The sequence below is a fragment of the Lagopus leucura genome, unplaced genomic scaffold, assembly GCF_019238085.1.
Source record: "Lagopus leucura isolate 7727_CA_CO unplaced genomic scaffold, USGS_WTPT01 Super-Scaffold_1, whole genome shotgun sequence".
Lineage (NCBI taxonomy): Eukaryota > Metazoa > Chordata > Aves > Galliformes > Phasianidae > Lagopus > Lagopus leucura.
This window is the reverse complement of record NW_024962250.1, coordinates 17205223-17451771: the sequence shown is the minus strand read 5'-3', so window position 1 is coordinate 17451771 and position 246549 is coordinate 17205223. Positions and strand designations below refer to the sequence as shown.

The 246549-nt window shown below is 37.3% G+C and overlaps 5 protein-coding genes and 1 long non-coding RNA gene across 21 annotated transcripts; 3 read left to right on the top strand and 3 right to left on the bottom strand.

The window, feature by feature from the left end:
- The first annotated feature begins 9795 nt into the window (after positions 1–9795).
- HECTD1 (HECT domain E3 ubiquitin protein ligase 1) lies at positions 9796–66956 on the top strand. Of its 9 annotated transcripts, XM_042888601.1 has the most exons (44): positions 9796–9923; positions 12016–12103; positions 12208–12349; positions 25511–25745; positions 26611–26838; positions 30110–30391; positions 30643–30931; positions 31247–31323; positions 31413–31511; positions 31847–31961; positions 32480–32654; positions 33962–34100; positions 34303–34473; positions 35310–35532; positions 35616–35660; positions 38356–38631; positions 38730–38806; positions 39405–39539; positions 39812–39958; positions 40344–40438; positions 40911–41016; positions 42346–42480; positions 42571–42710; positions 43164–43487; positions 43944–44110; positions 44313–44489; positions 46951–47787; positions 50816–51037; positions 52683–52816; positions 54332–54488; positions 55321–55543; positions 57101–57155; positions 57384–57566; positions 57872–58082; positions 58155–58240; positions 59710–59837; positions 61260–61461; positions 61608–61745; positions 62033–62640; positions 63681–63759; positions 63846–63939; positions 64251–64401; positions 65546–65690; positions 66005–66956. In XM_042888601.1, exons 3-44 carry the CDS (start codon positions 12210–12212, stop codon positions 66140–66142), a joined length of 7788 nt encoding a protein of 2595 aa, XP_042744535.1. In that variant the 5' UTR covers positions 9796–9923; positions 12016–12103; positions 12208–12209; the 3' UTR covers positions 66143–66956. The 9 variants fall into 9 exon arrangements, with proteins under 9 accessions (XP_042744535.1, XP_042746104.1, XP_042743709.1 ...); XM_042890170.1 differs by having other exon boundaries at positions 12016–12349; positions 30661–30931; XM_042887775.1 differs by having other exon boundaries at positions 12016–12349.
- A 1836-nt stretch (positions 66957–68792) lies between these two features.
- On the bottom strand, positions 68793–84337 carry AP4S1 (adaptor related protein complex 4 subunit sigma 1). 5 transcript variants are annotated; one of them, XM_042862315.1, is made up of 8 exons: positions 84207–84337; positions 79193–79344; positions 78891–79115; positions 77214–77423; positions 75729–75815; positions 74861–74929; positions 72444–72455; positions 68793–69203 (listed from the first exon to the last, which is right to left on the bottom strand). In XM_042862315.1, the coding sequence occupies exons 4-8, from the start codon at positions 77349–77351 to the stop codon at positions 69075–69077; spliced, it is 435 nt and encodes a 144-aa protein (XP_042718249.1). In that variant the 5' UTR covers positions 77352–77423; positions 78891–79115; positions 79193–79344; positions 84207–84337; the 3' UTR covers positions 68793–69074. The 5 variants fall into 5 exon arrangements, with proteins under 5 accessions (XP_042718249.1, XP_042718198.1, XP_042718124.1 ...); XM_042862264.1 differs by lacking the exon at positions 84207–84337 and adding an exon at positions 83408–83507; XM_042862190.1 differs by lacking the exon at positions 84207–84337 and adding an exon at positions 83243–83354.
- On the top strand, positions 83634–140118 carry STRN3 (striatin 3). 3 transcript variants are annotated; one of them, XM_042895261.1, is made up of 18 exons: positions 83634–84060; positions 100170–100273; positions 105206–105279; positions 106573–106654; positions 106952–107131; positions 107556–107688; positions 108822–108963; positions 112806–112916; positions 119396–119536; positions 123777–123910; positions 130065–130240; positions 130381–130428; positions 131469–131590; positions 133490–133657; positions 133914–134054; positions 135152–135259; positions 137040–137126; positions 137235–140118. In XM_042895261.1, exons 1-18 carry the CDS (start codon positions 83746–83748, stop codon positions 137402–137404), a joined length of 2436 nt encoding a protein of 811 aa, XP_042751195.1. In that variant the 5' UTR covers positions 83634–83745; the 3' UTR covers positions 137405–140118. The 3 variants fall into 3 exon arrangements, with proteins under 3 accessions (XP_042751195.1, XP_042750747.1, XP_042751117.1); XM_042894813.1 differs by lacking the exon at positions 112806–112916 and having other exon boundaries at positions 83636–84060; XM_042895183.1 differs by lacking the exons at positions 112806–112916; positions 119396–119536 and having other exon boundaries at positions 83638–84060.
- A 7245-nt stretch (positions 140119–147363) lies between these two features.
- On the bottom strand, positions 147364–165333 carry COCH (cochlin). Its single transcript, XM_042864944.1, has 11 exons — positions 165226–165333; positions 165110–165154; positions 159701–159857; positions 154528–154661; positions 154137–154202; positions 153218–153262; positions 152982–153129; positions 152375–152478; positions 151511–151737; positions 149654–150170; positions 147364–148881 (listed from the first exon to the last, which is right to left on the bottom strand). Exons 1-11 carry the CDS (start codon positions 165248–165250, stop codon positions 148706–148708), a joined length of 1644 nt encoding a protein of 547 aa, XP_042720878.1. The 5' UTR covers positions 165251–165333; the 3' UTR covers positions 147364–148705.
- A 33885-nt stretch (positions 165334–199218) lies between these two features.
- On the bottom strand, positions 199219–244817 carry SCFD1 (sec1 family domain containing 1). Of its 2 annotated transcripts, XM_042864836.1 has the most exons (25): positions 244728–244817; positions 240787–240857; positions 239868–239956; positions 239085–239175; positions 238303–238425; positions 237829–237916; positions 235411–235500; positions 234292–234347; positions 233268–233353; positions 231467–231566; positions 228238–228377; positions 227275–227365; positions 226863–226936; positions 225747–225828; positions 217591–217687; positions 214542–214612; positions 213553–213632; positions 212947–213009; positions 211981–212056; positions 209741–209794; positions 206100–206152; positions 204715–204748; positions 203448–203513; positions 200412–200480; positions 199219–199434 (listed from the first exon to the last, which is right to left on the bottom strand). In XM_042864836.1, exons 1-25 carry the CDS (start codon positions 244756–244758, stop codon positions 199411–199413), a joined length of 1899 nt encoding a protein of 632 aa, XP_042720770.1. In that variant the 5' UTR covers positions 244759–244817; the 3' UTR covers positions 199219–199410. The 2 variants fall into 2 exon arrangements, 1 of the variants encoding a protein (XP_042720770.1); XR_006177706.1 differs by lacking the exon at positions 199219–199434 and having other exon boundaries at positions 200448–200480; positions 204715–204768.
- LOC122176379 lies at positions 204128–207828 on the top strand. The gene is made up of 3 exons (XR_006177707.1): positions 204128–204192; positions 204542–204599; positions 207743–207828. It is a non-coding gene; the product is annotated as an uncharacterized LOC122176379 (long non-coding RNA).
- Positions 244818–246549: the final 1732 nt, after the last annotated feature.

Here is a 246549-nt window from a genome sequence, read left to right as displayed (position 1 = left end):
TGATTAAACAGTATACAAAGCAGGAAGAGAAGTTTGAAAATTATGTAACTTACCAACTGCAATAGCAGACACTCAGTCTTGTTCTCATTGTCTTCTGAGTATTGGTTACAACATCCAAACACACATACTATATGTTTTCACTAAAAGATTTTGAAACTACTTAGGAGGAGTTACATGAGTTGCAAAATTTTGCTGCTGTTCCTAGATTAGGATTTTAACCTCAAACAGTAGTTACTCTCTGCATTTTGGATGATTTTCAGAGATCAGAAAAAATTCAAGGAGAACTGTGAAGTGCTTGCTATTGTTCAGTGGCAAATGAGCTTTTCTAGGGCAGGTAGATGAGAACAGAGTGCACTTACTGGTTCCTGCTTATTGTAATCCCAGGGGAACTGACAACTATCTCTAATTGCTGGCAGCACCTCAGTTCCTTGAGGGCAGGTAAGAGAGGGTAAATATCTCTAGTCTTTAACTGTGACTTGTTCCTACTCCCCTCTTCTGAAGAAATTTAAACTGTTAGTCTGTACAACGTGGGGCCTGAGAGATAAACTGATTTTCAAAAGCACAAATAAGTGTGCAAGCCTCCCTTTTGGATGAGAGGAGAAGTAGAAAACAAATCATGGATATATAGGAAAAAGCTTTCTGTGAAGACTGAATATTGCTGTGCCAATGTCCATTTCCCAACTAGCACCCCTAGCTGAAAAGGTCTAACATAGCAGCAAAGTGACAGCTTTGTGGCCCTTTATAGAAACAGATCGAGGTCACAGGGACTGTTGTCCTGCAAATAACCCCAAAATGGATATAGATTACTATTAGAAGACAGCAAAGAGTCAGACGTTCCATTTATAGAAAAGTTGTGTATCACTTTATAGTTATGAATGTTTTGATGCTTGCATCTTCTAACCTTTTTAGGAGACATGGAAGTATCAGGATCCTTTTTCTTACTATTGCTGTTAATCAAGATAGAGAGGAAAAGCAGATAGGGCTTCAATCTTGAAGTCTGTTATCATCGATTCTGTGAAAACATTATATCCTGTTGCTATAGCATAGTTCTTGCTGAAGTATACATGAATTGCCTAATGCTGAATACAGAAGTCTCATCTTTCTTACCTGACACCAAGAGAAATCTCTGACTTTCAAGCACACTTAAGGGCTAATTTCTGCACCCAGTTACATGTAAAAACATCTACTGGTTTCATCTTGAATTTCATATATTGGTAGTGTGCAATACTGTGATGAAGAACACGATTTACCTCTAAATATGTCTTGAGACTGCTTCCTGAGACCACCTGTGTGAGATAACTGGCAAGTATATTTGCATATAACTTCTGTAGCACATAATCAGCTTTTTGAAAACATTGCTTATTGCTTTCCCATAGAATTACTATTAATGCTACAGGCTGGGCAGTCTTGCTTGGTAGAGGCACCAGCCCTGCCTGTGAGACTGGACTGGATTCTGGTTTTGATTTGTTATCTCAGTTTCCCAATATGGAAAGAATCTCTGACTTGGTGTAAACTGGAAAGGCTAGTTCCTTCCTAGCTGTGCTCCCCTTCTTTCCAGCACAGGTAGAGAATCTTTCCCTCTGGGTATGTCCTCAGTGTCTTGGTGAATCATCCCTGGGCCGTGAGATGCAAGCTGGCTTATATCTACCCTCTATTTCACTGCAGATGCAACTTCTTCATTCCTCTTGGCTTTCTTTGCACAATGAAAACTTTGTTGAGTATAGCTGGGAGATTACTAACATGTGGAAGCGGGGAGCTCTGGGACTTCAGAGTTAAAATACTAAGCAGCTTATAAGAGTGGACTATGTTAGTCTTAGATCTGCTTTTAACCCCTTCTATGAATTTTCTGTTTACAGAACTCCGTGTGGATACATCTTTTATCATACATGTGCAGGAAGGCTTAAACTTCAGTAGAGGCCTTTCTATCATTTTGATAATAAAAATTCCTACCGATGATGTAGATTCTCCACTAGTGAATACCTGGGAATCGGTAGCACAAGATTCAGCAGCCCTGGGCTGAGCAGTGACTGGGACATAGACTAATCGTTTTAGTTAAGAGCTATAATTATATACATGAGAAACTACTTCAAAAATTAGGCAGACAAATATTTCTAATAATTAAGTTGGCCCAAACCTTATTGATACCAAGTAGAACTGTATTTCTTTACAATAATTTGGTCTGCTGTTTTTAAGGCTGGCATTGTATGAAGAAACTGGGTAGAAAACATTATTGCTTTGTTGCAGGCTCAGACACACAGTACTTAATCATTTTAATAAGTTACCTGTGTTCACTGTGACAAGTGTTTACACAGAAAATTATATGAACAGCAAAACCCTAACAAGCTAATATTTTATAGGAAAACAACAACACCCTAACTCTGTAACATAGAAAAAATAGTAAAAGCATGTACAAAATGCTTGCCTAGTAAATCAGTGCTGGTGTCTTACCATAAGTAACTAAGAGTCAATGAAAACAGGTCGCTGAGAAAAATCTTTGGCACAAGAACTTAGACTGGGCATTAGATGACAAGCACTCTATATCTAGCTTCACTTTTGGGAGGTATTAATATTAAGTACACAAGAACTGAAGTACAAAATCCTGTGCAGTAGTTGGAGTAACTTTGAGACCTATTAATTAAAATCCTGTCATACTGGTGTAAGTTAACTGATTGCCAAATGGTATAAGATACAGTACAGTAAGAAATATGAGTATGAATAATTTATCCTGTGCTACTCTCTCACTCACCACGTGGATCTTAGAATTCCTAAGGAGTTGCAACCCGGCGATGAAACTTCTCAAAAATAGGTCAATAACCATGTGTTACATGCCTTAAAAGGTAGGAGCCCTTATCATCTTCATTATGCTTAGTTTTAGATACATGAAAGCTCTTAGGAAAATAACCTCATATTGATACCTGTTTTCTCATGACAATAGTTTTATGTATGACTTTTCCTACAGACTTGCAGGTCTGCCACAAAACTCTCTATGAGATCAAAACCATCTTCTTTAATTGGCCTGGATTACATTTTGAAAGGCAGTGAGTGTGGGTAATGTTTCTGAGCCTTCATTGCAGCATGTTCACTTTTTCTTATTGCCAGAGATGCTCTTCAATCCAATACAGGCCTGGTATAAATACAGCTGAGATGCAAAGCTGCTCATTCAAAATCTGCTTCTTTTCAGATTGTTATCTACACAGGAAGGTATTAAATTACTTTAAATATCTCAGGGAAGGTTATGTTTCTCATTCTTTTTCTTACTTGAGTGCTGCTCCAAAAGTTGTGCCTCCTATTTTATTCTGTTGGCCCATGATGTCAGAGGTGGATGTTGGTGGTATGGCAGTAGAGGTTGAACCTTCCCACCAGTATTCCATTACACTTTGTTGCTGTGTGACAGATGACAGCAGAGAGGGAGACTGACAAAATGGTGTCTGACGTGGAAGTCCATATGAAGCACCACAGTGAATGAAGAATAAAACTGGATGTTGTTGAAGTTCATAGAATAACATAGAATCTGCCGTCATGAGCAGGGACACTTCCCACTAGACCAGGCTGCCCAAAACCCAAAACAACCTGACCCCCAGCCAAGAGGGGTGCCCCAGCCCTCTGGATCACCTCCTTCAACGTGCCGGTCATCCTAAGTTGAAATTCTTTTGTCTCTCTTTGCAAAATCATGCTCCCATTTTTAGTCAGTTCTATTTAATACATTTGTCACTTGTGAACAAGTCCAAAGGTTGCAGTGAAGGCCAAATTCCAAAACAGATACAAGTTGACCTGTATTTATTAAAAAAACTGAGTTAAGAGATACACAGACTACTACTACCTGTAATACATTCCTTGGGAACATAAGTACAGGAATAGGACTTGAAGGCCTGCAGAGACCTATTTTCACCTTTCTACTACAATTCTAAATTAGGTAATTTCTTCACTTCTGACAAAGATTTAAGCTGTATGGACTGGCAGCTTTCCAGTAGACCAACCAATCTGAGGTTTAATTGAGGACTACACATCACATGTCCAAAAGAATAAACCATCATGAAACTACAGTACTTTCTAATTTTTCCACAAGATTCTAAGGCAAAGCAATTTTTCCTTTTTAGTAAATTACACAATTTTTATGTTGTCTGTCCCAAGTGCCATAGCACTTCTAGTTCTAGTATTGAACTTTGCCATGTTCCAACATAATAATGAGTTACCTTTTCCTGGTTTGAATCAAGAATGCAGCTCTTACAGTTTAGTAAATAATCCAGTAAATCAGGTTTTAAGAATTCAAGCTTGTTTCTTGTTTTTGCATGTCAAAACATTTTACAGTGGTGAATGAGGCATAATTTAATTATAAGAAAAGTAAAAGGTATTAGAAAGGTTTTAAGTCTGCAAAAATTGCACTCTTTCCAGCAAAATTCCACGTAGCTTTGGGCTTTTAATCCACAAATATAAAATAACCATTTGGTTATCAAGACCCTTCATTCTCAGTGCACATCTTCTGATCATTGAAGTTTATTTGTTCATTCATTCACACTTTGGGAGTCACGTCAAAGCTTGGTAGGGTTACATGCATGCTTTAGTCACATAACAAGGGAATAAAACTAGAAGGAACAAATCTCAAATCTAATTTTCTGATTCAGAATGTAATAACCTAGCACTTGCCATTAAGAATTTTTAGAAATACTATGACCTGAGATGCTGATCTTTGCTTGCATTTATCTTGGATTTATATTTATTGGCATTGCATATGTTACTGGTAGATGGAGTACAGTTACACCCTGAGATACAGAACTGCTGTCTAATTTCTGCCTCCCTTTCCTTTTGGCAATCAGATGTGCAAGGGACATGAGTAATGGCAGGCTGTGACAAGGGGTTACTTTCTCTTGTATGTAAGTGATATACATAAACTAAGATAAAAGGAATTAAGCAGTATGAAGTTCACCCACTTCTCACTGCCTAGCCTCGAACAATAAAACAGTGAATTTATACTTAATAAAGAAATACATCCACAAAGACGAGTTAACTTAGGGAAAAAAGCTCTATACTTCATATGGTTTTGAATCATTTTACAAAAAGAAAGAAAGGGTAACACTGGAGTGTCTGCAGTTTTCCAAAATCTATGTTCTTTTGTATGTTAATTCTGACAATAAGAGCATCCCTGGAAGTTGAAACTGAGGAAGAGTCTAACAAAAAGAGCAATGACTCAGCTGTGTGCTTTCATAAACACCAGTATGTCACTCATACATTTACCACGTCAACATTAGTAACATGCTCACCACATCGACATGTGTAATTGCAGCATTTGAACTACTAAACAGGCAACCTCTCACACAGTGCCTGTTACAGTGGATTGCATAAGACTGCACAAAGTAAACACACCATGCTTTACAGCTCGCATACAATTGTTCTGTGATTGCCATTGTTGCAAAATTCAGTACTTGCTTTTGGAAAGTCAAGACGCTGACACCATGTTTGTGCTCACCTGACTTGTACAGCAGTGAAGTCGCTAAGAAGGGAAAATGATAATATAGGAAAATTAAAATAAAAAGCTTTCACCAATTGCATTTTACTTAAAAACAAACAAACAAACAAACACCCTTTCTCCCCCCAAAAGACCACCTAAGTTTTCTAGAAGAAAATATTTTTAACAATACGCTTACGAAGTAAATTAGTTTAAGTAACCAAATTCTTTAAAACTAAAACTTGCTTGTTACAGCAAACAAGTTTCTGTCCTTGCTAATTTCCGGTCTCCTTGCTTTGAAAAGTGTAGCCAGCATTTATTAACTTTTAAAAAGTGTAACAGTCATTAAGAAAACAAAATGTGTAGTATGGAATTACTCACATTTTGTCTCAGGAGTAGTAGGACCCTTCTCTGTTTCCTACTACACTGCTGTGTGAGTGGCAGAGAAAAATTGTTAAAGCAAAAGGGTAAATAATCTGCAAATATCCTGTTTTATTTGGCTGGCCTTTAGCATAAACGACTCAATTACATTTGTGGAGGTGTGCAGGGTCTGTTTATGGTACATTGATCTATTTACCCTACAGGAGTGATATTTTTGGAAACGTCAGCTTGGCATGAGCATAAAGCTAGGCAGCAAGGCTAACAAAAACAGAAATTACACTAGGCTCTACCTTCCATATAAATTAAAAATACACAGGAATCTGAGATGTCTTGTTTTGTTTTAATTGTAGGTGTACTTCACTTTGATTTTGGCAAGAGCTTTATATTTTCTGTATCAAAACACTAATCATTCCCAACCCAGGTTTACAATCCTTACAACCACGCTGTGACATCAACATTATTTACAACAGACATTTCCTTCTGCAACCAGTAACTCTTTATAGAAAACACCAGACTGAATTAAAGAAAGAAAAAGAAGTAATAAATATTTTTTGAGCTTCAAGTAAAATAAATATTTCTCCATCCTGATATTTTTCTAGTTATGTAACTTCTTTTCAAACAGAACCAAAACATTCTGAGAATACCCAAGATGTCTTCTTACAAAGTAACTGTCTCAAATTGGCTGTTCTTCATAACACACATCAGAACCTTTCTGCATCAGAAATTCTCCAATCCCTGATCTTTGCTACCCTTCCATGACATCCTTCTTTGGAGTTTGTGGGTCCACAATATAATGTTATGCTAGCAACTGCACTGACAATTTCTTTTTTAAGAGAAGTCTTAATGCTCAGGATTTTCAGGTAAGCTTACAGCAAAATCGATGGTCGCTGTCATGCTCTACAAAGCTTGACTCCCTGTGTCCTTGTTACCATTTCACAAAAGCATCCTCACTCATTTACACATGTGGTCTGCTCAAACACTGAGGGATTTTCTTTTACAGTATTTAAGACTTAATACGATAGCATGTCTAAGCAACTCAGAGTTCCATGTTAAGGTATTTCTGATGCCAGCCAGCATTATGATCTGGGTATGTTTTTTTGTTGTTGGTTCTTTTTGTTTTGTTATTGTTGCTTTAAATAAATAAGGAAACAGAGACATGCAGTGACTCAGGGGCTTGGGCAAGGTCATACATGTGTGTGTCAGCTCATGGTAGAACTGAGGTTATTTTTTAACAGAATGAGTAATACGTACACTGTACACGTAGGTGAACAGCAGCTGTTTTTGCAGGTTTCACACAAATTTCACAGTAATCTCCAAAGAAGTTATGACACATCAGCTCCATTAGTTGTCACTTCAGTATATGGCCTTATTTCTGTTTCATGTCTGACTATATACAAATCCTTCTCACCCAAAATGCTTCGGCCTAGCACTAACCAAATGAACTAGAAATCTTGGTTTTTGAACTTTGTTCATAAGAAAATTACTATGAAAACAAATAATTCCATAAAAATGACTTAGGCAATTATTATTTCCTTCTTACCAGCTAACTGTAGTCTGATTTGATATGATTTTCCTCATATTAAATAACAGAGAGCAGTCATTTCTGAAGTGGCAGTTCTAGTCTAGTACAGAGAGGAAGTTTGACAAAGCAGCTGACAGGCAGTGCTCTGTGTAGGAAATCCAAATGGAGGATCCTCTGACAACTGCTGAAATTATTTGGAATGTCCAAACAGTACATGACACTGAAAGTGTAAATCAGAACTTGAATACATATAAAAAGTATATAATCTATGCAGCTGAAATTAGGTACTGAGCAGTTTGTTGTTTTTTGTTTGTTTGTTTTTTTTACTTTTTCAGATTTAATACAAAGGGAGGAGAAATCTTCTCACATGAAAGACAAAACATTAATTAATTCTTATATATTACAAATGAATCACAATGAAAAAAAAAATCCTAATCCATACCTAAAGCTGCAATGGACCTTCTTTAATATTATATATGTACATATATACACATATTATTTACACATATATATTATCTATACATATATACACAAACACATATATTTATATCACATGGGGAAATTAATGCAACAGGTTGTGCAAGTATTTTAGACATTTAGGAATGAAGATGTACAGCACTAAAAGCTATTGCCAGTATTTTTAAGCACCATACTCCCATTAAAAAGTATTTTAAACACATCATTTCTGTTCCTGCATGCCCAATATTGTTATTTTTGACTTTGCTCCATGGTTGGTCTCTAATTTGATAACCTCATCTTCTGCATGGATAACCATGTACCCACCACAAAGCAGGAAGCAGCCTGCAACAACAAGAGCTGTTTGATTTTAGTTCTCAGTAATTACAACTGAAAAATACCATTTGACTTTGGTCTTCAAGTGAAATTCATAACGTTGCTTTACTTGAAACCTGTCTTCTTCACAGTAAAAAGCAAACTATCATGCGACAGGAGTAGTAAGGTCATGTAACAGATGCAGTTCTCACAAGTTTGGCCTAATTCAGCTGCCACTTCTGTACCAGTGAAAGTGAAAGAAGATCAAGCTTCTAAATTTAAAGACTGCAGACTCAGTTGTCCCAGCGTCTCATGTCCTTAACTTTAAGCCTTTAAGTCTCATTCACCCCTGAAGGACGAGCATACATGAAGGAGACACTCCTAAACCTCATCAGGACTGGAACAAGTGGCAGTTAAGAGGCACAGTACAGGAAGATACTGAATTGTCTTAGTGAAACAGAAACAGGAACAAGGGAACTATTGTTTTCTATACTGAGGAAAAAAAAAAAAAAAAGTATTAAAGATAAAACTTTCTGGGGGTGTTTTTACAACACCAAACAACAAAAATGTCTGCTTTTGGCAAATTCTAACAGAGCATGCTTGTTACTGCCTTTTTGTTCAGTGTGTAGTTTGTCTAATTACAGGAAATATCTATGATGTAGGTAGGAATGACATACAATAATTTTATTTACTGTATTTATATTAATAGGCTTAAATTCCTTAGAAAAACCACACGTGAGCATACAGAGATGGAAATCGTTTTACATTTCCTTCGTACTTTTAGTCCTTCATTTGCGGCATGCTGCAGCTTGCTTCATTTTCTGGCAATATGCAAAATAACTGCACACCTTAGCACAGCAAGCAGCACAGGGAATTTTCTGAGAACTGCCAGCATCCAAACACTACAGCTGCAATACCTCAAACTCACTACAAGATAGGGGAAAGTCACAACTTATGCTCCTAAGGACCGTTACTGCTACACTTACACCCGTCATGCCTGCCACTCCTAATGGATGTGCTGCAAGGAGCAATGTAAGTTAATGAGGAGAAAAACAGAAAAAAAAAAAAAATGGCGCGAGTTGAATCATTCCGTAAGCGTAAAACGAAAATCCCTACGCAGGCCGACAGAGCGGCAGGGCCAGGCTCTCCGCGGCAGGCCGCACGGGCACGGCAGGTCCCCCAGCCTGCTCCTCGCCGCCGAAGGCAGCCGGGCCATGGGGAGGCCGAGACCAAGCCCAGGCCCAGCCCCAGGCACCGAGGCCGCACCCCGCCGAGGAGGTCGTGGCGCGGTAGGAAGCCGAGTGTGGGGCTTCCTCCAAGCGCGCGGAGCTCAGCCGAGGCCGGGCACGGCGTCACAGCGGAGAGAGGCCCCGCCAGTAGCCAAAAGGAAGCCGCAGGGCTCCAACCCTGCGTTCCGAGAGGCCGCCGGCCTCGAAGAGGCGCCGTAGCGCAGCCCAGAGGCGGCCGTGCCGGCGGAAAAGCAGGATGCTGACGCGGCCGTACGAGGCGGCGGGGGCCGTGCCTGCCTGCAGCCGCTTCCCCGCTTCAGCGCTTTAGGGGCGGCGGGAGGCGCGGGCCTCACTCACGGCGCCCCTAGCGGCAGTACGGCCGGCGCCGGCTCCTCCCCGCGGCCGCGGCGCGGCTCCCCCTCCTCCCACCAATCCCGTACCGGGCGGAGCGCCATGGATGCCGCTGGCCGCCGTCTGCTCCGGGGCTCGGGCCGTCACCGCCGCTTCGCCTCTTCCTCCGCCTTCCCGCGGCGCTGAGGAGAGGTCGGCTCTGGTGAAGGGGCTCCGCAAAGCCGAGGTGAGCGACGGGGGTGGGAGAGGCGCGGGGAAACCTTTATCGGCGTCTTTCGCGAGCCGCCGGGCCGGCTCACCCCGCGAGGCCTGCGGCTCGTCGAGAACTCGAGCGTCGTCTCCCGGCCCGGCGGTTCAGTGTCGGCGGGCCGGGGGGAGCGGGAGCCGAGGCCGAAGCCGCGGCCGAGAGGCGGTGAGTCCCATCCGGGCTTCCTGCGGGAGACCGCGGGGCGGTGCCGCCTGGAGCCCCTCGGGCCGCGCGGGGTGGCGCGAGGAGGCGGCGCGCGGGCCGCTGCTGAGCGGGAGGCCGCGAAAATCCCCTCGCTCTGGGCCGGGGCCGCTGGGGGTGCGCGCGGGCTCGGGCTGTCGTCGGGTGTGGGTGAGGGCCGCCGCGGCCCGGCCCCTTGGTGGGGCCGCCTTCCCGGGAGCCCAGCGCTGCCCCGCTTGCTGCTCGGCTCTTCGCTGCCGTCTGCCCCCGGCCCCGCCGAGTGCGCGGACGGCAGGTGCTGCTCTAGACTTAGCCCGCTCTCGTTGCCTCTCCTATGTGTCTCGTTTCTGCTGCCTTCACCCTTTCTTCCCTCCCTCCTTCCGTGCCCTAACGCCCTCAGCCCCCCGTTTGAGGTTAATCATTTAATCGCCTTAAGGAGACTGCTATAACTACAACGCGATCTCGGTTGTTATTTTATTTAGTCTAGAACAAGAAATACGGTCTGTAAAGTTCTCGGTATTGTCGGCAACTTTTTAAGTATAGAAAACGAATTTAGTAACACGAATTACTTTTTACAGTTTGCAATCCAGCAAGATTGGAGCAAAACCAAAATATTTGTAGCAGCAAGCAGTTCTTGAGTTATCTGTAATGTCTTTATGGCTTTAAATGGTAAAAAGTCTTATTTATTCTGCTTTATTTTTGTCTCATCTTGGGATTCTAAGTTGTTGTGAAGCAGTACTGCTGGTTGCTTGTCCTTTTCTCCGTGTAACACCAATATCTGGCTTTGTATATTCTTGTCTGCCCTTGGTGGAGTTATGTTTTAACTATTAACTCATTAGCAGCAAGTAAACAAGTCAGCAGACTTTGTCCGGGTCTGGCCTCTTCCTCCCTCCTCTCCCACACGTGTGAGGGCCCCGTCCAGTATTCTGTGCTTTCCCATGTGTTTGCTGAACTTACCCTGCTTTTTTTTCCTTTTTTCTTCTTAATAAGCTATTCTAAAAATCTTTCTATTGTATTTAGTTTGAAGTTGGTTCATAATCATGAATTTGTTCTAATTTTTATTAAACACTATGGTCGTGCTTGCTTACTGATCAGAAATACTTCCTAGCATTTTTAAGGGACTTTTTTTGGTCTTCAGCTTGCATGTACAACTGTGGCACTGGGCCAACAAATAATGTTGTTTTCCTTATAAGTATGTGAATTATTTTAATTATTCATTGTGCTTAAAAAAAATGTGACTTGTGTATGTTTTTTTAATTAAAAAAGAAACTTAAAAACAGAAGTGATCCTGAAATTATCTTTTTTTCTCCTTTGACTTAAAGAAGCTTCTTTTGATTACATTTCAGAGTTATTTTATTGGATGAAGCTGAATTTGTGAAGATTTTTCATCTTTAGTCGTTCATCTCAATTTGTTTTGGTGCTGTGTAATTTTCATTTAAAATATGGCTTTTGGTGTCTTTTTGTACTGGAATACTTGAGTGGAGAGAGAATCCATCTTCCAGACAGTTGGGTGGCTTATGAAAAAGATATATTAAAGGGAATGGAACAGACACAACAGCAGTGTTTGTCTTTGTCTTTGTATTAGCTCTGAGAACATACAAATAGTTAAGCATGATTTTTCTGTTTATATTTTAAATTTTGAGTTATTTATAACAGAAGGCTTTAAGTCTTGTTTGTCAACTGGATCCAGAGATTTGTTTCCAAGAAAGTGGAGCAAACATATTACAGTTGACTCATAAAGCTTGACAAAGAAAAAAAAAAAAAAGATTGCTGGTCAGATATTTGGAAGTTGTCTTCACGTCAGCCTGAAAATATGCTATATGTTTTAGAGGAGAGCAGATGTGAAATACTGTAAAGATAATTGTTGGTGTGTTTTTTTTTCTCTTTCCAGGTGAAAGCTGCAGGAGCCTGGGCCTGCTGAAGAGAGGGATTAATCACATTCAACTTCATCTGACTTGAACAATTAAAGGATATTTTTGGTACTTTTAAATTTAAGCAGAGGCGGCTTTTTTTCTTGTTGGTGGTTTTTTGTGAGGTTTTTTTTTTTGTTTGTTTGTTTTTTGTTTTTTGTTTTTTTGGTAAGCCATGGCAGATGTGGACCCAGACACATTGCTGGAGTGGCTGCAAATGGGTCAGGGAGATGAAAGGGATATGCAGCTAATAGCGCTGGAACAGCTATGCATGCTACTTCTGATGTCAGACAATGTGGATCGCTGTTTTGAAACGTAAGTAGTTTTGCCTTTCATTTATGGTGTGCTGTTTTCCTCTTTTGATAGCCCCATATAACCTTAAGCATTCATGGCATTCAACATTGTTGAAATTTAACATTCTAAACTTGAAAAACTTTCAATTTTGAAAATGGTCTTACAGTCCAAACCTGAGTATCTGTTATGAAGTGTCTGCTAATGTGTAAAGTACTGTTTTCTAATTACAAATGTAGTGCCATGTGAATGATTCACAGTGCCTGTTCTGACTCATGGTTTGACTGTTTAATTTAAATAAATGTATTCAGAGTTGCAAGGAGGAAGAATGTATTTTACCTAGCGCTGCTAGAGGAAAAAAACTTTTTATGAGTTACAACAATCATGATATATATAAAAGTATCCATGCAGTTGCAACACTTTTCTTAAGAGCTTTTTTGAGCTCTGCAGACCAAAACCACAGAGATTATCTACTTTTTACAGAAATACTTTGTCCTTTCTTTGAAGAAGGTTGGTCTTTGCGCTGCTCTGTTTCTTGTCTCATCTGTAAACCAAGTATCCAGTTCTTGTTCTCACTCCTTTCTTCTATTTGTCACAAAGTGCTGATGTAATCACTTCTGTTGCTGTGTTTTTGTTACACTACTTCCTGTGAGTAGTGTGGAAAGAGGAGGCAGTAAAAACAATTGGAGATTTTAGTATTTATTAACAGTGTTGTTACTTTTTTGTTTGGATTGGTTTTTTGTTTGTTTGTTTTAGAAATCTTTCCATCATCCTCCTGCATCTGCTCCATAGTCTGACATGTCTACTGAGATCTGTTGTGTTGGTTAGTTTTTTTTCTTCCCTGGTTCATATTTTGATCTTCTTGTTTCTCTCCTCCTTTCCATCTTTTTGTTCTCAGTCACACTTTCCTTTTTTTTAGAACCGTTTTTGAGAACCTTCATGATATGACTGGTATCTTTCACATTTACTTTGCTTCGTAGGTGTGTAGGTTTAGGAGCATTTAGTTGTTCTAGCCCTATAGAAGAGAACAGCTCTCAGACTGTTATAACTTCATAACTTTCACTTCATAACTGCTTTTATTTCAGAAAGTGTAAAATTTGTGCATTATACATAAAACAGGGATTTCTGATAGTTGCGGAGTGCTGATCAAAGTCTTGTATGCTGCTTTAGAACTTGAAATTGGCTGAGCTTGGCCTTCAAGCCTCGTGAGTGAAATTTAGGAATTGAAAGGGACAGTAGAGTGATGCATTGGACTTTGTACCTGTCCCTGAGGACAGTGCTATGCTTTCAGCTAATTTAGTGACTTGTTAATTTACCTCTATAGAAAAAAAAAAAAAAAAATTTGATAATTCAGAATGATTTTTGTTTTTTCGGTCAAATTCAAGCGAACTTTCCACTTGAACTATTTAATCTTGAACACAAATACAATTATGGGAATAAACGTTTGAACAGATATCTTCTGTATATTTGAAAATCAGGAAAAAAATGTCAGCTTTTAAAATATAAACTAGTAGTGGTGGGTTTTATATCTTTTTTTGGAGCCAACTTTCATTTCAAAATGAATGAATTCAGTAGTCTGAAGTGGGTTGGGGTTTTTTTTGTTTTTGTTTTTTGTTGTTTTTTTTTTTTTAGTATATGGAATGCAGTGCTTTAATGTCACGGTGCTATGGTTTTAAAGTTAATTCTAATCTATGACAGAAACAACATGGAAAATATCTTCTAGCATTGTTTGTTTGTTTTGAGTTTCATTAATAATTCTGCTGGTCTTCTAATTAGTTTGTTTTATGTCTTTTACTGTTGTAAACTTCCCTCAAACAGAAAACTGAAGAGAATAAAATGAGAGTTGGAAAGATGTTATCAGGGTGTGACTGCCAGTTTGTATGATTTTTACAGCAGAGTTTCAACTGCTCCTTCCAATTGGCACTGTTAGTGCACTGGTTGTGGTGGTTCTGTGGTGTTTGGTGTGCTAGCAGTTAATCACCTTTCAAAGGAAGGGCTACTGCCCCCATTTATCATCACTTGCCGCTGCTCATTACATGCACTAAGGAAGCTGGACAGTTTTCTGCTCTTATAGTGCATGAAAGCAGAGTATGGAGGTGGCTGATAACCGCTAAAGGTGGAACAGTGTGACTGCAAATGTAGGAGAAGTAGAGAGAAGTATACACTCTTCAGTGGAGAGCTTTTCATTAGGCTGTATCACAGCCTACATTTCAAGGTTACTCTCTTTATTTTGAGGCTCCTTGTAAGAAATTGAAAAGTATTTTTAAGATCTTTTCCAAATGGGTTCAAGAAGTCAACGTTGTCACATCCTGAAAGAGAGTAATGAAGATAATATCCAGGATTATTTTAAGGTTGCTATTCAGTAATGCTTTTAAAGAAGTAAGAGTAAAAGGGACTATCTGACAGCGCTATTGCCAAACACGTTTATCAGTAACTAGTTTTCAAAATGGTTTCAACATATGCATGATTTAGAATGTGGTATTCTAGATTACCAGATTCTGGTAATAAAAAAAACCAATCTCTAGACATTACTGTTTTCTGTTCTGTTAAACCAGGAAAGCGTTCCCGAACTTTTGTATGCCGTGCAGATGTTGTTTCAAGATCTTTAAACTGTTTATTGCTGTTCATGACACTGACTAACAGACTTCTAAGGAAATATTTCATCTGTTGAATTCAACAATCAAAAGGTGGAATTTAGAAATGGTTAATTTATTGGAGAATAAAGTAAAAGTTATTTCAGGCATCAGTGAGATGAGTGACTTCAATTATTTAGCACCAGGCCTCTTTGACTCATGAAATTATTTGCTTTTACAACATAAGAAAAAATTCATACTTCTACTGAAGTATATGTGGTGATTAAAAGCTGCATATGGTAAGGGCTGACAGAGTGAAACAGGCACATGAAAAATATCAACATGAACGCTGTGCCTTTTCCTTGAAAGCACAACGTTGTTTCCAGATAAATTTCTGCAGTCTTTTATGAGCCATTGTATACAGTTATCACTTAGCAGGAATAATCATAAACTGAAATAACTACAATAAATTTTAAAGAAAAAAATGATGGCTTCAGAACATTATACTGCAATATTGAAGAGAAGTAATAGAGCTGCTTTGCAAACGCTCTCAATGAAATGAGATGTATTTGATGTATTCTAAAATTAATAATTTGTGTGCAAAAATGGGGGATATTAAAACTAATCTTTCAGACCAGATCACAAAAATGAAAGTGGTCATAACTGCCTGATGCTGTATTTTGTGCAGTACTGTGGCAGTATCACAACGTGTGGGGTGTGCATCCTGTGTGAGATAACAGTACCAAATAATTGGCGTTTCTTTAGTTTTCCCTGGATTTATAAATTGCATCTAATTAAATTGCTTTTAGCATTACTCATGTGTTAGCGTTAAAATCAATTGGTGGCATATTCATCTTCTGGTGATAATGAATCACAGCCCCTATTAGTCATTTTGCATCAAGTATGTTTAACATTTCCACAGCAGCAGCAGCCAGTAGTGTGAGATGTGGAAACCCAATGAGTGACTAGAAGTGGTTTTGCAAAGTCATTGAATGTGGGAATAGCAAAACTCATTGTGATTAAGTGTTAGTCCCAAATGGTGGTTAAACAGTGTTGTATTGCATCAACAGGATGACCTGCAGAGACTATTAGTTACAGTCCCCCATTATTACTATAGGCCTTCTCCAAATAACATGTGGCAACTTTTCTTCTTCCCCTTTAGTTTCACTTTATTTTGGTGAAATAAAATGGAAATTCCTCAGACATAGGTTTTGTGATGCTGCTTTCTTTATCTGTAAGAGCAAGTACCTAGTGAGAAAGATGCTATTTTCTTAAATTGTAAAAAAAAACTTATAAAACAAGGCAGTAGTGTAACAATCAGTAAAGTCTGTGTGAAAGCTTTCCTATTGTGTGAACAGATACATAGGCCAATTAATGCATATGTGCAGGTGTGCAGAGGAGTGTTGAGCTTGGAAAGAGAAGATGTCTTCCGTTTTGGCTCCACCCTGAGTCACATCTGATTTGGTCAACAGGAGGTATCAGTAGTTATTAACTTATTTCACAGATATAAAAAAAAAATTGCAGAAAGGATTGGAATTAGGAGTTCTAACATGTAAAACAGAAATTCTTTCAGGTTTTGGGTGGTTTTTTGTGTTTTTTTTCTTTTTTTTTTTTTTTAAGATGAATATGTTAGTTTTAATTTACGTTATATGTTGTTTCAAGATCTTTAAACTGTTTATTGCTGTTCATGACACTGACTAACAGACTTCTAAGGAAATATTTCATCTGTTGAATTCAACAATCAAAAGGTGGAATACATTATACCTTGTTCTTTCATGAAGTGTTTATTCACTAGAGACAAGGTGCATTTCCGCCACGGATTTGTTAATGTGTAGTAACAAGTGTAAGATAAACTTCTTGTGGAAAAAGTCTCCTTTGGTATGACCTAGTGAGACTGTGGAGAAGTTCAGCTCCACATCAGCCTGATGGCTTATGAGTACAGACTCCTTTGTTTGTCTTGAACTTGCTTTAGGCTGCTTAACTTGTAACAACAAAAAAATTTGCTTGGTGTTGCATAGTGGAGAGAAAATAACAAAATGGGAGAGCAGCTCAGCACTGTGTGTGCTATTTTTGTTCAGTAAACAATTGTATAACCCCAGTAAGTCAAAATTAGATACAGACAGAAAAGCAATTTTTCTTGTAGGGAAAGGGATAAGAATTTGAAGTGCTATTTTTAAAGTTTGTTTTGGCTTTAGAAGTATCTTTGTAATTTAGACAATGGTAAAGTGCTCTTTCACAGACCTAACAGTCATGATAAAACTGACAGGCTGAGAGGGCAGCTCTACCCATATGAAGTTTGAAAAGTCATTCATGATGTATGTCCCTTACAGGTTTGCCAGATGTTTTTGGTGCTTGTTTATTTGTTTAGAGTTATGTCACTCCTGTATGCGGTTTGTGGGGTGGGGGGGGTTCCTTTTTTTTTGGGGGAGGGGGGGGGGATAAGTATTGCTGTCAACTATAGGCTGCCATTTTTTGTTGTTTTAAACCATGCCAAGCAAAAGGTCTTAGTGAATTATTGGTTTGGGCTGATGCAGCTATCTTGCTCAATAAATGAAATATTGTAAGCTTTACCGTGGCAACAATCATGGGATTCCCATTAACTTGTTGCCTTCTAACAAAGGCGGAGGATGTAGCAGCAGTGAAATGCCAGTGCTGCAATTCCTCATTGTGTGGATAGACTTCAGTGTAGTGGGATCTTCAGCATTCACAGGTATCCTTTCTGGGATGGGAAGTACAGAGATAGTAGGGGTGTGTGTTGTATTTTTCAGGGAGCTGTCATGTTACAGCACAATGTTTAGAGTTATTTCTGACTTTTAAGGCTATCTGTTTTTTGTTGGTGCTTGGTTTGAATTTTTCTTGTTTATTTTTGCAGTGGTAAAGATTTTTAACGCACTGACCTCTTTCTGGTTGCTCTTTGTAAAATGGGAATTATGGTCTTGTTGTCACGGGTGCTACGGAGATTAACTAGCCTTGTCTCATCATTTTGAGAACCTTCATGGTAACAAATGCCAGACAGGAATTCTAGGTCAGCTAAATACAACATCCTTTGTAATGTTGTACATCCCTTTATTTCTCTTGGATACCCCTGAATTGAGCATCCTGTTTGACAGAATCACTTCATGGAGGTAACACTCCCAAAAGGGCTGGCTGTTGTGGTCTGCCTGGGCGGTTGGTGCCCCTTTTCCTCGTGGACTGCAAGTCAGTCACATTGTTACTGTGAACATACTTGCATATATGAGGATATAGTCAGCTACTGATCTTATTCCTCCTCTCCAGCTCTTCAGTCTAGAAGCATTTTCCAACCCTGGCTTCATCCGTGCTGTTTACAGTAGTACACTTTTCTTACTGCTACCAGAATTTAGTCAGGTGTTTATAAAGCATTGTACATGAAGCACCATCTTAGGTATTTCTCTTCAGAGTTGCTTTCCAGGATGTGATTCCTCACTTTTTAGGTATGACTTGATATATTACCTAGACTAAGATCAGAAAACAAGTCATTTATGTGTTTGTTTTTTTTTTTTAAGTGTATTTTGTTTAAATGATCCTGTGCCTCTGAGTAGTCCAGACAGTGTGTGCAGACGATGTGCTGTTAGGACTGAGCACAAGTGCTGGCAGGCAGCTGAGCTTGGTTTTCTGCCATAAGTCACATGTCTGGGACCAGGAATCTGAAGCCAAAGGCTTTGTCAGGTGGTGAGGGCTCTGTGTCAACTGAATACAGCAGTCACTTGAATTGGCTAACGCACCGTAATGCTGGAAGCAGCAGTATTAACTGTTGGATTGGAGGAGTGAAGTGGCGTGGTTTCTTGTTTAAACTCAACAGTAGTCTTTAAACTACCAGTGTTGTTGCTGTTCTAGGCCAAGCTTTTGGATGTGCTTAAAATATGAAAAGTAGTTACAGAAATTAATTTACAGTGGCTGTTTTTTACTTCCTGTATATCTTTGTAGTCTGGCAAGCTGCAAAAGAGCTGAGTCACTTCATTTGTGTTTAAAGGCTTATAGCAGGAGCTTCCTGCTGTGGTTGTATGAGAATTGTGCATTCTTATGGATGCTCCTGTTTGTGAAGGATGGGAGAGACTGAGGCATAAGCGTTGGCATATGGAGTTGTGCTGATACAGTGCTGTACGTTCTCCTAGCCTTTCTTGACATCTTGTCAATATGATTGCATTGTTTTGATAATGTTTAGTTCTGAATTTTAAAGCTACATATTAACTTATGTTAGGCATTATTTTCTCGTTTGAAAGAATAAAAACTGTTACAAAAGGTGTTTTTTTTCTATACTAAAGGAAACACTGACTGCTTTTTGTTTGTTCCATTGCAGACAGACAGTCTGAACAGAGTTAGTTTTTCAACTTTGAAGATGCACCAGCAACTTATTTATTTGCTGTAGTAATTTCTTTTTTTCTGCTATATGGCAATTCTTTTAGTTCACACACACGCATACACACACAGAGTTCAAATGCAACATTAGGAAATACTGCTTTTCTGAAAGAGTGGTCATGTGTTGGAATGGACTGCCCAGGAAGGTGGTGGAGTCACCAACTCTGGAGGCATTCAAGAAATGTTTAGATGTCGTGTTGAGGGATATGGTTTAGTGAGAGCTGTTGGTGATTGGTGGACAATTGGACTGGATGATCTTGTAGGTCTTTTGTCAACCTTGGTGATTCTATGGTTCTGTACAGCCTATATAAAAGCAACATGGTGAAATCAGTTTTGATACTGGGATACTTTAAAATTAGGAATGATGTGCTTGCTTATTTTTCCCTCGCTAGGTGTTGAGGCCTGTGATAATGAAAGGTTTGTGTTCTTTTCTCTTAAATCTGCAAAGCACAATCAATTGGAACCTATAGTTAATACAGTTGTGTTGATTGCTGTCCTGTCCTATCTGTCCATTTAGTGCAATAATTATGTCCTCAACTTCTCTGCTGCTGAGTATTCAGCAGTCTTATTCTTCCACTGCTTTCTAGAGGTGAATCCAACAAGTGGCCACTGTGATACAGATACTCCTGAATGCCTTGCTTTGCTACATATCAGAGGAGACTTCTGTTCTGAGTGTGATCTTAGATGGAACAACACTAGGTTCTATGTAATTGAATGGTCTAATCTTCAGTAGCAGATATTTAACAGGTCTCTTTCTTCTATACTAGCCTGCCTAAGGAAGCCAGGATCCTTAAGGAAGTAAGGATTTATCTTCGACTTAAAGCTTAACATACATGGCTTGTGTGACTCCCTGTTTGGTTCCTGCTGGGGTCAAGTGTACTCTCTTACCCAATTCTGCATTAAACAAACAAACAAACAAAAAACCCTATAATGCTGATCATTAGAAAATTCTCCTCTAAGGACCTGGTTGATAGAATTACTTCCAGATGGGCAGTGCTCTTTGTTGTGCTGCATTTGCTTACAGTTCAGTAACAATATGTCTGTCTGAACTCAAGATCTGATTGAGGCAAAGCTCAGAAACTGCTCACGGAACCTGTTAGGACATTTTGATGCATAGAGACCATCCGCTAGGTCTCAGGTGTCAAGTGCCAATAACCAGAAATTCACAGAGCTGCAGAATGGAAGGGCACTCTTCATTTCTATGGATGTGACAGGGTTGCATCCCTTTTATTTCCCTACTTGCTGCTGCTCTCTTTTCCCCCTTCCAGTCCTTTCTCTTGGACCACTCACATAGACACATTCTCACCCCTTAGGCCTGTAGGGCAGATTCTCGTAGTTGCAACCATTAGAAACCCACGTAATACTTTAATGCAGATTTTGGGATTAGAGGGAGATCACTATAAAGCTCACCGAAGTGCTTAAATTTGTAACACTTATCCACACCATACCTACAGTGAAATGACTGAAGTTGTTCAAAATGTGACAGCTGTGTAATGTTATGCTGTAATTATTTTATCCACATGTTTGAGATTATTGTAGCTCAAACAACTAAGGGTGTGTTCCCTGTTGTGCTGTTTCGGACTAACAACACTTAGATTCTGTGTCAGTGGCAGGATAGCAGAAACTTCAGGAGCTGCTAAGGCCTGAGTGAACTTCAGCAGACAAAAAAGAATCTGAACTCTCTGTATAGGAAGTGCATGAGTCCAGTGTGAGAAAACATTCTTCGTCCAGTGGAACACCTGTGTGTTTTTCCCCAGAAAATAAACACAGCACTATTTTTACTGTAGAATATTGAAATCTGCTTCTCCTCCACCCCCCAGTATGAGAATGTTTTACAAGATAGTCGCTCTGTTTAAAACTCTGCGGTACTCTGCAGTAGTGGTCTATCAAGCAACAAACATTCTCACTGTGTTGAACTGCTGCTCTTGATTCTACATTATCTTCCAAACTTAGGCAAAATACTTTGGTAGTAGATGTATCTTCATTATAGAACCAAGTTCAAAGCAGGCTTTGTTCTTTTTCAGTCTTCAGTAAGACTAGTAGTACTTGGCGTGTACGTTGTATGTCCTCTGCTTGTTCTAAATATTATTACTCTGAGTAAAGCAAAGCAGGACATCTTCCTTACCCTGTTTTTGCGTGCATGTGCAGAGTGGCAATTTAGGTAGCAACTGTGGGCCTAATGAGAGCAGAGCAGTTCATTCTTTTGATTTCTCTTGGAGAAGCTGGAATAAAAAAAAAGCCTTCTGTAGAGGCTTACTCTTGAAAGCAGAAGATGCTGGTGATGGCACTGGATGGGTAGTAATGTACTTTAAAAATATGTGAGGAATTAAAATATGGAAATCCAATGCAAAGATGTAATACATTAAACAAATCACAGTTCTAAAAATTGCTGAGATATTGAGATAAGATTGAGTAATGTGGGGTGATGAGTTTGCATGCTCATCTGTATCTGTCCTTTTGTTCAAGTAGATGCTAGGTTTTCAAGGATGGGTGGAGTCTGTTCATTTTGTTCTTTGCTCAGTGCAGTGAAATACTGATCTGCTATGAGAGAGCCCTCGTGCTAGAACATGACAAATATTATTTTGTCATACTGTGATATGTCACAGGCAGTAGATTAGGAGGAGGTGCTAAGCAGACTGTTAGGAACTTTTCAAGATAGATGCACATAGTGTAGTAAGGAGAAAGGCTCTGAGTGAGCCATGAGTGAGACTCAGACTTAATCTAACATGTCTGATGTCACAAGACTGTAGGAAGAAGGCAACATCTAAAACCTACAGAGGATGTGTACATGTGTTTTCATTCCCGCTGGCTTGCTTATATGATGTCAGTGAAAGTCAGTCAATGATATTTGTCCTCAAGAAGCTCACACTAGTTTGCTTGATTTAGATCAGCATAGAAACATCTTATTAATCGCAATCCGCACCATCAAACTATTGTTTAAATTAAAAGAAATAATTTATATTTTGATAATCTTGGGGTATTATGACCCAAAGAATGAAAGACTACTTCAAGTGGTTTGGACAAAGCTTCTTGAAGGCGTATTTCAGAAATGCTTTTAAATATAACTTGATAATTATGTTTCCATAGAATTACAAGAAGTCAGTAGCTGACTTGAGCAGCTGTTACATGTGAGTAGTGAAGAACCTTGTACGCTTCTTTTTTCCTTACACCTGTAGCATTGTAGGTTACAAGTGTTAAAGGCCTGTGCTGCAAGAAACGAAATGTAGCAATGTGTTAGTCTGGACCAATGTTAAAGAGCAGTGAATGGATATCCTAGAGATTCTATCTATGAAAATTGTATCTCAGGTGTTGTGGATTGCATTGATCAAATCTTTTTCTGTTTTATATGAGAATGCAGATGATGACTTCAGTTTATTTTGAAAGTTGTTTTCAGTGATGCTGTCATCTTCTGGACTTGAAAAACTTGATATGTTGCCAGCTATGACCTCATTTAAAAATATAGAGTAGTTGCATATTACAGATTCTTAAGGCAGTGTTTAGAAAACAGTAATAAAACTACTCGTGGTAGTCTTAATGGCCAAAGTATTAGTCCCAGGGCCAGTGAAGCATGATTCTGTCTGTTTGACCCATCTCAAAAATACTCCAGACTTCTGCACGTGTTTTATTCTCTGATGTAACTTTAGGGATAATGACTTCACTTGCTTTACTATATTGTGTAGAACTTGAGCCGTATTGTTTGAGTTGAGAGAAACATGAGGGGAGAGAACATGACACAACTCTACATTTCCTGTGCTAAGGAAGTGAGAAGAAACGTGCATTTGTTGTCTTGGAGTTTAAAATGTCTGGTTTGATTTTTGCTATGTTCCCAGCAACAGCATCTGAGTAAAATGAAATTTGTACTTTTGCTAGTTTTAAATTCATATGAGCTGTAATAGAAGCTTTTCTTTTTCTTTTTTTTTTTTTTTTTTTTTTTTTTTTTTTTCTCCTTTACATACATCTTATATGACTGATACTTCATGAACCATCCTGGTTTTCAGTTTTTTTTTTTGTTTTTTTTTTGTTTTTTGTTTTTTAATCGGATTTCTTATTGCACATAAAGTAGATGATTTGATAGATTTGTTTACATTTGGTTCAGAGCATTGCATTGGAATGGAACTGTTAAAAGAAACACTAAGTACACAGAGTTCAGAGGCTGAAGTAGCTTGCAGGAATTTTCTGTGAAAGCTCTTGTTAAAATTAGATTGGTTGCTATTTTCAGAAGGGATAATTTTTTTTGGAACATAAAGTTCATAGCATTACTGCTGCTCTTACAGGAATTTAATGTGCTTTATTGTAGTCTTCAAATTTTATCTTAAGACAGTAAGCTTTTTATCTTTCCAGAACCAAGTAATTTCCACAGGTTAAGTATATGACAAAGCTTCTGTTTCTTTCTGATTCCCTATGATGCAACATAGTACCCTTTTTGGAAGACTGGAAAGCATTCCTTTAGATCAGAAGACAGATGCTCTAGCAGTGAGAGGAGAGTGTTGTTGTTTGCTTCCTGACTGGAAAAGCATGACTCCTGACTACCTAGCTACCTAGCTAGATATTTTGGCAAAAAGTAATTAAAAACAAACAAACCAAGAAATGAAGTTTTTATCAGTAATCCGTGTTTTTACAAGAAAAACATCACTGCCATTTATGTACTGACAAATAATTCAGTATAAATGATAGACACTTGGTGACTTGGTGTTTTTTCTGTGTCATCGGTGTTCTCCCAGACAACTGTTTTAAGGACAGAAGTGGAGTTCTTTCAAGCTTTTCAGTTCCCATTTTCAGAAAATCCAAGTTGACATTTGTGCACTGTCTTTTTATAAACTCAATTGAATCATAAATCTTCAAGCAATACATGAATAGAGTGTGATAGGATAAGTAGGAATAGTTTTAAAACAAAAGAGGGGAGACTTAGGTTAGATATTTGGTGGTGAAGCACTGGAACGTGTTGCCCAGGGAAGGTGTGGATGCCCCATCCCCGGAGGCATTCGAAGCCAGGTTAGATGGGGCCATGATCAACCTAATGTATGGGTTCCAAGCCTGTCCACAGCATGACATTGGAAGTGACTGGGCTTTAAGTTCCTTTCCAACCCTAACAGTTCTGTGTTACCTTATGTTAATGTATCCAACACATAAACCATGTTATTCTAAGTGTTAAATGTGACATTTATGTCTGTCAAGGCTTCACTTATTCACATCACTAAGGATCACCAGGTTTTGGATTTGTTGCACGTTATTATTTAGTCACTTCATATAGCATGGTTGGATCTTTAAGGAAACAATCAGCATTTTGCTCTCCCAGAGTTTGATGCCCTTGTGTTTGAATCACTCACTGTACATACCAAGTGGTGTATTGAGTGACTTCTGGGTTAGTGTACAGAATGATTAGCCAGTGAGTACTTCACCTGTTTACCAGACCAAATACATGCTGTTGTTATTGCTCTGTCTGGGTTTAGACAAGTTTTAGGACTGCTTTTCCAGACCAATATATTTAAAAAAAAAAAAAAAAAAAAAAAAAAAAAAAAAGTTGCAGCACTTGTTCTTTTCTTACATCTAAGAATGAAGTATCCAGTTATTCTGGCTAATATCACAGTATGTGGCCCCTTCAATTGATTCACCTTTGAAGTATTTTATTTCTGTAGTTGAACAATTATTATATGAGGTCATTTAATGCAAAGTGGTTATATGATGTTGGAAAAGAATTTGCCTTAAGTATAGCTCAAATGAGGGTTGGGGAGAAGAGGGAGAAGGTAAGAAAGGATAAAAAACAAGTGGGTATGTTAAGAACGTGAAGAAAGGCCAGACAAAGCATCAAATTATATAGTGTACCTGAGATCTGTAGCTCTTATTATTGCATGTAATATTTCATGATTAATTGGTTATCTCATTATAAAACCTGAAGCTCTGTTGAGGAAAAAATAAATTGATTGGTGAAGCAAGATTAAATTCAAAAACAACTTTCTAAGATGATATATTTTTCCTAACGTATGCAGAATTTCAAGAATATTTTTATTCTTCTGGGTTTCCCCTCTATTGTGGCATCTTTTTAGGTTGCTGATTTGAATTTTGGGGTGTATGTGAGATACCTGCATTTTATCTGAATGTTTTCGACCAACTGTAAACTAATCTAGAATCTCGCAATAGCATGAAAAGCATCAGTCATTTAATGTAGAGATGTATGAAATCTCTTAATGTGCAGGATCTTGTACAGTGTACTAATTAATCTTTTTTTCTTCTTCAGATGTCCTCCTCGAACTTTTTTACCAGCACTGTGCAAAATTTTTCTTGATGAAAGTGCACCAGACAATGTATTAGAAGTAACAGCTCGTGCCATCACTTATTATCTGGATGTATCAGCAGAATGCACCCGTAGGATTGTTGGAGTTGATGGAGCTATCAAGGCACTTTGTAATCGTTTAGTAGTTGTTGAGCTTAACAACAGAACCAGCAGAGATTTGGCTGAGCAGTGCGTGAAGGTATGTTTTCTTGTAGAAAAGGTAGAATTTTGTCTAAGAGTGATCTGGAAAACTTGCTATTCCAGAACAGTTTGCTTGTATTCAAATTCTGTATATCATCAAAAAGAAAAAAATGAAGCAAAGACATGCGTAGTATGTTAAAGTTTACGTGCTATCTGTGCTTCTCAGCTTTATTGTCAGTCTGAAAAAGCAATATATCAATCTACCCAAAAAAAAAAAACCCAAAAATTCTAGAATAAAGTTTTCCTGTTTGTCTAAATTGATAAGCATGCTGAGGGCTAATTTTATAATTCACCTACTGTTAAAAGAAATTAAATTGTTTGTTGTCTCTTCCATAGTATGGGGCATAGCTCCAGAGCAGCCTTGTGAAGTTTTCAGAAGAATTTACAAGACCCTCAAAATCTTTTCCATACAGTGTAACTTGTTATGTGGCAGCGCATAGGCCGTAGTAATCAAGGACTAAAACTAAGACTTTACACATGCATTTCCTATTTATGCTATTCCAGGTTACTTGAAAGAGTGTCACTGAAGTAACAGGATTTATGGAAGTTTCAGAGCTTTCAGTTGTGTGTTACCTGAAACTTAATAATCTCTCAGAAAAAGATGATCTTATTCAGCCTTCCTTATGAACACTTCTTAAAGAAAAAACAAAAAAACCCAGCAACAATAAAACTACTGTAGAGGGGATTTTCTTGTATTTGGTCCTGTATCCTAAAGTAAAACTGTTGGTGTGCTGGAGGTTTTGACTCCTTATGGGTTTTGAAGAGAAGGTTTTGCTATGTTTTTGCCTACTTAAGTTCTGTAGGTGTATATACACAGCTAACAGCATTTTTATCTACTGTATTTATATTTCATTTCATTTTAGGTGTTGGAATTAATCTGTACCCGTGAGTCAGGAGCTGTATTTGAAGCTGGAGGATTGAACTGTGTCCTGACATTTATTCGTGACAGCGGACATCTTGTTCATAAAGATACTTTACATTCTGCTATGGCTGTAGTATCCAGGCTGTGTGGCAAAATGGAACCTCAGGATTCTTCATTAGAGATCTGCGTGGAATCACTGTCTAGTTTATTAAAACATGAAGACCATCAGGTAATGTAACTCTTGGCTCAATAAATTGTGAATTTAACATTCATTGTGTTTAATAAATGAATGGCTTTGTGTTTTTATATAGTCTTCATAACGAGGTGTTTACATAGTAGTGGTTATATTTGGATATTGTGGTAGTTTTTTTTTTACAGTTGTGATGACAAGAGAATATAAATACCTCTTAGTGTTTAACTGCAAGTGCTATTGTGTGAATATGATCTTATCCTGCCTCTGGTAATTTATTTAGAAATGTCCTGGTGACTTTTTCTTGGAAATAGCATCTGAAGTAGTTGATCTATATCTGTGCTTCAGTCAGTATTATACTGAGTATAAATAAAACGTGAAAGTTTAGTTCGTTTTTCTGTTGCCAGACTAAGGGAAACAACAAAAACATCCACAGTACATGTTAAAATATAGTACTGGAAGCCACTTAAACGGTACTTCTAAAGACCCAACATCACTTTTTTACAACACTTTTATAAACTTGATGTAATGTAAAATCTAGGAAATAATTCCTTTAATTTTAATTTTCCCACTGGTAGCATTCTTTTGTGTATGTCACATTAATGCTTTGCCATAGCTGTTTAGTCAAATTTTTGCTGCATCCTGGCCAGGTTTCTTGTCAGTGCCATTTTCACCCCACCTTTGTCCCTATTCCTGTCTTTACTCCACCCCAACTCCTTATTTTTGTTTAGTTAGACTCCCAAATATGACATGGTAGGTCTTTTTGACTGTGTGCTACGCTTATGTTGTATTTTCAGATCTTTTTGAAATAACCACATGTCAGCTGGCTGCTGCAAATGAACAAGCTACTTTGGTTTTTAGACATAAAACTTTAATAATCACTGATCATCTGAGGCAAGCTAACTCTGAAGTTTAGACCATAAGTCTGTAGTCTTTATTTCTCAATTTAAAATGTTAAAAAAAAAAAAAAAAAATTTTTTTTGGAGATTGTTGGAGATCTGAGCAAAAATTCCAACTTTCATAAACTTTGTCTTTTAGTATTTAATGCTTAAAGATGAGTTTGCTTAAGCTCAGAGAGTCCATTTGATAGTAAGTGAATTTGAGATCTGTATACTTTCTGTGAAGGAAGCTTCAGGATTTATGACTAATATTGATCTTTGTTCTGGATTTGCCCAGTAACTTCCTGTTATTTTCTTTTTCTTTCTTTCTTCTTGGTCACTTTGTGACCATGTCTGGGTAGCCAGTGAGTAATTGCACTTGATTAATAGAGTTCAGGCCAGATGAAATGAGGCCCCAAGAATAGCTTATGTATGTTTGCTTTTTTAACCTTCCTACTTCTCTTATGATTTGTGAGGAAAAAGTATAAATATCTTCCACAGTACAATTGCTTTGTTAACAGTACTAATGCCCTTCGTGCAGGACTAAAGAAGCTGAACCTTGCTTGTGTATTTTTGACAGGGCAGTTCTGGTGAAATTGGTAAATTGTTTACATTATGATTTACGTAAAGATCGAAGGAATTATTTATACCCCTTGCTGTTAAAGAATGGCAGCAAGATGTCAGAGAACGTATCTAGTCACCATTGTAAGATAAAGAAAAAAATCTCTTATGAAAGTACTGATAAATCAGAATGTTTGGCATGCAGGGACTATGCCAGCAAGTGCTGTATTTAGTCATGAGAATATTTGTTTTTCAAGTCTTCAACTTACTGAAGATTTATGATTTTTAACTTAATATGGTCTGGTTAAATGGCCAATAATTCCATAATCTGTGTAGCAACTGTCTTTAAGGCCTCTATATGTGATAATCAATTTGAAAATGGGCTGCACTAGAAATTGGTGTCACTTTTGGGGCTAAGAATTGTATTAACTTAGAGTTTGATGATGAATAGATACTGGGTTTTTTTTTTTGTTTGTTTTGGTTGTTTGTTTGTTTTTTGTTTTTACTTAAACTTCAGAGAGGCTGGTTTGCTACCTTATGTTTAGGAAAGCAAACATGCCAGAAGCAGCTCACATTGATGTGCCTGTGCGAAGTCCGTGATACGATGAGTAGAGACATTTCTAGTGTAATGTGCAGTATAGATAAGAGAAATGCGAGGCAACCCCCCTGTTCTGTTTTCAACACAAGCATGAAGAGAAATTGGATCCTTTTCCTGGGCAGTTTGCCAGAAGTATTTTTTGCTGGGCTGTTAAGAGGATCATCAGTAAGCCTTATTTCCACAGTGTCACTGTGGATTGCATTTTTATTTTTTAAACTTTAGTGAGGAATCTGAATTTCAGGTTTTGTGTATATATGTGTGTGTGTGTGTGTGTTTGTTTGTTTGTTTGTTTGTTTTTCCACAAAAAACTCAACGTATCCCTGTCAGGTAGATGGGGTTGTTTAAATGTTGTAAACCACTTCTGCCACTTAGTCCTTTTTGTAGGCTTGGGACAATTGCAAAATTTATTTTGCTGAAGAGAAGCATGTAGACTCTTAAATACAACTTAGCTATCAAATACTTAGTAAATTAATGCTTTGGCAGTTCTGAATTAGTATCTCAGCTAATGGCTTGTTGCATGGCATTTCTATTAAAAGAAAGCAGCAGTTTAATATAACGTAGTATTAGTGTCATGAAATTATAACATAGTAGAGTATCTTATCAGTATATGAAATTCAAATATTTTTAAAATTGTCCTTGTACCTTAAAAGAATAAATTTGGAATTCAGTAAATGTCTAAAAGTGGAAGTAACAATTCAGTGCACTCTCTTATTTTATTTCTTTTTATTTTTTTTCCCTTTTGCAGCTTAATTAGAAAATCAGTTCAATTTCTAACATCAAAACAACCAAAATGTTTTGCACTCAGTGCCTAAATACCAAACTGCAGGTTGATTTTTGTTTTTTTTTTTTTTGAACTATGTTATCAGAATAGACAGTTGCTATTGGGGATTATAAGTAGTTCTATCTCTTGTAAAAAGAACATATATAACTATGTGGGGGCTTAAAGACTTATAAATGTATTTAATAAGCAAATTTTCTAATTAAATGTTGCTGTATATTTGTTGTGTCTTTGTGTGTGTAGTTAAGGAGATACAATACTGAATTTTACACAATTTTCCTATACAATTATAAGAGAGAAAGGGGTAAGAAAACAGTACAATCCTTTAGTGAGTGTTTCAGAACATTGTTGTGTTCCAACTTTGAACTGTCTCCGCTCATTAAATACCAAGGGAGCTTGGGGAAATGAGCTTTTTTGTTTGTTTGTTTCTGGAAAAATCCTTTTAGCACCTTAAGTGACAGATTATTCATCTTTTCACTTACACTTCTTTCTTAGGTTTCAGATGGAGCTCTGCGATGTTTTGCTTCATTAGCTGACAGATTCACACGTCGTGGAGTTGACCCAGCTCCACTAGCTAAGCATGGATTAACTGAGGAATTGTTATCTCGCATGGCAGCTGCTGGTGGGACAGCATCAGGACCATCTTCAGCTTGCAAACCTGGCCGAGCTAGCACTGGAGCACCATCTACAGCTGCAGACTCTAAATTAAGTAATCAGGTGTCAACTATTGTAAGCCTGTTGTCAACCCTGTGTAGAGGCTCTCCAGTAGTAACACATGTAAGAAATCATTTTACACTACAGCTTCTTATTCTCTTAGGGCTTTTTGCTGTACATATTCCTTTAGTATATGCAAAACTTGTGTTGCTGTTCTATGTATACATTTATAGGCTATGAAAGATATGTGTATATATACACACACATATAGGTTATTTATCAAGAAGAGGAAAAAAAACTGAAACATTTCATATGGAAATGAAACCCAATTTTGATAGTATTTTCTAAAGCCCTGTATATTTTTTATTGTTCAGACTTTTAATTATTTCCAGGATCTCCTAAGATCTGAACTTCCAGATTCTATAGAAAGTGCGTTGCAGGGTGATGAGAGATGTGTACTGGATACCATGCGGTTAGTAGATCTTCTTTTGGTGCTACTGTTCGAAGGGAGAAAAGCCCTGCCAAAATCCAGTGCTGGATCTACAGGCAGAATTCCAGGATTGCGAAGGCTGGATAGTTCTGGTGAACGTTCTCATCGGCAGCTGATAGACTGCATCCGCAGTAAGGATACCGATGCATTAATAGATGCTATTGACACAGGAGGTAAGCAAGAATTGTCTGAAAAGGAAATTAAATATTTTATTTATCTTTCTGTTTTTATAATGTATGGTGTTGTAATACTTAAGTGGTACCTTGAAATCGTATATACAAGTTGATTTTGTTAAATGCACAACATTTCCTGTTAGGAATAATTCCAGTGCTACTTCTTCCTTTTTTTCTGGATTACACTTAACAATATAATTGCTTTTATTGAAGATGTTTAATTTTTTTCAGTCCTACCATTTGCTTAAGGAACAGTGCTGAAGCTTAATCTTTTAATATAATATAATTTCAATTATTTTTAATTGTGTCTTTCAGCTTTTGAAGTAAATTTTATGGATGACGTAGGACAAACTCTTTTGAACTGGGCCTCAGCTTTTGGAACTCAGGAAATGGTAAATAGATTTCAGAGAATGTTAAAAGTTTAGGTTATTTTTGTAAAGCAAGACATGAAAAAACTTGTTTGATTTTTCTTGTTTTATAGGTAGAATTTCTCTGTGAAAGGGGTGCTGATGTTAACAGAGGGCAGAGGTCATCCTCATTACATTATGCAGCATGTTTTGGAAGACCTCAGGTAGCAAAGGTAAGATTTAAACTGACGCTATTAGGAAGCCTTATGTACTGAATTTTTTGCTTTGTTCTATATGTAAATTATTTGAGGCAGCATCTTTAATGTGTGTACTGTCAAATATTTGCTTGTTCTTTACTGTGTTTATTGCAATACAAAGTTTTGGTTACAGTAAGTTAGTAATATGAATAAAAGTAGTTATCAATTTTACAGATATAAGAAGCACATTGTATTCTAACTTTGCATGAAAGCGTGAGAAAAATGTTGGAAGAATGTGTGGAAAAATATTTTTGTATCTTTGGAAGAAGAAATCTTAGTATTATTTAATATTTGATAATATATGTTCTCAGACTCTCTTGCGACATGGTGCAAACCCTGATTTAAGAGATGAAGATGGGAAAACTCCTTTAGACAAAGCTCGTGAAAGGGGTCACAGTGAAGTAGTAGCTATTCTACAGTCTCCAGGTGAGTGCAGATTTTAATTCCTTGCCCTTTTAATTCAGTTATCAGAATTTTTACTCAAAAAAAAAAAAAAAAAAAAAAAAATCATGAGAAAATAGTGTTTTGTGACCATCCTTGCATGTAACATTTCACATCTTGAGAGAAGGGGAGCTACAGAAGAAACTTAGTGGACATAAGCAATGCCAGAGGTACTGGTCTTCAGCTGTTTGCCCTGTTTCAGGACGTGTCAGTCTTGCTAGCTTCTGTGGCATCCTTTCTACGTGTAAACTGCACTTTCCCTGCCTGTGGGGCTCTTCTAGCACTTTAGTCATAGACAGTTGTTTGTTTGTATTTATTTTAAGTAGTTTGAGCTACTCTAGTAAGTGATGTTTGGTAGTACCTTACCTCATGACTTTCTTTACAAAGACTTGACATATACGTTTCTAAAAAGTAAAATTTATATTACTGTTCGGACAGCCAGATCTTAATAAAGAAAACTTTTTACTTATATGTGAAGGTGTTTTTGTTTGTTTATTTTCCAGGGGATTGGATGTGTCCTGTTAACAAAGGAGATGAGAAGAAAAAGAAAGATGCAAACAAGGATGAGGAAGAATGTAATGAACCCAAAGGCGATCCAGAAATGGCACCTATATACTTGAAAAGATTATTGCCTGTATTTGCACAAACATTTCAACAAACTATGTTGCCTTCAATAAGGTAATAGGCGGGATTGTCAATTTCCCTGCATATTTTTTCTTTTTTTAATAGTCTCTGATAAAGATGTGAAGGTAGATTAAGGTGTTTTTTTTCTTCTAATAAAAATTATCACATCCTAAAGGTGGAGTAATGCAAGTGATATTTTAACATGCTTTTGTTCAAATAGAAGTGATGGTTTGAAAAGCTTTGAGTCTTATTTTTACATCGTATTTTGGATAGCTAAAGTGGTGTCTTGAAAGGAATATGATCAAAGTGGGAGAGAGAAAGGCATACTCTTGGCTACAGGGAGCATTATGACACAATACTGTGTTCTTATAGTAACTTGCACTATGGATACTCTACTTGGTTACAGCTGCTGTAATGGAAGTACTCTTTTAGGAGAGGAAAACTAATGAAGTGGTACATACACGGGAGAGCTCAGACTGGAAAAAGTTATTGTAGAAAGCTTCTTCATAGCTTAAGTGTTTATCAGCTGGGAAAGATGCTTGTCACTGAGAGAAGGCAATGTAATTCGATACTTAAAAAGCAGTATTGTGTGTGGCATGCTGTGTTTGTGATAAATTGTGTCTCACCTTAACCTCTCAGTCTTTTATGCTATAAACATAATATTTGTTTATTCTCGTACTTGTGATCCCAGTGTATGGGTACTTCTAGGTAAGAAGTGCTTTGGAGCAGCTTAAATTAGGCCATTTTAAATAAAGGAAAAAAGAAGCAATGTTAAGCAGTGTAATTAACTGCTGTTGAAAACTGTCACTTTTCATATTTTAAAGTTTTCTTTTCAAATGTGGTTAATCATATGTTTAAAACTCACTTGGAATAAAAATTCATCTTTAACCATACACAAGTAATTGACTTCTGAATTTATTTTGCTTTTCAACATGGAAAGTGGAATGGTCTAATGGTAATTTTAGACTTCAGAACTCTAGGGATCTAACCGAAATGCTGAAAGCATGTGACAGGCTGAAGACTGAAATAGATACCTAAGTGTCAGATGGTGCATGCAGAAATGAACTGCCATCACTAAGAAGGTAGAATGTGGAATTGATTTGACTAGAGAAGGGTGGAAAAGGCTGGAGTATGTTAGAGTGTCATAGTGTTGTAGAATTAAGAAGATCAGTAGATGGATTATTCTTGGAGTTAATCTGGCACTTAACAATCTGTTCCAGAACTGGGACTCATTTCAAAAAACTGTTTCTGTAAACTTGCATAAATATATGCAAAAGCAATTATATCTTGAACGTTTTTGTTGCCCTGAGTACTGCTTCCTTTCTTTGTAAGAAATCTTTTTCCTGTCATCTGTTTTAAAGGAAAGCAAGTCTTGCTCTCATTAGAAAAATGATACATTTTTGTTCTGAGGCGCTGCTGAAGGAGGTTTGTGACTCTGATGCTGGCCACAATCTGCCCACAATACTGGTTGAGATAACAGCTACAGTTCTTGATCAAGAGGTAGGAAGAAGTAACATTTCCCAAAGCCACTTTATTTAAAAAAAAAAAAAAAGATTATGCTCATCAATTCCACATGCTTATTAATAGTGAATGTTTTAGTGTTCATAGCATTCATCTATAACTGGGTATGAAGTTCATCCTCTCAAGATATTAAGTAAAGAGATCTCACTTATTGTTTCCTTTCCATTTTAATTTATTACAGGATGATGATGATGGCCATTTGTTAGCGTTGCAAATCATAAGGGATTTGGTGGATAAAGGCGGTGATCTTTTTCTAGATCAACTGGCTAGACTTGGTGTAATCAGTAAAGTGTCAACTTTGGCAGGACCTTCATCTGATGATGAGAATGAAGAGGAGTCTAAACCTGAGAAAGTAAGTACGGAAATGCTAGATTTATTTGTTCCTATAAAACCAGCACTTCTCCTACAATTATCAGTACTATGAAGGTAGCTAGATAAGTTACTAAATTAATGCTTATTGTATTCCAGTTTTTGAATTGTTTCATTGTTGTTGCTATTGTTTTGTAATTTAGTTTCCTCTAGCATATTGTTACCTACTGAGTATTCGTATTTGTGCGTACTTAGTTCTGTGAAGTGGACACTGATATTTGCTGTGCATCTTTTTCAGTGTGCATGTATCAGATAACTATAGGTGGTTTTAAATATTTATATGAAATATATCAAAAACATAAAAACAAAAATAATTCTCTACATGATGAATAGTTTAAATGCATGTTGAAGTTGTTTGCTGATTTCCAGTAGTCAGCAGTTTAGAGACAGCTCAGACACTTGTATTATTCATTTAATCAAAATTTGTTATGCCTTAAGTTTTGATGTCATCTGCACATGTTTCTAGACAGCTGGTTCTAGGTGACCCTGCATGTGAGCAAGGAGTTTGGGCAGGATGTCTTTCAGAGGTCTCTTCCTGCCTTAAGCATTCTGTTCTCACAAAGTGAGTTTTGAAGAGAGGTAGATGCCCAGTCAGTAGACTGCTGTTATTGAGTCGATTGGTATATGAAAAGGGACTTCTTTGAAGTAGTTCTGTTAATGAATGCTTTCAAAGATGTATTTTACAGGCAGAAGGGTTTAGTTTGTTTTATACTTAAATCTTTTTAAAAAATTTTGTATTGCGTTTTTGTTTTTCTGTGGTGTTTTTTGTTTGTGTGCTTTTTTTTAAATACTTTTTTTTTTTTTTTTTTTTTTTAACAGGAGGATGAACCACAGGAGGATGCTAAGGAGCTGCAGCAGGGTAAACCATATCACTGGAGAGACTGGTCAATCATTAGAGGAAGGGACTGCTTGTACATCTGGAGTGATGCTGCAGCCCTGGAACTGTCTAATGGTAGTAATGGATGGTTCAGATTTATCTTGGATGGAAAACTGGCCACAATGTACTCCAGCGGAAGCCCAGAGGGAGGATCTGATAGTTCAGGTAGTTTTTTCTCAGTTCAAATCTAAGTTTTGAGATTATTTTATTTATTTATATGATTTGATTGGAGTTATTTTGTTTTGCAGGAATTGGCTTACTAAATAGTAAAGGAAGTAAACAGGTGGAAGGTGGTCAGTTAATTGTGATGCTTTTCATGAGATAGCATGTGACCGTAACTTGACTTCCTTGTTGAGTTGTGTAAAGTGAACATCTTGCCAGTGGAAGTGTATTAACTTTGTTTTGTTTTGTTTCTTCTTAATTTTGCATACTTAATTTTTCACCCCAGTCATTAAAAGCACTTTGTAGTGGCTGTCTGAGGAAAAGCAGGTTGAAATGGCAATCTGTTGTTTGCTTCTAGCTAGCAGAATGAAATTGCATGTGTTTGGAGATAAAGTAACAGAAAGTTTCTCATCAAGACTGGGAAACAAATTACAGTGTCTTAATTGTTTGTTGGAGAGATGATAAGGGAACAGACCTTATACACTGGCAATGTACAGAGTTTTGTTAAATTTTCTGTACAGAGTGTGCAACTTGTTATGGATGCAACTTGATCCCTTCCTTTTTGTTTAATCTTTTTTACAGCAGTTCATACGTTTATGAACCAATCGATGTGAAATGCTTTATGATACTACGTTTTCAACAAGCTGTAGGGTGAAATAACAGAACATGTATTACAATTCAGGACAGAAATGAAGTGCCAATGTCATTTTCCCTCAATTTTTAGATGTGAAGACAAGTTGAGATACCGTGCGTTTCTAGATTATAACACTACTGGAGAGCACTTCTGAATTTTTTTTGACAAAGTGTATTCTCAAATCCTTTAAACAAGGCAAACAGTTGTGTTGATAGACAGATCTAATCATACAACATAATTCTAAGAAAATCAGTGAGACTCATTTCTTAATCATCATATCTCCTGGATGAAACTTCTGCTTGCTTCCTTCCAACTAGTGGAATGGGATGGAATTCTACTGTTTCTATAGAAGAGTAATTGAATAGGAGTGAAGAGAACTTAGATTGTCAATTTAAGATTATATGCTTGTTCCTATCAATCTTTTTTTTTTTTTTTTTAAGTTTTTATTTTCTTTAATTATTGAGTAGATATACCAAATTTTTGAACAAGATGTCTAGCATGGTTATTATGGAAGAGAAGTAGATAAACTACGGTTAAATTAGGCTTTTTTCTATTTTTTTTTCTGTCAAGCAGATGTCTACTAAGGAGTGCTGACGTTGCAGTGTCATTGCTTGATGTTTAACCTGTTAAGCATGTGCAGCAGCCTCTTTCTCTTGAGATACAAAACTAGTGTTTAAGATTTAACTAAAAATCCTACAACACAGCATTGATTCGGAATAGCTTCTTTAAGTCTTGAACTGTACAGTATGTTGTGCTGTCCTAAATCATTGCTGATTAATCCCATGGTATACTTTCTAGTAATTCAATGGCTGGCAGGAGTATAGTGGGTTGACTAATGGAATTTGTTGGTGTGTATTGCATGATGGGGGGAAATGTGGAGAAATGTGTATACTTCAAATGTTTGTGGAAGGTCTTTCCCCACTGCTCTCTACCTTAGGTTAATAATTGTCTGTTTGAATTCTTAGGGAAAAAAAAAATTCAATGCAAAAATTGAAATTCAGTGGCAGCTCTTTTGAATGAGTTTCAAAATTTTGTCTAAAGGATCCCCAAAATTATTTCCAACTATGCATAATAACTGCACTTTCAGTGTGATGTACAATATAATAGGTAAAAGTATACTTAACAGAAATTTGTAAGAGCTTCATTAACAGATTTTTATTTCTTTTTTAATTAACTTCACTGGGAGCTGCAAATTTTAAGCACTAAAGAGTGATATGCCTCAGTAGTGCATATTTATTTTTGCATATAGAAGACGACTGATTTTTTTTTTTTAAATGTATTAAGTAGCAGAAAAAGATGGCAAATTTAAAAAATATAGCTTGTAAGTCATTGCAGCAGACAGAAAACAGCAATTTTATGTATTTATGGGTTACAAACGTGATTATGATTTCATCAGATATTCTGGAATTACGTTAACTAGCGTTTCTACTGTCGCATGTGCACTCTTTTGATTATGGCAATATCAAAATACAATTTAAAAATCAGGTAGTTGAGAATAGTTTCAAGCTAGATGACCTGCACATCCAAAAAGTAGGATATGAGCCTGTTTCTTTATCTGTTATCTCTATAAAAATACCTTCTTCTAATCAGTTCTTGTTTGGTACCGTTAGATTTAGTTCGTATTTCTCTCAGAGGTGGTGAACGTAGAAATTCTACAAAGGAGATAATTTAAAACTTTAATATAACTTGTAAAAATATTTTGTTTTGTTGACGTGACAGATAATCTGAACAAGTAGCCATTAAGTTTTAACACATGTATCATCATGTTCTCTCAAGTTTTTGTGATATTTTTTCCATTTTTTTTAAATACAGCTTCAATGTTTTTTTTCTCCACTTGCTCTAAATGTAGTTGATTGCTCTTTTCCAGTTGGAAGATTCATTTAGTTTTCTTTTTCAGAAACATGAGTAGTTCATGCTGGCAATGAGATTTAAATTATTTTAACGAAGCTTATCATGGATTTCTTTGATGTTAGTATAAAGAGTTGTGGTCCATTTTGATGTGATTGGGGAATGCATCACTGCTGGAATACGTAGTGGGAAGAATTTTAAAATACAACTTTTAATTTCGAACTTAATTTTGCATTGAATGTGGTCAGTTATTTTGCTTTTGAGAGATACGTGATAGTGAAATCAATTGTTAGAAGAAACAAAAAATATTTGTGTGTTGTTGTTTTTTTTTTTTTTTAAACTAGAAAGTAGGAGTGAATTCCTAGAGAAACTGCAAAGAGCTCGAAGCCAAGTAAAGCCATCTACTGCAAGTCAGCCAATTTTATCAGCACCTGGGCCAACTAAACTTACTGTGGGAAATTGGTCACTTACCTGTTTAAAAGAAGGAGAAATCGCTATCCACAATTCAGATGGTCAGCAAGCTACAATATTGAAAGAAGATCTGCCAGGCTTTGTGTTTGAATCTAACAGAGGAACAAAGCATTCATTTACAGCTGAAACTTCTCTGGGTAAGTATGTAGGTATGTATGATGCACAGGTAGGAGCACATATATACCAGGTAGTTTCTTTGTTTTACACGCCTGTGGGAAATTGTGACGTTTCCAAAAATACATTGCAGGATCAGAATTTGTGACTGGTTGGACTGGCAAAAGAGGAAGGAAGTTAAAATCTAAACTGGAGAAGACAAAACAGAAGGTTGGCAAACATCTATGAGTTTTATATTTAAAATTTAATTGACTTTGTTTTATTTTTCATTATGTGTATGAGATATAGTTTTCTCTTAGGGGTTTAAGATACTCTTTAATTTCAGCTATACACAATTTAAGTTTGAAGGGGACAGCTGGAAAACCAAACTTACAACAAAGCAGTCTTGCAGCTGCTTTAGTCCAGAGCATTTCATTTGCTATACTCTTTTAAAGAAAAACTATTTTTTTTTTTTAAATTGTAAGGAAATCTAGTTCTCCTGGTGTTGCGATCAACTTAACTATCTTTTGTGAATTTTTTTATTCTTATTTTTTAAAGTTACTGGTGTATATAATGCATGATACATCTATTTCTTGTTCCAGTTGTTTTGAATTGATGGAAGTTGTGTAGTTGGTTGGAATGTTTTAGTGATTGTTAAAGCTTAATTTCTGTAACTTTCAGTAAGATTCTGCTTATTTCCTTATGTTTTCCTGTGTCATTTATCCTTTTGCAGCCTTTTCATCTTATGATGTATGTTGTATGATAGGTTTGTTTCTGGAATCTTGAATAATGAAGAGGTCTCATTCACGTAATGAAAATCCTTTTGTAGGTACGCACTATGGCAAGAGATTTATATGATGACCATTTTAAAGCCGTTGAAAGCATGCCTCGAGGAGTAGTTGTAACACTGAGGAATATAGCAACACAGTTAGAGTCTGCATGGGAACTTCATACAAACAGACAGGTAATCATATCTCCGTTATTCTATAATATGTGATGTCAGTAGATTTCACGTACTAACATTTAGATTTGTCTATGTAATTATGTAAAAGAAAGGCACAGTGTGATAACTGAACAATGTTTTTGTAGCGGGATCTTGTGTGCGGGGTGGAGTGTTTTGGTGAAGGTTTTTTTCTTATTGTGCAGTTATGTGCATTACTGGGATATTACTTCTCAGAAGACCCAGGTGAAAAAAATGTTGCCTTGTTTCACTGTAATTGTCTTCTTGTCTTTCAGTGTATTGAGGGAGAAAACACTTGGAGAGATTTGATGAAGACTGCTTTGGAAAACTTAATTGTACTTTTGAAGGATGAGAATACCATTTCTCCATATGAAATGTGCAGCAGTGGATTAGTTCAATCGTTGCTTACAGTTTTAAATAATGTGAGTTTACAGAACATAAGTCTCTGAAGAAAAGCTGTTGAAAGAATGTGTAGACATGGGCCATAATTTAAAGATCTATTATGTCTTTTTTTTGTCTTGATGAAAATCAAGTGGCATTGCACCAGTCAATGATCTGACCCATTAATTATGTACTATCACTACAGATTGCTTCAGTTCAAACATGCTGCTAAATGTCTTTCAGTTAACAGTGATCATTTCTAGTGGCTGGTATTGTTTAGCTTTAGAGATAAAGATTTTTGAAAAGAGAATTCAGTAAGCCTAAACGGGTAGTATGCCAATATAAAGAATGAATGTGTTGCACTGTATTAGATGAGATATTTATTTATTTATTTATTTATTTATTTATTTAATTTTTCTCTCTTAGAATGTTGATTTAGATATGAAACAAGACTGTAGTCAACTAGTAGAAAGAATAAATGTATTCAAAACAGCGTTCAGTGAAAATGAAGATGATGAAAGGTAGGTTTAAAAGAAAAAAAAAAAAAACACCAAAAAAAACATAACAAGCATTTGTGATTAAAGAATGTATGTTTAAAAAAGTTTGAAGGCAAATTCGATATCTTTCCATTACAATTTTGTGATTTCTGTGATTAAATAGAGAATTGGTCTTAAAAGACTGCATTTATCACTAAGTATTGAAGTGGTAATTAGAAGAAAAGAAAAATTTAATTACATCCATCTGCAAGAGTCAACTGATGAATGTGCATCTGTTGACAAATATAGAGGTGGCATTTTTTGCTCATTACTGTTTGCAAGGTAGTATTTTTCTTACTGTGCTATAGCCAGACTGGATGCCAAAGGTGAACAACTCGAGCTACACCAGTAGAAATAGCATATTGAAATATTTGCTACGTGTAGACACTATTCACTGAAATATTATGGATTTTTTTTCTTGTATATGTGATAACCTAGTAACTGTTCACCTTCGCAGTCGACCAGCAGTTGCATTAATTCGGAAATTAATAGCAGTGTTAGAATCTATTGAACGTCTACCTCTTCACTTATATGACACACCAGGATCTACTTACAATCTTCAGGTAAATGTACAGTGATATCACACAGTATTGTATATTGTTACACAACTGAATATTTTATGTGGATTTCAGGAAGAATTACATGCATGAAAATTGTATGAGATACACTCTTGTAAACTGGATAAAGTTAACTAAATAACAACAAGGTTCTTAGCATTTAGTTGCTCTAATACCTTCCCTAATGTGTGGATCTTCCTCTGCTTTGATTTACTTTCATATTGTGAAGTAATAGTAATAGTGATTTTTTTTCTTTGTCCTTGAACGTTCTTTTCACGTAAGAATATGTTCCCCAATGAGTATCTTCATAACTAGATTGTAATTGTATCCAAAAAGAAGGGTTTGTTGAAGGCAACTATAAAACATGTTCATTTATGATGCCTGAAGATGGGCTGTTATAGTTTAAAGGTCTCCTGTATGCTCAGTATGGTATTATCTCAGCTGTATGATTAGTAGATTTTTGTACAGGAAAGCTTCAGTTTGAAGGAAAAAAAATATATGTATTTTTGTGTGTGTCTGTATATAAACATTACATGAATTTCTTAGAGTCATAGAGTGGGTTGGCTTGTAAAGGGCTTTAGAGACTGTATAATTCCAACCTCGCTGCTGTGGATAGTCATCTTCCACTAGATAAGGTTGCTCCTGATCTTGAACGCTTCCAGGAGTGTCACATCCACAGCTTCTCTGGGCAACCTCTTCCAGTGCCTTCCTGTTCTCCTTGTGGAGAATTCCTAATATCTAATTTATACATACCCTGCTTTAGCTGAGAGCTATTACCCTGTCGCATCCCAGCACTCCCTGATGAAGAGGCCCTCATGGAGCTTCCTTGTAAGCTACCTTTAGGTCCTAGGAAGCTGCTATGAAATCTCCCTGGAGTCTTCTTCAGGCTGAACAACTCCAGCTCTCTCAGCGTGTCTTCACAAAAAGGGTCCTCCAGCCATCTGATCGTTCTCATGGCCCTCCTGTAGACTCACTCCAACAGATCCATGTCCTTTTTAAGCTTGGGGACCCCTGAGCTGAACTCAGTATTCCAAGTTTTCTATTGTTACTATAGGTCTTATAATTTGGAAATTAAAATTGTGAACAGACAGGAAATATGAAAATATTTACTTGATATCTAGTTAGTTGACTTATATGTTGACTGTTACTGAAGAATTGTTGGGGCAACAGAAATGGATTACCTTTTAAAGCACAAAATTAGAATATAGATTTCTTAAATTGCACAGAAATATATCTGATAAGCCACTGGAACTGCTGTAGTAAAATATACTGCTTTTCTTAAAACTACAAAACTTGAACAGTAAAGCTTGGATTAATGTTGAGATACTCTTTCAGATATTGACAAGGCGTTTGAGGTTTCGTTTGGAACGTGCTTCAGGGGAGACATCCTTGATAGATCGAACTGGCAGAATGCTAAAGATGGAGCCATTGGCAACTGTTGAATCTCTAGAACAGTATCTTCTAAAAATGGTGAGCAACATACTATGCACCCAGCTCAAAGGAATAATTGCATTTTTCATCCCTAATTATTATTATTATTATTTTTGCATTTATATGTAGGTTGCAAAGCAGTGGTACGACTTTGATAGGGCTTCATTTGTTTTTGTACGAAAACTACGTGAAGGCCAAACATTTGTATTCAGGCATCAACATGATTTTGATGAAAATGGAATTATTTACTGGATTGGGACAAATGCGAAGTGAGTTTCTTTAAGCTAAATATTTTGAATTCCTATGTAATAAACAACATCCAGTGGGGGGAAAATGAAAATTTGTAATGAAGTCTGTTACTTTTGTTTTTTTTTTTTTTAAGAAGAGAGTTATCTTTACTTTTACTGTTGATCAGTAGAATTATTTTTGACTCTTCTTGAATAATAGAAAAATGTATCTGAAGGCAGCTTGAAAATTAGTTTGTATGAATGAATAAAGTAAAATGAAAGGGTGGGGATGGTTGGATATTTGTTAGCTGCTGTAGCAAAGTAAAGTGTTTAGATCATTCTAGATATATTTTTAAAATATCTAAGGTGATATTAACTTTTTGGTTTGTAATAAAATGCTGTAGTCAATAATTTACAGTAAAGTGTCAAATGTTAGTGATACCTATGTTTTAATGTAAGTAATAATTGAACAGTACATTTCTCTTTTCAATATAGAACTGCATATGAGTGGGTAAATCCAGCTGCCTATGGGTTAGTAGTGGTTACATCCTCAGAAGGAAGAAATCTGCCTTATGGCCGTTTAGAAGACATCCTAAGCCGTGACAGTTCAGCTCTCAATTGTCATACTAATGATGATAAGAATGCTTGGTTTGCCATAGATCTTGGCCTTTGGGTTATACCATCAGCTTACACATTACGCCATGCTCGAGGTTATGGACGATCTGCTCTCAGAAATTGGGTTTTCCAGGTATCTAAGGATGGACAGAACTGGACTACTTTGTATACTCATGTTGATGACTGTAGTCTCAACGAACCAGGGTATGTCAGTGCATTTTACTAGCTTTTATGAAATTGTGCTCAGTTAAAAACATACTTGACTGTGTTCTAATTATATGCGCGTCGTGGATGCAATGCATAGTTACATAAAGGAGTGACCTAGATTACCAAGGATGGATTGGAACATAAGTGATTCATAAGTTCTGTGTATGGTTCATGTAATGTCATTTATATTTCTCTGTCATTCTGAATTCACTTTTTGTATTTTTTTTTTTTTAAAGAAAATAGTAACACCAGCACTCATCCAGAATTTGGTCCTAATGTTACTTTCTTATTGTTATTTCTTATGTTCTTGGCAGCTTTATGATTTTTATCCATAAAGGATCAATGTTATGATTTGTTTGATTCTAATACTGAAGTGTTATGTTAAAAAAAAATATAAAAAATAAAAAATAAATAAATTCTCTTTACCCATACTTTTTTCTAACAAATTTGAAGGTCTACAGCAACATGGCCTTTAGATCCTCCAAAGGACGAGAAACAAGGTTGGAGGCATGTTAGAATAAAACAGATGGGAAAGAATGCCAGTGGGCAAACACACTACCTCTCACTGTCTGGATTTGAACTTTATGGCACTGTGAACGGAGTATGTGAAGACCAGTTGGGTAAGAAAAGTGATGTGTATATCCTCTTTGTTCCCTTAAAATACTAATGAGCATAAAGTGTACAAATAAGATAAAACAAACAAACAAACAAAAAAGGCTGACTTTTGCATTGGAACTTGCTTAGAAACAAGCTCAAAATTATTCCCTTTTCAATATTACTATACTTTTCCAGTCATTTAATTCCATTTTATATTTCTTGAAGGAAAAGCTGCTAAAGAAGCTGAAGCAAATCTGCGAAGGCAGCGACGTCTGGTCCGTTCTCAAGTTTTGAAATACATGGTTCCAGGAGCTCGAGTAATCAGAGGAATTGATTGGAAGTGGAGAGATCAGGATGGAAGCCCACAGGGTGAAGGCACTGTTACAGGAGAGTTGCACAATGGTGAGTACAAATTGTCTGAATTCGTAAATCTCTGTTGCATGACTTTTTGATATTTTATTTGCTATCTGTATGTGGAATTGGTAACATCATAGTATTTCTACTCTGGTGTCTTGAGGAAGTTGATACTTTTGGGGAGGAGGTAGCTAATTACTGTAACTGTAGTGGTCCATTTGTGAAATTCCGTATTAATGCATCGAAAAGAAATCGTTGTAAACGAAATATTTTTAGACCTTTAGTTTTTTTGTTGTTTCTTTTTTTGTTTGTTTTGTTTTTGTTTTTTGTTATATTGGCATTCATTACAACACAATAAAAATATGCCAGGTTGGTTGATGCTTACTGATTAATCTAGCTTTGGGACTGCAAAATCTGCATTCTTCACTTCTTCTAGCTTAGCATTTGCAGTATTTCTTCACTTCTGTTGTGTTCTGTACCTTTCCTGCCTTGCTAGCTTCATTGGTATTGAGTTGTTATTTTGTTGATTTTAAAATATGAAATTAATAAGGGATCAAAACTGAAACCTGCAACAGCCAAGGGAAGTCATTGCTCAAGAGGATGAGATATTGAAAGGTCAACAAAAGGGGCTGTGAACATACTTTCCCGGTTTCCCCCACCTCTACCCCTATTTTGGTGTACATAAGACTGACCTTGTTTCTGAAACATTTTAAGTCGTTCTTAGTCAGATCTTTAGGTGTCATTTCTTAAAACTTTGAGTATTGTCCAACATACAGTGATCTAAAATGTTTTTGAAAAATTGAGTCTTTTTAAAGCCATTCAGTGTAGCCTGTAGGGAACCATCCTGTCATCCAGATACATAGCTGCACTCTCACTTTTAAGATGTTAACTCTAATTTGTGAATAGTATATTACTAAATTAATTTTTTTTTGTTCCTACATTCTGGTAAACTTTTTCCATTAAGTATAGGTGAAATGGAGGTTCATTTGTGAAATGATGCCAAAACGTGAAAAATCTGTCAGCATATTATTAGTTCCTGCCACAGTTGTCTTGCAAATAGAATTTAGAAATTAATATCCCATTGGCTTTTCTGCAATTATTAACATTTTTAAACAAATCTTGAGTTGTTTGAGGGCCATAATAATGAAGTAACAAGACTAAAAGGAACAAGCACGTACTACGTATTTTAAAAAATTGCGCAGGTTTTGAACTGTCTGTGATTAATATTATAGAAGGAACTGTACAAAAAGGAATAGTAATTTAATTGTGCTTTTTCAGAATGCCTAATCCAGATACACATAAAGAGGAAAAATCATACTGTTTAACTGTGTGGAACTTTTTTTGTGTTTGGTAAGAAATACCACTAAAATGTAGAAAGATACTTAAGCTTCTCTTTGGCAAGTTCGCCTCTCAGAGCTTCAGTGGTGTGAAACTACTGAGACGTAGCTCATGTAGCTGAAGTAAAAAAGAAAAATGCGATACAAGCCTGCTTGCATAGGGATGAGATGTCTACTTCTGTGGAAGCTTTATCCTTTTTTTTTTTTTTTTTTTTTTTTTTTTTTATTAAATGTTCTTCCTCCAGGGTGATATTTATAAACAGAAAAATGCCTGTGATCTTCTATTTCAGTCTAAAGTGATGATGGAATAGATTAGAGTAGCGGCACAAGATTTGGTAAAGTTAATACACAATAACAAAAACTTGAAAGAAGTGTTTTAGATGACAGAGATTATAGTAGGTGTCAGAGAAGTAAAAAGATTTTTTTCCTCCATTTCTATTCTAGTTAGCTAAATTTTACATGTTATCCTTATCATTACAGCTTTAATATGTTTAACTTACAACATTTAATGAAGGAGTTAAAGAGGAACAGCATCTCTTTTTAGTGCTGTTTTGATCCCAATATAATGTTTTAACTTTCTGTGAAAAGAATTCCTCTTGCAAGCCTGAAATAAGTAGTCCTTATCTGCTCTGAGACTTTTCCTGTGAGTAAGAAATACCTGAGTTTCTAAATTATTGAGCCTAAAAGCTGTGAATCATTAAACTTCTGTGTTCACTATATGGGAAAAAAGAATCAAATCTGAAAGTAACCAATTTAATAAAATGCTCGTGTATCAAGTATTGAACAAAGAAAAACATAAAATATACAGGAATTACAGATTCTTGCCAGTTACAATCAAGTTACACTGATATTGTTTCTGATGTTAGAAAATCTAATAAGAAAAATTTGAGAGATCTTAGTAGGTCAGGTTCATTCCTGAAGCAAATTTTGCTTTTGGCTGGATTCTGGGATCCTGAAGATAGAAGCTGATCATGCTTGCTGCCTTAATTTTCACAATACATTGCCAAATTGCATAATCATTCTTCCTTTTTAATTGGCTTTAAGGGTTATTCAGTAATTTTATCAATTCAGATGTGCAGCCCTTATGAGGAGCTGATCCCACATTGTGGAGCTACTGTCTGACGCTCCTGTCTGCTTTCTGCTGGATCTCACAAACTCCTGTCCCTTTCCAGGCTGGATTGATGTCACCTGGGATGCTGGTGGCTCTAACTCTTACCGTATGGGCGCAGAAGGAAAGTTTGACCTCAAGCTTGCACCAGGGTACGACCCTGATTCAGCGGCATCACCCAAACCTGTTTCATCCACTGTTTCAGGCACAACGCAGTCATGGAGCAGCTTGGTGAAAAACAACTGTCCAGACAAGACGACTGCTGCTGCAGGCTCCTCAAGTAGAAAAGGAAGCAGCAGTTCTGTGTGTAGCGTGGCCAGTAGCAGCGACATCAGCTTGGGTTCGACCAAAATGGAGCGGAGATCAGAAAGTGTAATGGAGCAAAATATAGTTTCAGGCACTGACGTCCACGAACCAATTGTTGTTCTGTCTTCCGCTGATAATGTACCTCAGGCTGAAGTAGGGTCATCTTCCAGTGCCAGCACCAGCACCTTAACAGCGGACATGGGAAATGAAAATACAGAAAGGAAGTTAGGTCCTGATAATTCGATACGTACTCCTGGGGAGTCCAGTGCCATCTCCATGGGAATTGTTAGTGTAAGCTCTCCTGATGTTAGTTCAGTTTCTGAACTGACTAATAAAGAAGCAGCATCCCAACGGCCTCTAAGCTCCTCAGCAAGTAACAGACTTTCAGTTAGCTCTCTGTTGGCTGCTGGGGCGCCAATGAGCTCCAGTGCAAGCGTTCCTAATTTATCATCTCGAGAAACTTCGAGCCTGGAGTCTTTTGTACGAAGAGTGGCAAACATAGCGCGTACCAATGCCACAAACAACATGAATTTAAGCCGAAGTAGCAGTGATAACAATACTAATACTCTGGGAAGAAACGTCATGAGTACTGCGAGTAAGTAAGAAATATTTACTTTTGTATTTTAAGTTTTTCTTTGTTTCTTTGGTTTTCAGTGAAGGAGTTTGGATTGTGTTGGCCTAACAGAAACACACAGGGAGCAGCCTTGTTGTTATGCAAGTTTGCAGAACTGAGGAAGAGCTCACAAGATTGTAGATAATGGGAGAGTGTTCTATGGCCCCTTGATGTCAGATTGCACTGTGGTACCATCAAATGTAAAATAATTGGAATTTGGTGTTTATTTCATGATGAAGAACAAAGAGTGGCAGTGATAGCTGGTGTGGGATATTCTTTCTGTCCAATCTGTTCTGCAGAATTTGTACATTCACCTTCTATCTTCCTGTTTCTGTTATTTGATTTTTATCATTTACCTGAGGAAATACAGGTTTTTCATATTTCATTTGAAATTCTTTCATTTCAAATTCATTTCCAATTATTTGTCTGAAGTCAGGAATGAAGAGCAGAGTAGAAAGAAAAAGTGATGAAATTGTTCTAATTCCCTGTTATCTAGAAGGCTGAGTCATCTACTGTACACAAATACTGTCCATGTGTTCAAAAATGCCATTGTCATGAAGGTTTAGATTTAGCAAATCTTTCAGGCATGTTAATTTTACAGATATATGTAGTTAATGTCATTTTAAGTAGGATTATGTACATGCTTCAACTTCTTTGTTTTCTGACTCAGATTATATGTGAGACTAACATATTAGCAGTTAAACTATAAATTTATTATGAGTTCACTCTTTTGAATTTTAAGAACACTCCCATCTGAGATGTTACTTAACCAGCATTATATTAGGTATGATATTCAGTGTTTCGTGAGGTAGATGAGTTAGGAGAAGTAAAATTACCTAACCAGAAGGAAGCACTCTGTATTTTCTTATCAAGATTTTATGCTTTCCTAAAATTTCTGTGTTATTTGCTTTTAGTGGTTTTTAAATTGTTGATAGTGGGTGGGTTTTTTTTTTTTTTTTTTTGTTTGTTTGTTTTAACTTGAGGGAGGATTTTAAAATGTATTTACACATTTGTATTATTATGATACTGGGAGAGAAAAAGGCTTGTTAGCTGCATTAAACATGTAAATAAAATAGCAAAACAAAAGTCAGATTGTGAGTTATTTTAGGCAGATACTCAGTGCCTTTAATTCTGAAGTTATGTGATTAATAGCATATTGGTCAGATTTCAAGCATGTTTGGTATGATGACCATGTTAAATTTCGAAATAAGTAGTTTTGGGGGTTTTGTTTGTTTGTTTGTTTTCTTTTTCTTTTTTTTTTCCTGTATTCTTAACATTAAAAATAAATCAAATCTTTTAAACTACCCTTCACGTAGGAAATATCTACAAATAGAAACTGTAAATCAGAATTCGTGTCCCGCAAAGATTAGATTCTGAATTTGAGCAATCCCACCAAAGTTATATTGGTGCTTTGTAAAAAGCTAAGGTTAAAAAACAAATGAGCAAATTCAAATGTGTTACAAATCATGATGTGTGATTTAAATCTCTTCGGATTTGCTGTAGTAATTGCATTTGGAATCATTGGAAACATTTGTCAGGAGTTAAATGGTAGCCAACTTCTTGTTCTTGAGATCCGAGCAAATGAAATGCTGGCAGTGGCTTTTTATGTTTCTCTTGCTTATAAGAGCAGAGAGTTTACTGTTATTAATTTAAGTAGATGAAAGATGTGTATACTAAACAATTGACTGTCAAGTTCTTAACGTCAATGGAAAAAAACATTCCATGCTTTCTTGTTTACACAGATGAGTATATGGTTTGATAACTTACTAAATCTAAATTATGCTCCTTTCTGCCCACATACAGGACAAAAAAAATCAAATGCAGTACCTGCCTTTGCTGATATTAGTTTGCATTTTTAAATTTTATTTACGTATTTATGTTCTTACAACAGTATTTGACAAAACAACAAAAATATATGATGTTTGTTTTTATCAAAAAGCTATCAAATGCTCTTGAGGGGAGAGTTCTGGTTTGCACTGTACTGTCTTTCAACAGTAGTAATCTTTGCAAACATCAATAGTCTGAAATTATACTTTTAGTTTTAGTTATTAGCAACACTTCAGTTTAGATAAGTTGCAATAACAAAAATGTTTACTTTTGAAACTGTAGAACTCATATTTGATAAATTTTAGAAAAAAATAGGTAGAAAAAAAGTACACATTAAGTTTAAATTCAGGTGACCCCTCAGATTTTCATTTGCAAACATGTGATTCACCATCTGTGTTTGCAAATAAGAATGCAAGAAGATGTTCTTAAGGTTGGTGTGTAAATACATAATTATGCATAACTTCTACTGTTTCAGATCTGTACAGTATCTGAAATTCTTTCTATTGAGTTTATGGTGAATGGAATTTTCTTTCAATCATTAACCTAAAATGCATTTACTATGTTATATTTGAATGTGCAGTAAGGTAACTTGTTAGTTATTGCTTGTTTAATATAAATCATCCAACATGAATTACTGAATTCTGTTTTTCACAGTACTGCTAGTTCATCATGAATATATGCACTAAGAATTATGTGAAAGATAACAAGCCAGAGTTGCTTTAAGAATGTTAAGGAAAATGCAAAAAAAGGTTTCAAATTTATCATATATTCTGTTCTTCATTTGTTTGTATGTATGTGGTTAAATTCTTTTCTTTGTATAATTTTGTTGATGTTAGTGGTTTAAGTAAGATGTAAGGCTTTAACCAATACTGGAGTAACAGATTTCAGGAATACTTTTCTTATGTTCATGTAATTTCAGATTTACAGTGGGTATTTATTTAATAATTTTATTTGTTTTAACTGTACATAAGAGAATATGCTCAGATATGAACATCTGCATTGTAGCATGCACTTCTGCACTGGGAATCTCTTCCCACTAAGTCTGTTATTCTTAACTGTAAAATACCACATCAGATAATTTTTCAGTCCAAAATATATTTTTCAACACAGGACTCATGCATGTGAATTGTACTCTTCAAGTCATCAAATCATTTATTTTATCTTACCATATCTTTATCTATAGCGTCTCCTCTTATGGGTGCCCAAAGTTTTCCTAATCTGACTACAACTGGTACCACATCAACAGTGACCATGTCTACATCCAGTGTTACTAGCAGCAGCAATGTAGCTACAGCAACTACAGTTTTATCTGTTGGTCAGTCGCTTAGTAATACTCTAACTACTAGCCTAACATCAACATCTAGTGAGAGCGATACAGGGCAGGAGGCAGAATATTCTTTATATGGTAAGTTTCATTTTTAAATGATGTAAATAGACTTCCCATTAATGGTTTTTCCATTTTTCCCATTGTTATGATTTTATTTTTTTGTGTTTGGTAGTCTATTTACTGATAAGAATTTGGAAGCTGAGTTCATGTGTTAGTTTTGTAAAGCAGTACTTGAGTGCTTTGTTAGCATTATATTATTTATGATTTCAGGTCATGAATTCGGTAATTTCTGTATCACATGATGATTATTTATAGTATGGTTTATTTTGGGCGCTTAATCTTTACCTTAATCAAACTGTTCTGGTTTTTAATGTAGTATGCATGTAAGCCTCTACTTAAAATCACAGTGTTCTTTCTCATTTATGAGAAATGTATCTCATTATGAGATACATTCCTAGTATTCACTGAAAAATATCCAACCATTAGACATGCTGTACACTAAAAATTGTATCTGAGGTTCCAAATGTCTCCAGTCCGTAGTAATTGCAAGAAATTGGAAAGAACACAGAAATGAAATTGATGCAAAGAATACAATTGTGATTTGAGGAACAAAATTCAAAGTTGTATGGAATTTATATGCTAAATTCAGGCATTAGGATGGAAGTTATTTGTAGGATATGAATGATGTGAAAGGGGATTGTAGTAACTAGGCTGAATGATAAAATCAGGAATTAAGTTGATGAAGTCAAGAAGAACTAGGTGCAGGAAAGTTTTTTTAATGTGAAGCTCATTGGATTGAGGGAGATTACTGAAAGAAGAGATACACAAATTGTGTAAAAAGTTGGTTGAATGAGTAATTGGAAATTGTGTTTTTTTCTTGTTTATCATTAAGACTGTTCTGGCTGTTCAGATTAGCACCAGATTAGCAGGGCGTTGGAATTGAGCCACTTGGAGTTGGTTAAGATATCTACATATACCATCTCCATTTATTGTTTTAAGTGTTGATATTTTGATCAGGTTACAAGTCTTAAAATAGAAACAACTGAGCAGTTATTTTCAGAAGTTACACTAGAGTGTCTGTTGGGGAATTAACAACAATTCAAAGGGTATTTGGACTGTTTATTTGTATAAAGAAAAATGCAATATTTCCCTATCTTAGTTTGCCTTGGATCACTGTGAATTTCTTTTCTGTTTTTGTTTATTTGGGGGAAATCCTGATTTTTTTTTTAAAGTGTTAGTACTAGGTGGGTGAAATTGATCTTTGTATCTAGCTCCAGCTTTTAGTTACAGAAATTCAGTAACAACTAAATCTTCAAAAATGTTGCTCTTAAAATGTCCCTTACAGTATAATTTGAGATGTAACCACATATTATTGTGGAAATTGTCATTAACGTGCTTTTAAAACGAAATATAGAGTCAGACAAAATAAACTGGTTTACTAATTTTTACAGTCTTTCATAATTTAAAATGAATGAAATTATAACATGTTTGATAAAAGCAAATGAAAAACTGAGCACTTTCTGCTTATTCTTAATTACACTATGTTGTGGGCTTCATGTGTTAGATATACTTTATCAGCAGTGGTTCAGTTCTCTCTTTTTGTTTGTGAGAATTGTTTTTTCAGTGTTCTCAACGTTAAAGATTTTACGTTTTCATAGGTTGTCTTAAAAAGATCTTTTTTTTTTTTATTTTGCAAATAAATATATAAATATATATGTTATAGATTTTCTGGATAGCTGTCGAGCTAGTACTCTGTTGGCAGAGTTGGATGATGATGAGGATCTACCTGAACCAGATGAAGAAGATGATGAAAATGAAGACGATAACCAAGAAGATCAAGAATATGAGGAAGTTATGGTACGGTATAGTTATCTACCTTAATTATCTGTACTAACAGATGCATTAAAAATCCAGATATTTTTGGCAATATGGAGTCTTAGCTAGATATTCTTTAATGTCCCTTTCAACTCCCATCATTCCAATTCTAATTTAAATATATGCATTCAGTTTTAGGACTACTAAATTGACAGCAGAAGTGATGGATCACCATTTCACTGGCTGATTTAAATGGTGTAACTTTGTGGATGGGCTCCTGTGTTTTTTTTTTTTTCTTTTAGTGATGCAGTTTGAGTATGTGTTTACCTGTAGGCCTGTGTGAAGCAAATTGTAAAAATTAAGTCTGGTTGGTGGAATATCTGGGAAGAATAAGAAAAGCAGGAAATTAGTCCCACAGATCTTGCCTATATTATAATGAATCTTGGTGCTTTATTTAGTTATGCATGCTTGGTCTTCTATCACCATTGAAGTTGATCTGAAAGAGTATTGAAAGAGGAAAAATATAGGCCTTCACTAATGTTAGGTTAATACTTGCTGCACAAACGTTAATATTTATTAAACTACAGAAGCTTCCACTTCTTAATATGCTGAAATTGTAAGCATTTTAACCAAAAGTAAGCATTTTAACATACTGTGATTATGCTTTTGATGGAAATTCAAGTACGTCACTAAATATTTAATTTACCTTCTGCACATGATGCTAATTTAAGAATGGGAAAGCCAGCACTATTTAAATGGAGCTACAGTGCAAACGATAAGCACAATGTATTAATTGTTGATCACTTTGCAGAGTTGTTTAAATTAAGTTGGTATTGTTTTTCATGGGAAGAAGTAGAAATGGAATGGTAAGTTAGACTTTAAGATTCCAAGAACCAGATCTGCAAATGAAAGTGTTCCTTTCCTGGGTTCCCTTTCATATTCATTCTTCTCCAGTGAATAGCTGAACAGATTAAAGGCTTGTTTTAGAAAAGTAATAAGTAGTTAATATTTGCAAAGGCTTGTTGAAAATCAGATTTCTTCCTGTCATAATAGTTACAGTATTTTGGAATTTGATTTCATCAATGGATAAAATGCATGCATATTATAGAGCAACGTATTTATATATTTACAAAAAGCCCTACTTTATTCAGAAAAGTTAATGCATTTATTTTGACGTTATTTTGATTTGAGTCTTTGATACTCCAAAGTTTGTGCAATACACAGAATATTTACACTAAATTTGCTGACCTGCGTGATGGTAAATTTTCCTATGTCATTTTGGTGCTTGACAAAAATTTTCATTTTTTTGTGAAGATACCTATTCTAAGTTTAGCCTACCAGTGCAGGTTTTCATATGCTGGTAGTTCTGCTTAATTCTTTTGATTCCTGCTTGACCAATTAAATAGCTGGCACTTAACAGTGTTACTTCTTTTTTTTTTTAATCTTTTGTCATCTTTGTGTTACTGCTGCATTCAGTGACTAACTTTTATGCTTTTGATAGAAGTTTCTCTGTTACAGAATTTTTATTACAATTCCTTTTTACTTCCTTTATTTTAGGAAGAAGAGGAGTATGAGACCAAAGGAGGTCGTAGAAGAACATGGGATGATGATTATGTATTGAAACGGCAATTTTCTGCTCTGGTTCCTGCTTTTGATCCAAGACCTGGTCGAACAAATGTTCAGCAAACAACTGATTTAGAAATCCCTCCACCGGGTATGTTGACAAGGTGTATTTGTGATATGTGATCAGGCTTTATAAGGGCCTTTGGGCTCCGGGGATCCTATCACTATTAGCCAGTACAACATGCTTTTGTGTCTGTGTGGCTTGTCATTGTTTGAATGAGAGCTTCATTTGCTTCTGCATGTGCAAGCATTGAGAAATAAGTAAATTAAGCACCGTGTGAAATAGTCACAGTCTTGAATCTTACTTACGTTATTGTTAGGTCTCTTGCTATCTTGGTCAACCTACAGGGAATAATGTCTGTATTGAGCTGCCTAGAGTAGCTTTGATTGGAGAGGTCTTGCTGAGGCATTCCAAAGCCTAAGTGATAGGAAAATTAATACAGTCATTGAGCAGTCTGTATGACAAGCAGCATAGCATAAGTTCTTGTTCCTTAGTTCATTCTTCTTCAGCTCTGTAGGCATAGTCTCAGTGTTCATTACAGAAAGGAATGCATGTTTTTAGGCTTATGTGGAAATGAATCATTGTTGATTTTGGTGAACTGAAAAGAGTCAATACAAAAGGAAGTTACCATGTAAATAAATAATTCATGTGCTATAACTATATTAAAGAGAATATTACTGATGTGTAAGAATCAATATGGATTTCAAAAACAGATGGTAGCTTTACTCACATAGAGAAGTGGTATAATTATGGCACTTAGTAATAGCTCATAGTTTTAATTCAGTACTTGCTAAACTTGCTGTCCTGCATGCAGGAAATCTTTTATAATTCCTTATTAAACCACTTTATTAACATTTAAGGCAGCTCGTCATGTTTTATGTATTTTATGTTAACATCATGTCAAATGATTTTTCTTTTGCAGGTACACCTCATTCAGAACTCTTGGAAGAGGTTGAGTGTATGCCTTCACCACGCTTAGCACTTACATTGAAAGTTTCAGGTCTTGGAACAACTCGAGAAGTAGAACTGCCGCTAACAAATTTTCGATCCACAATATTTTATTACGTACAGAAATTGTTACAGCTTTCCTGTAATGGCAATGTGAAATCTGACAAACTTAGACGTATTTGGGAGCCAACATACACGTAAGCTCGCAAGTTTGTTATTCTGCAGAAAACACTGTGTGACTGATTAGGAGACAGAAGAAAAACAATGTTAAGATCTCTCCCTCCTCTGTAAGAAGCAATGCTAGAGTTAGATTTTTTCCTTACATTTTTGTTCAAATTTTTATATCAGTTTTGAAGGTAGTACTATGACTACTTCAAAAATAATTAAAAAAAAAAAAAAGAAAAAAAAAAGATAATGAAATCTAATGTTCAACTGTGACAGTATTAGAGAGAGAAGAGGGATCTGAGAAAGCTGGTTGATTACTTTATTGAGGGATTGCTTATTCTGCATTCAAAAATGATCTGTCCCAATGTGTGGGAAGTCAAGCAGAGGCAGTAGGAAATCTGCATGGATGAAGAAATTCCTGAAAGAACTTAAAACATTAAAAGGAAGCATTCAAATGATGGAAGGAATATCAAGTGACCCAGGAGGAATATGGAGACATTGTCTGAGCATGCAAATAGAGGGAAAGGAAAATCAGTGCCAGCCCAGAGCAGAACCTAGTGAGGAGTGTGAAGGGCAATAGGTTAGGATGCAGCACTGCTGCTGACTGGGAGCCATCTCGCTGGAAAGTAGGTTGGAGAAAAGGGCATGAGTGTTCTGGTAGAGATAAAGTTGAACATGAGCCAGCTTTGCCCCCTTACAGCAAAGAAAAGTCATCAGCATCCTGGGCTTTGGTAGGAAGAATGCTGCCATCAGTCTGAAGAAAGAAATATTTCCCCTCAGTGCTAGTGAGAGACTTCTAAGCTCCTGAGAGCCTATAAGAGATGAGGACCCAGAGCAAGTTCAAGCAAAGGGCATTTCTTATACTTAGAAGGCTTAAAGGGCTTAAGAGCATGTATGACAATACAAATGGAGTCCATTCCAAATTCAGCTACTCTCTCTATCCTAACTTGTCTTTACTTGATTTATGGTAATAGGAATTCTAAAACTGTAATTGCGCATGTCTCATTTACCATACCAATATAATTTCTATCTAATTGGAAAATTAATACATATGAAGACAACAGCAGTATGGTTGTTGCAGTTAACTTTGAATATTTTTTTTTCGGTGTTTGTGTTACAGCTACTGTCTGTGTTGTCTTGTGTCAAAAGTAGTGTTTTGTGTTTAAAAAAAAATACTAGAAACAGAAATATTTGTAAATGTGCAAGTCTCTTAAGTTAATACATACATGTAAACTACCATAGAATTTCAAGCTTCACTGAGCTCATGCAATGAAGATCCTAAAGCCATATTGGGAAATTTGAACAATAAAGTGGTTTGTGCACTCAAACTTGACTTAAAAAGATGTAGTTATCTTGCAGAGCGTTTAATTTATTCACACCATGAAAATTAAATGCTTGCACTAGTTTAAGAGCTTTGCTAAATGTTCTAGGAAGTGAAAATCAACTTGCTTAGTTTTGTTTTTTGTTTTTTGTTTTTTTTTGGATTATGCTACTTAAGTGTCATTGTCTCTAACAACTCAGTGTGTAACTTCACATTTTGAGGACATGCTTATGAGTATGGAGTACTAATTCATTGTTTTAATATCTAGAATCATGTACAGAGAAATGAAGGATTCTGATAAAGAAAAAGAAAGTGGAAAAATGGTAAGACTTCCCTGCCTTTGTTATGTTGTCGTGGCTGTTTAAACAACAGCAAAGTAAGTCTTATTGCAGTTTATGAAATGCTACATTAAAAAAACTAACAGTTTTCAATTAGCTAAAGGATTTGTGAGCATATTGTTCATGCATGTTCTTTTCAAATATATAATGCATGATGAAATTTTTAAGACTTTACAATCAGGAAAAACCAACACTTGGTGGTTCCTGTTGTAGGGTTGCTGGTCAGTAGAGCATGTGGAGCAGTACCTTGGCACTGATGAATTACCAAAGAATGACTTGATAACCTACCTGCAGAAGAATGCAGATTCAGCTTTCCTGCGCCACTGGAAATTAACCGGCACTAATAAAAGTATTAGGAAAAACAGAAATTGTTCCCAGCTCATAGCTGCATACAAGGTATATGTCTGCATCCAATCTTTTTATTTATGTGTGGCTGTGTGCTTTGTTTTGAATGTTCACAGACCAATAGCAAGTCTGTTTTGCTTTTTTTTTTTTTTGTCTTCTGTTAAATATAGATGTGTTAAAGTGTGTTTGAATCATGATTTGAATTATCAACAATTGAACTAAATGCTCACGTTAAACACAGTAACCATTGTGATTTTTCATTGCTCATTAACTTGGGAGCACACAAGCATAAGGATGGTAACGTGCAGCTTTCATTCATAACGTTTTTTTTATTATTATTATTTTTTTCTCCTTAGGATTTTTGTGAACATGGATCAAAATCTGGATTAAGCCAGGGGGCCATTTCTACTCTTCAGAATTCTGATATCCTTAGTTTGGCAAAAGAGCAACCTCAAGCCAAAGCTGGCAGTGGGCAGAACTCCTGTGGAGTGGAAGATGTTTTGCAATTACTTCGCATTTTGTATATAGTTGCTAGTGACCCTTACACAGCGCGAACTTCTCAGGAAGGTATGTGAGTTATAAAGCAAAGTTTTTCAAATGTTTTAGTGAACGCAAAATAAATGATTTTTTTCATTTCAGAAGGAGATGAGCATCCTCAGTTTAACTTTCCACCAGATGAATTCACAAGCAAAAAAATTACTACAAAAATTCTGCAGCAGATTGAGGTAAAACTGTTTCTTGCTTAAACAGTTTGAATGTATTAGGTTTTTTGCTGTCTTGCCTTTTGATTTGTTTCATACAAGTTATTTTATTTTGGATTGAGTAAATTCTGCAGTAGCAGGCTAGTCTGAACAGAAACATAGCAATGAACATTATGATTGTTATGGTTAGAAAGCATAAATTTTTCCATCCCAATTGAGACAACTGTTTCGAAGTGATATCAGTTATGATCCCCAACACAGGCCGTGATATATATAAAATGATGGTTTAGTTTATGTCTAACCATCTGTGAAATCCTCTGGAAGGTGGAAGAAAGTGCTTATCAGCTTACTGTAAATGTTTTGTTTATATTAGATACTCTCTGAACTATCTTGGTTGACATTTAGTCAGTTTAGTATGACTAAGTCAAACTTCAGTATTTGTTCTAATGAGCTGGTGGATTTCATTACAAAATAATGAAGAGAACTAATGACATGCTTCCAAGTAGTTGCTCTGACAGGTTTCCCAATTAACTCTATAGACATCAAGCTTCTTCCTGAAAATCAGAATTGCAAGTTTTTTGTTTTTGCTAGAGTAGTTCCTCATCCATTAGCAAAAACTTGAAGTTATTTTAAATTGAAAGTCACAGTTGGGAACAGGAGTATTATGATATGTGGTAACTGAGCGTAGGTTGTCTTGACAGTATTGCTGCAATCCTGGAATCTCCCGTCTCCATTTGTAGGGCAGGAGAGGATTTGCAGGGGGGGTTATTTGATGTCATATCTTCCACCCTCACCATCCCAGGTAATATTTGGGGATATGAAATTATGCTCCAGTGGAACTACGTCTTTTTTTAATCTTTATTAAAGAAAATGAAGATTCCAAATTCACTTAGTTCTTTTCCTTGTTTGCTTTTTGAGGTTGTTTAGTTACAGTTAAGTCACCCTAATTATTGAAGCAAGTTTGTTTTTTATGGTCTTATGAAGGATGTTTAGGCACCCAAATATCTTTGTAGTAATAATTCTGGCAGTCTTTGTTACATTTGTATTTTAGAAGAGACTATAGTAGTGTTTCAGTATGGATCATCTCTACTACCACTGAATGTTTTGTGGTGTCTTCCAGAATTAAGTATTTGACCACTTTTGAGCAAAATTCAGAAATAGTTATCTTGATAATTACGTACTGTGATTTCCCCACAATACTTTGACCAGTAGGTATCCCAAGGATTTAGTGCAGATCTTATTGTATGTGCCAAAGCATCCTGTTTCCACTCAAACCCTAGAAACTCAGGGAACATCTTACATCTTGGTAGTGGCATTTAAGAAAAAAAAAAAAAAAAAAAGAGTTTGCTAAGAAGCAAGGAACTTGCTTAAGAATAGATGAAAACTCAGCCTGTGTATATCAGGTGTCTGTTCATTAGTTACAAACTTGCTGGAACAACCTGAGCTTAATAAAAGAAATACTTTCTGTTCTTGTTTCTTTCATTAAACTACAGGAACCCTTGGCACTAGCAAGTGGAGCTTTGCCAGACTGGTGTGAGCAGCTAACAAGCAAGTGTCCTTTCTTAATTCCATTTGAAACTAGACAGTTATACTTCACCTGCACAGCATTTGGAGCATCAAGGTAAACAAACAAGTGGAAAAAAAAAAAATCTCCACCTCTCAGATTTATTTTATTTTATTTATTTTTCAAATAGCTTTTTGAATTAGTAACTCACAGAAAAACCTCATCCTAATAAGATAAACTTGGCTTTCCAGATTTTAAGCATTTTAGGCAGGTAGCAGAAAAAATGGGAGGATGCTGGGAAGCTTCAGAACTTTGGGACACTTCTAACATTTCTCATGCATTGTGTTAGAAGTTTATAACGAGTGGCTTACTTTTTGTCTGATATTCTCCTGAATTTGAAGAAATGTCATTCTTCAGCATGTTATCTGAAGACATGGCTGGGTTCCTGTAGATAGTTATACCAGGTAGTAATTCAATTGAGCTGCAGTTCATTGCGTAATGAACTAAAAAACAAAAATAAAAGAGCTTTCTTAAAGTAACTGTGAATTAAATGATTTTTGAAAATATAAACCAAAGCACATAACTTTTGTTTGTTCTTGTTTTTGCTTAGTAGAGAAATAGTAGAAATGTTTGAGTTGGAAGGGACCTTTAGAGGTCATCTTGTCCAGCTTCACTGCAGTAAGCAGGAACACCTACACCTATGTCAGAGTCCTGTCCAGCCTGACTTTGAATGTCTCCTGGGACAGGGTGTCCACCACCTCTGGGCAAATGTCAAACAAAACAACCAACAGATGGTAGATTTGTTGATAGATGATAGCTGCATAGATGAAAATCCGTACAAAAATTTTGAACTTTGCCTTCGTATAAGTACTGTTATTAGAGGCAGTTGTTCTTGCTTAATTGATATGGGTCTTTTGGAGCTATGGAGGAACAAAAGACCCGTATAATTCCTGTAACACTAGTAATATGTTGGAATTTTTTTAAGTAAACTTTTTGTACTCTTGCCCGTAATTATATAGGTAAGAGTTTCATTATGTTATTATTACTCTAATTATTATAACTTAATGTCATTTTATATATGAATGACTGCACTTAAGCTTTGGTTTAATGCTTCTCTGATTATTATGTAAGCGAGTAAATTGTGTTGTAGAGCTTGGTCAGTATTAATGGGCTCATGTACAACTGTTCTGCAGTATAGTGCAACCTGTAATGGCCAACTACCATTAGAAAGAAACTGTAGGGTTTTTTGCATTTGTGATATAAAGTATGATGCCCTCTGTTCATTCCGCTGTACTGTTAAAGCTATAGTAATTCAAATATATATTAAATGTTTTTGTTGCTATTTATTATATTAGACGTTGTCTGACCCTTCATAGTAACAAAAAATTATTTAGCTTGCTAAATTCATAAAATATAAAGCAGCCCATATTTCTGCATTTTGGATAATTCTGAAAAAGGTGATTAGTACTTAACAAAGTAACTTTTTAATAGTGGATACTTTCAGGTTTCAAGTAACTGTTTTGTGGGGTTTTTCTCTAGAGCAATTGTGTGGCTACAAAACAGACGCGAAGCCACTGTTGAAAGAACAAGAACCACGAGCACGGTGCGACGTGATGATCCGGGAGAATTCAGAGTGGGGCGCCTGAAGCATGAAAGGGTGAAAGTTCCGCGAGGTGAATCCCTGATGGAATGGGCAGAAAATGTCATGCAGATTCATGCAGACAGAAAATCTGTTCTAGAGGTAAAGCATATCTGCCTAGTAGAGTGAGCTTAGATAGCCATTTCTAATGTGCTGGCCAGGATATGGAATATCCTGTTGTATAACCAACACTGAACATTTCACTAGATATTTCTTTTTTGTTAATATTCCTTGTGTTTTTTTTATAGGTTGAGTTTTTAGGGGAGGAAGGAACGGGCCTGGGTCCTACCTTGGAGTTTTATGCATTGGTAGCAGCAGAATTTCAGAGGACAGATTTGGGAGCTTGGCTTTGCGATGACGATTTTCCAGATGATGAGTCTCGTCAGGTCTGTTTCTGTTTGTCTGTTAAATTCTAAGTGTTCAAAACTTATGTAAGAGAAAAATGAGCTAGATAGCCAGGAAGGAAAGAGCATTTGATCACTGAGCAGCCACTCATCATCATCAGGAATGACCACAGCGTTCCGTAGCTCCTTCTCATTTTTTTCTTTATAACACAAAAGTACAATAATAGTAAGTTAACTAGCACAGTCATATGATTAAATTCACCTTTATCAGTGTTATTTTTATTTATGTATTTTTAATGCTAATGTTTATTTTCTGTCTCTTAAATCAGGTTGATATTGGTGGTGGATTAAAACCCCCTGGTTACTATGTACAGCGATCATGTGGACTCTTCACAGCACCGTTCCCGCAAGATAGTGATGAACTTGAAAGGATAACCAAACTCTTTCATTTCCTTGGAATTTTCTTGGCTAAATGCATTCAAGACAACAGACTTGTGGATTTACCCATTTCTAAGCCTTTTTTTAAACTCATGTGTATGGGAGACATTAAAAGCAATATGAGTAAGTTGATATATGAATCGCGGAGTGACAGGGACTTGCACTGTACTGAAAGTCAGTCGGAGGCTTCTACGGAAGAAGGGCATGATTCACTGTCAGTAGGAAGTCTGGAAGAAGACTCCAAATCAGAATTTATTCTTGATCCACCAAAACCTAAACCTCCTGCCTGGTTTAATGGAATTCTAACATGGGAAGACTTTGAATTAATAAATCCACATAGAGCAAGGTTTCTAAAAGAAATTAAGGACCTTGCAATTAAAAGGCGTCAAATTTTAAGCAACAAAAGTCTGTCAGAAGATGAAAAAAATACAAAACTACAGGAATTAATGCTGAAGAATCCATCAGGTTCTGGGCCGCCGCTTAGCATAGAGGATTTAGGGTAAGAATTTTCATATTTATAAGTAAACAAACCATATTGTATTAGAGATGAACATTACCACATCTAATAAGAATTGAGATTTCTTTGTTTTCAATAATACCATTGTGAGGGGGAACATGCAGTCGTTAGAGATGCAGCAAAATCCATTTTGCTGTCTATAGGTAGATTCTAGTTCCTTCTTGTTTTTAGGGGTTTTCCTTCTTATCTGTTCAGGCTTTTTTTAATGTTTTAACTTAAATATGGCTGCACCATGATGCCACTATGACTCTGTAAGAACACCTAAATACTTGCTAAGACCTTTACAAAAATGTGAATCAAGCCATTTGTTATGACAAGTATTGAAATTTATTAAACTTCTTGAAGAACCTTTAATGAGAACCCTTTGAGCTTTTCTGAAACGTGGGTATGTATTTATAGACATCAGTGCAGTGTTGGAAGATACAAAACTAATCATACCTGTGTGATTTTGAGTCAGGATGTCATCTTCTGTGGTTCTAAAATATTTCTTTTCAAACAACACTAGTAGTGTGAGTTATTCGTAAAAGTCATCTTCTGTCACAGGAGTTACGTAGTTAGGGCTCGGTAATTGCTTGTGGCCTTGTTGACTTAAGTGTAATGAAAGAGAGAATGAGAAAAAGCACAAGTACCACCACTGAAGGGCCTAAGTGTGTTAAGTGTCTTTATAACTATTAGTATTGGAAATTAATGTAAATGATTATCTTTGAGTTCATGAACTAAATTAAGCTGCTCAAGTTGTTTTGAGGCTGATAGTTTAAAGAAAACTGCAAGAATGTTTTTATAGCAAAACCAAGTAAGTAGCGAGCAAATACACATGCATACTGTAGACAGGAGATATCTATTACTTGCAAAGTCCATTACCAATTGTAGTTTTATACTGTGGTACCACTTTTAGGTGTATGCAAAATGATCTGCAGTATTTTGAAATGGAAGAGAAGGGAGGGTTCATTAATCTTGAGTATTTACAAAAGCAATAGCAAACTTGTTTCCAGTTAGCAACTAACGATTTTTCTGTCTTGAAGTTTAAATTTCCAGTTTTGCCCGTCATCCAAAGTGTATGGATTTACAGCTGTAGATCTCAAGCCAGGTGGTGAAGATGAGGTAAGGAATCAACCAACTTTCAGAAATCTCAGCAGTAATTGTAATGCACTGTGAATTCTTAGAGTATTTATATATTGTTTTTACAGACTGTAACAATGGATAATGCAGAGGAGTATGTGGATCTCATGTTTGACTTCTGTATGCATACTGGTATACAGAAACAGATGGAGGCATTCAGAGGTAATTTTAATTATGGCAGAATATATATATTTAAGTGGACTTCCTGATGTTTAGGGTGTCCTGGTTTGAATTAGTGATGTAGAATGGCTTTCAAAAACAAACACTTGAGGATGTAGCAGGTAAATAAGAGATTTGTTTCATAACACTTTTGCATTAGGTATACCGTTACAAACCTTGGAGAGATTCAGTTTTGTTAATTTAGAAAATGTTGGTAGATGTTTACTTGATTGAAGTACAATTGAAGTGCTGATGTTATTTCGTTAAACATTCTTTTGGTGTGTGTTCATAACAATATCTTGTATATATTAAAGATGGCTTCAACAGAGTCTTCCCAATGGAGAAGCTGAGTTCTTTCAGCCATGAAGAAGTTCAGATGATTCTTTGTGGAAATCAGTCACCTTCCTGGGCAGCAGAGGATATCATCAATTATACAGAACCTAAACTGGGATATACACGGGACAGGTACTTCAGTTCAAAGTGATTTAAAAATCACTTAGATGTATGGTTGACAAAACACCTGGGATGTTCCTTAGGTAAAGATGCAAAATGGGAGTTGACAGCGATTGAAGAACAACTAATTGCCTTAACATATATGGAATAATTGTGTTACAACAGACAGATTAGAAGGCACTTGGTGTTTTCATGATGAGAATAAATAACAAAGAAAATATTTAAGTGTCAAACTAGTGGAAGTATAAGAGCAGCTTACTTATACATGCTATTAAAATGCATCACTCGAGAATTTTTACTTCTGTCTGTGTTGTTGGTGGCTATGACTTCAGTTGGCTACAGTTGATATTTGTCATTTATTTCTTATTTCTTCTTCAAGTATAGTTGAAACAAAATGTACTGTGCAGTCAAAATATACACTGCTGTTTGGCTACTGGGAGGTGGTCTTAATGGTTTGTTTTCGGCTACTCATCTTTTTTAGTAGCTGTAATGTAGAAATTAGGTGTGAAACTATGTTAGTATAAGCATTCTGTGAAGGATCCTAACCAGCCTGAGATGCTGAGTGCAGCCTGCCCTGCATACAAAGATACAGCTGAAATTGCGGTGTCTGATACCTGCAGGCATGTTGCAGAAAGTAATACTTTCTTCATACATGCCCTCTGGTCCGTGTTTTTTGGGCTGATACAGATGAAAGTGGTGGTATCCAGAGAATTCTCTGAAGATCTGTTGTGGTCTGTTACATTTTTTTCATATTTTGTTTTGCATGAAGTTTTCAGCAAGTTAGAAGCAAACTCATATATGAACTTGAAAGGTTTTAAGCTTAGTCAGATTCTTCAGAGAATAGATTTGAATTGTTTTCTTCTGTAGGAACAGCTAGAGAAGATGGCCAAATAACGCTCCAGGATAAGTAAGGAGAATTTGTTATTAATCTACCTGCAATTTTCCTTGTAGTATTCAGCAAGAAGAGTAAAAAAGTGTTTTTATGATTTATGATGTTTTATTCTTAACTGACTACTGAACAGAAACTGGAATCTTACAGTGATTACTTAGGCACTGCTAAAGATTCTGATATTCATGTCTGAAGAAAAATTGGGGAGGGTAGCAGAACATCTGCCACAGAATGTTATCATAACTGATCATTTCAATTTATTTTAAGCCCTGGATTCCTTCGATTTGTGAGAGTTCTGTGTGGTATGTCTTCAGATGAAAGAAAGGCTTTCCTCCAGTTCACCACTGGTTGCTCAACACTCCCACCAGGAGGACTGGCAAACCTACATCCCCGACTGACTGTTGTACGCAAGGTGTGGTTTCTTCAAGTTACCTTTCCAAATCAGCTAATTTGGCGTTTGCATGTAGGCCTTGCTGCATTAACAAAAATCATTGGGTTTTTTTGTTTGGTTGGTTGTTTTTTAAATCTTCTTTCCTTTTCTAAGCCATGTCGCTATGCCAAGCTTTCAGTGCTGGGTTTCAGGTCCATTCTCTGATATCTCGTTTGCTTAGAAAGGATTTAATGTACATACAAAGTAGATACATTTTTAGGTCTGTAACTTTCCAGATGCCATTGTTTTCATTGAAGTGAACAACTGCAGCAGCAAATGTTCTTTGTTTTCCTCAGGTTGATGCTACAGATGCCAGTTACCCATCTGTGAATACATGTGTGCATTACCTGAAGTTGCCTGAGTATTCTTCTGAGGAGATTATGAGAGAGCGTCTGCTAGCTGCTACAATGGAGAAAGGCTTCCATCTCAACTGAGTTGTTCACTGCAATATTGGACATCAGAAAGTGTTTTTTGATACTAGCAAAGCCTCTTGTGTTTGTGTGCAGAAAAATATGATCTCCACGCTGTGCTCTGATGAGACTTGCCTTTTTTCACTCGTGAGGAACATGTGGAATAATTTTGTTAGCTGCTAATGACAGAATAAATCCTTGTAACTACACAGCCAGCAAGAAATTGGCACAGAACACTGTGTGATGCTTCAAGGGCTTGCACAACTGGAAATTAAGGTGGTTCTGTTTGACTGTTCCAAAGAACAGATCATCAGATTTTCAGTGTTCACTGATACAAATTTCTAACAGTGTATTTGTGTAAAGTTTGTCATTTAATACCTTGTACACTACAGTTGCCATCACTGATCCCTGTTTTGCTGGCTTTAAGCTAACTGGTCAGAAACTTGCTTCCTTAAAACTTAGAGTTAATGGGCATCTCCAGCTTTTTTTCTTTTTTAATGGTGCCTGCACTATTGGAGTATTTTAGTGGGTTTTTGCATATAATCATGCACAACCTTTTGTTTTCTTTCAAGTGGGAATATATTTTGATTTCTCAAATCCCCTGCTATGAAGATCAAATCCTTAAGTGTATTTGTGCAGTTCAACAATAAAGCTATTAAAAAAAAAACAAAACACAACACTGGTTTCTAGTGCAAGGCACACTTAAGGCAAGTTTTACTTTTGGTTGTATTTTCTTTGTATATTATAAACATTTATTTAACTTGTTGCAGTTTGAAGTTTAAAAACAAAACACCCAATGTGTAAGCTCAACAGTAATCATTAAAATGTTTGCAACATATACTGTCTGCTCTGAATACCTTCTTAATTTTACTTATGTTACTAAATCTATGTATGTGTTTTGAAGAAGAGGCCATACTTTTGTCATGGTTTAAAAGAAATCCAAGGCAATAGTTGATGTCATTAACTCATCTGTGTACTCAACTCTCAACATTACACAGTGCAACTGGCAGTGATAAGTTTGCATGTGGCAGGGTTTGGTGCTTTTCAGTGGGCCCATGGTCTGAGATTTTAATTCCTTATTACATTGGAATGAAAACTGGTTCCCATGGTGTGGCAGGTTCTGCTTTACTTGAGGTGGAGCGCCTATCTTGGTTTTGTCATGTGGTGAGATGTTTATTGGCAGAAAGCAGCTCATGGCAAGGCAAAGCAAATAAGATGTCATTTAAAGTAATGTGTCTTTTAAACATATTTTAATGCTCACTTTTCAAAAAAGAAAAACTTTAGTTCTATCTGTCTGCATGGTATGTTTTGTTCTGTGCCAGCTCTCTTTGGTAGTTGTTCTTGCTTGAACTCCTGAGGAAAGGCTTGCCGAAAGATTCTGCCTCAAATACTGGCCTAAGGATCAGGTATTAGAATTTGGATTTCATGCTGAACCTAGCAAGTTTTCCCCATATAGTTAGTTCTTTATGGATGGATACTTTGTGGGTTTTCTGCTTTCATCACTGTTAAGTATTTTCATTGTCAATTAAAGGAAATAGTTCTGTATGTATTTTTAAAATGTATTTAATTGTAGCATTGTCTTGAATTGAGAAGAATATTTATGTTGGCAACCTGCTGAGATACAGGACTAGGCTGCAGTCTGCTGGCACTGTATGTATAATTAGAGATCAACATACTAACCTTAATTGGAAGTTTATGTGATAGTTTGCAAGAAATGCCTATACTCTGTGTTGTCTTCAGTTTGAGAAGTTTGAATGCCACCTGTTTCTCAGGATGCTGAGGTTTCCTGACTGGTAGGAAGAGAACTTGGAAGTTGTAGGCTGTAAACGCTTCTTCTCCACTACACTTCACCAGGCCTTGTTTTCTGTACAATTTAATTCTGCAGCTTACCGTTCTGCAGCTGTCAACGTGCTTTCAAACACAGTGCTCTCACAGTACTCTTTCTGTTGCACCTAGAACTGGCTTGGGCGTCACAAAGAAGGAACCTGATAACTTTGTTCTAGAAAGGTAAATTAAAGTAATTAGTGACTTCAGTGATTTAAGGAATGTAGTACTTGGATGCAAACGGATATTTTGTATGCCTTGTGATTAGAAGTTACTGTAAGCTACTTCCTACTGCAGACTTGATTTGTTACATAAATGTTTTGAGAGATGTGCATGTTTCTTCTTGATCATCTTCTATAGACTTTAATCATGATGGATGGGAATAATAGGGGAGAAAACAAAACACTTAACAGTGGTGTTCCAAAATGAAAAAGATGCTGTGTGATTTATGAAGCAAATGTGTATTATAAAATATCAAACCTTTTGATTTTACTTAGTTTATTAATGTTATAATATTTAAGTGTAACTTCTAGTTACAACTTAACACAGCATGTAGGAATCTTACATACATCTACACTTATGTTATTTAAATGTATTTTGTAACCAAAATCAGAGGATCTCTGTGGTCAAGACAACCAGCTTTTTGACTAAGGCTGAATCTAGTTTAAAGATGGTCATAAAAGTTACCGAACTTTTACACACAGTGTACATACGAATGAAAATAAAAAACCATATTGTTGTTTTAAGAAGTGTCACTGAAAGTTAGTTTGAAATTGTTTTTCCATATTTTCTGTCTTTCAGGTCTGGCAGAATGCTGCGTGATTCAGAGCAATACCTACACAGTCACAAGTAAGTTTCCATTGCTTTATTCTTAGTTTGTTTGAAAGGAAAAACAATTCTTGAGGAGTTTCTTTTTCTAGAAGGCTTCTGCTGTGTCCTTAGCAAGTCTGAAAATAAAGCTTCCACTTTGTGGTTCTATGTCTTTTTCAGGGTACAGGAGAAGCAGGAAATATTTTTCAGCTGATTTAAATATTGCACGAGTTGGTCTTGCAAAATGAGAGGATTGCTTGTTGGTATGCTTTTGAGGATTTCACCATCTTTTGTTAAATGCTTCAGTCAGTCTTGCATCTTCCTAGCTCTCCACCACTTTGTCGAGCACAAACAGCGGCGCAAGAATTCTGCTGGGGTTTGTTTCCACAATGCAGCCATTTAGCACCATTTCATCCAGTATGATGTGCACTCTGTCCAAATTGAACATGATCTAGAAACGTTACAAGTTAAGTATATTTTGAACTACATTAAAAAAAAATTCAGAGAAAAATCTAAAAAAAGAAAAATTTAAAGAGTAGGTATTAAAGTGTGCTAGTTATTTGTCTATTTGTAAGGAGACAGGTCAGCCAATGCTTTTCATGGGCCAGCATTGGAGATATCTGAAGTTGGTACTAGGGTTAGGGTTACATCTTGCAGTGTTACAACATAGAAGTAAAAGAAAAGTAAACTTGAATGTAGACGCTGGTGATTAATTTTACTGTTGGCCTGAGAACCATTTATTGCATAAATATCAAATGTTATCAAGGGATAATGATTTGAATGTGAAGATGCCAATGTCCTGTATTTCTTCTAATCAAACTAATCAAACAATTTGAATTCCTAAATTCTTAAAATCTGATTCTCAAGTATAATTTTCCTTGCCATGAATTGTTGACGTTTTTTAGTTTTCTTGAAAATAGCTTCTTAAGAGTAATGTGATTCAAAAAGTTAATGCATTAATCTAGTAATAAATCTTGAAGAAGGCTAAAAGTAAATGGCTTGTAATTAATTCACACACTTTTTGAAAGATATTTACAATCTAACATTCAAGTAAAGGAAGATAATCTGAAACTGAATGCATACCTTCATGTTATCTGAAATTTATCCATAACAATGGATATTCGTTTCCTTAATGTTACTTACCATCTGTCTCAAAAAGTGATTGTGCTTTAATACATCCGTGGTTCATCAAATAGCTTCCAATTTGGCAAATTTAACCACCTAACTTAATTTTAGGTTGTATTTAAATTCCGGACCTCTTTCTGAATTTGACTGTAGGCAAAGTTGCTTCTAAATATCAGACTCAAGCCTTTCAATACTGAGGAACAGTACTGTCCTTAAAACATGAACAATTTCAGTTTCAGAGCCAAAGGTTTTTGTGGTCTTTTTTTGCTTTCCTTGGCAGAGTGAAGACTTAAATTTTTTTTTCCTATATTCCACTTTTCACGCAAATTGATCTTCTCACAAATGTTTTATTCTGATTAGTTATGGCTTCCTTATTACTGTGATGTGAGAATTTTTAGGGAGAGTTGTTCTATTCCTGTTTTGATCAACTGTGACACTGACCTACATAGGGCAGGGAGGATCTGTTCACAAAGCTAGATAACATTCCATTCAAGTTTCAACAGGCAATAAAGCTAACTCCTGCTGGCTTTTAATTTTTGCAGTCTACTAACTTCAGTGATAACAACACTACAGTTCCCCCAGAGTGGCATCACTCACCCCCTCCTCTCAACCAAACATAGGCTTCCTTCTTCAGTTGTGTTCACACCTCACTTTACCATGCTGTTCTTGGCAAACAGTCAGACTTGCATGGTGAATAATCTTGGCTTTTTTCCCCTTCCTGTAAGACTTATGACTCTTCTCTGCTGTTACATCTTGACATAAAACACTGCTTAGCCATTCAAGTCTGCCTGCCCTGCCCAGTGAGAGATGTCTCTGATTTTCAGCAACACTCATCCTCTCCACCTGTCACTTGTTTGGCAATTCACCCCAAATTTCAGGGTTTAAAGCCCTGAAGTCACAGATCCACACCCAGCTGAAAATCACCAGAGCAAGCCAGTTTGAGCAGCTGGCAACAGGAAAAGCTATATATGGTGTGTACTGACATGTACATCACCCAGAGCTTTTCATTTATAGTCCTGCTTCCTGTAAGAATAGTAAGTACAGTTTTGGCCATTAGATTGGCAGTAGAGGTAATGGCACCTACTAAAATTGGTATTTAAAAATTCTGCTGGCTATTGGTAACTCCAAGAGCTGCCATTATGAAATACCTTAACAGTACTTTTTAGTCTCACTAGGAGTTTTTATGTGGCACACATACTAAAAGGAGATAAATGTGACATAATCCTGTGTCTCCTTCCCTGAGACAACTTAGAGGCAAATAGTGAAGTGGGGAAGAAGGGAGGGAAAAATGCTCATTCAAGTCATATAGAAACATTTTAAGATATCTCAGGATATTCCAGGCAAGTAACTGAGGGTGTGTACAAGCTCAAGACATTACAAAGTACAACCAACACCTTGTGATCAGGTACCACACCCAGGAGCACAAACAAAATCTGTATAGATTATAGTGTATGTGCTTTGCTACTGAATATACAGTATTAAAGAACTTTGATTTCTGTCTGGATCATTCACTTTCATCTTCATTCATCTAAACGTTAGTTGAAGCTGCTGTTTTTGGTTTTTTTTTTTCTTCTCTTAATCTAGATTCAAGCAATACCATGTATTGTCATTTTATCTTTTCAGATGTTTGCTTTAGGTAATTTCTAGCCTATCTTAACAGCAGTTGATACTCTGGGATAAATTCTCTGAAAGTCTGCAAGGTGGCTGATCTTCTGTGAGCACATTCCCTAACATTACGACCCTAGAGAGAAACTTTTCCTTAATGAACAATTTTAAGCTAATCCATGTGAGTTTCTATTTCATCCACTTATTTTACAGTTTACTAACTTGTTTCCTTAAAAATTGTCAATATAAATTCATAATTCAATTTTTTAATTATGTGTGCCATGTTCTAAAAGTGGACAGAAGAATACACTTGACTCACATAAAGTATTCCCTGTATCAAAGCTTTTTTTCTATCCTGGAAGAAGCAGCTAGCTGCAATGGAATGTAATGTTCTTTTTTGGATCTAAGCAACATTCTTCAAATACTTGGTTCTAGAGAATGCTCCTTCTTTCTCCCACAAGGAGAATGTAAATATGTTTCTTCTTACATGTTACTTATGTGTTCAAGTAAGCACTGCTTCACCAGTCCAAGCAACACAAAAGTCAGCTTTTTGTAATTTTGTAAAACTTTCACACTTAGCAGCAAGTTGTTCCCCACAAAGCTGCTGCAATAACACTTCCATTTTTATCGTTTGTGATAATCACACCAGGAAAGTAGCTCCTATGCTACCTAAGCTGTGGTTTTAGAGCTACTTGAAATTCCACCCACTTATTTAGTACATGAAAGAGAGGCTTATATAGTGATATTAACGCATTAGGAAGAAGCATCACTGGGACAACTTGTTTATTCAACTAACAAAACTACTTAATTAAAAACAAAACCAAAAAACAAACACACACAAAACAAAAAAAGCACAAATGTTACCTATTTTCATCCAAGGTAAACTCAAGTGTATCATTGACTGCTAGAATATACACCAAAAAGAGGTAAACAAATGGCTTTCTGATACCAAAAAGGATACATCTAATTCACTCTGAAAGAAAGAGAGATAAACATTAATCACGGTCTGATTTTCATCTCATAGTCATTGAACGTTACATATCCCTTCAGATGATAAAGTCTTCAAAATAGAGATTAAAAAAATTAGGCTGATTAATATCCGTCTATGGACTGCCCAGTTCTGTGCTCTTTGCTGTGCTGTTCCTCTGCATTTGATGTATTACCTACCTCTAACAAAAGCTAAGCTTCTGAAAATTGTACTTTAAAAAAAAAAAAAAAAAAAAAAAAAAAAAAAGAAAAAACCAACCCATTAAAGTCACTCACAAGTGAAAATATATATATGCAGTGCTGTCGCAGAGAATAGGCAAAAAAACAGCACCTCTGCTTATGGCATCTTCAGCCCTATAATCTTTCTTCCTCTGCAAAAACAAGATGGCAATGCAAAGTTTATAATTTTTATAAAAACACGAGTGTATACCCATGGTGGTGGCAGCTGTGCAGCACACATTAGGACAGACAGCAACTCTATGCACTGGACCCCTACCATGTACAGCTATTGCTTCAGCCCAACCAACTTCATTAAGTGAAGTGTCTGGCTAGCAGCCCTTGTGGTCTCTCTACACTCAGCACATGAGATGGGTATCTTCAGCAGTTGTCTCAGCAAACTTGAGACATGACTCACTTTCTAGAGATACTTGTTTGTCTGTCCCTGTAATGGGAGCATAGGATGACCAGACATCTAACTTGGGTGCTTCAGCTAAATGTTTAAATTTAGAAACAATTAGTCACAGCCTCAGATCCCGCACACTTAGAGTTGAACTTCCCCAGTCTCCAATGAAAGAAAAATGTTCCCACAGAATATTTTTATCTGCTACTAAGGGAATTTACTATATTTGTTGGTATGGATTCCACCATTCACAGACTAGCCCTGGAATTTTAGTTAGTTTTCACTGATAGAAGTACAACTTCTTCTGTGGTCCAAGGATGCTCTAAATCAGACTGGTCTGCACTGAGTAACCTTGCCATGCTTCGGTTAGAGATTTTTATTCATCACAAAACTCTATTTTAAGAAGTCTAATCAGTTTGAACTTAGTATTAAAAAACAGTTGAAAACATTGGAGTGTGTATTCTAAACAGTATGCATGGTTCTTCCTGAGCAGCTATAATGGAAGCAAAGGTGATTCAGAATTACATATCATAGCACCCACAGTTAATTATGTTAATATTTGTGCTTATATTTTAATTCAAGCTCTGTAAACTGCATCAGACAAAAACAAAGTGTGAAAATATTTGATACTCACAAACCTAAAAAATAATAGATGAAGTGTCATTCTAGAGAACAGATGTTATTTCCTTTTCCAGAGTTTTGTTTCCATTGTTGTCATAATTTGGTCCTCTAAAATCATGCAAATCCTAAACATTAATCCATAACTGTACAAACTTAAATGTTTTTTTTGCTCTGTGGTTACTGACAGAAACCCTAACTAGAATTATGGCCACGTTCTTCAGTGTTCTACCATGTTATATGCAGTTGAAAATAGAACACAAAGAATGGCATGGAAACTCTTTAAATGGTGAAGAGTTTAGGAGACTTTTTCAGTCATGCCCTTGAATTCATACAGGAAGATCTGCCACGTCTACTTTGGATCTACTACATAAGCACCATAAACATTGTGTGATGCTCTCTTGTAATTACCAATGTAATACTCTCAGACTGATGGACTATGGAGGAAATTGTATCCACCACACTTTCATAAAGCCAATCTAAAATTATGCTTAAATATTATTCAACTCAAATTTGTTTAAAATGAGATTATTACACATTCTGTATTAAATAGTGCCGGAACTGTAATTAATAGCAGTTTAGGACTGTGTTCCTACTGAAGTCGTGATGAAGACAGGGTAAGCATTAAGTAGGGAGCTGTCATTACTCTCACTGAACAAAATTAGAGGGACAGAGCAAATGAAATCTCAAGAGCCAGAATGTTCTTGTGCCATCATTCTACAGAGGCTATCTGGTACAACTGCTTTTGTAACGATGCAGGAACATAGTCCTAAACTACTTTAAAAAAAGAAAAAACAACAAAAAAAACCCTTTTGGAATATAAAATGCCAATGGCTATTTTGAGAGCAATGAGCTAAAGAAATCCCTGAGTATAAGCATATAAGAACATGCTTTCCTATCAGAAACATTTCTGGTATTCCTTGTCTGATGATAAATAGACCATGCATGCTTTTACTTGTCTGAAAAATCAACTAATACTCTTAATTTTTTTTCTTCTTCTTTTTTTTTTTTTTTAACAGTAGTAACATCATGCTGCTGTTTTCACAGTGATATATGAATATTAAAAAAAAATAAATTCTTTTCTTCCCCTGAAAAGACATTCTCTAGAGCATTGAAGAAGAAATATATCACAGTAGATTCAAAGTCTCACTCACCACTCTGCTGAAGTATTTGTCCAGAACCTCCACAAAATTATGAATTAGTTCATATACTGCCATCTCATTCTGAAAGTAAGTTATAAATAAAATTAATGTCTTCAGGTGTAAGCTTAAAATTGATTTTCAAGAACTGTAAATCACTGTGAACACTTCAGTTCAGACTCAGTCCTCAAGGCTTATTAAGTAACAGTACTTAGTAATTTTCAGTCAGATACTTTTTTTTTTCCTTTTGTTTTAAAAATAGAATAGCATCTTTCTAGGTAACGTATGGATTTTCTTCCTTTGTCCAAGGAAGCTGAAAACAGGGAGCAGCTGGGAATTCACTACACAGGAGACAACTGAGCTGCCTGCGATGCTGATATTTGTTAACAAACCTCACCCCACAATTTTAAATTTATAGAATCACAGAATAGATTGGAAGGTTCTTTAAGATCATCCAGTTCCAACCCCCCTGCTATAGGCAGAGACTCCTCCTACTAGATTGGGTTGCTCAAAGACCCATCCAGCCTGGCTTTGAATGCTTCCAGGGAGGGGGCATCCACAACCTCTCTCCAGTGTTTCAGCACTGGTCACGGAAAAGAATTTCTTCCTAATATCTAGTCTAAATCTACCAGTTTAATCTTCCAGTTTAAAGCCATTTCCCCTTGTCTTGTTGCTACCTGCCCTTATAAAAAGTCCCTCCCCAGCTTTCCTGGAGGCCCCCTTCAGGTACCAGAAGGCCACTATAAGGACTCCTTGGAACCTTCTATTTACAAGAAGTACATACTTTTTGTCATGTCTAATTGAAGCTCTCTAATATATACTGCAAATTCCATACTGGAAAAAAAGCTTGAGTTCTTGTCTTTGATTACATATAATTTCTTACCTCTGTCTCATTGATTCCAACGACTACGAAAAGGGCTGCATACTGTCGGTATACCAACTTAAAGTCCTTATACTCAATGAAAGAGCACTAGGCAAAAGCAGAACTTGTCAAACTTAGTAGCTGCCAGTTAAGCTTGAAACATTATTAATCTTTCCTTCATATAAAGCACATAAAAACAAATGGTTTTCCCAGTGTCCAACAGGTAATTTTGATTTAATATAAGTTTGGGGGTTAACTTTGAAATTAAACCTTTCATCTATTGACAGAAAACTTAGTATCGCTTCTTATATGGATAAACTGGAACATGTAGAACTGAAAGAATTTGTTCAGGGTTTTAATGCAAGGGCAGTCACTATTCCCTCTAAATTTTCAATTAGAAGCACTTACAAAAGAGGCAACTGAAGATCATTTTCATATTTAAGAATGGTCAATCTTATAAATACTAAATGTACTAGATAGTCAAATACAAGGGAAAAATCCACTTGCGGTTCACCGCCAGTCAGGAGCCGGTAGATGGTGCTGTTACACACAGCTTTACAAATAACCTTCTCCTAAAATTTTGCTCAGTCCTTGAAATGGCAGCATGCTGTTAATTCTTCTGGTTTAGTTTCTATTTTGACATGCTCTTGCAAGCAGGGTGGAGGAGGTTAATTTCTTCAGTTGCTATTAATTCTGTGAATCTGCAGTTTATATGGGTTTTTTGTATGATTTTTTTTCCTAGAATTAAATGTGTTAAGACCACTGTTCCAAGACACACAATTAATGAAAAATAAGCTGAATTCAGAACACAAATTAAAAAAAAAAAGCACTCACAGTCACATTTCTCACCAAATGGATCTTGAATTTTTTTGCTAATTTTGGTACTTTTCTTAAAGAACCAACAGCTCAATTATGTGAGCCATGAAAATCTCAAGAGCAATCTAACAGAAATTCCAAAAGCTGAGTTTTCTCACTTTCATGCACAATGTTTAAAAACTTTGAAAATAAAAGAAAAAGAAAAAAGAAATAAAAGCCTAAAAATGATTTTTTTGGCCCAAGATGGCTGAAAAATATGTTTTAAAAAAAACTCAAAAACCCTATGTTTTAGGTAGTACGTGATTTGGAATCTTCTCTAACAAGTTTTTTGTTTAAAATTGGAGCTGTCCATGCTATACCTCCACCCTTCTTGGCAAAGAAGACTAGGGTCTATCTATAGATCACTACTAGAGAAGCAATAACAGGAAAAAATAAATTATTCCTGGACTTCTGAACTCTTTCAAGCAAAGGAAGTCTCTTCTGTGACAGTGATACAGAAAACTCCAAAATCATTATAAGCTCCACAGAAGCATTTATTCAGTACAGAATAACAGCTCATCTACATGAACACTATGGAGAAACATTTTTGTTCTTCGTGGGTACAAATGAAATAATGACCTACAAAGAAAACTGCCGTGTTTCTGGAATTACTTATGTGCAATAAAACAACTAGGGAATTAAAAAACTTACTTGATCCTTTGAACGAGAGAGACAGTTTTTGATTACTTCAGCTTCCAACATTGTCCGCTTATGAATTTCTATATGCTCATAATACCTGGAGAGCCTAGTTTGACCTTGTTTGTTCACCATAAGAAAAAATTTTATCATTTTTTTTTGTTGAGTTCAGCAGTCAATTTGAATGTAGGAATCTATAGGATGTAGGAATTTATAAGATTATTTCTGTGAGGAGAGAGAAGGAAAAAAAAAAAAATCAGTAAGCATAGGAGTTATAAAAGATGTTCAAGAAAGACTGGCACTGAAAGGAAAGGAAGGAAAGGAAAGGAAAGGTAGGCTCTGCAATTTACAAAAACTACACATGGGGCTTAGGAGAAATTTCTAAGGAGAAATCTGTTAGTGTTAATCACTTAAAATAGCTTAATCTCTAAATAAGTATTAATCCAATCCAACATTAATACAATGTTACTGAAGCACAGACATGGACAATAAATATGCCAAATACAAAGTTCAATGAAAAATACTATCAAAAAGAACACAGAGTTTGCTTACCATACAAAAACAGGCATTTTTTTCATATTATTGAAAGCAGGCAGAAAAAGGTAAGCTGCATATATATATATTATTATTTTTTTTTTAAATGAGGTTTTTTATTATTTTCTTCAATGCTACAAAATGGTTACTGTAACATTTTCTGTCTGACTCTCCTTGGATCAAGGATTTATTGGCCCTTGTGTTCTTGAAGCATACACATTGGCACAACAGCAGCTACTGCAAAAGTTATTTCTTCATTCCAGTTTTAAAGACTTGCTTCTTGCCTGGTGCTTTAGAAGTTATAATGCAAATACCCTTTCCTAACATCTCAGAACTCCTGAGAACAGAGAAGAGTACAATGCAGCTGTGTAAAAACCATGTATCTTGGAGAAAAGGGAAAAAATAGAAAATCTATTTTATCTATAGATAAAATAGATACCTATAGATATATATCTGTATCTATAGATATCTATCTATTTTATATGGTAGAGATAGGAAAAGTCCCAACATACTGTGCTGACATCAATTACTGCTTACTTCTGATTAATACTATCCACCTAGTTATTTTCTGAAAGAAAAGCCATCTCTGTTAACATTGCTGCTATTTGAAGAAAATGATCACTTCATGCTGTGGTTTACTCCCTAAACAAAGAAGTTTAGATTTCTATATTAAATGCATCTACATGATGATGACAATTTGTTTCTTAACGAAGTGAATAGTGATAACTTTATGTTATCTACAGTTTCAGAAGCATTGTCAGTAAGGAAAATGAAACCAGAGGAAACACTAGGATTGTAACTGTAAGAGCTAATTAAATAAATAAAACTTATTCTCAAATATGTATCACTTTTACCAAAAGTGATTAGAAGATATCGTAGAGGCATTTCTTATCCTTGGTTAGAAATGTTTTAAAACGCCATATGTTGAGAAAAAAATCATACACCAAACCCACAAAAGTCAGTCAACAATAAAAGGAAAAAATCCTGCCACTGATACACAGCTTCGTACAGACCTACTTCAGAAAAGCGGCCTGGGAGGAGCAATATTGCCTTAAAGAAATCTTCACCAAAAATATTTTGAAAAAAATTCTTTGACTGGATTCTTTTCTTTCAGACATACTGCCCTTGGAGAAAAAAATTGCTTTAATTGTGACTTACAGTTAGAGATGATAACTTTAATCCTCTTCTTCCCTTTACTGTCCTCTACACACAGCTATTTACACAGGTAATATATTTGAAATGGAAGAGTAGATAAGAGAAAATACCAGAGGATGCATCAACTATCAAGGAGAGCTCTTCCTTTGCACTACCATACATCTGCAAGAAAGCTTTTATCCCTCTTAGTCTGAAAATTCCTTTTTTATCTGCTCTTGCGTAGGACACCTGCAGGGAACAAGAGTCCAGAATCAATACAGATGACAACAGAGTCTGCTTGCAACCCTGGCGGTCTGTTTTCTCACCTCCTAGACAGAGTGAAGACTCTTTATGTCAAGAAGAGAAGTGCCCTCTTGTTGGTTCCCTCAGACGGATGAGTCAGGGATGTCAGTAAGCGCTGCTGAAGTGCACACTGCTTGTCCAGGCTTTGCATTCTTCAGGGAGTGGAAACAATTCTCTGAGAAAGAACAAATGAGGCAACTGAGACACAAAAGGCCCAGATGGAAGTGTATTAAGGAATCTTCACTGTCAGGTGGCATTTCAGGCTGACATTTATGATAAAATGAGAAGGCAACTCCTATATAATCTTCTCTGCATTTCGTGTATGACCCTATTTTTTCCTATTGCTGCCTTAATTTACAGAGGAGCAGTAAGAAGAGATGCCTAAATACTCAGAGGAATAAAAAAAGAAAAGTATGCCAGTGAGATGAATCAGCCCTGTCCTTGAAGAGAGCTGGTGTATTCTAAGTTACCACTAACGAATATCTAACAGAAAAAAAAACCCTTATGAATTGATGTACATGTATCCTATTGCAGGATTGCCCCTAATCCTAATTATTCTTTTGTTAACCTAATCTTCCTACGTGCTTAATCCCTTTCTGGTGTTATGACTAATGTATCTGCTTATTCTTTCATAAGGCCTGTACTATTTTACCTGCAAAAATACTTCAGACTCAAATTATTATTTTTGTAAATCCTTACAAATGCTCTTACCCAGAATCATTATAGAAATATGAATGAATTATGCTGTAACAGAGGCAGAGCCACAGTAGCAGTCAAATGTGTCACCTGTCATAAAAGACAGACATCATTCACAGTATTAGAGTAGGTGATTAACATCTGCAGAGGAGAGGCCTGCAGTATCACCTGTTATTTCGCTAAGTATTTTGTTGCCAGCCTCAAGCACAGCTTCTAACATTATTTTTTTCTCACACAAACGGCAGTAAGAGCACACAGTCTTCTGCAGAAATCCTGGAATACATTTCCTATCTGATTTACATGTCAAATTACATATATATATATATATAGAAATATATATATATATATTATGTAACAGTATGCACAGCTGTGCACGTTGATGAGTGGAGAATGTCCCATTGTTCCATCAAGTTCCATGTATTTCAGGAACTAGATTTTATGTCCAACAAGCACTACTTACAAAGACAGTTCTGTTTCTTCCAATGCAACTCCTACATGCTTTTCTGTGCATTCTCACGTGCGTGCCTGCATGTGTGAGTGCATATATGCTCAAATCCAATATGAATTACTATGCCTTTCTGCTTACAGAATCGAGTGCTTCAAGAGAATTGGTGACAAGATGTGAGCCTTTCATACTGCTGCCATTATTTTGCTCATTTTAGTTATGAAAAGATGTTGCTATCTGAAGGCTGTTTGTCAGGAATGAATAGGCAGCCTCATTCCAGGTCAGCGGACAACTATCTGCATCACAAATGGGCTCAAGAATAGAAGACTGGAGGGGACTACACAGATCCCCGATGGCCTGTCAAGCCCAGCTCTCCCTGTCAGGGTTAGCCATGCATTTGAAATTGTGTCCAGAATAGCCTACAGTATCTGCTTCTGTATCTACAAGTACCTGTGATGCACTGTAACATCATGGAGACTCTGAGAAACAAACAAAATCCAAACCCACAAAAATACCATACAGAGAAGACATAAAACATCTTGAAATTGTGGTCTTTCCTTCCAAAGTACTGAAGTGTGAGCCACAGAGTGGCTTGTCTACTTCGTCCACAAGAGGTTTCTTCTGTATGGCTAATTTGGCATACACATAAACCACGCTCAGCATAACTCCTGTGATATACATGCATTGTTATACACTGTATTAGATCTCACCCTCATTAAAGTATCTCTTGCAGATAAATATCTGTGAGAAAAAACTGGAATCATGATTGGTGCTTGTGACTTACTGCAGCAGACTGATGCAGTATGTAGTTGTTGATGACCTACACCATAACTTTAACTCATTCTACACCAATAGATAAGCTGAAGATTCAACAACCCCCAGCTCACAAAGTGAGATGACGCTGGATTTTTCTGCCACTAAGCAGGCTCATTTTTCTCACGTGTTTGTATACATAACTCCAGTTTTGTACTCAAACTCAAATCCACCCAGTTTGCTTCAAAACACCATAATGGAAGCTGTGAAGGATGTGCTTCCAGGATGCCAGCTTACTAAGCAGCGTAACCTTGTGAGGCACCGTAGTGCAGACTGTCCCTGTTGATGAGTCACACCCCTCTACGTGTCTTTTCAGATACTTGCTGAGACCTCTTAGAGAGGCCAAGCCTGCAATACCTGTTCTGTGGATAAAAGGAGGTCTTACATCTCCAGTGTGGCCAGACCAGCAGATCTCATATGCAGTAATAGAAAACACATTTTAAACAATTTTAATTACATCTCCAGTAGCTTATTTTGACCAAGATTTCACCAATATCTGTACATACATACTCTGACACATAGATTATAAAAAAGAAACAGAACCCCAGTTTGAAACCTCAGGCAACAGAGTTCTCATTCAGATTAGATTTCTGTCAAATTAAAACCTCTCTAGTCAACATTCACAGATGTAGAAGTTATTGTGCTACATCAAAGTTCTCCAACACTTTAGAACTCTGACTTAAAGCATATTTAAGAGATCAAATCTAGCAAGCAAGAAACACGTGGCTATATTTTTATATATTTGTTTTGACAAGAATTAAACAGAACTGCAAGTCAATAATTCACTGCACTAATTCTATAAATGAGTTGATTGTCTGGACACAGGTTTTAATTGTGTTTTGCCTGTACTAAATGTAAAACAAAATAGGTTAATTTGGAATTAAAAATAGCCAAGTGATAGAAGTGCAAGCAGAGGGGAAAGCAGGTGGGCAAACATTTTTGAGGTATACATTGGTCTGCTCAACTTCCCAGCTACGAATTCATTGTGAAAAGCCATGTAGCAAATGAAGACAGTTCATACAATTGATATCTATGTTCTATTTTTGTTCTGACTGTGGACAAGGTTTTAACAAAAGTCATATCAATAAGAGTAACCATTTTTGTATTCTGGGTCTTAGTGTTCACATTATTATCCACCCAGAAATGAAACAACTTTGTCAACGTAGCTTTGAAATAAATCACCATATTTAACTTCAAGATCAGGAATTTTAAGAAAAGCAACCTCACTGGTCTAGGGAAGCCAAGGAGGAAGGAAGCTGTAAAAAAGTTTTCCTTTGCAATGTGGTTGTCAGAATGCTTTCTGAATATAGTACTGAAGCTAAAGTGCAGCAACTCCAAGGTATTCAGCAATGAGGGACATCTCAAGGGCTGGAATAAAACAAAGGGCTAAGCTGGCTATGAGGTAAGGTGCAGTTTTTGGTAATGATTTGATACTGTCAGGGGACAATGAAAAGATCTGCTGAGGTGGAAGAGTTGGATTTAGACAGGCTGATCAGTGTGGAAAAGGGAGGACTGAGGAAATGATGGTAGGAAATGACTTAATGGAGAAAAGTCGGATAGGAACTGGTAAAACAACTGAAACAGCAACGTGCACCTGAGGAGAGGTCAGCAGAGAGGAAACGCCAGCACTGGGACAAGCGGGATTTATTTTCCAGCACTTAAGACAATTACAGCACTGTCAAGAATGAGCCCGTTAAGGACACTGTCCATGTCCCTGCCCATAAATACAGCATACACGTATTTATAGGGAAGCAAAACCAAATCCCCCTGTTACGCGAGAAGAGGCGGCCTACAGATCCAACAGGATGTGGTGGTCACTCGGAAGCGCTGCACTTCGGAGCTGTGCAGTGCAGCAGAGGAGGTGGCACTACATACATGCGGTGCCACCAGCCCGGGTTCAGCTGCCGTGGCACACCGAGCCCGCAGCTGCTAACGACGCGCCTGTCACTCGCGAAAGCACCCTCGTGCGGTTACTGCTCAGCTGGCTCTTCCCATCACGGAGGAAAAACATTACACAAACCCCTCAAACACTACACCACGAAGACGACCTTCGTTACAATACAGTTAAGATGGGGCACCACCAGAATACGCTTAGCCAATCTATTCTAGAATCACCTACTTGTGAAGCAAACCGAACGCCTCCCGGAGCCCTGAGCACTGCCCCGCGAAGCGCAACGGGAGAGGCCTCACAAGCCCCCCCGCAAGCGCCTCGCCTCGCCACGCGCCCGCACCGGCGGCGACGGCGGGAAGGACGCGCTCCCCCGCCCCCGGGTACGGCGCTCACCTCCCACAGGCGCACGCGCGCTTCGTCGCCTCGACGGGCCGGGAGGAAGAAGCGGAGGGGAGAGGGGAGCGACTTCCCGGCAGGCCTCGCGCGCCGCGCCGCTCCCCCTTCCCCTCCCCGCCCGGCGCGGGTGGGTGGGCCGACGGCCGGGAGGCTGTAATGGCGGCTGGCGGCGGCTCGGCGCTGCTCTGACACCCGGATACCGCTCGGCGCGGCCCCCCGCCTCCCCGTACCCGGCCCGCCTCCTCCCACCCGTCCCAGGCGGCGCCGCTCGTCCCCTCCCCGGCCCCTGTTCCAGGCTCCCGCCGCGGGACGAGAAGGAGGGCTCCCCGCAGACAATGGACGAGCACCCTGGAGCCGGAGGAGGCGGCGGGATGGCGGCCGCGCCGAGGCCGCAGCAGCCCCCGCCGCAGAGCGGAGGCAACGTAAACCTGCAGCCGGGCGGGGGCTGCGCGGGGGCCGGAGCCGGCGGCGGAGGGCAGCAGCAGCCGCAGGGCCCCGCGGCCCCGGGCGGGCAGGAGGCGGCGGGCCCTGCCGAGCTGTCCCGGCCGCAGCACTACACCATCCCGGGGATCCTGCACTACATCCAGCACGAGTGGGCTCGCTTCGAGATGGAGCGGGCGCACTGGGAGGTGGAACGGGCCGAGCTGCAGGTACGGGCCGGGGCGGGCTCCGCGCGGGGCAGGAATCGGCCCGGGGTGCTCAGGGCCGCGCGCGGGCGGCGGGAGCGGGGCTGCCCGGGAGAGCGGGGCCGGCGGCTCTCTGAGGCCGGACCGGTCGCCGGGGACGGGGGCGGTACCTGAGCGAGGTCCGGCGGGCGAAGCGATGTCGTCGGGCGACGGGGCTGGCAGAGGCGCAGCCCCTCACGGCCTGAGCTGGGCTCTCTTCCCTGGGGCAGCCATTTTGGTTTTTAGCATGGCGCCCGCCTGGGCTGCTGGCTCCGGAGCCAACCCAGCTCCGCGGGCCTCGGGGGCCGCGTTTGCGTCGCGGGCGCCGCGGAACGCCGGAGGAGGGCGGGCGGCCGCTGACCGCGCTGTCCGGTCGCGCGAGGTAGGGCCCGGAGCGTCCTGATGGCTGCCGTGCCCTCCCCGAGCACGATGACTCGGGGAGCCGGGCCCTGCTCAGCCCTGGGTGCTGCTTTGGGAAAGCCGCGGCCCGCGGGCATGGAAGGCTGCTGCTTCCTCGGAGCTGAGCGAGCGGCCCCTTCGGGGTAGCGGGGAGGTGGCAGTGCCGGCCGAGGTGGGAGAAAGCTAAGCGGGGTCGGGAAAACCTTCAAGCGACGGACTTGACCGGGTGTTCACGTTGGATACGGGTCCAACACATGCTCTCTTTCCTTCTTCGTTTCTTGGGAGACCTCGCGTGGGAGAAGCAACTGCTGAAGAATAGTGAGGAGCTGATGGGTCTGCAGTGTACTCGTCCTACAAGTACAAACTTTGTGTCAAGAGCAAAAATTGAACAACTCTAGAGGGCAGGGAGCAAGTGTTTGAGTTCCAGTATAGATCTCTCACCATAAATGCTTGCTTTTCATAATGGAAAAGATCTATCATAATTATGTGTGCATGTAAAATAAAACCACACATCACAAACTTATCTGAAAGATCTGAATGAAATCTGCTTAATTTGAGGCATTTGTGTATGAGTAGTGTGTACTTTTTTATCCTGTGAAAACAGTTTAATTGTTCAAAAAGAGTATTTCTTGTTATGATTTAAGCATTGGATGAATGCTTGCGGTCTTGAAGCAGCATTCCATGGAATTGCACTGTAACTACAGGTTGTGATAACATGCTTTAGCAGCAGCCAGTGTTTGTGATATATATATACACACACCTTTAGACTGAAGAAGAGAGATCTCTACCTAAGCCTGGACGATTCAGGATTTCTCAACTCTTATACTAAACTTGTAAAGAAGTGTCTAATTTGCTGGGTTCTTGTTGTTGTTATTGTTACAGCTGTAATTAAGATAGAATAAAAGAAAACAAAGCAAAAGAAAACATCACACTCTTTCCCCCCAAAAAGAAAACAAAGAGATTTTGCTATTTATTTCACTTACTGTGTGTTTTACTGTTTTAAACCGTACAGAACAGCTGTTCCTAAAATCAGTGTGGTGAACATGGGTAGGCATTTTCAGTAGAAAGCAATGGACTGGTTCTCATATTTTCTGTAGTGTCAAAGTAGTGTAGTACTGTGTTCATAGGGTAAATAGATCACTTAGTGGTGTTCATTAGCAAGTAAGGCCATCTTGAAGTACTTGTTTTATGTATAGGCTTGTGACTTCACAGTGAAGTACCTCATTCTATAAATGTGAAGCTCAATTCTGAGATGTTGAAAACTCTGTCTGGAAAGTACTGGTTTGAACTTATGTGCCCTCTAGATACTGTGATGTGTTTCTGCCAAGTCTGCTTTTTTTTTTTTTTTTTTTTTTTTTTTGTAACTGTCATTTGTCATCCACAGCCACAGTGTTTCATTTGCTTATTTCTTAATCTGCCATCCTAGTTCTGACCCTGGCTTTGTATGTGTTGCTTCACTCTGTGTGTGTGTGTGTGTGTGTGTGTGTGTGTGTATTAGCTCATGGGAAGCAGGAGGCATGCTCACTGCCAAGTGTGTATGCATGAGGAGAATGTTTTTTTTTTTTTGCTAACTTCAGAAGCCCAGGATAGAAATGCAGTTAGGAATGAGGCAGGGAGAGTGTGTTCTCTTTGCACATTAGATATCAACCTTTATAGTGATTAAGTTCAATACGAAACTGTGTTGAGAATATTTTTGGAAGACGTGTATGGAAACCAGTCCTATGGTTTTGTATGTACGTGTGTGTATGTTTATAGCATATAATTACTTATTGGTCTTGCAACTCAAGTAATAAAGTCACAGTTTATTCTGTGACTAATAAAGCCCTGACATCTTGAACCCCAAACAACTGTTTTGCCCTTTGAAGCCACTGTGATTGTTGTTCATCTGTGAATGCAGCTTCCTGAGCTGAATAGGAAAAAAATTTGGTAGCATGACAGTAGCAATTAATATGGAAGCAAGAAGCATGAGAATTAAATTTCTTAGGTGCAGCTGTCACCCGTGCAGGTAGTTTCTTCCTTCTTTAGTAATTAAAGGTTCCTTCCTAAGTTAACTTGATAACTTCACAAGTGATACTTTATGAAAAGTATGTGGAAAACCAAATGACTTAGCAAAACTTTGTCATTTTATTTTCCTGTTCTGAACTGAAGATTTTTCCAATGAATGAGATTTTTCTCCAGAGTATTAAACTTATGGGAACTATTGAGTGATTTTCCCACCTCTGTTTGTTTTCCCCTGCATGATTTAGGTGAAAAGTAAGAGCCCTCTTTACAAATGGGGGCAAGGCAGATGGGCATACGGTCTGCCATAAGCTTTTGTTTGTTTTTCGTTCTTGGATCTTGTAGTGAACTTTTTGATCCCTTATGGTACTTGTGTATGGGACATATCTTTAGAATTAATTTCAATTGCAAGTTGCTTCATCATCTTGAAGTTTATGCCACAGCTATAATAACTGAGCTTTGGTCCTTAGGATCTGAAGAAGTTCTGTACCAGCATACTAGTCCATGTGTGTGTCAGACTCTGAACCTCACATGTTATTAGTTTTTCACTGTTTTCTTAAATTGTTCAGGTATATGGCTATTCTGCCTTCGTCGGTGATGAACACTAATTATTTCCAAATCTGTGTGCCAGTCAGCATCAAGTATAGAAAAGTCAAATACTTGGATTTTAGTATTTAAACTGTAGTGTACTTTTCCCTTCACTTACAATACTGACTGCCACAGTAACTTTATTAGTGTTTCCTCACTGTTGCATAGGAAGGAAATATCTGGCCTCGCTTGGTATTTTGAGCTCTTGAATAGGCTGAATCTGTTCTGCAAACTAAAAAGAGGATGATTCTCAGTATAACAATATTGTGCAATCACAGCTGAAATTTCAATCTGTGAGTGTAATGACCTTCATGTTGGGTTGTTGTTATACTGAGATACATGCAGTTCATGTTGTCTAATAAGTTTGTCTAACATGCTTAGAGGAGTTAAAGCAAACCATTGTGGTTGGGTGTTACCTCCTAAAGGAAACAAGTTTTGTATTGAATATGTAGGTGGCTTCATAGTTGCATTAAAAAAAATAATCAAAAATTATAGGGAAAGTACTTTGGAGTTGCACTACAGAAACTTATGGAAAGTAACAATATTGTACCAAGGAGGAGTTTCATAGGATCATTCTGCAACTTTTCAGGTACCCAGGAAAACCAGGCAATTTCACTTTCTTTGTAAGCTTGAAGGCTGAGACACTTAAATGGCGTCCAGATCTTAGTTGTTAATTAGGTTAATTGGGCACTTTCTTCAAACTTCTGAACTAGAAGATGGTAGTATCTGTGCTTTAAAATCATGCTAAGATACATTGAGGGAAACTTAGCAGTTGCTACTTCCAGGTGGTTTTTAACAGTGAGAATAAGGAACATCAATTCTCAGAATGTGTCCAATTTCAGTATGCTCAACATGCATCCTTCTATTCTTCTAACTCAAGTGCTAAAAATTGGTATGTTTGTTAGTGCATTTTCCGTAATATAAAGTGACAGCATCAGTAACATTTGGTTCCTAGTTCATCTAATTTTACAAGAGTTTTTTTTTCTTTTTTTTTTCCCCCAACTATTTATTGATATTACAGGAGCATTCTATTATTTAATGTTATGTATTTTTAGCATATATTTAATGAAAAGGTTATCCTTGAATGTGGCTTTTTTTTTTTTTTTTTTTTCTGGGGGGTAGAATTCAGATCATTAAAGGAATTTTATGATTAGGCCCTTTAGATATGATTGTAGACATGTAAGCATACGTAAATGTTTAAATATGGTGAACTAGATGAGAAAGTTTTCAGAGTATGTGCTGTGTTTGCATCTTTCAAAGCATTTACAAATCATAGCAGTGAGCAATTGCTGAAACACTAGTCTGCATTGAACCTGGTTTTGCTTTTGTTACTTAGTTGAGCAATAGAATGGAAATGTTAGGAGTATTTTGTTCTTGAAGGGGTGGTTATTCAGGTAGCATAGACATCACCTTGCTTTTTGCAAGCGTGTTTCCTTAATGATAAATTGGAAGTGAAATAAGTGATGAGGGTTGCAGAATGGTTGTTATTTTCACATTATGAAGAAAGAATCATTGCGCCTCAGCTTACATCAAGGAAGTGTGGTACAAAATCCAAAGTATTAAAAAAAAGGCAGCTTTTTGGTAGCCCTTTATGTAGAGTGAGATTGTTGCTGCTGAAGTGTTCTTTGGTCAAAAAGTGTTTAGGTGAGGTCGTGGAAGAGAAGTCCTAGGGTGCCGGTACTCAGAGGTGCTGCTGCTTTTACTGGAGATTGGCAATATTTTTTGATGCTTATTCTTCTGTCTGTCTTCTATTCCCATGGAGCTGCCTGTTTGACTGGGATTAAAAGTGGTATCCTGGGCTGTTGGTATGACTAGAGAGAGCCATTCTTTATTCTTTTGACCTCTAAAATCTCTCTTGATATGTTTTGTTTTTATTGTTTTTAAAATACACCTGCAGTGCAGTTTTTGGTTGTTTTTTTTTTTTTTTCTTAAATAACAATCTGGATGGAGATTTGAGAGCATTAAATGTGATTGAACACACAAAGGTTGCAGATGATACGAAACACAGATGCTACTGTAGCAAAATGCACAGTGTATTTCGATTGCCTGCGTGTTTATCAGTTGCATCCCAACGAATTTCTGTTGGAAAAGATATGTAACTGACAAACTATTTTATGGCATCTTACAGATAATCACAGAATGTAATCTGAAGTAAAACTTACCTATTAAAACACTCCTTAAAAATATTTAAACAACACTGGTGGAAAGTGCAATGAAATAAGTTGCAAAAAGTCAATCCACGTTCTTACTTGGGAGTACTTGTAAATGCTGTGAGGTATGCAAGTAACACGTGCTTTGGGAATGTCTGGCTTCTATTTGTGCCAGTCATTAAGGCATTTGCTGAAGCATGAGTGCTGAAGTACCTCTTTATGTAAATACAGGTTGTTTACTCTTACACTTTACTGTACAAACACTTAAACTTTGTTTTGTAATGCATTTTTTTCACTGTAGTGTACATAAGTTCAAGAACTAGAAACTTTCATTCATTAATCATTTCTCTAAGCTGATAGTGAGAGCAGCCATGTATGTTGTGGAATTCCAGTCCCTTTTGCTATTTAGTCTCTTTTTCCTTGACTTGAGAATTCTGTATATTTTGGGTAGAGAGAAGTGTGGCTTTCCAGAAGCTGTTCAGTCAGAGTTAGAGGCAGATAGCCCCTGGGAGAGCTTCAGGTGCCTCTGTGTGAAGCTGAAAGCCTGCTTTTCTGTGTCTGGAGTACATCCTGCCTTCTTCATAGGCTCCTTGGCAAGACTTCGAAAGGAAAACCTTTCAGAGCTGCTTCCTTTTGTGTATGAGTTAACTATACAGAGATGGTATGATTTTTAATTAAAAGGTAACTATTCTATAGCATGAGGAAGATATTTAGACAAGTTTGAAATGAGGAGATCTCTTGAAATAGTTCAAGATAAGAATTAAGATTTTGTCCTGCCAATATGGATATATTATTAATATTCCATTTTGTTCATTAAGAAATTGGAATATCATTTGTAGCTCTAAAGTACTTTGGGGGTTTTTTTAGGCTTAAATGTTAACGTTTTTACTCTTCTGTTTGTCTAATCCTTCCCATAACATTTTTTTTAAGGAATTTATCTGTATCTTTAACTTTCTGTATAATTCTTATTGCAAGATTCACCTCCTACAGGCAGGTGAACATAACGGAAGAATTAGGATGCTAAGCTATCTATGCAACCATGCAGAGGTAGAATAAGAAATACCTGGATGGCTGTGGGGTCTTGATGAAGGTGTCAAGCTGCATAGCAGTTGACTAGTTTTTTTTTCCTGGAATACCAAGTAATCCTGTCAGCACTGGGTATCGAAATTATTTTTACTATGTGATCATTACTCTTTTATAACTATTTGGGATAAAATCACACTTCAGCAGTGGAGCACGTAACTGTTATTTCATTCAGTTACTCTGATGAATTTTTCTTTTACACGGAACCTTGTTTTAGACAAGGCACAGAAGACTTCTTGGGGGAGAATTACTTAAAATTTCACTGCCATTGCATATTTAATGACCATGTAAGAAATCTTAGTTTGAGGTTTTTTTGTTTTTTTTTTGTTTTTTTTTGTTTTTTTTGTGAGGTACCTGGTACCTGGTTGTTTCTTACATGCTGAAAGTATGTGTTGAGATAGGGTTATGTTTCTTCATCGCTTTGTCATTTAAGAAGCTAGTGGAAGTGATAACAATGTCTTTTTGTCTTTTCTAATTGATGAGAAGGGATTTAACAAATCTTCAGGACATGTGTACAACTTTGTTTGCATATCTGTTGGATTCCGGCACTCCAGCTGTTCTTGAATTATTCTAAACAGTGGCTCAATGGCATTTGCTGTTTGTTGATACCTTCTGCTTCATCTGTGCAACTCCAACGTGTATTAGCAGCCACTTGCAAAGTTGGCTCTTCTTTGGGACCATTCCTGAATCTCCACCATGAGTTCAGGCAGTCTGTAGGGCCTTTTTTTGTTTGCCATTATAATATTTTATGAAATAGCTGAATAGCATTAATCTGTTAGAAATTGAGGATAAAGTATATATTTCTGGGTTAAATTCTACTTAATGTTACTGAGGGATACGTGTATTCCTGTCCTTTTTGAAGGGCTTGTGCATGTTTATGTCCTTGTTTGTGCTCTATGCATTCTGAAATACTGTGGTTCTTCGGTGCTAACTCAAATTTGATTCTGAAGTAGAGAAGGAACTTAAGGAATTTCAGACACATGAAGTGCTTCCTGATTATCTCCCTTTTTCGAAATCTGTCACTTGCAGTAAAGTTTCTTTCATTCTCCTAAGTTGGTTGTATTTTCCCGAGCTATGCTCACTCCTTGACTGGTAGCACATCTGGTCCTGATGATCATGCAGCACTATTTAAAAAAAAAAAAAAAGCTTTGCCAGTGTTACATGGTAGAAAATGCTCAGTTTCAGTAATCAACTCAAAGCTGTGATTTTTGTCTGTAAAACAATCTCAAAATTAAATCTTCCCAGAGTAATACTACGATCTTTTGCTTGATGCTAGGGTTGCCACCACACAGCTTTTGCTTATATTTCATATAATGCACTATGAGAAAGTAAAGAATAAGCCCTAGTAAGTTAGACTAGACTCTTTTGAACTGTTGACACTTCAAGAGTAGCTAAACTGGAAAAGCTTACTTCCAAGATAAGAGTGATTTATTTGTTTGGGTTTTTGGTATATGCTTGTTTTGTTCTGTGATCTCAAATAAATGAAATTGTAGTGACCAAACTCATGAGTCATACTCAACATTTGGAAGCATTCAAGGAGAAAATGTAAACACATCTGCAAGTTTTACAAGTCTGGTTCTGTTTCATAGCTTTAGCGAGCTTTATACAGTTGAGTTGGCAGAAGGCAAGGCTACTGGCTGCTCCCTCTCTGATAAGTGGTGTAAATTAGTGAGCATTGGCACTGTTCTGTGCCATGAGGCAGGATTAACATTTATGAGCTGCAAAATACCTGTTCCTCCTCAACTTTCTATGGTACCTCTCATAAAATGTGTTATACTACATATATATTGTATAGAAGCATTTTAACTTTGTATTTCATAATTTTTTTCCCAATTAAATTGACAGCAATAGATTTAAATGTAATCAATGTTGATGTTGACTTTACAATGCAAAGCTCTTCAGTCTCAGTGGTATTGTATCCTTTTGTGTATGTGTAGATGGCTTCTCATATTCTGACACCTGAAATTGTGGAGTTTTTTTGTTTTCAGTCTTCCCAGGGAATGTGTTACTGAACACATTCATGAGCAGTGGCATGAGTGCTAATGACTAGAACAAGTTAGTTTAGCTCATTGTGTTGGATCTGTTGTAGATGTTAATTTCCCATTCCATATTTCTAAATGTAAAAAGTGGATATTCCTGGTTTTGGAAAAGGAGGTGTGCGTCCCTTAGGATGCTTGCCACTGTGGCATTTTCTCTCCCTTTTCCCCTGTCTGGTGATGGTAAATGCCTGCTATGCTACCAGGTGTGCAGCTTTGTTTTGATCTGTGTGCTGTTTTACTACAACTAAGAGTTAGAGCATGATCTTAGTTTTATTTAGTGTTAGGTGTCTAATGAACCTCTAAATGTGGCAGTTAATTACTAACAGCATAACTTAACAATGTAACTTCATTTTAATAATCTACCAGTATAATGATGTTGACAGCACAGATGTCTTTAATTTTAGCAAATATTTTCTTTTGATGTTACCATTGGTGTATAATTAGTCTTACTAGTTGTAGTGGTGGCTTTCATGGAAAGAAAACATTATTTCGATCTTAGATATATTAAAAAAAAAAAAAAGCCCTGCAGTTTTTCAGCAGGATTGCTTTTCTTTTTAGCCAGCAATGATGAGATTTGTACTTTTTTTTTTTTTTTTTTTTTTTTTTTTTTGTAAGGTGGGACTTACGCTTTTAGGAGATATGCAGAAAGTACAAATGACAGTGACAGAATGAGAAACTGCATCCCAGGATGGAATTTTGCAAAAACAATGTAGAGCTCTCTTTCTAAAAAAAAAAAAAAAATCTTCAGAAGTACCTGAATAATCTATTACTTTACAAATGGAAGCTGTAAATACAGAAATTGGAAAGTGATTCCTGTCATGTGATCTGTACAGAATGGGCAAGGGCAACACTGCAGTAGAATGTCCCATTCTTTTGTAGTAATTTCAAGAAGAATGCTGAAAATTTGACAAAAAAAAGCTGATGAAATAACATTTCAGAATGATCTATTTAGAATTCAGTCTTGGTGGTTAGTCAAAATGAAGTCTTGGAAGGTAGCCTAATTCATCTCTCCCTGGGGGTTAGAAATATTCAGAAGCTTTTTGATTTTGAAGTAGAAAATTGTTTAGTTTAAGGGGTGTGACACAGCCTGGTGCTCCACTTGAAAAAGAGAAAGCTAACACCTATCTCACTGAGGAGTCTTTTCTATATGTAATCACAGAAGTATAAATGAATTGAGAAATGTATTCCTCTGTAATCTAAACAGGTATTATTAATTTTGATAGAAAGAACACGCAAACTTAATCGTCATACTTAGATGTAGAATGGGACCTTTAGAGTAAGCTACCAATAGAACTATGGGATTTCTTTCTTTTTATTTAAAAATAAAAATGCTTTTGTCAGAGTTGTGATCCGATACAAGTGCAACTGAATGAAATATGGACTGTCTAAATGCTGAACTGCTTTAAGCGACTTAAGTTTTAAATTAATGTTACTTGTGTCAGTGTTGGTTTGAAGATAAACTTTTCTGGGTGCTTCAATTTTCCTGTCAGAGAAGCCTGAAGATTTTACTTTCCTGTTGGAAGACAGAATTTACAGGTGCGTTTTCGGTTGACTCCAGGATTTTTCTGTAAAATCTTGTGCATTCACGGTATTAAATTGCAATCTTAGAAGTAAAGTAAGTGCTATGTGTGCTCTAATAGGTGAAATGTACTGAATACAGCTGTAGTTTCTGCTCAGAAAGGCAGTATCTTTTCTATTTATTAACTAAAATAGAAACCCAAAGTACTGATTTCCTTTATCAAAGCACAGCAGCTTGCTTGTTTGTTGAGGGGTTGTTGAATACACCTCCCAGTGGCTGGTTTTGAAAAATTAAAAAGCAAGAAGAAAACCAACAAGAACCCTTGCTGTGTAAATTCTAAGACTTCCTTGAAGTTCTCTTATAGCTGCTCTGATTGCTTTGTGCTTCAGTTTGTGCTTGGCCCTCTGTAATTGACTGCAGTTGCAGCATGCTGCATTCGAAGTTGTGGACCTGTGTGTGTATAAATATAAATGCATATATTCAAGTGAGCTTTGAAGTCTGGTCAGAAAAATACCTGGGAGACTGATGTTGAAAGTGAAAGAGATCATTAGGTTTTACTTTAGCATTATTTTGCATAGGGCATATCAATAATTTGATGCCTTTGGTAAATGTCTTCGTAACAGTTGCTGTACAGTGATGTCACAGCCTTGGCTAGGTTATGCTTCTTTTGGTAATTTTTAATTTTTTTGTTGTGAATATTGTGGAGAAACCTTCTTGTTAGTTTGACAAAGAAACACTGACTAGAGGCTAATGTAGGAAGTATTTTGTGTTTGAATGTTGGCATCAATAACCTTCGTCTTGACAGATTAAAATATGTAACTGAGATTCTTGAAAGTATCTGTAGTCTCACTGGGAGAGATGATGTGTTGATATGTCAAACTACATAGCATCTTACTATTAACTTTTGTCTGTAAAAGTCACATCAGAAGTACTATTTCTTCTACAGGTGATGCAAAATGAATTTAAGATATGAAAATAGACGAAGAGTTTATTTTGCATGACTTGATCTTCAGGAAATGCATACCAAAGGAAGGATGCATATGTATTCAAACAGCCCTAATTGTAAGGAGAGCTTCATTTATATATTTGGTTTGCATTTGTTTGCTGAGCTCACTCAAACCCTTTTTAGAAACATGCCTGCTTCAGAGTCTTGGGAGCTTCTATTCAAACACGTTTGATAGATCATTGCACTTCTTTTAGCAAGTGTGGTATTCAGACTCTTCATGGAGTAGTAATGATTCATGAGTAGTAAGAAATATTATTACTACTTGGATAGTCCAATAGCTAACAGAAATACAAGTGATGGCATTTGAATTGATGCTTGTATGCAAAGGTGGTTGTTTCTTGGTGAAACTAAATGGATATTGTTGAAGATGGAGTAACTATAAGGTTAAAAATGAAAGGTTGTTTTTTTTTTTTTTTAAGGTGAAAATGAGTTTGTTGGTATGCTAGATAATCCAGTGCCTGAAGGCATTTCTGTTAACTGTCCATTGATTAAAGAAAAAATTCTATGTGTTAACACCTGTCAACTAAAAAATTACTGGGCCTTGGGTCTGCCCAGATTGTTGATGTTCTTGTTGATTTACATTTTAGGTACAAAGCAAAGTGCAGATTGGTTAGTGCAGGAGTTGTGATGCTAAAATAAAGTGCCTGCCAAAATTATCAGGTGTGGGGAGCAGTGCTGGCATGCAGGGACACAGATGCTGTCACTGTGGCACCGAGCATTTGAGTTATTCTGTTATGAGAATGTAGATGGTAACAGATTGACTTCACTTCTCCTGAAATTGATTTAAGTATTCAGTCTCAGCGTGTTAGTAGCTGCAACATGAAGAAGAGTAAACTATGGAGAGTTTGTGTGATCTACTTTTATATCTGTTCACTTCCAAACCCTGTGTGTCTCTGTTTCTGTGCTTCTGGGCGCGCATACTGCCTGCTTTCCCATTGCAGCCTTCTCTGGGCTGCCACTCCTTCGAGTGGAATGGATCACTTTTGCCGAGCACTATGTAATGCCAGTAGGGTGAAGTGAGATGCAATATTTTTTCAGGAAAATGACAGGTGTTTTAAAAATTTCTGGGCACAAACTTACTTTAAAGTGCTATGCCATCGAAACATGCACAGTCCTCATATGAACAGTGGAGCCTGTCTCACCGCTCAGCTTTTTAGAGAATTTTACTTGAGACTTCAACTTGCAATTTAAAGCTTGATTCAAATAAATGCTGTGCAATTATTCAGAGTGGTCTAGCTCTTTTTTTTGTTCCTTGCCCAAATCTAGTTAACAGCTTAAGTATTAATTATAGTTAAAACACAAAGATAGGAGTCATCAGATTTCTATGGATATACTGAAATTCTTCTTATTGCTTTACATACAGTTGATTTTTTTTTTTATTTTTTTTTTAATTTTTTTACAAAATACTCTTTGGGAGAGTTATCAGTGTTTGCAGCTGAAATGAGAATGTGTCATTGTATCGGCAAATCTGTTAGAATCCATTTGCCTGAATTGTATGAAAAAGTGTTAATATTTCGAAAACATAAAATAAATTCTTTAATCAATCTTACATGCTTTGTCATTTAATTCAGACTCCATGCTGCTTTTTTCTTTGATAGGTCTTACTAGGTTTGAGTTCTTGGTTGATTGTTGTATATCAGAGTTTAGTAATACAGTAAGATTGAAAGCTTACGTATAATTTATTAAATAACCTTTAGTTTGCATATATAATTTTACCTGCCCAGAACACTATAATAACTTTCCTCTTAATAAGTTCAATTGAGGTGAAGATTCTCTTGCAGTCAGGCTTTTCTGTGTGACTGGAGCAATAAAATGCAGGTTAAAGGGTAGCATATGAAATGCAGAGCAACAATTCTTAAAATTTTTAAGACCATTCAAGTTTCTTTAGAAACAAAGCAAAACAAAATTTAATTTTATTCCCAGAAAATGTTCCTTCAGATTTTTAATGGATCAACTTCACTGTGAAATTCTGATACTTGAATAAGTTAAAGTTGCATGGAAGTTTGCTGCCAAAGTGCTTAAAATGTTGTGTTATGTTTTGATTGAGGAGAGGAAGGGATGTGGAGTATTATAGGAGTGCGGTGTGATCAGTGATTTTAGCTCCTGGGTGGGGAGGACTTCAGTATTCTTGTTTGAGATCTTGGAATTCAGTGGGTGAAAGACTAATTACTTTTTAAGGGCTCTTATTTATAGAAGAAAAAAAAAAAAAGGCAGAAACCCTTCAGACTAAATATCTAGTACTTATTTGTATGGAATTAGAAGAATGCTAAGATTACCAATTCTGGGATATTAGATGTTAGAATTTCATCTCCTTTCATTTCTGCATCCCATAGTTATTTAGTCACAGCTCATTCTTTTTCATGGGCTCCATACCATTCAGGTGGTTGCTCAATAATTCTTTTTATCCTTGTGTTGTGTTCTGCCTTGCCATGTTTTAGGCTTAATGTCATGCATCCTTGCACAAACACAAAATATCTGCTGCCCTCTTTCTCAGTGCTCTTTGAATTCACTTTCATAAGAAAACTCAGCAAATTCATGTGATAGTACTCTTATTTACGGGTGAGGGCCAAGGTGCAGAGGAATCTCAGAGTTAGCAAGTTACTGTTTTTTGTAAAAAAAATAGCAGATATCAGAGAGATGGGAAAATAAATATGAAAATGGGCAGTCTAATGAAAGAGGAAGAATCTGCCCTGAAAAAATAAGCTTCTGACTTGGTTTATAATTTGAAGCATAGTCCTGTCTGGATGGGAGATGTGGGGGAAGGATAGGAAATCTAGCAACAATACATAACTAAATTCAGCTATTTAGGTTTTTTTTTTTAAGCCGAGGGAAATTATATTTTTGCATACAGAAATATTGTTTTATAGATATTATAATATTACTATAGATTTTGATTTGAATCTGTAAGTCAAGAGGCGAGAGGCTTGTCTTCTGAGTTTCCTGGACTCTGTACTCGTTTGGGACTTATGTGAGCTGGTCCTGTTATTATTTGATGGTCAGTTACTTTGGTATCCTGTTTGTATCCCTTGTGCCAGCCTTAAGTACTCCCATGGCCCAACAGAGTAGGGTCAGGAAACTGATGTAATTCAGAACTGAGTAAAAAATAAATAAAGATTTTCTCGTTAGACTTAATGTGTGTCTGCAAAAGCAGTAATGTCACCCTAGAAGAGAAGCAGAAATTGGAGGAGGTGGATTTGTAAACCTAGAGGTTTACAAATTGATTGAAAACAGTGTAGAGAACTGTCTTGTAGGGGGAAGGAGGGAAGGTGAGTAGTAAACTCTTTTGTGTCATTTTGTTTCCCAGTTTTGGTGCTAATCAGTCATTAATAGTCATAAATCTTAGTAGCTCCTACTCTCCAGAGAATCCTTTCGAAGGAAAGGAATACCTTAGGGTTGAAAACTGTATTATAGAGAACATTTCCTCAGTGTTTGTTTTTGTATGGAACTTAACAACTGTGGGAGACATCTGTTTACTTCATCTTTTGTGTTTAACCTGAGATTTACTGATTCTCCAAAAAATCACTGTTGGGAAATCATGTTAATTCTTGTGGCTCAGTGTTACGCAAAATGTCAACTGATAGTTCTGGCAATCCTCACTGCTCAGTTTAGGACTTGAGGAAAGAAGTTAATTAGCCTAGCTTAACAGCAAATCTGTGTAAGTTAATCTTATTTTTTATTTTGTATGGAAGGCCTTGATGTCTAGCAGTATTCTGAAGGTCTTTTGTGCAGATAATTTCAATTAGTTTTTAACCATGTGACAGTTACAGTGGATAAAGGAAAAAGGAAAGTTCCCTACAGCTAGAAGTGTGTCTGCCAGAAGATATCAGCTACTATTGACATAAGTGACAAACTTTAGACAAACTGTCTAAAAAGTGCATTCTTTCCTGGCAACCTTTCTTTTAAACCATTTGGACCTTGTGTAGGGTGATATAAATACAGCTGTTTATTAAGGACTTATTTCTTGGCTTTTTAAAGGTGAATTTAAGTAAGAATTTAAGTATGAACATTTAATTATGTGTGACCATGTATCCAGAATTATTTCCAGAACAAGGAGATAGTTTGGCTGTGAGCATGGAAGAGGCAGATGCAGCTACAGCGTTTTCTTCTCAGTTATTTGCAGGCAGAGGGTGAAACAAGGCCCAGCATTTGCACCTGGTGACTAAGGCGTGACAAATGGTTGTAAAAGGATGCTATCCAAAGGAGGGAGACTGATAGGTGTGAAGACTATCACTTACAGAAAATCTGAATTAGGAGAAGAATCGCATACTGTTGTGTTAAGGAGCTGAAGAGCTTTAGTGACCATACTTTGGTGATGATTTTTGGAGTATTTATTTCTGGTATTATTTTTATGAGTAGACTCTATGCGGATACGGGAGTTTCCAAACTTTGAAGAGTGGTGCTGAGCATATGTGCATGTAACATACTAGTTTTTACTTTTCCAATTGCTTTTATTACTCGTTTTGATTGTTTATTTATTTATTTATTGTAGAAGGGCATTATTTACTGAAAGTTTTGTCGTCTTATCCTCATTTTCATTAGTCAAGCCTGACAGGTTGGGCTTGTGGAACATTCTGGTCATTTGCTGCTAGTGGAATGCAAACTGTGTTTAGTTAGAATTGTCTTCAGAACACTGTTCACTTTCTTTTGGATTAGAATCACTTCTACACTATTTTTTAAAAATTTGGTTATCATAGTTGCAGTTACGTACAGTTGGTGGGTTTGCTCGACTCCCTCCATCCCCTGTCAGTGGGAAGATCTTTTGCTTCATATGGGATGGCATTAAAAAAATAATAAACCCTGATACTCTAATTTTTGACTGTCTTCAATTGTCAGTAGGTGAATCTGTAAAATAAATCTGCTTCTTGCATAGTTAATTTATTAAGTCCGTATCTGAGTTCTTATGCTAATTTTTTTCTTGTTTTGTTCAAAAAATAACATTTAAAACTAAATGGCTTTAAAGTATGTATCTTTTAATATGGCTTCTTATTCAGAAGAGAATGTATAAAAGAATGTATGCTAACAATGTCATAAGACAAAGACATGCATTTATTATGATTCCTGTTTGTACCTTTTCTTACTACATTATACCTGAAAAAACAAGCTGGCAAACAAGAAATACTCTTATGAGCCAAAACCAACATACAGTCTCCTGGGCAGAAATATTTTTGTTATTAATAATTGACTAAAGTGATTCTTACAAAACAGTTTCTCTTTTGTTTTATATTTTTCTTCTGAGCCAGACTTGTAATGCTTCGTTTTGGGAACAGAATAAAATAATTGTTTTTTCTTTTTTTGTGTGTGTGTGTTTTCAGGCTCGGATAGCATTTCTACAAGGGGAAAGAAAGGGTCAAGAAAACTTGAAGAAAGATTTAGTGAGAAGAATAAAAATGTTAGAATATGCATTAAAACAAGAAAGGTATGTATATGTATATTTCTTAAACTTTTATTTTACACATAAGACTTAACAGACTAGGAAGAAAAGTGCATTCACTTTTTCACTTTGTGTGAACGGTTTTTACTAGATTATTCTACTATTGCTTTATATGCACTGTTTTTGTGGTGGGTCATCATCACATTGTGCCAACTGTCTGAGTTTTTGGTAACAATTACTGAAAAAAAATTAATTATTGATAATTAAACAAAAGTGGTGTTTAATAAAGTGGTGTTCTTGTCTCACTTTTTCTGGTGATCTTTTGTGGCTGCTATAATACGAAGTTGCTCAGTTTCCGAATTGGTCTCATGTCTTAAAAAAGTTCAAATTTAATAGATTGTCTTTTCTGGTTTGAAGAATAAGTGCTGTTATTTCATGTGGAGATCACTAGAATTTCTAGTTTCAGTAAGTGTATTTTCTGTAGTATTAACATGATGTTATAAAAAATTTGTCAGATCATAGAATGACTTGGGTTGGAAAGAGTTGCTACCCTCTGATAGGGACTAGGCCAGGTTTCTCAAAGTCTAATCTAACCTGCCTTGAATGCTTTCAGGGATGGGGCATCTATCTCTTCTTTGGGTAACTTGTTCCAGTGCCTCGCCACCCTCTGAGTAAAGAATTTCTTCCTAACATCTAACTTACATTTCCCCTCTTGTGGTTTAAAGTCATTACTGCTTGTCTCGTCACTATCAGATAGTGTAAAGAGATGATCCCCCTTCTGCTTATGTTAAATATTCATTTCACTCCATGCAGGTTAATGACTTTCAAAACTTCACAGTATCTTATTGGCTGTCAGTTTCAGTTGACCAAAGATAGTGCTTTATTTTGTAAAAGCGCTAGGCAGACAGACTTGTCATATGCCTGTATTTTCAGTAATGGACTGAATTCTTTAATTTAATTTTATCTTATTCTCAAAATGAAGCCAAATCCAACTGTGTGAGCTTTTTAAGGGTCTGGCAAAAAAGTAGTCAGCATTTGTTTACTTTGATTTGTGGGGAATGTTCCTTCCAGTGTAAATAAAAACGTGTCCAGGTGAAACCTAACTATTACTGTGACATTTTTGGTTAGCTGTTCAAGACTGAACATGGTTCACATTATAAATTAGTACTGTAAGTAGCTAAGCAGTACAGAAACAACTGATTAGTCAGTTCTCTTACAAAAATCTAATGTAATGAGGATGACTGCATATCTCTGTGTGAAACATCCTGTATAAAGGTGTACTTCAGAACACAGTGTATGTTTATATTGCAGATCATAGCATCACCTCATGTATTTTCTGGTGAAGTAATAGTCTGCAAGGAGCTGCTTCATTCACTTCTGCTCTCAGGGTGGAAAGTAACTCAAGTTTCCTACTGGTGTAAGACTAAGAGTTACACTGTTAGATCATACCAGCTATGTGCAAATGACTCTGAATTACAGTCAGATGAGAACTGTGATGAGCAGGTGGTGTACTTCTCATTTAATAGAACGTTGAACAGTTGAAGGAAAGCAGTTTGTTGGGTTTTTTTTAGCAGTGATAAACTGTTTGTGTGCTGCATGTGGAGACTTGCTGCAAATATACGCTATAAAGCTGTGGGGATTGCCTATTTACTAAGATAAATCAAAGACAGTTAATAAGAGCTATAGTATGAAGGCAGAATGTGCAGCTAATGGTTTTGTTGAAGACTCGTTGATGCTTTCCCTTGAAATTAAACTACCTTTGTAGTTTGACTTCCCATGAAATTCCAGAATTCATCTAATGAGGAAGAAATTCAAAATCATACGTACAGCAGAAGAAACATACAGTTTATTTTAGTTCTTTTGGCTGCTGGATACAACCCAATGCTGTTTAGTTTTCAAAAGGTAAATCTTTGCTTAACTCCCCAGCCAAAATTGTCATGAAGATTGCTAAACACAGGAACTGAAACTCTGGCTTTGATTGGTGAATGAGTGGGAGGCAATGAGGAAGCTGTTTGTACTTCTTTTGCTGCTAACACCCAGTAGTTCGAGGGGATCTAATTGTACAAGTATTGTGATTTGATTATGGAGAGCAAGCAGCTACTGATTTCTTAGTGTGTCATCTAAGAATGGTATGTTAGCTTTGGTTGTTGCTCTGAACGAAGAGTTCAAGGTGATAGGAGTTAGTATTTTCTTGCCATTGGCATTCTACAGGCGACACCAGCAAATGATATCAGCCTGGAGACAGAAAAAAAAAAAAAAAAAAAAAAAAATTCTGATCTCAATGTTGAGAACAATTATCAGTATTATACCTGACTTCTTCCCATACCTTTTTCCTTCTGTTGCTGAATTCCTCATGCTGTCAAATAGTTTCATGCAGAAATGTTAAATTATAGGGAGTAAAAAAAAAAAAAAAAAGCAAAAAAAAAATTCATCATAATCATCAGATTATGATGAATATCATGGTTTCTCAGATGAAGAACATAAAGTAGGACATTGGTTTGTAAGATTAAATAAAATGCTGTAGTAGCTGTGGAATAGTTTAGTATTTCTGGTATTTCTCTCCAAGTATGTTAGAAGTGTAATATTTTAAAGAAGAAAATTTTTGTAACTTTAATGTCCTTGAGTGTTTTGGGTCAGCTTATGAATTTTTGTAATACTATGATACCTTAAAAGGGTATGTATATGAGTTGGGATTTGTTTGTTGCTAGTAGATATGACTTTATGGCACTCTGTAGACACAGCCAGACATATTCTGATGCATACTTTGAACCACTCTATTCCAATCTTAATTAATGTAGTGATAAATTAATAATACTTTCTGAGATGGTAAAACTATGCCTGTATTTTCATCTGTTTTTTGGTTTGGAGCTACTACCAATTGTTACAATTGGGTGGTAGAATTCAATAGATAAATGGCAGCAAACAATTAAATCCACTTAGAGGCGTTTTGTCTTCTCTTAATTTCTTCATTCATAGAAACCTAGCTTCAGAAGGATAGCAAGTCAGTACTCAAAAGATTCCTCTTGCAAAATTCAATTACTATGTGATATGGGACGGGAATTACTGTCACTTCAGTGATTTTTAAAGTATGTAATAATTTAGCCTTGGTTATGTGGAAAATATGGAGGAGTATTTCTTCCTGTAAAAATGAAGTTGAGAATCAAATGTGATGTGAAAGACCAAATAGATCTAATTACATGCAGCAGTATTTTGTGTTATTGGTAGTGGCTTGTTGTTGGTATCTAGATCAAATACTTCATTTTACTCTGTAAGGAACAGTCAAAACAGAAATTTGGTTATGCTTTGAAATTGTAGCTACAAAATGGAACTCAAATATCACTTGCAATGGCTGTGAATTGGGGAAAAAAAAAAAAAGTTGGTTTCTTAACTACAGTGCTTTATTAACTTCACTCATTAATTTATTTGACTTAGTTTCTTACTTAGTGTCATTTTCTAAGTTTTTTTTTACCCCAGATCTGTTACAGTACTTGTAGTTTGTATACTTTTATCTGTAATGCCTCTGGCCTTTTACAGGGTGTAACAAAGCTTTGTCTCAGGTTGGAATGAGCACCTGCTGTATACAGTCTTACTAGTAGATGGGTGAAATACATTCAAATAACTTAAAAACTTGTGTTTGTATTTAATTGTCAGCCAGATTATTCAGCTACAGTGTAATTGGTACAAAATGCAGAGTTTTCTTGTTACAAAGGGTCAATAGTGCCATCTACTGACAGTTTGTCAATGAGACTGAACCTAACGGCCTGCAATTTTGACGGAAACTTTTTTAATTTAGAAGTTTTCTATACCATCACTTATGTCAGGCAGCATTTGGGATGATATTTTGTCTTGAATTTTAAAAAACCTCCAGCAGTGGATTGGCTATTTGAAAGGGGAATTTTTTATATATCCTTGTTTTTGTCCAGCTTGTTACATTATGTACCTTTTCCCGAGAAGTTCTAATATCTTCTTATTTGGGGACAGTCTTTAAAATTGGTGGAAACTGGATGTGATTCAGTCAAATATTTGATTTATAAGTGTGAAGTTTGCTGTGTTTTAGAGACTTCTTTAAAATGTGACTGACTGTTAACTTTCTTTTGGCGTTCTTTCTCTACTATGGAACATCTAGAGTTCTTTTTACTGAAATTTTGAGAATTTATTTTCAGGGGATTTATGCGGGGGGGGAAAGCAGTTGTTAGTGGTGTAGGATAAAGTTAGGGAATTCAAGGGTATAGGTGTAGATAGTGCATATGATTTTCCTGAATATAAAGGGAGCTTTGAAGATGCTTGATAAGCATCCTTAGTTGCGAAGATGATTGGGATGGTTCTTGTGTGCCTTTGTGGAAAAGTTTCACCACAACTGATTTTTAAAAATTGATGTAAAAGGAGAGGATAGGCATTGAGAGACTGGGAGATAAGAAGCAGGAGGGCACTCTTGCGTATGTGGATTGAGGAGAGATTGGAAGCTAAGTCTTAAGTCAGTGGGGAAGATAAAATCAGTAAAATTACATGTGATGGGGGCAGGTAGCATTACAGTGTAGTTCTTTAAGGGAGAAAATCTCTAACGTGCAAAGGCAGAGTGGGAGTCGAAGGTGACAAATAGGTAGGGATCCCAAATATGACATTCATTCATCATAGTATGATTGTTTAGGCTGTGACAGTAGTGCAGCTGAAGAAATCATCCATGATAAATAATTGAACCTAGTTGATGTGTTTAAAAAAAAAAAAAAAATTCTTGGAGAGCAGAGCAAATACTCAGTTGTCACCTTTGCATTGTTTGATAATTATAATTGTAAGAAGGCTTTCTCAAAATTCTTGAAGAACTAGAATTAATTGCATGATACTGTAATTATTGTAATTGTATTGCATTTGGAATATGGGGTGTTCTGTTAATATGGTTGTTTTAAACGGGAGTAGGAAAATATTTGAGCTGATAAAAGCACCTGTGCTAATTTGTTAAATCTTTGCATATTTTTTCAGGGCAAAGTATCATAAATTGAAGTATGGCACAGAATTGAACCAAGGTGACTTGAAAATGCCAACTTTTGAATCAGGTAACTTTTATGATAGTACCTGTTCTAGAACAGTTTCTTTGTACTGTTCTAGATTTGCTCAGTTTATTGCAACTTTCTCTTTTTTCCCTCTTGATTACGTTACAGAGGAAAAAAAATCTAGGAAAAATGTGATATTGGGTAAATATTTTTGATCTCTAAATCATAACAAATCGACCTTTTTATTTTGAAACAACTCTGAACATAATGAAAGTTTGAAGTAGTTGCACAATTCCTTATTAAGTTGCTGCTGCTCTTACTGCTTTTAAAATCACTGTTCATTTAAAATCACTGTTCAACATTTCATGTCAGTTTGACATCCATCTAGAAGGAAAGTTTAAGTGTACAAAAGCATCAGAAATACTGTTGTTTGGTGCTGCTACAAGGTGCTAGTTTTTGAAGAATGAGTGGGGGAAAAAAGCTACTGAATTGGCTTGGAAAAAAATACTGAGTTTTATTTTATCTTAAATGAAGGAAAAATGTCCTAAGAGTTTAAAAAATATATAAAAAAATAAAAAAATCTATCCTTATTGCCTCCAAAGTGCATCGAATTTTGCAGTGTAGATGTGAAGCTTATCATGATGGTTCCCTTTTCACAATATTGCAGATAAAAGAAGGAGTTTTTGGAAACATAACTGTTTAATAAGCAGAAATAAATGTGGCTTCTACTGTAATGTAGGTCTTTGGAAAGTTGCAGTGTTGGCCTGTATTTTTGCAGTGTGCCTTAAAATTGTGGTTCACAGATCACTCTTGTTTCGTTTATTTCTATTTCAGAATTGCCACATTTTGGGTACTTCTACCCTCAGCTGAAACTGCAGATCATGATTCATGTTTTTCATGGGATTTCTAATATATGTTTAAAAGCAATGGAAGTTAGATGGTTTAATCCTTAAGCTCTAAACTTGTGTTTTATAGTCTCTGCCTTAGTAAAGATGGAGTGGGCTCAAGATTTTAGTTGTTGACAGTAAACACATGGAATCTGTGTTAAACTTGACGTCTTTGTTTTCTCCAAATAAATACTTTTTCCAGCTGCTATTCTTGAGGTGGAGAACTGATTTTGTTCTGTTAAACTATTTGCTTCATGCTCCAACAGATAACTGAAGCACAGGGGGAAAAAAGCCCTCTTTAATTAAAAGGAGCTACTGCAGTAGGCTGCAAGTAATTTAAAGATTGCTTTTTGTAAATATTTGCTTTTCATGTCATTGGTGCATTGTGAAAAGTTGATTTTAAAAATCAAACAAAGCCACAAAAAAAACCTTTGAAAAGCCAATAATTGCTGATAATGCTATCTTTCAGAAGAAACCAAAGATACGGAGGTTCCTGCAGTACCTCAGAATAGCCAACTGACCTGGAAGCAAGGCAGGCAGTTACTAAGACAGTAAGTAACACTGTTGGAATGTTGGTTTATTCACGCTTTTTCCTGAGGTCTCAGGATCTGTTTGTTTGCATACATCTTGATTTGAAGTAATTGAGATGAGCACACAGTGGGCCATGATGCAGGAGTTTGTAGTCTTGATCTTTAAACAGTGTACATGGAGCTTTTCCATGTGAGATGGTTAGAGATGAAACTCATCTTCTGTAATATATATTATAGCAGCATTAATTTGTAAGAGTCAATACAGATTTCTTTCATTTTTCCATCAAATGTGCTTTCTTCTTTCTTAATGCATACTAGGTATCTTCAGGAAGTAGGTTATACAGATACGATACTGGATGTACGCTCCCAGCGGGTAAGGTCTTTGCTTGGGCTCTCCAATTCAGAACCAAATGGTTCAGTAGAGACAAAGAATTTAGAACAGATCCTCAATGGGGGCGAATCTCCTTCATCAAAACAAAAGGGACAGGAAATCAAAAGGTAAGTGAAGAGGTGAGAAATGCATGAAGTTTAAGTTTATGTAGTCATTTTAATGTACTGGTCAGTTTACATAGAAATTCAGACTCTTGAGTCTCTGAACACTGTGAACATAGCAGACTACAAATGATTATGAACTTCAGTGAAATTGATTATAAGTCTTGCATAGAAAACATTGGGTTATATGACGTAAATTCAGCTTCAATGCCACTTTGGAATTGTTATTTTAAGGAAAGTTACTGCTGAGTGATGTAACATGAAGAATTAGACTGCTGTAGAAACATCGTACAGTCATTTCTTGGTTTTTTTTGCTAGTTTTAAAATTGTTGAACTGTTAAGTCAGACAGCTACTCTGCTTAATGTTAATTAATCTTCCAAAAATCTCGTGAGTAAAACTCTCTCCCTGTTAATGTCTTTATTTTTGTAGGAACTCTGGTGATGTTCTTGAAACATTTAACTTCTTAGAAAATGCAGATGATAGTGATGAAGAAGAAGAGAGCGACATGATAGAGGATATTGCAGAAGGAAAAGAGAAACATCGGATAAATAAGAAACACAAAGTAAAAAAAATTTAAGATATTGTTTTGCATGCACAAACAGTATCTTAAAAGGGAAATATCTTTTCCTTTTTCCCTAGATAGTCAAAATCATGTCATTTCTTTTATTCCACACTAGAAAATTCTGTCATTGTGATTTCTTTATGCAAAGAGGTTGATTTAGGACAGTCATACTGACAATTTTCCATACTATTCTGTAGAATGGAAGGGCCTATGGCTGCTTTTCTAATGTTCATAAGTAGCTCAACTGTCATTCAACATTAGCTCAGCTTAATGAAAGTTTGAATGTCCCAGCTTGACTTGTTAGGAAGGGTTTTACACTGTACCTTTAGTTATTAACTTGTACATGTAGTAAATAGTTGATTGAGATGTTTTTTGAATCTTTGTTCTAGGGCAGTAGAAAGTCGTATATAATAAGTAAATCTTTTAGCATTTGTTAAGAGATTACACTTGTTTGATTCTTGACAAAATTTTTATAAGAAAAAAATAAATAATTGAAGCTTTGTTTACTTCAGTTTTAAAAAGCCTTTCTGCAAAAGTATAAGAATATTGAGGAACTCATGTAGAAACCCAGCCCCACGTTGAATTTTTATTCACCTGCAGAATGAAAGAGAACTTCTTGGTGATTTCTTGGTAGGGAATTGTTTCTGTTGCCTTTAGGTGAAGATGTGATACAACTACTAAAAAGATTAGTTTCGGAAACGCTTGTGAATATTTTCCGAACTTATGTTTAGTACAGAAATATAAATGGAAAGCAAAAAGGAAAAAATAATTATAGACCAGCAGAAAACAGTTTCTAAAGCTTCTCTGTAAAGTTGTTGATATTGCAAGGAAAAAAAGTAAAATTTTCCAGTTAATGCCTATTAAGTCAGAACTGAAAATTAGGCTATATGGGTTTGGTTTTGTTGCTAAACCTCATATGTCAATATTCTTTTCCTTTCTAATGATTAGTTGACTGTGCTGCTCTCTTTTCATTTTTACTTGTTGTAAGCAGCTATAGTTCTGTGTGGATCTGAACGTGCTTCATGTTAAGAACAAAGTCATCGATGAGCATGATCGCTATCGTTTATAATGAAACATTTGAGTAGATAAAGGTTGGTGGTTAAAATGCAGGAATGTTCTTTATTTGATTGCAGATTGGTAATGAAGGTTTAGCCGCTGACCTTACAGATGATCCCGATACTGAAGAAGCCTTGAAAGAATTTGATTTTTTAGTGACAGCTGAAGATGGTGAGGGAGCTGGAGAAGCCCGAAGTTCTGGGGATGGAACAGAGTGGGGTGAGATGCTAACAAAACAATTTAGAAATAGAAAAATACTTGTTCATTACTCTACAGTATCTTCACAGGTTGCGTGGATGTGTGGATGGTTGTGATGCTGGTGATTAGCTATTAATGTCTAGAATGCTGAAACTTCCATATTTATATTTTAGTGGAAAGAAATATAATTATACTTCCAAATGTTTTACTTTTGATTAAAGAGAAATCCAATGAAAGGAATGTACTGCTTGAATAGGACCAGGATTCTGAATGTTTTTGTATTTGAATTAAATAGGCTTTTGAATTTTGATTTTTGTTCTGTTTTTCTGATAGGGAACTTTAGACTTGTGTTCAGCTGAAATTAATTTCTTTGGTTTGCTTGTAAAAATTAATTTTGAAGGTACCAAGGATTAGGAAGTGTTTGTTTGGAATTAGTATCAGAAAGTTGATCACTTTTTTTTTTTTTTTTTTTTTTTTTTTTTTAAATTTCCAAGCTCTGTTTTGTTTCTAATTGGAAGATGAAGGCAGACAAGTTGTAACCTTTAGTTTTAGTAGTATTTATTGGTTGTCTTTATATAGCCAAGCAGGCAGATCTCTCAGTATGAGAATTCTCTTAGGCCCTGACGCCAAGGTTCTGATTTTGAATTTGCACTTTCCTTTCAAATATCAAGCGCAGAGAATTCTGGTTTCTGAATCAGTCTTACCAGTATGGTATATAGAAAGACATACATACTGCTACTTTTCTTTCATAATGTAAATAGTTGCTCAGCTCTATTTTCTTTTCAGTGTTGTTGTTTTTTTTTTTCCTGCTCCAGTGTTCCCTGTCCTAGCATCCCTACCATTCCTTGTTTTAGTGAGGATTCAGGCTCTCTGACAAAAATGCAAAGAACCAGTGTTTTTAAATGTATTTCTTTATAGATATTTTAATATAAGCGAATCAAACGTCAAATATTTTTGCTTTCAATAGTTAATCATTGAAGTAGTATCAGTAGGTCTAACTCCAGATACATTAAAACTTTTAATTACTAAATTTGATGGTTACATTTGTGCTATTAGAAATTTCTGCAAATCAGCCTGCCAGTGACTGTGGACATCTTCCATTCTGCCTATAATACAGTTCTAATGAACGCGTTCCTCCTATTTATAAATACCTCATTTAATGTGCTTTGAGTCTTAAATTATTTTGAGATATTTTGATATAAAGTCTGTCATGTGATATTTTGCTAGAACAGTTTATCTTCAAAATAGTGAAAGATGAGCAAATTCAAGCCATTTTAAACAAGGTATGCCATTTTTCATTGAAAAATGAATGTAATTTTCAAATTAGAATTTTATGCTTTGTAGTGAAACAGTATCAAGAAAAGGATGCTTATGTAAGTCTGTTTGCTTAGGTAAGAGGGGATAAAGCAAATGTTACCTGTTACATAGTATATGCTACACGTTACAAGTGTTACACATCAAGTAGTCTACTTATTTTGCTTGTGATTTTCGTGTCTAACATGTTAATCACTGAATTTTTCCTCTGTGTGAAACAAATTCTTTTTATGTAACAATGTGAGTCATTCTGTGCACAGAATTCCATACAGGAGAGGGACTGGAATTGAAGTTCTCTTGAGTCATTTTTAAAAAAATGAAATTGAAGAGGGGGGAAAAAAAAAAGCCTCTACTGAGTGATATTGGCTGTTGGGCACTCTCGATCCTCTGCGTGGTCCTGGTGCCAATTTAGTGTGGATTATGACCACTATGAGTGACTTGAATAAGCTTACTACTACAGGAGACTTCTGGAAGTCTTTCAATTATGTGACTTTGTTCCAAGAAGGATAAGTAAGTGTAGGCATAGTGAGGAAAATACTGTTAGGTTTTCCAGTAATCTTTGAAATTCATTTCGGAACCTCCCTATTTCATCTGAGGTATAATTTGAATTAGTTTTTTATTTCTAACTACACTTCAGTAGCCAATACCACTGTTCCTGGATATTTGTTTGCAGGCTTTTTTATCCTGTTTTCTGAATTAGCCCACCTCCTTCCAACTCATTGCCTCTTGAAATTTCAGTGTATCCTGCAGACTGGATATGTTACTCCTATTTTGTTGTCACTGAATTATGTGCTCCTGATTTCATATATCGCAGCTCTTAAAACATCCCAGAATTACATGCAAGAATGTTTTGGTTTCTTGTTTTGTTTTGGGTTGGGTGTTTTTTTGTTTTGTTTTTTTTTTTTTGCAACGGCATTACATTTTTTTTACGTGTTCTGTTTTTTAGTTGATTTTTGTCAAACCCTAATTTGTACTGTTGCGACCTACTTGTTTATTTTCGTTCTATTAATGTTTTTCGGGCTGTTATTTGTTGTTCTTCACTGAATTTCCTTTTTGTATGTGTGTCGGGGGGGGGAGTGGAGTTATTTACTTGTTTATCAATTTCCTTCCTAATTTCTTTGCACGAACCTTCTGTCATCTTTTTGTGTCTCTAGTGTTTCCTGAATAAATGGTAATTTTCTATCACTGTTTTGACCCTGTGTTCATAAAGGTTGAGATCTTTCTGTTTGTGGTTTGGTAGCTGTGGCAGTAGTTTGGTGTAAGATGTAATTCTTCAGTTTCCTTTTCCATGGGTCCTTACAGACAGTTCTTGAAATTTCCCCATTATGTTTTATTTCCTGCCTTCCCTACCATTACTGTTTCTGTATCTCATCTCTTTATCAATCTTCTCTTTGTCATTTTCCGCCCTATCTGAATGATGATCTTTTTACAGATTGGTCTATATCCTAGGGTATATTCCCATTCTTTGTTCCGTTATATCATGAAACATTTGTGTGTAGACTGACTCCTACTGGTTATACTGTTCTGCTGCATAAATGCTTTTGTTTCTTTCTCTGCTGTATATGGCTCCTCTTGTGCACTTCTATGAATCAAGTGGCTATAATATCAAAAGTTGCTGTCTTATGGAGACACTGATATTGTAGGTATAGTTATAAGTTGGGAACTGAATAACTTATTTTTATTATTTTATGTTTGAAAACCTTGTGTGCATAAACCAAGTTTGGTTGATGTTTAGTTGTTTCTCAGACAAGGTTCTTCTGCAAATGTTACCTTTACCTTGTCTTGGAAACTAGTTTATCCATTTCCTACTGTAGCCTTTCCAGAAAGGTTTGAGACAGTTGAAAAATTTTGAGACTCCTCATGAACACTAAATAATTTTCCAATGTTTGTCAGATGGAAAAAGTTGTCTTCTGAAATGGCTGTGGAATGTGGCATTTTTGCTTTTTCCAGTGTAATTGCTGAAATGCAGTGGGATGTCAACTTAATTCACTTACGTGAATTACTTTTATCAGTCTTCATTTAAAATGATTTGTTTCTCTGGTTATGCATAGGACCAAGACTTCTTTCTTGTGCATGTAGAACGAGTGTGAGAGAATGCATGGTGGTCTTCATGAATAAACTGGCACTGACTTACTCAGTTTGCATTTTCATGAGTAATACAGCATGAAAACTTTTATTTGCTTGTTTAACACTGGCTGAATAATTTCTTAACACTGTCTTTCTAAAGATGCAGTAATCTTTCTGAACACCAATGAATTTTTCTGTATTTTGAAGTATACAACATGAAAAGTTACTTATGAAACTTAATTTGTTTGCTCTTTAGAAACAAATTAATACACAATTTTCAAATGTGTAACTGATATTAAGCAGTGTCTTGGAAAACTATGAAACAAGATTTTGTATTTTGTAAACTTTAAACTGAGACTGCACCTTTTAAAGATTTATTAAGAACTTGTATTGATGCTCTTATACAGCTATTATAGTAAATAGCCAACAGCTTGCATTGCCAATTGCTGATTTTTTTTCTTTTAATAATATGCTGCATGTAGACAAAGATGACCTGTCCCCAACTGCTGAGGTTTGGGATGTAGACCAGGGACTAATAAGTAAACTGAAGGAACAGTACAAGAAGGAACGAAAGGGGAAGAAAGGGGTAAAGAGTAAGTGCAGATTCTGAATCTTGTAATACAACGCTTTTTTGCCTATCTGTATAGAAGACTTTTTTTTTCCTCATGAGTTCTATTTGTTTTTGTTTTTCATTAAACGTTTCTGTAATGGGGGCAACCAACTTTAACTTTCTACCTGCTGAATGTGAATATATCAAAGCCTTTATCTACAGCCAGTCTTATCTCGATGAGATGTGTTGAAAGTGAAATAGGTGCAGAGAAGTAACTTGCTTTTTAATGGGAGCGCAAAAATAATGAACAATTGGCATTTAGGAGTTATTTCTACTCCAGAAGGTTTTCTGAAAGAAGATGTAAGCTTTCTCCAGTTCTTAAATTAAAATACTATGGTACTGTTTTGACTGTTGGTTGTTTTAGTGTTTGTTTTGTTGTTTGGGTGTTTTGGGATGTGTTTTTGATATATATATATATTTTTTTTTGATTTTTTTTTTTTGTTGTTGTTCTTTTTGGCTGTTTGGTTTTTCATTTTTGCATCATGAGCTTGAATCAAGCTGTAATTGCTATTCATGGGTTGCAATTTTTTTTTCTTTTGGCAATCTAAGGCAATGTGGGAGTGGAGGAAAAGAAAGCCTATTGTGTGATTATGAACTTTTTTGCAGCTTTGTTTATTTTTTGTGGTGCCTCTTGCTTTTCTGTGCAGTTTCTAGGTTTTGGCTAATGCCTTACTCTAGAACAGTTTTCAGACCTGTTGCCCTTATATGAACCATGCAAGTTAAACTGAATTTTCAACACTATGTACCTGTTCAAAATACCTTTGTGATTTATATCATCAGCTATGCAAGTTTTTTAGTGGACATGATGTTATTAAATTAGTCTCTGGAGAAGCTCTTTTGCAGGTGTTTTTTAATTTTTTTATTTGTCTGCTAAAGTTTCTAGCTATATTTAGTAAAAGTAAAAAATATTTAGGATTTGGAAAATTGTGTGAATGTGCACTAAATCAGATGATAATTAGGATATAGCACTTCATTAAAGGATTCTATAATCATTAAGGTTTGAAATTATTTTGCTAGTTATAATGAACTAATATTCATTTGCACGTTGTTTTTCAGCAGTTTTGCATGACTCTTAGGCACATATGCATTCATGCACATAGACAAATATTTTCAGCCAGAGTATTCTTGCCCAGATTTTGGATTAATTTTTGGAATTTATGGTAGTAATCTGGATGTCAGTAAGCATCACTTAATATGTAAGTAAGCATTTGATGCTTTCAAATTCATGGTTTCTAGTTAAAAATTGACACCTAAATTGCTGAACTAATTGAGTAGCCTAAGTGCACACAGCGAAAGTATGCAGTTACGGTGGGACAGGTTTGTTTAAATTATTTTTATTCTGTCTCTAGACTTCTTTTGTCAGCTTTTTTAACGTTGAGACTGAAAGTAGAAGATCCTCTTTATTTCTCCTTCAAATGCCAGATCTTTCACAACCTTGATGTTGCATATTCATCTTATTTTGCTCTTCGACATTTTAAGTCCATTGTCATATTTGTGTCAGAATTTTCTGAGATCTGTGTGGCACTATATATGATCATTATGATCAAATAAACATTTTGATTATCACCTCTTGCTGTGTTTTTGGGGGCACAGTAATAGGGCAGACATTCTAATGGATTCTTTTATTGGACATGTATCCAATAACTGTACCGTAATCTGCAGTTAGTCTGTTCAACTCATGTCAGGATCTTCACGGCCCTGACATAGATGTGATAACTGTCATTCCAGTCTTAGGGGTTAATAACAAAACACAAGTTCATTTTATTCATTTTGACACTTCTTGTTGTTTCTTCTTATTATCTTTTGAGTGGAACATCTAAACTTAGGTAATCTGCTCATCACAGATACATCTTGATAAGGCTTTTCTTTTTCCTTTATTATTTTTAAATCTGTCAGGATAGTCAAAATACTATGTTAAAATATTTATGTTGAATTCTTTCTTAAGGGAATTTAAAATGAAACAAAAAATACCCAATGCTTTAATTGCCTTTATAGTATCAACAATAGTAAAATAACCGGCTATTGAGGTTATGTGTGGTGGAATAGGGTTTGTTTTGTTTCTGTCTGCAACATTTCTGTGGACAGGTATACACTCCTTTGGGTAAGAAACTGGTTAGTGGGCCGTGCCCAACGAGTAGTGGTGAATGGTGTGAAGTCCAGCTGGCGACCCGTTTCAAGTGTTGTCCCCCAGGGGTCGATACTGGAGCCCATCTTGTTTAATGTCTTTATTGATGACCTAGATGAAGGGATTGAGTGCACCCTCAGTAAGTTTGCAGATGACACCAAGTTGAGAGGTGGTGTGGATCTGCCTGAGGGTAGGGAGGCCCTTCAGAGGGATCTAGATAAGCTGGATCACTGGGCTGAGGTGAATGGGATGAGGTTCAACAAGGTCAAGTGCTGGGTCCTGCACTTTGTCCGCAATGCAGCATTATAGGCTTGGGGATGAGTGGCTGGATGACTGTGAAGAGGAAAGGGACCTGGGGGTGTTGGTTGATGCTTGACTGAACATGAGCCGACAGTGTGCCCAGGTGGCCAAGAGGGCCAACGGCATCCTGGCCTGCATTAGAAATAGTGTGGCCAGCAGGAGCAGGGAGGTGATCATCCCCCTGTACTCAGCACTGGTGAAGACGCACCTCGAGTACTGTGTTCGGTTTTGGGCCCCTCAGTACAAGAAAGACATTGAGGCCCTGGAGCGTGTCCAGAGAAGGGCAACGAAACTGGTGAGGGGTCTGGAGCACAAGTCTTATGAGGAGCGGCTGAGGGAGCTGGGATTGTTCAGTCTGGAGAAGAAGAGGCTGAGGGGGGACCTCATTGCACCCTACAACTTCCTGAAGGGAGGTTGTGGTGAAGAGGGATTTGGCCTCTTGTCCCAGACAACGAGCAGGACACGGGGAAATGGCTGCAAGTTGTATTAGAGGAGGTTTAGATTGGACATAAGGAAGAACTTTTTCTCTCAGAGAGTGGTCAGGCACTGGAATGGCTGCCCAGGGAGGTGGTGGAGTCGCCGTCCCTGGCAGTGTTCAAGAGGCATCTGGATGAGGAGCTGCAAGATATGGTTTAGGGCTTGTGGTGGCAACGGTGATGTGGAGACGATTGGACTAGATCTTATAGGTCATTTCCAACCTTGTGATTCTATGATTCTATGATGTCTTCTCTTTCCAAGCTCAACGCTCCTCTGCAAACCCGCACATATGCATTAATTGGCCTATGTATCTGTTCACAGAATAGGAAAGCTTTTACACAGGCTTTACTGATTGTTACACTACTGCCTTGTTTTATAAGTTGTGGGGTTTTGTTTGTTTGTTTGTTTTTTGTTTGTTTGTTTTTTTTTTAGAATTTAAGAAGGAAATGAGATTCTAGGTGTTGTTTTCTTCATAACAGGTTTGTGTTTACTGATTGTATTCTGTCATTCTGAGGAAGACTGCAACGCAGCCAGATGATGCCTTGAAACATAGCTGCTTATGCAGAGTCAGCACATTCTAATCCTTAAAAATCTTTGTAACATTTAGAGTACTTCAACAATGATATGAAGGCACAATAATTAGAAAGCAGATATCTGTATATTGCTTATGTCTGGAAGACCATCACAGAATAATGACATTTTTTAGCATGAATTACAGGGAAGTTGTTGGAAATAGCGCCTGCTTCTTTGTAAACTTAAGTGTTTCTCCCTCTCTTATGATGGATTGAGGGCTGTTCTGAGCTGATGCCTGCAGGACAAGTAAGTAAACTTGCTGAAAAGCACTGCAAGACAAGACTGATTGTCCTGTTATTAATGATATGCAAAATGACTGGCTAGTTCAAGGTAGCAAGGGGTAGCAGAGTGAGCTGGATTACTGTCAGTTTCCTTTGAGTATGCTCTGAGACAGACTTCTTATTCCCACATGTTTGAGGTGAAAGCGTTTACGAAAGGTGCTTTCTGTTTGGATGAGGGTAAAATTTGTATCAGTGTCAAGAAGACTAATGAGTCTTCTGGAGAATAAAGAGTGGTTTCAAGTAGACATCAGGGTACCAGTCATGACTTTTATCACGTAATATAGTGATTGCTTCTTAATATCTTCAAGAATATTGTCTTCTGCTGATCACTTTAGATAGGTGACTGGCTGACAACCAGTTGGAAAAGATACAAAAACAGGTTTGTGGTTTGTGCAGTTAAGACCCAATCATTTAACTACTTTTTTTTTTTTTAAATGAAATTTCATTGGCTGACTGCAGTTAACTGTTTCAAATGAGATATTATCCATATTAGTCTAGCAGCTATCTAAAAACTACTAAAAAGTGTTATTGGAAAGGAGACATTCCTCATACTAGTGAAGAACAACATCCTTCACCTCTTTGGGGTGTCTTTTTAGACGTTTCCACTTCAAGCCAAATGCAGTTCATTTCAGCCTGCAGGTCTCTAAAGAAAGGGATTAGGTGACATGATGGAATAGGTCATCCAGTAGAACATAGTGGTTACTCATTGTAACTGTAGTTTGTAGTTAAAACTAGTTGGAAGTTCGTTTCAGTTGCCCGATAAAGGATGTTATTTTTACATTTGTATGTGATAAGTGTTTATAACACGTACTTTGTTTCCTTCCAATCTGCTGATAGCTGCTTCCTATGCTTTCCTATCTAACTGTAATGAAGTCTTTTTCTGTTCATGCTTTTAAAGGAATGTTGTGTGTTCCCATTAGTAATTGTGTTTGAAAGAAATGTTTATCTGCTTTCACTGTCTCCTTCAAAACTCAAGTAGGTCTCTGTATTAATCCCTGCTTTTTATCCATCTGTGTCTTAAAGTAATAATAATATTGCTTTACTTCTGGGTTTATTGGAAAACGATTCTACATAAAGATTAGAACAGTAACCAGGAAAGAAAATGCTAAGTATTTCACACTTCTTCAGCTGAGATCATAGGTTTCTAGACTCATCAGTACATGAGTTCAGTGAGACTTAGCCATTCAAGAAGCATGTTACATATGGAAAACTTTAGGAAGCCAGTTTTATTCTCGAACAACTAACGGGTAGGAGCTTTAATATGTATGATAGAAATACTGTGGCTTCCATGAAAGATTGAAACCACAAAAAAGTATAGGGATTCTAACTTGCATTTGTTGAAATGAACATGTTTTGCAATTATTAATGTGAATAATGATCCCTCTCTGCATTACATCAAGAAAATAACTGACGGATGCTAATTTTTGGTCACATTGATTTTAACTATTTTTTGTCAAAGACAGATCTTAAAATTGGTATAACATGATTTCAACAAATGTGTTTTAGAATTTAACTACTTAAACAGTTCTGATTTTGAGAAGTGATCTGTAAATCTAGTGTTTACCTCTTACAACTTCATAAAATGAAGGCCTTGTTTTGGTTTGTGTCTTTTAAAAAGTGACATGTCAACTCAGAGTGTAATAAAATGCTGCCTAGTGCATACTTCACCAAAATGTGTATGTTTGAAAATTACTTACGCTGTACTATATCCATTTAGAAGTAGTAAAACTTCATAGTGGATTTTAAAGAGAAATACATAGCATAAGTATATTTATTTGTTTAAAATATAATTGCCAACACTACCTGTGAGGACTTCGTTTTAATTAAAACTAGTGAAGTGTCATTGTGGATAATTTTCTTTAGCAGGAGTCTATTGCTGTAATTTCACTTCATCTTTTTTTTTTCCTTCTTTTTTTAATGGAAGCTGGAAGTTGAAAGCAGAAGTGAATTTAATTAAAATACTTGTAATTAGAACCTACTATTTTTGATAGCTAGTATCCATACTATGAAATTAATGCACATAATTTAGTATATTTTAATTCCACTTTTAGTTACTACTGCTATATAATTTAGTATTCTTTACTTCTAGGAGCAGGCTTATCTAATAAATATAATGTGCATTTACTATTTCATACACTGGTGATCTTGTATTTTATACAATATAAATATTTTATACAATTCAAATACCATTCAAAATCAGGGAAAGTTAATTGTTTGTTGCACCCCCCACCCCCACAATTATGATTTATTTATACTTATTCCCCTCATTTGTGAGCTTATCTTTTATTTGCAATCTTTCTCAATGTTTAATTGTTTAGTATAGTTAGTTCTGTATTAGCAAGTGTTTAATTCATATGTATTTTTATAATTGTGTTCTTTTGATGTTTGGCTTCTTGCAGGGCTGTATGATGATTTTTTTCTCTCCTACAGGAAATTATAAAATAGATCAACAGATGCAAAACATTTGTTCTTTGATCTGGTGAATTCAGACTGTTTGCATGTAGTTTTAGATTTAATGCATTAACTCCTTGATTTCCAAAAGATCAATTGTATTTATATACAAAGACAAAAGCAAAGCATTGTATTTATTTTAAGGAGGTCCCATTAGTAATTATTCTTGTTTACTTAGTTTAATGGATTTTTAGACTTCTGTCAAGTCAAGCGGTAGCAATCAAATGAATTTTTGCTGCTGACGTTAATTTACAGGAGTCAACAGGACAAAACTTCAAGACATGATAGCAGATCTGGGCGATGATGAGATACCCCACATCCCTTCAGGAATCATTAATCAATCTAGGTCACCCTCTTCTAGAATGACTGATCATGAAGGTGCAAGAGCAGAGGAAGGTACAAAAAATTCAGCTACTTATTGTATTTCAGGAGATTTCTTGTAGAAGGCACACGCTGTCATTTACTGTCCGCTCTATAAAGCTTAATGCAGTTGCAGGTTGTGGACCTTTATTTCCTAAGTACTTTTAAACAACTTCATGTACAGCGGTGTGTTCTGAAACTATTCAGTATTAAATCACTGTTTGCAGACCCCATGTAGCAAAATGTTGTATGAATAGGGTGTTACTGATTGAGGGTTAAAAGGTGAGTATTAGTATTTGACAACAGTTTGTATTTCTGAGTGAAATTTGTAAGTGAATATTTAACTTAAGAGACTAACTTGTCTCTTTTTCCTTAAGCTTAATGTTGATTTATTGTTTTTAAATTCTCTTGTCCTATTTTATGTATAGTCTTAAGCATTTCTCTGCAAAGTATTAGGTCCAGTTTCAGAATTATCTTATGCAATGGGGGTTAGTGGCATAATATCACCTACGTAGCCCAAAGTTTTACTATTCAGCTTGTTGCCATCTACAGTTTTAAGGTTTGACTTTTAAAGGAGCGTTTTTCAAGATCATACAATACTGTGATATAAATTGTCTATTTTAAATAGAATAAAATAAAATCAAAGTGCTCAACTAAATCCGCATTTGGCTCTTCTAGGATGATCTCTGAACCATAAGCCCTGGCATGGTATTAGCTATCCCAGAAGTCAAAACAATTTGCATTATTACTGATGCTGCTTATTGGTTCTTTTGTTTTTCCTTAATCCTTACTGTTGTCTGTCCTCCTCCTCCCTGAAATTTCTGTCTTGTTCTAAGCAGAGAAGTGTAAAGTTTGTGGGGAAGTGCTTTTGCTTCTATCCTGAACTATTACTTCACCTTGTTTTCTAGCCTTCTATTTTACTGCCTTCCTTTTTTTTTTCTTTTTTTTTTTTTTTTTCAATTTAAAGATCCACAAGTATCAAATTAACTTGTAGAATGCAATTGAAAATAGTAATGGTGAAGTTTCTGTTGCAGAAGTCAGTGCGCATGTACCTTGTACTATCAGCTGTAAATGTCGTGTGATGGTATAGAGGTGTCTCGCATCTCTCCAGTAACTGTGTAACTGCTGCAGTGTTTTGTGCTAGGTATTTTAAATGGAATGTTATCTCATGTCTGTTTTAAAGGCATTGTATCTCAAGTAATACAGTACAAAGCAACCCTTCTGAAGAAATAGATTGTAGATTTGAATTTGATAAGGGCTGACTTGTATGGTTACTGTAGAACAGACGTTATGCTACACTTCAAATAAAGATTGTCCAAACTGTTTTCAAGTAAACTGCCTTCAGAATTGTATTTCTGTCTATTTATGTGCTTTATGATTATAGCTTATCAGTTCAGTTTCCTGGACTTTATTCATTAAGAGCAGTAGTATGAATATCTTTATTATTTTCTTATTATTATCACGATCTGTTAATTGTGGTTTCTCCAAAACTTTTAAACTGGCATAATAGTGTAAGCTTTGCTGTTTTGGTCGGAAATTCTATGTAGAATACTGTGCAGCTTTCTAAATCTTTGCACAACCCATTATAAAAAGATGAAGTTACAAGCACACAAGCTTACTTTGTATTCATTTTAGGTCTGCACTTTGTAAATTTCAAATACTTATCATAACACGGTGATTTTGCTCAGTTTTTCTATTCAGCTGTGGTTTCAAAGCTAATGCCTTTTGAAGACAGTTTTAGGGAACGATTGTGTGTCTTTCTTGCTAGGGCATGCTAGCCTGATGAATGTTACTAAGCTGTAATGTTCTTGGGGTTGTACTTAAGGTTTATGCTACACTCTGCTATTAAGTGTTCCAGTTCTGTTATAAATTGAGTGGTTGGAAATGCTATTTTCATGTAGAGAACAAAGTGGTTTTTAAGCTCCCTTTTTTTAAACTTGGTGAGGGCTTGGGGATCCAAAAAAGAAACTGTAGTTCTTTTACAACTGTAGTTCTAATTTTAACTATGATTCTGATTGGCTGGAACTATATATTTTACAGTTTTTATTTGTACTCAAGTGGAGGTTTAAATATGAGACAGTTGTTATGTTGTAATAACATTTTGTAGTCTCGGCCATTTAAAAAAAACTTTGTTTTGCCGTAGTGCATGGTCTTCAGAAATAGAAAGTACAGCATAATTCTGAGCTACAACTTGATTCTACATCCAGTATATTGTGTAAAGTTATTTTTGTTTTATTGAACACCTAATCCACAGCTGTGGGAATAATCTCCTTTTTTAATTAAAACAAACAAACAATAAATCCAATTTATTTTTTTCCATATGCCTATTGATATATGGTGAGGATCTTTATTTTTGGTAGCTGTAACTTCATGCATATTTCATTGCATTACTTCTCTGCATATATCAGAAAAAGAGACACAAAAAAAAAGTGTTGAAAACCTGCAGAACTTGCAAACGTTCTTCAGTCTTATATTGAATGTCATATTTGCACAAACTTATTTTTAGAATTAATGAAAATGTAGTTATGCTATGTATACGTGTTGGTAGCTTTAGTGTTTAGAAATGTGCTTCTAAATTTTGGATAATGTTAACTTGGAAGTTTTAAATAAAGAAATGTTGAAATTGATAGGTTTATGTATAGATTTCTCCTGTGCAGTTTTCAGTGGTAGAGCTTAGCTCATGCAAGCTTATCTACCAAGCACAGACAGCATTAATCTTGTGCACTATTAGGAGGATAGACTTGAGAGCTCACTTAAACTATGTGAGCATGTCTTAGATAAATAGGACTCGCACAACAAGGATATAAAGCATCCTCAGGTGTAAAATGAGGATGCTGTCTCCTTTCCCCTGTGGTCTGGGAAGACTTGGGAGATTTGGACTTCTAAATGGACAGTAGTATTTGTTAGTCTGGGCCTGTCAGGACGTTGAAGGTGAGCCAGGTTTGGAAATTCCAAATAAAGTATTAGGCTTTTTTTCTTTCTCTTTTTTTTTTCTTCTGTCAGAAAAAAAAAACAAAAAAACAAAAAACAAGGAAATTGTGAATATTTTGGGGGAAAAAAAAAAGAGCTAATTATTATTGTTTGGGGATTTCAGTGTCTTAATTTAATCAAAAGAATGTCTGTGATGTTATTTCTTGCTTTATATAGGAATATTGCATCTTCCTTTAATTTTAGTCAGGTGTTTAGACAGGAAAAAAAAAAAAGGAATTGCATGTATTAAAGCATTATTTCTGAGAGGATTAGAAAGTAGAAGTGCCATTACAGTGATACTGTAACTCAGTGAAATCTAAAAGTCAAGCAGATTTAATTTCTAAAGATGTCAAATAAGATTTAACATGCTTTGGAAATGCTTACACTTAGCTGAAGTTCCCATTTTGTTGAAGTTGATCTAAAATACTTTACCTATCAAGAATCCCGTTTTATTTTTTATTTTCTTCTCACAAAAGAGAATACTGATAAGTAAAAGCAGCTTCTAATAGCATGCTCAAGTGTTAGTTTTTGAGCCTTCAGTCATATTCCTCACCACCAAGTTGGTATTCGGGGACATTGTAGAAGGAGGTAAACAGTATTGTTGATTATAAGGAATGCGGGTGAATGTTTGGAACTTTCTCGTTAAGATGTTTGTTCAGAATGAATGGTTTATAGGTTATTTGTATTTATTTATTCTAAATGGCAATTGACAAAAATGTTAAATATTAACTTGAAGGCGCAGCTCATCAAGATAAATAGTAGCTGAGTTTTGATTTTAGGAATTTAAAATTACAGAGAAAGTAAGAGATTCACCAATATCTGTTATTTCTTTTCTTAAATAATCTGGTAAATTGGAGTAGAAGTTTTGCACAAGACCTTGATTTAAGACAAAAATACTTAATGGTGCAGGTGGAGAGATTTGATTAGTACTGAGCATAGAGACGTATTTGCAAATGGCAAGAAGGCAAGCAACATGGTGTAGTGAGTGAAGTATTATTTGGAGATGTAGGACATAGATTTCATCTTGAAAAATGATCATTCAAGTCACTTCATTCTTGTTACCTTCTCACATATAATAATTTTTAAATTGTAAAATTATGGGAATTTTTGTAAACTAAGTTGAAATGAAATTACTGAAATCATGATGAAGAATTGTGTTTTTAATGTGTTGCATGTGTTCTCTTTTTATTTTACTTGTAGTATGTGGTGTGCACTAGTTCAGTTTTAAATTCTGCTTTGTTTGTAAGTTTTTCATCAATGTTTAAATTGTTGTATTGATACTTAAAGAAACTTTTATTCTTTGTAGCTGAGCCAATAACGTTTCCATCTGGAGGAGGCAAGTCATTTATTATGGGTTCTGATGATGTTTTGTTAAGTGTACTGGGCCTTGGAGACCTTGCAGACTTGACAGTCACAAATGATGCAGACTATAGTTATGATGTAAGTGCAATTTTATTTTAAAATTCTTTATACAGTTCAATTTAATCAGTGATAGTTTTCCTCTACCCTGTCCCTCTACCCTGAATGTTACAGATGCAGAGAACAGAGCTTTTAGTAGCAAATATTATTTGGGAGGACGAGGGGGCACCTTTTCAATGTGCTAAGTATTTTGGATAATCATAATTAAGATTACTTGTTTATTTTCTTCTAATGTAATTTCATTCATATTTTGTAACTTAGGGGTGTGTAATCACCTAGAATACAGTTTGATGACTTAATATGAATTTCTTTAAGCGGAAATGGAAATTACACACTAAAATGGAATACTGAGAAGACATGGCTTAAAACACAAATATTTATAGAAACATATTGCTCTGCTCCACTCTTTCTGTTTACATGGTGTTAATAGCATAAACTATATATTACTGTTTATTTCTGATGTAAACTTCTAGGGAGTATTTTTAGTGTTACCTAGAGATTTGAGATTGTCATTTACCATGTTAATGAAGCTACTGCAACTGGGGTTTCTCTCTTTTTTTTGTAATTGGCTGGTAATATTTGACTAGTTAGGGAAAAGTCCAGGTAAGTCTTACATATTGTACTGTGCTTAAAGTATCTTGTTAGTTTTTGGTGGGCTTTTTGTTATGGGGTCTGAAAGTACTTAAGCTGCACACCATTTTATTTAATCATGCTTGTCCTTTGGTGTCTATATTACATCATAAAGTAAATGCCAATATGTTCTTTACTGTAAGGTGTTAGGTTGCATAGTTAGATTTCCTGATTGAAAATTGAAAACTTTAATTGTCCATCCTTATAGAAAGTAGTGAAAAACTCCAGTGGAAATACTTCTTAAAATATTTGCCTTATTTCATGCACTTACAATACATTGTCCTGTTCTGTTCTCAGAAAAGATTAATGTTGAGATTGTCTGATTGATTTCAAATGACGTAATGCTTCTGAGAAATCAGATAACTTGAAATTAGAGTTCAGTTTCAGCTCTTTGAATTTTACTTTCTACTGAGCTGAATCTGCCGTATCACTGTATGTAAAAGTATGGCAGACAGATTTAAGAATCGTGTGCAATGTGTAGAACGTAACACTTTTTTTCTTTTTTAATTTACAATTAAATCTGTGAATAAGTGGACATGGAAAAAAAGGTTTTTTAATTACTACACGGGTGTATATGATTAAGTCAGCTTAAATTTGAGACATCCAGAACTGGTATTAAAACAACACCCCTAACCTGTAGTAGATTCCACTGTGGATTATGAAATTGAATAGCTTGGGGTTCTTTTTTACATAGTCTTCTGCTGACCTGGTTAACCTCTAAATATTCTTGCTTGTATATTCACTGAATGCTAATTTGCATGAATGAATAAAAAGAAAGCAGTTCAGAATCTCAAAATCAAGGTACCAGTTTTTCATTTGTTTTTATATTGTTCTCATTTTACTGACAGGTGCTTCAGTGTTGTTGAATTCTCAAAACTTTCTCAGCAAGAGTTTTTGCTAAAGGCCCTTGAATTTGGGGGATATATGAATTGGTGTTATCAATACTTGGCATAAATACTTGGCTGTTAAAGGAGACAAAGGATGTGAATTTTTTTGTTTGTTTCTTTCAACTGGATTATTTACAAATAAAAATGAGACACAATTGACTATAAATGTCATTCAGTTTCCCTTCTTCCTCTCTAGTTTTCCTTTCCAAGTGCTGTTAGGGACTTTATGAGTATATATGAAAAATGTGCATGACTTCTTCCTGTACCTGAAAAGATAAACTTCTAATATCAAGTTACACAAGTAGAAAGGTTTTCTTGATGTTTTTGTGTAAGAAGAAGGGAATCTGTCCTGCTGTGGATCTGAAGAGACTGAAATTCAGATGGTATGTAGTTCTCTTGCATCATGATGTTCCTCCAAGATAAAAATTCCTTGATACTTCTTTATTTCTGATGTTGTTCCCACATAAGTGTGCATGTGCAGTACAGTAGGGCTGTGTCTTAGCCTGTACTTGTAATATAATGCTTGTAGGACAACTTAATCTCTTGTCCCTGCAAGCCACTTGTTTTTCCAGTAAGTCCCTAAATGAAATTCTTATTTTTGAAATGGAGGCTATGTATAGAGAGGATGGGAATTAAATTTTAAATCTTTATAGTTTTAATTGTAGCTGAATATTTTTTCTGTGTGGTAAACATTTAGTGCATGGATTGTTTACAACAGCAGTTATCTCAAGTAATGTCTCTTCTAGTATCTAGTACTTCGTATATAGTGCGTATTTGTACTCTGAGAAAGTAATATTAAATACTACACGAGGGATATTTTTGATAGTTGCACAGGATCTTGGTGTTTTTTGGCTGCAAATGCAGAAGTCTTGATTTATCAGAGTATCTAATCTGGAAATCACAACATTATCAAGAAAAAAGTGAGGGATTAAAATACTCCAACTACAGTTATTAATTATTGCTTTTTAAATTCTGTTTGCTGTAGACAATGTAGCAAATTGGGAAGACAGAGAAGGATGCAGGTCTCCTTGCTGTGGTATGAGGAGATTCCCTTGAATGCAGTGGCCAGGAAGATTTTTTCTACCTGATGCTTGATTTTGTTTAGTTTGGGTGTGGGTTGTTTGGGTTCTTTTGCCCTTCTTTATTATTCCTCAGTTGAAATTTCTTCCAGTATGATTTTCTGCTGGTTTGTAATGCAGAATGACTGAGTTGCTTGCCATGTGCTATAAAGAAGAACAATTCTAATTGTTCTTCTAATCTATGCAACATTTCCTTCTCTGCCCTCCCACCATCATAAGATTCTGTGGATTCTTGTTTTCAATTTTTGGTTTAAAGAGATTATGGTAAAGGTCTTTTTTCTTGCTTTTGTTTTTCAAATGATTGGCATTTCAGATGGCAGTGCTGATCTTTTTAATTAACATCCACTGAAGGGTAGGGAGAGGGCTGATGGGAGAGATAAATAAAGCTACAGAAGATATTTGGTACTGTAGTCTAGCTCTCTTCCAGTGTCTGAAAAGTACATACAGCAAGAGCAGGGCTGGTCTGTTTTTGCTGATGACAGGAAGAGGGAAATGGCCTTAAGTTGTGCCAGGGTAAGTTTAGTTTGGATATTAGGAAAAACTTATTTACTGAAAAGATTGTGAGCACTGGAATAGGCTCCCCAAGGAGGTGGCTGAGTTACCATCCTGAATGTGTTTAAAAACTGTTTGTATGTGGTGCTCAGGGACATGATTTAGTAGAGAGTTGTTAGTTAGGGTAATGTAGTTAGGTTGTGGTTGGAATTGATGGTCTTTAAGATCTTTTCCAACCCAAGCAATTCTATGATTTTGAATCTGGCTTTTACCAGTAGAACGGTTAAGACTTAATGGAGCTGTAGCATTACATCTTATTTTTTACTTTTTTATTTTGCCCCAGTCTTGTTTTGTGTCTCACGTTTGCCCTTTTATAGTCAGCAAATACGGTTTCCAAGTTCCTTGACAATGTTTTTGTGGTGTGTGCTTTTTTGAAATAGAAATAGGTTACAGTGATCTTTTTAAAGATAGTTTTTTCCTCTTGGCCAGGTTCATTAGAAAGATGGACAGAGAGAATTAAACAAACATCTGTTTTATTTAACTACATTTCAAGGAAAGGTGTACATGGTCTTTTCTTAGAACAAGATGTTGACATCTGTTCTAAAAAAGTGAAGCCTTGAAAGCCTTACTTAGTGCTTCTTTTTCCAAATTTCTGTCAGTTTGGTACCTTGTGTTTTAATGAGTGTATCTGAACTACTGAGAATGAAGTTACTGTTGCAACAGCCATTTTAACAACAACAACAATTGAAAACTTTTTGTTGTTTTTCTCAGTCCCAGTTTTCTTGAAAACAAATCAAGTGAAGAAAAAATCACAAGTGTAACAAAAATCATTGTAGTGTGGATGCACACCACTTTGAAAGAATCTAAGTCTTCTCTTTTATCTGGGGTGTAACATGCTAAAATTAAGCACAGTTGTTTCAGATGCTGGGCTTTAATTTCTTCAAGCCCCAGACTGTAACAAGTGTGTGAGACAACAGGAGTTAGCCAGGTAGATGAATGTATTTATATAATGATGATTAGAAACATTAAGGAACTCTGTTAGCTAGAGAATTACTTCAATAATTAACAGAGCTCCAGAATTCCACTCTGCTCCCTCATACAAAGAAGATATTATTGTTTGTATCAGCGTTGTATGCTGAAGTATAGTTTGGAATATCTTAAATATCAACAGAAAATACTGAGATATTCAGTGCACTGCAGAGAAGGAGGATTGAAAGTAAAATATTTTGTAATGAAATTTATTTGTTACATGGTATATTAAAAAAAAAGGTTATGTTGGACATCTAGTAAAACAGATTTATGTTGCTTGGTCTGATATTGGGATAATTTGCATTTAGGCCAAAAAAACATCAAATACCTTAATATACAGGGAAAACAGATGTCTACACATCCATAACTTAGAACAGTAAATTGTATTGTCCGAGCATTTCTATTTATTTTGTTTGGATATAATCAAATCTAGTTTGAGTGACTACTGATAATTCAGTCCAGGGTAGAGATATGGTGTACTGTTACATTATTATTTGATTTTTTTGTTTTCAGTGCTGACAGATACTTAAATTTTTATTAAATATGAGAGCGTTTAATCTCTCCATAATGTTTCTAGAAGTATCTTGGGGTACAGAGAGATTCAGGCCTTAGCTGAGAACTGTCTTAACAAGTATGTGGGTGGATAGTGTGTAAGGCAGAGTATAGAATGAGTGCCTATTGATTCTTCATTTGCTAATTTTGGTTATCTATCTAAAATTAGTTTTCTAAAGTCTCATTATGATTATTTGAGAGGAAGCGAGAAGTATGTGCATGTCTCTTTATCCTTGGGTGGATGTTTCAGGATAAGTGGTATGTAGTCTTTTATAGGTCCTCTTGACTCTGAGTAATATGAATTATATTTGGAGCTTTAAATTAGTCTGTTACATTCACTAGAAGTTTTCTGGTAACTTTTCTGGTAATATTAAGCATTTATAATTTGTGGGTTTTAATTTTTCTTTGTGAAGAGAATGAATTGGGTGCTCACTGATACATAAGAATACCTTTGTCCCGCTTCATGCAGTAAATAAATTGCCTCACAAATATATTTAAAATTCATTAAAGCCTTGCACATAATACTTTATATAGTGTTGTTTAATACACTTTTGTTTTAAGTACATAGGTCACTCCATCACACGCCTTCCATATACTTCCATGAGAACTATGTAGACACAAAAAGCACAGTAACACTGTTCGATAGAGCAAATTATCAGCTGCAAAACAATATTTTTGAACATAGTCACCATCATCAGCTATGCATTTTCACTGGTGATGAACAGTTAGTGCTTTCTTTCTTTTTTTTTTTTTTTTTTTTTATTATTTTATTTAGTGACCCACCTTTGCTTCATACGCACTTCTGTGTCAGTTGTCACTTTGTCAAACGGCTCCTCTGCTGCAATTTGTTGCAAGGCAACAAAATATAATGGAATATTGGCAGGAAGTTTTAATCTCTGTCATACCACCAGTGTCCACTTCTGATGTAGTGGGCCAACACAGTAAAATGTAACTTTCAGAGCAACCCTCGTACTTTAACTATTTCTCTGTACATGCCCTGTCATGTAGAATTATTCAAGATGTGCATTTGGTTTCTGTCATTTTTAGTCAAGATGTTAATCTGAGGAAGAAATGTGGGGACCTGAAATTTATTTTAATAACTTTAAGTGATAATGGGCTTTTGAAAGTTGTAATCTCTTCCTTGGCTACAGAGAATATGATAAGCAATGAAATCGGTATCTTTTTTTTCAGGGAAGAAGAATTAAGGTATCGGTGTACAAAAGGATTAAAACCAAAATTTGAAAATCAAAGGTTGTTTGCATATTCAGTATTATGCTCTTTTCCACACTGGAACAAAAGAAGCTTCTACAACAGGAAAAAAGTGCATTGTAGACTTAGTTGCGTGCCAGAGGGGGGATTACAAATGCCTATAGATCAATAGAGAAATGCATATTTAAGGTTGAATATGTATTAACTGAATTAAGAAAAGCAAACTTTTCCTAAGGTACAAATACTTGTTATACATATTTTTAAACTCAATGTAAATTATGCCTTTTCTTTTTTAAGCTGCCAGCTAATAAAGATGCCTTCCGGAAGACATGGAACCCTAAGTATACGCTACGCAGTCATTTTGATGGAGTGCGGGCATTAGCTTTTCATCCTGTAGAGCCTGTGCTGGTTACAGCCTCTGAGGACCATACTCTAAAACTTTGGAATTTGCAGAAAACGGTTCCTGCCAAAAAGTAAGTATATGGGTTTTCATGAAGTATCAGTTTTGTTTTAAAAGTCTCTGAAATTGATTCTCTTCAAACTCTTAAATATTTGTGGAGTTTTTCAGTAGAGACTTCATTTTGTGTAATAATTTTTCCTCTTCATCTTTCAGGAGTGCCTCTTTAGATGTAGAACCTATCTACACATTTAGGGCCCACATGTAAGTGTTTATCAGAATTACCTGATAATTTTTTTATCCTGGATTCATAAAACATCATACAGACAAGGTTATACTCTTTATACCAGGTAAATACTGAATCCCTGTCATCAGTTGCAGAGTCCGGGCTAAAACAAAAAGAGATGTAGGAGATGACGCTGAAATTGCCTGAGCAGTGTCTTGGGCTGTGGCTTTTAATATGTAAGATCTAAAGAAAATAGATGTGATGGAATACTAGTAGTCAAACATAGTAGTCCCCAGATAATTTTGAGAGGTGAAAAAAAGTTGTAGTCATCAAGAAAAAAAAGAAACGGACTTTATGCAGACTCAAGGTCAAGTATATAGGTGGATTCAACTAATAGTATCTGTTTTCACCAGCTTTAAATGTATAATTATAGTTTGGAATTATCTGCACTGAAGGCCAGTAGACTTTATTTCTTAAGCATGACCTGTTGTGACATCTAACTTAGGGTTATTGCTTTACAAGACAGTTAAACCCGACTCAGTGGTATGTCCAAAGGTGCTGCTACCTTTGGGGCACAGCTTGTCTAGTGTCACTGCAAACAGGTTCAAGAAGTTAAACCAGTAGTAGTCTAGCCTTAACCAAAAAGTACTCCTCCTAGGATTATTTTTCTGAACCAGTTTTCCAGAGCACAGTTTTCCGTCCGTCTGAGAAAGTTCACAGTATCAATGCAGAGAGCTAGAACAACCTCTTTCAGCACAACTAGTTTTTAGATAGGCATAGATTGTCTGTTCTTTTAGAAAATAAAAAATAAAAAAAAAATCCTTTATGCTTTGCAGGTTTAGCTTCTATTGAAGTAAGATTGTGTTCCTGAATTGCTTAAATTTTGATAGTTGAGTTGTTGTAAATATTTTAATATAGGTTTGTATAACTGGCTGAGACTTAACATTTTAACAGAATTGTTTATTTAATCCAGGCTATTTTTTTTCCTTTTGTTTTTGCCTTTTTTAAAATAGATTGCAAAATTCTAACTATACTGTTGGCAGTATCGGTAAACTACTTACTCTCTGTCTCCCAATAGTGGACCTGTATTGTCATTGGCAATTAGTTCTAATGGAGAACAATGTTTCAGTGGTGGTATTGATGCAACCATCCAGTGGTGGAACATGCCTAGCCCTAACGTGGACCCATATGACACCTATGGTAAATACCTTTTAAAAGAAAAACAACTGATAGCTGTTGTCTTGGACATAAATTTCCCGCTCAGTAACATGTTTTCTAACCCTTTTGTGCAATGTGAATGCCAGTTATCAAATGAATTGTGTTTTGAAATTGTTTGTATGCAATTAATGTTCGTTGCCTATTTCCATTTGCATTAGTGACATGCTTTCTCTAGAAACGCAAGAGAATGAGTGGCAAGTCCTGAGGTTTAAATAATGAAGAAGTCAGTCACATCCCTTTCTAAGAGACATACATTTTACTTTGGTTTTGCAAAATTCCAAAATTTGGAATTTTAATGCCATGTAGGCAAATTGTTTGTATTTGCATTTCACTTCCCATAGCTAATGACTTAAATTGCTGTTAACTGTATGGAAAACTGATTTGTCTCCTCGATGCTGGTGTGGATTAACAGTATCATGTGTTACTGAAGTTTGAATTGGTATAAAGGCAAGACTGTTCTGTTTTCTTGCTGTTCTTGCTCTTGTGTCACTGTAGTAAGTGATCTGGTACACCACTCAGGCTGCATAATCTGTATCAGTGAGATGAAGAGGAAGCAATGCTGTCTTGTGTCAATTTAGTAAAACCAGTAAAGTGATGTTATAATTTCAATGGACCTTAGACAGTCTCCACTGAAGTAACAAAATTATTTTTAAAAGCCAGAGCACTCTTGTTATTTTTCCTCCCTAGTGATTGTTAGTAGGGCTTTTATTTGCAAGACCAAGTTGTTTTAAATGTCATGCAAAATTAAGTTTTAGAGATTTTTTACTTAGTCCTTTCCACCTACCTTTTAAGTTCTATTCTACTCAAAATCTCGTTTATTAAAAAACCCTCTATGAAAAGCAGCTGTAAAATATGGGTATGTTTCTTTGTTTCACAACAGAAATAATCTCTTTTCAGTATTCGGGTACTGAGTTGTTTGTTTCTTTTTTAGAGAATGTAAGTCAGCAGTATAGTAAATTGGGAAGAAAAAAAGCAGTATTACTGTAAAGGCATCAGAGTTTGAATAACTCATCAGAGTTTAAATAACTGATGAATAAGAAGCTGATCTTTTTTAGATGTTTTTGCATCTTGTACAAAGAAAAGACTGCAATAAAGAATCTTTAAGGTTGTAAACTTAGATGAAGGAAGCAAACCTCTCAGGAGGTTATAACAAATTTTTCATTCTGGAAAAAGGGGACATGGATTTTTTTTTTTTTTTTTTTTTTTTTTGAGAAAGCTGCTAGAGGTTGTGTAGGATGATCTACTGTGTAACATACCTGCAACTTAAACAATAAAGTTTTTAAAAAGTCTTTTAGTTCTGATTTTTCCCTTTTCTCACTTTCCTTGGTAGTTAATAACAATCATTCCAGCATTTATTTATTTATTTTTAATGAAATGCTCTAACTTAAGTTCAGTTGCAGGTTGTTCTCTTTCAACAAATGACTGAATGAGTTAATAGCTTGCAAGTTTGCTTTGCTAGCAAGCTACTGTTTAAAATTTCTCTGAAATGATCCTTTTGGACAGTGGGGTGTTATCTATTGTGTTCATTATTCATGTGCAGTGTAGTGGACCATTTTGCTCGTGAATCTAATATGAATTATCTATAGACTAGAAAACTACTTGAATAAAAAGGGGCAGAAGCGCAAGTCTTGACTTTACTTTCCTATCTGCAGTCAAGTTAGCTCAGGATTTGCACTTGTGTTGAATAAATTGACACTTTTAGGTTTTCCTGCTACTGATATTCACAGAATAGGTGAGTACAGCTAACAGATCTGTTAGAACCCAGATGTGATAAACTATCAATAATTTAGTAAATGTGACACATAGCTGTTTTACTTAAAATTTGATTTATATTGCCATGCAATAAATACTTACTCTGTTCCTAAACTTTTGTCTTTCCAGAGCCAAACGTTCTAGCTGGCACACTAGTTGCTCACACAGATGCAGTCTGGGGTCTTGCTTACAGTGGTGTAAAGAATCACTTACTATCTTGTTCAGCAGATGGCACTATTAGATTATGGAACCCACCAGAAAAAATGCCCTGTATTTGCACTTACAATGGAGAGAAAGGTAGGTTTTTTGCTGGGAAATTTTGGTTTTGGAAATTTGTTATGAGACATCTGAAGAAGTTCTTGGCTTGTCCATTTTTCAAAGCTAGTTAACAGGACTAAAGAGGAATTCTTTTATTAAGGTAATCCTGATGCTGTGGTGTTATTCTGAAGGGAGCAAATTAAGTATGAGTATGAAGTAAGCTTAATGCTTAAATTGTTAAGAATTTTAAGATGTTCTGTTGTTTCTAAAGGCTTTTTTTCCCCTCACTTTTTAGAGCATGGAATACCTACATCAGTTGACTTCATAGGTTGTGATCCTGCTCATATGGTGGCATCTTTTAACACTGGCAGCACAGTCATCTATGATTTAGAAACATCTCAGTCAGTGGTAATGCTTTCATCCCAAGTAGAATCTGGTAAATAAACCTCTTTTCTATTTAGTGTCTAACTTGAATGAGGTACCTGTATGAAAGTTTTATCATACAGGAAGTAAAAAGACAAGCCTACGATAATTAAGAAGGGATTTAAGCAAAAGATTTAGTGTAGAGTCTGTCCAGATTGTGCTTCAGTTCTCACATATGGAACATGTAATATTAGAAATTCTGTTGCTACAGATAAGGTGTTAGGAAGACATAGCTCATTGTTGATAATTGTATATAGCTGATGAGGCTCTAAATAAAGGAGCTTTCTTCAGTACTTCATTTTCTTGAACATATGGAAGTGTTTCATAAAGAAAACATTCAGTTTCTGATCATTCTCAGTATGGCATAGAGTATCGCAAGGGAAGAACTTGCTTTTCATATCCAATTAATCCAGTTCTCAAATAGCTTATTGAAAGGCTTCAGCACAGATTATAAAAATCTGCCAAAGCTGTGCTCTAGGTAGCTTGTGCAAAGCTGACGTTGAAAGTGAGAAGCACCATCACAAATTGGAGATACTCCTTTCCTATTTTGAAGAGAATCTCAAATGGAATCAACAAAACAAGAATGAAGGAAACGATTCTTAAGACAGGGAGTGCATTATGGGCAGTATTCTAAGAACTTCTAAGGAGGTTCGGTGGTTCTTTAAGCTGAAATACATAAAAATGTCTGCTGGAATCTTGTAGGTTAGATTGACTTTAGCTTTTCTGTTTGTTTTCAATATGTATCTTTTTTTATATGGAGGTATAAGAAGTGTGTTCCAAGTATATGGGTAATTTGTTTCTACTTCGTTAATGCTGCCCCAGAGCACTTCCCCTGATTTGTTTGCCATCCATCTCAAGGATCTTTCTTATGTATAAACCAGTTGTGCAGCTTTAACCTTAAAGTACATTGACAGGAATATACCTGGCTTAATCTGTCTCCTGTAAAACAAGACGCTGGGTGTTATTAGATGTAGTGATGTCATTCTGAAGGTGCTCTTTATATAATATTAGTTAATACAGTAAGCTAAAGTAGAATGCTAAGTTTTCTCTTTAGCTTTAGCCATTTCTTTAAGGCAAATGAATATATATTTGTGTTTTTCTTATTTTCAGGTGTACAATCAAATAATCACATTAACAAGGTAGTAAGTCATCCCACACTTCCTGTTACTATTACAGCTCATGAAGACAGACACATCAAATTTTTTGACAACAAAACGGGTAAGGGTAAAGAGACCCTCATCTGTATGTATGAATATGTTCCAAGTAGATCTGGATGGATATAGGAAGAATAAATTTGTAGAGAATGTACTAGTGAACAAGACTTCCTGTAGTTCTAAGATAAACTTAGCACTTTTTATATGAAATTATGCCATCCCTTGCAGCTGTGACTTCAGCAGTCAGTAATACTTTCATATGCAGAGATGGTTATGGCAGACAAGAATATCCTTTTAAATTAGCAAGATGTTGATTTATAGAATATTTCCACTATTTTATTCCTGTTTTCATCATTCCCATGCTTATAAGGCCAAACACGTATCAGTTATATTTTCAATTCCCTGTTGTAAAAGTCATTGCTTAGTACCAATGGCAAGAAGTAGCCCTTAATTCATTGTAGTAGTGGAAGCTTTTGTTATACTTAAATTGCTGCTTATGTTCTATTCTACTTCAATTTTTGAATCGGCAGTCATTTTCTGTATGTTATCCTACTAAGTTGGGAGAAAAGATAAGCATAAACTAAATTTTGTAAGTATGTGTGCAGAACCCCTGTTCAAAGTGTCTGCTTGGGAGATGGAGAGTGGGTGTTATTCTGGTATTTTTGTTCTGTTTTTATTTTCCTTTTCCTTTTAAAGGCAGAAAGCTAAAACTTTTTTTTTCCCCACTTCTTCTCACGTATGGTTATTAAATATGTTGAAATGATTGTTCTGAAATTCACATGTATTGCCAAGTCTTTTAAAGAAACAAAGGTGTAGAATAATAAGGAAGATATGGCATGAACAAATAACTGGGTTAAAGACGAAATGGAAGGTGACCAGGAAGAAATGTAGATCTTTGTAGGCTTGAGGACATGCACATTAAATTGTGTGGATAAATGTGAGGGAAAGAAATAACCAACAAAATCAGTTTATATATTGTATGAATTCCTGATGCATACACACTTGTACTTTGTGTTAGTCTCCTATTTCTCAAAAAGGATATATGTGTGTGTGCATGTGTGTGTATATATATATATATATATATTTATATAAAAGTGTTTCAGAGCATGGTTGAGTGTCAGCTTTTCAAGGAGAAATGACAAATTGGGCTAAGATTCTTCAGGAAAAGAGGACTGGACAAAGATGGCAGAACTTTTTCATGTTGGTTACAGTCTTACTGTGGACTTGCTAGCTTACTCTCTTTTCCAAAACAAGAACTAAGGTTCAGCTGACAACCCTAAAAGGTGATCTGTTCAGAACACAGTGAGATGACTCTTCATTTTGTTTGAAGTTAAAATTTTTGCAACTCCTTGCCATGAAATGATAACTATAGTGTTAGAGTCCAGGGGAAATGGCACAAAGTGTAGTTGGATGTGCAGGTAACCACTTTGGTTTGTAATGTAACTGAACAGTTAATTTTAGAAGTTGGAGAGTATCTTGCATCTAAAATACCACTTAGTTGTCCTGTTAGACAGACCTTTGGTATGACTCAGTAAGCCTCTTTTCAAAGCTTTGTCAACACTGTGTCAAAGTGAACAGATACAGGGACACTTCCTGGACCAAAACTATCGTTACTTCTATTTGAGAAGATGCCAGATACATCAGTACTTATGATATGAATGCCTCTGAGAATTGCCATTTACCCATATGTTTGTACAAGTCTGTAGTTGAAACTTAATAATTTCTTACAGAACTGTAGTTTTCAGATATTCAAATTGGTGTTATTCTGTATTGCATCTAATGGGAATATTATTTTTAAAAGAAACAGTATTTCCCAGGAAATTGACTGTTTATTTTGCTTTTAGGTAAAATGATCCATTCTATGGTTGCTCACTTGGATGCTGTCACGAGTCTAGCTGTAGATCCTAATGGAATCTATTTAATGTCTGGAAGTAAGGGTTTTTTAATCCTCTTTTATGGATTTTATATTTCTGTTCTTTTAAGCAACTGACAAAAATCTAATTTTGTCTTTTTTTTTTCTTGTTTTTTTCTCCAAACAGGCCATGATTGTTCCATTAGATTATGGAATTTGGACAGCAAGACATGTGTGCAAGAAATAACAGCTCATAGGAAAAAGCTGGATGAATCAATTTATGATGTAGCATTTCATCCATCAAAAGCATATATTGCCAGTGCAGGAGCTGATGCCCTTGCCAAAGTATTTGTGTGACACAGCAGAACAAACCTGCATCATAACAGCAGGTCTGTTTGGACAAAAAAGAGGGAACGCGTCACTGCCATCAATAAGGTTACCAATAAGACACTACATCTGATCTGCCTGAGTGAAGGCTCTTAAGTGGGGCAGATTTCAGTTGGTGAAAAGTCACCACATCTTGAACAATGTCAGGCTCATTCATTTAACTGTAATTACTGTATTTGGGGGGTGGGGAGAAGTAAAAAAGGAAAACCAGTATTTGTAGCCTTGACTGGATATGAACTGAGCGTATGTCTGTTCTTTAGGTGTCTTTAAGCAAACGTGGAGTCTGATCTTACAAAAGACTTTTATTTTGGACTCTGTGTGCTGCCTTAGGGTTAGGAATGTGGTGCTCTTGTGGGGGGAAGTGAGCTCCAAGAGTAGCTTTCTTTTCATCTCTTAGTAATCTTCTGTTTATCAGTTGAATGCCACAGATTCCCCTTTTAAACTTTTATTTTGCTTTAAAGAAAAGGAAATTTAACTTAAAATATTTTAGCATTAGTTGCACAAAATGTTTGGATAAAATTCTAGTTTTTATAAGTCTTTTTATATATTTAGCCTGTCACAACAGTGCTCAAGATTGTATTGATAATGTTTTTCTGCATTATAGAACCCTAAAACACAGAGAACTCACTGACCCGCTGCCGTGTAACCACACTCTTCCCTTCTTTTGCCTAATACAGCTCAGCTAAGTCCTTGCATAAGGATGCTAATTCTTCATCATTGCATAACTGTCTTCATAAATAAAGGACTGTAAAATGTGTTTAAATGAAACACAGAGGGGTTAACACCCCCCAATGAACTCTTAAAAAAAAAAAAAATATATTAATCTTGGCATCCTATCACTATGTGATATTTTGTACATCTTACTGTATTTACGAGTTTATTTATCAAGGATTACCCATCTTGCTAATGGCCTATTGTTATTTATTTCACTTTTTGTTGGTCTTTATATCCTTTTATGTAGTGTGTTAAAGGGCCCTGTATATCTATTATGGCACTCTTTGAACAGTCTAAAATAGATAAGAAAATGGGACATTTCATGATTCTAAAGTTGCAAACCAAGATATTTTTTTTTCCTTTGGTTAAGTATTTGAAGTGGAGTGGATTCCAAAAACCAATCTTGTTTCAGAACTTTTGGAGTGAAAAAATTTTTTTGCGTTTCAAATAGAATACAAAAGTAGTTGATTCAAGATTCATAAATCTGCTGTGTTTTGGCTAGTTATTCCCTGCTTTTATTTTATTTTTGGATGTGCTTCAGTTTATGGTGTAACTAAACATTTTGTTTGTGTAATGCATGATTAATACAATAAAGTATTTTTTCTAGTCTTCCACAAAACTTTTCTGATCAGTTTGCGAGTTTTGATGAGTTTTGTAAGGTTTCTGTTTTACAAACTATGAATCAGCAAATTTTTAAGATTGTACCACATAGCAGAAGTACAGCTGTTGAAAAATAATGTATATAAAATGCATATAATAAATATTAAATGGTGTACCTGTATGTTACTGTTGGCTACATTATTTTGTGTTGCACAGTTTGAAAGTGTCATTCTACAAGTTACTAAATTAGGTCTAAATTTTTAGCAAAGTGATCATTTGTTTGTTACGCTTATAATCTCCTTTGCTTTTTGAAAACTGTAATAGTTGTCTGGATGTCAACACTGTTTGAAGCAGCACCATCCACCTATAAGAACATGTTTCCTCAGTATTCTTAAACCTTTTTACAAGAACAAGCTGAAAATTGTTAATGTATTTTTAGAGCCCTTATAAGACGATCATGCTGCTTTTGCCTATCTTTGTACATGAAGTGATTCTCAAGTGATTTAGCAACCAGGGAGGTACTGTTCTTACTTCAAACTGCCATGAAATCATTGTGTTGAATTTAAAGGAAATAAAACGCTCATTCATTTCTAATTGCTCACAATTTGCCCGTATGCCAAATGTTACCCATTAACCTTTGCTCCTTCTTTGCAAGTCCTCCAGTAAAGATTATGCCCAGAAGGGCAGTTGTCTTTGTAAAAGGCTGGTCCAACAAGTCAAGTTTGCATCTCTGTGATGAGTTGCTTTCCTGATAGTTTATCAGTAAAAAAGAAAACTGCAATATGAAACCTAGATTTTTTTCATGCAAAATTGGTGTGTTTAGGAAAAAACCAATATTTTGCTGGAACATGTTCCTATAAGTGTTTCTAGCTGTATTGTTCCATGTAAGTTTCCAGTTCAGCAGTAAGAATGTATCTCATGCCATCTCCTGTCAAGCAAATTAGTTTTTTAAAAACAAGGGGAAAAGGTGCCCGTGATAGACACAATACTGCAGTAATATTCTGAAGTTAATTTTGTTTTAGTAATACTGTTACGTTGTTTGAAATGTGTTACAGTAAATAATAATTGTATAGGAATTGGATAATTTTGTCCATTATCATGAAGATTGAGGTGAGGCCTTTCAGTAACTGCTTGTAGGACACTAAGACTTTACTTTTGAAAGTAACATTCAGCTGATTTGCACTTTTTTTTTTCCTTTCAGTCTAAAGCATTCAACTAATCAACAGACAAGAGAGTATTTGAATTTTATTGGAAGTAATTTCATAATTGCCTTTTCTGAAGCCAAACATTGTTTCTGGCAGCTTTTCCAGACCGCTGCATTTTAATGCTTAAATGAAATGTGATTGTTTAATAAACATTGCCATGCATAACAATTACTTTTTTTGAGTTGTATTAAAATTGAAATGGTAAAAACAAAAATTTGCTTATTTTCTTTAATTGAAATCTTAGTCATCTTAGTTCACTAATGCATAGCAGGTCAAATGCTGTAGTGGAGCTTCTTTTATTGAATATTGGCAATAATCTCTAATACAGTGTTAGTTTATTTACTGTGTGGTTTAACATTCTAAATCCTTTATTTTTAGAATAGAAGAACTATTGTATTGGTGGTGGAAACACTGATAGTTCTGAAATAAATGTCTCCATTTAGGAAAAAAACCCCAGCTTCTCTGCAAGGACGAATTTCCTTCTATTTTGGAAATGAGACCCAAGTGATGCACACTCAAAAACCTGATGGGAAAAATACCAAGATGTTTAATATTTAGGATTTGGTATCTAGAACAGAGTTGTTTGAACAGTGCTACTCCCTATCTTACTTTGTACTGTAGGAATTCCTTTAAGCACTGAGCTTTCTGCAGCTTATAAAAAGTATGTATTAAATACATCTGAAAAAATGTAACATGCCCTGATCAAGAACCTTCCCTGTTTTAGAAATGATATGAAAGTATTCTTCTAACTGGGCAGTAACTGGTAGCTTTTTTTTTGTGTGTGTGTGTGGAGCCCTGGGCTTGAGGGCACGTTATCAGGCTATATGTCTTTCACTGCACGCTAATTGATTTATTTTAAAACTGACAGAGTGCTGTCCTGGCTTAAGATTTCAAATTAAAACAAAAGGAGGCCCTGGGGTTGTTTTTAAATCCAGGTGAGCATGAATGATGGTATGAATTCCATATTTAATATGTTTGCGATATTTGGAGAATACACATTTGTGAGTTCTACTGAAACCGAGTGAGAGACTAATAAGAGGTTGGTAGTGTATTTTTTAAAAGTTCAAAGTACATTTTTAAAAATGTAAAAGTAAAAAAAAAAAACCCACAAAACAAAAACCACCACATCAAAATGCATTGCTTTGTTTTCTGATTTTAACACAGAACCAAATACTGACTGACTTGGTGGGAAGTAACATGCCTTTCTTTTTAGTCCTCCCCTTATCTGATGTTTCAATGCCTGCCACCCGGGGTAGAAGACATCCAGTCTCTTAAGTGTGCATAGAGTAACAAAGTATTTGTTTTTAAATATTTATGGTTTTTATGGGAATTAATATCTGTAGAATTCCCTAGTGATACACAAAAAGCAGTGTAAGGAAGCCTAGATTATAGGACTCGTTTCCAGGAATCGCTGGATCTCAGTGCTGTGGGAGCCTTGGCTGCGGTCGGTGCATTGACAGTTGTGTCCTTCAGCAGTAGTTTCGGGTTCCTTGCTCTGCATGCACACCAAACTAAGTAGTTATCACGGTGAGGTGTGTTTTCTGTGATCTAGAACCTTACTAGGAAACTTGTAACTTGTTGCCAGTTCCCGTTCATCTTAATTTTGGTATTGATAACAGCTGGGTGGTAACCGATAGCGTTCAGCTGTGTGGCTTAATTGTGAAGCGCAGTGCATGCCGCGTGCCTGCCGGCCCCGTGCACGGGCTGTGTCGGTCAGCGCCGCGATAGCAGGGCTGCTCAGCCTTGGGGGTAGTGCTGAAACGCGAGGGGTCGGTGGGAGTATATAATCTGTAAAGCGCGCTTCTGCCCTGCAGTTGCTGGCGGCGCTTGGGATGAGGTTTACATTTCAGTGCTGCACAAATTAATCAGGAATGAAGGAACGAGACGGGGGCCCGGGCCCGTGTGGAGCGGCGCTCCAGGGCTGTGCGGGAGGCGTTACTCGCCGGTCCGGCGGCTGCGACCGCGTTCACGTGCTCCTCGTGAGGTGGAGGCGGCCCGAAGGCGACGGCGACGACCGTTGAGCGGGACCCGGGATGCTGGTGCTGGCAGCAAGCCGTGAGTAGGCCCGGGCAGGCCGGCGCGGGGTGGGAGGCGGAAGTAGTGCTCGCCTTGCTGGTTCCGTATCCCTAACACCGCGTGTGCACCCTGTGTTTCTGCGACTGTGCCGGGTGCTGCCTAGTGAGCTCCTGAAGAGGGTTTGTCAAGGCTGGTGGCTGGCTGAGGGCCTCGCGCTCTTTCTTTCATTGGCCTGCGGAGCCATTTTCCCTCGGGGGTGGTGTGGAGGACGTTTGCTACTGGCAGCTTCCAGGTGGCTGGCCTGCTTTGCTGTTGCTTTAGAGTTCTTTTCCTGTAGTTTCAGGGGTCTTTATAGCTGTTACTTTGCAACCTGGAATAGGTGGTTTTCTTGTTGAGATGCTGTTTGATTAATGTGCAGTGTTGGGTTTGTTGTTTTCTTTCCAAGGGGAAAGATATGGCATCTTAGTGGCAGCAAATGCTTGTCGGTATAGCTTTGTTTTTACAGTAGTTGTTTATGAAACAGGAGCTGTACTTGAGTTGTGTGCATTAGTTCTTTTACTCTTTTGCCTTTGATAGCCCAGGTGACTGACTGCCACTCAAAACAAAAGCGTTGCATTCTGTTAAGATGATATGCTAACAGTAGCTGTGCAGAAAATTTCTCAGAGGGCTAAAGGAGTTTTGATAATCTCAGTGATCTGTCTGACGTCTGACTGTTTCCATGGTGCGTATCTACATTCTGCTGGAAACTTTTTTGGTGGCTGTTTTTGCTTGAAAAGGCAACTAATTGTGGCTGTTTTAATTGTACATGCAGCTCCCTCTGGTCCACATTTTACATCTGAGCAGGTCAGCTCACTTTAAGTCTTTGCTGATGTGTCTTTGTGCAGTGCAAGAGTGACGTCTTGCTTCTAAACCAACTTTTAGCGCTAATTAAAATGCATAGTCAGTGTAGCAACATTGTGTGCTTCTTTGCAGTCAGAATCTTTAGATGAGATAAAGCCATTTTCTCTTAGAGAAATACAATGTTATTAAAATATGTAAGAGCAAGTGTCAGAGAAATGCTGAAATTACTTAGAAGTAATAAGTTCCCAATCAGAAAAACTGTACCGTTAAAAAGCTTATTTTAAATCAAAACCATATGCACTTTTAAGTTATTGGTAAACAAGTAGTGTGTTTTTTCTCATTTTTTCTTTCCCAAACTTTGCCAATTTTTTGACGTGATGTTGTCTTTCTTTTACTTGTATTCCTTGGCAGAGAATTGTTTATCGTATTGTAATCTGATCACATACACCAGGGCAGAAAAATAGTTGTTATCCCTCTGCTTACATTCTGCCATATTCTGATTGCTGCTAGGTCATAAAGGCTGCATCTGACCTCAGCGGAGGCTGAAAAAGTTTAGTTAGTATTTGCTAGTACAAACAGCCGTGCAGAATTCTCATGGCTGTGTATTAGGGGTTGGTCCAGGGCGAGGTTTAGCTGTGAGTTCACTGCTACCCTGAGGCTGGGGAGGTTCAAGCTGACAGTGGCCGGCTTCCAGGAGGGTGCCCTGGGTCTGAGGGTAGGCTGCTCTGCAGCAAGGGAGCAGCACTGTCCACCCATTAATAAGTGGACTGCAGAAGCAGCGCTGTTTCCTTCATTGTGTCATCATTCCCTATCTAGGGATAGCTAGAGCTTTCTCTAGTCCTGGAAAAGAGGAAGGATGCGGTACTAGTTTGTATGCAGGCACAGATAAATGCAAATAAATGTTAGAGTAGTAAAACAATATCTTTTACATAATAAAAATGACTTATGATTGAGGATACTTCACTAACTGAACTTGATTACTTGAAGGAAAAGGAAATTATGATACTAATGAGATTAAATTTAAAACAGGCAGTTTGCTTCAAAGCAGAAATCAAACTTCTGGATTTTATCATAGACTGCAAATTTTCAGGATCTATTCTTCCTTCAGCTGAAACCACAGGCAGAATCCCTGCTGGAAGCTGAAGAGAGTAAAAGAATTTGTACTGCAGTTGATAGACATACATAACTGGAAGACGCTCTTGCTTAGATTACAAACTATTCAGTCAAGGTTTCTGTTTATTTGGTGTCTATTTTTGGATGACAGCTGATCACAAGCTTTTCAAACACACTCCAGTTCAGTTTCTCAAGAAAATCCTTTGTTTCCTGTCCTAGGTCCAAACCAAAGCCAGTCAGCATGATTTTCTTTGGACAGCTTTTAGTAGGCTGGGGATCTAAAGCCTCCAGCTTCCAGACAGTTTGTTAAAGATACAAGCTGATCTTCTATGACAGAGTTCTCAGGCCTCCAATGGCACTTGCGTGCAGCAGAGAAATTTTCTGTGATTTTTGTGGCTTTGCTGCTTACTGGAGCTAACTTACCCACAAGCCTAATGAAAGGAAGGGAAGTGCTGAGCAAACCAGAATCTCTGCATCTAAAAGCAGTGACTGAGAGAGCTTGAGAAGCTGCCCCATTAAAAAGATGGCCCAAAATCAAGGCATCAAAAGTTGTCATTGCTTATAGTTTTCAGAACAGAGGAGATGAAAACAGAATATTTGTATTGTGTGGAGCCATACTTCATAGAAGAGAAGACATGTGGCAACACTAATATGAAATGCAAATAGGACTGCAAACAGTTACGGGAGAAAATACTGTTCTGCTGAAACTACTCCAGTTCATAAGTTGAAAATCAAAGCCCTCAGGAGCCCTCACCTCTTCCCTATCCCCCAATTACTTCAGAAGATATGGAGAAGTGTAGTTGCTGAGTTTTGATGTAAATGGTTTTTAGATGGTTACTGTGTAGCTCTTCCTTGGCATCGAGTTTGAGAGCCGAAGTAAATTCCTTCGAAGTGATTGTTTCTTCTTAAGAATGTTAGGACAATCTCACTTGTTTCTTGTTGTTTTGTTTTCTTGTCTTTTTTGTTCTCTGGTTTAAGTATTAGTAATTCACCAGAAGTAATAAAGGTCAGCTTTCAAGGTGGTCTTTTTACACATGAGGATAAATATGAAAGGTGACAGAAGCGCCTGATGGCATGAAGACTTCTGCAGCCTGCTGACCTTCAGTTACATCCTTTTTTTCCTATATACAACCTCTGTCAGATGAGAATAATAGCTGGAAAGTGTCTTGCACTGTCAAAAGATGCATCTACAAGGCAGTTCATAGTGAGGGAGGATCTAAATGCTTAGAAGGTGTGTGAGGTATAAAATCTGCAATGTCTTATTCTAGGAGTGGAGTCAGAGATCCTGAGCCAAGGGCTGTGCTGGCAGCTTGGAATAACAGTGGTTGATGATCCGCGTGTTGAGCAGGGAGCTGCTTTGTATGGATACAGTCCATATGCTTCCCTGCTTAAGTAGCATGCAGGGAACAGTGAGTGGGGGAATGTCTAACATGTTCTCCGTGTATGCAACCCCTGGTTTGGGATCTCAGCCTGGGGTCAATGCTTTCAGCGTTTCCTTGAAGGATGGAAGGTTCTTTTGACAGGGGAAGTTCTGTTCTTCCTTCAGTTATTTTTACTATGAGTGACAAAAAAAAAAAAAAAAACAACCAAACACCCAGGAAATATAAGGAACAGATTAAGCTACTTCCTAGTTTTCTAGTAGTGAAAGATTCCTGCTCTCCTGAGTGTGAGAGCTACAGCCCTTACTGGAAGTTTTTGTGATACTAAAAGTAGTTTCAGTTTCTTGAGGACAGAAAGTGGGTATTTTCTACATTTAGGTTGCTTTGGGCGCTCTGCTGGGAAGGGTGATTTTGGATGTGTTAACTACTATGTAATATAAAATTCAGTTGCAATAGGTACCTAAGCCAATAAGCTTGTAGTCCTCTACTCTTTTCAGAGTGACAGAATCTTAATTTTTGATAGGCAGCTGTCAAATACACTGCTTTCAGCAGTGGGGTTGCCAGTCTGAGGCCATTCACAGTAGTGAGCATTACCAGTACTCTTTGGGGGAAAAGGGCAGATAAGTTTTCATCCTATAGTCTCATACCCTACCAACTTGGTCTAGTACCAGATCTGGAGGTTGGTAGCCCTGCCTTGGAAATAGATGATTGATGTTGGAAAGGACCCTGGGGTCCCTTCCAACACAAACCATTCTATGATTCTGTGATCATTTTCAGCAGAGAACAGAGTTGTTCTCTAGCAGGCCACATTCCTGAGTGGCAGTTCTAATATGTGCAGGAGTATTCCAAATAGAGTTTGCAAGAGTGATGGTGACTGCAACTCTATTTTATTGCTTGGTCCAGCAGCGTGAGGCTGAACTCTCATGCTGTGGCTTTCCCTCTCACCCAAAAGCAAGCTTCAAATCCGTATCTGTTACTCTGTACCATGCTGTTACTCCTCCAAACCAGCCTACTCACAGCACAGTTCACATCCTTTCCTGAGACACAGATACACCCTGTCTCTGAGACACCCTGTCTCTGTATCTCACTAGCTCTCAGTCCTTTTTGCTGTGCCTCACAGATCTTACTTCCAGATCAGAGTTGTTCTTACAAATGCTTGCTTCTGTATAAACTTTACATATTTAAAGAAGTATTCTCTGTACCTGCTATTTCTTACCTCAGTGTAATTGGGCACTGTGAGGGTACAAATAATGTCATCACCATTCTGGTAAAATGGAAATATTTGGGCAGTTTAGTGCTGCAGTTTCTGGAAATCCAGACCATCTTTTTCCTCTGTGAAGGAATGACATCAGTAAAGCTGCCATCTTCTTTGCAACAGTAGAAGTAAATTGGGAGGAAAAATGTGATTGTGCTGGCCAGTTTGCATGATTTATATTCAGATCATTCAGCTAGCACCATATTTAATATTAACAACTATTAAAAATTTGGTACTGACTGATCCAAATTAAAAAAACAGCAACAAAAAAAACCCCAAAATAATCTGTGTAAGAAATATCCTTGTCTTCTGAGGATGATTTAGGATTTCTTTTCCTTTTTTACCCCAAGGGGGGATTTAAAATAATTTAGACAGGAAATGTGACATACAACTTATTCAAGCTGTACTACATGAGGCTCATCGTAAAAAGACTTTTATATTACAGGATACTGAAATATCTGTAGTCCCAGTTCTTTGCATTACATAAATTTCTATAAAAAATTGCTAAATTAAACTTTTTCACAAAGTTGATGTAAATTTATACAGCAATAGCTGAATACTCTCTTCTATAAACACATGACAACATTAAGGATAACAATTAATAGAAAAATACATGGCATCCTTGCCATTCATGTTTAGTGTAATATATAGCCAGTCATAAGTTATATAAAAATACACAACAAAAGCCTGATGAATATAATCCCTTCAGTGCCACTCCATACCTAAGAATTTAGCAATCAATGCCCCCCCCCTCCAAAAAAGAAAAAAAAAAAAACAAAAACAAAACAAAACAAAAAAAAACCTGCATTGATGGGAAAAGTGCTGGTTGATTTTCTTTGTTGTATTTTACTTGCAAAAAACCTTTATTTTCTAAAGAATGCTTGAAGTCTGTTATTCACTCCTGGCATCTGGAAGAACTCAGGAAGCCATGTCATAATTTTAACCATGTGAATGTGGGTATAAAAATATATTAATATATTTCTAAATTCATAATAAAATAAAAGTCATTTTTCAGGAAGACTGTTCTTTCATCTTTAGGGAAACACATCTCCAAAAACCTTTTTACTAGCATTAGGAACTTGTTATTCTGCAAGCTACCACATCCCACTTGCATCTGCTCTCTTCTTTTCTAACCGTGTAATCCTATATAAACCAGTTATGTTTCAAGGTTTGAAAACACCCAGGTTGAAATCCAAAGGTAGCTCATTCCCCAGTGTATGTTCTAATTTAATCCCTTTGCCCAAGTTTCCCATCTGGAACTTTGTAGCCAATAATAATTTCTTGAAATCGAGAGTATAAGGTATTAGAGAAAATGCAGGTAAGCAGATATATAAGGAATATCCCAGTTGACTTCAGTGGTAAGGAAATGGTAATATTTAGGACTCAGACCTACAAAGAGAACTGCTATGATGTAAATGCTTCTCAATGCTTCTGTGCCGGATGATGTCATAGAACCATGCTGTTCTATGGGTGTAAATAAATGCCTTTTGGTGTAAACTGTGCCAACCAGATGGCAATATCATTCTCCATACCAAGATGGTTGATTGGTTTGGTGGGGATGGGTTAGGGTTGGACTTGGTGATCTCAGAGGCCATTTCCAACCTTAATGACTCTGTAAATCATTATGTTTATATCTTAAGTAGAGAAACATCTGCCTTATATCTTTTTAAGCTGCCTGGCATGGGTATTGCACAACTGAAGCACTGAAAATACTTAACACTATGAAAAGAACTCCTTAAAAAGGTACAGAATCATAAGCTATGGAAGGTTCACAGAAGATATTATTGTGTATTTAAAATTGTATTATTTTTAACTTGCAAGAAGGCACCTAGGAAGTGACAGCAAAAATATCAGAACTCTATTGTTTCTGCTGCTGATAATTGATAGCCATAAGTGCACAATATGCATAGCTTCAAAACTCAGGCTACTATAAATGTACTGGAAGTAATAATAGCTGTTGGCCAAATTCTGCTTTCCCATATCAAGTACAACCTCTAACAAGCTCACAAGACCCTCAACTGACTACAGAAAGTAGCCCTTCTCTATCCCTTACATGATGATAGTATATGTAATGAAATTTATCTATTTAAAAGGGACCATTCCAGCCTCACAATTTTAGTTTCAGAAACTATCCAACAGCAGATTTGTCTTATTGCCTAGAGTCCAAAAAATCTTTACAGATGCCTCGAATAACATCAGGAACCATCTGCTCCAATCCAGTGAACTCCCTAGTGAAGAAGGTGTGAGATTCCCTCGGTTCAGAAGCCATGTCTTTCAGATCATCCAAAGGTGCCCAGGCAACACCAACAGAGAAGACCGTTATTCCTAAAATGTAAGAGTATAGCAAAGAGAGAAAATACATAAAATCATTCTGTCCTTGCTGCAAGAAAAACAAGCAATTTCTACATCCATTGAATAATCTATAACAGAAAATAGTGCTTCAATATCTGTAGTCTATCAAAGATTATTAGATTTTTGCCACTAAATATCAGAAATTAAGTACTTGTCTAATGAAGAACCCTGATAGAAATACTAGTGTATCTTACCAGTAAGCATCACAGATGTTTTCTGGTGATCAATACAAACATAGCAGTGACACAGCAATTCTTGTCTTTCAAGACTTACTGTTTAGAAGAATTTTGAAAATACATCCGGATCCTTCACGTACCTAATGCTTAGTATTTTCAAGCATCAGAAGCCCAAGATGTTTTTTGGTCAAAATTACTTTTTTTTTTTCCCCGTATATGATGGAGAACAAAAATAATGCTATATTAGATGCTATCACTGGTTGGAGCTTCACTACATGGCTCTTTATTTTTCATCTACTAACTTCTCTCTTTTTTAGGAAGAAAAGACTGCACTTTTTGAAAAATTTTAGATGAAGTTGCTATGAATGAGTCTACTTACACCTGGCTTGATATTCCCACTTTTCATCCTAATAGAAAACAGTTCCTCAGAGCTCCTGTTCTGCTAAACTTAAGACAAGTATGCTACTTTATTTGCTCTCTAGAGCATCATTTAAAATTTAAAATCTTGATACAGACAATACAGCAGAAATGGGATGAATCAACTCCCACTGCCTATGAGGATCATTTACCTGCTTTTTGTGCAGCAACAGCAGGTCCTCTAACATCATCGTAAGACTGACCATCAGTCAGAATTACAAGGAAATTTTTGTTTGCTCCATCCTTCACTGGCCCAAATACGTTTCTGGTTGTGAAAGAAATGGCATCACCAGTAGCAGTGCCACCGCTCATGTAACGAATGTTCCGGATAGCAGAGAGGACCTTTTCCTTTGTGTTGTAATCTGTGAAGCTGAACTCAGTACGCTGGTCATACGTGAACTGCACAGTTGCAATCTTGGAACCAATATCAGAGATCTCAAAAGCCTTTGCAACGTTGCTGATGAATTCAAGCATGAGTCGGAAGTTGCTCTCTCCAACACTGCTAGAACCGTCTATCAAGAAGCCTATGTTGACAGAGTTATAGCATGTCTTGCTACACAACATTTGCTCATGTGAACACAGTTTTTGGACAAGAGGTTTTACATACTTGGTGGTGCCAAACCAGCTGGGCATTTGGTAAGAGAAGAAGCCATTGTTGCGACAGACAGCCTATTTGAAAACAAAAAGTCAAAAGGCAAATTACCAAAATAGGTTCTGTACACAGTAAACAGACAATTAAACTTTCCCCCGTCAGAAATTTCAGAACATTTCAGTTTATTACTGAGAACCTTAAAAACTTGAAATTTTACTTATGTTCTTAGGACGTGAGCTAAGCTCTGGCTGCTAACTATCCAAAGGAGTGGAAGTTTTGCCTTTTTCTTCACTCACTGAAAATTAGGTTTCTGTATTTTCCATTTTAACATCATAATCTTAAAAAAAAAAAAAAAAAAAAAAAAAAAAAAAAAAGCCAAACCTATCACACATCGTAAGTACAAACGCATATCTGAGTAGAAATATATGCCCAGGTTATTTTTGAAGTAAAATTTGTTTTTCCTTTGGTTTCTATAGTATATGTCACATATGGTATAGTATGTATGTCAATTGCAAAGCAATTGAGAAGGGGATTACATTTAAAATCAGCTCTCCAACCGTGATAAGTAATGTTGCTCAAATCAAAATGCAGAAGGCAAGCGGACAAGGCTCGGCCATGTAAGGTCATTCTGTTCTGTGTCTGTAAGTCCACACAAGTTGGACCTGTCTGGGATCGGAAGCAAACTGTCTGGTGCATAGAAGCTGCAGAGCCACAGTGCTTTGTTCATGTTAAGTTATGAACTTTCTGCTGAAATAAAATATTTAAAACATACCTATGAAACACGAAGTAGTAAACTAGTGCTTAGAAAGCACTTGCGAGAACTGTTTGAGTTCTGTTATTGATTCCTATAGAGCAAGATTGAAAACTGTTTATCCAAGATGAATGTCTTGCATACAAACTCAGTAGGATGCATTTGTCAATCTTTTCTGTCCTTGTTGTAGCCAAAGTAACAAAACAATTCCTCAGATCATATACTGAAAGATAGGTTTCCCTGTCATTTTAAGATAGGACATATGCCTGTACTTCTTTGCTTCAACAAGTTTAGTTATGGTTGAGATAGGAGAATCCCTTGCTATGAAAATCTTCGTGCAGCGCAAAGTCCAAGAGCTACAGCTTTGCCAAGGCTCTGAACTGGGAGGATGGCAACAGCATTTTGGTACCTTTGTGCAGACCCTTTAGCAAGAAAATAATCCAGCAGTTGCATATAATTTAGTAAGAAGAAACTAATAGATTTATTCAAATCTCTGCTACTGCTTACTTTAGGCTTCCTAGTGATTTCTTAGGTTTTTTTCCTCTTGTATTATTTGGAAGAATATCTTTTATTATATATGTAAGACTTAGCTCATTAGAACTCCAGCATGAAGTACATTATCTAAACATACCCATGAATGAAAAATGAATAATTACATTCTCTTACTTTGTCAATAAAACCAATGTCTTGTACCATTCCCAGTTCCTCTGTTGTGGGTTTTGCTACAGACACAATGAACACATTGACTCCAAATTCTCTGGCCACTATACCAGCTTCTTCTAAATCATCTGAGGGCCAGCCATCTAGAAACACTACAATGATTTTGGGTATTCCTTTGCGTGCTCCATTTTCCATAGAGAAGAATTTCTGAGCTGCGTGTTTCAGAGCTTTCCCTAGTTTTGAACAGAAAAAGAATGTGAAGAAATAATACAGTAACATTTTGGTACCAGTTTTGTAGATAAAACTGTGCTGAATTTTAATTATGACTACAGGTGTAACTCAGCAAACTAAGGAAACAGCATCTCAGAATATTTGAGTAATTATGAAGCTTGAGTAACCTATTGCCTATTTAAAATAAAAAAGTTAAAGCAAATTTCCCTCCCTACAGGTCTTGTTTTATGCTAAGCAGATATATTAGTGCCTGCTAACTGAATTGGAAGGAAAAAATTTGAGAAGCTAATTAAATTTAGCTTGTGAAATACAACATATCTGGAAAGCCTAGCTTCCTTGTTTGGCAAATATCCCTTCGCAACTACTTATTACTTAACTAGCCGCTACCATTCAATAGGAAAGAAATGTAAAGCCTTTTAGACAAGAATTTGTCTCACAATGCCACTCTGTTAGAAGTGAAAAGCTGATTACTGTTTAAACACATATTTGCACTAATAAAATATACAGTAAGCAACCTGAACTTCTGAAAATGGAATTGAAAATGGAGCATTTAAATTACTTTCTTAAATATGTACAGATAGAAATATGTTTCACTTATGTAAAGTAATAACATCTGTTTTCACTGAGGTACAAACTCACCTGTGTTGGAATTGCCTCCTCTGAACCCTAATTCCTTTATGGCAAACAAAACCTCCTTTGCGGCAGTGAAGTTTTTCAGATAGAATTCAATTTTTGGATGCTCACTGCAGAAAAATAAAACATTAATGAACTACGTAGTCAACTTTTCATACGTCCATGGTATTAGCAAGCTAAATTTGAGTTTGAATCATTTTGTTCTTGTTCATATATAGTAATTAAAAATGTAGACAATAATCCTTACATAATAATGTACTGAATCTGTAGCCAGAGAAATTATTTATCAGAGTGGACAAATTAAGGACAGCACATTTCTTAAGCTTATTGAGCGGCAGGAAATACTAGGTTTAAAATGTATACAGAAAAAAATTTGATCATGCCAGGTGTTAAACTAAATGCATTTGTGTATAAGTGTCACAGAGGCAGAAGATGATCAGGTTTGTTATGTCTTCACATGGACATCTCTCAGGGTAGCACAACAAACAATGCTCCAAGCTGAGTTATCTTCTCTTGCTTTCTTCCGCCAGTATTGAGCAAATACTGTTCTGCAAAACATACATTACTTCTCTTAATTGCCTCTTGGTTATATTTTGTACAGGTCTGCTATTACCTGGCTTGTACAACTCCAACATGAGGCCCTTCTGTTCCAATTCCCAACATTACCGCTACTTTTCCAACGAAGTTTTTCTGCAGATTAAATCTACGTTGGCCGATGTTGTAACTTCCATCAATGAGAAATGCAATGTCAGCTTTACAGTCTGTGAGCATTCAAAATAATTAGACTTACTTAGCACCAAATAAATGTTAGGATTGTGTTTTTCAAAAGTTAAACCTCTGAATTCCTACCTTTGTTTCCAGCCTTTTTCTCAAGGGGCTTCTTAGGTCTTTTGCCTTTAATAAAGGATACAGCATGAATCATTTAAGAACAACAAGATCTATGGAAGAAACTTAGACTCTTAAGAGTTGCACTGCAGTCTGTCCTCAGTGAAAATTGGCATGGGACTGCATCATTCTTCAGTCAGTTCAATAGTTACAGATGCAGTGCTATTTCTTTGCTCTTTGGAGAATATTATTTTTCAGATGGAACAATTTAACCTTCCTTTTTACACCTGCCTAGCTGATTACTGAAATGTGTACAGAAAGGCTTATACAGAAACCACTCAGCATCCCAAGCCCTACTGTTTCTCAGTTTTCACTATTTCTCACTTAACTATCTGCTGAACAGGGACAGTTTTTGTGCTTTGGAAGCAAGCTGGGACTTAAACTGTAGAGCAGATGTGCTGTTCACAAATGAGATCTAAGTCCAATGTGTATATGCCACTAACCTTCATAAAAACTGATCTAGCCTTTTAGTGGTGGTATTTTCTGTAGAGAAATTCACATACCATCCAAATTTCTGCTTCATAAATCCTGACAGCACTTAGTTGTTAAGTATTTCTGTGAAAAGGAATGCATAATCCATCTTCTCTGTCATTTAATAGGAATGAATATCCCATGAGCTTATAGACTCTTCCTTTATGTTACCTACATCGCTTTTCCAAATTCATTCAAGTGTTTCTTCATTTACACAAATGCTACTGAAATCAGAATCAATCTGATTATAATTCTTCCTTTTCCTGATGAGATATACAGAGAAATGAATTTCACATATGCTTTCTTCTTTATAAATACATCCTGTGAAACTTAGCGTGTTACTCAGGGACTCGAGCCCTATAGCACATCTTAACACAGGGGACCTCCACTGTTGGAGAGATCTGGCTGGTACCTGTAGCAGGCCGTGCTGTTGACACTGATCGTCCCACTGCTTCAAGCACCAGGTTGCTGGTACCTGCTAAAATATTAGAAGAACAGATTAACGTTATTTCAACGTATTTAGATGAAATTGTGTGCTATAAGAATACTGAATTTCCAACAGTTTACTAGAAGTAGTCTAGAGACTTTCTGTATTATCTAGAAGGACTAATCTAGCTAGAACGGATTTATTTCAAGCAAACAGTCAAAAAAATGAAGATGAAATTAATTAGTTAGAAGTGAAAATTTTTGCATTTCATATACCAGTCACATTATTTGTATATAAAGGCACACTGAAAAAGTTTCCTAGACTTCTGTTAATATCTGGAATACAGTTTGCAAAGTAGTAAGTGTGATCCACCTACGAGTCACTGAGAAAGATGAAGCCCATCTAGAGAGCACCTGAGACTGGATCCCATTGGCATTTACAGCTGGGTAGTTTTCCTGTCCTGGGAGAGTCTGTACTCTTACAGCTCCTCCTGCATTGGTGATCACCCCTCTGAGAGAGGAAAAGAAATTAATACAAATCAGACATTTTAATTACAAGAAAATAAAGCTTTATAATCATTGGACACTATATACTGAACAATAACCTCCTGAAAAAAATACCATTTAGGCAAGTGGTTGCGTTCATGCTAAAACTAACTACGAGGGATTGAAAAGATTGTTAAGGCAAGCTATTCTGCAGGACATCACACAAGCTTAGAAAAAAATACCAAGAAGTTCTAAAATTCCAGCTGTTCTCACTGCAGCAGAACACACTAATTCCTGATGAAAAAGCTACAGCAAAAAATATATTTACATTCTTTATGACTCCTAAATATTTCTATCCAAAACAAAATGAAGCATGCTTACTGCAAAATGATTAAAAAAACCTGGAGGAAAACACTGCTTGCAGTAGTAATTGTTATGGTAGATACTGTGTTATGCATCCACACAGACTGCAGTCAGAAATTGTAGACATTATTGATGGCAATCATCAGATTACTGATATATACAAGAATGGAACCTGAAGTATCTTCTTCACTTTCACCTATGGTAAAAATTAAGGTATGACATTTGAACTTAATAAAATAAATAGAACGCATATTCAGTCAATGTAAAATCCCTGATTGCTTTCTCTCTACACTTGGAAATAGCGTATTGGCAGTAGAAGCTATACAGCTGAGTAATTTTCACTGATAGAAACGTAAAGTAGAAACTTCAAACTTTAGAATACTTAGATATGATCTGCTATTTCCTATCTTCGTCACTTTAAGCATACACATCTTAAATACACAGTTATGATGGGTTAATTTAAAAAAGCCAGAAGGCTTACTGATTAAAAATATCTTACAAAATCACTTTTGGTATTATAAGACTATTATACCCCCTCTGCCACCCTAGAACAGTCAGTACATAAATGTAGAAGTGAAAAGAAAACACTGAGGAAGTTTTCTAAAACTGAGTAGAGATTTGAGCCCAAAACCTCCTTAGAGAAGGCCACTATCATTATTCTTTCATCGAGCTTCATTTCATGGCTTAATGAACACGTTCTGAGATTGCCTGCCAGATCTGCTGGTTATGCAAGACTAGTTTGAAAATCTTGCTGATACTTACGTGCTGAGACTGTCAGCACTACTGAGACTTATAGGATGTATGAACATCCAAGAGAACAATAGATATATGTGCTTAAGAAACTTCAGGGTTAAAAAGAGAACTTCATTTGTTATTGCAGGCAGAGAGGTTGCATTGTTGGGACAGTCAGAGGCTTCGGAACTTTTTTTCCCAGATTTCTTTTTATATGCTACTGGGAGAATGGATTCTATTATTCAGAGCCAAAATTCAATGTGGAGCTTGTCTAAATAGAAGGAAAAAGTTAACAATCTGTAGCATTTAGGCAGGTACAGTACTGTAGAATACAAGCAACTGTTTCAAGATTACTGAAATGCTGCAATGTGTGCCTCTGTGTTTACTTTTTTTATCTGTTTGGTTTCCTGCTTGAAGAAAGGTCCCAACCTGATCTGATTTAAAGCACTGTGAAATAATCAAGACCAGAGTTTAGAAAAATCTTGTATGTATTTGTGGTAATATGAGCTCTGGGTGTCAGTATCAGAGTTTCCACATAAATCTCCTTGTGGCCTACTTAAAATACATTCAGACATGATTTGCATTTCTATATGAAATTGTGGTTATATATATTTTTATTCTTATGCAGTGAAAGAATTATGATGGTGGTTTCAGGTACCTTTTTACCTTTTATATGTATGTCTTATAGACAGAGGAACTTTAATAAAGTTATCCTGAGTGAGTTTAAAGTCAGGTTTAAAAACTGGCAAATGCAAACAGCACTTCAGATTTCTCCCTACTGTCAAATAGTGAGGAGAGAGATTTCAGCATTAACAAGGTGTTCTACTCTAAAGAAAGGCACTGCACACAAGGGTAGCGGTGCTGTAAGCGGTGCAAATGCTGCAAAAGGCATTCAGGGCCAGGCTGCATATGGCTCTGGGCAGCCTGGTCTAGTGGTTGGCAACCCTGCACATAGCAGGTGGTCCTTTTCAGCCCTGCTTGTTCTGTGATTCTCTGAAGTGGACTGTTAGTAGTGGTACATACTGAGCAAACTCATCTTGCAGACCAGAAGCTAAGTGTTTGCTCAGAATCTCACACAGCATGGTTTTATGCTAATAATCACATTAATCATAAATGCCTATGGGTCCACAACCTGCTTTTTTACCTCAAGGGAGGGTAGAAAGAGCTGCCGCACAAGGAATGTAATTTTGATCTGAAGTTCCTATTACCATTGCTAACTGTGATAAGCAGCACCATTTCCTGTAGGGCCCTTGGATGAAAGGAGTTATTTTCAGGAGGCAAAAAAAAACAGACAAGACAGCCAAATCATCTTTTCTCCCTTTTACCAGCAGAAACTCTTTCCACGTTGTTCGTCTTTCCCCACTCCCTTCTCCAAGCTGCGGCCACCTACTGCTGCCTGACTACAATCAATTCAGCAACAGGGAGCTATTCTGGGTTTCATGCCAGCATCCTCTGGCCCTCTAGGTTCTGCTTACTCTGTCTGCTCTGCACTATATTGCTTTTGGCAAGAAAGAAGGCTCAGCAGCAGAAGCAGCCTATACAGCAAAGTTTTCCAGGGGATCTGCTGGTGCTCAGAAGCCAGACAACCCTTCTATCAGTAGCCTTGTAGCAAATGTTATAGCTGCTCAGGGTCCATCAGTGCTTGTAGTTGATTTACAGCCATATTGCTAAATTTGGTTTTGTTCACTTGATTTGAGGGAACTTGATGTTTATTTAGAGGTGTTCCCAGCCTGTGGCTAGTTATAAAAAATGTGTATGTCTATTTAGCATCTAAACACTGTGTTGTTAGGTCTCCATTTAGCAGAATTGGCAGAACAGAGCTGCACAAACTGAGAACTGAGTCCTTAATTTGACCTTCTGATTATTAATCCAATTAATCACTCAGTAGTAGATTTAACTCAGTTCTTCATGCTTGTATAGCATCAGCTTAGTAGGAGGTTCTCCATTCTTCCCCCTGACAACTAAAACAAATTCTTCTGCCCAGAAAAAGAACAGTATTAAATAAATACTCTTTTTCCTGAGAGTAATTACATGTAAAATAAGAAGAGAAAAAAAGATAAAAAGCCAAATGTAACAAACTAAAGCTAGCAGAAAACTCATTCATATCTAGCATTCAGAATTCTTCACAGCTACATTCTGATAAATTCTTTAAAATGCACAATGTAGTATTTTTCTTGCAGTAATGGTCACGTCACAGTCGAACTACTCATAGGAATAAGCATTATTTGGTGCATGTAAAAGTTTAAGAATTGAGCCTCAGTTTGGACCCAGCACATGCAAACTGGCATGTGTGTTTGGGAAGAGGAACTAACAATTCTCACAGTCATTCTTTAGTTTAAAAAAATTAAATAAGCACTTCTCCCCAAAATGATGGCACACATAGCTTTGACCTAGATGTGATTGTTTCAGTCGTTTGGAAGAAATTTCTGAAATTCTCAAAACACATATATGATTATACAACAAGAGAGGTAATTACCTATTAGCAACATATTCTTGAGTTACTTTGACACCAAGATGGAGTTTAGCCACTGCAACACAGAACTGGAAGGAACAAGTCTTTGGTATGTTTTAACTGGCTTCTGTAGGCTGAAGTTAGCAGAGACCTGAACAACAGTTTCCTCTCCTCATCCAGCAGTTCATATTGACTAGGACCAGCATTTGTCACTTCTTGGGGAAGTGCTCATAGCTTGGGGAAATGCTCATAGATAGAAAATTGTGTGCTAAATGTGAAAGGCTGATGGACTAGTGGCATCTAGCTTAAAGGAGGTCCTTCAGGAAAAGGGAATAAAGAATATTCTAAAGAATATTTCACCTACATTCCTTCCCCCCCCCCCTCCAGAGTGCTAAACTACAATTAATTCAGGAGACTTGGATTTAGTTCATTTACACTGGCATATGAAGAATCAGATTAGAAGATACATTTTAATCCCTTTGTTGCTGCTAGAACACTTGAGTGGTTAGAAACAGCTTTTTGTTTTGTTTTTAAAACTGCGTATTCCAGAGAGAGTATAATATATGTTGATGTATGCTGTGGAAAAAAAAATATATTGCATAAGCCTTTGCTTCCTGGTTGGAGAAAGTTAACACACAGTTTATAAGATACAAACTTCAGCAGAGAGCTACATGACGTACAGATGCCTGTGCTTTATTGCACATAGGAAAAAAAAAATCTGAACTTTTTATTTCTTGTACCTCCTTCTGTAAAAATGTTGATTTTCCTGGTGGTGTTCTAAAAAAATTATGAGAATCAGAATCACTTTTACTAACTCTTGCTTAAATTAATGAGAGATTCCACTAAGGCACAGTAAATGAAAAACTGGAGTAAAGCAGATGTTGCAGCTGAGCCACAGCACTTGCTGATTTCCTGCAGCTAATGCAGTCAATTTGGGCTGCAGGGAAGAGGGGAAACAAACACCCCCAGATTTTGTGGATGGAGCTTCCTTAGCAGTCAAACCACAGCCACTGGAAGGAAAGGTTTAAGGCTGCTGCCTAGCAAACATGAAAGGTTTCTCCAGTGACCACACAGAAATGAAATGCTAAAAACTGTCCACATGGATGACATTCATCCAAATCATGCCTAGGTTTGTTTGCTTAAACAGATTTTAACAGTTTCAGGAGAGATGTCATAGAAACTAAAGTAAAAACTTAATTTGCTTTTATTCTCCTGTTAGTTACTTTTTTGGATTGTATATCTACGTCTGCTAGTAACAAACGTTACCTTACAGGGGAAGCCTGACTGCTGCTTTTCAGAATCACTAGCTTTGTTGTTTTCAAGAACACTTGCAAACCACCCAGTTTTACCCCCACAGGTATGGTCTGTTCTTCTAATGACATTCCAGTTATATTAGGAAGCTATCTAAAGTCCTTAAGAATCTTCATTATAATGGCATCAAAAGGATAGCATTTAGAAAAGTAGCAAGATTGTATATAAACTCAATACAAGGATTAACAGTCAGTCATCTGACTTACCTGTGTATGGCAGCTCCACAGACACTGGAAAGAGAGGCATAAACTCCATCCCCAAAGACGTAGAATTGCCACAGAGGACAGTTTGCTGGGCAAAGGACATCTTCTGTCTCCTTTCTAAGGTCAAGTCCTCTTGTAAAGCATGTGATAGCAGTGGAAGCTAAAGAAAAAGAAAAACTTGTGACCTGAAAAATCCAATTTTTTTGTTATTGTTCTTAAGCAAGCCTCTCTTTTGCCAAATATGAAGCACTGTTTGAATTTGAAATTAGGTACAGCCTCTCATCCTGTGCTTCTGTATGTCTGTAAAGGTCTCTTTGGCACTTACAGGTGTGCAGCTATGACAAGTATAATGCAGTTCTCAATTTATGGAAAAAAAAAAAAAAAAAAAAAAAAAAAAAAGAGGCAGAAAAGTACAGATAAGCTTTTAAAAAAAAAAAAAGAACAGGAAACACTAAACATTAGAATAATATCCAGGAACAGTACAGAGGAAAACAGCAGCAATTTACAACATGTGCAAATTTACCGCAGAGAGAAAGGCCAGGGAAAAAAACCTAGAGGGCTGGCGGGCACAAGAGGGAATGGCACTCTCCAGGACAGGAACCAAAGAACCCAGACATCCTCACAGTGCTCTGCAGCCATGGGCAACCTGTGTACTGCCTGGGAAGCCTCTGTCTGGTGTCATTCATGGAACAGGTTGACAGCAGCCATCTCCCTGAGCTTCTGCAGTAAACCCTACTGAAGCCAGTAGAAAATCAAAAAGAGAGTACCAATCTTTCTGCTCCAGCAAGACTAACTGCATCTCAGACATTCATATCAGCTCACTGCAATTAATATTAAATCATCACATTTGTGGAGATAATGCTAAGATTCAGCCAGTGAGACTAAAATTATTTACTGGTTTTCAGCACATTAATTTTTCATGTAAGAATTCTGTCTTTTTTTTCCTTGAAAGTTGCTCCCCAAGTTATCATCCTTTGGCTTTTACTGTGCTTACGTGTTCATACACCTACACACACAGACAGGTGTATACCAGTGTTAAGTTTTGCCTGCTGGACTGAAGCTTTTTCATTTGAAAACTTAGAGGTCATGATCTTGTATACTTAACTACCATCTTGCTGCTAAATGGTGCAGTCTGGTAGCATAGCAAGTTAGGGTTTTAGCTTAGATCAACCAATTCATCATCATAAGTTCAACTCATGACTGGATATTCTGAAATTCCCAAGAGCACGTCTTGCCACCACTAAGAACTAGTAGGTGCAAGAACCTCTTCTGTAGCCTTTCTATGATATTGAGAGCTGACAGAGTCTAGCTAACAATTAGGTGCATACACCATAAGCGTGTGTTTCATGGATTAGTGTTCCATCTCACGCCTGCTTCCCTCCCCACCCTTTCCACTCTTAACCCAAAGTGTTTACTGACCCCAAAATAAGCTGCCGTTATTTGAAAGACTGCTTTTGGAGCATGTGCTGTTCCTAATCAGCAGATGGAAGAGATTACATTGCTGTGGTGCCTCCTGCTAATCTCACTGACTTTAAAGCTAACAATCAGAACATCTACAGCTGGAAATGTACACAGTAAAGCGTGTCTGAGCACTTCTGCTGCATAAATTTAACAGATGTGTTTACAGAACATATGTGTAGTTTTGCTTTTTAAGTATACCTATTCCTCATTAATACTATATGTAAACTACAGTAAGCTATCTAATTACATCTTCCTAAAAAACCTTAGCAGCTATTTGTCACCACTAAGATGTTACTTAAATATGCTGAGTATGTCTATATAGTCCAGGTGAAGGGGGAAATAAAAGCAGGAAATGCTTTTTCACTTCCTCCTTTCAAAATAATAGAAGATGTCTATTTAGTATGAGCCACTAAAGTTCTTTAGTCTTATTATCAAGTTTCCTAAAAACAAAGAAATTTTTTTTAGGCCTTACGCGGTCTTCCCTACCCACATCCTATCCATGTTTAGTCTTACATCTTTGCCTTAAAAACAGAAGTCTGCAAAATAAGCAGAATGACCATGCTTATACCTAGAAGCTCATCAGTTCCAGTGTTAGAAGTGCTAAGATATTTTGTATTTCATAATGAAATAACATCCATCAAGTGACAACTACCAAGGCCATCAAACAACAGCCAGAAAGCTGGATACTCTTAGAGGAATCACTGCAATAGGCACTAAAGGTAATCCAGTCTTGCAGTACAACTTGTGCTGTGTGCCCTGGAACATTTTTCCAGCCTCCAAAAGTGCTAAACACCACAGGAAGTTTGTAATACCTGCCACTTCTAATGTACTTACCCTGACTGAGTTCCTTGGCAGGCTGCACATATGAATACAATTGGATATGTCTAATTAACACATGCCTTATTGCTTGGAGATCTGTGTTTCTCTCACTAGCAGACACTCTCTAAATGCAGTCATGTCAAACTAACATTTTACATTTTTGATCGCTCTGGAGATGGTGGTGATCATGGAGAAACCTGGCTATGTTTTTTCTAGCCAAGAAAACACAGATGTATACTGAAGCCCAATACCTTTTCTATGTACTGGCTGCCTAAAGATCCTCATCTGTACCCTGTAAGAGGTACTCCAGAGGGGAGACACCAAATTGCTGCTGTGTGAAGAGCTGACACACTGCAGCTAGGACCTTTACCAGCTCACAGCTCAGTTGGATCAACAATGAAAGTTTTGTAACATACAATTTGACTTTAAGTACTTATGCTGTTAATTAAAAAGTAGTTTATTTTATTTTGCTGTGTAGATACAGCTTCCTAAGCTATAATTTTGGAACTAACATTAGCAATGTCAGGAACACTATCAAGATAGTAAGTAGTGGGTACCAAAATTAATGGTACCAGCTTTGCAGTGATTTTGTTTCTCCCTGTTATTTAATGAATCCTGTAAAAATCACAAGCAGCCCAATATGAACTTAGAGTGCATTAATCATACCTGAACACTGGATCATACGGAATAGTTCTCTACCTGCTTACATGGTAATCATTCTTGCCAAGTTTTGTGAGGCACTGCTACTCAAATTTAAGAAAGTAGTTGTTGTTGTTAGCATATCCACGGTAATTTATCTTTGCAGAACCAGTAACATAAAACCCAAGCGTCATAATCACTGTGATTTAAGAATGCAAGAACAGCAGTGCTTGTAATATTTCTCTGGATACTTATGTGATCCAGTACTCTTACCAATTTCATGAATGCTTAAGGTCTAAAGCCATGCATTTTTTAGATAGAGGAAGGATAAGCTTGCAGTTAACAAGAAAGGACTCAGTCCAAGACCTCTACCCAGTCTGAAGTTCGATGGAAAGCAGAGACCTCTGTACATGTGAAAATAACACATTAGTCTATAAAAAATGACCATAAACCCGCTCTGTCAAGACACAATCCTTAAGCCTTATGGAGACACTACATTAAGGCATTCCGAAAAATCTGTACACAAAAAAAAACAAACAACAACTGTATTTCTTCCTGTTTCAAGCCATATTTAAAGGCAGGGATGAATGTCTTCCTTCGCTGTAGACCTAAAAAAAGAAAAAAAAAGTGAAGGGCTCACTTCTGTGCTGACACACTGGTAACCATGCTTTCAATCTTTCCATCAGTTTGATATTTTTGTTGCCTCATCCCACATACTTTGATTTGCTCTGAATAGCATTGTCTTATGCCCACCTATAAGAAGTCCTCACTTCATTTTTGACAGGAGTCACTAAGACTCTAGAAAAATGAAATCAATGCTGAGATTTGAGCTCTAACCTTGAAATTTCCATGTATTGTTTTGGAAAATTAGACTTCATGCAAGAAAAAAAAAAAAATCTATGTAGGTTATAAGTGTCAGGGACTCCTAAGACCAAGATATCTTTACGGGCCATAAAATAGGGGCTTTTTTTTTTTTTTTTTGTATGTATGTTTTATACAGGTCTGAATTTCCTCTTCAGAACAGGAAGGTTTGGAGGTTTGATTTTTTTTTGTCTTGAGGCTTCAGACAAACCTGGATTTATATGTCATGCATTGACTATTCCTACCAGCCTTGTCCGTAGCAGAAGAAAACCATGTTGGTAGAAATACACCTGCTTACATTTTGGAAAGCGTGTTCATAGATTATATACTTATTTGTGCTATGTTCAGTATGTATCTCTGTACGAGGAGCAATGCAATTCAAAAAAGCATCAGGGCTGTATTACTTATTTTAATCTGAGGCTTGCACTTTTCTGTTCAAATTAAGTTCACTTACTGCCATATGTCACTGTGCACCCACCAAAAGTCATTACCATATACATATATATATCCATATACAGTCATCTCGTGTATGACAGCCGCAGTCGTCGTACTTGGCTATATTTGTGTGTATTTGTTAAAAGGGAACTATGAGAAAAGATCTCCCTGAATAGCTACAAGCATAAATAAGGCAGATATTCAAGGGAGCTCAATGTTCTCACATTACTTTGAATGTCAGAATTTTAACTTTTTTTTTTTTCCCATGAAAGTTATGCATGCTTCTAGCTCAATCATATTTGCCAGCATCCCCTTAACATTACGTTAGTTGGTCCCAGATACCTTCTAATTAGAGGTTTCTTCTCCAGCCATGGGAGAAAGCATTACAAAAAAACTTTTCATTTGTTTCCCGCTGATATTTCACCTGTGATGCACCTGTAAAACAACAAAAGGAACCGGGGTTGCTTGCTGTAGGTTTTCTGTCGCTGTTCTGTTGTTTTATTCTTCAGTCACAGCAGTCCTGTGACGTACGGCTATTATCTCGATAACAACAACCGCTTCCTGCTGAAGGGACCCCGAGCGATCGCCCGGAAGCCGCAGGTCACTCACCGGCCGCGGACAGGGCGATAACCAGGCGGGCGCTGCCGGGTCTCCTGCCCGCCCTCCCCTGCGCTAGAAGGGCCGACCGCGCGGCTCGCATCCGTCGGACACTTCTTGCGGCGTTTCCTGCGGCTCGCGGGTGCCTCGGTTTGACAGGCTTCGGACACCCGTTCTCCAGAGGTGGGGATGCAGTCCCTCAGGTCACGTAGCAGCTCCCGCACCGCTAGGTGCGTTCAGTTCGCTCTTTGCTTTCCAGGTCGCGTTGACGGCGGTGCGGGCGCACAAAACTCGTATCGATTTCACAGGCAAAATCGCGCTGGGGATCCTCGCGCTGTCGGTGCTCGGGCACCCCGCTGCACACAGCGGCACACACACACACACGGCACTCCCCCGGGCACACACATTTGTTACCACTACGTTCAGACCAGGAGGGAGAGGAACGGAAACACTTCCATACACCTCCCGTGCCCCTCTGCATTTTCACCCCCCCCCTTCCCGGCCTTTGCGCCACTCATACCCCAAAGGACACGCCGGCTCTCAAAGCCAGCCCCGCAGACGCGTCCTGCCGCCGTGCGGGGCAGAGGACCGCACGCTCACCTGAGCTGTCACTCCCGCGCGCGGGGCCGCAGAGCAAGAAGACGCCTACGGAGAGATAGAGAGCGGGTCGGGCCGGGTCGCACCAGGTCGGGTCGCCCCGTAGACGCGGTACGCACCGAGGAGAAAGGGGGTGAGCTGCATGGTGGTAGGGCACGCTCCCGAGCGCGAAGACAGGCGCAGCGCAACCCAGCCGACGTCCTCACCGGGTTGCACCTCCGCAGCGCTGTGTCGCAGCTGCCGCCGCGCACGCCTTAAACCTCTCCCGGGGCGCATGGGCACTGGGCAGGCGAGGGCGGCCGGGGTGGGAGCGAGGGAGGGAGCAGGCACCGGCGGGGCGGCCCCAGCGCTGGGCGCAGCCCGGCCCGGTCCGGCAGGTGCTGCCGTTCCGCCCCCGCCGCGCGTCCCATTCCGCCTCCGTCTGCTCAGACGGCACTGGCGGCCGCTCTCCTCGGAGCCGCCGGGCAGCCGCTTCGGTGCTGCTGCCGGCCGCGAAGCCCTGGCCGTGGCGACTTGCCCCCTGCCCGGCTCCCTGCTTCGCGCACCGCCAGCCTGCCTTCGCCGTTTGCCCCTCAAAACCGGCCCTCTTAATTCTCCGTGTCCCTGTCACATGCGTGTTTTGAACACCTTATTTCAGATGGAGTCAGTCTAACGTTTCATGAAGTGACTCGGCTGTCGGTTACAGCGTCGGGAATTAGTTGGGAACAGAAGCCCCGGCGGGCAGCCAGACTGAGCCGGGCTCGGCTGGTGCCGAAGAGCGGCTCGGCACAGCGCAGTGCCCCCGCGGCGCTGGGTGCTGCGGGCTGCGGACCCTTTCGTCTCCCGAACGGGTGGAGCGCCCTGACCGTACCGAACCGGCTGTGTTCGGTCTGCAGTGACAGCGTACAGTTCAGCTTGGGTTTAAACAAAACGTTGCTTAAATTAAAAAACAAACGGGCAAAAAAGACATTTCAGAGCCCGCTTAGTCGTAGGATTCGATGCGTACCTGCTTATGTGCTGTAAAGTGTTAACTGGCGTGAGCGTGACATGGGCAGATTGCTCTGAGCGCATCGGAAGGAGTGGAAGGAACGCATTTATTTCAACGAATGCCTGCAATCGCGTTCCTTGCTGGTTGCCGGCATTCGCTGTTTAAATCTGCTGGGACGGCTGCTCCTAGGTACAAGCCTTCAGACGGAAGTAAGCTTGCAGACTTCCCAGCAATGGGCACGCGGCGGGAGGCGGGCAGCGGGCTCCGCGCGGGCGCTGCGAAGGCGCGAGGCGGCTGTAGCCTTCCTCGGGCCGCGCCGCGCGGCTCTGCAGCAGCTGCTCGCGTGGGAGCGCGCGCGTCGGGTGGGCTTCTTCCTGCGCTTCCAAAGCAATCGGCGAGATGTCCGCCATCCGCTCAGGGATATCCTGCGCGTACCGAAATAGGACGCGTGACCGGGTACGTTAGTGGTAAACATTTTTCGGAGTTTATTTCAAAAGAAGTGGGAACACGATCCTCCTCCCGCCGCCCCCAGCTCTGTGTCCCACAAGCGCGGTCGTTGCTGCCCTCTTGCCGTGCCCCCTCCTGCGTGGTATCTCCGTGCTGCGTTATCCGAGCAGCAGGACTGGCCATCCAGAGCTTCTGTCAGCCTTTCCCTGTTTCGGTGGGTACTAGAGAGCTGTCAAGGGCCGCGAAGACTGCCTCGGGACTGGAGCCCCGCGGTACTCACTGCGGGCACAGCAGTGATCGGTGCTTTCCAAAGAAGGGGGGTTACTTAATTATTACTATTATTTAAAAGATCTGAGAAGCCAACCGGCACCTCACAGAAGATGCCTGTCACACGGCCGGTGGCCCATCATCCACAGGGCAGTGATGGTCACCTGATGACCCTCTGGTTCCCTTCCCGATGCCGCCTGTTCCCCAGCCCCCTCTGTCCTCTGCGTCCACTGCACCATAATCTCCTCGGGCTTAGCAAAGCTGGGGGTACGCGGGAGCACGAGCCCGGCCATGGGGCAGGCGGCTGCATCACATTGTACTTGGTGCAAGGGAATGGCAGGAGGAACTGGGAGAGACTTCCTTTTAACTTGGGGAATACGGGAGATGCCTATGCTGAGTGACACAGGCTATCTGTCCTGCAGCACCACAGAGCCACTCTGTCTTTCCTGTAAAGAGGTTTCAAGCTGTGCTGCCTGGGGAAGGTCCCTGAGACACTGGCAGGAGTGCTGACAGGGGAAAAGCAAAGCGTTGCCATGTTGGCACAGTGCAGGTGAGTGCCCAGCTGGGGGTGGCTGCCGGTGGGAGGATCATGGACTGCCTCAGCAGAGCAACCATTCTGGGGCACCTCAGTGGCTTTTGGCAAACACTGCATTCTGGGGCCCTTTCTCCTGACCTGCTTGGCCTTGATTTGTTCATACACGCCATCACCTTAGTTAGGCTGCTTTATATTACTTTCATGTTTGTATTTTTTTTTCCCTGAATTAATAACTTGTCAGTAAATCTGAATAGAAGCCTGTCCACTGGAAAACTGCATGAAAATGAAAATGTTGCAACAAGATAAAGAAAATAACTGGGTGGTGGGACCAGTGCATAGAGAGGCATCTCTGTCACAGCGGAAGTTTGATACTAGAGGCAGGGCTGAGCACTGGCACTGTCAGCTTTCCTGTCAGGCTGCTGAAGTGCTCCTTGGCAGCCTCCTGGCCCAGATCGCCTGTCCAGACGCAGCTGAGGAGTTGGTCTATTCTAGAAACTTCGCATCTTCTTTTTGGAGTCAGAAAGTCTTTATTCACAGCCATGGACACATGCCAGAGCACAGCAGGAGGCCAAGGCCCACAGGGCTGCAGCAGGGTGCAGAGATGGGCACTCTGCCTGGAGTTGCACAGTCCTCGTCCTGCTGGGAGGGCTTGCTGCAAAGGCCTGCAATCATATCTTGAAGCAGCACAGAGCTGTTCTCCAGTGCTCTCGCCTGGCATGCAGGTCTCTCCTTGAAGGCTCAAGCAGGGCAGTTAGCCAGCAGTTCCTGGTAGGGAGTAAGCCCCCATCTACTCACAGTTTATATACTTTATATTGGCATTTAATTTCATGCAGTAATTGAAGTGCCCTCTGAGGAGGAACCAGGCTCACACCTGGTTCCTCTCTTTTTGGGGCTTCTTTCACCAGGGACAGAGGAACAGTCAGCCACCTCTTGCTGTGATCAGTCTGGAACTCCCCTCTGCCCAGCCCCTGCTCTGTGCTTTCCTATCTTTTGAAGAGACCCAACTTTATAAGATAAAGTGAAAATGCAGGTTTTTCCTGTGGATTTTAGTACTGTAGTCACTTTGGGACAAAATAAGAGTAATAGAAAACATTAAATGAATTTCATACATAAATTTTAAAAACATATAAAACTGCAGGGTTTGTTTTGGAAGTAATGAGTGACTCTGGACTCATGTGTGTTGCTTGAGATATCTTGAAGACCTTTGTTATCCAAGAGGTGTATTTGATTAGCATTTTGCAGACATTTTTTTGTGTGTGCAAACACTGAGGATCCTTAGGTGTTGGGCCTCACAACCATCTGCTGCACTTTCGCTCTTCTGTTTCACTTTGGGCAGCAATGATGTTGTGAATAGGAGCGCAGTGCCAGTCAGATCTTTTCCTTGTGCTGTGAGCTGAGGATGCTGAGCTTTAGGATCAGACCCAAGGCATACCTCCATGCATTTCAAATCCCTCTTCAACAGCTAGTGCTTCTAGTCTGGGGGTTTGTCTGTCTGTTCAATCAGGAAGCCAGAGGTATTGCTTCCCATTTTGGAAATTTCTTCTTAGAGAAATACACAGCTTTGGGTAAGTGAGATGCATTTTTCTGCTTCACATAAACGTTATGTTAATCCTGAATGGGAAGTGCCCAGTCAGAGCCTGCCTGTAGTCATATGGCTGTTGTTGAACGTGTGGCTTCTGTTATTTCTGGCTCTGCAATTGGTGAACATGCTGTTCCTTCCACTTCCTTTGGTAATGGTCATCTGCACATTTTGAGGGTAATCCAGGGCACTGCTCACACCCCCTCCGGAGCCTTTCTTAAAAAATGCATTCTTTGTCTTTCCTTCGTGCACACTTATGTAGGCACACATTGTCTGTAATGATCCTTAAGTGGAAAAGATATTTACTCATCAAGAAAAATGAAGTTTGTTCAGTTTGTTTGCTTTAACCCCTTATATTTGAAGCAGAATTGAGAAAATGGGTTAGAATTTGAATTGCTACCTTTTGAATTGTTGCCTTTTCTCTTAATTGCTGTGATAAATGAAAAAAAAAAAAAGAAATAAAGAAGGAATATTTGTAAGTAGCGTAGCATACAAGGAACCTCTGTAGCATGCATTTATTGCCGTGCCAGAAAGGCACACATTGCCAAACCTGAACAATGCCTGGCTATATTGACAGGCAGAAGTGCATCATTAATGGATTGCCTGGAGTCAGAGTCATAAAAAATTGTTTGTAACTCTTTTATATTTCTTTTGGGATTTTGAGTATAGCAAACTAATGAAAGTCTAAGTTAGCTATATTTTATTCATTGAGAGAAAAAAAACAAAAAACAAAAAAACACATTATTACTGGGATAATACTTCATCATCCATAAAGTTGGCTGAAGAGGGAACTCTTCAATTCTGTAAGACGTGTTTTAATACATTTTAACAGAGGTTAAAACACTTACTAGAACCTTTTGTTTAGAATATTTAATCAGACCTCTGGTAACAATTCAGTAAACAAGTAGAAGTGTCTGCTGTTTTTTAGAGTTGAATTACAATTTGTCTCTAGCAAAAGCTGTATTTTTCTCCCGCATGTCTTTTCTAGTGCTTCAGGTTTTTCTTTTCTCTCTTCAATAGAGTTATGTGAATACATTTTCTTACTGTGGGAAATCCCTGCCACAGCACTGATGTGCCATATCTCACATGTGGAGACAAACACAGTCACTTCCGTAACTGCATCTCATCCTCACTCTGCTTGGGCAGGTGACTGCAGGGCAGCCACAAATGAGAGGACAAAGCACAAAGAGACCACCTGACAAGGATGTGTAGAGAGATGGTTTCCTTGAAATGTAGTATCTTAAAGCTGTAAATAGACACAGGCTGATTTTGTTGCCGAAATACGTGGCTGCTTTTGGCAGCAAAACATTGTTTTTCAGGGGAATGTTTGATAGAGAACCTATATAAATTCTGAGGTCCTCTAAGGTAATATTGCAGGCTTTCCAGGTTGTATGCTCTGTGATCAGTGTTGTGCTGGGCTAGCAGACGTTGGTTTGCTGTCTGTGAGGCTGCTCTTTGTCGAGAAGGGCACATGAGGACTGAGTGGCACAGCGTATGCATTGCTGCAAGGTCGGACTCTCCGACTTCCTTTGGAAAGAACAAAACTTTGCAAAGAAAAGGAAAACGATAGACTGGCTTCTACTCATGCCACTTTTGGTCAACTAAGTGAATGATTTCTTGTATGAAGAGTATTCAGTATAGTGTTGGAGTAAAGAATTAATTTCTTCTCGTTTGAGTGAGTGGTAGCTGTAAGCCACCAGAGATGTCTGGGTTAATCCCTGCTGTTTTCAAGGGCTTCTATCTCCTTCTTTTAACACTGTATTCTCTCTTGATAAGTGGGTCTTACAAACTCATTCAGATCATAAAATCAAAAGAGAGGAAATACTTTCTCCTCCAAAAAATCAGAGACTGAAGGGTAGAATAAACAGTGCCTCTTTTATTTGATAAAAGACGTACTGAATGATGAATACATATTTTCATTTTCACAAAAAATGAAAACTTTTTTTTTTTTCCTGTCAGCTATTAATAGTTTGAAAGAAATATAAAGTATCTGGAGATAAAAAGCACTGCAGAAATTAGGGAGGTTCTTAGAGACAGGTGTTACCGTAACACTTTGCCACAGGAATTAAATGTACATCAGACTACAATCTGACTGCTTACTTCAGAACATTTGGGGAATATCTTAATTTTTATATGGGTTATGACAATGTTTACCTCAATGTGTTTTCAACCCGTACCCTTTAAAAAGTATTTCAAGGCCTTAAACTTTGTACGCTTTGTTCTCAGATTTTTGTTTTAATTCCTTCTGGTTTCATTGAGATTTATTTCCCTTTTGACACTGTTGTCTATGTTGGCTCTTAGAATCTTATTCAGATCATGATATCAAAAGAGAGGAAATATTTTCTTGTGTCTTCCAGCTTGGCAGGAGGACCAGTTAATTCTTCAAATGTGGATGTGGTGTGGGATTTGAAGTTTTTTTTTCACTACCTCAAGTTTGATCAGTATTTGCAATCTCTGAATTACGCATTTATTTCTATATATTATGACCTGAGGCTACGATGAGGTGTGTAATTTCTTTTTATAGTAACAATTCTGACATCAATGTATTACAGTTAGAATAAATGATGGATTCTTGGTTCATACTTGAAATAAAATTTGAATTATTTTATTTGCATTTGGTCCCAAATTATTTTTTTTCACACCAAATATTTAATGAAAAAATAAACAGAATTTTGAGTTGAAAATATCTAATTTTATTTTGAAATTGTCAATTTCAGTTCAAGCTGGTATTTTTCTGAAATGAATCATCTGATCTTGACATACTTGGATTTTCAATTATAGATACTACTTTTAGTGAAAGGCAGAAAATGTGATTCTTGTCACTGGATTTAAGCTTACTTTGCAGAATATCTCTTTACAGTTTTGTTTTCTGAACAACTCACTTCTGATTAAAGTTGAAGTTCTTCATCTGTTTCTGTAGTTTCATACGTTTGCTTGTATCTTGTGATGTTTAGGAAGAATTGTTTAAACATATTAGCCCAGTAGCTGACTCTAATCCAAAGTAATCCAGGTACTGCTTAAAAACTCAGTGTGTGGGGAGCAGTCAGTATTTCTCAAGGTGGAAAAACGAAATTGGTGAGGAATACTTTGTTTTTCAAAAGTGTGGAGCGTTAGCATGAGCATAAAAATTGTCCTAAGATTTATGTATGTCAAAAGGGGCATGTAACTATGAGTATGGAAGGAGAACAAATGTGCAGTGGAGAGAAAAATATGGATGCAGTGTGAAGGACATAGGACACCACTCAGTAAGCAGTCCCTGAGGAAGGCTTAATGTTCCCTGCTGTGTATCCCTTCACTCTTCTTTCGGAAGCAAGCTGTCGAAACCTGAACTTCTCCTGTGTGTCCCCACACAGACAGAGGCTGTGGGGTTTGTGATTTGGGGACTTTCGTGCTCCATCTGTGAGGCAGGTCAGCACTGTGCTGATGGTGGAGAAACCACTGTGCTTCTGTGCTGGCGAGTGGAATTGGAAAGAAAGGCTTTGATCAGCCATGTTTGAAAGGTAAATGGAGAGAGAGTGTGGCCTTCTGGGCAGGTGTCAGCACCATGGTTCTTGACTGAGCCCTGGTCTCTAGCTGATGCCAGCCCTAAGCCGCTGGCAACTTTGAATAAGTTTGGAAACCAAAGCATTGCTAGCAAGGAAATTAACAATTAATGCAAATATATTAACCTGTAGTTAACACCTGTGGGACTCAAACATCCACAAAGCCAACTACTTTTTGTTTTTCAGCTGTCTGTAACAAGCAGTCCCACATTTTTCTACATGGATTTGGCTTGCCAAGATATCTGCTTTTATTAGCAGCAGTTGATCTCCCTGTAATGAGGTGAGTGCATTGTGGCTTTGTCAAATTTCTTCCCAAGAATGGAACTTCATGTTCAGATTTTCTGTTTATATCACCCAATATCACACAAAGAGCTGCTGCATTGCTTAGAAGTTGATTTATTGCAAGTGTTTCTTGCTGAGATTGTTTTTATTTTTTGTGAATATAAAACTCTTCTAGATTTTACAAAGGAAGATGACTTTACATTCTCTTTTAATTTGTAGTAGAGCTGTTTGATTAACATTAATTTGCTAAATTCAAGTTAAGTGTCTTCCAGAAAACAATGCTGAAGGATTTTTTTAAATATGCTTTTTTAGTGTTTCTGATTTGAAAGGAATCAAATGCCTACAATTTCTTAAAAGAACATTAGTAGGAGGTCCATTCCTCAGTTTTATAAACATTTTTTCACCTCAGTAAGGCCCACAAGACCTGGGTTAAGGCCAGTGTAGACCAAAAACAAATTGTCTGATACATGTGTAGAGCTTAAGGCCAATATAAATGCATCTATGTGATGTATGTTTATGAAAAAAAACAGGGAGAACAGTTTCAAAAAGACCACCAAGAAACAGATCACACATGAACGTTTCTTCTGCGTATTTGAGAGAGTATAATTGCAGAGATATTTGGATAATTTTATTTGCAGATTGTTATTTATTTAATGACAGGAGAGAAAACGGCATTTTGTTGCCACTCTCCAGTCTGGCAGAAACGTTTAGTTTTTAGAATAAACTGTTGTGGTAAATAGAAACATACGTATTACTTAAAAAGAAACAAACAGGTTTTCCTGAGGGAAGCTGTTGTTGAAACACAAATTATTAGAACACGAGAAATATATGTCCAAATTTACGATTCAACTTCGTGGTACATCTCTGAAGAAATGTTTAATCATTTTGCAAATGCTGTAAGCTGAACTGATGAAATGTATTAAAGCTACCACTGTGAATGCTCTGCTTCATCAGAAGATTTTAATAATGCATAAGGTGATGAAATATATCTCAAATATAAGGAAAAAAACCTTCCCCCTGGTAGGTAGAAAATGAAAGTGTCAGTAAAAGACCCATAGTCATTTTTATGTGAGTCATTCTGAAGTTCGTGACAGTAAGTGCTGCTCTGTTAGCGAGGGTTGTAGATTTGACTGTTTATTAGAATTAATACTGTATTCCAACTTTCAAACAGAAATGTCACGCTAACGCCAGCATTTATTGGTATCTGGCAGAATTTGGAGACATTGAGTTTTTGCTCTTCTAAAATCAAACTCTCTGTGAAGCAATTCTTTCCCCAAAGTGGGATTTGATCTCATTGTCACATCTGGCATGTGCAAAGACACATGTAACTGTTTTTTTCCACACTTCCAGAAGAAAGAGGCCCACATGAAAAAAACAAAAAAAAAAAAAACAAAAAAAAAAAAAAAAAAACCAACAAACAATCTCTCCTCAGAACCTCAGCTCCAAAAAATATGTTGTGCTACAGTTGTCCCTCATTATCCCTCATTTGCCAAGTTCTCTGTTTAGTTCTTTATTCTTAGAGATAACAATTTCTTTTCATTTTGAATAATTATTAGCTACATTGTTAAAGATTTGTTTATATTTAACAATGGCCAACTGTTAATTTAATTAAAATTCTCAATTTAATTTTATTTGTAATCTTGTAGTTCAACTGTCATAAGAAAGTAAGAATCCAAACTGGGATGATTTCATAGGTATATATGTAATGCAGAGTTAGCTAGTTTTCTCACTAGGAAACTATCACTGTTTCTGAGATTGTTTTGTATGCTGTTGAACAAAATAGAATATTTATGTAGTTTATCTCATGCTTTTAAGTTTTGCCACATATTTCAAATGCAATAAAAAAGCCCAATTCTGTAAAGTCTGTCAAAGAAAATCTTTCTAGTTGTGATGTGAATGCGTACTCTTGGCAGATAGAAGTTTTGATGATTGAAATGGAATTAACGGCTAATATTTTCCAAGGAATATTCATCACCACCTTATTTTGGACTGCATTTTATCTGATAATTTGTAATCTAATCACCTTTGGCAGTCTCTTCAGTTAATGCAGAAGATAACTTATAATATGACAGTCTTATTCAAATGTACTTCAGTGAAAATGGGAAATACAATCTTTCTTTTAACTTGGGAATCCCTCCCCAGTGTGGCTGATACCTGACAGAGGAAGAAAGTGATTCTCTCCGTGAGTATTGCTACTGGTTTATGACACCATCTGTTGTTTCCTACCACCATTGGAGGTAACCCTGGGGTTCTGGACTAGCAGTTTTTAAGCAGTGCCTGTATTACTTTGGATTAGAGTCAGCTACTGTGCTAATATATGTAAACAATTCTTACTAAACGTCACAGATACAAGCAAACATATGAAACTACATAAATAACCCAGCTCCTGAACTGGTGAGAAACAAAGCATGGATTTCCATTTTGTAAATACGACTTCCACACACCACTGTAGATAAGAGTTGTGGAAAAGGCAGCTCAATGTGTGAGATAACCTGTTGCACTGAAAGCTGAAGGCAGGGTGGTGGTAAAGCATCATCCAGATGACAGTTTTCATATGCTATGAACAGATCAAATGACAGAAGGTTAAGGAGCAGGCAGGGAATTGAAAGATGAATCTACAGATCTTCAGGTGATATACATGTAACAGCAGATTAGAGTATGTAAAGGCATACATATGCATCACTTTTTTTTGTGAGGGTATTTAAGAAATCTCTGAATGTACTTATATAAGTATATAGATAATTGTATACATCATATAGAGATGAATTTATAAAATCTGGAAACTATAAGGGTAAATATTTAATGGATTATCAGAAGGGTTTCAATGTATTAATTTTAAGGATAGCAGACCAAACAGCATGCAATGAAAACAAAGGCAAACAAATTTTTGAAAATATTAGCATTATTTACCATATAATTTTGCCAGAACCCCATTTGGTTGCAGATACAATTTTTGATGTCTGATATTGCTGTGGTAACAAGATGTTACCAAGAGATTGGAAAGAAAAACAGTGAACTGCGCTCCATGAAGGTGAGACCTTGTGAAGAGAGAACAGAAAAAAGGCAGAGAATATGCTCTTGAAAAAGGAGGACTGAGTACATAGGATGTATTTATTCTTCCTTCTGCATACTTACCATTTGAAATGTTGAACTTACTCTGCTCTCCTGAACTGCCTTGAGACTTTTGTCCAACCAGGAGTAACAAAAAGGAGTAGGCAGATGTGGTCAGTATTTATTGGCTTAACTGAAATAAAATACTGTTAGTTTTTTAGCTACATGGCAATGAATCAGGATTAAAAAAAAATCCCAAAAAACTAACAGTATTTTATTTCAGTTAAGTATCTTCTGTATATTCAGTTAAATATCTTCTCTGTGTGTATATTCAATTTCAGGGATGCAGAAAGGAAAAGTATTTTTATGGCTTTTAAGTATTTTGAAATGCCATTTTTCTAATTGAGTGTGACAGAAAGATCTGCATTCACTCTGTATCATGTATTTTACACATAATTGTTAGACAAGGATGTAGTTTCACAATACTCTATACCTTTAGGGACAAAACCAGATTAAAGGACGCTGTGTTTGCCCCTAACATGCTGCTGGCAGCTTGTTGTCCTGTACTACTGTTCATCACCACCCACACACAATGGTTTATGAGGCCATGCTGACATGATCTGAAGTGATCCAAGTTAAAAATAACTCTCCAAAAAGGTTATTTTCAGTGATCAGCCTTACACTCTGCTCCCACAAACAGTTGCTGCGGCACAACTGAAGGGGGGAAGCTGCAGCGGAAGAGCAGCACCACACAGCCGGAGGTGGGAGAGCAGCTGAAGCTAACGTGGTGTCGTCCTGTGCCAGTAGTCCAGAGGTAGGATAGGCTCTGCTGTCATTAACACCTTTGCAAGTATGGTTTTGATCTAATCCTGCCAAAGGCAATAGGCTTCTTGACACTGATCAGGGGAACTGAAAAGGTGGTCCTTCCCTCACACTGACTCACTAAATTGCAAAGGTTGGTTGATCGTTGGCTTTTCTTTGGTTGGAGAATGCTTTGCAGTATATTTCCTAAATAATTGTTCTATAATTATCTGATGTGAACTACACTTTTCCATATTTGTGTACTGGATTGTTTGTGCCGATTGCATATTCTCATGTAAAATCAGAAATCTGAGATAAATGATGAGTTGAGGATATTCTGACATAAATTCCCACAGAATTCACTTCTGATTTGAGTGCACAAATGAAGCAGATGTCTGCAAAAAATAATACAAGTTTTTGGTGCTCAAGATATAAATAATCAAGATATAAATCATAGATCAAGATATAAATAATCTTTACATTGGTGGGTTTTTTTTTTTTCTGTTTCTGAATCAGAAAAATTGACTAAAAAGAAAGAAGTTCTGTTTTTGATTTTCTTTTTTTGTATACTCGTTGAGTCACTTTTTTATTAACCGAGTCTGTGTTTTGAAATATTCTCTTGAGCTGGGGCTCATATCTTGCTTGTCTACAGTTTCACATGACAGAGAACTTACATAGTATTAAAATTAGAAATAATTATGGATATTCCGTTTTGGATGGTAATAGAAAGCTTGCAGAGGTCTATGGGAGCAGGAAACTTGAATTCTCTCAGTTTGAGTGGGCTCTTAGTAAGCAATTGCACCCTCCAACACGAATGGCTAGGCAGATTTAGAAACCGCTGTACAAATTAAAAGCACAGGCCCTAAAGAAACAGAAGATGAAGTATTTAATTTAATTCTGGATATTAAAGCATATGTAGTGTTCTAATTTTTTCCCTGCAAACTCAGTAATTTAATATGAAGATGTTGACTGCATTAATCTGTTGTAAATGAAGAACTGCCATAATTTCCAACTCCTTTCCCTGTTCCACAGCCCTTTTGTGTGACTATATCTTCTGTTTTGGTCCACAACTGTATTCATTCTCAGATTTCAATGTGAGATTCTCCTGAATCATTTTGCTACCATGAAAACATTTCGTCTACTGTCTGCCCTTTATCTGCTGTAGTTGTGGTCTTACACGGGTGCATCCAGCTCATGAATTACATATCCTCCTTGTGCTCGCATTGGTGGTTTCCTCTCATTTTTTGTTAATCCTGGCTTATCAAGTAACAGCATTTGGATACTGCCTTTAGAGTCAAATTTGCTAGTTGGCTGGCTGAAAGCATGCTCATCAAAGCAGCCTGTTGCCTGTGTAGAGGGAAATTCCTGTGTCTCTATATTGGCCTCAGGTGGCTCACACCTACTCTGTTGGATCTGAAACAACTGTATTCTCTTCATGACATTTATAGAGTACTTGGAAACTGATCCTAGGGATTAAAAAAGTAGACTTTGTATTTGATGGGTGCTGGCCTACACATAGATGTATTTTTATTCCTCTGAACACCTGCTGCTCTGATCAAGTGCCATGGGAGTAACAAAACCTTACAGGATTTGGCCTGGGAATAATGGGATAATTTGTGAAATAAATTGAGAAAAGTTGAGATGCTGATAAAAAAAATTGGTCCTTTTGCTGTAAAGCTGAGTGTGTATCGGTGTGGATATCAAAATAGTTGCTGCAGTGCTTTTTTATTTTTAGTGCTTTTCATTGTTTCATGTTTTAGCATGGGGCTTATAGTTTTCCTGAAATGTCTTTCTTTTCTAAAAAGTAAAAAAGCCTCACAAACCAAACCAAACAAACCTATCCATCAGCTTCCCAGAATCCATTCGGATTCTTAGCTCTTGCTCAGGCAGTCAGAATAGAATGGTCTTTAGAACTGAGAACTTAAAATTTTAGTTACAAATTCTCAGTAGCAGAAGCTTAGTGTGCTCCTCAGGTGTGCAGTTGAAACATTTCTGAAAATGCAGTCTTAATTCTTGAGAGATCGAGTATAATGTGAGGTTATGACTGGCTTCCAAGATGAGCTAGACAAGAAATGTTATTGCTATTAATGTTCTAGAATATGCAGAAGTATATATCTCCCTCATCTCTCTGCTAGACAGTTATAGTTTCCTTCTTTCCTGTCTCCTTTATAAACTGTATTTGAAATGCACTTGTAAATAGCTAGTAGTTAAATTCCACTCTCATTATTCTGTTTGTGTCAGAAATTTGCTCTAGAACTGGGCTTGGAGATATTTAATAAAGTAAGGATTATCATCATCTTGAGTAAGGGTATAAAAAATCACCTTTTTAACTTTCAACTCAGAAATGTTAAGATAAAAGTGAATAGCAGAGTATGCACCTCCAAGATTTCAGGTTAAACTGGGAAATGGTTCAGTAGAATGTCATGGTTGCATCTCAGCCCTTGGGCCATATTGAATGTAAAGCATCATTTAATATGCAACTGACATATAGTGACTAGCTTTACATTCCAGGTGCTTGATATTTTGGGAATGAAAATAAATTATCCATTTCTCATTCAATTATTTAGTTCTGGTGAAACCCCTGAAATACCTTGAAGCTGAGGTGTTTTTCAGTAAGACCTTTTATAGAAAGGGTCAAGGTTTTGAAATAAACTAATGATTTGAAAGAGTGAGACAAGATGAGGAAAAGTATTTCAGACCTTAGGAAACAAATGAGCATGTAAAGCCAGAAGTTAAAAAAAAAGAAAGGTGAGAGATATGCCTATGTGCTAATAAGGACATGATTGAAGTAAGGAGGCCTTGGTAATATTGAGAAGTATAATTCAGTGGAGTTAATAAGAAGTCCACAAGATCCTTTAGAAGCAAAGGTGGAGATGACATACCTTTCAGTGTTTTGAAGCAATTGGAAAGTGGAAAGGAAAAATAAAATAGGAGAGAGAAGGGATTTTTGAGTGAATAGTGATTAAATGGCAGAAACTGGTAACTTTTAAGAGGAAAAAAAAAGTGATTCCTGAATAAAGATTTGCTCCACAAAGGAGCACTAGCAATCAGGAATGGTTTTTGAGTTCTGGGACAATTTGCTCAAATGATACGATTATATATATTGGTTTAAAATATTTTATTTTTGTAACAAATGAAATTGCTGACTCTCAAGAGGACTTGGAATAAAGCAGGAATAAAGTCCTGCAGGAATTGTTCAGCAGAGTTCTGGAGTTTTTGGTCACATAAGGCAAACTGACTTTAATGCAGTTCAGGTGTGATCATGATTCAGTAGACTCTGAATTTCAACATCATAATTTACCTTACTTTGCTGTACCTGTGGTATATCTCCCTAATTGCACTCCTTTTTTCTTGTTTTTCCTCTTGAAAGGAGGTGACTATGTGTGTATCTTATGCAGTCAAACCCAGACTGCCCACTGCATTTCAAGTTACCTTTAGCCTGGAGCAAGGCAGATATATCACTGAGCACTGAAAATCAGCCTGGGGATAACTGAATAGGGAAATAAAATAATTCTTGTTCAAATTCAGACTTCACAAATCCAGGCAGCATACACAGGCACAGTCTATCCTTAGAAACAATCTGAGCATGTGCACAAAAAGGTCATTATAAGTATGAACATAGTCTGTATGACTAGAAATCAAACTCTAATCTGACTTTTAACTTGAGAGAAAAATGTTTAAATTTCTCAGCTTATATCAAGATTTTTATACCTTTTTTTTTTTTTTCCCAAAGGTAAAATCCAGTGGCACTTTTCTTCTTTCTATAAATACAGAGCTATATGCAAATGTCCTTTTGCAACTAATCCCAGAGCCCTCTGTCTGCCAAACTTTGCCCAACAGCTACAAGGCTTGGCAGTGCAAGACACAGACATACATATATGTGTAGGTTTACAGAACGTTCTGCCATCATATTATTATGTGGTCTGGAGAAAATAGTGGTACTTGAGAGTTTTTGGGAAATGTTACTAAGAAACTCTTGGGTTATAAAATTGTTCCGCAGAAATTAGATGTAACTTACAAAATATTAGAGTGTGATGTGTCATTACATTTCTTCTGCATTGGTAAGAGGTAGAAAGGAAAAGATGAATTACTGGCAAGAATCCTGAAAATTACTACTTCCTATAGTTCTCAGATCATTAGGACAGACCGATTTCTGGCAGAGCCAAATGGAGCTGCAGTCCAGGTGGGCCACATGGATCCTCATCAGTAGCACTTGGGACTCTAGTCCTTGAGCTCTTTCATCAGCTCTCTGCTTCTGAACTTCACAGCCTGTTTGTGGGGCACTGAGGCTGCGTTGCTAGCTTTGCTAGTTCTGGAATATCCTGCCTGTGCCGCAGACAAATTGTGAGTGCCTGCGCTGTCTCATCACTTGTTCTGTTTTCTTGCAGAAGGAAATGTAAGTGTTCAGGATGCAGAAATATAAAATCCCCCCTAATCAAATCTCTTAGGTAGTCAGTGAACCAAGACTGTGGAAACACACTTGCCCTGATGTTGGGTTGTCTCACTCTGTACACCTAAGAGCAGGACTAAAAAGCACACTGTAGAGCATAACAGACTTGTTTTACATATACAGCGAAGGAAAACCATGTGCCTAGAATTTATTCCCCATTTCTAATTTCAGTTTGCACACCCAAGCATAGTGCCAAGGTAGCTGATCTTTGCCTAGCAAAGAGGCTGCAGACTCCAGGTGTAGGGATACACATCCTCAGCTGATACAGATTGACAGAAACGAACCTCTAGTAATTTACTTCAGCTGAGGCTTTTTTTTTTTTTTTTTTTTTTTTTTTTTTTTTTTTCCTTCCCCCCTCCTTTTTAAGTGTTTGTTCTGGTAGCCTTTCTATAGTGTGACTGATTGCTTTTTCTTTTTCACTACCACAAACAAAGGATTTGTGGCTCAAATGCCTTTCTTTTGGAGAATTCTTTCTGTCTACGTTGAAGGAAAAAAATACTGTGCGTAAGGATATCCTGAAGATTTGGACATAAACATCTAACAGTAAGTTGTTGTCTTTTTTTTTTACTTTAGTTATGTTATTTTGGACTGAATCTGATGACATGTAATTATTTCAAATGTGTTTGTCATTTGAGTTGAAGGTGTGAAGCCTATAATCAAGCATGAAAGCTTCTGTATGCAGGTGTATTTTAGTGAAATTGTATGCATAAAGAGGGGAAGAAAAAAGCTTCTTATTTTCCTTCTTGTCACACAGTGAAAAGCTGTATTGTTCTTTCATGTACTTTCTGTTCTAATTGCATAATGTTCTTAGAATAATTGGAAGCCAGTATCAGTAGATATTATATGAAAAACTCACGTGCTTAGTAAGTGGTAGCTAGAATTATTGTCTTGTAAGTGAGGTAAAAGCTTTAAGCTGTGGTACTTGGGAAGACTGAGCCTGAGAAATAAAAACTGATGTTGTTGTGTTGGAGAAGTGGTTACTTACAAATCAGGAGGTAGTGCAAGTAGAACTATCTCATTTGTGTGGGAAAGGACCCAAGACTGTTTTTTTTTTTGTGTGTAGTTACTTAACACTCAGTTTGCAACTCTTTTGTGTTTCACAAGCTTGTAAAGTAAATAGAGCATTTCAACAGCAGATTTACAAGCATGAGGGAGACAAGTGGTTAAAAATAGCAGTATGTTGAGGTATCTTTAAGGAGTTGTGAACTGTGGAGGTGGATGATAGAGTTAGCTTTAGTGAAGTAAAAGGGAGTATTGGCCTAGGCACCTAGCTTCTTTGCTTGAGGAAACAGTGGGGCTACTTTCTTCCTCCTGGATTCTTGTTTTGTATAGGACTGGGGGGGATGAACAAGGGTTATCTTGAAGGTAGTTTCCTTTCTGTAGACAGAGTCCCTCTGAAACAATTCACTTCTACATTATCTTAAAGATAGAAATCCTATTTCTCCAAATTAGAAGAACAAAACAAAATGAACAATGTATATAATGAGTTAGAATTTATCCTTCACTCTTCAAGTACTTGTAAAAATCACGCCATAAGCTCTTGAAGACCTCTTCTGATTTATCTGGGGATGATTGCTACATCTACTGTACTGTACCCTCGTGTATGTCTGCTAGATATAACTATCCCTCCTAATAAAAAGTAACGTTCTGCTGGAAGCTTGATAGGTATCAGCAGAGCTGGCTCATCAGGGTTTGCTCGTATGGAATTGAGATAAGGAAAAAGTAGGGAGGCAATCAGGTATTAGTCTTTTCTGATTAGAAAGATGGGATCTGCATCATGTGGCAAGTAAGTGACCTACAGAAAGCAGGCTGCTTTACCTGCAACATACCATCTCCTTTTCAATTAGTGTCTTCTCCAAATTGGTCCTTTGTCATTGTGTTTCATGCTGTCAATTCTACTTTTCCAAACCACACCTTTCCAAAGGAGCCCCCTATTTGAAAGTGACTATGTTGAAATAAAAACTAAACCATTAAAATGCTGTATTTTAAAGGGCTTAATTATTTTATAGTTCAAGCAAGGTGAAGTTTAGGGGAAACAAGGTATTTAATATGGGTTACTCTGTGACATTGTTAGCAATATATTTCATTTTAGTGCAATTATAAACTTAACGTAATTATTGAAGGGAACTTACTGAATAAAAAGAACACACAAATCTATAGCTGGTGGGGGGAGGGGGGCCCCGAGAAATCTGCAGCATTTTCAAAGTTCCAGGAGAGTTCTCTGGAGTACTGTCTTCAAACACCTACTCTAATGTAGAGGGCACCCTGATACCTGTTAGTAGATATTCTGAAGAGTGCTCCAGATTCTGCATTTCTGAGGCAAGGGCTTTGGATTAGTTGATACTCTTCTTGGAAAGTCTTCTGGCACTGATAGGAGTACAACACAGTGCACAAGCAAGCCTGAAACTCTGTGTCTTAACAACACGGCCTTGTTTAGCGTTTGCTTTTCTACTTCTTTTGTATTTCTGTCCACAGCAATGTGGTAAACAAGATGAAGTCTAATAATTTTGCAGACCATTCTTTGCATTTAATGTATTCTGCTGTTGCAGCTTAGTGGGAATTGTATTATGGAGAACCCCTCAGAGCTGTTGACGCCCTGTAGGGAACTAAAGGACTCACTGATTGATGGCCTGGAGTACAGGGTCACTGGTCTCTCCCTAATTGCAGACACTGAGGACAGTTATCCTTGTCCTACATAAATCAGCTCAGGTTTTTTCTTTCCAGGAAGCTTTATTTGCAGTATATAATCCCAGGTTGACACAAGCTGTTTTTTGAGCAGCTGATAGATAAAGCTAGAGAATAGAGAATAAATGTAGAATGCAGAAAATGACAAGTCCTTTGAAATACCAGGAAGAACAGTATGTTGCACGTTTGTCCAGGCACATCCTTAGAGAAACTCAATCCCAAGGCTGGAATTTACAGCTGCATGTGTGATTACATGGGCTACGCTAATGATTTTTGCAGCCCCTGTCCCAGGAGGTTTGCTCAGAGCAGAGGTATGGATTGTGTGATGCAAGAATCACTGCCGAGTGTGCTGCATCGTGCAGAAGAGGGTGTTGTCTGAAGAAAATCCGTAAGAGAAGAGCTGCTAGGTGATGTAAAGTACACCGCTCCCCTTAGTTGTGTCTGGGAAGTTCAGCAGGCTGTACAGTCCTGAGGGAACTGGTTGGTGTCTGGAGCAGCCTGTCCTGCTGCAGTTATCCTGGGCAGATGGTAAAATGAGAAATGATACCTGTTTGTCAACAGGCTTCTGATTTTAAGGGGTGAAGTTCAACATAAGAAAACTGGGGTTTTACTTAGTGCCTCAAAGTCGGATATTTGAAGCTTGGCAGGTGTTTGTTCCAAATGTGAGAGCAACTCAGCTAGTCTCTGTATTGCATATTCCTTGTAACGATAAAGTTCATGTAGTTGCAAATCTTTTTCCCCAGGCTGATCTCTCTATATTCTTAGATTCTAGGTTGTGTTTGGAGAAGGGAATAATATGCAATTGTGCTGTGCATTCTGCAGCTGCTGCTGTGTCTCTTTCCAAGGAGCAATATATTGCTGTGCTCCCATCTCCTGACACTCAGTTGCCTGAGTGCCAGCTGTGGGCCAGATTTGAAAATTTTGAAGTTTCTTAAGTATCTGGTAGAAACCAATTTTTCTGTAACTCACCTGATTCTTGATAACATTTCTGGAATCTGATGATTTTTTTTTTTTTTCCTCCTTAAGAGGAGTTTTGGAACAAGGTGAAATACTAACAACTTAAGTGATATGAGTATGTGTGGTTCTTCATACAGTTTCTAGCTGATGATTCTGGGGTCTGTTGTATAGAGGAAGGTCTTCCTCCTCTGATTCCTGGGCAGACTGTGTAGGACCAGTTGAAGTGTGCAGCTGAACTAGTGAGCAATATCCTTGGAGGCTAGCTGTTGTATGATGCCTAAACAGGCACTGCAAAATTGTGCTTTACAGTGTGTTATAGTGGAGAGCCCTGCTCATCTGGCCTCTTCAAATGGTCCATTCACATCCTAGGTGCCATTTAACTTTTGTCTTTATTGACTGTCTATATGTTTTAGATTAACTTTAAAACTTTCTAAGTTTTTCATTTACCTCATATAATGATGTCCTGATTCAGGTTTTTTGGTTAAGATGTTAAATCAGGTGGAAGAAAGACAGTGAATGAGCTAAGGGGTAAAAAAGAACAGCACGTTGCCTTGTGTGTGGAATTACAGAAGCAGGGTCTGTCTGGAAACAATAGTGATGTGGAAACGTTATGTTTTACCATGTTCTATCCAGTGCCAGTATTGCCCTCTTAGAGTGGATTTGTGCTTGTGTAAATCCCCCACTCTTATCCCCCTGTGTATGTTCACCAGCTATACAAGCATATAACTAGGTCGTAAAATTTTCCATGGGAATGATGATAAACAGTTTGCGAATAAGGAGTGGGTTTTATTTTTTTGATTGGTTGTTTTTAATTCTGGTTTCAACAGTTTTTTTTTTTTAATGGCAAGTATCTTCTCTGGCTGTTTGTTTTTACAGTGTTCTGTGAACATTTTACTAAAAACTCACTGTTAAGCTCACTAAACTTTCATGGAAAGAAGAGTTTTTAGGATGTGGATAACTCCAAATTAATGAGCAGCCACAAAAAATTGAACAGTGATAACAAGTTTCAGGAAGAACGTAGGTGGTCCTCTATCCTTGTTTCGTTGCGCTCTGTTTGTTTGATTTTTATCTCATTTCTCAATGAGCTTGTTTGAATTTTTAAATCGTGTTGGTACAGGACTGTTATTAAATTACTAATGAATTCTATCTTATTCAAACAAGTCAAGATGAATATTTCTTGCTCGCTGCTCTTAACTGGCCTTCCAGCAAGAGCTGAGCAGATTTTTTTTTTTGTTATTGTAATAAATATCTACTCAATAATTTCAAGTTAAATGGAAGAATGATATTTAGTTTACACAACATCTAGTAGTAACTTTTATTCTAGTCTTATTTCCAAAACACTTTGGCTTTATTTTAAGCATGATCCAAGTTCAGCTCCTGTTTGCCAGTTATTGTGGAGGAGATCCTTCCATAAGCTTTTAATGAAACAGTTCCTATTGTTCCTTAGTGCCTGTGTTGGTCCCCTTTGTTCTTCTCAGACTTGTCTACCCACTGAATTTTTCTTTACTGTTTTTTGTCAGCTCTAAGGTTATTTGTTCAGTATTTACTCTAAGTTTAATCTTCCTCACTGCAGGCCTGACCAAAAAGGTCAGAAGCCCTGTATATGTGTCTGTGGAAGGGGAAGAGGGGGATTTCCTCCTGGACAAAACTGGAAGTCCTTCTGGTTCTTCCCTATTCCCAGCCTGAATTTCCTGTAAGCTAAACTCTTGGCAGAAGACAATACTTGATCCATGTAACATTTCTTATTGCTTCCTTGCTACAAAATTAATGTCATCTTTCTTCTGTGGTTTGAAATAGTATTTGCAGATAATTTTTTTTTAATACATACTATTTTAGGGTTATAAATAAACATGCTTTTGATTTTCTTCCTTGTTCACTTTGTTGGGTCTGATCTTACCTCTGTGTTTAAATTTGGCTCTTTACTTTTCACATTCGTTGATTCTGCCATGACCAAAATAATTTTCCCAATACATCTATAATCTTTCACTAGGGTTCCTTTAAAAGAAAAACAAAAAACCAACAACTTTATTTTTGGAAAATTGAGGCAAATTAGAGAGGGCATGTAGGAAATTTTCCTACTTCAGAAGAAGAAGATTAACTTACCACTTGAACGTTTTCCTAACTCTCTTGGCTCATCATGTCTCCAAAACAGCTTGGTATAGAACTTCCAGATGAGTTCATTGACTTAATCTGTTACTTTTGGCATCTATAAGTAGTGTTGAATAGATTCTCTTCTTGCTGATAAGCAGTTGTTGTTGAAATTACTTTGTTGTTAGAACAGTTTCTACATACATAAAAGGCTCATAAACAAAACCATGGATAGCAACAGTAACCTGACTCGAAGTTTTGCGGTACTGTGTAGAAATTCTGTAAATACTGCAGAAATGTCAAATAATGTGATTTTGTTTCACTGCGTTCTTTCTTCATTATTATTTTTCATCTTGACTGTCAACCTCTTATTGCTTAATTTGTGTTTTAAAATTGCTTAAATATCACCCTTACTCTAAGTTTTTCTGCTATGCTGTAAGCTTTTGCACACAAAACAAGCAGTCAGGAACTGAGCGCTTGGACAAAGCTGGGTTTGGTGGCAGCAAGAGAGCTGAGGAATGCCAGGGCTGCAGGCTGTAAAACCCATCAGGCATTGTGGACAGAGAGCAAGGAGCAGAATTACCTGAGGGTCAGCAAGAAATGGAACAGTTCTTAGCACTGAAATGTTATCTTTGACTACTTTCTTTCATTTGAGGTTTCGAAGTGTAACATTTGAACTTCAGAGTTGGCCTTCCCAATTTTGAGTAATTTGAGGAAGAGGGGGGGGGGAGAGTGTTTTTAAATGTTCCTTTCTGTTGTCATGTGTGGCTTCATTATATTGCTGATTTTTCATGCATCAAAAAGTGCAAAAATTCTTGCTTCCCTGGCCCTTGCCACTTTCCAGATTTAGGTGCTCTTAAAACAATTATGCATTAGTATTAGTGAAAATTTAATTGCAACAAATCATTTTAGTGTTGAGATTGTGGAATGAATTAGTCTCTCTGTCTTATAGCGTGTGGGACCTCTCTTTCAATGGTAATACAAAGAATAGTTTCAGAAAACTGCACCATTGTATGTTTGTCTGCAAGATGTATGTGAAGGCAGAGGGTTTAAGACTGTTGTGTCTAATAGTTCCTATTTATATTCAAGAGTGTTAAAATTCTACTCATGATTTAAATGAAAATATTCCCCTTCATAGAGTCTGACTTTGGGGAGTGAGGGGAGGATTTTCTTCCCTGGTTTCTCAGAGAGAGACACTTGTCACTAGATTGAGAAGGAGGTTTTTTCAGCAGAACAGTTTCTTTCCCCGGGCTCCTGCCTTCCTGCCTAGCTGATTTTAAGTGGATTTTAATCCTCTGACTCTTAATGATGTCCTGTAGTATTTTAATGAGTGCCTGGAGGACATTTGTAAGTGAAAAAGAGAATGTGTGTGTGAGAGAGAGAGAGAGAAAAAACTGTCTGTTGGGGGAAAGGCAGAGGAAAGAAATGATCGCTGAAAAGAGACCTTAGTAGGGCCACTTGTCCAGAGAAAATGAGTGAGTTAGCAATGGGTGATACTATTAGTGTTAATAGTGAAATCATCTTAATATACCTCCTTAGTTTCCTAGAAGTAGCACAATAAATGCTGAAATGTTAAATGCTTTTCAATCCTAACCACAGCATCTGGAGATTACACTTTCTAGAAAAAGACACCAAAGTTTTGCTTGCATTTGAATTACCTTTACTTGCTGTCTGTTACAGTAGCAGCGGTTAGTGTTTGATTTTTAGAAGACTTCTGCACTATGCCACTGTGAGGCATGAGAGAGGTAGCTGGGACCTCATAACCATCTCCCACTGCCTTGTTTTGGGTGCAGAGATGTCTGCTGTACGGTTCTCGGAGTCTGCATTGTGCAACTCTGAACTCTGCCTGCAGTTGGCATTGTGCTTTTATTTGGAGAAAATGTTTGTGTGCCTACACAGGTGTACTAGGAGCCTTCAGTAGGGTCTCAAAGGGATTGTTGGGCTGTTACCATTAAAGTTAAGATTAAAAAAAATCAAGATAAAATATGTAGTATTTGCGAAGTATCAATGAGATGAAGTGCTCCAATACAGTAATTGTAATTAAAAGTTTTTTGATTATGGCTTATGAAATATTGCATGTTTGGACTAATCTGTTGTGAATCATCAATAGAGAGATGGAAATCTGCAGTGGATCCAAGTTCTCTACTGCAAGCATACGAGTTGTTTTTTTTTCCAGCCGAGCAGCTAAAATTGCCCCTCCAGGAGGTGGTGGCTGGGTGGATTGCTTGGTGTTGCAAATATGGTTAGTGCTGTTACCTCTGCATTGGTACCTTCAATTGCAGTAGAATTAAGATGATGATGAGCACTTCAGGAAAGTTATGTATTTGTTTTTATGTCAAGTCTGTGTGTTTTAGTATGTAAAATCAAAGTGATTTTCAAATGTCTGACTTCAGCCTTACCAACCCTTAGAACGTGATACTTGGTCACAGTAATCTCAAAAAAGTTTGAGTTATGGTATGGTGGAATGGTAAAAAGATTTAAAGAGTCTTATAGGGGTTGTTTAAAATTTTAACAAAACCTGTTTAACAAAATACTGATAGTTTGAGACTTTTTTTTTTTAATTGAAATATTTAAATGGAACATCAGAGGCTTCAGCAGTTGCTGGAAGTCATGCATTTGTGTAATTTTTGACAAGTCAAACCACTAAACACTGGTGGTGCCTGACTTGCTATGCTCTGTGTGCGTCCTGATGAGGACGACAGGAGCAGAGGCCTCTCAGGAGCATAGGCGTTGTGAAGAAATGCTGGGCATTGTAATGTCCCATCTCTGTCAGGGCTGCTTCCTCCTCATGCAGAGTCTATGGAGAACGTTCTTTCTCCCATGGCTTGCATTGCAGTTGTAATGGATGGGATTCTAAGCAGATACAGCTCAGTTCATTGTTGTCAAATGCTAGACTTTTCTAAAATGTGATGTATTCTAGAAACTTGTGGGGGTTAGTTCAGAACTTCAAACAAACTAAGCATCTGCAGAGGCAATTCCTACAGCTTCTGTGTGGGCTCCTGTTGTTAGTAGAGGCACCACCTGAATGTGACAAATCTTTGTGTGTTCAGCCTTGAAATGAAAGAACTTATTTCCAAGTGCTTAGTGTGGGCAGAACCAATAGTACTGTGTCAGATATTGCTGGCCATAAGCAGTATTCCTGTTAAGCACATATTGGCATTATACATTAGAGAGTATACGTTTAAATATTCTACTGCTACAAGACAGGCTTGAAGTTATCTTAAGGACTGATGGCAGGGTAGCATTAGGGCAAGGGTTGTTGGCTTGGTGCTTCAGGCAGTGATGGGCACTGGAAATAGTTTGGTTGTCTTACACGTGGTAGGTGCTAGCTGTGGCCAGAGGCTGGTTTAGTGATCTGCTGCTGGTAGGATACAAGTGAAATAACACATTTTGCTGCCTGCAGAGCTGCACAAGTTGCATGACAGCCTGTAGCTGGAGCATGGCAGAGGTGCCTGTGGACTGGCTGCTCCCAGGCTCTTGATCAGTTTGGAAGAAATACTGATACTGGGCACATCCTTGGGTTTCTTGCCCCTTAAATTGTGCTTCGTTTACTCATCCTCTAGGAAACCAAGTTCAATACAGAGTAACTTTAATTTTTCATTATGAATATGGCTCCTGCTTCAGAGAAGGCCCTGTTTCAAAATGAAAGGCGCTGTAAGGGTCAAATGTAGTTCATAGCATCATTATTCATCTCCTGTGCTAGTTCTTTCGGAAGTGCAGTCAGACACCTGATTGTTGCAAAAATATTTTTGCAAAGCAAATCTTTCTTGCATGTGTGTGACCTAGAAATGTTAGTTTTGAATTCCAATGAAATACATAATTTTAGTAAGGCTGCAGAGCAATGTATGAAAAGCAGATAAGTTAGTAGTGTTTGTGCCTTTTGATTTAACAAAGCCTGTTTTCCTTTTGCAGAGGTACCTTTATTGGCCTTGTGCTCTTCTTCCTCAAACAAAAGTCTTTAGCTACACATAGCTTACCATCTTAAGTATGCTTTAAAAATGGTAATTTAAAAGCCCTGTATAGCCAAAATAGTTCTGTTCCGGAACAACTCACAGCATGGTCTTTCAAACAGAACACCCAGCTACTGAGCTGTTCTGTGTCACCTCAAAGCATCTGCTGGAAAACAAGGCTATAATAGATGCATTGTTCTAAGATGCTCTTTTTCCTTTTTGTTAAGTCTTGTTAAATGGCCTGTAGTTCATTTCAGTAGAACAGGGCCCTTTTCTCTTGCAGTAGGAAAAGCTTGCTTTTGCACATTCAGTAATACCCTTGCAGGAGGAATGTCTGTACTTTCTTTTACTTCTTTTTGGAGACCAAATTAAAAGCTCATCTAATTCAAATGGTGGCTATTCCATCCTCTTAGCCATCTCTTTTCTACTACATATCTCCCTCATTCCTTTCCATTTCCTCAGTTGTGATAACATTCCTCCTTGCTCACTGAGCAGGGATAGTGATCACAGCCTTCATCTTTTTCTATGGCTATAAAATCTGTCACTTCCTAGGTTGTGGTGTTCTTGCTCTTTGAATTAGTGGAATGCTTATGCTGTAGCACCTTCTTCCACCCCCAACTCCCCTTCCTTCTTTCCTTAGAAACAGTGGTGAGTAAAATTAAGTGTGCCTATTCCATAAGGAGGCTTTGTAGTGTCTAGAAATTTAGACGTTAAAAGTGGAAACTAAAGGTGGCTTTGAGATTGGGAGCTCATAACTTGAGAGGACCCTTTGGCGGTAGTCAGTGGAGAAAGAATCTCCTGTGGCTGTTTGCTTTTATTCATCCTTTGATCGAGATGTTTGCCTCCGAAATGGCAAAGTTTAAAGAATATCTACAAAAGCATCTGCTATGAACCAGCCCCTGAGAAAATGACTGTTACTGTAGGCGAACTGGAAATAACATTTCTGTTGCCAGATGAACTTTTAGACAGTTAAATTCTGATCACAGTGGGGAAAGGAAAAGGGAACACCAAGTTATGAAAAACACTTTTATTTAAAAAAGCAACAAAAAAATCTATTTGAAGTTAATTGCATTCCATTTGGAGTACAGCTCATGATACCCACATGCCGTTCAGGTTTACTTTTAGCAAGTAAAATAACTGGAGGTTGTGAGAAACACGGCACAAGCATTTCTCACAAGGTCATTTGATTAGTAACAATTTTATTTTAATCCTCATCATTGTGTAAACTTTTCCCACTTCAAAACAACTGACTTACAGATATCCTAAGCTTAGACACACTTGGACCTTTTAAGTGTCAGATACAAGAAAAGGACTTTCATAAAGAAGACAACACTCATTTAATTCTAAGTGGGATATGGAAAATCCCACTTAGAGAGTTGTAAAACCACATTTTGTGTTTAATTATGAAATATGCTTCTGTCCTTATGTCTGTGGGAATATTTATTGCATGTCTGCCATTGTGCTGCATAAAGTAAAGAAAGAAGTTGCTGGTGAGTTATAACAAATTTGGGAAGTTTATAATGAATTTAGGAAGGAACAAAAAGAACATGCAACGCGGTAGTAAGATGCTACGTGTGTGTACTTCTTGACAGTCTTTCAATCTTTTTCAAGAATTGGATACATATGGAGCTGTACATTCTGGTGAGCGTGCCAGTCCTAAAAGATGTGAGAATCTGATTGTATACATCTCAACGCAGCTGACTGGTATCAGCTAATGTTTTCTTGTGCTTCCTGGACTGTTTTCTGTTGCAAAAAGTAATTTTTAGTTTCTAGTACACTTCTATCTGATACCTGGGCCTGATTAAGGAATTCCAGTGAATAGTAAGAAGCACAGGATCATCCGAATGCCATGCAATATCTCAGAGCAGCTGTTGTCAGCTGAACTGCCTTATCTTGGTGCTTGTAACTTTTGCTGACAAGAGTCTGCACTCTTTGGCTGGGCAGCATTTGTTTTCCCTTGGATTTGGTACCATGCATAAAGATATGAACTTACAGTAGCTGATTCTTCTTGTGAGGAATGCCAGTGTGTCTCTGATGCCATCCCTGGCTCACCAGGATGGGACTCCTAGGTGCTAGGTGGTCATTTGGCTATGGGTGACCACTGTAGGCCCACAGCCCCATATGAAGAAGAGTAAGGACTTTCCTGTGGGAGTGGCTCCCTTATGGTGGCCACTGGGAACATCGTAGGAGACTGAACCCAGTGCCTCTGTCTTGCTGACAAATGGCATTACTTTGTTCTCACCTTTCATTTTATGAGGGAATTTCCTTTTTGGACTCTTTCTGTTCAGAGTAATCTTTCTGTGATCCCTTTCCTCTTTCACGCTACTGCCTGAACAGTCAGTCTCTGTTGTACACCCTATTGCCTTGGGAGAGTCCTGATCCTCCCTTTTTCCTTTCATGGGACAGGCTGAAGCCCTTTTGGTTACACATCCTTGTCTGTGGTCACCAGATTCCATATTTGACTGTTCCAGAGATTTCAGTAAACTAAATAAGCTTTCTGTGCCCTGGGCTCTGCCAACTTTGTAAGCCCTTCTTACTTGTGCCATCCCAACACCTTTTAGTCTGGGTATTCAGCTGAGATCCATGCTGTGCCCTGCTAAGGCTTGACATTCTTGAAGTCCCCAGGTCACAAACACAGCCAACGCTGTTCTACAGCGAGCAGGGAAGCTTAGGTGATAACTGAGATGCCTCTATGAAGAGCAGTCTGCTCTTTCAGCCCTTTCCACACAGTTCCACCTCCATTAGAAGGAGCAAAATAAACTGCCAAGTCTTGGAAGACACCAGACTTGGAAATGGTGACTGATGTCTTACAGACTTCTGGGTGCTGCATTAAAAGCTGACCTGTCTTTCCATTTAGGAGCACTGTGCTCAGCCTCATCAGAAAAAGTGAAACTCTGTAGAGAGGGAGTGAATCTGGGGGATTTGGTGAAAACACTTGAACAAAAAGGAGTTATTTTAATGTGATAATTGTAAGTGAAAGCAAGGAGATTAGTAAGATTGCTTTTCAGTGAATACCCTTTGAGGTGAATTAGCTTTTTTGTTGTCGTCATAGGAATACATTTGAGCAGCATCAAAATGTGAAATACTAACAACAGGATAGAGACATTTGTTCTTTATTTCTTACTGTGAGAACTTCTGGCTCTAAGTTAGCCAGAGCTGTATTTACTCTTTTAGAGCTGTTTTCTTTCTCAAAATGGGTGTTTATGAAAAATACGTAACAGAAAGCAAGCTCATTCTGTGCCAAAAGATTCCTCTCAATCTGATATATTTTTCCTTCGGGACCTTCAGATGCACGAATATTTCTGTGGGTTTGGGAAGGCAACTAGCTGTTTCCTTTGATCAGGTATTAATGTTAGCATTTGGGGGCTAAACCCTTGTCTCAGCTGGGACACTGGAACAGGTTTTTAAGGCCCTTATGGAATTTAGGGCTCGTGCCAGTGTTGATGAATGGACTTCTAAAAACTGACAGGCTTTGTATAAAGCTTGGCTAGGATACTGTGAGCTTGGCACTGGAAGCCCAGATCCTGATCAGATAGATTTGCACGTAGGGAGGCAAGGCCAGGAGAATAGCTGAACAAATTACAAATGACACCTAAAAGAGGAAAAAGAATTTGGAAAACATCACGGATTTGGTGTTTGTGGGTTGATTTCCACAATTCTAGAACTATAGTTTTCATCAGGCTTTCAGTGACTGTCTGACTAACCTGGATCCTGTCCTGAAGTGCAGGGGCTGTGCTTTTGATCACTTATGTTTGGTGAATTGAGGGGGAGAGGGAAGGAAAAAAAGACAAATTAATCCTAGCTAATAAGAGATTTTTCTCACAAAAATAATAATGAACTTGCTCTGCACAAGACTGACCTCTTCTGGGATCATGTGTCTTCATGTTGGGCCTTACGCCTGTAGAAATTCAGCTGTTCTCTTTTCTCCAAGAGAGCATGAGCTCTAACAACACTGCTTTTTGTTGCTCTGTGCAAGGCTGGGTTTACAGACTAGATTCTTCTCGTGGGAAGAATTCAGTTTTGCAGAACCATCAGAAAGATGGTGACATGGCAAGGGAAGGCTTCCACCACTTCCCAATAAATGATGCAGAACGATCGCGTAGCAAATCTTGGGAGCCTACAAAGTAGTGGTATTCTTCCTCTGACGCTCCCTGAGGATTTCTGGTTGCTGCTCTTTCTCCTTTTCTTCTTTGTACTACTGTATCTCCCTCCTATGGGAAAAGTGACTTTCAGGCTGTCAGAGATACTTAAAAACAAACACACAAGTTACAGTTATTGCATGTGTGTTGTGGACCTAATCTTCCTATTGTCTGCTTTCCAATATCTAGTCTGAGCACGAGTATTGTAACAGAAGGCCAGGCATCCAAAGATCTGTTTGCACTGGGAAGAAAGAAAATCCTCTGTATTGCATGTGGAGAGACAAAGATGCCTACTCCTAAAAGCAAAAATTATCAATTAAAAACACTTCTGAATGAGTAGAGCCCATGGCTGATGAATGATCTAGGAGAAATGTATTGATGCTCTTGATTAAGAGTGGCACAGCACAGCTGGAATTCAGCAGTTTAGCTGGCAAAAGTCCTAGGAAGAATGAAGCAGAAGAGGTTCTCTTTGAGGACTGGAACATAAAGTACCAGGAATGTTTTATTTCACTAATATATAGAAAGAGTACTTTTATTTCTCTGCTTACAAAACTGCCAGTATGATATGCAGCTTTCCCAACATGCAAGCTCTACAGGAGAGAAATGCCTACCTGTAAAACATTTTGTTAATCCCATCACCTTTGGCTAATGTTTCAGCTTCTTACAGTGCTGTGGCCTGATGTGATGGGCTTTGTTTTGCATGTGTAGCAGAAAACTGACTGATAAAAGAACAAACAGAGCAAGTAGGAAGATCCTAATCATGTGGGATTTACAGATGATAGAAAAGGTTGCCCATACTGAAGTCTGTGCTTGTATACTTCTAAACCTCCAACATGCGTGATATGAAATAGTTATTTGCATTTGAAAGAGATAAAAACCGTGTATGTTGATTTATGAAGCTCCTCAAAAAACTCTAAAACATAAGATTGAATATTTGAATTTTAAAACAAATTTAAGTCCATGTTTGAGTTGTAATAAACCTGAGTGGAGGCATCATTCATGTATAAGGTACCAGATTTGGCATTTTTAACAAGGTGTTGCAATTGCTCTCACTGGAGATGATTTGGATTGATGTAAACATGATCACTGAGCAAAATCTTACTGTAACATAGGGAAGCATTACTGATTTGTATCAAGAATGTTATACTCATACGGGCATTTAAACCAAGCAGTGGTCTTGAGGTTTCTCTTCTTGGACTACAATGTGCTGGTTTTCTGTAGCCAAGGACCTGGCTGCTTATTTTCTTCTTGAGGACAAAGTGTGATACTGGAGACTCAGCCTTGCCCTGCTTTTAATTAAATGCAAACATAGATCCCCTGTGAGTAGCTTTATTTTGTGCTTGCAAGAAGGAGTTATAAGATGATCTTTAAAGGTCCCTTCCAACAAATGATTTTGTGAGTTCAGGGTCCCTTCCATCCTAAGCCATCCTGTGATCCCATGAAGAATGACCAGTCTTGAGATATGAAAACTGGAGTTGTGTTGGGTTTTGTTAACAAAAAACTGTGCAAATGTGTGACTTAACAGAGGCATCAGAATAGGTCTAAAATGTGCTGACCCTCCTTGCATTTAAAGCACGAATACTGCCTGTACTATTTTACTTAAGGCTCCCAGCTAGGCAAGTGGCTGTCTGGCCCTTACCTGGCTTTTCAGCACAAACCTTTGAGGGAACTATGAGGATGTGCAGTACATAATAGCTGGCTATAAATGGAATATGCTTACCTAATTGCCCTATGAAGAGCAACTGAGGGAACTGGGGCTGTTTAGTCTGGGGAAGAGGAGGCTGAGGGGAGACCTTATTGCTCTCTTCCAATACCTGAAAGGTGCTCACAGTGAGAGCAGGGTTGGCTTCTTCTCACTGGTGACAGGTGACAGGATGAGGGGAAATGGCCTCAAGTTGCACCGGGGAGGTTTAAGTTGGATGTCAGGAAAAACTTCTTTACTGAAAGGGTTGTTAAGCACTGGAATAGGCTCCCCGGGGAGGTGATTGAGTCACCATCCCTGAGTGTGTTTAAAAACCACTCAGATGCAGTGCTCAGGGGCATGATTTAGTGGAGGGTTGTTACATTTAGGGTAATATAGTTAGGTTGTGGTTGAACTTGATGATCTTTAAGGTCTTTTCCAACCTGAGCAATTCTATCATTCTATGAAACGCCAGCTTACTTTAAAGATTATTTTCTCTACAATAATTATAGTCATCTTGTACGAGCTACTTCCACAGAGGTATTTCAGGAAAAGGACTATCTAACAAAAAAAGTAATAGGAAGTAATAGCTCAGGTTGTGTAAATTGGAAATTTTAATGTTCACTGAGATCTTTTAAGATTTCTCTTCGCAAAGTTTTTTTTTCTTTTGGTACATTAACAGAATGTTTGAAGTATTAAAATTGTCTTCAGTTGCCTTATCTGCCTACTGTGTGTTCACACAACAAATCTGAAGATCTGGCTATGAAGCTGGGTATCAGTTAGACCTGTCTTCAGCTGTAGTACAAAGACTGCAAATTAAGTTCCTGAGCACATAAACCAAACTAATTTATTTCCAATTTCTGTTTACATAGCTTGCTGAAGCAACAAATCCTGTAAGCTGTGATTTAGGAGAGCTCTCTGTAGAACTGACCAGGGATCAGTGTATCACTGACTGCCACGAGTTTTGAACAAAAAGCAATCGGTGTATTTTTCTCAGAACTTGGTTGTCAGCTGCAGAGTTAACACTGTCTAGGAAGAGTACCTCCCTCGGTGGCCATTTGGTGTGTCTTTCAGTTAAAAACTCTGGTCTTTCTAAAATTCCTTCTGTGCAATGCTTTGCTGAGAAGAGCACTGAACACCCATTCCCATCTTACTGGAAATGTTGGTAGTTGATGGATAGTTGGTCTAGATGATCTTGGAGGTCTTTTCCATCCTTGGTGATTCTATGATTCATGCTTCTGGAACAAACTGCCTCAGGAAGTAATAATCATAGAACAGCTTGCGTTGGAAGGGACCCTAAACTATTGAGTTCCAACCCCACTGCCACAGGCAGGGTTGCCACCTACTAGATCAGGCTGCTCAGGGCAGCAAACCTGGCTTGGAATGCTTCCATTTAACTACATTGAAGTCATTCTTCCAAATGTTTTTGACCCTGTTCTCACAAATAAACATAGCGTACATGCAGGGAATGAGAAGAATGAACTGTGACGTTCAGTCCTTGCTGACTGATCTATGGGAGAACATTCACTACAACAACTATCATTAACACCATAATAAATGTATTTATTGAGTTGGCGAACTTGGATGTATAAAGTAGTAATGTGGAGTACCTTACAAGACTCAGCTTAGATAATTAAGTAACACTGAGTTTTGATAAGAGTCTAGTTTATATAAATCTTTACTGACACATTCATTGTGATTTTTAAGGAAGAGATCAACTGTATTTCTTGCGTAGATGTTCTGAAAAAAATTCTATGGGGAGGGGGAAAGTACTGCTTCTAAAGCAGAATTAGCATCAGATGCTGAAGAATAGTGCAAAGAAATGCTGACAAACACATACAGTACACCAGTAATTCTTAGGGTGTCACTATTTGTTAATAAATCCGCATTGTTTCCTTATGAGTACTTCAGACCTCTTATTGAAAGGCAGATGTGATATTTTCAGAAGGAATATTTCTAGAGGCAGAGACTCAAATCTATCATGCTGTCTTCTCTCAATCCCTGTACACGCTCTCTGGAGCTGTCAGTACTGGCAGATGTTAATTATATAATGAAAATCCTTGAACTGCTGCCTGTTCCTGCACCAGCTCTACCTACAGCAACTTAACGTTATAATGTGTTTTAAACATGTGCTTATTAAACAGTTACTGAGCTGTACTATGAGTAGGGCTTGGTTTCTTCCCAAACATAACAGTCCAAGCAATTACAATAAAAAGTGCAGAAGAAAATCATTAAAGTATTTACAGTTTGAAACTGTAAGACTATTTAGACAAGTAGATGAATAAAAACACATAAGCTTAACAGACAAAGCTAAACTACTGTATCAAAAACTTGTACTGAAGGTAATTTCAAATACAACTTCAGACCACTGAGCGAAGATGGTGCAGAACCAAGGACTTTGGTAAAGTTAAAGGGTGACAGCTAGAAGCTGCAGTCGTCGTGCACTAAGGCTGTTTGTCTGTGGTCCTGAAAGGCAGTTTTGTCATTTCAGTTTTGTTTAATGAAGATAGCTGGCTTTCATGAACACAGCTCCTGAAGAAAGACTTGACCTTTTCTTCAAAATATTGCTTTGTTTACTGGAACAGAAATTGTCTATGAGATCTTGAAAATGCTATGTTGATCAGACAGCTCTGTCATAGCCACACTTAATACTGCATTTAGAAAGTAATATGACTTAATGCTCAACAAAAATATCGCACATTTTAAGGTTTATTTCAGAAATGTTGATATACACAGTACTAATTACAGATTTCTTGAGAAGATATATTAATGAAGCTGCTGTAAGTTTTAATATTGTGACAAAATAACAGATTTGAAGTTATCTGAATGCTGTAGCAGTTCTTTAATTTGTCATGGTGACATTCAGGTCATGGTGTTTCAGTCTTAATTCTGGCCAAGCTGGGACAGCTACACATGAAGAGACAGAAATGATTAGGTTGGTAACATTATTCTTTCAGCATGTTAATATTCAGTGCATACAGTAAACGTTTTGTCCTACAAGCCTTGTGAGAAATAACCAATTAAAAGCATGCAAGTGATAGAATATTTAATGCATAACCCCACACAAGAGGTTCTAGGTTTCAAATCCTGAGATATGAATAAATTTCAGCGTTAAGGCTGGTATGTACAATCAGGGTTGGTGAAACAAGGAAATTAAGCTCATTGAAGAACTGTATGATGGTAAGCAGCATTTGTTTTTTCTCCTTCATGTGTAACAGACCTTAGTGAATTTAGTTCTTCAAAATGTAGGTCTGAATAATTTAGGGAGGCAGTAAAAGCACAGGTGGTGACAGCTACTGGAGGGCTGAGCACTGTGAATAACTTGTATTTTGCAGTTTTGCTGGAGAGGGTCAGAAGTAACAGCATCACAACTTTCTTTTTAATGCTGTTTTTTTTAAAAAAAAAACAAAAAACAAAAAAAGCCAAACAACTGGGGATAACCTGAAGCTCCCACAGTTCCAATATTCCTAAACAGCAAAACTTAAACACAGATTTCAAGACTGCAGTTGAATAGCAATTTTTAATTCAAGAGAGTTGATAGAATAGCCTGGAAAGATCCTATTTGTGGAAAAAAAGTGTCAGAACTTCAGAACTGATTTTCTCCCCCCCCCGTAAGTTTTATGTTAAGCTAGTTTCAAAGAACTATTCCAGCTGCATTGCCTGTTAACTCACACTGACAACATAGGCCTTCTAAAGTTAGCAACGGTGACTCCAAACCCCCTATTTAAATAAAGTGAAGAACAGTAACAAAACTGTATCATTTTTTCACATCAATTTGTTTTTACAGAGACAAAAATCCATAGAGATAGAAGTTAAAAACCAGTCACAGAAGTCACAGTTATTACAGTAACAAGTATTACAGAGTTACTGTTACAAGTACCTACCTGCTTTATAAACTGTGTAGCATTAAATAGTTCACTGCAGCCATAGAGGATGTGTTTGCCTTGTTTCCCCTAAGAAAAAGAAAAGATGGGAAGAAATCAAGTGTTAGGAGTAGCACCAGTGGCTTCTATGAACTGCATACTAAAAAGTGTATTTCTCCATGATCCTTAAGTCCTACAGCTCTGCCTGTGATAGAGCTAGAAAGTTTCTGTTATTTATTTCCATATTTGAAAAATTATTTTTTTTTAAAAAAAAAAAAAACAAAACCAAAAACCAACTGAAACAATATTATGTTGAATTTAGTTGGATACATAATGATCCTAGCCTGCAGTGAGCAGTCTGATAGTACTTGTCTGACAACGCAGCATTGCAGAAGTGAAAAAATGGTGTAAGTAATGCATAGTTTTAGACTGAGTTTATGCCCAGCATTGGCTAATAATCCCACAGCTCCTCAAAGCTCGAGTGCAGGCTCCAGCAATCTGTCTCACTCTTGAATTACTGAGTACTTTCCCTTATAGTCAGAATGGGTTTGTTTTTCTTGTTTTTTTGATCACTGATGTGATTTTAAAACAACAATAAACACACAGAAAGCACCTTACTAGCTCTATGTGAGTGATAAATGATAAGCAGCCAGGGAACTGAGAGGACAAATACAGAAGAGGACTCACTGTTTTTTTCTGATACAAAATTAAAAATTGCTTTAAAAAAGGCAAAACAGGAAGAGGAGCCTCTTCAAAATGATTTTGTTTCATAGCTGATAACAGCTGTGCTGTTTCAGCAGAGTCACAGAACTGGATTTTAACAGTGGCTGGTGGGCACATGCTAATTTGGGAGATGGTAATCCTGCTTCATCTCCTCATCTTTATTAATTTGGAGTAGTTTGTTGCAATAAGTTGTTCTTGTCACTAAGCAAAAGCTTGAACTTGGTTCTCCCCACCTTTCAGCTACATTTAATCTTGAAGCCTGAACAGGTCTGATTTTGATCTAAACTGGAATCTTGACACTCTATTTTCTGTAATATGAATGGCAGCACTTACTGCTGCACAGTAACATAAACATAAAGAAACACTAGGCACAACTGTGAAGCGAGACTGTTGCCTTTTTAGGCTGCAAAATACACATTCCTGTAAAATCCATCTTATGAAAACAAATTCTACTAAAAGTGTAATTTTTGAATACAAGCATATCCATGCTCCAAGGTAATTACTCAGCACACTTAGCTGTATCACCCAGAAGTTAGTGGAGCCAAGCTGAAGCTGCTTAGCCTTGTAAATAATGCAACACCAGAGCTTGTTGTTTTGTTTTTTTTAAAGCTGTGCAGAATTTGATTTTGTTGTGCAAAATGATAATGTCTAGCTGAGGCAGGCAGCCAGGCAGCACTTATTTCCTTTCATATATTGTTAAAAACAAAAGAACAAGCCAAATTTCTTTGTGCTTTGAAGTTTTGGTGATGCATTTTCAGCATGTTGTTGGCCAATGTATGTTTTTCAAGGTACAATCTTCCTAACTATGAACAATATTTATGATGAAGTGAGATTCTAGCACAGAACTGAAAATAACTGGGTTTAAGGGTTAAGTCTCCTACAAAAACCCCCGAAATGCCAAAGCTGAACACTGCTTCCTGTTTCAGAAAGCTTTCACAGATTTTCTGTGTTTTCAGTGGCAAACTGGTAAAAACTGATAGTGCTTAAAAAAATAAAGCAGTGAATAAAATCTTTGTATCTGCTTGCGAGGACAGACCTGTTGGGTTTTTTCTTCCTTTTCAGTCTGAAGGACAACTGATTGAATTTTAGAATAATTAATAAGCTACATCTGGTGAGACAACAGATGCTGGAACTACACCACATGCATGGAAGTGTGCCAAACTGCACTGGCTAAGCCTGGAAGAGCCATGTGGTGAGGTGGGCAAGTCTCCTGGGAGAAGGGTGAATGGAATCAAGTTTTCAGTAACTTCTCTTTGTTTTTCAGAAGCGAGGGGCTAACCAAGCACAGGTGAAGGAGACTTCCCTCTTGCAAGGTCATAAGCCACTACTGAAATAGTCTGGAGAAATGTACAGCACATTTCAGCTTAAACTGCAGGTCTAATCTCTGTCAATGTCTCTGAAATTTTTGGTCCTCCTGTCCTCTCCTGTACCCCACAACTGTGTAACTTTCCTTTTCCTCTCTTTTTCCCAATTCTGACCAGCTCTGTTCCAAAACAGCTGCCCGCTAAAGGAGGAAAACAGCCGTGTGCAGTTCTGACTTCATGTTCTGCAAGATATACTGGAACAGGAATGTAAAACACTCAGGTCTTGGCACATGAAAAAATACTTTTCTGTTACTAATGTTGCATATGTATTATTTTCAGGGAAAAGCCTTGATCCAGAGAGAAGCATAGCAAGGTAAAATCTAGAAGGAAGAATAGTATTTTGCTGCTCTTACCTAATTCAAAACTTCATCAAGTTTTCCTTTGTTTCCTTTTTACATCTGGAAAGTGCTTCTACCTCATTTCTGCTCCCAAAGGAATTCTAAACATGTTGGTTTTTTTCAGCTGCTGTTTTTGGTGTACGTACATTCTGTTTAGGCTGGCCAGGTGGAACTAGAGACTTCAGATCTCTTTACCTCCCCCATCAATTATACAGTTGGTTCCATATTTTTTTAATTTGCACATCACATGATTTCTACACAGAATCACATGATCCAGCATGCTGAGAACGAGCTGCCTGTTACTTCTAAACTTCTAAACATAGCCAAGAAGCATTAAGAGATGGATGCAAACGTGATCCTTGCTTTGATAGGTGGCACACTGCTTGCAGTCAGAAATGCAACATGAACAAAAATGCCAGAAACAGTAACTAGCATTCTGAAATTATCATCCCTGTTTTCCATTGAATTCTTACATACTTTTTTCCCTGCATGGTATGCATAGTACCAGTGTAACCCTGAATTTCATAAGACTTAATTATGTCTCATAATACAGTGTCTGAAACTGTTTATATCTGAAACTATGTAACGGTTTATATCAGTAAGTTAGAAACTACAAACAGAAGTGCACATACCTTTATGTAGTCAATAAGATTTTGATATTCAATATAGTTGCCTCCACCAACTACGAAGACTATTGCCTAAAATACAACATGAACATAATCAGAACATGTAATCAAATCCTTAATGTTGCAGTAGTGAAGTATATACCCACATCAGTTAATACAACAAAAACTGTCTTCATCATGCTTCAGTCTGATAAGAACCCAGCACAGATTAACTAGCTCTCCCCTCCAAGAACACGAGAGTTTTACTGGGATGCAAAATAACAAATACTTATTTTAACATATTTCTTTGTCCTACTACGAAATAGGTGAAACAGGCAGTTTCAACACATTGCATTTTTGTGTGGAGATGGCTCCAGTTCCACAAGAGCAGCTGGAGTATTTTTGTGGATGCTTGCAAACTAATTTGAAAAATAAAATATTTCTATTTATTAAAAGAACACTTCTTCATTGTCTTTCCCCTTCCTACTTAGTACTGTAACAAGGTACAAAAGGCAGCAGTATTTTCTGGGCTATATTTAAAACATGTTGAACAATTAATGAATAGAATAAGGAAATGTAACAGTTCCATTCTTTGAATTAACAATTCACTATCCAGTATTGTCTGATGTAGCCTTAATCTCTATCATTTTTGCTATGGCAGATCCCTGTGACACAGAAAAGTTTTTTTTTTTTTTGCACAGGAGGAGAATTAAATCATCCAGAAAACTTGGGGATGTGCACACAGTGCTGAGGCAAACTTGGTAATGAACAGGTAAGTAAGTCTTCTATTTGTAAACATTTCTGTTGAAAAATACCAAACTTTACTGGCAGTTGTAGGAAATGAAAAAGGAGCACGTGGCAGCAGGAGCTGTTCTGCTGCTTTTGTGAGTTGTTTCCTTAAATCACAGAGGTTGCTTAAAGAAGTCTCACTTAAGTTCATAGCAAACGCTATCGTTTATGACTGAAAAGAGAATTAAATTTAGAGAGCACTGTAAAGGTCTAGTATAAAAATGGGGGTGTTAAATTACTGAGTACCCAAATATGGTGTTATTACTATAGTTATCTCCAGAAGCGTTTTTGAGATATTTTTTTTCCTTCACTGTTATTTAACGCTTACACAGCTCACTGAAGATGGAGAGACATTTTCAGAATGGCAGCTCACTGCAATTAATACTAGAGGTAAGCAAAATAAGCGATTCTTGCAAAGCAAGGTCTCTTCTTTATTACCAAAAAATGCTATTTTCCTTTTTATTTTTATACATGCACACTGACAAGTAACTTCTACACGACTCACCTCCTGGAATGGATTTTTGTTTCGTGGAACTGAGCTAGAAAGAAAGAAAAACACCTACAACTTAAATCTTATTAGACATTTATGTTTATATCAGCATTCTTAGTACTAATACCTGTGTTTATGGAATTCTAAACTATATTAGACAAAAATGTGAAGTACAATGCAGAAAGGCAAGTATTGTTCAAAGCTATTATTGAATTATTTTTCATGAAAAATAATCATTTATAGGAACACATACACAAAGTGAATAGCTTTACCTTCCTCAGTTTTAAGGTTGAATCATGAGTTTTATGACAGTGTTTCTTTTATGCTCAAAACTCCAGTGCTGCTAGCTAGGAGCACAACCACAGTGAGAGACACAGGAGTAACAACTGCATCAATGTGATCAGCATCTATGTGACGCCTGCACTTCTGCTTACAGATGCTTCAGAATCCCAGAAGTGATTATCAGTTACAGCAACATCAGAATTAAAATGACAAGGAAGTTCAGGTGGTAGAGAAAAATCCTCAAAATGTTATAAAAGCAGCATGAAAAAGAGTTGCAGTGCAGCTGTGATAATACTTCATATTCATATTCTTTGAAATTTGCTTCCCATTATTACTTAATGCTATTGGAAATTTAATTTCCATGATCCAAGAACAGATGGAAGCTGGACAGATGAAATTCTTATTCAATGCAAATAACTAAAAGCAGGGGTATATATCCACCGAGAAATAAACCTCTAAAATTAAATGAGCCAATAGCTCTCCCACAGCTGAGTTTTTAGAAGGCATGTTAAAATTACAGTCTCTGTTATCTACAATATTAGAAGCAAGGTTATCAGGCATGGATACTGCTCCCAGAAGCAGAAGACAGAAGCCTGTAAACTTCTAGTGCAATTCCTCTTTCATTCTTACAGTTTACCAGTGAAGTGATTGCCCCTTCATGTATGAGCACATGAACTTACATGTGCACCTGTCTATACAGGAGCAAACGCAGCCTGTTATGTTTTCAAAGATCTACTGAACGATCACTAAACAGGGTTGTACTCAAATAGAAATTTTGGTGGGCTGCTCAGTGACTTTTTCATTTAACAGTGTAAAAACAGTTTCAAAGAAACCAAGCAGTATTTTAAAAAAATTCTAACATTAATTACTATTAAATACCATTACACATTCCTGTGACTGGTGTACAAATTAGCAGCACAGTCACTGGAACAGTGATCTTCTTTTTGACAGAAACATACCTGGTTGATCCAGGTTTCAGTTGTGATTTCCTTCCATATCAACCATCTTGTCTTAAAATGAACAGTTAGAGATCTTATAGAGTCAGCAATAACATAAGAATTATTTCAAGTTAGCCTTTTCCCAGAGAAGGAAATGAGCAAAACTGACAGTAGACTCACCTGTCACTGCCCCGTAGCATCTTGGGGTCAAAGTATCGGTAGTCATCTGTCTCCTATTCAAAAGAATGTTTACATCTCAAAAGATATGGATTTAGGCTCATGAACTTCTGCATTTGTTCCATGAAATGGCAATCAGTCAAACCCCCATGATTTTCCAGTTCCAGCAGATGCATCACTCCAAGTTAATTGGGGTGTGCACACATAATATTTGTACATAACTGAACCAGGGAAGCATAAACAGAGATAAACTGTTTCTGATTCAGCTACACTTGATTATTACACAATTTCCAAGACATACTTCTGTTGGTTGCATAATAAATCCCAACAGAAAAGCAATATGTAGAAAGAAAGATTAAGCTGTCACCAGCTTTAGAAGAACATCAGGCAGTTAGTTGTGACTGACTTACAAATGCTAACATTTTCCAGGTTACAGAGATCTGCTAGTGATTTAATACCATAAACCAAAACACTTCTAAGGCAATGAATACAAAATACAAGATAGATCAAAATCTGCTACTGTTACGAAACTTACCCTTTTAATTTCATGATTTATGACTGCTATTAAACCAAAATTAAGCTTGTGAGGAAGAAATGAGTTCCACAAGAATTTGAAAAGTTTGACTGTCTAAACTATAAAAGTTTCTTTTTTCTTCATGCAAAACAGTGAGGCACTTCCAATATTTTTACTGGCAACAAGCAGGGTTTTTACCAAGTCTTACAGATGAAAAACAAAGCTTCTTAATAACTGTTTCTGACAACTGCTTGGCTTTAGTCTGTTTCTATACTACAGTTTCATCCAGGTATTTTACATCATGGATGAAGTGTATGTGAGTCTGAACTGGATTTCAGCTGGGTGCTTACAAGCAAGATCTCTGCATTCTGTGGAACAAATAATCTTCTAGTGGTAGAAAACTAGCTGTAGGATTTACTAGTGCACACAAGGTAAATCTATACATAATATTACAAAATACTTAATATACATGCAGCAGTTAGACATAAAGAAAATATAATTTGATATTAAGAACCTTTGCAATTATATAAAACATATATCCTCACATGTATCTTATTAAAGAATTTAATTTTAAATTTAATTTCATACTGACTATATAAATAAATGCATTTATACTCTGCAATGGAAATTTCAGCGACAGTCACCAAGTCTGCCCCCATTCATGACCTTGGAGCCTGGTTTGTAGTGGTGGTACAGCAACTCTAAAAAGTGAGAGCTAGAAACATGTGGAAAGCACTAAATGGGACTGAGACGTATTTGAGAAAACCTCAGCAGGGTATCTCTGATTTTATTTCAGGCATTAGTCCATAATTCCTTCTAATTATAAGAGTTATATAAGATCAAAAACATTTTTTCATTATTACTTCTGAGTATCTCTCCTGTGGGCATAAAATTAAATAAATACTAAATTGACACTGGAAAAGTGGCCAACAAATAGCAACGCGTTGTGTTTATTTTCCTTCTTGAATTTACTTACTCAAAGAGTATGTGTTAGGACTCCTCCTTAAAGGCTTGCCTGGTCTCGTATGACTTGCAAGGTAGGACTTCCTGTTTTGGATCAGGTATTCTCATCTTTGACATGGTAGAGAACCAACTTAACCTAACAGACTGAAACAATCTTTCCTTTTTCAAGTGAGAAGATCAGTGTTTTCTTGAGGATCGCTGTAGCAGAAATGCAAAGTCACAGCCTGAAGCAATTACTGAGCAGCTGGTGGGAAGGCAGGGCCAACCCAGGGGAGCTCAGGTGGATGCAGTGCACCTGAGTGACCAGAATCCACCCCTTCCCAGACTTCATTTAAGAGTCAGCAGTAGAGATGAGGGCATCTCTTGCTGGAGATCCCTGTCTACCTGAGGCCTTCTAAAGGTAAGAGCTTCCTTCCTCTGTTTCTGTGGCTGTTAGATTTGATTAAGTCCTCACTTGATCAGCCTGGGACCTTGCTGCTCAGCTGTCACTTGCTGCACTTTCCATTGTATTACACTAGCAAAGTGATCTTGGCTGCCTTCTCTGACTACAAGGTGAGAGCGTCACATCAGCAAGAAGAAAATGTATGAATTGTAAACTTCTCCAGCTAAGTCCCTAAACTTGGAGCCAGAGGAAGCTAGCATTTATTTTAAAATTTTGTTTGTTTTCACCTACCAGTTTTTAACTTCTGATTTCCGTATTAAGTGTTCTGAGTGACCTCTACTGGTTGACCAGATACATTAACCCTGTACATCTTCTCAAAGTCCTACAAATAGGGACAGCAATCTACTCTGCTGCTGAAAATAACACCTATTTATTTCCACTTAACAATCATGACTCACTACCTATAAAGTACAATTAAAAAAAGCTACATATAAAATAAAAAAGCTATAGATTATATACATATAGATATACATATAGATTTATATACATAAAAAAGCTATAGATTGGTTATTTACCTCTGCTTCTATTATTTACCTGTCTCTCCCTATTGCTAATATCTGAAGCAGCAAGTAGACTATGCTAAATCTACTGTATTTTGCTACTTTCCATGCACACCTACCTATGTTTCTGTCATAACCACTGCAGTGTGGAGCCCACCCTGAAACCTGTTCGTCCTGGATAGCTCAGAAGAGCTGACAAGTGAACGGCTAACTCATACAGGCACACACTGTTAAAGATGGACTGCTGGATACAAATGGCACTAGCAGACCAGCTCTGAATAATGCAAAAATTCAGCTAGAATTGCAAAAATCCATGTGTTCTTTGTACTACATTTATTTTTGTAGTATCATACCTCTACGTATAGATAAACTAATGTGAGATATTACTGTTTTTATATCTCGTGTGATTATGATGTCATTAAAATGAGAAACAGTCATTAAAGGTTGTTCTGAATCACCTGAAAGTCATTTTCTTTTTTTTTTTTTTCAAAGCCATTTTTAAAGGTTGAGTGTCTGCCACATCCTATTACTATCTTATGTACAGGATGGTCACATCAATGATTCATTGAAGGAATTAAAAAAAAAAAAAGGCTTAGACAAAAGATTTCTGGCTATTTTTAGCTGTACATTCTAGCACTCGTGTTGACTGTGCACAATCAAAGCTTTGTTAACTTTGGCAAATTTAAGATTTCACAGGAACAACGGGAAGAGCGGACTTTCCTGACAAAGCAATCAACCAAACTGGTTTCAAGTGAAAGACTGCTAAAACATTTTGCTCTAAACAGCAAAGTTTCAAAGATGAGGGAAGGAAGACTTTCTGTACTAACCCTGTTCGTATCTACTTAAGTTTTAATACTGTGCTCTTAAAAGAAATCCCTTTGATTCAAGAACAATTGCAGACCATTGTTTAACCTCTACAAATTCAGGAGTAACAGAAGATCAGTATAATACAAAAGCTCAGTCTAGGCCTTTCCTCCCCCCCCAAGTAAAAAAAAGACAGTTTGAAACACCATCAAGTGTCATGATTAATGTACTTTTACGCTAAATAAATTGTACGGAATAATTATGTCAATGTTTCTATTGGTGAAATAAAGCACTGCATTCTTTGTTTACAATAAGTACGGTATATTACCATTACAAAGCCTAAAGATTTCATTGGACATATTACCTCTTTGACAATTACCTATTTGACAATTATCTCCTATGTGAAAGCAGTTATACTCACTGGGTTTGACTTCATCTCCATAAGGTTGTCCAATATACGTGTGACTGGTAGGTTCTACAAAACAAAACATGAAATTAATGAAATACTCAATTGCTTGCTAAGCCTTATTCATAGGACAATCAACAGAACATTTGAAACACTGCTTTAAAATGTTTGGCTCGTGTTTTGAAGTAGCTGAACAGTACCAAAGTAGACAGTAACTGTCTAATTCAGGTGATGGTACTGCAATCTTTTATTTTTTAAAATAATTACTTCTCAAAGCTAAAGTGCTTCCTCAGCAGTCAACACTCAATATGAGACCCCTTCCACCCCAACTTCTTTGTTTCAAGAAGCTGCCAGCTTCACTTCAGAATTCTGGAAATTCCATCATGAACAGGTGCCCATGAAGTGCCATGCTGCACAGCTGTATACGCACTGCCATCTGAGAACCTTCCAACACTGGAAACACAAGAATGTTTACTTCGTAGGCTTCACAATGTTACACAATGGAAATGTTTAGCAACATGGCTTATTGATCTAGGCTCTTTTCCTAGGTGCCTTTTTTTTTTTTTAAAAAAAAAAAGACTGGCTAAATTTCAGCTAACAGGTAGAAAGCACTGTTTCTCACTTCTGCACATTCCAAGAACCTCAGCTTAGAAATTCTATATCCCTAAGCCATGCTCTATTAAATTCACATTAGAACAAACTGCCATTGTAACAGTCAATCACAACAGCATTTCTGCTGCTCACTGGGAAAGGAACTGCAGGAACTTTAAATTCTCCTGGTGCCAATGGTCTATACAATGTACTGATAGTTAATATGTCATTTATGGACATAACAGTACAGTTAGCTAACTACTGTAATTTCTAACAGTTAGGTCATCAAGTCCTTTGACTGTCTTGTATTATATTATTTACTAGTTCCAGGGGAACTTCAGTTTCCAAAAGTGTGTGTGGAAGTCAGAGTAGCACTGGCAGATAGAATGGTTTGGGCTGGAAGGGACCTTTAAGATCATCCAATTCCAACCCCCCTGCTATAGGCAGGGATACCTCGTACCAGACCAGGTTGTTCAAAGCCCTATCCAGCCTGGCCTTGAATGCCTCCAAGAAGGAGGCAACCACAACATAAGATGTAATAGCAGATAGTGCAGACACAACAAATTGTCTGAGATACACGTAATAAACAGTGCTTTCTGTAAGCCAAACTAACCCTCTGCTCAGCTGAGAAAAGTCTCACATCTAGAGGTGTTTTGCAGTGGGCAATACAAATACCAAGCCAGATTATTCAATAACTGCACTAGCCTACAACACCTTAAGGATTTAACCTGTAATGCAAAATAATATCCTGGAATCATGTTGGCCAACATTATTTTTTGCTGCTAGTTCTAATTCAGTTTCAATAGCAACATAATGCTTCCGAATTTTAGAAAATGTACTTCATCCAATTTTAGTAGAAGAGTGACTACCAAAACAAGTGCCAATATTCTGCTTCAGTCCTTTTATTACAGCTAAAAGGAAGCCTTCATGGAAAAATTTTTCTTCTTCTTTAGTAAACATATTTAAGTAGATAAGTGGAGTCTCAGTATGTTAAGACTTCTGTCAGCTGGAGGTTTCTAGGACACTACTTCATAATTATATCAGTAAAGTTATTTTCCTGACAGACTAGATGATCTTAGGTCTTTTCCAATCTTAATGATTCTATGATTCTAAATCACCCACCTATGTAACTTCCAATACAAACTCACCACATCCAGGGCAAAAACTTAATTTTGCATTAGGAATTACTAATCTGCATAATAAACATGGGTCATGCTGAAAGTGGTATCTCCTGTTTATTTCCCCAGAAACTACAACAGATATGAAGAGAAGAACTCTGTTAACAGAGGAAATCCTTATCTACAAAGCACTGTTCTCAACACAGTCTACGTTAGCTCTGTGTTTTTGTCAGCCACGAACAAGAGCCTACATGCCACACTTGTAAAAATCCACTGGAGGGGACCTGCTGTTGCACTGCTGAAACTGACCACCCATGGCCTCACTGAGCTCACATCCACTGTTTGGTCTCCACAAACATTCAGCAAACAACACTGAGTGACCATAGGTGCCATTTTTTCCGGACTCCTCCTCTGCCACTGTGGGCCACCATAACAGAATACAGAAGGCATTACTTTCAGAGCAGGCCTCATAGCACAACGGAAGAAACAAAAGTCATTTTCCTCAGTGTTCACAATTGCTTGACAATGCATGGTCTATAAACTTACTTGTTGCTTCAGTACCAAGTTCTTCACGCCTTCCATCACAAATTGTGATCCTGTATTCATAACACGTGAAAACAGACTGAAAACCAAAACAACATTGCAAGTGAAAAAAAAAAACCCATATAATTTAAAGCTTAAAATTAATATCCAATTCCTATTAAAGCCAATGCAACAAAGGTACTAATTCAGTTTTTCATGAAACAAGCTATTTTTCAAACTGCATGGCAATCAAGTGTTTGGGAATACACCTAAAATTCAGCAGTTAGATTCTCAGCTATCAATAGGAGCCTTGTGTTCTACTCTCTGATCCACTCAACAGTTAAAGCCTTCAGTAGTGGAAGGATTTGAATGCTCCATTTCTTTCTTTTTCCAACCTAAGAAAACAGAAAGAATTCTGATACCGACATGGGAAAAATCAGTAACTGTACTGTGACAGTCTCCTTATGACAGCACACTTCTGAACATACAGCTGGTAGCAGGGAATTTCTATGGGTTATGTACAGCCTTACCTTTTCATTCTGTGTCTTAAAATAACCAACTACACTCTCTCCAGGAGATCCTAAGAAAAGTAAGAGCATTCTTGCTTCCTGCCCTACAGATGACCCATTTTGAATACACAGGGTTGTTTTTGTTTCCTGCTATGGATTAAATAAGGCTACGCACGCTGGCTGGCTTAGTTTCTTGCTGAATTCTCCTATGACAGCCCGTATACTTCATGTGAAGGTAATAGGAATCACTATATTAAGTTACTTTCTGGATTTAGCCACATATCCCTTTTTTGGTTTCTTTTTATGCAAGTCCCAGGCACTGTTAATTTAAAAAACAAATTTTTCAAATAGGGAAATGTTTTATTCGAGGCTACATCCCTCTGTACACTTTCAGTACTACTAAAATAAACCTACACTTTCAGTACTACTAAAATAAACCAGAAGAACCCAAAGGTTTACTGACAATTAATCAAAAACATACCCCAAAGGTTTAGGCGTAGAGTTTCCATAGCTGGTTGGAGCTGAAGCCATCTTAGTGAAAGCCCTATGAAAGCAGGGTAGAAATCAATTGCTTCATCTCATGGCACATCCTGCTGTACAGTGTTCCACTCCAGTCATTTGAAAGTGAAAATACTTATGCTTCTCAAACTGTTTCTGGAAGGAACTATTTCTCATGTGCATCCCTCTTGTCTACATCTACAATGATTAAGAAGCTGAAAGGAATTAGATTTTGTATTTAATGGGAATTTATTTTTATAAGATGTACAGTAACTGATAGGCAGTGCAGCCCTTTGGCATGAACCACAAAATCTGGAGGCTGAGCAAACCCAACTTTTCACCAAATTCAATACATTTTTTCTGTCTTGGATAATTAAGAACACTGATATGCATCACACTGAGTAGGGTTCTGGCATTATTAGAGTTCCATTGTAAAGTAAGATTTTGCATGTATTACCATAACAATGACAGCAAAGATTATGCCAGAATAAATGTTTACGGATAATTTACACTGTATGATATCCACACTGAATTCCGTAAAGTTACCCCAATTACAGCCTCACATAGGAAAAAAAAGGAAATTACTCACTTCCACTGTTTTATGTAGCTCAGAGGAGCTAGGTTACAACCTGCATCCATCAGTGCTTTTTTATACTGGTCCAAATCAATCTGAAATTATGAAGTGGAGAATTACAACAGGTTTAAACTACTCTTAACTCATTAACTCATGTGAAATACAAGATTACATTAACTTCACTGATACTACAACTTTGCTTTTTTAATATTTAGATAAAAAGCAATTATTAATCCCATCCTCTACCAAGTACAAAAATACAACTTAGATGTAAACACACAGAATTTAATTCCACAAGTACAGTTAAGTTTAGTGAAAACTACTTGTAGCAAATGCATTTTAAGGAAACAGTTTACAATATCTACATCCTTCAGAAACCTGACCGCATCATGGTTTATGTAAAGTGTCACAACAGCAGCTGGTGAAAATGAAGAGCATCTTACCCAACCCAAACTCATTTTTTCTACTAGTCTGAGTCAGTATAACATTTCATTGTGAAGTGTTTCCATGCTATCTATATTAATTCTACATTACAGTATTTCTACAGTATAATAGAAAACGTTCTTGAAATTAATCATAAGCTCTAACGAACTATTAAGAAATTGCCTCCTGAATTGTTCTGATAACAGCATTTCTGCATTGTGCATCCACTAGTCAACTAACCAAATTATCTTTGAACATACAAGGATAGAGTGAAAAGCATCATGTAAACTTTTTAAAATCTACTTATAGTGGAAAGTGTACCAAGATGAGTTTCATAGTAACTCTGAACTGAATGTTTCAAAAGACGATCTGCCTTCTTACTAGTCATGCTTATCCTTCACGGTAGTAGCTAATGTTTGACAGATTCTTTGATAATATCAGAGAACTTATTTTAAGTTTTTGGATTACCTGGGCATATCATGCTTCTGTTCACAGCAAAGCACAAGTACCTACTTAAGGCTGATCAAACACAGAAAAGCCTACTTGGTAAAACGTGGTGTCATGAGCTGTAAAGAACGTACCTCTGAAGGTGCCTGAGATGAGCTGATATAATAGATAAGAAATAGTCGCATTTTGTCTTCGGGAGTTCCTGCTGCAGTGAAACATACAATAAAAACTGTAACTATGCAGTGTTAATTGCTCTTCCACGTATGCATACAATAACCATTACTATAAATAAATACATATATAATTCAGACCTTATCTCTCCTCGTGGCTTTGTTCAGTACACACAACAGTAGAAGACATTCAGCAATTTTATTTAAGAATAATAATTAAATAAGCTCACTGTTTCTGAAGGAATTACACCTGCCAGATCTGCTTATAAGAAACACTGCTCTGCACATAAGGGTAACATACAAAGTAAGTTACCTCCTGGCATTAAGTCAACTTCAGGAACTGCAAGCATTTAAGACAGAAGAACTGTGAAGGAGACTGACGAAAAGCATGAAAATATAAGCCATAGCTTAGTTTTTTTTTTTTTCCAGCTCTTCAATTTGTTTATGCAGCTCTAGAGTTGGCTGTACTGAACCAGGAGAGCTGAAAAAGCACTTATGTTTGAACCTTTGGTCAGGAAAAAAAACACTGAACTTTCAACTTGTCTCTGGGAAGGATTTCACCTCCTGAATTCTTAGCACACCATTTCCTTCGAGAAAAAGATTACAGCAAATATTTGGGAAGCATTATCAATGGGAATCAAAATTCATCTCTGCCAGATCAAACAGATGATCTGACCATCCTTGTGTTCCTTAGACTATAACCAACTATGTCAGAATTCAAACAGCATCTACTTTTTTTCTAGAAGAGAACCACAAATAATAGAGAACACTTCTCAAAACAAATGTTTCAAATCTGTAATCCAGCACTTCATTAGAAAAGTTTGCTTGCTGCCTTTAGATGCAGGTTACATTAAAAAAAAAAACAAAAAAAAACAAAAAAAACCACTGTTCCGTACTCATGGGGAAGAGAAAAATGCTTCCCAGCTATGGAATATAGATCACAACAGCAGGGGGGGGGTCACCTAATCCAATATGCAGCTTTTGTTTATAAGCACATATTTAGTCTGGCAGAAGCCTCTCCCATAGTAAGCAATGTCACAACGAACATTCATAACTTGATTCAACTGTTTCCAAAACAAAAAGTTTTAATAACCTTCCACCAATACCAGTAAGCCTGAAGATCAAAAACTGAAAAACTTTGTATCATAGGAACCAACAAACAGCTTTCACGGTAGACATCCCTCTGGAGTCTTTGGCTAAAAATGCACTCTGCATGTCCTAAAGAGACACTGTAAGAGAACCTGGTCTCTGTAACTGATTCAGACACTTGGTTTCCAACTTGCCAGTTTATAGCTTATGGCAATACCTGCTGGAACACGATAGCATTTCCCTCACTGAGCATATTTACCATGCCTGCAAAACTCCTGGGAGGTTTGTGCTCACAAAAGTGTCTTGCTTAGACATGAGCAGGTGATATTTTCTCCTACCAAAAAAAATAAATAAATTCAAAATAAATGCTTAGATTATATCATGTACACTTACATAAATCTTAGGAAAACTTTTTTTTTTTTCCCTCTTGGCAAAAGTAATTGAAGTGTAGCGCTGGTATAAAACACAGCTGTGATAAACAGTTGCAAGACCCAGGCTGCTTATAAAGTGCTTCCCTTTTTCTCCTAAGCCATAGTCTGTGACAGCCTGGGAGGAGGACAGGGATGATAAATATTCTGCAGGGAACTTAACTTGACAAACCTCAAACAGAACAACTTTATTTTCAGTGGGAAGCCAAAAGAGCTACTGCTTTTCTAATGGAGAAAAGCAAAATCAGTAACTCTGGTTTTAGTACCACTCCAGGATACAGCAATATCCCCTGAACCAGGAAACAGCTAATTGCCATGAGTGGTAAATTGCTAACAGACAGCAAAAATGGCAGGACAAAGCAGGTAAGTGCTCAGGTCTGCTGCTGTGAAGAGCTCTGCAGGAATCACTGTCCATAAGGCAAGTGCCCCACAGATCACACAAACAAATATTCACCGCTGAGTGTGCTGGAACACTTGATGCATTAGTCCTTCAAAGTAAGTATTCCTTGCTGGTATCTAACAGCAAATCACACAATTGGAAGCTATCTAGTTTTGCAAGACAGCATACACTGAAAAAACCATGGTACTTAAATCCTTTTGTTTCACCATTGTCTTTTATCTAGGCAAAGTATATGAAATGCTAATTATTTACTATAAACAACTGAATAACTAGCTTATAAAGGAAACTCTAGCTTAGATGTCTAATCTTTTTCTTGTGCACACCCAGGATGTTCATGGTTAAAAGGTTCCAGTGACAGCTATGTGAGGCCACTGCCTCTATGCTACAGCACTGCGAAAAGCCGAGAACACATTCTGGCTTCGGCCTTTTACAGAACAGTTCCCAGTGACTCCTGCTGATAGAGAACCCAAGTACCAGTCAGTGTGTAAAGCTTTAGTATGTAGTAACCAGACGTGAATCAGCTGGGAAGCTCTGCTGCTGGGTGCTGGTAACAGATCTGCCACAGCTGTGCGAAGGCACATCAAACCCCCATGCGTCTGTCAGCCATCTGCCCAGTTTATAGCTTGATTCCCTTTTCTCCACCATCTTACCACCCATCTCCCTCCCCAACCTCCAAGCAAAGGCTACCTACCTACACTACTGCCCCTTTATCTAAGCAAATCCAGTGAAATGCCCTGTTCCATTCTGGCTTTAATGATGCGTGGGATTCTAAAGAACCAGCGCTGTTCAGAACACACAATTCCACACTGTATTAGTAAATGCTTGAGAAGCAAGGAAGTTAAAATCTTACAGCCTTCAGCAACACAGAATTAGAAATGGATTTTTGTAGAACTGCAAAAGTCACCATTTTTTTAATATATAACTCCCCCTATTAATAAACACGCCAGACCACTACTGGAATCAATGACAAGCTGTTTCCTTTATAAAGCTGCACAGCTTGCAACACACATACGCTCTTTACCGTCCACAAAGTTATAGCACATGCTTATTGCATCTCAAAGCATGTTGATACCAAGTTCAGATTTAAAGTACTCACCATCTGGGTCAGAAATCATGTCCAGCAGAGATTTATCCAGAGTAGATTTGCTCATTATTTTTTCCTCGTATTCAAAATACACATCCAGTTTTCTAGTCTGTGTAAGAATAAACATTACAATTTATTAACTGTAACTGATTCTTCATACTGTGACAAATATTTCTTTCCTCTTCAAAAGGTTTTAGTCATCACAACTGTTTAAAAAAAAAAAGTTTTTAAATAAATCACCAGAAAAAAAAATAATGCTTGCCATTATCAACCTCAGAAAATTGACACTACTCTCACAGTAGAAGTGAAAATGCAAGTTAAGCAAGGGAGGTCCGATGTACAAATACTAGACTGGAAGAGGAGCTTTGTTTGAAACTCTACTTTTGCCGCAGCTGCAAACTTCATGCCATCATACATAGTGTCAAATTATGCTGAACATGAAGTCTCTCAGTCAATGAGACAAGTACTCAATGTAGACAAGCAGGAAATTCCTAAATCCACTACAGCATCATCCCAGATAAGACTGGGAGCTTTCTTTTCAAATCTGAAGGTCTGTTGGTATGAATGAGCTATTTCAATAAAGATGGAACACTTCATAATTAGGTCACCTGGCTAACACTGAAAAAAAAAGTCTCTAAATATACAACGCCTTATTGTGACAGATTACGAGAGCATGCAGACCAAATTGTGAAAATCCTTTTTTAGGGAGGACACCACAGCTACTGCAAAAGCTCTATGGAATGGCCATGCAACTACTGACAGCACTCAGTGCATGTGCACAGACCGCCAGGCTTTGCACATCTGATCAGTTTCAATCTGAACACAGAAGAATGCATTCCAGCACTGATTTAGAAACCTAATGTTCCATCACAGTTTTTTTTATTAAAATGTAGAATTACAGCAAACATTACAATGGCTCAGCTTACAAAGCCTTAACTTCTGGCCACTAACTAAATCCTGTTGAACACATTCAGGCTATAGGAATGCTGCTGTGCAATGACTCCAGAAGGAGACTGGTAGAGTGGATCTCCATCTCACTGCCTTGGAAGCATTTCAGCTCCACGCTGTGGTCACTAGGAGACTGAAATGGCGTTAGCAGAGTAAGGCACGAGTCACCACACTTTCTCCTCAGGTTAACAGATTCTGAACATTTTCTGCCCGATGTTGCTGAGGCATGAAAAATTGCTATGGCACCTTTTAACCCAGTGCAGTGGTTGTTCTAATGGCAGCAACAGAAAAACAGTGAAAGTCTCACTTGCTTCTGAATCCTACTACAATTATTCCTAAGAACACAAATAAGGAAATTAAAAATAATAATAATTAAAAAAAAAAACAAAGATAAGAAGGAAAGAGAAAAGAAAATCAGGATATTTCACATTTGAGTATAGTACGAGTTAGGGATGAGAATACGAAATAAAAAGTCACAAGAGTATTTTACTATTGAAAATTGTTGGCAGTCAGCTTATGCAGGCAGCCACTTGCCTTACAGCATCACACACATAAAACTCCTACTTCTCATTACTATCTACCCAACACATTGTGAAGAGCAGTTTCTTACAGAACACCACCTCAATTTAATTCAGCCTTTGTAGAAGCTCGTACTCAGGGATATTTTAATAAGCTCTATCTCTGCAGCAGTTTCCATGAACTCAGAATTGATCACTTGCTACTTCTAGAGGTAGAAGAATATCTTATTTTGTTTGTCACTGCGACTGGCATTACATAAAAGTTGTGTGGAATGAGAAAAAAACCAAAAAGACGCAGAGCTTCTCTCAAAGCTGTATTTGCCTTGTACTCATATTAGGAGGGTACTCACAGCCACAGTTACACCACTGTAAGGCATTGATCATACCTTACTCAGCTGAAAGGTAAACCAATGATAGTGGCTATGCTACACTACTGTACAGACAACAGACAGGAACTGCCAGCTTTTTTCCAGGTGTTTCATTCAGATGCAATTTGATATCTGGCATGTCAGACATGTTCCACATGTGACCTGTCTCCACAAGACTGGACAACTCTAATTTGCATTATAAGCTTTCTTAACTGTCTCTAGAGACAAAAAACAACTGCAAAGAAGCCACTATGTTTTTTTCCAGACTTTGCATTATATTCACTTCCTTTTGTGTTTTAAGTAAATTTAAGTTCCTTACAAGGAGTTAAAATCAATGTCTTTAGGTTTAAAATATTTTTCCCAGACAAAAGGCATCCAACTAACAAAGGATTCCACAAAATCTGGAAACTTCATCTCATTAAGATAAATACATTATTGTTGAATTTGGCAGTGCCTGTATTATCTTAGCTGGTGTTTCATTTAAGACAAACTTATTCAGATGGCATGTAAAACTCTACAACATAAAACAAATATGTTAACTCAAAATATTTGTCTACAGGTCAATTTCTAAATAAAATAATTTAAACATGAGATACTTCAAATTGTAAGAGTAGATTTACAATTCTTAACTCATTTTCATTGCAAACTGCTTAAAATTCTTCCCAACTCTGTGCTACTTTCTGACTGTTTGGGTAGGGAAAAACAGAGTAACTGCAGCAAAGAAAACTCACTGGCTGCATACAGCCACAGTACTTAGAGCGTGAACAGAAATATTAATGGCAGTTACATACTTACTCTGCAAAATTTGGGACAGTGGTTTTTGAAGCATGAACTTCGCACTCTTCACAAAAAGAAAACTGACAATCCTAAAAAACTCACCTCCTTTATGTTTGCCCACAGTACACAACACACACACACCTACTGATATGGATCTATACAGTGAGTCCACTCAGTTTTCTCATCAGCAGGTGACTAACTAACGTTACAGAGAAAGTGCTCATTAGGGCAGTAGTTTTCTTATGCAGGTATGTGAGGAATTAGATGGACACCAAGTAAAATTTCATAGGATTACTGAAAAGCCACAAACACTACGAGTTACCTTTTGACAGATTTCCCAGATATGTCATATCAATGAGACAGTTACTTCCCAAAGAGCCAACTACTCCAAAAAGTGCTGATAAGAAGCAGATGTCCCGGTTTAGAGGAAAGTGCCATTTTTCTCACTCAATGACAAACTCTCAGACATGCCAAGAGTAAAAGCTGGGGAACGGGAGCTAAACAATCCTGTAGATTCAACAAGACAAGACAGCAAGAAAGAGGTCCTTATGGCTGCCAAGCTGGATAGCAAGGTGAAGAAAAATAAAGACGCGTTTACATTTACATTCCTTTCTGCCTCCTGCTCTTCATTTCCTAATGTAACATCTTATTCCACTCTAACACCATTCAATGACCTTTCTCATTTCCAGTTAAGGGACAGGATCTCTATTGTAATTAAAGCTCCACATTTCAGCTTCTTTATTTATTTAATATTTGTGAAAGCTTTCAACTTAGCATCTTTAAAAACAATTTGTTATGAAGCCAAAATTTATTTTCAAATAAGTTACTGAAATGCACCAAAATCTCCACCTGAGCACAGGACTCCAAAACAAGCATAAAATTCCTTCATTTTTAAGGCAGAAAAGGGGAAAAGGAGGATTAACTGAAACATCCTAGAAGGTCATTATGAGGTTCTCCTATCCTCTTTACTGAGATACTTCCTTTTAGAGAAAGGGAGAGAGAGAATATGCAGAAAAAGAAAAAAAAAAAATATCATATTTTAACTTCCTGGAGGGAATTTCTCAAAAACATTGACAGAAAACAACCTGAAATAACAGCCCCACAGAAGTCAATGGAGTGAGTGAGGCTAGCCAGGTAACTGAAGTGTGATGGATGTCATCACGTTTATTGATAACAGGGCTCAGAGGGAAACAATGAAAAACACTGAAGATATTCTGACTAGGACTAATCACTTTACCTTCTAAGTACAGCAGCCAGAGAAAGCCTGATTTGAGCTCTCCTTGCAGAAGCAGTGTGCTGTGCAGTAGCAATCCCCTCAGGTCTGGAATGCTTCTCTGAGTTACTCCTCAAGGTTCAGAGATGCTTACTGACTACTACTTGTTGCTGAGTGAAATCTGAATTTTGAAAGGTACCTGATTTATGTTAAGATTTAGCAAAGTGAATTAATCACTCTTGTAATTGTAGTGAATTAATGACATCAATCAATTCCATAATGAATCAAATTGTGGCTGTATAATTTGTTTAAATGTTGGATACCTCCTGCAACAAATTGGCTTAGTCTGCTCCTTTCAAGAGGCAGAGGCACTCTAGAAAGCTGGGAGCAGCAGCTACACAGCCATTTCCCTCTTACTGAGCTGTACACAACTACCCACAAGATAATGACAGAAAGGGCAATACAATTGAACTCAGAAAAAAAACTTATTTGCTGGGAAGTAACTTAATCATCTGTGCTGAATTACAGAAAAATGACCCAGACCACTATGACATAAATATTTAGCTGTGTACACTTTCTTGTTCCTGTGGTAAGACAGAAACATGACCTGTTTTACAAAAGAACCATTAAAATAGTGGGATTCCATTAAAAAATATGAAATGGTTAATTTGGAAGGCCATGCAGATAACGGAATCCTTCACAGCATCAGATCTTGAAATCAAGCAAAACTGGAGAAGCGTGGTAAGAAAATTACATGGGGATTCAACAAAACCCAAACCAAACAAGGGTCAGTAATCTATCACTGCTAGTAATTTGCATAGAAATTCAATACTTAAAACTATATAAAATTCCAGCAAGATTAACAACTATCCCTCTCGCTAATGGGTATTTTAGAAAAGCGTAAGTGTACGTGCCATAATTTAACATTCTTCACTAATGTGAGCATCTGTGTGAGGCAGACACGCAAAGACAGGCATTACTTGAAACTCCACAGTAGCTAGAGAGAGATTATCAGCAATTCTAGACTTAAATGTATCAGCTACCAGCATCTTCAGAGAAGAATCAATGCATAACGAAGACGAATTGATTGATGCTTGGCTGAACATGAGCCGACAGTGTGCCCAGGTGGCCAAGAAGGCCAATGGCATCCTGGCTTGCATCAGAAACAGTGTTGCAAGCAGGAGCAGAGAGGTGATTGTTCCCCTATATTCAGCACTCGTGAGGCCGCACCTCGAGTACTGTGTCCAGTTTTGGGCCCCTCACTGCAAGAAAGATATTGAGGCCCTGGAACGTGTTCAAAGAAGGGCAACAAAGCTGGTGAGGGGTCTGGAACACAGGCCATATGAGGAGAGGCTGAAGGAGCTGGGAATGTTCAGCCTGGAGAAGAGGAGGCTCAGGGGAGACCTTATTGCTCTCTATAACTTCCTGAAGGGAGGTTGTAGTGAGCTGGGGGTCGGCCTCTTCTCTCGTGTCATTAGTGATAGGACCAGGGGGAATGGCTTCAAGCTACGGCAGAGGAGATTCAGGCTGGACATGAGGAAGTATTACTTTTCAGAAAGGGTGGTCAGGCACTGGAATGGACTGCCCAGGGAGGTGGTGGAATCACCGACCCTGGGGGTGTTCAAGGAAAGGCTGGATGTTGTGTTGAGGGACATGATTTAGTGGGAGCTATTGGGAATAGGTGAACGGTTGGACTGGGTGATCTTTTAGGTCTTTTCCAACCTTAGTGATTCTATGATTCTATGATTCTATGAATTTGTTCTAAGCACTGACAATAAATAGCCGATGGTTCACTTAGTGAAGAAAGTGATGCATTCTTTCTATCATTTCACTAAATATTTAAATATGCCAGAAAACTGCCAGGACCCTTGAGCATGTGATTCACTTCTGGTTTCCTCTGGCTGCGTCTTAGAACATTATCCAAGACCACATGGAAAGAAGATGTAAACTGAGCACTAAAATATGATGTAAGAGAAATTAAACTCACTTAGGCTAACTAGAGCAGGTCTCATAGCATTCTTTGCACTGATTCTCACACCTGCAAGAATAAAAACACTCATATTTACTGTAGTAAAAACCATAACTGACAATGCAGAGAATCTATTTTAGAGTCTGAATGTGCTTCCAGATCAAAGTGAAAGTGAAAATAACCTGAAAACAAGTGTAGTGCCTTACTAGATCCTCGTGACCTGTACATGTGCCCAAAAACGTATCTTCCTCTTATCCTGGTCTGGTTTCTCTTTTAACCTCACATAAAACACACTGCAGTACTGCCTCAAAGTATCATGAGACTTTCTTTAAAAAGTACTGGCTGAGATGTATTTTTGTGGTGAAAGTATTTCTGAGAAATGCACACAGTAACATACCATCCTGTACTTTAAACTTGCCCACCTTGCATGGGTATTTTTTTGTCACTCTAGAGATCGAAAAGGAGAGAAAAAAAACAAAAAACAGCACAAAGCAACTGGGAGGAATTTTACAATCATTTAGGGAAAATACTCCTGTGTAGGTAAGTTTCAGTGGAAAAAAATAATAAAAATTGTTTCTGCATTAGTCTGAGTTTAGTTAGTTCCTAAGTGTTTGGAGAAGGAAGTGATCCTTTCTAAAGCAAAGAAACAATGATAGAGACACGCATCATCAATGTACTGAAGAAACTATGTGCTTATTTGTCTCCCCGTCTTCTATAGGTCTGTAATAAAAAGTACAGAGCGCTCTGCAGAATAAGAATTAAGAATCATTTATGGATAAATTGATCCCTGCTCCCTGGGAGCTCTCTAGTGGCAGGCTCCCGTCAGAGAAGGGAGACTAAGGCTAGCAGAAGGCTGCTGCAGAAAGACAACTCAAGGTGACAGGAAAGTATCTCAGTGACACCTAATCAAGAACGAACAAATACATCCCAATTCAGACTTTTGCCAAGACGACACTGTTTATCAGAACTGCTGTTATTTCTATTCCATATGCTGCTCTGAAATCTGGCTTCTGTCCTAAAAACTCATATAAGTATGGGTGTATCATTTCTGTCAAAGCATTGGGTTTGTTAAGATCAGCCTCCTTTTCTCCAAGCTTACTGCCCTCTACAACTTCCTGGGGAGGAAAAGAGAAGAGAAGGAGAGTGGAGAGAAGGAAGGAGGTGCTCAGCTTTTCTCCCTGGAGACAGGATGCCTGTACATTGCTCAAAACCATGTTCAACCAAGTTCAGACTAGACACTAGGAAGAACTTACTGAATGGGCAGTCAGACTCTGGAACAGACCTCTTGAAAATCTGGTTGATGGCCCCCTGATTGTCCATGTTTAAGAGGCATTTGGATAATGCTTTTAACGTATGCTTTAAGTTTGGATCAGTCCTAATGTAGTCTGATAGTTGGATTCAATTTTTGTAGGTGCCTTTTACCTTAAAACTATTCTGTATTTTGTTCTATATCTTAAAATTCAGATCAAATTCATTCATAGAGCTTGGTTAAGAAAAAGTTCAGCAGCAGTAATAACTGAGGATGCACCTCACACACTTGACGAGTGCTGAAGTAGTCTTCAGAACACGCTGCATTCCATCACTTTTAAATAGCATGGATAACATTTTCTAAACTACTTTCCAACGACACTTGGTGCCTGAATCACTTTCTAGAAAATAATGCACTGTTTCTTAAAGTCTCACCTATAATTTCTCTTGGTCTACTGTGGAAGTAGATGTATCTTCAAGATTACCTGAGTAATAACCAAAGTCTTTACCTGATACAAAACTATCTGCAAGTGCCCTGATAAAAGAGCAGCAGACAAACAGAAAAGTGAAGAAATACCTTTCCTAAGAGTACAAATAACACAGAAGACATTTAACACAGACCCTGCTGAAAAGACTAGTTTGGTAACTTGCGTCATTATTGCCACATCTCTGGATATCACTTTCATTTGGTGAACAGTATTCTTTTGACAAGTGCATAAAGCACATAATGAACATAACATTAGTGCTTAGACTTCAGTCATAATTGGCCATGACATGTCCCAAAAATAAACCAAACACTTTTTTCATAAACTTAATTTAGAAAGATTTCAGCCCAATAAAGGTTATGGCCATCATAGTAAAAAACAAAACAAGAGTAGAGTGGTAAATTCCAAAACAATGAAAAGGGCGTTTACCTCACTTCTCACACATAGATATGCAAAATTCATTCCTCCTTAACCTTCAACACTAGGTAATGTTATATTGTGATTTACGAAAGGGTTCATACAGTTCAGAAAGCTCACTTTTTTTTTTTTTTTTTTACATGTCACTTCACTTGCTCATGTATTTTTCTCCAGGTAAGGAATACAATTAACTCATAGAAAGCTGAACTCAGAGAGACATCTTACCTTTATATGCTCCAAAACAGCTGTTGCAACATTTGTATGCAGATCAATGAGCCTCTTCTTTTCCAGAAGTTCTGGAAGAGAGCTGAAAAGATTAAATACAAACTAATCTGCTGAGTTGCAGCAATTAGTTGAATTGTGCATACTTGCTACAGAAAAATTATGGAATACAGTGCAGTTTAACTAAAACATTTCAAAATATAGATCTAATGAATCCCAAATAAAGCAAAGTAATCCACACACTTTTTATCTTGATTAGTAAAAAAAATACAAACAACACGGGCAATTTAGTATTCCTATCAAAAGCTCATGATCAACAACAGGTATTTGCCCTTCTTACCTAAACAAATCATATATTAAAATTATGGTTTACATAATCAACATTTAGTTCATTTTTGATACAGATTAAAGTTTCAATATCTGTCAAATCACTGCAAAAGAACATCAAATAATGTCAAAGAATCAAAGAATTATCAAATAATATGCTAACTAATGGAATGAAAAACAGATTCATGATTAGGAACAAGTCTAACTCTCAGATTTTTAGTGTCATTCAAAAAGTTAGGTAACCAGGAGCAGGAAAGTAAGCTTCCCATACAGCGTTCTTAAGAAGGAACTATAATTTTGCCAAGAGATGTCACAGTAGCTACATGACACAAAATGTAATCAGTTCCACTGTACAAAGCAAGGAGTTGCTTTGGGAAGTGGACTTCTTTAACTTTCTTCTAAGGAAGGAATGCAGAGATAGTTGATGCTTTTGTGGTGAAAGAATGCAAGCAAATCTATGATGCACTTTTGTTACTCAGCATTGCTGCTGATGAAACATTTCAAGGCCCCTTGGCAGGGGGTTTGAAACCAGATGATCTTTGAGGTCCTTTTCAACCCAGGCCATTCTATGATTCTATGTTTAGAGCACTATCAAACACACGCTGTTGAAGCAGCATGCAGAAGACCTGGTGGAAGACGTGCTGTCTTGAATCAGAATAATGCAGCATCTATGTTTTATTAATGAGCTGAATAGTCTTTTTTAAAAAATATTTATTTAAAAGGATACTAAGAATGAAAGAATTAAAAATAGTTCCCAACCAATTAAAAAATTATGCAATATTGACTACTTACCTAACAGCTGAAGTAAGCTTAGCCGTATTGTCAGAAAGCATGCTTATTGCTCCTTCATCCTCCCCTTCTATGCCCTAGTTTTTGCACAATGGTTTGTAAAGAAAAATGAAAATAATTGAGTATGAAGATGATACACAGAAATACAGTCCGTGCATTTTGGACCAATTTTCTCATAGTGATATTAATGTCTGGACTGTGTTTTACAATAAAGGAAATTATGTAAATTTAATGCCAATACATGCAAGAAGTTGAACCTTCTAATGAATTATGGCACTCCTAGTCCTACATCTAAGTTCACATTACACCTAAAACTTAGCATGCACTGACATTTTTGGTTGTTGGCTAGCAGAGGGGGCTAGGAAATATGAAAGTCCTATTAGTCTTCAAATGAAAAGCATGAGGTCAGCCATACCATTATACTTTTAAGTCTTTTGACTTCATCTTCTTGGGCTCTGTAGGATTCCAGTTCTTGTTGGACAGATTCAGCTACCTCTGGAAAAGGACTAATGTAATACTCTGCATTAGGCTCAGTTAAGATCCACAAATCATTTCAAGAACATCCTATAATCAAGGTGATGTTGAAAACGTATTTCAGAAATACCAATACATTAACATTACCAAATATGTGAAAATAATGATGTTTTATGTTTGACTTTCTAAGCAATTACTGAAAGCAGTAACTACATACATGTACTCTGATAAACGGTTTTGTGCTCCGTAACAAAAAGCAAATACAATGAATGATGGAATGAATATGGACAATGATCCTTCTATTAAAAAAAAGCCTGTCCAAAGAAACTTAAAAATAGAATTATAACAACATGAAAGAATACTCAGAATTTATATTCACCTCATTATTTTTATTCATCTTAAAATTCACTAAAGGAAGTAATTTTACACGTAGAGAATTCTCCCTTTAAAATTTAAAGCCCAGCAAAACACACAGGACAAGCCATATTAATCACATTCTTTCTTTAAAAGCAATAACCCTTAAATAAATAAATAAATAAATAACAGCAGCATAATAAGCAGGCAGACAGAACTTTGTAAAGGTATTTCTTATCTGAATAAGAGTGAAGACTGCATACATTCATTTTTCTTTTTGTGCTTCCTAACTAAGGACAGTTATGTCTGTACTCCAATCCTGCTGTTTGTGCAGGTAAAATCAGATTTAAATAGCTAAGTCAATTACAAAAAGTAAAAAAAAAATTAAAATTGAAACCTACCACACAACTCCCAAGCACACGCTCCAATTTGTGAGCCTCATCTGTAGTATTTAATCATATGTCATCACAGTCAAACAAAACTAAGGAAATCCTACCATAAGATCCGATCAAGCAAATACCACATCACTTTTGTATCTAATACAGCTTACCTGCCCTTATGCTTCTGCCAAAATTTATCAGATGCAGTTAAATCATAGGATTTCTTATTTTTTTTCTTAGGTCTAGCACCTGCTGGAGTACCTTCTGCTCCTGTTGATTCTTCCAAGTTAACTCTATTCAAATGGAAATCCTGAGGGAAAAAGAAAAGGAATGTTTTGCAAATATTTGACATTTAATCATTTAATTTATCATTTAATCAGCCTTCTATATTCAGACAATTATCTTCAAGAATTTTTTTTTTTTTTTTTTTTTTTTTAAACTGGAAAAGCTACTCACACAGCATTAAATTAAAATTTCCCAAGATGACAGTCAACAGTTCGCTGGTAATAATGACTGTAATGCAAGACCTCCAAAATTAGTTGCACTTCTGAAAAACTCTCAAATCTTCTTAAAATGAAATGACAGGAATAATGTTTCCCATACAGAAAATAGGTTATTTGGTAATAACGAAGCTCTAAATACTCAGGTCGAAACCTTAAAGTAATGGAAATCTTCGTTGTAAACAAAAAAAGATTTCTAAGGTTGAATTCCACTTACACAATTGCAAAAAAAAAAAATTGCAGCAAATTTAACAGAGTTGCGAGGAAGCTCCCAACAATATCTAGTCAGCAGTACCTACTGGAAGGACTATTTATGTGAACATTCTTCACACATTCTTCTCTACTACACAGATATGCAGATCTAGGATCTACATCTTTCAGGAAGATGACAGAGTTATGTTCCCATACAATATTATCATTGCTTGCTTCCCTGTGTGCTTTTTGTTCATTTTCCCCATTACTTTTGCCAATGACAGCTCTGTGCTTTCTGCAGCATAACCCCTAATTTTCAACACAGAGATGAGCAAGAACCCCACATGCCAACTTTATTCTAAACCCTCCGAAGTACATTTGCAATTTCACAGGTGATCTCTTGTAAAACAATGACTAAAGGAGTTAAAATATTGACTTCATTGGAAGTGTCAAGAATTTTTTAAAATATGTATTTTTTCCAGAAATAAAACTTGTTATTCTCATTGTAAGTGCAACTGTCAAATAAAAACCATTTAAGAACTTTTCTAGTTATCAGCTGGCACAGCTCACACTTCCAGAATTCCATTTCAAGCTATCCATGCCAGAACAGAAGAAAAACCAAGTCACTTCCCAAAGGAAACACATGCAGCCCAATGAGCAGAAATCTCATGTTACACAGCATGAGATTAAGGTTTTAGTAAAACTAGACTATTTTTAAGGTAAATTTGTTCACTACAAAAGTTAAGGGAAAAATAATCATTTAATTGAAAACTCAGCTGTAATTTTTAATGGAGATCTATGTTTTGGCTCAATTTAACTCACCAGTGACCCAAGTTTCCATGTTAGGTTTGGCATTTACAAGTTTTACCAAAACGGTTCTTATTGATTCCACTCCTCCTCATTTGACCTCCACATTCTGTCTTTAAAAAGCCTTCTATCTGTACCTCCCACTTTTCTGTAACCACTCCCAAAGGGTATTTTAGTCCGAAACGTGGGTCTCTGCACACGTCTGTTTACGTGTAGAAACACCACCGTTATCATCTCAAAGGACACAGAACTCCACTTTGTGGCTCAGTTAGCACTTAGTTCAACACCTCACAGAACCTGTGGGATATTTTAACCAAGAGCTTCAAACGTGAAGATAAAATGTACATAATTAACATCCTGGTAATATTTCCAGTTACAATTCATGGCCTTCTGAGAGGCTACATGGTCACTTAATAAAATATTATGCTCCATCAGTGAAGAATCTGTCATGATTGCCTTCAATGGGAATAACTCAACTGGTTTTGAAATTAATTTTTGTTTTGCCTTGACATGGAATCATAGGCCACTTGATAATAATTTCATTAAAGAAATACGTTATCCTGTCAACTCAGTCAAAAAAGAGAAGCAGCACACAATACTTACAGGTTCTTCCAGAAACTTACGTTGAACAGATAAACATTCAATGATTCTCAGACCATTCTTGTCATGTTATTCCAGTACCTCTCCATATCTGTAAGCACTCAGTTTTCACTACATATTTAATACCTGACCTCTTGATGGACCAAGGTCCAACCCAATGCATTCTCAGGCCATGAGACAACTTTCTCTAGCCAGCAGCTGATGAGGAGGCACATGGAGGTGGCAGGTATTTACTAGCTAGTCACTGAGTATTTGCTCTTCAATGGCTTGCAGGCAATGAGCAGAAATAAGTGTTGACTTTATGCAATAGCAATTCCCGATTCTTTCACTGACTCTCAAAAGCAAACAGAAGAAATGCAATATTTCTAATTGAAAGTCTTCAGTGTTCAACAGTTACTGGAGAAAAACAGCACAAACCACCATTTTGATATCAGCTTGTCCTACAGAATGGCAAAAAACGTTCACTTGAAAGAAATCCCATCCTTTAGGTTAATAGGAAGGGACTGCTCACAAGGCATAAAGTATATAAAATAGAATTTAAAGGCACATACAAACAAATTACTGTATGTACATAGGTGCACGCATATATTTTACACCTTCCTTTAACAGCCTCAATAATAAAAGCAAATTATTCCTCAAAGCTATATACCAAAATGATTTGCATTACTAACTGTACAATCCAAAAAAGCCTCCAGAAAGTAATTATTGTTGCTCCTTTTTTGTATTATTAACGATGTAAATATGTATGAAATAGACAAATCCCAAATAAACAGTATTTGTTTTCATTCAAGTGCCTCATCACTACTGGTTTTATACTCGAGGAAAAGGCTTAAAGGTGACCTTTGCTTTTAAAAAAATAAACCCATTTTACACTTCTCACAGTAGGGTCATGTACCACTTGGCATGTTTATAGTGAGCGTCCACAACATCTTGTGGAGTAAAACAGACATGTTTCTGGAAATTCAAGCTAATACTAAAATCAGTTTTAAAACTCATTACAAATATTTTTCAAAAATGAACTGAATGTACAGAATTTGCAGTTAAAAAGTGATTATGAACTACTGAGGAATAATCTAGGTGTGCTGAGTTATGCATCTTATAATAATATCAAGATTTCAAATTTTTGACAGCTTTAGAAGTTATCGCTAAAGAAACCTTCTCAAACAATCCTCCAACCTTCCACCTACTTTCAAATAAAAGAAGTAAAACAGATTTTGGGTTAAGAGAGAATCTGGTATTACGTTTAATAACAAGCTGAGTGAAAAGATACTTTTGGTAATAAAATCAGATTTGTTCTTACCAGAACATCATGCACTAAAGCTTGGTATGTCCAAGTATGGTGTAGAGGAGTTGCTAAATCTATGTTTCTGTCAACAAGGACTAACAAGGGCCTTTGGAAGCTGAAAAGATGACACTTTATTAGTACTTCTTTAAATACGTTCAGAACATCCCAGTAACATCCTGAGCGATATCAGCCACCTTCTACATTGCATTTTAAGTTAAAAGCATAACTTCCTACTGAAGAATTCCACCAGCCTTCCCCAAAGCTTCTGGGACTGATCACTGCCAGTATTTTGTAACAAGTGAAAAAATACTAAGCAGACATCAGAACACCAAAGAATTACTAGCCTTTAACTATTAACTAACACATACTTCCTCAAGTGGATACACATCTGAGTTTCAAACAAGCATTCAATATTGTAAGAACCTGAGTGGGTCACACTTGACCTTAATCCTATTATGTACTTCAAACATAAAATCTGCCTCTCAACTCCCTTACTTTATTTTAACTCTTTGCTTGTATATCAAGTCTGTAAAGAAAAAAATACTACTTTCTGAAATTCTGTAACTACATCATTAACACATTTTATGAGGGGAAAAAAAAAAAAAAACAACACCAAAATATCTTGGGTTACGGCCATATACAAATTAACAGTGGAGACAGAAAGACAACTGGTGTCCCTAGCAAACATAAAACTTACAGTAAATGTGACGGCTACATTATTTGGACAGACAATTCCATGCTCTGGATAAGTATTTACATGCAGATACATAATCTCAAGGGCCTGTGCCATCTGGGAAAGCAAAATCAAGATCAGCCACCATTTAGCTGTTGGAGGTTCTCATAATTCCTTTATGTTGCAGCTTGATTTCTCTGAGGGTAATAATGCCATCCTAACAGGAAAGCATGCTACCCTCCTGAAGGAAGTTCACTGGTTACAATTTCCATAAAAATTAAGTTCCCATAAAAATAAAGGAACTAATTTAACAGCAATGCTCTCTCTCCTAAAGGCTTTCAATCCCATTTCGTTTTGTCCCACAACCTTTGTGGCTATTTTTTTTTTTTAAATCAAAGCTCTGCACAGAACGAGATAAAAATCTGTAATATCCACATAATAAAAAAAATAAACTGGGTATTTTTGTTTCCAGTTAGGAGACTATAACCTCTGCCTTCAGCTACAGTTTTCCTAATAGATCTCCTCACCTTTTTAGTACAGCGTAAACTACCATAACGTGCTTTTGTAAGGCAGCCAGTGAAGTATTCAACTAACTGGAGGCAAAGGGATGATGGAGAGGCTACTAAAAACAAATTTCAGACACATCCAAGCACCTGCAATATCTTTTCTCAACTCTCCTTTCCCCTCAAAGGATTCAAATACACGACAGCTCTTAACTGTCTAATCATCCAACTTGCTTATGCAGCTCTCCTCTGGTAGATACAGAGATCAGCAGACATCATTACAACGGTTACTGCTCAGAAGTGAAAAAGTGGGTATTTCTTTTTTTTTAAAGACCTACAGGTTGATTAACAAATGCTCAGAAATGCAGCTACATATAACAGCACTTCAATGTGACTATGATGAAAGGGCAAACAGAACTGCCTGCTTCATTAAATAATTTCTGTCTCGCTGTCTCAGTCATGTAAGTTTCGACCCAATTATACTAAGAGATATGCAATCTTTGGAGTACAACTACTTTAGTACACAATTTGAACCTAATCCTTGTGGTTTTCATCATATAGCGGTGACTTACCCTAGTGAGATCTTACAGACAACTGGAATATAAACAATAAAAATATACAGTTATTACTAACACCTTACCTGAACTGGCCAGCTCCAAGAGTGTCACCTGTAAAAAGACTGTTTCTGGCATCTCTTAGATTCTCTCTGAGTTTTTTATCTAATTTCTGCATGGAGAAAAATACAAAACAGTATTTAATGGACCAATGATTTCTTAACCTATTTATTTCCTCAACATTTAAATATCATGCTGGTTTTGCACTTCAATACTTCCTAGATCTGCCCAAGAAATCTCTTCCCTGTTTTTTCTCCCTCCAGTTTTTATACCCAGACACAAGAGTCTACAGAAGATATTTACTTTATACCCAGTAAAATTCCTCTTAGATAATTAGCATCCTCTCTTTAAATGTGTGAATAAAAAATACCAACACCCACAGGGAACCAGAACATTAGCAGCAAATTGGCTTGTCAGATATTGCTGTAGTAAAGCGCTTCATTACATGAAGAATATCCCTGATATGAACACATGCAGGCTGAACGCTTGGGTTTTACCAATGTTAAGGCTTCAGTGATGAAGAAAGCTATGAGGAATACAGAATGAAGCACAGTGACCCCTAGTGAAGATACTGCTGTAGCAACTTTCAGTTCTAATTTAATTTGGTAATTTCCTTCCTATTTGACCATCAAGATTACTTTAATATAATAAAAATGTCTCACACCTATGGGGTGTCTCAATAAGACAAAGAAATTCCTATACAGACACAGGAAAACTGGAGCCAGACTGCAACTTTTTATAAAACTTATTTATAGGTTCATGGTTCTAATTTTAATGCCTGTCAGAAAACCTGCAAGAACTCCAAAGCACAAATGATCCTTCAGATTTAAGTTTCTCATCAGCTGATTTCATAGTACTACGATTTCTAAATATGAGTTCCATGGAACTAAAATCGTAATGGAAGGCTGGTATATGTCCTTCCAGGTTTATTTTCCTCACTAAGAACAGGAGATAATGCCACTAAACTTCCATGCAGCAATGAAAAAAGCAAACAAGCTGTTAAGAAAAAAAATCTACAACAGCAACACTCTTAGAAAAATCATTTCTTACCACTGCCACCATTTCAGCTGCAGTTCCTCTTGAGCATCTGATTATAGGAATAGCTCCTAATAAGAGACAGATCAACTTCCACTAGTATTACAGTTTTAAGACTATAAGTCAGTGTACTTTGCAGAAAACAACTTTTTAGTAACAGTTTGAAAATAAAATTCTCAGCAGTCAATACTTATATTAAATTTTTCTCTTTAAATCTGAATCAAAAAATACTCCATAGCAATACATTACCTGAAGTTTAACAAAACTAACTCTCATGCAAGAATTTATGAAAAAGACAGCACATTCTAGAAAGACAGCTAGCATATCATGTATTGGTTAAACAAACTCTAATAGGAAAGCATTAAAACTTAGTTTCATAAGGTCAGAATTCACTTCTAAGCAATAACAAGTAATGTAGCAAGAATCACAAAGTAATGTATCAGTAACATCTCAATACAGGAAATGTCATTCTCAAAGCACATTTTCCATGGAATTTCAGGTTTAAAAATCATTAGCTCTGCATCTCACCTATGAATAGGAAATAATTCTTTTGTATGAACATGACAACTTAAATCCCACAAGACTGCCCCAGAGAGATTCCACACATAGGAATACCATTTTGGATCTGTTGATCACAGTGAGAACTTACAGTAGATGGCATCACTATAAAAAATGCATGGGTTAAGCAACAACATAATTCATAGTAACGCAAATAAATTAAGTTTATCTTCGTATTCCAAGAAGTATTTTAATTAAACCCTTGCAAGGGTTGCACGATGTTTTTCTCCTTTTTTTGAGCTTAAAAAAATCCAAACTCCTAGCACTGCTGGCCTTCAGAACAAACTAGTATTTTCCGAAAAGAAAGAATCCAAAACTTTCAGTATTCCTCACCCATTGATACTGAAGACAAAATATGTCACATCTCACATGGCATAGCCTTTATTTTCTTCAGCAGTGATGTACAGGAATAATTCTACAAAGATCAATAATCCACTCAGCAAACCATTAAGGCATCTGTCATACGCCTACTTCTGCCTTAATTTGGCTATACAAAAATTACAAAATTTCTGTATCTCACTGACCATAGGTCTCTTCTAAAAGGAATGGAAAATATGCTAAAATTTGAAAACTTACCAAGTGTAACAAAAAAACAGAAGAGGCTATCAACAATAGTGTCCATTATCGTTTCCATTTCAGTGTCTGTAATATCTGGTCTGTTAATGGCTGAAACAGGAAAAGAGTTAAATACAGGGTGAAAGAAAAAAGTTTATACCACATCAACACTAAGAAAGTGATCCTCTTACTTAACAGCCGTCAACTACCAACGGCTTTTATAGTATTACTTTTTCCTCTCCATTTTTTCTTTTTTTTTTTTTTTTTTTAAAGTTAAAAACTGAGATAAACTGATTATTGGTCACCGTGGAAAGCCCAGTATCACAGTCTCTCCCCATTGCCTCCTTTCAGATTATCTTTGCATTACTAAAAATCCCTCTTACAGAATCACATTATGAAACAAGAATGGCCATCTACTCGGAAACCATTTTTCAAATTAACAAGCATTCAAACAGCATCAAACAGGATGTCAGGTACATACACTTCATAGCAGTACTAGCCATTTACTCTTTCCTCTGCAGTCATAGAAAAACAGAACTCTGGCTATGAAAACCTTCTATGTAACTGAACTATGTTACCATGCTCTCTCTTTCATCGCCACCAGATTTATACTGACTTTGCAGATTACACAACTAATTACAAAGTAGCAGTTTTCTGTTAGGGCTACCCTCTACGAAGAGTTCACTTCTTCATTGCCCATGCATTTCTTTTGCCTCCCTGGGTTAGACTGAGCTCACAGAGAGATGATCAGCTCAGTGCTCTACTGGAAAACTAATTACTTCTGTATAGGAGATTAGATTTCTGTTCCATCAGTGTTTGGAAATAGTCCACTTCTATACTGATTTAAACATAGTGTGAAACTGTATATTGAGCAGCAAATTTCAGCAACCCAAGAGAGAAAAAACAAATCACACAAACTGACAGGTGCAAACATTTTCAGTCATTTCAATTCAAATTCTGTTAGCTAGTAGAAATCTCATGAGGCACGGTCAATAATCTTTATATATACACACACAAACACAATGCAAAACAATTATTGCTAAAGTTATTAAAAACTCAGTACAATGGATCCAGATTGCAATAAAGACCTTGGATACTGGACAAAAGATCCTCACTGCTAAATGTTAAGTGCACAGAGACTTCTCATCTCTCTACCCAGTCACTAGTGAGTACTCTGTGCAGCCAAAGAAAGGAATAATTGTATGGCACTTGTGTAGATGTTGTGACTACAGTAACGTAATGAGGAGCTGCTGCTAAAATAAGTGCTGTGCTGCCTGACTCGCACGCATCTTCTGCTTCCCTTGCACTGGATTTGCAGATAACACAAATGAGTCACTATCTTTTACTGAATGAGTCAACCAAAAGAACAGAATACTCTGCAACTCCAAAGTTTCTGGTTTTGATGTAAGAGAGAGAAGAGGGAAGCTGCAATAAGGGCAGCAAGACAACTTACCCTGTACTAACGAGCCACCTGCGCAGATAGCAATGCACGTAGAGCGACAGTCACTCTCTGCTAGTTTAGCACACTGAATGGCTCAGAGGAGTACGAAAGTGAAAGAAGGGAGGAAAATTGTATGGATGACAACGACAACAAGTAGCATGTGTTGTCTACTTAGGCTGCTGCAGTAACACCTACAGAGGTAAGTGATTCAGGGCATCCTCACTGTTTTTAGAGTAGGGTCCAACAGAAACCATATGATACGACAGCAAGATCATTTCCATGAGACTGACTTCACTTTCAACTCATAGACTTCACAAAGAAGTGGACAAAAGTAAACGGGTCCACATGGTCACAGAAGCCATCACCTTTTATTTTCAGTAATGTTTTTTCCAGATTCTTCCCTGTGCTACTCCAGTCCCTGATCCTAAGCACATTCCCAGCATACTCCCACATGCTTGGATGCATGTTCTCATGTGTTGACCAAGAAAAGCAGGTACTGACTGGTCACTGTTTAGACGATACATAAAACTCTATCAATTGAAGTTATCTTTCTCGCTTTGCATTACCTACAGTAACTTTCTAGCTGACCATTCGCAAAAAACCAAAATATTTAATAACTGCATATAGGACTGCAACTGAACAGTGGTGTCTAAACAAAGCAGCCACCCACTGTGCCTACCTACAAGTGTAAGTGAAAACACTTTTTCCTGTACTGTCACACGTACAAAAAAAACCAACCTCGTCCGAGGTGCAGTTTTAGTTTCCTGAATTTGTCATTTAAGAAAACAATTATTTTCAATATTACAGCAGCATTGCAGTAGAGATGCCTAAACTAAGATGTATGAACTGCTTACTTCATATTAAACTATACATCTGACAGATTATCCTAAAGTCTGATTGTATCAACATAAAATAAAAATCATTGTTAGATGTTAACTGTAACTTCAAAAGTAAACTTCAACTTTAAAATATCATTTATACAAAGAAATCTTACTTACCACGATATGAAACAAGCTCTTTGTTTTGGTTACACAATACAAACATATCATCTTCTAAAGTAATAAAATTAAGATATTGATCAAACACCTAAAAATAAAGGAAGAATGGTCAGAACAGTCCAGAGTGAAGTACAGAAACACCAGTGATTTGCTGCTACTTATTTTTGGACTGGATGCACACTGAGTTAGTGAGATCAGAAACATTCTGCAACTACTGCATTTCCACTCTTTCAGTACAACAGTCACGCACTTGGGCTTTGGACTAAGATGAAACATAACACTAAGCTGGATTAATGAGATGGCTGCAGATACTTTTCCCCAAGTAAATCCATGTCTGTCATCAAACCTAACTAAACTTTTATTTTGCTCACATTTCAGTCAGGAAAGCTGTCTGTGGCACAGAAGCAGTTACTTAAGACTGCAATACTTGTAACAATATTATGCTGTACAACACAGACTGGAGCTTTTTCTTACCTTAGCCACTTGAGCTACAGCATTAGCACCTATGGCAGCATTGGCAATATCTTCCAGTTTACTTCTTGAAATGGCGGAAATAAAGTTTAAATAATAAGATTCATAAAGCTGGTTTCGAAGATCCTAAAAGAAAGCCAAACCACAATCTTTTTGCCTGAATAAGTACTAACACATACATTAATTAGTCAATTTTTCTGAAGTGCTTGGCCATCTAAACATACAGCCCTGCATGAAGTGTTTTGACTACACAGCTTGATAGAATCTAACAGAGAACTGAAAAAAAAAATAAATGAGGAAATAACATTTAAGATACCAGATAGCAGCTACTATTCCACATATTTCCAGCGACAACAACTATGTGTACCTTCCATCTGTTTCTCTCACAGAAAGTAAACAGCTGAGTCCAGCCCCTGTCTCAAAACAGAGTCCAACAGGAGGTGACTCACCACTGTGTCGAGTTTCGAATGTCTCCAACAAAGACAACTCCATGCAGTCCCTGCTCAAACCGACTGCCTGCATTTCAGCCTGTGCCTGCTGACTCTCATCTTTTTACGCCCCAGACAGAAGACATATTTACACTTTTACTTTCTGGGAAACAGCCTTACACGTAAAAATTTTGGATAATATTTCACACACAGTGGCATGCTGACACAGATAAAATGGAAGCAAAACAGATACGCACAAGAACTACACATACAGAAGTCATGCTGACATCAATGCAGAACTATCTCACACTACTCCTGCTGCGTCCACTCATCTAAAATATTAAATATGCAAGTTACCTGGCACATTCTGTCAATATTTTCTTCTGTTGGCATTACAAAGTAGACAGCAGGAACATCTGGAATAGGATCCCGATCTGAGTGCAAAAGCCTGAAAAGAAAATAAAAAACACCATCTCCGCTGTATCACTCTTTTCATTTATATAAAATTATAAATGCTAATTCAATTATTTACGCAGATACAAATCTAATTTTCCAGAACGCGTTCTTATGTTTAGTCAGATTTTAGCACAAACAAAACATGAAAAAATAGCAAAATTGTATCTGTATAATTTTTGATAGCTGAATGTGTCAACAGAGTTCTCTGAAGTTTATTTGAAGCTTATGAAAAGGCTTCAGAAATCTTAAAAAACAGATGATTCTGTGGTAAAATACTGCATTTGTGGTAAAATACTGCACCCGTGAACTCCATACATGAGAAACCCTTTAAAATAACACTTAAAGCTCCTTATCACAGACAGAAGACAAAGTCTGTGTGTAAAAACACAAGCAAAAATCATGCATTGCCTCATGTAAACAGTTTGTGCCAAAATAATTTTAAAATATATAAAAAAATATGGGGATTTGTCCAGGCATTCTCAAAAATCTTTACTAGATTTCTCATTACTTTTCTGAGCAAAGGCCTCCTCTATACAATAGGAAATCCTACTGAACACTAAATAATTCTTATTTTAGCAGTTACTCATTGAATAAGTTCCTTTTTTTTGTTTGTTCCCGATTTCAGGGAAATATTAGATAAAGTCATTTAAAGAAGAAAAAAATCTCTTTTGAAGAAGTACTTACAGATGCAAAGTGATCCCCATATCTCTCAGCTCTTTCACTGACAGCAAAGGTGAGATGATATCTTGGCCAAATCTGTCATAAATGAGAACCTGAAATAGATATACATTTTTTCATTATTATTTTTTTAAGCAATAAACTGTGGATACAGGAGTTTAGGCTTAAGGAACTACTGTCCTAACCTTAAGAATGATAAACATGTACCAATTTATTACTTTGTAGTAGGTTTCCATTTGTGAAAAAAAAAGTAAAAGAAAAAACCCACTAAGAAACTATGAAAAAGTGAAAAAAAACATCATTTTCTTCTGAAAAAAATGGAAGTCAAACAAGAATCTGTTGTCAGAACTTGGTCACTATAAATACAGCATTTCTCTGACTACGTGTGGGGGGAAACAGTGGGAGAAGCACAGAGCGAGAAAGACATTAATGAAAAGAGAAAACAATATATGCTTTCAAGTAGCACTAATTTTTCACAAGTGACAAGTTATTTACTTTTTTTTAAGTTAATAAGGGCAGCTTGAACTCAGCTTGTCTTAAACTTGAGGCTCCCAACAGTTCTCTCTTTTCCGCATGCTTCTTTTTTTTTCTGAGTGCACCCATAAGGTATCACGCAATCTCCTGCCACACATGAGGTATAAGCACCTTTCAAAAACACCCTCTTTAGTTGCTCATTAATATATTGCCTAAAGAACCAGTCACAGCATACTTAACTAGCCAATATGTCAAATGTCTTTTTCTCAGTAACTCTGATGTTTAGCTCTGTATTCATATCACACAGGAAAAAATATTCTGTATAAGTTACGTACATAAGACAACATACATGAGTTCATGAGTTAGTTTAAATTTGATAATTTGAATTTTTTTTATTTTTATTTTTTTAAACACTGTAAAATTCTCCTATTCCCATTCATGCAGTCCTTACCTTCCATACCGGCTCCCCTGTGCTGTTTTTAACAGGAGGAACATTGAAATTCAGCATACGTTTCAAAGCCACTGGAAAACAGGAGTAGAGCAATACTTCATCCTCTTTGCACTTTAACAACAGACATTAAACATGCTAGCAGGATTTTATATTCTGTTTGAGAAGAAAAACTTAAAAATTAAATGCAACAAATCACGTGTGCATTTTTCATGCAGCTTTTGATATAGGGGCTATATTCTATTATATTTTGCCTTGAAACTAATTTCAGACTCTTCCTGAAAAGTGCATTTTGCAGCCTACGAGTTAATTTGCTTTATTATCATTCTGCTTCTTCCTACCTAATCAGAACACTATACACACAGTATGTCACTGTCATGGTTCTATGTTTTTTGGGTTTCAGTATTCCACATCAAAACATCACGTAGTGTACGGGGCACTTCTTTGACTGACTAAAACTGACACTATTTTTCAACATTTTGAGCTCTTGTAAGAAACTGCTGCATAAGGGAGCACAAAGGCACCCCTAATTTGCAACAGGAAAATTCTGTGAACACGTATCCATTTAACTTTAATACACAAAACAAAGCCAATTTTTTCATCTACCTCCACTTTCTAACGGCTCATAAGTAAGACCTTCCTCATTCACCTGATTAAACAATACACTATGTGCTTTGGCTAAAAGTAAAAATCTAATTGCATCAACATAAGCTTGTGGCTATCCTCTCAAAATCCAAAAACACAACTGTCATAGACTTTTGCAAAGAGAAAAAAAACTTTCAGACATCAGGGCTACACACTCCACTTTACTCATAAATAGAAGCAGTTAATAGAATCATTTGAATTGGAGGGGACCCTCAAAGGTCACTTAGTCCAAAACCCCTACAACGAAGAAGGGACACATACAGCTCTCTATAAGGTTGTTCAGATCCCTTTCCAGTCTGACTTTGAGCATCTCCAGCATCCACTGCCTCTCTAGGCAATCCATTCCAGCACCTCACCACCCCTACAGTAAAAAACTTCTTCCTTATAGCCAATTTAAATCTCCCCTTTCTTATTTTGAAACCCTTTTTCCCCTTGTCCATGTCACAACAGAACCTGCTAAAGAGTGTCCCATTCTTTCTTACAGCTCCCTTTACATACTGAAAAGCCACAATCAGGATCCACCGAGCTTTCTCTTCTCCACACTGAACACCCCCAGCTCTCTCAGCCTGTCCTCATAGGAGAGGCGTTCCACTCCTTAGACCACTTTCACGGCCCTCCTCTAGACACCCTCCAACAGATCCACGCCTCTCCTGTACTGACTCCACATCAAGACATAGTACTCCAGGTGAGTTCTCACCAGTGCAGAGAGAAGGAGCAGGATCACCTCAGTTGATCTACTGATCATTGCTTCTTTTGATGTAGCTGAGCTCCACTTAACTGCAAGCGAACACTGTTGGACACCATCAAGTTCTTTCTTTTTGGGCTATGCTCAATCCTTTCGTTCTCCAGTTTGTATTGGTAGCAGGGGCTGCCAGCACCAGGTGCAAGACACTGTAATTGATTGAACTCATGAGGTTCACCTGGGCTGACTACTTGAGCCTATCTAGGTAAAAATGAGTAACTTCTAACTCTCAGGCAGAAAACTGCTTGTGAGAGCACTATTGGGTAGCCAAGGCAGTAAGGAACCCCAGGGGCTCTCAAGCCCACCCTCCTCATGAAGGATCAGCTGCAAAGCCAGGTCTTGTTCCTTGGGGGACCTAGCCAGCCCTTAAAACCCTCCAAGGAAGAAGATGCCATAGCCTCCCTTGGCAACCTGCACAGCATCTGACTTGTGGTAGAACAGATTTCCCTATATCTAATTCAAACATGTCTTGTTTCAGATTATGCCCACAGTCACCACAAAGAGCCTGGCACTCTCCTCCCAGAGTCCTTCCCACATATTCCCCCTGAAGCCCTTACTGTACGCAGGCTGAACCCCACTTCGGGAGCCTCCCTGCCTGAGGTGAGAGCTTTAACCCTGCCTATCTCAGTGGCCCTCTGCTGACCAGCCCTCCTGTATTGGTGAGCACAGACAGAACACAGACTCAGGCATGCCTCAACCTGCAGGGATCAAGTAGATGGGTGGCTGTTCCCCTTCATCTGGCTGCACTCCGGAGAACAGGGTACTGTTGCATAGGGGCATGCTTGCTGCAGGCTCATGTGGATTTTGCAGGCTGCTGAGACTGGTAGTGATTGATAGGTTTCCCTAGAATCAAACCTTCTATGTTGGTTAATACTTTTTTTTTTTTTTTTTTTAACCATGGAGCAATCTCAGAAGCTGCTGCTTACAGACTGCTCCTGAATTCTTTATTCCCGTGCTGCCATGGCATCTTTCATTCCTTGCTCAGCTGTACAAACAATTTTGTATAAAGCTATGTGGTTATGTACTTTGGAACTACTACATTTGAAGCAACTTCCTTGTAGAGGTTACCGTTTAAGTTAAAACTCTGCTTTAGCTACCTACAAAAGAGCAACAATCAGACTACCAGCATGTTGTGACCATCCCAAAACCTACAGATGTGCTGGCTGCTTATCTTTTCCGTTCTTGCTCTTCCACTTCATGCTGAATACTCTGTGGGGCAAGGATTGGGTTTTTACAGTGGTGTACAGCAATACACTCTGGTTATAGAGCAGGGCCACAGCAGAACAGACACAGGCACATACAACGGTGTACGTACTACACAAAGTGTTTTCATCCTGCTGAACACCTCTTACTTGTTTCCATCTACCTCCTTGCAAGTGACTGCCCCAATAGGAGATAACATGTGTATGAACGTTGGTTGAAAGAGAGTGAGGTCAAGTGAGAGATAAAAGAATAAAGTTGCAGGGAATAGAGGCTCAATGACAAGGGGCTTTATCAAAAAGGTGTAAGTATGTGAAAAAGTACTGTAAAAGAATCAGTTCCATCAGTGGTAGATGGACACTATAGTGAGATCAGAGAACATATAATTATGGTACAGAAAAGCTGGAAAAATATTAAGTTCAAAAAGGACTGAGCAAAAAGGATGAGACTTTTAAGCAGGTGATCTTATGTATCTTATGTTAAATGAATGCACCCAGAATCCTCTAAGCAGCGGTCAAGGGGGAGGAGATGACAAGTCTACAGTTCAAACTACGGACAAAAACCTGCAAAGTACGCAGGAACACAAGGCTGATGCACTCTACGTTTTAGGGGTACATTCACATGGATAGCCATCCCCTTGCACCACAGAGCAGCAGCAAGAGGGAGATGAAGGAGTCAATTATGAACTTAATAGTGCACAAGCAGGGACTGAGTAACCAACCCTTTTACCCACAGAATATCTCCCACAGGGAGCCTGAGTGGGTAATTATAAATTAATAATGAATTTCCTAAAGGTCAGTAAGCACTCCAGGACCTCAGTATCATCCTAACAGGGACAACAAAGCAGTTGTTTTATTTTTCCACCTTAAAACGACGCTTCTGGCTGACCCTTCCCACAGCCAGAGAAGAAGCCGAACGAAGGGAAAGCACAGCCCACTCCCAGAGACGACCTCCGCTCCCTACCTGGCCCGTGCAGCCCCCCCCCCGGGGGTGATTTCCACATCGCAGCGGCACCTGCGGCCGCGTCCCTGGACACCTGTGCTCCCCGGGCCCGGCAGGCCGGGCCCCTCGACAGGAGAGCCCCGGGCCCGTTACCGTACCCGCCGCCGCGGTGAGAGGGGTTGGGGATGGAGAAGGCCGCCGCCCGGTAGCCCAAACCGGCCGCGGATCCCCAGGTGGATCGAGGAGGCACGGGGACGCCTCTATCTCACCCGAAGGAGCCGTCAGGGAAAGGGCGGGGAGGAAAGCAGGCTCCCAGAAGAGCCCCCAGCTACACCCTGAGGCCCACCGCGCTCCTTCCCCACTGCAGGCAGAACAGCGGCCGAGCCGAGCGACAGAAAACGCGGGAGCCGCTCACCTGTCTGCTTCTCCCGGATGCTGGCCGCCATTTTGCTCCGCCGCCAGCCCGGCCGCAGCTTCCCGCCCACTGCCGCGCACGCAGCAGACCGGCGACGTGGCGGCCCAGCACAGGGGCGGGGCGGAGCCGTTTCTTTCCCGCCGTTGCCGGGCGGCTCGCGAGAGGCTCCGCGCGGCCTGCGCCCAGCGAGCGCGAGCTGCACTGGGATGCTTTCAGCCTTAAGCCCGAATTTCAGGCAAGAGGCCGCACCTGTGTTTGCCCTACCCGCATGGTGCGTGCACAAACTCCAACCGCGCAGCTGGGAGGCAATTAGGCAGCCAAGTAGAGACAGCAGCTGGCGAAAATGAATTCATCAGCAATTAAACCTTCTCTACGACTTAAGTTTGCACGTCTCTCCTTTGCATGCTCTTTGCAGTCTTCTGTAGGCACTATCCACCCAGCTGTTCTGTGCTTAGAGAAAGCATTGAGGAGGAATAGTCCCGTGCAGATAAAACTCTTGACAAAGATAGGAGGGTTAATGTGCACGACTACGAGAGCTGCTTCAAAAGCAATGCCTCTTATTTTAGTACACTAGCCTACGATGTCAGAGATGATGCTGAGCACGGCAGGAGCTGAAGTTTCCCACCACTATTCCTGTCCATTTTGTTGGCACTAGAGGCTTCTGACTTGGAAGAGCAGAAACAAAGGCGTGTCATTGCATTTCTCCCTGCAGAAAGAACTGCAGCCGCTTTTCATCACTAGCAAAAATGCATAGCTGATGGTGGTGATTATGTTGAAAAATAGTGGTTTGGAGCAGAGAATTTGGTGTATCGAAGAGTGATAATTGCACTTCTTATCTCTTGTAGACTCCGCAGAAATGAACAGTAGGCATTACTTTGGGAGCAACCTACTCAGCATGTGTAGCAGAAGCTAATGCAACTAGAAGAAAACAGCAATAACTCTTCTAGAACTAAAACCTATAGAACAAAAGCAAAGCGAAGAGTCACATTTAATACAACATGGTAATTTAACCCTTTATTGCACTTTCAAACATATACACGTCTCCCACAATTGTGTATTTCAACACTGATGCTACACCTGTCACTTACTGCTTGAAGCTGCAACACTTCAGGCACTGATTCTGCAGCTGACTGAGATGGAGTTTTAAGTATTTAGAAAACTAATTAATGGCATAATATTCTAGTAACAATAACTTTTAGACAGTTCATACAATACAAAATTAGGTTTTCTTTTTTACAAACAATATTATTATGATTAGTTTTCCATACACACTAAGATACTTCAATTTTTTTTCTTTTTTAAACAATTACTCTAGGTAAAAAAAAAAAAAAAAAAAAAAGTAAAACCTGAGCTGTAAAATGCTTTACTACACAGTAAGAATCAATATAAACTCTAAAAGCGTATTTTGTAGCCTCCAGTCTCATCTGAATGAAGTTTTTGTAAAATTTTTGATGCTATTTTTAAAACACATATGCATAATATGACTGAATTATCATAGAATCATGGAATAGAATCATACCATGGCTTGGGTTGGAAGGGACTCTAAATACCATCCAGTGCCAACCCCCCTGCCATAGGCAAGGCTGCCGCTCTCCAGAACAGGTTGCCCAAGGCTTTGAATGCCTCCAGGGATGGAGCATCCACACACTGTGCAACCTGTTCCAGTGATTCACCACTATCCAGTAAAAAATATTCTCCTAAAATTAATGACTCGAACACTCTGTTCAACATTTTAGTTTTACCTCCCAAATTTTTGAAATCTTCCAGCTGAGAACTGAACACATTAGTGAAAGTAAGTCTGAGCTTTAGACTTCAAGTAGAA

Bases quoted from the DNA above. Each gene is read 5' to 3' on its own strand.
- AP4S1 (XM_042862315.1), bottom strand. From the start codon at position 77,351: ATGATAAAATTTTTTCTTATGGTGAACAAACAAGGTCAAACTAGGCTC. The intron at 75,816-77,213 runs GTAAGTTTTTTA...GCTTTTGCCTAG, and splicing joins TCTCTCGTTCAAAGGATCAA to TGCTCTTTCATTGAGTATAA. The intron at 74,930-75,728 runs GTAAGAAATTAT...ACTTACTTTCAG, and splicing joins TTGGAATCAATGAGACAGAG to AATGAGATGGCAGTATATGA.
- STRN3 (XM_042895261.1), top strand. From the start codon at position 83,746: ATGGACGAGCACCCTGGAGCCGGAGGAGGCGGCGGGATGGCGGCCGCG. The intron at 107,689-108,821 runs GTAAAAAAAATT...ATTTGATTGCAG, and splicing joins GGATAAATAAGAAACACAAA to ATTGGTAATGAAGGTTTAGC. The intron at 123,911-130,064 runs GTAAGTGCAATT...TTCTTTTTTAAG, and splicing joins ATGCAGACTATAGTTATGAT to CTGCCAGCTAATAAAGATGC.
- SCFD1 (XM_042864836.1), bottom strand. From the start codon at position 244,758: ATGGCGGCCAGCATCCGGGAGAAGCAGACAG. The intron at 239,176-239,867 runs GTAAGTACTTCT...TTTTCTTTTCAG, and splicing joins ATGGGGATCACTTTGCATCT to GCTTTTGCACTCAGATCGGG. The intron at 235,501-237,828 runs GTAAGTAAGATT...TTCCTGTTTCAG, and splicing joins AGAGCTTGTTTCATATCGTG to CCATTAACAGACCAGATATT.
- HECTD1 (XM_042888601.1), top strand. From the start codon at position 12,210: ATGGCAGATGTGGACCCAGACACATTGCTGGAGTGGCTGCAAATGGGT. The intron at 32,655-33,961 runs GTAATAGGCGGG...TCTGTTTTAAAG, and splicing joins ACTATGTTGCCTTCAATAAG to GAAAGCAAGTCTTGCTCTCA. The intron at 59,838-61,259 runs GTAAACAAACAA...GTTTTTCTCTAG, and splicing joins ACAGCATTTGGAGCATCAAG to AGCAATTGTGTGGCTACAAA.
- COCH (XM_042864944.1), bottom strand. From the start codon at position 165,250: ATGCAGCTCACCCCCTTTCTCCTCG. The intron at 165,155-165,225 runs GTGCGTACCGCG...ATCTCTCCGTAG, and splicing joins GCTCACCCCCTTTCTCCTCG to GCGTCTTCTTGCTCTGCGGC. The intron at 159,858-165,109 runs GTGAGCGTGCGG...CTTTTTCTTTAG, and splicing joins GCGCGGGAGTGACAGCTCAG to CTTCCACTGCTATCACATGC.